Here is a 283,390-nt window from a genome sequence, read left to right as displayed (position 1 = left end):
CCATGCTCAGGAATAGGGGCCAAGGGATCACTTTTGTTGGAGGTTGGGGCAGGGCGCTCTGTCGAACACAGATCCAACTTCTTATGAACCAAAATAAATCCTCAGATCCCAGGCCTGTAAACAGGAAATTGTGGTCGCTGAGCCCTGCTGCACCCAGTTCCCCCAATCAATCCCTGTTTAAAACAGAGAAGAACCCAGTGCCAAAATTCCATCCATTTGGGAAGCCAATGTCCTCCGGCCTGGCCACAAGAATTCTGGGGCAGCCCAGCGTTAGCTCTACAACCCCAGGAACGCTGGCCCCAACTCAGCCCAAAGGAGCCTGGGGCCAGGCCAGGGGGTGGGAGGCAGGACAGTGCTGAAGGAAGGCTAAGCATGAGGAGGGGAGGGGAGGGCCAGGCCCACACCCTGTGTGTACACAGACGCCCCCAGGAACCTGGCTGGGGTAGACCTCAGTACAGAAACAGTGTTCAAGGACCCAGGCAAAGGTGGGGATGTGACAAAATGAATAAGTGCTGACCTACAAGGCACCCATCCACTAACTCCCTGGGTCCTCAGAGCAGCACAGGGTCCCCATTTTTACAGGTGAGAAGCTGTGGCAGCTGACATGGGACATACCCGTCTGTGGCTAGGGTGCTTGGAGGTGAAGAAAGGAGGGGAAAAGGCCCGGGCCCAGTGGGCAGCCCAGCCAGCCTTCCCCTTCTCTGGCCTCACTGTGTGACCTGGGACAAGTCCAGACCTCAGCTTCATCTTCATTTGTACAACGCCGGCATTGAACGAAGCACCCATCTGCCCCCAAAGAGTCTTCCAGATTTGAGGGTCTACGGCAATCAAGTGCTCCTAAGAATTCACTTGGGGCTAATGTTCAGAAATAATTAGAGTTTGGTGAATAAAGGGAAAGAGGACAAGGACCCGGGGATGGGGAACCCGAGCCAGGCCACCTTCACTCCCCGCCTACCCCCCCAATGTTCTTCCTGCAGGGGCCACAAGAGGACATCTTCCCAACCGGATTAAATATTTACCAGTAGGAAGGGCTGGGCTGGGGGCCCCGTGAGCCCTTCTTGGACAAGGCCCGGGCACTGCCCCCCCTCTGAGGTCACAGTCACAAAAAAGACCAAAGAGTGAAGAACAGGCATTGCCGTCTTGTTAACTCTGTGATGGGGGATCACAGGAGGGGAGGTTGGGTGGGGGAAATGTAGCTGCCAGCATGTTTCCCTGAGATGCGCTTAGAGTCACCCAAGCTCTAACATTTTTTCTGGGCACTATAGATCAGCCTTCTGAACCTGGGGCTCATGGATCCCCAAGAGGTTGGTGTTGGAAAGTGGAGGATTCTAGCATTAACCCTAAGGCCTTTTCACTCCCAGGGGCCCAAGACACACAAAAGGTGGGGAACCCCTGCTCTGGGCCATCTGATCCCCAGGGTTCTTCTCACTCCAGCCCCAAAAAGGTGGCGAGAACCAAATATGGGAACCAGGCCTCACTGTCCCAGCCATTAGTCAGGACCCTCACCCCCCAGCAATCACTGCTCTCCATTCCTGCCTCTGGCTTCACGTAAGCTAGAAATCTTTGTTCCATTTCCCGTGCAGACAGAAAAGGAGCAGCCCAGTGGTCAGTCACAGCCTGAAACCCACTGTGTCCCATAAAAATGGTCCTAACAGGCCCAATCCATCCCACAAGTCATGTCTCTGAGTCCCCCAGATGGGGCTGGGCCTGGGAGGCAGGCACCTATCACCATCTCCCTACCCCCGTACTGAAATCCCCCAACTGTCTTCCTCCACTTCCAGGAAAGCCTTCCAGACAGGAAGCTTGCTGGGATTTCAAACACAAAAGAGAGAGGCAGCCTGTAGGCTCTTCGAGCTGAGTCAGGCAGAAGGACTCTCCTGAGGGGAGGTCCAAAGCCCAGATGCTATGGCTGAGCAGAGGGCTTGGTGGGATCCTCCTCCTCCACACAGAGGCCAGAGGACCCGATGGCCACATCCCTCCCTGTAATCTTCCAGAGAGGAATCAGTCTGACAAGATGTGCCAGATAAAACGCTGGGCTCACCACAGCAAAGCACAGATGTGGCTTTCCAGCCTGGCCAGGTCCCCGAAGCTGCCTCCTGCACCCAAGCTAAGCTTTGGCCCCAGTTCTGATTCTGCTGCCCGCCAAACCCCTTCCTCCACTCCACACACAGCCAGGCTGTAAGCCCAGCTCTCCCAGCCAAAGCCTTCCCAGCAGAACAGAAGGGCAGTGAGGGCAGGGCCCACTTCCCTTTGTGTGCCTTGGTCCAGTGCAGAGTAAGCCCCTCATTATTACTTGTTGGTCGGCTGCTCCTAGGTGTCCGCCTCCAGCCCCCAAGGCCTACTGCCAACCACGAATCCCTGAATCATCCCCCTGGCCTAGCTTTGGGGATCTGCCTTCTCTTTATTCCAGATGGTGGCTCTCTGAGGCCCCAGCCAGGCTCTGCTCCTCCTGTGGACATAACCCACATACCCACACTCACAGAAGAGCCACCGAGTATGTCCCACACTGATCTAGCCCCTCTCTGAAACAATCCAGGCAGGCCCAGAGGCTCAGGGCCCTTCCACATCCTGAAGCTAGCTCTGGGCTGAGCTGCCAGCAGGCCCGTCCCCAGGGACCCGGCAGACACAGGACATGCTCATCAGCTGTTTATCAACCATTGTCATCACTTCTCCTCTGGAAGTTGTATACCACCAGGCTGCCACCCCCAGGGCTCTGAGCCAGTGTGCCAGCCAGAACCCTCTGAGAAGGAGCTGGCCCCAGGGCTGGCTGGGACAGCCTTTCCATTCTCAGGTACCTCCAGCAGGAAACTTCGCTCCAGAGTAACTGGCGAGGGGAGCCTAGCTCCTACGAGGACCAGGCCCAAGACCTCCCAGTTGGGGGTCAGAAGAGCTTGTTCAGTTTGCTCATCCGTCACTCAATCAACAAACACTAACGGCCCGTGTGCCAGGCACCATGCCAGTTGCTGGGGGCCAGCACTGAAGGGTCTCCAACTCCTAAATCTGGAGGAGAGACCAGCATAGCATGGCCTGCACTTGGTTTGGCGGGAGGCTGAAAAAGATCAGCCAAAATGGCTTCTCTCGCCCTCCTCACCATGCCTAAAGGTCTGCCATCAATGCTCCTTCCCTTTCCATTCAGCCTTCAGTCTTCATTTAAGATGCATTCTGACCTCCCCTACCCCAAAAGCATTTTTTTCACACCCAACTGATGGTGACAGGTGGGACCAGGCACAGAGGGAAGATCTTCCACTCATGTCCAGGGAGCGAGGTATAGACCACTTTCCCTGCCTAACCTCCAAGAAGGTAGTCTTGTCCCTTCCCCATCTATAAAATTAGGGGCAGGTGAGATTGAACTCTAGTCTAAAAGGCCTTCCTTCTTGAAGGCATCTCACTGGGGGTGCCTGGAGTGGGGATCCACCCCTATACCCCCACAATTGTCTTAACCAGCACTTCTGCTAGAACTAGTTGTGCACTGTAGGAATGAGGAAGGCCCTGCGGGACAGGAATAGGGTAAAAGATGTGAAACCTGGAAGGGGAAGGAAACGAAGGTCTGCCAGCGTGCAGTCCAGCCCTGGTACCAGAGGGAGTAGAAAAAAGACTGGGGGAGGAACCTGCTGGTGAGGGGCCTAGGTGACCTCCAGCAGCCCATGGGCTAGAAGTAGGACATCTGAGTCTGAGGCCCACCTCCAGGCCCGAGGAGATTCCTGCCTGGTCATTGCTCACGCACGTATTCATACATGGGAGCACTCATTCATGCTCATTCATGCACACACAGCCCCCCCTTGCCCCATCCTGGTTCCCAGCTGCCATCTCCAAGCCCCCTCTTTCCTCCTCCCTCTCCCCCCGGGGTCCCTTGGCATCCATCTTCACAGCCTGAGGTCTCTCCAGGCAGCCTGTGAGGGGCCCAGGGCTTGGGGCTCTGGCCAGCCCAGCCCAGTAAGCAGGGGAGCCAGCCCTGCTCCGGAGGCTTTGTTCCCACGCCGCCCCCCCCCCCCTGCCCCAGCCCAGCTGCCAGCAGAACCTCCATCATGGTTGGGCAGGTCGCCAGCTCCAGCCCTCAGTAAGGGCCTGACTGTCCTTCTCCAAAAGGCCTGTCAGGCCCAGGGCCCAGCTCCATACAGCTTCAGGGGTGAGGGGTGGGGGTGCAGTGCATCCAAAACCCAACTGGGAGGATCTAGGCCCAATGCTTCCCTCTGTGACCCCAGGCCCTGCTCCTACCCCAAATCTGGTTAAATGTGCCTTTGTGAGCACAGCTTCCTCCTAGGGCAGTGGGGGCGGGGGGAGCAAGGCAAGTTTGGATAGCGGCTGTGCTGCTGCTAAGACCCTCCTTAGGACTGTGGCCCCTGTGCTGAGTACAGGCCCACCCTTCATGTCAGTGCCCACTCAGAGGCCCCTCCCTCCCAGCACAGGACAGACCCACCCTCAGACCACACCCCACCAGAGCCACCCAGGTGAAAGAGATGGGGGGACACCATGGAGGGCAGATATAGGAAAAATGCTTCTGGTCCAAACTCTAGGACTTAGTCCTAGGGTTCAGGGCTCCAAGTACCCTCAGAGCCCTGCTCATCATCTAAGACCCCTAAAGGGGTCCCCTCCAAGGTCCCCCAGATACCGAGTGGAAGAGACAAGACTGGAACTCAGGAATTTGGTCACCAAGTCCAGGATTCCTCTACCCCCACCACCGTCAGCCCATTCCTGGCTTCCCTAGCTTCCTCTGACCCCAAGGTCTCTGCTCAATACTGACAGAGGGGGAGCTGGGGGAAGAAGCGCGATGGTGGAGTGTGGGAGCTGAGCCCCAGCCCTCCCGGGAAGAGAGGAAACTTGGACATGTGGTGGCAGGGAATAGCTTTCCAGACCCTTCCCAGGCTGGTCAGCGTCTTCCAGTCCCTTTCCTGGGGTGGGGGGATTCTGTCCCGAGATCAGAGCCCTGGATGAGGCCAGAAGGGCTGGGGTAAGGGGGAAGAAGGGAGCCACAGCCAGAGATGGAAGGTAGGGGGAGGTCTGTCCCCTGGGCAAAGAGCCAGAAGCTTGAACATCCCCAAAGCTCTGCCAGAAGCTGCTGACTCAGATGGGTTGGGTTTTTTTTTCCCCGTGAAAGTCAAACATTGTGACCATTATCACAGCATCTGGAGGAAACCTTGGTGGCCTCCTCTCCCAGGTCTCACATACAGTCCTTCCTGCTCTCAGAACCCAAAGCCGGGAAGGCTCCTATGGACCACCTTGTCTAACCAGCCTCATTTCAGAGAGGGGTAAACTGAGGCAGCCTACTACAGAAACATGGTTTATAAAAGTTTCTTTGTACTGGTGCTCAGTTTTGTTTTCTATCACCCAGAAGACACCTTTAATCCCCTCCCCCCCACCATCTTGGACACTACCACTGCCACCACTAGCCACGCTGGCAAAGCGCCGTACAGGCATCATCTCACTGGAGCAGATGCCAACAATGACCTCAGACTCAGGAGAAATGTGCTCCAGGTATCACCCCCATTTTCCTGAAACTGAGACTTAGAGTCACCTAGTTAGTACGGGTCACCCCAAGATGAGAAGTCAGGTCTAGGACTCTGCCGACCAATCTAAGCTGCCTTTCTTAGGAAATTTAAGGGTGTCCCAGGGTCTCAATATCTTAAGAAAGGCATACGCAGCCCTCAGCTGAGGATTCAGCCCTCCATCCTCTCCCCAAAAGGATAAGAAGAGCCAGGCCCCAAGGTGGGATGGGAGGGTGGGCTAATGGAGGCCTAGAAGCCATGAGTCAGCTGCCTGACCCTCCACCCTTGCCCCCAGCCAAGCCACCCTACCCAGAAGATAAACAATCATTAACAGGGAGAAGGAGAGATGCCAGGCTAGGGGAAGGGGGGAAGGAGCCCTGGCTCAGAGCTGGTGCTGACTCCAACCCAGATCCCAGCTCGGGCTCTAATCACTGCCCGGAGGCCGGGGCCACTGATCAGACACTGGCTCCCACGAGGGCAAAGGGACACACCTGGAGAGAACGCCAGTGGGCGAGGGGCCCAGCAGCAGAGCCCATCAGGGAAGGGAAAAGGAAACTGGGGACCCAGGGTTTTTGGTCAGGGAGTCAGTGGCTCCAACTTCCTCGTCATCTAGAGTCTCAGATAGGGAACAGACTGCAGGTTACAAGGGCAGTAGGTGACAGGACCTCCTAACTCATCACCACCTACTCGATCTAGGAAGGAAGTGAGGGTCCAGATCCCTGGGCCCAAATCCACATTCTGCTGCCGACTCACTGCATGACCTTGGGCCATCCCCTGCACCCCTCTGTATAATGAAGGCCACGGATAAGCTGGTCTCTAAGGTCCTACTGACCAAGGGAAGCCTCTTCCTTCCCCCTACAAGGCCCTCCTGGGCCCCTCTTTTTCAGGCTCCCCCAGGCTCAACAGCACAGGAGAACAAGAGGGGAACTTGATGCTGGGCCCCTGGGCACCCTCCAGAACCAACCTCTTGTTCCTCATGGGGCAACAGAGTGAGGAAGGGAAATGGCCCAGACCTAGGTGGAGGAGGTAGATGCCAGCCGCCATCCCACTCCCAGAACTTCTCCGATGTCCAAGGAACAGAAACCAAAAGGTCCCCAGCCTTTGCCAATGGTCCCTGGGTACCCCTGGCCAAAACCCTGCTCCTCTCTGGGCCTCAGTTTCTGCATTTGGTAAAACATCAGCCTACAGTCACTTCTGGCTCAGGCCTAACAACTTGGAAGCAGGAGCTATTTTGGGCCCTACCTTCACCTCCCCAGCCCCCATTAGCTGTGAGCAAGGGAGGAGGCAGCTGGGCCTTTGTGACTTTTAATGAATTCCCAAATGCTGACAATAGATTTGGGGGGGGGTGTTGGGGAACAGGAGAAGGGAAAGCTTGGGGAGCTGGGGAGGCCACCATGATCATGGTTTTCAAGCTCTGGAAGGGTTACTGAGCCCTTCCTCCAATACAATCCAAGAGATCATTTGGGTAAGATGGTAAGATGGACTTCCAGCCTGGAAAGACCACTTTAAATGGGGACACTTGGGCTGGAGGGGCCAAAGGGACCAGAGGTGGTCTGGAGGATGCTAGCCAGGCTGGCAGAGGGCCTTGTACAGAGAGCTGGGGGAGGTGGAAGCATGGCTGGTTACCCACAGGAGAAATGACATCTGGGCTGTCAGAAGGAGGGGAGATCATCCCTGTGCAGCCTGACTCCAAAGGGCTCCCTGTGGGACCCCCCAGGGAAGTGACAGAGCACATTTCAGCTTGGTGTAAAGACCTCATAACAATGATAGCTGCTCCCAGGTGGGACTGGACTGCCTCAACAAGTAATGAACCCCCTGTCACTTCAGTCTTCAAGCATGGCTAGATGCCCATTTGTCTGGGCACTTGCATCAGAAGTCCCTAGTGAGGTTCAGGTATGGATTGGCCTGGAAGTCCCTGCTGGCCCTGAGGGCCTCGGTGGCCAGGGTGTTTCCAGACCTAGGGGAAGCCCAGATAAGAGAAGCCAACACCTCCACTTGTGGCCTGGATAGAGGCAGCCATTAGGAACTCACTAGCCCACCTGACCTGGCTCTGGACCAGTCTGTCTAGTCCAGGCCTCTAGGCCTGGCAGGACCTGGGCTGGGGGCCTCTGTGGCACCCCTAGCACTTCCCCAATGTCCAAGGAGCAAGCCCAGAAAGGCTGTCCCCACCCCCATCTTGGCCACCTGTGCCTGGGAACTAGTCCCCCAGAGTCCAGCTGCTGACCGGCCAAAGCACCATCCTTCTCTGAGCCTTGGTTTCCCCATTTGTAAAAAGAACAGGTTAGATGGTCTAGCCCTGGCTTCAATTCAAATGAAGCGCATTTACTAGGCACCTATCGTGTGCATGGCCCTTTGCTGCATGAGGAAGCCAACACGTTAAAAAAGGTGCTTCCCTTGTCCTTGGTAACTTACACTTAATCTGGATGCCTGGCACAGGGGGCTGGGGGTGAGGAGGAGGGAAAGGATGCTGCCAGCTGGGGAGAGGGTGCCAGGAGACTCTGTGAGCAAAGGATCACCAAGGGAAAAAGGCGACCTTGACAGAAGCTTCTGTGGAAGGCCAAAGGCTGCTATTACTCCTAAGGGACCCTGAGGTTCGCCAAATGTGACCCCCTCATTTTATGGCACGGGGGGGCCACACAGCTCACAGTAGGGGGCCTGAAGAGGGGTTTGAACCCAGGCCCTCCTGGCTTCCCAGTGAGTGCCCTACCCGCTACCTCACACTGGCATCTATGGAGGAGGAATCTGAGCTAGGTCCCAGGGAAGGATGCAGAGGAGTCTGTGCACACGCAGGAACAGCTCAAAGATGCCCAGGGGAGTGGAAGATGCCTGGATGTAACTGGTTGAAATGCAGCATATGAGAAGCGTGGGCAGTGGGCATCAGACTGGGGAGGACCTTTGAGGTGATTCTCCTCATCCCATTTGCCAGGTCAGAGCAGACTCAGCTGCTCCCAACCATCATCTGGGAGGCCGGGGTGGGGATGAGGGACAGAGCAAGGAGCCCACCTCTTCTTAGCTCTGAATCTCCTCTTTACACACAGTAGGTGCTTAATAGATGCTGCATTGAAACAAAATGAGTCCATGCAGGATTAGGGTAACAAGGTAGGAGGGAACAAGGATGGAGGACATCATGGGCCATGTCCCTGGGTCCCACAGGCCCCCTTCCACAGGCCTGCTCCCTTTTCCTCACTCGCCTCCCTTGAGCACTGTCAGGATCAGCACGCATATGTTTTGGTGGGTGAAGGGAGAGGCACACACAGGGCTTGGAGGGCGATGAGCTCCGCCACCGTCACATTATGTGACTGGGACAAGTCCCTTCCATTCTGTGACTCAGTTTCCTCTGCTGTAACATGAGGGGGGTGGCCTAACAGATGGCAAGAAGTCCCTTCTGGCTCAGTCTCTGTGACCAGTGCTCATAAATCGCCCCCACACCTGGAGAGACCAGTGACTCACTACACAAATGCACACTGCATGCACACAGGGCTCTGAGGCCCAGGTAGGATGGTCCTCCGGGTCGCACTCATAGCCCTCCAGCTGAGACAGGAGCCCATTCTTCATCAGCATGGTGGAGTCTGAAGGCAGAGGCTCAAAGCCTCACAATTGCTCCATTTTACAGAGAAGGGAAGGACTCCCCCCAAGGCCACGCAGCGAGAAGCACTTGCTGCCTCTAACCCCATACTGCCTCACTAGCTCAGTGATGCCCTGGCCAGGTCACTTCCTCTATCAGGCCTCAGTTTCCCAATGTGCAGACACCAAACTTCAGCAATCTTGGGAGATGGTCTGGGCTTCTTCTAGCCCAACCCTATTCACAGTCACCAGGCCTCTGGCTTCCCAACAGAAAGGAGGACCACAGAGGCAGGGGACAGGACAGAATGGCCTGTGGGGGAACAGGTGACCCTCCTCTAGGACTGCCCTGGAGCCCCACAAGGGCGGAGATGGGGAGGAGCCAGGAGGGGTTCTGGGTTTAAGGATTTACCACCTGGCCCCCATCCCCACTGACTTGTCAGGAAAATGAGTGAGTGGGAGTCCAGATGGAGAGAGCAGCCCCCTGCCTGCTCATGCCCAAATCCTCCTTACAGAGCCCTGCCCCCTGCGGGCAGCATCAGGAGGGTGGCAGCATGAAGCAGGCTCATCAACATGGTCCCTGCCCGCCTCCTTTCTGATTCAATATCTTCTGCCCCAGTCCCTCCTCGGGGTGAAGAGCCAGGCTCACCAGGGGAAGGAGGAGGGTCTTACTGTCTCTCCACATGCTGGCCAATGCCTCTGACAGAAGGCCCGGACTGGCTCTCCATCTGCCTGCCCCTCAGGAAACCCAGAGAAAGATACTCCGGGCCTCTAGTGCCCCACCCACCTGCCCTCCTGGTCTGAGGCCTGCTCTGGCCCCAGCTTCTCGCTGATCCGAGAGGGGCCTGGGAAGGCCCTGAGTTTGGCCACATCAAACTCCATCTCACCAGGATCCAGGGCCTCTGCCTGCTCCCAGGAGGCTTTCCTCTTTTCCTGCTCCTTCCCCAAAGTCTCTGCCTTCTCAGCTCTTCAGGGTACTGGGTCTCCAGCCCTGCAAGAGCCCTGGGCCCTCATCTAAGCGAGCACCCTCTGTATGCTCAGATAGGTTAATCCACCCCCCTCTTTAAGGTCACCAATGAGAGGATTTTAAGAGCAACTTGTCCAGTTAAAGATAGTAAGGAGCAGACTCCCTTCCCATAACACCCAGGTCCCAATTCACTCTTGCTACTGCTTCAGGGACCTCTCTGAGCCCAGTGATGCCGGGTGGGCTGGGGGAGCTGGTGAATGAGGAAGCCATGGCGAAAGGAGGAAGGAGGATGAGACCAGGGATCCAGAGGCTAGTCACACTACTTGTTTGGATAAAGAAGGTGGACACTCCCTCTCCCCTGCCCCAAAGAGCTTCCCATCAGCACCCTAAGGACAGTGCCAGGTCAGGGCTGAAGTGATACCAGAAGAAAATACCTCAGGAAAGAAAACACATTCTGGCTACTACTCGGGAGAGGAGAATGGGGGGGGGGGAGGGGTAAGGGGGGAAAGTAAGGGGAAAGAGTGTGGGAGGGGAAGTGGGAAGGAGGGAGTCCCAACTCTGGAGGGTGGCACAGACAGACCCAGCTGGGCTCGTCTGCTGGAACTGTCTGTGCTGGAAATACTTCATAAAACAAGCAAAGCCCACATTCCCAGGCCTGCCTGAGCGGGTGTGTACTCATGCTCGCTCGCTCTCGAGCTGTCTCTCTCTCTCTCTCTCTCTCACACACACACACACACACTCACACACACATGCACACACACACGCACACATGCACACACGCACACACACACGCACACACACTCACTGTGTCCTAGAGCCTGGCACACACACACATCCAAGTGCCCGGGGTCACAGGTGGGCGGACACACAAGCACCAACACCCTCCCACATGCACAGTCAGGTGGTTCTAGCCAGGTACACAATCCAGTCCTGCCTGTTTCTCAGGGTCACTTGCACAGTTAAGTTAGTCACTAGGAACCCCAACCCCTCGTATTGTTGCCCCCTACCCCCGCAGGCAGAAGAGACAATGGGGAACCAGCCTGCTGAAAGCCCAAGCTGCCCCAGGCACCAGTGTCTCCTGGGGCTCTTACCCTCCCCAGTTCAGAACCTAGGAAAGGAGGGGGCTTTGGCCCCCTGTACTACAAAGGCCAGGCTGTCCAGGCCCCCTGGGGCTCTGGTTCCAGCCCCTTCAAGCTGCCCAGCAGAAACCACATCCATTGATTGTTTCCTCTGCTTCCAGCACTCTGCTGGCCACCCTCTTCTCTGAGTCTGAGGACCCCATCCAGCCCTAGGCCACACAACCAGAATTTCGGAGTCCAAGGGGACCTCAGTGCACCTGAAGTCCAAGCAGGAACTCTGACTCTAACAGAACCAGCAGTCATGCTTGAGAACACACTACCTCTTCCTAAGGGAACCACTTGGGGACAGCTCTCAAGGCTAGACTAGGAGCTCCCTGAAGGCAGGGCCTGTGCAGCTTGGCTTCTCTTCCTTCCCTGCCCCCATTCCCAGGGCAGTCCTTCAGGCTGGTTTGGGGATGTACTCCCCCATGCTCCAGCCAGTCCCACCAGCTTCTAGCCCTGCTCCAGCCCTCCAAAAGGGAAGCTCCCAGCACACTCCCCCAGTCAGGCAGGACAGGATCATCCCAAAGTCTCAGATAACTAAGCCCTTTGGACCTGCCTTTGGGAGGCATTCTCTGGGGTACAAGTGAGGGTGTGTGGAACAGAAGGCTCTGTGTGCCCCCATGGACTCGGGCCTGCCCAACCCCTGCAGACTTCCCAAAGGGGAATCTTTAAGCAGAGGCATAGGTATATTTGCAGGTGCTTTGCAAACTACCTCCAACACTTTCTTTGGCCTATTTCCTGGAAAAGCCTGTCACAGCCCCACAAAGCCAAGGCAAAAGGGGGAGCAGGAAACACCACATCCCAGGGAAGGCTCTTGGCCTGGACACAGAAGCCCTGGCTCTCCTAATGTGTGACCCTGGATCAGTCACAGATTCTTTAACTGATTCTGAGTGCAAGGAGAGGCTAGAGAGATTGGGTCACTGTATGGGTCACACAGCTACTAAGTTCTGCCACAGAACTGGAACCCAGGTCCTCTCGACTCCCAAATACAGCTTCTTCAGTCCATTACTCCATGTTCTCACAACCCTAACCTCCCAATGAACCCTTTCTCCAAGGGTAAAGTGAGGGGGCTGCTGAGTCCGTGGCCAACGAGGCCGAAGGCTCCAGCCGGGGCAAGTGACAGACCCCAGGGCCTACTCCTGTGACTGAGGAAGGGCTGAGAGGAAGCCCTCCCCCAGCCAAAAAGGATCTGCATCATACAGGGTGGGGCAGTTCAGTCAGGTGGAACAGGTCTGAAGTCAGGCTGACCGAAGAGCTCTTTGGGGGGACGCCTTCATCCCCTCCCCCTCTACTTCTAAAGATTTCGGTCCTCATCATTCCGGAAGCCCCCAAACAGATGTGCACAGCTGGTGGGGTGGAGCGAATGAGATACCATCTAATTCTATGCAGGGTCTCCCTTCCCCCCAGCAAGGGAGCCTGTCTGTGCCACACTGGGGAGCACATCTGGAGAACACCTGTCTGGAAGGACCCCTGTAATACTTTGAAAGCCTAAACCCCTAAGCCCACACCTCCTGCCTCTGCCCTCTCCAATCAGCCTCACACCATCAAGCAATGAGATTGCAGTGCTCTGAACCCTAAGGTCTCCACAGGCCCAGGTCTGCAACCACCTAAGAAAGATCGGGGGGCTGGGGTCAGTGTGGGGAACACTGAGGCTTTCTGGGCCTCATTTCCACATTGGTGAAATGAAAAGTCTGGACTGAATGCCTAATAAATATCCTTTCCTTTTCTATGATCCTAAAAATATGCCTCCCCCCAAGGGAACAGACCAGCCCAACACCCCCCCAAGTCCCCCAAACATGGAAATTTAGTCTGACCTTAGTGTAGCATCTCCCACAAGGCCATGGGTGAGGTCTCCATCACTTCAAGTGAAGGCCAGCCTCTTACCAAGGAGGTTGTAAGGGGATCCCTATAGATTTGGGAGGATGTTGGACTGAAGCCTGAGGTCCCCTCCAGCCCTGGGATGTAGGGGCTACAGGTGGGTTCCTCTCCATTAGGCTAGAAACCCCAAAGGAGATGGGGTTTGGGAGCATCCCCTCCATCCTCCCTAAATCCCACCTGGCTCTTGTCTTTCATACCTCTTGTGGCCTTTCACATCCAGGGTTAGAATCACTCACATTCCTGGGCCAGGGCTCAGCCCATACACCCACCTGCCTCCCCCCATAACCCTGAAGGCTTCAGCTGGAAGACCCAAAGTGGCCTTTTGGGGTCAGGATGGTCTAGGTGTAGGGGGAGGAGGAGGTGCAGCAACAGCTCCCAGCTTGGGGCACTCTCTCCAGGACCCCTCCTGAAGGGTACTGTCCCTAATAGAGGAAGCAGCAGCCAGGGTGAGGCAATAGAAGATCTGGTTTGGGATATCTTTTCTTCTGTGGCTGTGGCTGTGGCTGTGGCTGTGGCTGTGTGTGTGTGTGTGTGTGTGTGTGTGGCTGCACAGTGATCTCAAAGCTCCAAGTTCAATGGGCTGGGACAGGTTAAAGTTCAGGGTCTTTGCCTTTGAGCCTCATGGAGTTTGCTTAGGATTGGACCAGACTAGGAAGGAAGGAGGTAGAAAACACATTTTACTACTCTTAAGTTTTCCAAACACAGGGGGAAGGAGAGAAAAAGCTGACACCCCGCCCCACCCTCCCCCAAGCAAGACTGCTGGGCAGAACTGGAGAGGTTGGGAGAGAGAAAGAAGATGACGGATGGCTGAGGTCATTCAGTATGGAGTGCACAGGTCAATCCAGTACAAGCCATGCCAGTTCAGTCCCAGGGTATGAAGGGTTACCCACAGGTGGGGACCCAAGAAGTCTCAGAGATAGGAACAGTTTCCCTCAGCTCCCAGGAGTGCCCTCCCCCCACCCCACTAGAGCTAGAGAAGCTCCATTGCACAGAAGTTTGGAGTAGAAGGAAGGTCTCCCCCTGGGCTAGGACCCTCCCCAAGGAAGGCTACCCAGAAACAAGGCCTTTGAATGTGAACTCCCTGAGGGCAGGCACCCTGTTTTTGCATTTATTTGTATTCCTCAGGCTTAGCTCAGAGCAAGATAAATGCTACCTGGGGCAGCAGATAGAGGGCTGGGCCTAGAGTCAGGAAGAAAGGAATTCAAACCCAGCCACTGACACTTAACAGCTGTGTGACCCTGGATAAGTCACCTAATGCATCAGGCTTAACATGTCAGACTATGTGCCAGCACATAGACTGTGTTAAGAACCAGGGATCCAAAAAGAAGCAAAAGACAGTCCCTGGCCTCAAGGAAATTCCAATGTAACAGAAGGAGCTGAGGAAAGCTGAAGGCTCCAGGGTCAGGGTCAAGCAGCCACGGATGGACTGGTACACTGGAGCCCTTCCCTGGCCTCTGCAATGGGAGGAACCTTGTAGCCCCAGCCCCCGGACTGCTTGGGCATGGGTCAGGGCTGCCTCTCTCCAGCCTCCATCTACAGTTTCTAGAGCTAGAGGGTACTCACTGCCCAGATGGGCCCCAGAGCCCAAGCAGAGACTCCGTAGTTCACTGTCCTGGGGCCCTTGGCAGGGGTGGAGTATCCTGCAGTCCCTCCCAAAAGGGCCAGAGTGATGATAATAATCAAGGGCAGTCCTCAGCATACAGTCCAACTCCTTCTTTTTACAAATGGTGAAACTGAGGTCCAGATAGCAGAAGAGATATGACCAAGTTTATTCAGTGATTCAGCCAAGACAGAGACAGGATGAGAAGTCTGTCTCCCCTAGACATCCTGTTTAAGGCTATCACAGACCTCCCCTATGAGAGATGGGGAACCTGTGCAGGGGATAGGGGAAAGGAAGTTGGGTTGAAGGTCCCAACCCTTAGGGCAGGGGAGCCTGAGAGAGGAGCCTCTAGCCACACACCCTCCTGCCTCCGGCAAGCCCTCTCCAGTTTTAAATCTCTGCCTTCCCCAAAGCACCAAATGTGGAGAGGTCACCTTGTCCATGCCCTGCCTGAGCTCCAAGCTAAGCTGAACAGACTCAGCAAAGCCCTGGTCTCCTCCCCTGGAGCCTGCCCAGCCAGTGGCATCAAACATTGCCTTCCGGGCAGGGGCCTGAGCCCAGGGGCCTCTCCAGGTGGGCAGCCTTGAAAGCAATCACCAGAACTCTAACTTGGTCAAAGCCTTAGACTTGAGAAGGATAAATACACACATTGTCATTGAGAAGTCCCCAAGGCAGCCCAGTGCCCCTCCAGAGAGAGGGCTAGGGCCCGCCCAGGAGGAGGAGCTGGGGGGGAGGCAGCTGAGGCCAGAAGCAAAGGGAACAGAAATGCATGAACCCTGGAACTGGACTTTATTTTCCCTCTTGGGAAAGTTGATCAGCTCCCCAGCTGAGCTTCCGCTCTCTCTTGCACAATCAACTCAAATCACCAACCTTTGGATTTATGGGGGAAGGGGAGGTAGAGAGGAGGGAGGGAGGGAGGAGTGTGAGCAGGGTAGCTGTGAGAAAGTGGTCGGTGGTCCAGCCGGTGCAGGACAAGCCCCTTTCCCACCTAACCGACTGTCTACCAGTCTGGGGGAGCTGGAGAAAGGGAAAGGTGGGGGCGGTGTCTGAGCTCAGCTACAAAGTTGGAAGAAATACCGAGGAGGCAGAGGGACTGGGGGGAGGGCCAGAGGCCACCGGATGGACCAGCCAGTGGGCTGACCAGACACCGGCGAGGCACAGGGGCCAGTGGGGGGGGGGCGGGGCAAAGAGCGGCTCCAAGGGCCTTAGCACGGGTCCCTCTCTCTTCCCAGGCCCCTTCCATGGCCAGGGAAGACCCTGGCCAGCCCAGCAGCTCTTCCTCCCCCTTTGTCTCCCCCTCTGCCCACTCAGCCTCCATGTTTTCCAAGTCCCACCCGGCAGCTCACAGACAGCACCAGGGCAAGAGCTGAGAGAGGGCGCGGGCTCCGGGAGACTGTTTACAAAGGCCAACCCACGTCCCTGCCACACAACAACCCAGCACGACAAACAGACACAAACCCAGCCCACACCCTGAAGCCCTGGTGCTGTGGGCAGTACCCTCTGCGCCTGGACACTGGGTGAGGGTTCAGTACCTGCATCTCTCACCACAGCTGGCTCCTCTGGCCAAGGGGCAGCCCGCCCCCTGCCCTGCCAGTGCCCAATGCCCGCTGCCCGCGGTTGGCGGCCAGCCGGCCCCGGCTCCCCCTGCGGGCTGTGTGCGGGCTAGGCTTGGCGGAGGAGTCCTGGCCGCTACCATGGAGATGGGTCTTTGTGTGGCCGGGGAAGGGGAGGGGCATCTGGGCCCCACGCCCACAGCCGGGGGAGGGGCTGCTCAGGTCCCCCCCAGCCTCCAGCAACCTGGTCCCAGAGAAACTCGCAAACCGTTTCCCTCCTCTTCCTCTGGGCGCCGGGGAACGGCAATAGATTGGGAAGGCTGGAGGCCCAGGGGCAGTGGGCAGGAGGACCTGGGTGCTCTGAGCCCCTGGGCGGAGGTGGAGGATGGGCTCTTAAGAAGAGACCTGGTCGGAGGGAAGGGATTTTTGGAGATGCGAGAGATTCGTATGGCCTGGGCGATGGTCCCAGATGGTCATGGGTGGGGGGGGGGGGGGGGGGGGTCTTTAGGCACCCCGGTGTTGAGAATTAGGAGGGGTGGGGAGCATTAGCGACTTCTGGGGTATCTCCACTTTAGGAAGGGGATTAAGAGTGGGGAGGGTCCAGGAGTGCAAGGAGATGAGCGGGGAGGATCTGCTCAGGCCACATTCGGGCCCAGGGTCCAGGCAGGAGAGGGCCCACTTAATATTTGTTAGCTTAAACTCTCAGCCTTTGTCCCACATTCCTTCCTTCCTCCCTCCCTCCCTCTCTCTCCCTTCCTCCCTCAGGCGCTGGGACGAGAACACGGGAGGGACCGGCAGGGGCGGCTGGCCTCGGCTAGGTTTCCCCCCAAGTTCTGGCCAGCCCGGCCATGGGGGTGTGGGTGGCAGCCCTGCTAAGAGGCACCCTTAGCCTGGGCGCTCAGCCGGTCTCTCCAGCTCTATCATCCAGGCACCCCGCCCCCCCCCCCCCCCATACACATACGTACACTCCAGATTCCAAACCCAGACAAGCCCCAGCAGGCCCCAGAGCCTTTCACTCTTCGGAAAAGGAGGGAAGATCAATCCCAGACCCTGCCCTGGGGCCCGCCCTTTCCCACGGGGAGGGGGCGCCCCGGGGCCCACGGACAGCTCTCGCTACTGGCGAATGAAAGAGCCAACCTCGGGCACGCGGAGGAGGCCGAACTCCCTACAGCTAGCCGGGCCGGGTCGGGCTGGGCTGCGGGCTGCCACCGCCCCCCCCCCCCCCCCCCCCGAGATCAGGGGACAGGGTGGGGTGGGGAGGAAGAACGGAGGGAAGGCCCATACCAGAGTGCCGGGACTCTGGAACTCTGGACCTAGGCCTCTGGGAGCCGGCAGGCCATGCCGGACCCGGCCAGTCCTACCCGCCCCCGAACCAGAAACTTTTTCAATTAGTCTCTGAGCCAATTGTCGATGCTCCCAGGGGAAAGGGGACAAGACGATGACTTCGGAGCCGACGTCCTGTCCCCCCTCCCCCCCTCCCCGCTCCGTCCCCTCAGGCTGGGGGAGGGGGAGCTTTCTTCTCCGGTGGGCTCCGCTCCCAAGGCGTCCAGATCAGGTTGGACAGCCCCCAAGTCCCCCTCACAAACAGCAACTCCGCTCAGGTTCAAGAAGCAGAGAGAACCTTGATCCCTGGAGGCCCTTCCACCAAGAGGGACCTCGCTCCCGCGTCGCAGGCCCCCCAACAATGAGGGCGCCTCCAAACCACCGCGATTCCTCCACAATTAGGGGCTCACCAGCAGCCAGACGCTCAGATTCCTCAAACACCTAAGGATCCCTAACAGGAGCCCCAATAATCCCGACACCCCAGAATTCCCAACAGCACCACAGACGCGCCCGCAAACGTGGGAGCCTTCAGCATCCTCCCGGTCTGAACGCAGGGTCCCACCACCTGAAGCCTCCCCAAGACTGGGAACTCCTAGAACTCGCCGACACCCCGATCCGTCCAGCCGAGGACTGACCCCCTCGCGACCGTGGGTCCTCCTGCGGGGCCTCCCAGCCAGCCCTGCTGACGGCAGGCGCCGCCCGGGCTCAGAGGGTCAGTTTCTGGGCCCCACTTTGGTCTCCCTGGACGGGATCGGAATGGGGGGGACTGACTCCCTCCCCTGGCGCCCCCATCCCGACGGCTCCCCGCCACTCCCCTCAACAGGTGGCGGTCCAGACCCCAGCCTTACCCGAGGTGGCAGTGACGGTGGCGGTGGCCGCTGTCCCTGTGCGCGCGCTGCGCCCCTGCATGGCGGCCGGGCCCGCGGGCTGGGGGCGCGGGGGGCTCTCGGTGGGCCCGCTCCAGCAGCTCTGCCTCTGCCCCGAGCTGCTCTCCCGGGGCCTCCCCAGCGCTCCCGCTCCCGCTCGCTCCTTGCCTCCCTCCTTCTTCTCCTTGCCTCCTTCGCTCCCTTCTCTGTTTTCCGCTCCTCCTGCTCCTCCTTCTCCCTCCTCCTCCTCCTCCTCCTCCTCCTTAGGGTTCCTCTGCCTACCTCCCTCCCCCCTCCCCCTCTAGGCCCCGCCTTTCAGACCCCGCCCCTCCAGAGCCCCGCCCCCTCCTGTCCTGCTGGCCCTGGAGGCTCTGCTCCAACCTGGCCAGCGCCAGCCAAAGCTGGGGGGGTGGGGGTGGGGGTGGGGGCGGATTGCTGAGGGGGGACCGGAAGCGGAAAGGTCGGCGCGAGGCGCTGGGGGCGGGGACCCAGCTCGATCCCCAGCCCCTGCCCTGGAGCTGCCTGCCCCCCTCCTCCTTTCCGCTTCCCTCCATTCCTCCATCTCTCCATGCCATCCCACCCTGCTCCGGGTCCGGGCTCTGATCGCACACTTCCCCTGGCCCTTGCCTGGGCACCTCGGGGCCCTCCAGCCCGGGATGCTTTTACCTGCCTACCTGGCGGACCTGGCCCGCGGTGTGACCCTCTACGAGCCCTTTCCTTCGCTGAGCCTGTTGCATCATCTCAGACCACAGGATAGGCGCGTCCTCTTTCCCTCGGTCTGATCCTTAAACTCGGGACTGAAGTGGGAAAGAGACCGAGCCAGAGAAGAGAGACCAGAGACTACCTGGAAGGTGAGGGGCCTGCCTTCTCAGCCCGGAGCGATTAAGTGGCAGATTTAGGCCTGCCGGGCTGGGGAGGTAGTGAGTTCCCCCTCACCTGAGGGCTCCAAGCCCAGGCTAGAGTCCATTGAAAGGCATGGTAGAGTGGGGATTCTCAGTGGACTCCATGACTGCTCAGGGTCCTTTCGGTTCTGAACACGGGTGAGGCCAGAACTGGGGGAGGGGGGGTGCGGATAGAGAGGCAGGCAAGGAAAACTTTGTAAGGATCAGAACCAAACCCAGGTGGAAGGCTGGAAGTAGTGAACTCCGCCTCAACAGGAGATGTTAAGTCTTTACAAACATGTAAACATTTTTGTTGTTCTCTACGGGATGGACCAGACTGGAGGAGGGTCCCTTCCAGTGGAGGGGCTGGAGGTGACATCAGGGCTGGAGGTGAGTCAGGAGAGGGGGGCTGGAGGTGATGTCAGGGGAGGGGTATGGAGGTAACATCCAGGCTAGAGGTGTGTCAGGGGAAGGGGCTGGAGGTGATGTCAGGGCTGGAGGTGACATCAGGGGAAGGGGCTGGAGGTGACATTAGGGCTGGAGGTGACATCAGGGAAGGGAGAAGGAGCTGATATAAGGGGAGGGGGTGGAGGTGATGTTAGAGGAGGGGGCTGGAGGTGACATCAGGGGGCAGCCCCTGAGCTGGGCCTCCAGAGAAGAAAGGTTTTGTCTACAGCCTGTCCCTCCCTCTTTTTTATCCCCCCTTTCCACCTACCCATCCTAGGCTCACTCCCTCCTCTCCCCCAAGTCCACCCTTCCCAGGCCTTGCGAAAAATCCAAGGGCATTGGGTGCTCCCTGGACCCCTCCCTTTCCCCCTGCCGTGCCCTCTGAGGGCTCCCAGGGCTCTGGAACTTGAAGGAGCAGCCCCACATCTCTGCCATACGGAGGCCAGGATGAGATCTCTGACATGCCCACTTCTCCACGGGCTGTTTACCAGCTGGCCTCCCTGGCAGGGCCCGGCCTCCTCCCTGCCCCCACCCCAGGCCCTGGAATTCCCCAGCCTCCTGACCTTTGCCCAGAAGGGACAATCTACAGTCCTTGCCCTCCCCTCCAGCAGAGCCAGACCTGGAGCTAGCAAGACTTGAATTCAGCTGCTATCCGACCCTCGGTTTCCTCATCTGTAAAATTCGTAGAATAATAGCCCCTAGCTCCTAGGAATGTTGTGAGGAGCCAATGAGTAACACTTGTACTTAGCACAGTGTCTGGCACACAGTAGGTGCTTAATAAAGGCTTCTTCCCTTCCTTCTGTCCACTGCTACCCTCTGGAGGTAGTGTGGTGCTGCAGAAAGGGCTCCCAGGCGGCTGTGGCTCCTTGGGACCGACCCTGTACTAGACTCTGCCCCACCCCTCTGGGTTCTGTTCGATGTCCCCCCGCCCCTCTGGGTTCTGTTCGATGCCCCCCCCCAAGGTCCTTGCCAGCTCTAAGCTGTTCCCAGGATCCTTTGGGTCCCATCTCTGAGCTTAGGTTTCCTTATCTCAAATGGGGGTGATAATCCTCTGGCTTTTTCCCCTCCCAGGGAAGGGGCTCTGAAAGGCCTGAGGCTTTCTTCCAGCAGTGGCCAGGTCGGGATGCTTAGCTTTCTTGATCTCTGCTGCTGCACCTCTCTTGGCAGAGCCTTCTTGGAGTCTGGGGCCTCCCTCCCTCTGCCCCCAGGGAGGCTGCCGTCCTGGCCTCTGCCTGTGGCTTCTGCTGACCTCAGGTGTCCTCACCTCACACAGCTGAGGTTCAAGGCCCTGACATCTGTGGGCCTCCCTGGGCCCCAGCTCCCTGGCTCCTGCTTTGCCCATCTCTGTCTTGCCTTGCTTTGCTCCTGCAGGAGCCACACACCTGATGCCAGGTTCCCTGGGCTCCCAGCTCCCTCCTCCCCTCCCTTCCCTTCCCCTCCCGATGAACTCCAGACCCCAGGAGAGCCTTTATTTTCAAGGACAAAGAGAAGCTTCAGATTCTGGAATGATGCAAGAGGGGAAGGGCATTGGGCATGGGCATCAAAGGTGACTCCAGGGGCCCAGCCAGTGAGGCCCAGCGTCTGAGCCATCCCCAGAAAGGTGGGTCCTGTGACCCAAGAGCAGCATTTCTGACAAGGCTCACAGCCAATCAGGAGACCTCCATGAGGAACGCTGGCTTCTGATGGTCCCCCTTGGTGACCCTGCTGGCACCCCTGAATGGCTCAGGCAGCCCCCAGGCAAAGGAGGAGAGAGAGAGAACAAAACAAACCTCTCCCCCAGAGGAGGCAGGATCAGGGCCTTTTTTGTCCTGTCCATCAATGGTTCAGCCTTTCCACTCCTCTTTCATTCTTCCCCTGAGAACCTGGGTGCCAAGGCTTTCCTGGGCTCCTCCCGGCCGGGCTTCCTCAATAACCACGTAGTCAGACACAGGAGCATGTGCTGGCTCCAATACATAGACATGTGCATGCTCTCTCTCTTTCTCACACACTCTCTCATACAGACACACACACACACACACACTCACTCACTCACTCACTCACTCACTCAAACTGCATGCAGGCCCAGGCTGAGGAGGTCTTGTCTATACAACAGGCAGCCTAGACTTGGGCAGGGAGGGGGTCTGGGAGAGCATAACCTTCAGGAGCCTTTGGGTTGGGGCCTGTGGGCCAGGCTTCTCCTCTGCAATCACAGGCCACTCATTGACTCCGGCTCACATCTGTGCAGATGTGCACAAGCACACACACAAAGAGGTACCCACAGCTGGGATTTATCCTCTTCAGGCATCTCCCTGTCCCCCCAGCTTGCATGTGTCATCTCTGACACTCAAGGCTGACTGACAGGGAGGGGGCACCAGGCCCTGGGGGAGAGGGCAGATGGGGCCAGGCACAGGGCTGGAGGATGTGGGGTGCTAGAGGCCCAGCCCCTGGAGCTAGGCAGGGGAGAGAGAGAGCAGAGTGGGAAAGGAGGAGGGAGAAACACAGGCTAGTCCTGGCTTGTGGGCAAGGGGCACCGGGGCGTGAAGGGGGTGGGAAGACTCCATCCTCTAGGGACCCCCCCCCTGCTGTGCTCTGGCCCCATCCCCCTTGGTCCCCCTCCAATGGAGGTGACTCAGGCTCCCCTAGGGCACAGTTTATGCCTGTTAAGTAGCCAATCGATGGATGGATCCTTTTCAGGAAAATGGACCTGGAATCAATCACACAAAGGCAGCACCTTGGGGGCTTCCTGTGGTTACTAAGCCCCTAAACCCAGCTTCCCTGGAGCCGCTGAAAGCTGCAAATGAAACTGTTTCAATTCTGTTCCAGCCAACAAAAATGGTGCCTCACTGGGGGGTAGGGGCGCAGTAATCAAGACTCTGCAGACAGGAGGCAATGGCGCCTGGTCCAGCTCCCTCTATTTATTCCTAAAATGTGCTTTAATTTATTTAATCTGCTGACATGCTGAATTTCCTGTTAGAGTGGGAGCTCTTTGAGAGCAGGCCTATTCAGGGTTTCTTGGTCTCTGTATTCTTAGAGTTGTACACCATAGCTGCTTAATTAATGCTTATGGGTTGTGGTGTAGACACCCACAGCAGCATTAAAATATAAAGTATTCTATGAGGAAACCATCCGAGGCTGGAGTAGGTCCCTGCTGGCTCAGTGAGTCAGTCAAGGAGGATGTGGAGGAGGTAAGGGGGAGGGGGTAGGGGGTAGCTGGGTAGAGCAGTGGATATCATGGGGGATGGGACCTGGACCCTGAAGAGAGAAAGACCACCTCTTTGCTCCTGAACTGTCTCACACATTTCTGCCTAGATACTCAATAATCCTTTTAACCTTCCTTTCACTGTGGCTCGACCACTTAACTCCTTCCATTGTCTGCACCTGGCCCACCCCAGACTACTTGCCACTCCTTGATCTCAACCAGATTTTCTCAGTCTTTCTCTGTATAAAAATACCTACCGTATCCCCATTAAGTTGTTAGGATTCTTAGAATCTGGTCCTCTTCTGTTGGCAACACAATAGCAGATTTACAAGGAATCTTGCCCACCTAACTACTCTTATAATAAAACCTCACTACTCTGACTGAAAAAAGGCTTGAGTGGTTGAATTCTTTCCAGGCAGACCTACCCTGTACCTTTGCATTTAGGGGTTCCCAGCACCCCAAACGGCAATGTATTGGTGGCCTGTAGAGCAGTGGCCCTGGAATCAAGAGGCCCTGAATTCAAATCCAGCCTCTGACACCTACCAGCTGTGACTCTGGGCAAGTCACTTAATCCTGATTGCCTCCAAAAAGAAACAAACAAAAGTCAAGGCAGGCTTCTTTACAGAGGTGGGGGCTTGTGGGTGTGGAACCTTGCATACACTGTTTTGGCTAGTTTTGCAAAACTGATTCCTCTCTCTCCCTTTCTTTTAGCCTTTATAGCCAGAGGAGAAGGGAAGGATACATTTTGAAATAAGGTGATGTAAAAAATTTTAAATCAGTTGTTTTTAAGAGTCAAAGGAAGGAGTGTACTGCATTGGAAAGATGACTAGAACCAAAGATGGTGGCTGTCAATCCCTGTTCTTCCAACTCTCTGTGCCTCAGTTTCCCTCCCTGTAAAATGAGGCCAGCTGGATCACCCTCCTGGTGCTAGTTCTGGGATCCTGTGAGCAGAACAAAAAAGTTGTAAATGCCGGATTGCAGAGCCTCTGCTGTATTGGGTCAATGAAAGGATGGTCTGGGAACACCCGGAGAGAGAAGCAGCCATTGGGGGAGCTGGGCTGGATCAGCTGAGAATGAGGCACCTCCTTTCCATTTCCTCCAGCTCGGGTGATGAGTCTGGTGGCTCAGGGGAATCCCACTGCTCTTAACATGCTTGGAGTTGGGAGGGTCAGAGACAGAAGCCTTTATGGACGGGATGAATCAGAGATGATCAGCTTGGACCTCAGAATCATGTGGTCCTGTCCTGGAGAGAACATAGCTGTAGACTGCTGCAAACCGCACAGAGCTGGCTGCCAGGATGAGCAGCAAGAGCCATGTTGGACAAGTATTGGCTGGAAGAACTGGGGATGTCAACCTGAAGAAGGGAAGGTTTGGGTGTGTTAGAATGGTGCACATATTTCAAGGCTTAGCATGGGCAAGAGAGATTATTTGCCTCCTTCGGCTTGGCCCCAGAACTAGGAATGGTGGGGAGAAGTCACAGAAAGACAGATTTTGGCTGGATTTTGCAACAAGAGCTATTCCAAGGTAGAATGAGCTTTGAACGAACCTTGAGTGGTAGTGAGCTCCCCGTCACCTGAGGTCCTCAGGCAGAATCGGAATGACAATTTTTCATGGATGCTGCAGAGAGGATCCTGCCCAGGTCTAGGCTGGAACATAGCCCTCTGGGGTTCTTTTCTGCTTGAAGAGCCAGTGACTCTGTGTTCTTACATTCAGCCATGGGGGGAGGTCCAATGTGCCCATCACCTTAGACCAGTGCCACCCCCTTGCCCTCTCCTATATTGGATTGGGGGATGGGGGTTGAAGGGGAAGTGATGTGAAGCCACCAGGCAAGAAATGGGCCCTAGTAATTGGTGGTGTAGGGGGTGGGTGGCACTGGGGGTGGATGGAAGGCATGGGCTTCGTAGTGTGGGGGCACCCACTCTAGAGTATTTCATGTCCATAGCACTCCATTCATAAAAACCCTGCAGGAGAGGGAGTGAAGAAAGTATTCTCACCATTTTGCAAAAAAAGAAACTGAGGGTCTTCGTAGCCAGTGAAAGTCAAAGGTGAGATTCGAACCCTGGTCTGATGGGACTCAGACTGTGCTGCATCTGCTGCATCTCACCAGCTGAGGGCCAGCCCACCCTCCCTGCCTGGGCCTAGGGCTGTAGCTTGAGCTGTCTAGTAGAAAAGCTCTGATAACTCATTCATACTAAGGTGACGTGGATTGATAATCCTGACTTGGACCACTGGCTTAGTTAGAAGTTGGGGGTGCTGCTGGCAGGAGGTTAGGCTCATCAGGTCCCACCCCACCACAAAGGCAGCCCTGATCTCTGTACCTGGGACTCCATGTGCCCAGCAGCAATTCCTCGTCCAGGGCTGACACTTGTGCTCCCTGGGCCCTCATCTGATTTGCTAACTGGTGGGTGGGCTTCTGGGCCTGGCAGATGCAGGTAGTTCTTTGCACAGGCAGGTGAAGCTCAATCTTCTGGGGCCTCAGACCCTGATGGCTGGGGCAGGCCTGGCTCTCTGTCTTGCCTGCCTCCCTTATTCAAGCCAGCCTGGTCATCAGGGTGGCTGCGCCTTCGCCTTGGTGCTTAGGAAAGAGGACAGAGGGCAAGAGAAGCAGAAGGAGCTGCTGCTGTCTGGTTAATTTTTGTGACCTCATTCAGGGTTTTCTTGGTAGCAATGCTGGAAGGGTTTGTCATATCCTTTTCCAGGTCATTTCACAGATGAGGACACTGAGGCAAAGGGGGATTAAGTAACCCCCAAAGTCACCCAGCTCACAAGTGTCTGAGGCAGGATTCTCATATAGGTCCTCTTTTCTGTACACCATCCCCTCCGCCAAGCTGCTTCTCACCTAGGGCAGTTCTGCTCTGAGTTTGGCTGTGTGGTACTGTTCTGGGAACATTCCCAGCCATCCCTTCTCTTGGGCTTCAAGAGGAACCAGGGGCCCAGAGAAGGCTGAATGTGAATGAGATGGGAAAAATCTTGGGCTGGCTTTCCTGGCCTCATCACACCACCTGCAGGCTGATATGGAAAATGCAGCCTACTTGGAGCCTGCTCAAAGAAAGTCCTGCATTCTGGTTCCCTTCCCACTGGTCTCCACTAACATGCCATTCCCTTGGATGGCCCACCCGGGCTTTACATGAGCAGAGGTGTGGGATGTGGAGGCCGGGTAACCTGCGCCCTGCCTGCCTGGTGCAGCCCTCCTTTCTGGTTGCTCTCCCATTTGTAGCGGGGGTCCGGAACCACTTGAGAAAGGGGTAAAAAAAGTCACTAAGCTATTTCCTTTGTCCCAGAGATACTGTTGCTGGGCCTATATCCTAAGGAGAAGGATGTTTGAATACACAAATATTTATTGCTGCTCTTTTTGTTAAAACAAAGAACTGGAAACGGGGTTGCCCATCCACTGGGGAATGCCCAACAGATGATGGCAAGTGAACGTAATGGAATATTATTGCACCATTAGGAAATGAATAGTCAGTCTCCGAAAAAACTGGATTTCTCCAAACTGATGCAGAGCAAAGGGAAGAGAACTAGAAAAAACAAGACTGAAAAACCCTAAAACTCTGATCCGATGCAACCAGCATGACTCCAGAGACAAAGCACACAACCCATTTCCTCCTACCAGAGACAGGACAGACCCAAAATGCAGGCTGAGACACATTTCTAGACATGGCTTAGCTGGGGATTTGTACGTGCAGATGGGTTTACTAGGGGTTTTTCTCTTTTTAAAATTTTTTAATGGAGGGGAAGGGAGAAATGAGAGGGACAGGAAAAAATGCTTAGTACCTGAGGGGGGAAATGGAGATAGCAGACAGGCAAACGGCCTGGGTGCCCGCTCAGTATGTCACCATGTGGAGATACTCAAGTGGGTTGATGAGCTCATGGGGCCCGACCCATGCAGGAAGTCTTCCTTTGCACCCTCAGTGCCTAGCACAGTGCCTGGCACATAGGAGGCACTAAGTACTCATTTCCACAAATGATCCAGCCACACTGACCTCTTCGCTGCTGTTCAGCCTCCCATCTCTACTCTGCATCCGGACTGTCTCCACGGCCTGGAATGCTCTCTCTCCTCCCATCTTTCCCCCTAGCTTCCCTCAGAACTTTCTGCAGGAAGCCTTCCCCACCACGGCCAACTTCTATTATTAAGGGGTATGTGTAATCAGTCATTGTTTAGTTGTGTCCAACTCCCCATGACCCCACTTGGGGTTTTCTAGGCAAAGATACTGCTGTGGTTGGCTGTTTCCTTCTCCAGATGAGGAAACTGAGGCAAATGGGGTGAAGTGACTTGCCCAGGGTCTCACAGCCCAGACAGGGTGACCCCTCATGGGATCAGAGGGGATTCTCATTCAGGCACAGACTAGAGGCCTTCTGAGGTGAGGAATGTCCAAACTCCAGTCTTCAATTCTTCCACACATGGCTCCTCTAGGCTAGCTCCTTCAGCTGACACTTGGGTGATCACCCTCCCCCAAACACGTGCCAGCTTATCAATGTTCTTAAAACACAGACTCTAGAACCCAAAATGAGGTAGAGTGTGAGCAGAAGGGTCCACCATGGCTCTGCTCTGGCCACTGCTTTCCACCTGAGCCTGAGATCATGTTGGCCACTTTCGGGGCACTGTTGGCTCTCACTGGGCTTGCAGTTCACCTGACACCCTGCCCCCAGGCTTTCTCCCAAGGACTGGCTGACTCCCCCCACCCTCACCTTACACATACAAGCATTCCCATTCATCCTGTTGCATTTCACCTCATCAGGTCTTTTTGGACCTTTCCTTTGAATGTTTTAGCAAACCTCCCAGGCCTGTCCCCTGTGCCTCCCAAGCTGGTCAGCCCCCATTTGTATTATAGCCTTTGGGTTCTCTGTGCTGATGGAGGAGAGCAGCTAAGGGGCCCCAGCTGGTTTCCATGATATGAATACGGTCAGATGTGAACACCTCCAGTCGACAGCAGCCTCTGTCTGAGGCACACTGATGGCTCATCACTGGGGGGCTTGCCTGGCCCTAAAAGGGGGGCAGAGATGTGGCCAGAAGACTTCTGGGCATGGCCCCTATAGGGAACGTAGAGCACCCATGGGCTGGTGCTGGGACAAAAGAGGAAAATATACAGTTCCTGGAGTAGAGAAGGTAGGAGAGGAGGTGGAAGAACCCAGGCCATCTGAACCGAAAAGGCCAGCAGGCTTCATGTTAGCATGGCCCCAGAGGGAGGCCATGGGCTGCTCCCATCACTAGGACTAAGGCGGGTGGACTCCACAGAGCAGGGGAGGGTGGGACCTGGCAGAAGGCAGGCTTCCTTGGCACCATCTGGGAAAGGAAGAAGTTCTCTAAGGGACGCAGATGAAGGCCATCTGGGTTATTGTGGCCGCTCATTCACGTGAGCGCCTTGAGAAGTGGTCACTTCACTGTATCTTTACCCTCAGGTCCTGCTCACTGACTGATTCAGGTTTATTTTGGGGTCAGTGGGGTGAGGTTAAACAACAAACTTATCCTCTATGGGATGGTGCAGCCAGAATGCTCTGCAGGCAAGATCCAGGTGCTTTCTGGGGAGCCAGCAGCCACATTCTGATGTTCTCAGGAGAACCAGAGATGAGAGCAGGCCTTGAGGTCTACCATGAAGGGTCTGGGTCCAAGTGACCCATGTCTCGGCAGTGTGTCTGTCAGGCACCTAAGAGCCAACAGCTCTCTACCTGTACACACTCACCCCCACACTGCCAACCCATCCCCAGGTACAGACACCTCCTCCCTTGGGCCGAGAGCTGGCTAACACCCCCAACTCTGCCCAGAGAGGCCCTTTTGGCCCATCTCCCCTTTCTGGGCCTGCAGCCTTTTAGGACTGAAGGCAACCACTAGGCGTCCCCCTGCCAGGGTGATGCCCTCGATGTGGCCAACCTCCCCGACACCTGCCCAGCCAGAGAGGGCACAGCCCACCGTTTAAAACAATCTCCTTTACTATTAGACAGATTGGTGGCTTCAGTTATCAAGGCCCACAGGAAGACTCCAGGAGCCAGCTGGAGACAGGGCCAGGGCTCTCTGGTGAGATGGAAAAGCAGAGCCAGCTGCTTCCGCCTTGCCCCTGCCAGGCCTGGCCCTTAGCAAGAGGAGGTTAATGGCAGGGCTGCGGGAGGGGCCCAGGAAGGGATGCCTGGCCTAAGGGAAACAGGCAACAGGGTGGGTTTGTGCTTGGCTGAAGCTCCCTGCTTTGAAACAGGATGAGGAAAGCAAAGGGCTTGGCTGGCACCAGGCCCCTGCCCCCTGCCCTTTACCTTGGCTCCAACAGGAGCCTTCTCTGGGGCAGGTGTGAAGTGGGAGCCTGAGCAGAGTCCCAAAGAAAGGGCAGGGAGCTGTGCAGATGAGGGGCCTACTCTGGCTGTTCTATCACCGAAGGCTCCCGCCCTCATCCTCCTGGCAATTGTCTGGGTTCAGGCTTCCTGGACAGTACTCCTTCATATGAAGGGTCTCTGGAGGGCTGAGCAGCTGGTAAACCCTGCCATAACAGAGGCTGGGTCCAGCACAGCCCCTCCTGGAGGCTCCTGAGGCAGTTGTGATGAGGGAAAGGGAAAGAAGGGGCTGCAGTCCCAGGTTCCTACTCTGCTGGGCCCAGCCCCCAATGGAGCAAGGTATGGCTGAAAGGAGAAGCCCAAGTACTCATCACCCATTTCCCTCCTGCCCAGCCCAGCCTCCTGGGCCTCCCTCCTTACCCTCCCAGCCCAGAGCTCAGAGAGGCCAGGGCCAAGAAGGCTTGGCAGAACTGGGCAATGTCTAGTCGTCCCTTTCTTCCCAAGTGGGGGTCTCTGGAAGCCAGAAGAGCAGGGCGACGTCAGGGATGCCGCAGGACAGCCTGCAGGTCATCAGGCAGGGAACCAATGACGGTGTCGATGTACAGAGCCACCTGCTGCAGCGTCTCCTCCTTCACCGGAAGCCGGTGAGCCTGGGCCTGGATCTAGGGAAAGAGAAGGGATTCCTGAGAGGGAAAAATCCAGCTCTGTCTCTCCACGGAGCCTCAGGCCCCACGTCTCCCAAGGTCTAGGCTTCTTGGGGCACAAAGAGGGGCCTGGCTGCTCAGAACACAGGAGAATGTGCACATTACAGGCCTCAGCATGGTGGAGAAGGACCTGAGGTGGCCAGAGGGAGGAAGGGAGGGCAGGCCTGCTCTGGTATGCCTCCCATCCTCTTCAGGGGGGAGGAAAGGGGGGAAGGAAGAAAGGGGAAAAGAGGGGAGGGAGGGAGGAAGGAAAGGAAGCAAGGGAAAGATGAAGGAAGGAAGGGAAGAAGAGAGAAAAGGGAGGGAGGGAGGAGGGAAGAAGGAAGGGAGGAAGGAGGGAGGGAAGAAAGGAAGAAGGAGGGAGAAAAGGGAGGGAAGAAAGGAGGGAGGGAAGGAAGAGGGGAGAAGGGAAGAAGAAAGGAAGGAGGGGAAGAGGAAGGAAGAAAGGGAGGAGGGGAGGGAGAGAGAAAGGCAGGAAGGAAGGGGTGAGCAAGAAGGGAGTGAGCTTACAAGCTTTTCTCGGAGCTTCAGGACCAGATCGACAATCTCTACTTCAGACTTGTCTTTCATCCAGGTTAGGATGTTCTGCAGGAAGCAGACAGCAGGGCTGTGCTGACCTCTTTCTCAGGCCTGGGCCCTTCCTGGGTGGCCCCTTCCAGCCTTGTTCCCCTGCACTAGTCCCCTGCTCATCAGGCCTCTGGGGTCCACTCATCTCTGCCCAGCTCTACACTGGGGGCTTTATTTTCTGACATCAAGTCTACACCTGCCACCTCTGCAGCACCCCCACCCCCATTCCTTTCTGTTTCTGCCCCCTGGAGCCATGGCAGAGAAGGTGAGTCCTCTAAAGACAGGCCGGCTCCCTGTCTTCTCTCCTCCAGGAGAAGCAGGCCTAGCACCCTCCCGTGGCCGCCTCTTGGGTCAGCCTTCAGTTCTCTTCCTGTCCTGGTCACCTTCCTTTGAAGCCGGGCTCCTCCCCTGGGCTCCAGGTCTCAAGGACTCTTCAGGTCTGGTCATTCAGCCAGTTCTGTGGCCCGTCCTCCATCTTGTCCACACGGACAGCAGGAGGTACCACCGAGTACATGTTCTGGGGTGCTCTGGCTCTCCTGATTCCTCAGGACTCCTCCCCCTCCCTGGCCCTGGCACCTCCTCAGCTGCCAAAGCTGGGCATTGCTGTCTCTAAGACATCTTTCTCATCTGCCCACCTACACCCACAGCCTCCACCTTGGTCCCTCCGACTCTGGGCTGCACCCCACTCCCTGCCTAAGGGCTGTGGTGGCCCCCTATTGCCTCCAGGGTCAATCCTGGGTTGCTTCTTTTAGCCGCGCCAGCCCCCCATCCTAGTCTGAGCCAATCCTTCCAGACTCGTGCATCCTCTGTGACTCAGTCTTCGGCCGCCCCTGCTCCTCCATCTCACATTTCAGAGCCCCTCCCCCCCCCACCTTCTCCAAAGGCCCTGAGGCCTGAGTCCATTCCCTCTGGGGCCTGGCTCATGGCACACTGATAAATGTTTGGCAAATGATCCATAACAGTGTCTCCCCATCTGCCAGCCCATGTACCCTATTCCAAACACTCCCTCTCTCCTCTGAGGCTGGTCCCCCCCACATCCCACCCTGTCTCCACTCACCGCCTCACAGATCACCTCCAGGTGCAGCGCCTCCAGCTTCTGGGTCATCTCCCTGTGCCGCTGCCGGTACCAGCCATCAAAATTAGGAGACTTGAAAAACCGCCTGCCAGGAGAAAGACGGTCACCCTGGGGTCAAGCCCTCAGTTCCAAGAAGCAGAGGGAGCAGCCGTGTTGGTGAGCCACGTAAGCCCCAAGGCCATGGCTCAGGGCACCAGGTTCCAGGGGAGTTCAGCTTCCTTGGACCCAGATGGTCAGACAGTCAGAGGCAGAAGGGCCTGCACCTCCTAAAGCAATCCCTGAGGAGTGGTGAGCCAGCCTCTGCAAGTGGCCTGCTCCCTTGGTGCAGAGAACACTGCACATGGAGGGTGGAAGGCTCGGGCTCAGATCCCGCCATGGCTATTTACCAGCTGGGCAGGGCATCTAACTTCTTTCAGCCTCAGTTTCCCCATCTGCAGAATGGGAATAACGGTACCTACAGTGCCCCCCTCCCAGCACACCTGCCGGGAGACTTCACAGGAGGTAAATGGCATCTTCACTGCTGGAGGGCCAGTTTCTAGAACAGTCTTACTCCAGGTTCTGGGGCCACGCCAAATGTGGCTCAGCCCTCTCTGGCCTGACGGCCTCTCATATACAGTTCCCCTTTCGTTCCTCCTTTCCCCGAGCCTCTCCCCTGCCCCAGCCTTGATGCATCCCTACCTGTACAAGCCTAGCCAATCCCCCTTGAGGACACAGGTAAGTTGGGGGCCAGCATGCTCCAGGCTCTTCAGGAAGTCATCCTGGCGGAAAGGACGGATCTGGGGGGGAGTCTGTGGCAGAGAAGAGCTCTGAGGGCCTGGCCCCCAAGCCTGGCACACAGCCTGTTGGTCCTCTGAGCCACTAAGGGCTGAGACACAGAGCCTGCAGCTGCGGAGGCTGAGTTGGGGCAGGAAGCCGCTGCCCGCGATGGGATGAGGCCGGGGCTGGACGAGGCCCCAGGGACTCACCTTCCAGGGGGTGATGGTCCTCTGCAGGGGCATCAGGCTTGCTATGTAGTGCTCCTGAGGAGAAAGGAAGCCCTGGTCACCCCCAATGGCCCGCCATCCCTAGCTGCCAGGGCTGCCTCTCTCCGACTCCCTCCATTTACTTGGCAGAGGCCGAGCTCCTGACACATCTCTCCCATTAGGACGGGAGCTCCCTGAGCTTTGTACCCATAGAGCTTCACTCAGCTCCTGGCATACGTTAAGTGCCTAAACAATGCGCCACTGGGCTCTCCATGTTGCTCCCTTCGTGGTCCACTCCAGAGCAGGACTCAGGGGGATGAGCCAAACCCAGGCCAGGATCCACAGTTCCCGAGATGACACGGGGTATTTGGGGAAGAGTGCATTCCCACTCACCAAGGGAATGATGAAACTCTGTGTGAGTTCCAGGAGGTGTCGTCGAACCAGCGCGCTCTGCACCTCTGAAGGACGCTTCCTCTGGATGCCCTGCAGGGAGAGAGTGCCCAGGACCCCTTCTTCCTGCTGCCAGCCTCAGCTGAGGGAAAAGGACACTTGGGACATGAGGCAGGGGGCACTCACCTTCAACAGCCTCTTAATGAGCGTTTTGTCTTTGTGCAGGTAGGTTTTGTAGGACGTGTAGAGCCCTGGGGGAGAGGAAAGTCCCATGGATGGACTTCCTGGGGCTGCCCCCAGGCACTACAAGGCCAAAGCAGTTTTCCACAGCAGGCTGGGAAGAGTATGAGACCTGAGAGGTCTTGTCCCTCCAGGGCAGGCAGGCCAATCAGCTCACCCTGGCTGGCTTCCTTCCCTGCCCCTGTCCCAGAGATGGCCCTTTCTCCTCACCTGGCTTGGTGTCCAGGGTCTTCAACTTGGTCAGTTTCTTCATCTTGACTTGCTTGGGAAGGTCTCCTGTAGAAACACATGCTTGCTGTGCCAGGTGTCAGGGAAGGCCCAACCTGGCAGCTGGCCGGGGAGGGGGGACCTGCTAGAGCCCTTGGGGTCTCGTAAGAGCCACACTGGAAATTCAGGAGTGCCGCTCTCCCTGGTCCACGGCCATGGGGCAGCATGCCCTGGGGTGCCCGGTCCATCCCAGGCTGGAGATGTGAGGAAGTTGTTCTGTTTCTGAAGAAGCCTGGGCTCATTAGTCTGCACTCGGTCTCTTGGGTGCAGAGGAAGGCCTAGGGAAGGGCTTGGGGAATGCCCCAATTCCTCCCCTTTCCCCACTGCCCCCGAACACACAGTCGCTGAGAAGTAAGATCCAGCCTTACTCTGGGCTGAGTTGATGACGGTCCTCAGACCCTTATCTCCTTCTAGTTCTGCGAGAGGACAACTCCTGAGCACACCTGCCTTGTCCCCTCTGTTCACAGCTGGAGGCCTGGGGCACTCACTGGAGCCTCTGTCCTGAGCCTCACCTGACATTTTGAGCTCGCCAATCCTGAGGATGTGTGGCCAATGCTGAAGTGTTTTGATAAAGAAAGGATTTGTGACTCCCAGGACAACATTGGGTCTAGAGAAAAAGAAGACACAGAGTGACAGAGAGAGGAAAGGAGCGAATAAGGGAAGATGAGGCTGAAGAGAAAGGAGGGACAGCGTAAACCTATGATGGCCTTGTCCTACCACCGAGTGTCACCCTGGGGCCGAAGGGCTGGAGGGTAGAGGTGGGCACTCAGGGGGCCAGCAGCTGGAGGGCAGAGGGGGGCACTCAGGAGTCCGGGGCCAAGGGGCTGGAGGGTAGAGGGGGGCACTCAGGAGGCCCAGGGCTGAGGAGCTGGAGGGCAGAGGGGGGCACTCAGGGGGTCCGGGGCCGAGGGGCTGGAGGGCAGAGGGGGCACTCAGGAGGCCCAGGGCCGAGGGGCTGGAGGGTAGAGGGTTGGGCGGAGGGAGGGGGACACTCACGGGGCCTGGGTCCGGGTAGTGTATTCCTTGAACTCACTGTCATGGATGGTAAAGTAGGGTCGGTAGTCACAGCAGAACTTGAGGGGAGTCAGACAGCTACAATGAGAAGGCCCTGTCAGCCATCAGGCCAGGCCACCGGGCCGGGGCCCTAGATCCAGCCCTCAGAGGTCTGAGACTCAGGGAAACCAGCGCCTGACCTCTCCAGGGACCAGGGGGTCCTGTCAGGGTTTCTGTGGCCAGGCCGGCAGAGGCCTGGATGGGTGTTTCTCGACATGGCCAGCCTATGGTACATACTGTAGGCTGCCAGGGGAGCTGAGCCAGGTACAGCACAGGCCACTGAGAAGGGATGGCAGTGCTGGAAAGGACCTTAGAGGAAGCTAGCTGGGCTCAAACCCAGGGTGTAGTCTTCAGCATAACCCACCCTGGTCAATACAAGTCAAGTGACAGCAGAATTCACAGAGCTTGGAGTGGGTGGTGACCTCAGAGGTCAACAAAGCAAGGCCTATGTGGGCGAGTCACCAGGCCTGGCTTAGGTCAGAAGCCCGCTCTCTGGGCTCCTCTCAGCCACTGGCATGGCCCTGTACGGAGGCTGTCCCAACATGGAGGAGAGCACTCACAGGCCATTTCCAAAGGGCATTCCCCACAACCCACCGCTATGATGTGGAGTAGGTGCCAGAATTAACTCCATTTTAGAGATAAGGACACTAAGGCTCAGAGAGTGAAGAGGCAGCCCCCTGCACCATCCCCCCACCCAACACCAAGGCAAGGGAAAGAGAGGCCAGGTCCAACTACGGTCCTAGAGTGAGTCCTGGCACTCTGGGGGCCCGGCCAGGCCTACCAACCCTAATCTCAGGGTGCCACCTACCTGGTCAGAGCCAGCACCATCTCTGATGAGATGGTTGGAGATGGTGCCATGACTACAAGGGGCTCCCCCAGGAGCATCAGCTCCCACAGCAGCTGGATGTGAATCAGCACAGGCTGGAAACACCTGTCAGCAAGAGCCGGCAGAGAGGGGTCAGCAGCCAGGCAGGCAAGGCCTGACCACACAGCTCCCGGACACACTCCCACCAAGCTGGCCTGCCTCCGAAACGCTTCCCCTGCCCTCTGGCTTTCTCCAGCTCAGGACAATGGACTCACAAGGTCTGGGGAGTCCAAAACCCCATCCATCATCCCCCCTTGGCTTCTTACGGGCAAAGCTGCTGCTTGGGGCAGGGGAGGGCATGAGTGATGGGCACTGCTCTCCACATGGAGGGCCACAGCTGAAAAGATGGATGTGGGACGTGACCCCAGCGCCTCGTTCTACTATAGGATGATGCTTCTTTTATTTCAGTAGTTCTTAACATCACGATGACTATTTGAATGTAATTATTTCCACTGTAATCCTATAGATTTTATTTTGAGCTTTTACAAATATGCTTCTCATGTGGCATGGGTGGGTTTCTTCAGACTGACTGCCCACGGGGTGCAGGGCACCCAAAGGTGAAGAATCCTTGACCTATGTTGAGCTTGTGCTGGAGTCTAGGCCTCTCCTCCTCAGGAGGCCACCCTGAGGCTTGAAGCTTTTTGCTGGGTTGGCTCCCTGGGGTCCTCACAGGCAGCCTATTGACCCCTCAGGCCCACTGTGTCTCAAGGGTGGTTGTGCTGAGACTGTGCTCATGCAGATCTGTTCCATGGGCTGCCAAAGGCATGAGGGCTCAGACATGGAGCATTTGGAGCAGAAATGACCTATCTGTGCTCTCTCTGCTGGCTGGTTCTCTTCCACACTCTTTGGCCTACTCCCCCATGAAGCAAGAAAGGAAGGATACAATAAAATCGTTTTTCCCTCATAAAAAGAAGCCAGACTTCCCAGGCCTGAATGTGGGGAGAGGAAAGACCACACCAAAATAAAGCAGCTGCCTCAGGTGGGGCCCCGGGACCAGCATCCAAGCCTCCTGAAGCCCTACTGCCTGGACTGTTGGTGGGAAGCTTGGTGTGTCCAGTTGTGAAATGGAGGGAACCATCTGTCTCCTCTCAGAGGAGAAGCAGGGACTGCAGCATTGAGGACTTGGATAGGAGGCAGGGGAGGTGACAGCTAACATCACCATCTGAACTGCTGGAGCTTAGATTCTCATCAGCTACCATTGGCAGAGTCCCACCTCTCAGCCCCCTGGTCCAGGAGACAGGCCCAGGGACAGCCCCTTCTCCCCCCTCCCCCAACACTGGTCCCTCCTCTCTCAGCTAAACTAGTGTCCTGGATTGAGGATTTCCCAGGAGACTCCTCCCTGCCAAGGGAGAGGGGAAGGTGATGAGCATGGCCAGCAGGCACTACTCATGGAGGTCACCACCCCTTCCTCTGGGCCTCTGCACATCTTTTGCATCCTTTGTGGCCCAGCCCAAGTCCAAAAGTCTTTGCTCCTGATAGCTGATCCTTCCCTGTGGCCTTTGCTTTGGACCATACCCGCAGTGTCCTCACCACTCAGAGGCTCCCCCAAGCTGCTCATGCTGCTCTCTGCAAGGTCACTCCTGACCCCCTCGTTGCCAAGTCTGAGAAGGCCTCTCTCTCTTTGGCCTCTGACCTCTACAGCATCTGATCCCACTCATTGACATTACCTTCAGGAAACTGCTGTCCTACTGGTCTGATGACTGCAATTTATTGTTTGGGTTTCATGGGCACCTTTGTTTTTACATCCTAGGGATTTCCAGATATAAGCCCCTGCCTTTGTACGCTCAAAATAAAAGCCTTCCTTTGTACCAAAGATCTTTTTTAAAAATTCAACCAAAGCCATTGCCATGAATGGCTTTTGACACCAGACAAGACACCCTTCTCCCCTAGTGCCCAGTCCCCCACTTCTCCAATGAGAGGGGGGCATATTTTCGTATCTCTTCTCATTGGGCCCTCCTTTGGTCTCCTCTTCCTCCGTCTGATCACTAATGAACATCTTCCCTAAGGACTGGTGAGCACCTGATAGCACCACCTCCTCCCATGATGGTGGCAGTGGCTCCTTTTGACATTTCTAAAGTGCTTTACCAACAGGATCCCACCCTGGGAGGCGGGTGGTCTTCTGATCCCCATGATCACAACTTCTCTCCCAAGGGTCAACCCACAATCCCTGGGATCTACTGGGGGGAAGGGCCCCCTCAAAGATCCTACTTGACCAGGAATCCCTACTACTCCATCCCCCAGCTCTCTTTGAAGCAGAAGGCCCTTGACACTGACCGTACTTACTGTCCAGGCTCTCACCATGGGGAAGCCTTCCCTGGCATCCACACTAAATCTGCCTTGCTTCCATTCCCTCCACCCAGTTCTGCCTCTGGGGTCAAACCGTAAAGTGTGTCCCTCTTCTCCAATACCTGAAGGCAGTTCCCCTGGCCCCTGGAGTCCTCTCTTCTCCAGGCTAAACAATTGCATTTCACAGAGAATCTCAGTGGGAAGAGACCTTGGGGCTATGCAGCCCAACCTTCCATTAGAGCCTGCCAGACTAGGGGGCCCCCAGCATCTGCCTGAAAACCTCCAGGAAGGCGCAAACCCTTGAGAACAAAAGTGAGGCAGTTCAGTCCACTTCCGAATCACTAATTGCTGGGATGCTTTTCCTGACCTCCAGCTGACATCTGCCTCTCCGCCATCAATCAGTCCCTTCAAATGACCCTTGTGTAGGCAACAAACCACTGGAAGAGCTGGTAAGGAAAGCTTTAGTGCACTTCTCAGACTTCACCACATTGGCTCCGATTGAGGGCAACTTCTCTGGCCTGGATACCACTGATACCACTCCTCCCCCTTTAACACCACACACAGAGAAAGAGTGAGCCACCAGTTTGTACACCCTTGGACCAGAAGCAGAGAACCTGATAGAAGAAAGAGGGGGCACGCAGGGACATTCAAGGGGAAGCCCTCACATCATCTTTGTGGCCCCCTCTTGGGAACCAGAGCTGACAGGGGCCACGGTGGAATGCCAAGGAATGCTCTGGCCTGAGGGGAGCTCAGGAAGCACATGCTGGAAGCAGACACAGCAACCCAACAAAGGAGAAGTCTCTGGGTTGAGCAGGTGCTAAGGATGGTCACAGGGTGCGGAGGAGCCAGCCCGGCCTCAGCCTTGCACACCAGCACCAACAAAAGGGGTCTGGAAATCCTCAATGCTTTCCCCTTGTGTATGTGGGGGTTAAGATGAGGGTTACATGCTAAATACAGAACACAATGGGGTGGTCTCTGGCAGAGGAGGGCCCTGCTGAGAAGGGGAAGAGATGGTCTGATGATTTACATGCCCAGGTACAAGTTAATGCACTTTCTGTCAGGTTAAATAAAGCCTGCCTCCATTTGGCAGATCACAAGCCGGATGCTTGAGGTGGGGCTGAGGCCTTTCATTGTGTGGTGAAACCCAAACCTCAGCCAAATTCTGATGGTTCAGAGGGAAATCTGGGGTAGGGGGAGCGAGGGTATGTGTGTGGGACAGAAATAAGCCAGAGATTTTGGGAGAATCTCCTTAAATTGGTCTCCTCTGGGAGCCTGGAGAAGCCCAGCTTCTGGTCTATGGGTTAATTGAACAGCATCTTCTCCAATTCTCTCACTATCCTGGTCACCTTCTGGACACACCCCAGTGTGTGTGGAAGTCTTTCCTAAAGTGGAGTGGCCGGACCACCTGACAGTTTCACCTCCCTTCCTTCAAGGCAGCACCTCGTCTGGGAGTGCTGGCTCCTCAGGGGCTACCACCTTAAGACCAGAGGCTTATACTGAGTTTTAAGGCCTCTCTGACCCCAGATCTTTCCCCCAGCCTGCACCTATGCAGGGGATGTTCTGAGCCCAAGCAGAGAGCTTTATGGTTCTCCCTACTGAATGTCATCTCACTGGATCTGGCCTGTGGTGTTGGACCTAGGCTCTGCTATCCAGAGTGCCTGACATCTCTCCCAGCTCGAAGCTTCTCCTGTTGGGGCCTTCATCCATACTCAGGGAAAAGGGCTGGATGGGTCACGGCCAACGATGATCCCTCTGCATTCTGCCAGAGGCCTGCCTCCTGGCTGACGTGAACCCATTCCTCGCTGCTTTGTGGGTCTGGACTGTACTCTTGATGAACTCCAGTCTTTCCCAAGTCAAACAGGAACAAATCTCAGGTGGCTACAGCATCACCCTCATCCAAGCTGCCCAATCCTCTTATCAAAGGAAGGAAGGAGGAAAGTCTGACATGGCCTGTTCTTGATGAAGCCGGATGGCTTTTGGGATTGGTCCCTGTTTCCCTTTCACAGGGCTCCCCAAAACTCTCCTTAACAACAAGGTAGATTCTAGAATTTTATGGGAAAGGAAAGTCAAGTTCTAGATGAATCTAGACAGAGTTGGTCGGTTTGCCCTTCACCAGTCCCATCTCTCTGAGGTCACTGGAGCAGCCCAGCAAGGACTCCATTTGCCAGTTCTCCCAGTGACCCCAGGTGTATTTCATGTGGATCTGGGGATCTGAACACAGGGAGTGTTGTGGCCAGAGGCTGCCCAACCAACTTCTCACTTATATTGGGGAGATATCTGGTCCCTGATAGTAAACTCTTTTCCCTGCAAAGACCCTTCTCTTTGGATGACAAACGAGAGGTGGATAGGCAGTTTGGCTTTCTCACCATGGCCCCACCTCCCACCCCTCCTTCCTGACCTGTCTGACACTTGTCCCCTTCCCTCTAAATGCAGGCCCCTCCTCACTAACCTCTCCAGAGTCTCTCATGGAGCTAGACACAGAGTCCTGCCCTCACACATCCCTGTCCAACCTGCTGCCCAGTCTGCCTGACTCAGCCCTTTCCTCTCCGTTCCCAGGGTCATTGCCACACTTCAGCTACTCCTTCCTTCTTACCTCCCCCTCCCCAACCCACCCAATTCACTTCTCCAAGACTAATCTGCCTAGTGCCCGGCTTGCATTTGTGACTGCTCTGCTCAGACTTTTCCTGTGGCTTCATTCTATCTATGGGAATACAAATTACCCTGCTTAGCTCAGCCCTCCCAGCAATCCTTCTCCCCAGCTGCTGTAGTGCCAAACCAAACGTGACAGCTAACTGTGACTACATGCCTAGCTGCCCTGGCATACTTTGGGCTTTCCCAGTGCCCTGTCTTGCTCACGGCTTTTGCATCATCTAGAAAACGATCTCTTCACATTCCTGCCAACGAGGGTCACATCTACCCTTCCAGGCCCACATCCAAAGCTATCTTCCCCCAATTCTGAGCACTCTGGTGGTGTGCTATGCCCCTCCCTCATTAGGCTGTCAGCTACCTGAGTAAAGGAGCCATGATTGCAGTCCCCTCTAGCCCATCCACCTCCCTCACACAGCAGGTACCATGCAGATGAACACCGGCTTAGGGAACACTTACACAGGTGATCCATGTTCTGAACTCTTACCTGAAAAGATCCAGCTCATTAACACTGGAGAGAACCAATGGAGCAGGGAGCAGGTTCTGGATGGGAGAATAAAAACTGTGAGAGTTGGCATTAACCCCAGGACTGACACGTGCTCCAGTGAGGCCCAGCCAGCCTCAGCTGGGGGACCAGCTCTCCCTTCCTCATCCTGCTCTCTAGAGCCTAGCCAGGAAGAGCGGCAAGTACCTGGCCAAGGGGCAGAAAGTGGGGACCGCAGCTCCAGGTGGCAGCCAGGGCCAGATGAGCAGATGGGGCATGAAGAGCAATACCCTCAAGATCTAAGTTCTACACACAGCTCTGGAAGGAGCTGGGGGATGAGGCTACTGTTTGTGTGTTGTGTATGTGTACGCACACAAGGACATGAGAAGTCCATGGCCCTGGAGACAGGACCAAAGGAAGAGGAAAATAGCCCACATGGGGCCTCTTACCTCCTGGTTAAATTGCTTTACAGGGCTTGACTCTAACTTGTCTACACGGGACGGGATCCGTACCTGGAAGGGTCAGGGTTAGGATTAGAGCAGTTACGTGGGCCAACAGAGGCCAGCCCTCCTCAAACCCAGCTCTACATCATCATTGCCGCTGTGACCACAGCAGTCAGGCAGTAGACTCCTTGTTGGCCCAAGCCCGGTCTTTGCTCAGCTCAGGCCTGCTCCATGGAGGAATGGGCAACTCCTCAGCTGTCCTGGGGTGGGCCAGCCAGCCAGCCAGTTCAGACTTGAACAGAAGTCTAGAGTGGGAGGGGCACTTAGAGGTCATCTAGTCAAAGCCCCTGCCCCCTGAGGGGTCATCCAGCCTTGGCTTGGACACTTGGAATGGAGAGACTTGAGCTTTACAAGGCAGTGACTTTTTGGACAACTCCAACTATTAGAAAGTCTCCTCATAGGCTACACCTCAACATGCCTTCCTGTAACTTTCCTTGGTCATCTTGGTTGTGTGCTCGGGCCAGGCAGGTTTCCTCGTGTCACCAGCCAAGCCACAGCCCAGCGGGACTCTCCTCTCCCTAGTTTGCACTGGCATAGGGAACTCTCAATGAGGAAACTCCCTCCACCAGTGCAGATTGCACACCACCCGACCAGCATTTCCAGCAGGCATTGTGCTCATTATGGGGGAAGGGCGAGTCTGACTTTCCTGGGTCACCCAGAGGGTGGCTTGTCTGGGTCCCACAGGCATTACTGTCAGACTAGGGACCCGAATTCAGGTCTTCTGACCCCGAGGCTGACCTTTTCTCCACTGTCACACCAGCCTTTTTGGCCATCGCACTGACTCATGAGGAACTTGTGTTACCTAAACCTCCCAGGATTGTTCACAGGAACTCGTATGACCAAAGCTCCCCGGATTTGAGGACTTGGGGATTTTACTTTTTAGACCTAACTGTAGGAATCACTGGAGATTCCCACTGCCACCTGGTAATTCATTTCTGGAATCTAATCTGTCGTGGAGGGGCTTAGACCATCCTCCCAGGTATGAATCAGCATGGTGGCCTCAAACACTGACCTCATGTAGCTTCTGCCTGCCTGTGTTTCCTCATCTGTGAAGTGGAGATAATAACAGCACTGACCTCCTAGGGTTCTTGTGAAGATAAAACTAAATAATGTTTGTAAGGGGCTCTGCAAACCTTATGTTTACATCAACGCGAGCTATTATTGTTAGTGGGCTTAGACTCTGCCTCTGCCACTGACTAGTCGTGTGACTGTGGGCAAAGCCCAACGTCTCTGGGCCCGATATCCGACTGGTGAAGTGGGACCACCCCCACCTAGGGTTCTTATAAGGATTGCATGTGAAAGTACTTGAGGATCTTAGATCTCATATAAATACTGCTCGCTATTATTCACAAATCCAATAAACAGTCCTAAACATCTTACCCAAATGGTCGACAACACTGAATCCCTGGGCCCTCCCCTAAAGACCTCATGCTATGCCAGAGGCATCGCTCAAACCAGATTAAATTGGAATTGGGAAAGAGTTCGCCAAATGAATAATCCAACAGAGCACTGGCGATGTGAATACATGGTTCTCTAAGCCAACACTGGACTTGCAGGATCCGTTTTTGTCTGGGTTTGGTCCACAAGCACTAGTCTATGGGCTCCTCGTCCACCTAGCACTCTGAGCACTCAGCAGGACCACAAGGGCAGCATGAGGGCCTTCTGCTCCCTTCCTAAGGCCTAGGCGTGCTACAGTGGTCCTGGCTCATGTCCAGCTCATCGTTACCTGTATGACGACTCCCATCACTGGTAGATTCAGAGTCTGTCCTGGCACTGGGGGCGGCCACTGGTCGATCTCGTTGCACACTGCCAACATACATCAAGGCAGAGTTAGGAGTGGACCCAAGCAGCCAGGCCTTCCCAAGACCTGAGCACCACTCATGCCAACGATAGGCATCTGGAGAGCCTGCACTAAACTGCCTGGGCTCTTAACTGACTGGCTCATGGCCGGTCAGAGCTCTGGGCACCACAGGAGCACTCACTCACTAAGAGAGAAGCCCTAGGCCTCATCTCATGGCACCACAGAGGGGGCTTTTTTAAGACCATGAGCCCGTAGAGGAGCCTATGGGTCTAGCACCCAGGGCACCTCCCTCCACCCACCATGAATGTGCCCTCCTGACCCCCTGACTGCTGGTGAGGCCTGCTCAAGACATGTGTGGGCTCACCCGCTTCCAAGCATGGAACCAGCTTTTCAAAGTACTCAGGAGCAATGAGGTTCAGCAGCGACTGGAACAAATTCACATAGGGCAGGCGGGACACCAGCACCAGTGACTACAAGGGAGTCAAGGGAGGAAGGTTAGTGGCTAAAGGGACTTCTTCGTGGACGCCTCCTGCTTTTACATCACTGTCCTTCTCCCTTCCCACTTTCCTTAAAAACTAGAACCCAAACTATAGGGCATAGCACTGCCCACGGTCGGCAACATGTGCGCCATCCTGCCCTAGAGAAGCAGCGGGGGACAGTGGGCAGAGCTCCCGACCTGAAGTCAAGAAGACCTAGATTCGAGCCTGCTTCAAACATGCCTGGACCTCAAGTTTCTCTCCTCTGTAACATGAAGGGTTGGACTAAGGATCAATCAGGTCTTCCAGTTCTAGGTCTGAAATCCTGTGGTCTGGTGGCTGCTAGCCATAGATGGGGCCATTGTGCATTCTGGGCTGGGCCCCCTCAAAGCCCCATCCTGGTGGGGGGCTGTATCTGAAATGGGAGAAGCCACTAATGCCATGACCCTCACGTGGGACAATTATGGAAAGAAAAAGCTGGGAGTGATGGAGGAAATGGACAAACAATGTGGTCTGTGCCCTGGACTGGTGGTCTCCTCTGCCCCTAATCCTGCCCTGGTGCTGCACACTGGAGCGCCCACTACCACAACTGGCTGTGACTTCTAAAGCATGATTTCAGAGAACCCCACAGCATGAGCCAGCAGGCTCCTCAAATTCCCCTGACTGGACCTGTCATCACGCTTGAGCTGTTGGTGGGCAAGGAGGTGAAAGGGGACTGCAAACAGCTGGGGTACTGGTCTGGGAGAGGCTGCTAGCAGAGCTCGAGGCCCTCCCTGGGGTACCTGGTCTTACCTTCTGGAAGTAGCCTCTCTTCACAGCACTGTCTTTCACCTGCCTGAAGTACACGTAGCCAAAGAAGTGGGCAGCCTCTCTCTGTCAAAGACAGGTAGCCATCAGGCAACATCCCAGGCCAGAGCCATTCTCTTCCTGCCCACCAGCCCCCCGTCTGCTGCCCTCTCTGCCAACGGGGAAAGGCCCCAGAGACAACGACCATGGTTAAGGCATCTCCTCACCCCTTCCCCACAGCAACTCGTAGGCTCTGAGACATAGAGAGGAAGACCAAACAGAGACCGGACAAACCTGCCAAGAAAATTAATGGCGGCTGGGCTTAGCATGAAGACTGATGCATCCCTACTTAGTGGGAAGCCACAGGAGGGCAGGGACCACCTGCCTTCTTCACCTTCTGCCTTCCACAAACTTTACACCACTCCCACCCCCACCTCCCTCCAAGGATGTAAGTTCTTGCTGAATGAATGAAACAATGGGGACTTGGAATTTGCCTTTTTGTTAAGAGTCAGACCAAGCCCAGGCGGTGATCAGGATGAGCAGAGGAAGAGAAGGGGAGAGGAAGAGAAGGGGAGAGGAAGAGAAGGGGAGAGGCAGCTCCACTGAGGTTTGCTTCCCAAGCCCTCAGGAGGGCCAGGGGAAGCTCGCATGGTGGTAGGCCAAGCAGAAGTGTCCCCAGAGCCTGGAAGCAGGTGCCTTGGGGTCCCAGGGCCCAGAGCTCCTCCTGGGCCGAGCAAACCTCCCAGGTATGGGGGAAGCAGGCAGAATGAAGAGCCTCTGCCCTCAGTAGGATGGAACAATCCTTGGACTGCTGAGGGCCCAGGCCCTCAGTCTGACCACAACCTGCTCCTTCCTGTTCTGAGGCCTTGGCTCGGTGTGTGGAGGGGAGCCTAACGTGTGGCCAGAAAGGCTTTGAGACAGGCCAGCAACAAACAGGTCTGTGTCTGCAGCTCCCAGACCAGTCCAGCTGAGGGCCCACAGCCCCAGCTGCTCAGAAAAGACACATGTCTCCTAGTCCATGTGGGCCAAGAGTGGGATCTGCAATGTGGCCAGAGCTCCCATAGCAAGGAGACCTTCTAAGTACTGGAATGCTATTCTGTAGACATGTCATGCCCCTTAAGAAATCGTGTGGCCCACCTCCTCCTACTGCATTAAGTGTCTGTGGGGAGGTCTGCCCCGTGATATCTGTAGGAGCCAGGGGACAGAGGCTGGACCCCACCCCCCCATCCTGCTATGGTCCTCGGAGAGGTCCCAGCCAGGAGCGGCTCACTCACCTGCAGGGTGACAGGAGCCCCTCTGTTATAGCCATCTTCGTCATCGAGAGAGTGGGGGCTCCTCTGTCCCCCAGACTGACGCATCCGGAAGCTAAACTGGGTGTCCCCAAGGCAGCCTGAAAGAAGCAAGGCCTGAGCCAGTTACCCAAGGCATATGGGTGGCCCTGGTGCTGAGCCTCCAGGGCGCAGCACCTGTGCTGGCAGAGAGGAAGCACAGCAACAACGCCCAGTGGTTCGAGGGTAGTTCCAGCCGTTCTGTATGCCTCGCTGAGAGCTTGAACCCCCAGGGGCCCTGGGGAGGAGTCCTGAGCAAGGGGAAAACTTGTTTTCAAGCTTAGGAAATGAGTGACCTGTGCCAGGCCTTGACCTCTGCAGCCCTGGCACCCTGTCTGTGCAAAAAAAACCAGGACAAGGAAAGTCCCCTTCCTGAGCCTGCAAAGCAGCCCTGCGTTCAGTGAAGAAGCCTGATAAGGAATTCAAGAAGGGGCCCGAGGCTGAGGGCCAAAGATCACATGACCACCATGAATCTGAGGGGTTCCAGGAAAAGCCAAGAGGCTTAAGCCACGAGGAGAAACTTAACAGTGTCTTTCTCTGCCTTGCCACAAAGGAAGATTCCAAGGTCACCTTCCTTCCTCCCTGTGACTGCTCCTCTGGCCCCTACTCAGATCCCTCTCTGCTCTCTCAGACCTTTTCTGAAAACATCCTCCTAAAACAGAGGATTCCCATCATGGCCTCTGGCATCATAAGGACACTGTGTCAGGCCCCAGGTCCCTGAAGCTTCCATCCAGGCGCAGTCAGCAGCCTGGGGACACCAGAAAGTCCGCTCCAGATGACAGGCTCAAGTGTTTCCTCCCTGAGAAGTTATAGCTGTGGCCTGTGGTGCCTGGGGCAGCAGTGCCTTCCTTGGTACAGAGGTGCAAAGCCATGGGGTGTGGGGGAGGCTGTCTGCCTGTCTGCCCCCCAGGAGCAGGACAAGGAAGCAGGGCCAGGCCCTGCCCTTCTCGATCCCAGCCATGATGTCTGAGCATGCATGTACTAGTGAGCCAAGTGCCCTGCCACATACAAACAGAGGCTTGGGGCCTGTGACACAGGGATAGGCCTCCCAGGGCTGTAGTGGAGAAAACCCGTGTAAAAAGTAAACTAGCTCAAACACGAGAACTAGGACCATCCTGGCCATCATGGTGCATCCTCTGCACTGTCATCTCAGAAGATACACACACAGCACCCTGACACACTGGGGGAGGTGCGTCCCTATGCTATGATATGGGCACCTCGGCCCACACTCTGTTCCCTGCTGTGTGCCCTGGGCCTTCCTTCCTAATTCTGACAAGCCAGGGAAGCAGAGTTGCCTACCTGAGTAGGAGTCAGGAAAAGACAAGTAGCAGATGCTGGTTTTCTGTAACAGACAGGAAAACACAATGAAACTGCAGGCTGTTGCTGTGTGAAGGGCCCTGCCAAGGGTACAGGACACCTACCTCCTTCTCTGTCAGCATGGAGTCATAAGGGTACACCAGCTGTGGAAGGAAACAAACAGAACAGCAAGTTGTATCAGGGTCTCCCGAGAACGCTCGGTAAGGAGGGATGCATTTACTGGTCCGTCTCGGAGAGGAAGGGAGACACCAAACAGCACTCAGCTCTGTTAACAACATGAGGAAGCCCAGGCTTCTCTATTCCCTCCCTTCCATGTCCATTATTACAGTAGAATTAGCCTGAGATCCTCATGGCGAACAAAGCTGCCACACTGACAACTCCAGGCTGCCCTGGGGCTTTCTTCTCCATAAAGACAGGGACAATTGTCAGACTGATGAGCTCAGTTAAAAGCCAGCATACTCGCTGGGCTAGGATACAGCTGAGCGGCATCATCCTCGAATGTGAGAGGGGGAAACTGAGGCACACAAAATGGGAAAATAAATAACACCCAAAGCCCCAAGGCAGTCAAAAAAGCCTGAATTGGGATTCTGACACCAGGGCCAGGGCTGCAGGAAGGCCTTCTTTTACAATTAGTTTTTAATGAGACAGGCAAAGCAAAGAGAAAAGGAAGTTTTCCCAGCAATGATGGGCTACAGGTGTTTCAGGTGAGCAGAGGATTTGAGAGCCCAGCTGGAGGGAATGAGGAGTTTGCTGACTTAGCAAATCAGCTTTCCTTAAACTGCCTGGAATCGTTCTGGAGGCTGTCCCAAAGTGAACATGGCAATCCTGCTTCCAAAATAAAGAGAGGAAGGATGAGGTTTCTGCTCAAGCCCCTCCTGCCCCTGCCCCTGCCTCTGCCTCTGCCTCTGCAGCGTGATTGGGGGGCAGCTGGGAAGGGCAACGGTTGGCAGACACTGAAAGGCCCACATGAGGACTGGGCAAAGGAATGTGAACTAAAGATGAAGAGGACGAGAAAGGCCCATGTGTCGTATTGTGGGGATGGCCCCAAGAGCAAATGGGAGGACACAAGGGGAGGTCATCTTGCTTTCAAGGGCACCAAGACAGGATGAAGGAGCTGATCAGAGGACAAGACTTGGGTGTTATAGGATACACATACTCCCACAAATGGGTCCTGCCACCTGCCTCCACTGTGAAGGTTTCAAATGTGACATCCCCTCTCCCCTGCCTTTTTTTTTGGTAAGGAAAATTTACTCATTTGTTTTTGTGGTAAAATGATGCATGCAAAGCACTTTTCAGACCTTAGACTGTCATATAAATGTGATGTCATTGTGATGATTATGATAAGGCCTCTTTACTAGTGGTGTTTGGTGCAAGGGTACTCAACTTATCCAAGGTGGTGAATGCCATGGAATGGACCTTAAAATTTCCAATTTAGAATTATATCTCAACGTAAGAATCTAGACACATCTGGAAACGGTTAGTATGTTAAATACGTATCAAAGAAGTATCAAATTATACTCTACGTCAGTGGTAGAAACATCCCTGCACTGACTTGGAAAACCACGAATTAACATTTATTTACATTGTCTTACATTTTTATTTGTTTTAAATGTTGAACATTTCCCAATTGCATTTTAATTTGGTTCCATGATATTGACAGGATCTCTAACTTTGTTTTTGTTTTTAAGTAAATTTTTATTGATATCTCCTGTTTCTTACATGATCAGTTATTCTGAGTATCCCTCCCTTTGCCTTCCCAAAGAGTCATCTCATATAATAGTATTTTTTAAAGACAAAAAAAAGGAAAAAAAAGAGGAAAAAAAGTCGGAGCAACTAATGAATACACTGAAAAAGTAGAAAAACATGTGCTGTGTGCAACCCCCGGGAGCCTCTCCCCTCCACCAAGGGGTGAGGTGGGGGTGTCTTCTTAGCTGTCTTCATTCTGGGTCTAGTCCTGCTGGACCGTTATAATTTTGCTACAATACACAGTAACAGCAATATTGTACAAAGATGAACTGTGAATGACCTAGCTATTCTCAGCAAAACAAAGATCCAAGACAATTCTGAAGGACTTATGATGGAAAATGCTATCCACCTGCAGAGGAAGAACTGAGGGAGTCTGAATGCAAGCTGAAGTAGACTTTTTTATTTTATTATTTTGGGGTTTTTGGTCTGCATTTTCTCTTGCAACATGACTAATAAGGAAATGTTTTGCACAACTGCACATGTATAATCAAAGTGCTTGCCTTCTCAAGGAGGGAGAGAATACAGAACTAAAAGTTTAAAAATGTTAAAAATTTTTGTTTATATATATAATTGAGGAAAAAATAAAATAAGACAATTTTTGTTACATTTACTGTGGTTTTTTGGTGCGTCATTTTTTCCCCACTTACGTTGCTGTAGTCATTATGGACAATTGGTTTTTTGGCTTCACCGACTTCATTCTGTATCAGTTCATATAGATCTTTCTATGCTTCTCCATATTCCTCATTCACATTTTTAACAGCATAATAATGTTCCATCATAGTCACATACCATAATTTACTGAGTCATTTGCCAATCAATGGGCATCTACTTTGTTTCCAATTCTTTCCTTTATAATAGCACAAAAAGTGCTCCTAGAAATATTTTGATGTTATCTGGGAATTTTTCCTATTGACAGCTTCCTTGGGGGTATATACATCTTGTAACAGTGTCTCTGGTTCAAAGGGTATGGGCATTTTAGTTACTTTATTTGCATGATTCCAAAGTGCTTTCCAAAATAGTTGTAACATTTCACAGCTCCACCAACTCAGTGTGCCTATCTTGCCATAACCTCTCCCACATTGAATGTCGTCATCTCTTTCCTTTTTTTTGGTCCTTTTTTGACAATTGCCAGGATGTGTTAAAAACTCAGGGCAGTTTTGATTTGTATTTCTTTTAGTATTAGTGATTTGAAGCATTGTTTGATGTAGTTGTAAATACTTTGCAGTTCTTTCTGTAATACCTGTTTCTTTCTATCCTTTGACCACTTATCTACTGAGGAATGACTGTTAGTTGCATGTACAATTAGAATGTATCATAGTGTGTGATGTAGGGTGTTGGTCTAATTTTTGTCAGACTGCTTTCCATTTTTCCCAGCAGTTTTTTACCAAAAAAGGAGCTTTTTCCTAGGTAATTTATGCTTTCAGGTTCTATAAAGTATCCCATGGTAGTCTGATTGTTATAGCATTGAAAGTATAAATGAACTTTGGTAGGATTGTCATTTTTTATTATATTGGCACGGCCTAGCCATGAGCACTGAATATTCCTCTAGCTCTTTAAATTGTTTTTTATTTCTTTAAGGAGAATTTTGTAATTGAATCTATATGTCCTTTTTGTGCCCTGGTTGTAGTTCTCCTCTTAAAATAAGGCTCATAAAATTAAAAATGAGTCATGCTATCATATCCTGCCTCTCCATACTGGAGAAGTAGCACACCCAGGGCTGGACTCAAGAGTCAAGACCTGGGTTTTTTTTTTTAAAGACAGGAGAGAAATGGGTGTGTCTGTAGGCAGCAGTGTGGAAGGAGATAAGACAACAGCAAAGATGGTAACAGGAACAATCAGGAGGAGACAAGGGTTGGCATCAAGGTACATGTAGAGGCACTGGTCTTAGCAGGGTGAAGGGCCACTTCTTCATGTGAGACAGGAGGTAAAGGAAGACTCCTACATGTGAGATGAGGGAGAGAAATGGGAACTCTCAGGCAAATGGCTCCAATTCTGGGAGTGAGTCTGAAATGAGGTGCTCAGGCAGGAGGGTGGGTGGCCATGGGAGCCACTGCCACAAGGAGTGGAACAGCAGATGGACTAGAGAGGAGGAGAATGTTGGCCTTGTTGCAGTGAGCGCCCAGCAGAGATGAGACAACATCCATCTGCAGTAGGCTGAAGTCAGCTCTGTTTAATGATTTCCTCCAGTTCTGTTCGGAGGTACATGAGGAGGAATTGGGGGCAGAGGGTGTGAGCTTTGGTAAGAGTGTGATTGGTGACGGGACAAAGGGGGCAACGGGTTAGAGATAGTCCAGTGTTTAGTTCAGCTAGTTCACCCAGGGGTCAAGATAGGGAAAGGAGTGTACTGAGAGATGATGGATATGTTGTTGGCTAGTGAAAAGAGGGCTGGAGAGCATGGAGATCTCATGCTGGGCACCAAGGCACAGGGAAAGATGGGATGGCAAAAGAATATGATCTGATTATGGGATTCTGGAGTTTATGAACCCCAAACTAGGTGTGCCAAGATTAAGGATGTGACCATCTGTGTTCATGGCAACTGAGCAGATTGAGGGACTGGGAAGGAAATTTGAGGGAGCATCAGTATTTATGAATTTTTATGTTTAAGAGCCAGGAGCAGTGCACAGAATTCTGCCTGGAGTCAAGAAGACCTAAGTTCAAGATGAATAATCAGGCCTCATTTACCAGCTGGGCAGCCCTTAGCAACCTCTGTCTACCTCTAAAATGGGAATATTAATTCATATCCAACAAAAATTGCTGGGAAAATCAGAAAGCAGTCTGGGAGAAATTAGGTTTAGACCAACACCTCACACCATACACCAAGATTAGCTAGAAATGGATACATGACTTAGATATAAAAGGTCCTATGATAAAATAGAGGAGCAAGAAAGGCAATTCCTCTCAGATCTATTGATAAGGGAAGACGTTACAATCATGCATGAGATAGAGAAGATCATAGAAGGTAAAATGTACAATTTTGGTCACTTAAAATGAAAAAGTTTTGCACAAATAAAACCATTGTGACTAAAATTAGAAGGGAAGCATTGGGAATTAGGAGGATTTTGGGAAATTAATTGGGAAAAATTTTGCAGCAAGCATCTCTGATAAAGGTCTCATTTCCAAGATGTATAAGGAATTGATTCAAATTTATCAGGGCAATTGATAAAAGGTTAAAGGCTAAAATTAAGTAGTTTTCTTTCCTTTGTTTTTTCTAAAGCACATAAAATAATGGAGAGGGGGTAAGAACAATGTATAGGATAACACCAATATTATAAAGACAAACACCTGGGGGAGACTTCAGAACTCTGATCGATGCAATGAGCAACCAGGATTCCATCTGCTGCCCACATCCTGTCGGAGTGACTGAGTGGCAGAATGAGACTCGGGGCTCTGGCCAGGCAGAACTGTGACTGGTTTCATGAAGCATATTTGTTACAAGGTTGGTTGTTAATGTTTCCAGTCGGGGAAGGACATGGGAGGGACAGAAAACAAATGCTTGATAACTGAAAAAAGGCAGATGAAACGGAATTTGCCTAAGAAAAGACAGAGCAGGGGTGGCTTTCTGCCAGAAGCAGTCTAGGGGTAGGAAAGTCTCTGCTGACCAGGCCACCCTTTCACTTGGGTGGTGCAGCTCTGCAAGGACTCTGATGCTTGCCTCTAAACCAGCCAAGCTGGCCTCTCCCTGGAGGCTGAGAACATGTCAGCTCTTTACGAGTTACACAGGAAATTTATTCATCTTTGGCCAGTTTGGGTGACAGAGGCTGAGGAGTGCGCAGAAAAGGAAGGAACAGTGTGGGCCCTGCCATCACCCAGGCCTCCAACTGTAGCCCGAGAGGTCGTCAGGGCTCTGGTGGCTTTGAAGGCTTGTCTGTCACTGAGGCAGAAAACCAGCCAGAAGATCAGAGACCCAGAGCTGGAAGAGACCTCAAGCCCCTTCAAGCTCTGAGAAGGGGAGGCATCTGCTTGAAGGCACACAGATCATAAGCAGCAGTCAGGATGCCAAGATTCCAAATTCTGACTGCTTCCCCAGTCCTCATCTCAGAAGGAGTAAAGCCTTTATTAAATGCTTAACAAATTAAATGCTGAGCACCTGCTAAGTGCTGGGGCCCTAAAGACAAAAGCCAGACAGTTCCTGCTTTCAAGGAACTCCCATTCTAATGGGGGAAGACAAGACAGAGGAAAGAGTGCGGCTCAGGACACATGAAAGGTCCCCTGGTCCTTGGGGGTTGGTGGCAAAAAGTGTGGTAATACATTTTCTTGTATGTACTTTCCACTGGACTCAAGAGTGCCAGTGACACTCGGCCAAGGTCAGTGCCAGGCTGTTCTTTTCCTTGCTCTTTGCCCTGCTGCAGGATGTGTGCTGTCTACTTCATTCTTCAGTGTTTTCTGTTCATTTCTGGGCCAGGGTCAGGCAGCAGTCCCTTAGTCAGCAAGGCCACTGACTGAACAATAACCATCTCCCTGGGATATATGTGGATTCTGCAGATACCAAGGACCTTCTGTGAACTAGCACAAATAGACCCTATGACTCTGGGAAGGGGTGTGTGTGTGTGTGTGTGTGCGTGTGCTTGTGCTCGGGGTAGATATATTGTCCGGGAGTGAAAAGAGGGCTGGAGGGCGCGCACGCGCGCGCGCGCGCGCGCGCACACACACACACATATATACATTCTCTCTCTCTCTCCCCTGCAGCCCAGACAAGGGGTGCTCCCAGGTCCCACCTTCCCCCCTTTCTGTTCTCTTCTGACCCTCACTCCTCAACTCTTTCTAGTTGGCTTTTTTTTTTTAAACTAGAAATACTCCTAATCAATATATGGAGAACTGGAATGGATTTTGTCGGCCATGCATGGCTAGCATAGTAGGAGATCTGTCTGCTGGTCTAGATGGATGTTACCCTAAGGACTGAGAGGCCCAGGCGAGGGCAGACAGGTGACTGAAGGGAACTCGGAGGGCTGAGGACATACACAGGGAGTCTTGGGGTTGAGGGAAGGAAACTACAGATAGACAGCATAGAGGGGAAGTATTTGGGTAGTCATAGGATTTAATGAAAGTGTGCGAAGGCAACAAGAATGCAGGAGTTTTACGACCTTGATTTTCAATGCTCAGAGCCCGTCTGTACCCTCCTGCCTAAGACCCTTCCGACAGAGGACATCCAGGCCTGGCCCGCACTTAGAATTCAGCTAGGCCAGATTAATAGTACTGGATGTCAAATCCACAACGAACCTGAGGCAGTGGTAGGGACAAAGGGAAGGTACAGAACAAAAAGGAGACTATTTGTCCAAAACAAACTGAATTTGACAAATGGACAGATGTTTTTATTAAGTGCCTCGGCATTCATTGGTAATACAGAGATGAAAAACAGCCTGTCTGCCCAGTCCAATGGGGAGTACACTGACAAGCAAGATAAAAGGTAGAACAGGACCTGGAATGGGACCTGTGGTTAATGACAAAGTGCTCTGGGCAGCTGGGGGAGGGAGGGAGGAGGGGACAGAGCTCACTTTCACTGGGGAGTGAGGCAAGAGCTTCTGGGAGGTAGCAGCAAAGAGAAACAGAGGAGGGCGGTCCAGCTTTGCCAGAACATAAAGGATGTGAAGGAAAATCATAAGAGATGCGGCTGAAGCAGAAATCCCTATTGTACTTTGTAAAGAATCCCAGAACCCTAAAGTGGGGCTTATGAAACTGGTGAGGAATCAGCCCCAAATTTAGAAACCAGCTGATTTTTTTAAGATTTCAAGATTTTATGTTTTAAACAACATCGTACCAGTAAATGCTATAAAGTAGTAGATTTTAAGTGTAAACCACCATGGAGGTCCCCAGGGACCGGAGAAGACTTCCTGGAGGGAGCAGCCCTGGGCTAGGCAAAGGTTTTGAGAGGCAGAGATGGGGAGAGAATGCATTCTAGGCACAGCAAGTAGCCAATATAAATGACGTTTGTCTCACACCAAACCGCATTCAGAAATGAAGCCCCAAGCTCCCTACTTATTTGAACCCTGGTGATCAGCCGGAGTGCCCTGCGCCACTGATACAAATTATCCCAGTGTCGTTTCCCCTCCACCCCCATGGTCATCTGGAGCTGCCTTCCCCTGACAACAGGGCATCCCCATTCCATCCCATCCCATTTCCTGCTGTGCTCCTCTCCTCCATCAATGTTCATCCAGAGCTGCCTTCCCTTAACTCCAGGGCAACCCCATCCCCTTTTTCAAACTTTTCTTCATCTCACCCCACGACCACACTGTGCTGGCTCAGTCTTTACCAACTGTCATATTCCCCATCAATCTGTATCAGTCCTTTCAGTCTCTCCCCTCTGAGTCTCCTCTTCCTTAGAGATGAGTCAATCTGGACTCATCAATTAGTGATGAGAGAAGCCAGAGCTCACGTCCTCCCCCATCCCATCTCTGAGGACCTCCATGGTGATCCTTCTCCTTCCCTGTTATCTTTGCTCCTAATGCGGAAAGGACCAGGGGCTGGGCTGAAACTGCTAGTTACCATAGTGACCCAGCAACTACATTTGCTGAACAACGCTATTTTAGAGTCGGAAGTGCTCAAACTCCTGCCAGGGAGGAATTCTTTCATAGGATTATTGAGAGTCATCAGGCCTCTGTTCAAACACCTCCAGGTGGGAAACTCACATTTTAATTGTTCTTTTTTTAATGGGGTCTTTTCCCCCCTTAAAGTCTTATTAATTAAAAAAAAAGTCTTATTAATTTAAGTTGAAATCTGTCTCTCTGTAATTTCTACTCATTGGTCTTGGGTTCTGCCCTCCAGAACCATACAAGTTCCAGCATCGAGCCCAGTGCCTGGCACACAGTAGCATGAAATAAATGCTAGGTGAATGAAGGCCACTTGACAGCAATCACATCCCCAAGTCTTCACTTTTCCAGGCTTAACACCTGCACCTCCAAAGACATGATTTACAGACTCCTCTTTATCTTCATTTGCTCTGCCTCAGTTTAAAAGATTTGAAAGTCTTCAAAAGGAGTTCTCTTCACACACCTGAAACTTTCAGTTTCAATCAATGAAAAATCATTTGTGTCTAGTCTATCACTTGATACAAAGAAAGGCTAAAAAAACAAAACAAAACCCAAACCAAACGCAGTCCTTGTTCTCAAACCTACATTCTGAGACGGTGTGTAAACAGGTGCATATGTATGATATATGCACATCCAGAGGAGAGGGGAAGGCATGTAGACTCTCCAGTACCACATCATCTCAAGTTTCTATCTGAAAGGTCAGTTCACATGCATTTATCAAGAGCTTACTATCTGCAAGATGCCTCTGGAGGCAGCTGGTGGCTCTGGGGATGGAAGGCTGGGCCTGGAGTTGGGTAGACCCGAGTTCAAATTTGACCACAGACACTTGTGTGACCCTCCCTCGGCAAGCCATTTAATCTTGGCTTGTCTCAGTTTCCTTAATGGTAAAATTGGGATCGTAACAGCACAGCTCACAGGGCTGTCCTGAGCATCCGATGAGATCATCTTTGTAAAAAGCACCTATTCCAGTGCCTGGCACAGAGTTCTAGGCAATACATATATGCCTATTCCCTCTCCTCCCCTTCCAAGGGGCTCCGCCCTTGAGGCCTTGGTAAGACATCAATTTCTCAAGGACAAGAAGATAGCTATGGAGAAGAGGCCAAGAGAAGGCAGAGGCGGCTGAGGGGATTCAGAGTATCTGCTCACCTCCCCTGCCCTCCCCTCCTGAACTACACGATCATCTCAGCTAATTACGCAATCTCCTGTTGGTCTCCAGCCATTCCTTGATGGTTGGTTTTGTCTCAATTAGACCGTATGGTTTCCAGGGCAGAAGCCATCTTTTCTGTCTCCCACAACATCTCCCTCTCCCCCTTGGTGTGGGCAATGCTGTCTGATCACACTGGTGTGGGTCACTAACTGTCCATCCTCCCCTGGAGATTCCTCCGGGATGCTCTGCCCAGAAGGCTGGGGCAGGCTCGGTGACGCCCGGGAAGGGGAGAGGCCGAGCAGGGAGCAGCAAAGCGGCTCATTACCGGGGATGCCGTCCGAGGAATGCGGGCTGAGAGCCAGAAGCCCGCGGTGGTAGAGCCACGGTCCGCAGGCTGGGGCCGCGGGCCCGGCACCGGTGTCTGACCTTGAGCCATCGCCCAGCGCTGCCGGTTCCTACGGTGGCTGTAGCCTAGCCCAGGGAACGTGGGGCCGAGCAATAGGGCGTCGGACCGGCCACCAGCGCCCACCCCCGCCAAGCCCTCCCGGCCAAGCCCACCCCGCCAACTGTCTGCAGCCGGAGGCGGCTCCTCCGCCGCTTGGACTGCCCCCCGCGATCCCGGCGGCTCTGCGGGGGCTGCCCGCTCCCCCCCCCGGACTGTCAAACCAGACCCTCCTTCTCCTCCGGCCTTTCATTCATTACACTCACTGAGCGCCTTCTCCGTGACAGGCGCGGGGGCTGCGGAGGCCGCCGGGTCCCTGCCCCTGAGGCGAGTCCGAAGCCCCCTCCCCCTCCAGCCCCGCCCCCCACCTCCTCGCCGCCCCGCCCCCAGCCATCCTCACCTCCAGGGCCTGGCCCAGCTCCAGGTCGAAGGCCACCACGCACACACACTCGAGCCAGCCGGAGAAGCGCGCCCAGGGCAGCGGCGGGCGGCGGAGCCGAAGGGTCCCGGTTGGGGTGGAGCCCGGGCTGTCCGAGGGGTCCAGGCCGCGCGGCGGCGGGCGCGGGGCAGCGCCCCACAGCGCATCCATGCCGAGGCCGCCTCCGGCTCCTCCTTCAGACTGCTCTGGGCCCGCCTCAGGCGCCGCCGTGCGGCGTTGCCATGGAGACCGGGTCGCGCGCACCGCCTACGAGCCCACTGCGCCTGCGCTTCGGCCCGCACCGCCCCCTCCGGCTCCGCCTCCAGCCTGCGCTGGGCCTGCGTCAGGGAGCCATAGAGAACGACGTCCCCTCGCCCAGGCCTGGCGTGGCGCCCTTCACAGCGCACTCTCGCCACCCCACGGCCGGAGGAGCGCACTGCGCGAGGAGCTATCCTTGGGGGTAGAGAGAGCACCCTTCTGCCGGCTAGAGCGTCCCCGGTTTCCAGATGAAGACACTTCCGGTAACGGCCCAGCCTAGGAGGCCCCGCCCGGGGCGGGGCGGGAGGCGGCTAGGAGCCTGAGAGGGAAGGGAGGGGAGGGGAGGGGAGGGGGAAGGGAAAGGTCAGTGAAGGGAGGGAAAGGGTCTGGGGAAGGGAGGGGAGTTGGGGGGAGGGGCTTGTGAGGGACAAAGGTGGGGTCAGCGATGGGGAGGGGAGGGGTCTGTGAGGGGGTGGGGGGATGGCTCCTTATTAGGGGGCGGGGGTGCGGGAGCGGATCCCGGATATCCGGAGACAATTTCCGGGGGCTTAGAGAAACCCGGACTTGGTGCCCCTTAGTTGGACCTGTGAAGGCAGCTGCGGGCGGGCCGGCCCTGGAGCTGCTCAGGGGAGTTCGGTCCAGCAAGCACTTACCAAGCGCTTCCTGGGGGAGGGAGGGAGGGAGCTGCCCGATGGCCCGGATGGCCGGGGGAAGGTGGAAGAGCCGTCCAGACCCGGCCCATGGACAAGGGGCGTGACGTCACCGAAAGGGCGGGGCCCGTTCCATGGAGCGAAGAGCATGAATGGAAATTGTGGATGAATGGATGAACGTGGAAGGGGCTGGGAACCAGCGGGGGCGGGGCTCCCCAGAGGGGGATGGAACAAAGTAAAAAGGACTTTCGAATTGAGGTGGGGCGGCTGGCGTGTTGAGCCTGGCCGGAGCCCAGACTCCTCCTGTTCGCCGCAGACGCGCTTCCTAGAGCTGCAGGGTCACTAGGGGATGTTGAGGCAGGAGCTCGTGGAAGGAAGGGCCTTCTCACCTCTGAGATTCTGGGAGCACAAAGGTCACAATTCTGTCAATTTTAGCGTTTCGAAATACTTTCCTTTCCACATTCTTGGGTTGTTTTATACCAACCTTTTGCAGATGAGTAAATGAGGCCTTAAGAATCTTTCCTCATGTCCCAGGGCTTGTAAGTAAATAGTCTTTCCACTCCACATCCCAGGGTGGGAGACTTCAGGTTAGGCCTAGCACATTGTAGCTACTTAATAAATGCTTATGGACTGACTAGCTGTGTTGGAATTCGGTCTTTACAGTGTGGCAGTGAAGACAAAATGATCTTTATCATTTGTATTAGGTGATGGAAAGGATCTAGTGCTGGGTCAGGAGTCAGGAAGACCTGAGTTCAAATCCAGCCTCAGATACGCTTAACAGCTGCTTAACCCTGGACAAGTCAACTTAACCTCTGGCACTTTCCTCACACGGTTGTTTTGAAAATCAAATGAGATAATAGTTGTAAAGCACTTAGCACTGTGATTGGCACATAGTAGGTGCTTAATTAATGTGTCTTCTCTTCTCTCTCCTTTAGGTCTGTTGGGAGTCCAGACAGACTAGAGAAAACTAAGATTTATACAGAGATGTTTGTTCAAATACAGACAAAGAACAGATTTATACAGTTGTGGGTATCCCAGTTTAGGAAAGACATGGATGAGTTGAATGAGTAGGTGAGAGTAGTCAGGGTGGGCAGAGGCTTTGAGTCCGTGACATAGGAAGATTCACTGAAGAAACTGAAGATGTTTGTTCTGAAGTGATGGGGGATGGGATTGCTCCAGACCACATCCTTGGGACCTGGACCCCGAAGCCCCTGAAAGCAGATCTCCGGCCCATCCCAGTCAATAATCTCTTGAACTGCCTATATCAGTCAGGCAAGATTCAGGACCTTGAGGATGACCATGAACATGACTGAGTGGTTCAGAATCACAAAGTATGTAGAAGGCAGAGGAAGTGTAACAAGACCCAATACCTTCAATTCGATATAGTAGCAATTATATTCCAAAACCAGTAAGCCCACCTCAATGAAGTAACAAGGAAATTATAACACAGTATTATAGCAAGGAACCAAGTCAAACTGTAACCTCCTCTTCTGCTCAGGCCTTCCTGTAAACAGTCATTCATGAATCCTAACTCTCCACTCAGCACTCTCTTCTGCAGCTCCCCTAACGCTGGTTCTATCCAGGTCTGCTGCCTGGCTGTCTTTGCTGATCTCTGGGCTGCTGCTCTCTTTATATACAGTCCTAACCAGCATCTGATGGGCTAGAACTCAGGTCTCTTGATTGGTTGAATTCATGATTGACTAGAACTCGGTGCAGATACCATTGGATCTGGTCTTAAGCACCTCCCCTTAGGGTCCTGCAGGCTTCATGCCCAAATCTGTCTCTGACTGATCTAGGGGTCTTGGGAACCCCGAAGTGCAAGGTTAAAGGGCACAGGTCTGCCTTGAAAAAATTGGACCACTCAAGCCTAATTTCAGTCAGAGATAAGGTTTGTTGTGTCGCCAATAGAAATGGGCAGGATTTTAAGAATCTGCTTGTTTGATGGGGGCAAGATGGACACTTTCACACAGAAGGACCATGGGAAGATCTGGATGGGATTAAGGAGTGGCCGGTAGCCGGTGTGGACCAGGTGCAGACAGATGAGGGCCACACTGAAAGGGCAGTTAAAAAGGTTATTGATGGGGATGGGCCAGGCACCTCAGGCATTTATGTCAGAAATATGGGTTCAGGGGCTTTGGGGTCCAGGTCCCAAGGACATGGTCTTTTCTTTTTAGGGATACAGCGCAATCCTGTCTCCCATCAGAAGGAGAGAAGTTTGGGTGGCCAGTGATGGGGGAGAATGGCACCGTAGCTGTCTTCAATTACTTCCGGGGATGCCACATGGAAGCGAGTCCGGCTTTGTTTTCTTAGGCCAAAGAGGGCATGACCAAGTACACTGGGGAAGTGAGCACTGAGAGCTGTCCCTGAGTGCAGTCTGCCACTGCAGCAGGTCTGCAGGGAGAGGCTGGACCACCATTTCCCAGGTGTATTGGAGCAGGAATTCTTTCTCGGCTTCTAATGTCTCTTTTAACTCTGAAATCCTGAGTTATACATACATTCTGGGACATACATAAAGGTACTTTGCTTTTTCCTCAGATAATTTCTAATATTATTCTTGAGAAGGAATGTGAATAGATTTTAGCAATTCAAAATAAAAGCTACATTTTAGCAAACAAGTTATCCAAACTCAAGAGTATGAGGAAAAGATGGGGGGAAATGTAGTGAGCAGGAAACTATGGTGGTAGTCTCTGTGGTTTTTCAATCAATAAATGTCAACTCCATTTTCTCCATTTCCTTCCTTTTTTTTCTCTTGATCATTCTTTGTGCCTACTCTGCGTTGTTCGGTGGGCAGCAGGTTAAAGGGATGTCAGCCCCAAAGGAAAGCAAGAACTCAACAGTAAGTAAATCATAAGCGCAGTATATTAGAGTTGTTGGAATTCTTTAGCAGTGAGGAATTTTTCAGATGGGCTTCATGAACGATGGTGTCATCCTTCCCCTTCACATGCAGCGAGGAGCCTTGAAACAATGTGGGGGAAAGCACCTGGCCAATCTGCCATTGGCTAGGATCGCTAGCCCCTCACAGGCTTCTCTTTAGAAGGACGGCAGGGCCAGACTGGGGCCACCACAGAGAATTCTGCACAGTTGGCCTCTCCCTAGGCCTGGCCAGGCCACTTTCCAGTTTTCCCGAGAGTTTTTCTCACATAGTGAGTTCTTGCTCCAATAGCTGGGCTCAGTGGCTTCCAGGATCAAATACAAAAGCAAAGCTCTTCATTACCTTGGTCTATCTACCCTACCTTTCCAGTAGTCTTCATATACCTTATTCCCCAGTGACCCCAGCCTCCTGGCTGTTCCACCCCCAAGACCCTCCATCTCTCAGCTCTGGGCATTTTTTCTGGCCGTCCCCCGTGCCTGGAGTGCTGTCCCTCTTGAACTATACCTGTTGGCTTCCCTGTCTTCCTCCAAGGCCCAACTAAAAGCCCATCTTGTCCAAGAAGTATTCTTAATTCTAGTACCTTTCCTCGTTTGGTGATTTCCTAATTTTCCTGCCTGTATTTGTTTATTTATTCACATGTTTGTTTGCTCTTCATCTCCCCCATTAGACTGTGAGCTCATTCAGGGCAGGGGCTGGCTTTGGCCTCCTTTTGTTTTGTGTTATCATAATGCCTGGCACACAGTAGGTGCTCAATAAGTATTTATTGATTGATCGATTGTATGATTTTTGCTCTTCTTGTTATTAACTTGGTCTTTTATGTTGGTAGTTTCCCTAACCAACTCTGCATTCCTGATATAAATCTGACTGGTCATGGTGCATAATCTTTGTGATATATTGCTGAATCTTTTTGCCAATATTTTATTTAAAATTTTCATATTAATATTCATTAGGGATATCAGTCCGTAGTTTTCTTTCTCTGTTTTGACCTCCTGGCTTTAGGTATGACCACATTTATATCATAGAAGGAATTTTCATACGATTCCTATTCCTACTTTTAGGATAACTTATGTAGTGTTGGAATTAATTATTCTCTGAATGTTTGATAGAATTCCTTTGTAAGTCCAGCTGGCCTTGGGTTTTGTCCCTTTGAGAATTCATGGTCAGTCTCGTTTTCTGAGATCACATTATTTAAGTCTCCTGTTTCTCATTCTGTTAATCTGAGTGTTTCACAGTTTTAAAATATTAATCTATTTCATTCAGGTTGTCAGCTTTATTGGCATATTTTGGGCAAAGTAGTTTCTAATAATTTCTTTTATTCTTTATTTGTTGTGAAATCCCCTTTTAAAATTTTTGATACTGATAATTTGGTTTTCTTCTTTGTTTTTTTCTCAGCAAACAATAACATTTTAATACACAAAGAACAGGATAAGAAGTCTCCAGATAAAACTGTGAGCTATTATTAATGCAATTTTTAAGATTATAAATCACATTTAACACAACATTCAGAAAAAAAAGACTTGCTTGTCTGAATCCCTTCCAAACTTCTTTTTGTTCTGTACTTGTTATTTTAAAAAATTAATTTCTTTCTTTTCATTTTCAACATTCATTTCCACAAGATTTTGAGTTCCAAATTTTCTCCCCATCTCTCCCCTGCTCCCCATTCCAAGATGGCATGCATGCTGATTACCCCTCTTCTTTGTTTCTCAAATTAGCTGTTGGTTTATCTAGTGTGTTTTATTAATTTTTTTAAGCCATCTCCTACTTTTTTTTGTCACTATGTGCAAGAAGCCTTTCCTGATCCCCCTCAGCGCTAACACCTTCTGAGATTCTCCCCAATCTACCCGGCGTTACGTATATGTGGATGTATAGTACATACATAGTTGTTTGCATGCAGTCTCTTCCATGAGAATGTGAATTCCTCACAGGCAGGACCATTTTTTCCTCTCTTATCTCTCCAGTGCTTAGCATAGCTTCTGGCACACAGTAGGTGTTCAATAAATGCTCATCGACTTGACAGTGCTTTTTTATTTCAATTTTGTAAAAGATTTTTAGGATTCCCGTTTTGATTTTTCTATGGAGTTTTCGGATGGGTTAGTTCCTACTTTCTTGAGTTGCGCACCCCATTTGTCCATCTATTCTTTCTCTCTTTTGTTGATGGACGTGTTTAAAGACACTGATTTTCCCCTTAGAAATGTTTTTGTTGCTGCCCTTAGATTGTTGGAAGCTAATGATTGCTCCTTGACCCAGCCTGGAGGCTGCAGGTTCTTGATTGGTCTGAGCTCCCTTGGCTGGGGCTTCTGCTGCGGTTTTCACACTTGGCTGTGAGCTGTGTCTGAGTCCCTGCTCACTTCTGTTCCTGATACCTGGAACTTCTTGCCCTAGATTGCCATCTGTGGGGGCAGGTCATCTTCTCAGTCTGCATCGAATCTGTAAGCCAGCTTTGGGATGAGAGTGACAGGGCCCAGGAAGCACCTGTTCCTACTTCCTGCCCAGCATTGGGGCCCTCCTTGCCGCTTTGGGGATCTTCTCTTGCTCTGGAGCCCAGCCCTAGGCCCCAGTTCGGTGTTCCAGCTCTGGATGATCTGCAGTGCCCTTAGGGCTACACCCAGTCCCCCGTGTCCTGCTCCCCCCCCATGCCAACCAGGGTTGAAAAAATGACTCCCTGTGATTTTTTTTCCCCTTGGATTTCCTGGTTGGGACATAGTCTGGTTCATTTTCTAGATCTTTGTGGGATTGTTACAGTGAAAGGGAATTGGGATGGATTGCCTTTTTTACTCTCCTGTCATGGCTGGTTTCCACCAGTGGGCCAAGATGTGAAGAGAGTGAAGAGATAACATGGGCCAGGAGGAAGAGTAAAGAACAGCTCCATTTACTTAACTGTGGGACAGGGCTTATATACTTTTTTAGGTAAGCAGAATCAACAAAGAGAAAACTTTGCATTGCATGACTTCCTCCTGCTTTGTTCCCTTTTGCCTTAAACAATTTTGTGTTAATAGCCCACTGGTGGTGTTTAGCAGGTGCTGTATACCCGGGAGGCTTGGAGAGCCTTCATCCTAAACAGCACAGTGTGTGGAGAGCCCATATCAGCCCCCAGGGAAAACCTGGCCTGTATCTATATCCCAGAATGGACTTTCTCAGAGCTGGCCCTCTACAGCTGGTCTCCGTGGAGCTTCAGTCTTGGAGAACTTCTCTCTGATAAGCATTAGTGTGGCTTGTATTCCCTCCTCCCTCCCTCTCTCCACCTCAAATTCTGTCTGGGAACTCCTAAATTTGGCTTATTTCTCCCTCTTTTCTAGGCAGATGTTTCATGGTTTTCTGTCTTCCTCGGCCATACAAAGGGCAGGCCGGCTAGCCTAGCTGAAGCAGCAGGGCACCTTGAGGGACAGTTGGTGGGGCAGCATGTGTAGGCAGGTCAAACCACCCCCGCCACCTTGATGGTCATCTCCCCTTAGACCCTGATGGAGACAGCCCTGGAAACAGCCATGCCTCCAGCCCAGTGCCTTCTGTCACCATGCTGGGAAGCAGCCATTGGGCAGCAGCCAGGGGCCTCAGCCACAGTGAGTATCAAGACAAGAAGGTGCTGCCACCAGAGTCCTCAGGGTGGGGCCAGAAATAGATGGGATTTCATCAGTGAAAATGGCATTAAAGACCAGGCCTTCTATCTGTTTTGCCTCTGGCCCTAAGGGGACCTTTCTAACTCACTTGCAGCTGAAACCTTCCCTAGGTGTGGCCTTCCTCCTTGGAAGATGAGTGCCTTGGGCTCAGGGCCATCTTACGTTTCCATTTGTACCCTCAGCTCTTAATGCAGTGCTTTGCACTTAATAAGTAATACATAGTAAGCGCTTAATAAATGCTTCATTCATTCATTCACTCACTCACTTTGAAGGAACAAAGTCCTAATTAACATCTGAACTTAAAGCATATAAAGAACAGAACTAGAATTCACCTCCCAGTATAGGGAGGCTGAACCTTCCTTGAGGGTCAGACGGAGACCTCCCAGCCCCAATGGGGGAAGTGTCAGAGGCACTAGTAGACTTGGGGGTGTTCATGCCCCACCTTGGGGCCTACTTCCTCAAATCTTGGCCAGTTCCCTTGCTGGGTCTGGTATTTGTACAGATGGACTTGTGCCTGTCTCCACTGTCTGGTAATACCCACACTTTGCTCAGTACCACCAGATCGTCTCAGTTCCCTGGCTTTGCTTGCATTGCCCATCTGGTTCTGTGTTACCAATCAGTACCTTGATATCTGGGAGCCTCTGCTGTCTTCTCATGTGGCCCTACTCCTTGGAGATCTCTGCTTTCTCTATTCATTATGTATCTTGGACCTTTGGCATGGGAAAACAAGTTCTTTTCTCTAAGTTCATGAGATTGCTTGGTGCCATGAGAAGATCATTGGCTCTGGACAGAGTCCCTGTGTCGTGGAGCAAGTCACTTCACCTTCTGGGCCTCCATCACTCCTTGTAGACTGAGAAGGTGCTCTTGGGCCTCGGATGGGGTAGGGCACACTCAAGTCCCAGGGCTCCAGGTGCCCTTACAAAGTATGCCCTTCCCCAATGTCTAGAGTCCTTTGGTTGCTAGTAGAAGGGAGTGTGTCCTTTAACACGCCAGCGCACTGCTAACTATTGCATTGGACCAGAGGCTAGGTGATTCTCCACACTTACTTTGTCTCTGTGGTCCTTGCTGTATGTATGTTCTCTTGGCCCTGCTGTCTTCACTGATAGTTTAACTTCATACAAGTCTTCCCATGTTTCTCTGAATTCTTCACATTCATTCTTCCTTACAACACAGTCACAGTTCATTGCATTCATATACCCTAATGTATTCATCTATACCTGTTGGGGACATTTTTTCAAACCACAAATAATATATTATAAACATTTCCTACATACTTGGGTCTTTTATTGCTGTCGGGAACATTCTTAGGAGGGTCAGCTAGGTGGCTCAGTGGATAGAACCCTGGGCCTGGAGTCAGGAAGACTCAGATTCCTGAGTTCAAGCCTGGCCTCAGACACTTAACTAGCTGTGTGACCCCAGGCAACCTTCTTTGCCTTACTTTCCTTATCTATAAAATGGGCTGGAGAAGGAAATGGCAAAACCATTAACAAAAACCCCCCAAATACCACTCTTTGCCAAGAAAACCCCAGATGAGTTCACAAAGAGTCAGATGTGACTAAAACTGAACAACAACAAAAAACTTTCTTGGGGTATCACCCCAGTCATGGAAACTCTGGATTAATGGGTAAGATTAAAGTCATCTTCATTTTACAGAAGAAGACTCTGAAGCCCCACGTGGCTAAGTGACATACACAAAAGTCTCTTGTACAGACCCAGATTGTTTTCCAAAATAGTTCAATTGATACTCATCTCTACTAGCAATGAGTTAATTGGAGAGGCCATCCCACAGCCCTTCCAGGATTTAATTTTCCCTTTATTTTAGCATCCTTGCTAGCTTGACAGTTGTCAGGGTGGTTTTTAATTTGCATTACTCTGATTTTTTAAGGTGGCTAGCTGTAGTTCTGTACTTCCTATTTCTTCTTTTTTAAAAATGTTTTTCCATATCCTTTAACTATTTTTAATGCAGAATGGCTCTTAATCTCGTGAATTCATATTAATTTCTTAAAGATTTTGGATGTCAAGTTTTTATCAGGGATATTTAATGCAGATTTTCTCTAATACTTAATTTTTAAGATTCTAAATGAATTGATCTTATTAATGCAAAGACTTCTTGATTTTATGCAGGTAAGATGGTCTCTTTTACCTTTTCTGACCTCTTTTATATAATTTTTTTGTCATAGATTTTTTTTATCAGTCCATAGCTGTAGAAGATAGAATTTCTTTTTTATCATGTAATTTTTAAAAATACTTACATAGTTTGTCCATTTGGAATTTATTGTGGCATAAAATAACTGCTTATCCTGGCGTATTTTTGCCAGGCCACATTCCAGTTTTTTCAGTAGTTCATATCTAATAAGGAGTCCCTTCCCAAGGTGGTTGTGTTCTTGGTTTTATTGAACATGAGACTTCTGTGTGCATTTGTGTCTATGTCTTGATTGTGGGTCTATTTCTCTGCTTTTCCAGTTTCCCTCCGGTACCAGGTAGTTTTGATAATTATTGCTTTGTTGTAGAGTTTGGGATCTGGGTCTCTCATTTATTTTTTCCATTACATTCTTTGATATTCTTGACCTTTTATTCCATTCTACACACAGTAATTGCTTAGTGTTTGTTGAAATGCAACTGAATTGAATTATGTCTTCACAATAAATATAAATGAAATTTTCATATCCTTCCTCACCCTTCCCAGAATAAAGCCAGCTATCAGCACATTTAAATAGGGAAGTAGTGGGTCCCTTGGCGCCCCAATGACTGCGCTTTTATGCTGATCTAGTCACTACTGGCTCAAAGCCTGACTTTAGCTATTAAACTGAAGGTAAGCAGCTTTGGCCTTTAAAAGGGAGGGTTCAAGGCTGTTCAAGCCCCATGTTCCTTATAACCCTGGGTTATAACCGTAGGGTCAAAGAGAATCTCTTAAGGAATGTTGAATGATCTAGTCTTTATCACTGACATATCAATGCCTGGAGTATTCTGTCAGGATTTATTTAGCTCCTTCCATGTGCAGTGTATACAATAACACATTAGAATCTGCAGCCGCCCAAATGGGAAGGGTAAGGAGGTTAAAAAGGGGGTGGCTACTACAGATACTAGCTAGCTCTTTGCCCTCTATGCTCTTGCCTTTGGTGACCTCATCAGCTCCTGTGGATTCGGTTATCATCTACAGTCTGATGCTTCTCCAGCCCTAACCTTTCCCTGGGCCCCACAGTCTTGCATTTCCAACTCTGTATAGGACATCTAGAACTGATGTCTTATGGACATCTTAAACTCCAAGATGTCTGAAATAGAACTCATTGTCTTTCCCTGATAGTTCTCCTTTCTTCCTGACTTTCTGTTGGTCAAGTGTATCACCACCCTCCCAGTCACTGTCCCAGGGTCACAATCTGGGTGGCATCCTCGACTTTGTCCTCTTCCCCGCCTCCCATGTCCAATCAGTTTCTATGTCCTATTGTCTCTGTTTTCATGACATCTCTCTTCTGTGCTCCCTTCTCTCCTCTAACATTGCCCCTACCCTGGCGCAGGCCTTCGCCACCTGGGCCATCACAATAGTCTGTGGGTAGGTCTGCTGCCTCAAGGCTCTTTCCACTCCAGTCCATCTTCCAAAGTGTGAGGCTGACCATGTCAGGATTCAGTCCATGCCAGTGGATCCTTATTGCTTTCAAGATTAACCAGAAAATCCTCTGCTTGGTTTGACCCTTTCCTGCCTTTCCAACGTCTTTGTACTTTACATCCTCCCACTTAACTCTGGTTTAATAACACAGGCCTCCTTGCTTTCCTTTGCATGTGGTATAACATTCCATCATCTCCCAACTCTGAGTGTTCTCCCTGGTGGTGCCCCATGCTTGGAGCTGTCTCCTTACCAGCTCTGCTTCGGACCTTCCCTGGCTTCCCTCAAACTTCAAAGTCCCACCTTCTACAATGAGCCTTTCCCAGGCCTCCTTAATTATAGAGCCGTCCCTCTCAGATGATCTCCAGTTTCCCCATGTGTACTCCCTAGTTAGACATACCTGTTGGCATGTTGTCTCCCTTATCACACTGTGAGCTCCATGGAAGTAGGGACTGGTTTAACCCTTTTATTGTATCCTCAGTGCTTAGCACAGTGCCTGGCACACAGTAGACACTTGATAGATGCTTTTTGACTCACTGACTGACTTCAGACTTTGAAAGGCAGGGGTGAGGGCTTCAACTGTATTTGGTAAGCAGTTGTGAGTCATCATATGGTCTTAAAATTTTTTTTGTTTACTTTTTTGTTACATTTTAAAATTCTAAACTGTCTCCCTCCCTCCCTACTCACCCTGCACTAGAGAAGGCCACCATTTGACACAGATATAGATAGATAGACATATATATGCACACACATATATATGTATAAAACCATATTATACATCCATTTATCAGTTCTTTCTCTGGAAGTGGATAGCATCTTGCTTCATAGGTCCTTTGGAGTTGATTCGAGTATTTATAATATTCAGAATAAGTTAGTCGTTCACAGTTACTATTCGAACAATATTGCTGTTACAGTGTTCTCTTGGTTCTGCTCATTTCACTCTTCATTATTTCATGCAAGTCTTTCCATGCTTTTCTGAAATCAGCCTGCTCATCATTTCTTACAGTGCAGTCGTATTCCATCACGATCATGTGCTATACCTTGTTTAGCCCTTCCCCAATGGATGGGCATCCCCTCAATTTTCAGTTCTTTAGCCTCACAAAGAGCTGCTGTGAATATTTTATTTTTAAAAAAAGTTTTAGATTTTGTAGTTGATTTTGTTTTCTATTTTGTTTTTCAATCTTTAAAAAACATTTTTATTTAAAGTTTTGAATTCCAAATTCTGTCCCTCTCTTCTTCATTTTCCTGCCCCCTCTCTGAGATGGTAAGCAATCAGATATTGGTTATACATGTGCAATTATGTAAAACATTTCCATATTAACCTTTTTATAAGCAGACTTAAATAAAAGAAAAAAATGAAAATAGCATGCTTTGGTCTGTATTCAATCAATACCAGTTCTTTCTCTGGAGGCAGATAGTCTGCTTCATTATTAGTTCTTTGGGATTGTCTTGAATCATTGTAGTGCTGAGAAGAGCTAAGTCATTCACAATTCTTCCTTGAACAATATTACTCTTACTGTGTACAATGTTCTCCTGCTTCTATTCACTTCACTATGCATCAGTTCATGTAAGTCTTTCCAAGTTTTTCCGAAATCATCCTGCTTGTTATTTCTTATAGCACAATAATATTCCATTGTAATCACATAGCACGGCATTTTTAGCCATTCCCCAATTGATGGGTATCCTTTCTATTTCTAATTTCTAGCCACCACAAAAAGAGCTGCTATAAATATTTTTGTACAAATAGGTCCTTTTCCCTGTTTCGGATGTCTTTGGGATACCCACCTGGCAGTGGTATTGCTGGATCAGAGGGTGCTCAAAGTTTGGTTGCCCTGTGGCCATACTTCCAAATTGCTCTCCGGAATGTTTGGATCATTTTACAGCTCCACCAACAGTGCATTAGTGTTCTAGTTTTCCCTTTTTCCCCGATGACCTTGATGACCTGATGACTCTGATGAGACCACTCCCAAGAGTAGTATTGCTGGGTCAGAAGGCATACATAGTTTTATAACTCTTTAGGCAGAATTCCAGATTGTTCTCCAAAATGGTTGGATCAGTTCACAGGTCTACTAACGGTGTATCAGTGTCCTGATTTTTTCACATCTCCTCCAACATTTGTCATTTTCCCTTTCTATTATTTTAGCCAATCTGATAGGTGTAAGATGATATCTTAAAGTTGCTTTCATTTGAATTTCTCTAATCAATAATGATTTAGGCCATTTTTTCATATGGCTATGTATAGCTTTGATTTCTTCATCAAAAAACTGCTGTTCATATCCTTTGACTATTTATCAATTGGGGAATGACTCATATGTTATAAATTTGACAAAGTTCTCCATATATTTAAGATATCAGACCTTTATCTGAGAAACTGTCTAAAATTCCTTCCCCCCCCCCCCCAATATCTTACTATCTCTTCTTCCAGGGCTTTGTTTGTGACATGTAGAAATGCTGATGATTTATGTGTTTATTTTATAGCTTTGCTAAAATTATTAACTGTTTCAACTAGCTTGTTAGTTAACTCTCTAGGATTTTCCAGGTACATCATAATAGGCCAAGTTCATGGAGACACAAGTAGGTTCTTGTGTTCTTGGAAGCAAGAACTGAAGGGATCATAAAATTAGCACTTGAAAGGACCAGTCCAGGCAGGGAGACCAATTCAGAGTCTGTCACAGTATTCCAGGTGAGAGTGGTAACAGCCTGAACTGGGGTGGTGCCTGATGAGTACAGAGAAAAGGATTGATGAGAGAGGTGTGGAGGTCTTGGCACACATTTTGGCAGTAGATTGACTCTATGAGATGAATGAGAGTGGGCAGTTGGGGAGAACCCAAAAGTTGCAAAGCCAGATCAGGAGAAGGGTGGGTTTAGTTCTGGATATGTTGAAATGTCTGGATCATCCAGATCCATTAAACATCCAGGCTGAGATTTCCAAAGAACAGATGGTATTGCAGGTGAGAGCCTTGAAGTAGGCTTTTCCATTTTCCCACTGTCCAATTTTCTCTGCCCACCAAGCTTTCTAGTTTCTTAGGACTCCTCAGAGTAGGTTGGATTGTGATCAATTTCTAGGTTCTATCACCTACTGTCAGTATATCAGGAGTTTTTGAGTGATCAGTTGTGTCTGGTAATTATCCCCCAACACACACACACACACACACACACACACACACACACACATCCTTGTTATTGCTCCCAATTACTTCCAAATCATTTTTAGCTCATCTTTAAAAAAAAAAGACTTTGATTTTTATAGCATTTTAATTTTTAAATATATCCTTCCTTTCCCCCAGTGAATCTCCCCTTGTAACAAAGTTTAAAAAAGCAAAAGCAAGGTGGCTTTGGTTGAATTGAGGATATTTAGCCTGGAGAAAAGATGACTCAAGCAAACCACAATAGCTGTCTTCAAGTATTAAAAAAAATTTTTTTTAATTCAATTTTATTTAATTTTTCAGTTCAGACTTCTCTCCCTCTCACCTCCCTCTACCTTACCCATTAAGAAAGCCAAACCAACAACAACAACAAAACCCCAACCTCAACAAAAAACCTTATTTGTTCACAAAAAGAAAAGAAAGAAAATATGCTGCAATCTGTACTCTAAGTCCATTGGTTCTGCTTCTGGATCTGGATAACATGTTTCATTATGAGTCCTTCGCAATTGCATTGATCAGACCCTAAGTCTTTCAAAACTGTTTATCTTTGGAACACTTCGGATGTATTGTTGTTGATGTATATATTGTTCTTCCAGTTCTGTTCATATCACTTCACACCAGTTTATACAAGTTTTCCCAGCTTTCTCTGAAACCTTCCCCTTCATAATTTCTTATAGCACAATAGTGTTTCATCCCATTTATGCACTATAACTTGTTCAACTATTTGCAATTGATAGGCATCCTTTCAGTTCCCAATTATTTGCCACCATGAAAAAAGCTGCTATAAATATTTTTGTACATATAAATCCTTTTCCTTTTTTTCTAGTTTCTTTACCTGGTAGCCATATTGCTGGGTCAAAGGATAGGCACAATCTAACACATTTTGGGGCATAGTTCCAAATTGCTTTCTAGAATGTTGACTGTTCACAGTTCCACCAACAGTGCATTAGAGTACCTGCTTCTTCTGCACAGTCCCTCCAGCATTTGTTGTTTTCCTTTTTGTCAACTTAGCTCAATTCGATGGGTACAATGGAATACCTCAGAGTTGATTTATATTACATTTTTAAAATTATTTGTTATTGGGAGCATTTTTTCATAATGCTGTTGATAGCTTGAATTTCTTCCTCTGAAAACTGCCCATTGACCATTTATCATTTAGGGAATCACTCTTATTCCTATAAATTTGACTCAGTTCCCTATACATCTTAGAAATGAAACCTTTAAAGAGAAGAAAAAGAAATTGAAGACATTAGAATAGGCAATGAGGAAACAAAACTATCACTCTTTGCAGATGACATGATGGTATACTAAGAGAATCCTAGAGTCAACTAAAAAGTACTTGAAACAATTAACAACTTTGGCAAAGTTGCAGGATATAAAATAAGCCCACATAAATCCTCAGCCTTTCTATACATTACCAACAAAGCCTAGCAGCAAGCAATAGAAAGAGAAATTCCATTTGAAATAACTGTAGACAATATAAAATATTTGGGAATCTACCTGCCAAGACAAACCCAGGAACTATATAAACACAATTACAAAAAATTTTTCATATAAATAAAGTCAGATCTAAACAATTGGAAAAATACCAATTGCTCATGGGGAGGCTAAGCTAATATAATAAAAATCAAAATTCAACCCAAATTAATTTACTTATTCAGTGCCATACTAAACTACCAAAAAATTATTTTATAGGGCTAGAAAAAATAATAACAAAATTCATCTGCAAGAACAAAATGTCAAGAATATCAAGGAAATTAGTGAAAAAAAAACATAAAGGAAGGTAGCCTAGCTGTACCTTATCTAAAACTCTATTATCTCTATTATAAAGCAGCAATCATCAAAACTATTTGGTACGGGCTACAAAATAGAGTAGGGGATCAGTGGAATAGATTAGGTACATAAGACACAGTAGTAAGTGATTGTGGTAATCTACTGTTTGATAAATCCAAAGACTCCATCTTCTGGGATAAGAATTCACTATTTGGCAAAAACTGCTGGGAAAACTGGAAAACAGTATGACAGAAACTAGGCTTGGATCAATATCTTACACCCTATACCAAGATAAGTTCAAAAAGGGTACATGATTTAGACAAAAAGGGTGATAACATAAACAGATTAGGAGAGCAAGGAATAGTTTACCTGTCAGATCAATGGAAGGATTTATGACCAAAGAAGAGATAGAGAACATTATGAAACACAAAATGGACAATTTTGATTACATTAAATTAATCAGTTTTCGTACAAACAAGACCAATGCAACCAAGATTAGAAGGAAAACAGAAAGCTGGGAATCAATTTTTACAGCCAATGTTTCTGATAAAAGCCTCATGTCTAAAATATAAAGAGAATTGAATCAAATTTATAAAAATACAAGTCATTCCCCAAATGATAAATGTCTAAAGGATATGAACAGGCAGTTTTCAGATGAAGAAATTAAAGCTATCTATAGTCATATGAAAAAATGCTCTAAATCACTATTGATTAGACAAATGCAAATTAAAACAGATCTGAGGTACCACCTCACACCTATCAGATTGGCTAATACGACAGAAAAGGAAAATGATAAATGTTGGAGAAGATGTAGGAAAATTGGAACACTAATGCCTTGTTGGTGGAGTTGTGAAGTGATCTGACCATTTTGGAGAGCAATTTGGAACTATGCCGAAAGGGCTATGAAACTGCATACCCTTTGATTCAGCAATACCACTACTAGAACTATATCCCAAATAAATTATAAAAAAGGGAAAAGGACCTGCATGTAAGAAAATATTTATACCTGCTCTTTTTGTGGTGGCAAAGAATTGTAAATTGAGGGATAGCCATCAAATTGGGAATGACCGAACAGCTGTGGTATATGACTGTAATGGAATAGTATTGTGCTATATGAAACGATGAGCAGGTGGATTTCAGAAAAACCTGGAAAGACTTACATGAATTGATGCTGAATGAAGTAAGCACAACCAGGAGAACACTGTAACAGCAACACTGTTTGATGATCAACTATGATAGACTTACCTCTTCTTAGCAATGTAATAATCCAAGACAATTCCAAAAGACGAGTGATAGAAAAGGCTATCCATATCCAGAGAAACTCTGGAGTCTGAATGCAAATTGAAGCATACTGTTTTTATCTTGTTTTCTGTTTTTTCTTTCTCATGGTTTTCCCCTTTGGTTTTGATTCTTCTTTTACAACATGACTAATGTGGTTGTACATGTATAACCTATATCAGATTACTTACTGTCTTGGGGAGGGGGGAGGAGAGGGAGAGAGGGAGAAAAATTTGGAACTCAAAATCTTACAAAACTGAATGTTGAAAACTATCTTTACTTGTACTTGGAAAAAGATATTATTAAGTACAAAAAAAAAGAATTGATGAGTAGGATATTATTCAGAAAAACCTAAAAAATCTTAACATGAACTGATGCAAAGTGAAGTGAGAAGAACTAGAATATTTTGTACAGTAAGAGCAATATTGCATGATGATTAACTGTGAATGACTTAGCTATTCTCAGCAATACATTTTGTCTCTTGAGAGCTCTCTGTCTCTTTCTTGATCATGAACTTTTCTCCTATCCATATATCTGACAAGTAATTTCTTCCATATTCCTCTATTTTCTTTATGATATCACTCTTTAGTGTCTAAATCATGTAGCCATTTGGAGTTTTGTCTTATATACAATGTGAGGCGATGGTTTATTTCTAGTTTCTGCCAAACTACTTTCTAGTTTCCGAGCAATTTTTGTCAAATAGTGAGTTCTTGCCCCAATAGCTGGGATCTTTGGGTTTATCAAGGACCAGGTTCTTGTGCTCATCTGCTGCTGTACATTATGTACTTACTCTTTTCTGCTGATGAACCTCTCTATTTCTTAATCCCAAAATGTTTTGTAATATATCTGAGGATCTGGTCCTACTAGGCCTCCTTTCTTCTCACTTTCTTTTCATTGATTCCTCTGAGAAACTTTTGTTTCTCCTGATGAATTTTTTCTTTTAGCTGTATAAAGTAAGGCTTTGGTAGTTTAACTGGCATAGTTCCAAATAAGTAAGTTAATTTATATAGGATTCTTATTTTTTTTTATTATATTAGCTCTTCCTACCCATCAGCAACTAATATTCCTCTATCTAGATCTATCTATTTTTATGTAAACAGTGTTTTATAATTGTGTTCATGTAGTTCCTGTGTATGACTTGGCAGATAGACTCCCAAGTATTTTATACTGTCTGTAGTTATTTTAAATTGAATTTCTCTTTCTCTTTCCCTGCTAGATTTTGTTGGTAACTGTACAGAAGTACTAATGATTTGTATAGATTTATTTTTATATCCTGCAACTTTGTTGAAGTTGTTAATTATTTCAGTTAATTTCTTAGTTGACTGGGGTATTCTCCAAGTAAACTATTAGGTCATCAGCAAAAAGTGATAATTCTATCTTACTCTTCACTTATGCTTATTCTTATTTTTAATTTCTTTTTCTTGTCTAATTGCTATAGCTAGCATTTCTAGTATAGTATTGAATAGTAATTGTCATAATGAACATCCTTGCTTTAAATCTGATCACATTAGAAAGACCTCTTAGCATATCCCCATTACATATATTGCTGGCACTTGGTTTTAAGTAGATACTGCTAGTCATTTTAAGGAAAGCTCTTATTTATTCCTATGCTTTATAGTGTTTTTTTTTTTTTACAGGAATGGGTGTTGTATTTTGTCAAAGGCTTTCTCTGCATCTATTACTATAATCATAGGATTTTTGTTGTTTTTCTTATTAATATGGTCAGTTAGGTTAAGCTTTCCTAATATCGAACCAGCCCTGTATTCCTGGTATAAATCTAGCCTAGTGTAAAATCTTTGTGGTATATTGCTCTAGTCTTGTTAATATTTTATTTAAAACTTTAAAAAAATAATAGTCATTAGGGATATTGGTCTATAGTTTTATTTCTCCATTTTGACTCTTCCTGGTTTAGTTATTAAAACTATGTTTGTATAAAATAAGATTTGTCTAGGTCTGAGAGTGGCAAATGGATGAGCCCCAAAGTTATAGTTTTACTATCTTTTTCCTCCTGTAACTCATTTAACTTTTCCTTTAAGAATTTATATACATTTGGTGCATATATGTTCATACTGGTACTCATCATCTATGGTACTTTTCAGCAAAATGTAATTTCCTTGTTAATCTGTCTTATTTAAGTCTGTTTTTGTTGTTACTTTGAGATCATGATTGCTACCCCTTCCTTTTTTTACTTCAGCTGGAACATAATAGGGCTCTAGCCCTTTATTTTAACTCTATGTAACTTTCTATTTCTAGTTCCTTTTAAGTATTTAAGTAAAGGGCTCTAGCCCTTTATTTTAACTCTATGTAACTTTCTATTTCTAGTTCCTTTTAAGTATTATTGGATTGTTCCCCCTTAACTCTTCTTTAAGATTTTTGCTCCTGAAGAATTCCTCCCTTATTTCTTATTCCCCTCTCCTCGCCTCCCTTATTCTTCTCTCCTCCCTTCCCTTTATCTTACTCCCTTTTGGGTAAGATGAATTTCTGTGCCCAAATGTATGTTTGTATATGTGTTCTTCCCATCTTTAACTAGTTCAGATGAGAGTGAGACTCAAGTGTTGCCCACTCCCTCCTCCTTGTTATGTTAGACTCTGCTTGAGTACCCCACTTATATAAGATAATGTCTTTTCTTTTCTTCCTTTTCCTCTCTGTTTATTCCTCTTCCCCTCCTGTTCTTTTCTTATAAGATCATCAAAGAATAATAGAATTACTCCTATACTTTCTAATTAGATTCCCTATGATCCTGATCATGACAGGATTCTGAGGGACTCTTTTAGCATTTCCCCAACTAAGCATATAAATGTTGTTAGTCTCTTATGATTGCTCACTGTGATGTTTTCTTTTTATGTTGTTCTTGACTCCCATGTTTGCACTTCAAAGATTCTGGTCTTTTCATCAGGAATGCTCAAAATCCCTCTATTTCATTAAAAATCTATTTTCCCTCTGTAGGATTATATTCATTTTTTGCTGGATAAGTTTATCTTGGTTTCAAGCCTGCATCTTTTGTCTTCTGTAACATCATTTTTCAAGCTCTCTACTCGAAGTTTTGCCTACTAAATCTCATGTGATCCTGATTGTGGCTCCTTGTTACTTGAATTCTTTCTTTCTGTCTTCTTGAAGTATTTTTTCTTTGACCTTTGAGCTCTGAATTTTGGCTTTAATATTACTTGTGTTGAGGGTTAGGGGGGCTGGGACCCCAAAATAGCAACATGTGAGTTCTGCCTGAATTTATTTGACCTAAGCCTTCTTTCAGCCAAAGACAATTAGAAAACCTATTGGGTGGGTGAGATTTTAAGAATCCACCATATTTGTGACACTTGTATTGACAAGCAGGCCAGATTGAATCTGAGCCCCTTCATAGAGGCCAAGATGGTTCTTATATACAGAAAGACTGTGGGAAGGATCTAGGAGTGGCCAAGTAGTCTGGGGTGACTGGGAGGTAACAGAGAAGGGTGGGGAATGCCAGGGATCTGGACCAGGTGGCCAAGGGTAATGGAATGGAGGGTTGGGAAAGGAGAATTGGGAGATTGGGTGTACGCCACAGTGTTGTTGTGTGTTTGTCCTTCATTCTCGAAGAGGACTGTGACAACAGGGAAATGATAACATGACCTGCAGTTGACTCTGATTTGAGTGAGGGAGAGCTGTGCAAGGTCACACTTTCTTCTCCAGAGCCATCTGGGTCCAGTGGCCTGATATTCACCAGGATCACTGGAGATGGACCAGGATGCATTTCTAGACCCTGGCCCTTTCAGGATAAGGTATTTTCAGGTTCTCACTTTGAGTGAGGTAACACCCATTCAGTGAATAGGCCTCTTTAAGAAGTTAATCAAGGTGATGAGGTTCGCGGTTGAGGGGTGCTTGATACCCCAAAGTACCAACTCGCCAGGTCCTGCGAAAGAATTTGATTCAAGCCTTCTCAGCCAAGGAAAAAGACAAAGTTTATTAAGGATTAGCCATATTGGGTTATCTTAAGAAATCCTAGAGCTAGATTGAATCTGAGCACCTTCATGGAGACAGGATGAGACTTATATACACAAAAATTGTAGGAGGGATCTAGGGTGGTCCTGGGGTGATAGGAGGAGGGGTTTAGGGAGGGTCTTGAGGAGGAGTTCAAGGAGGAGCTTGGTGGGACTGGGATGAGGTCAGACTCCAGGAACCAAGAGAATGGGATTAAGGGTGGGAAGTAGCTGAAGGCTACCAGGAGATAACAAGAGGTAGGGCTAGGCTAGTTTAAGATAACAGATTTGGGCATAGACACTTTGACAAGATCAAGGGTGGGAACTAGCCAGACAATGGAGGGGCTAGGCTAGTTTAAGGGTAACAGATTTGGGCAGACACTTTGACAAGATCAAGGGTGGAAACTAGCCAGATCAAATGGGAAGATTCAAGGAGAGTTCAAGGGGGTTCCCAGAGACTGTATCCTCATCATTGGGATGGCCCTTTTAATCAAAACTCAAAAAAAAAAAAAAAATCAAACTGGGAGGGGAAGACCCTGAGGGTTCCTGGCGTGAGAAACAGTTACTATTTGGTATTTACTTTCATTCTGTGCTAGGAGGGCAGGGACCTATTGTCCATTCTATGAGCTCCAGAGTGAATTGGTTTTAAGGCTTGGATTTTGAGAAAGAAATCTAGTCAGTAAACCTAAAGTTAAGGACGCAGCCATCAAAATGGAGCATGGAGAGGAGGCAGAGGCAGAGGCAGAGGCTACTCACAGGTTGCGTTTGTCCTTCCTTCTTGAAGATGACCATGACATCAGGGAAATGATTATTTGCAGTTGACTTTGATTTGAGCGAGGGAGGGCTGTGCAAGGTCACCAGCCTCACTTTCCCCTCCCAGACCACAATGAAAGGCCAGTTGAGAGGATTACTGGAATGGGTAGATGCTTCAGGCAAAGGCCAGAGACTTGACCTTGTGGGAAAGTTCAAAGGGGGGGGGGAGTGGGAGGTTTCCAGAGCCTGTACCCCATCACTTGGAGTTATCATTTTGGGGATTTCTTTGAGGTGGTAACTAACAGATTCTTTCTATTTCTATTTAGCCCAGTGGTTCTAAAAGATCTAGTCAGTTTTCTTTTATGATTTCTTGAAATGTGTCTAGGTTTTTTTTTTTTTTTTGGTCATGGCTTTTAGGGAGTTCAATGATTCTTAAGTTTTCCATGTTAGCTTTTTTTTTTTTTTGGCTATGAAATACTTCCCTTCTCCTTCTCCTCCTCCTCCTTCCCCTCCCCCTCCTCTTCCTTCTCCTCCTACTTCTCTTCTCTTTTGACTTCGAATGTTTCTTTATGGAGTCATTAGTTTCTGTTTTATCCAGTTTATTTTCGTGGGTAAGTTTTATATCTCTTATTTCAAGCTGTTAATTTTCTTCTCATATCTTCTATAGCCCTCATTTCTTTTTCCCACCTTTCCTCTACTACTCTCATTTGTTTTCTAAAATAATTTTTGTTGTTCATTCATTTCAGTTGTGTCTGACTCTCTGTGGCCCCATTTGGAGTTTTCTTAGCAAAGATACTGGAGTGGTTTGCTCTTTCCTTCTCCAGCTCATTTTACAGATGAGGAAACTGAGGCAAACAGGGTTAAGTAACTTGTTCAGGGTCACACAGCTAGTCAGTGACTGAAGCTGAATTTGAACTTGGGTCTTCCTGACTATAGGCACAGCACTCTATTCGCTTCATCACCAACCTGCCCCAAAATAATTTTTAGCTCTCTAAAAAAAAAAAAACCTCCAAGTTACATTTTTCTTTGAGGCTCTGCTCTTAAATGTTTTTGAGTCATTCTCTTCTTTCTGCCTTTGTGTCTTGAGCCTTCTTGTGGCCGTAAGATCCCTTTATGGTAGGATTCTTTTTTTTTTTTTCCAGTTCATTCTTCCAGCCTACTTCTTGACTTTGAGCTTTATGTTAGTGCTAGGGTATGCATACTGCTTTGAGGAATGTCTGGCCAGATCTTCTCTCTTCTGACATCCTTCTGCTATTTTCATGGCTCAGACTGGGGGCTTATAAGCTTTCAGTGCTCCCAAAGTGATGTGGTGGTGGGGGGGGGGAATTCTGCTTGCTGCTTTCTTGATCTTAGGTTCCTGTTCCACTTTGGTGTCTGTTGGCTTCTCCCAATGAGGGAGTTTCAGCAGATAGCTGCTTGTCTTAGCTACTTTTTGCTTCCTGGGAGGCTCTGCAGGTCCCAGTGACTGAACTTCAGGCTCCTCTTTGCTCTGGGACTCCTGCCTTGGTTATTCCCCTGCCTCTCCCTGGGCAGGAGGCTTGGATTGAGACCCCACTCTGTTCCCAGGGTCAGAGGCACACAACTACAGTTTGCTTCCGAACTTGTTCTTTGCCCAGTACAGAGACTTGGTAGTCATTCCAGATCCTTGTCACCTCAGTCCCACTAGGGAACTGGGCAGTAGGTGACCAAGCTGCTAGATGGCACCAGTTCTGCACCCTGAGCTAGGTCAGGGATCCCCTGGGATCTTTTCCTGTCCTGGTGCCTTGTTCTATTTCTCTCTCAGTCCCCTGGGAGCTGGTCCTGTCAACATGGCACTCTCCTGGCCAGACCCACTTTCCAGTGTCTGTAGATATCTCTGTCTGTCTCCCCAAGCCGCCTTAAGCTGTAAAAATGACCTTTTATGACTTTTTCTTGGCTTCCCTGATCAGAATTTGGTGCATTTCCTAGACCTTTGTGGTGGAGGGGTGATGGGAGAGATAGGCTGTACTTCTTTCCACTACTCTACTGTTTTGAAGCCATCTCTGTCTTCAGATATATGAAGGGTTGTCATGTGGAGAAGGGATCAGATTTATTCTGTTTGGAATAAGAGCCATTCCCCAACTGATAAATTGGTCAAAGGATATGAATAGATAATTTTCAAAAGAAGAAATCCAAACTACTAATGCCTATATGAAAAAATCATTAATAATTAGAAAAATGCAATTTAAACCATTCTGAATGATCACATCACACCCATCAGGTTGCCAAAGTTGACAAAAAAAGGAAAATGACAAATGCTGGAGAGGCTGGGGGAAAACAGTACATTAATGCAGTGCTGGTGAAACTGAGAACTGGTCCAACCATTCTAGAAAACGATTTGAGAATAGGCCCCCAAAGTTACAAATACTGCACATATCCTTTGACGTGATATCATTTAGGGTCTGCACCCTAACCAGACCCCACAGAGAAAGAGGAGAAGCACTCATCTTTACAAAAATAGAGCTGCTCTTATCATAGCGGCAAAGAACCATAAACATCAGTCTCCATCAGGTGGGGAATGGCTGGACCACCTTTGGCTTGTGACTAGAGTGGAGATGAAGGGAGTGGTTACAGAAACCTGGGAAGACAGCTAGGTGGCATGGTGGGTAGAGCACTGGACGCAGAGTCAGTAAGACCTGAGTTCGAGTCCAGCCTCAGAGGCTCTCTAGCTCTGTGACTCTGGGCAAGTCCCATAACCTCTCTCAGCTTGAGATGCTTGCTCTTCTATAAAATGGAGATAACGGTACCTACCTTTCAGAGTTGTGAGGGTCAGATGAGATAATCCTTGTAAGCTATTTTGAAACCTTAATGTTCTGTGTCCATGTTAGCTCTTATTTTTGTTAGGAATAGATGCAGACCCAGGAAAACAATTTATACACTAACAACATCATAACAAGAATCAGTGCAGTGACTAACCCTGATTCCAGAGGATGCATAGTGGGACCCACTACCCACCTCCTGACCAAGGGGCATGGTCTTGGGTGCACGTTGAGAAGTAGATTTTTCAGACATGGCCATTGGGGGGATTTAGTTTGCTTGGATATGTAAATCTGTTACCAGGTTTTTGTTTTTTCAATAGGAGGTGGAGAGAAGGTAGGAAGGAGTCAAGGTGAATTTTTATTTGAAAAAAAACCAAAACGTTAAAAAAGAAAAAAAAGAAAAACGTTCTAGTGGTCCCAGAGAATAGAACCAGGAAGCAAGAGATGTGAGTTGCAAAGAGGCAAATTTGGGCCTGATACCAGGAAAAAACTCGCTAACAATGAGCTGTGCCAGCGCAGACTGGGCAGCCTTGAGGCCCTGGGTCCTCTCTTCTGGGAGTTCTCCAGGCAGAGACCACATAGCTTGTCTGCTGTGTCACTGGGGTGATTCCTTTCACGGTGGTTGCCACACTCCCTTCCCACTCGCAAACTCTTCTCTGGCAGCAAAACCAATCAACATATCAGCTGTGTTTGCTCTTGTCATCTTTGCCATTCTGCTGGTTGTGAGGCACAGCATCAGGGTGCTGTGCTTTCTGTATCTCCTTTATTAGTGATTCAACATGATGTTAATTGGAAATTCTTTGGAGACTGTTGTATTCCATGTTTTGCAGCCATTCAACACCAGTAGAATCTTGATATTAAAAGGAGAGGCCTTTGTTTTTTTTTTAAATAAATTTATATATTTTATATATATACATATATGTCTATATATTTAACATCATGATAGTACCCCATGTGGCCCTCCCCTTTCCCCCCTCAGAGAGCCATCTCGTAGGACAAAAAGTATTTTTTGGAGAGGAAAAAAAAAATCAGTGCGAGTGATGGATTCATTGAAAAAGACCCAAAACATGTCCAGGGTGTGACCCCTGTAGGACTCCCCCCTCCCCCAGTGGTGGGCTGGGGCTGTCTTCTCACCTCTCCTCATTCAAATCCTGCTGGTCACATTCACTTCTGAATGCTTTGGGTTTTTGTTCTTGCCATTGACATGGTTGTCATTGGTGTGTAGAGCGTGTTCTTGGCTCTGCTCACTTCCCTCTGCATCAGTTCATAGGGATCTTTGCAGACTTCTCTGTATTCATCACACACACCACAATAGTATTCCATTTCATTCACAGACCATTCCCCAATCAATGGGCATCCACTTTGTTTCCAATTCCTAGCTACCCTAAAAAGTGCTTCTAAAAAAAGAAAGTTAAAAAGTGTGTCTGTCACTATTTTGGAGCATGTGGAGACTTTTTTCTCATCAATGGCTTCCTTTGGATATAAATTCAGTAATGCAGTCTCTGGGTCAGAGGGGAACAAGCTGGTCATTTTGGCTGGAAGATAGAGTGTGTGAAGTCACGTGTGGTAAGTCCCAGGAGATGGGCTGGAGTCAGATAGTGAAAGGAGTTTGTGTATTTGTGTGGTACAGAGTGAGAGAGGTGTGAGTGTGTGCATGTGTGTTGGGGCATGGGCATGCTGTGTGTGTGTGTGCGCGCGAGCGGGTGCCCGTGCTGCGGGAGCTGCACGCCATGAAACAAAAACCTGGGCTCGGCCTTCCAAGGCAGAGATGGAACTCCAGTTAGGTAAGGCGGACCCACTAAGTGCTGCGTGCCTGCGGTGCCTCGTATGGAGCTGAATGCCCCCCGGTGCCTCATACGTTTCCCAAGCTGCGTGGCTGCATGGTCCCTCTCGGCTGGCTGCCTTGCTCGCCTGCACGCTTGCAGCCCCCGGCAGATCTTAGGGGCCGCTAGGTGGGTCCCCTGAAGCTCCCGTGCCATGTGGGTCGGTGCAGAGCACTGTTAGCGTGGCCTTGCGTGGGCAGGGCGCCGCGCCTGCTGACTCCCGCCTGCCCCGCGTGGTTGCTTTCCACCAAGGTCGGTGACCACACAGCGTCGCCAGGGCATTTATCAGAGACGCAGGGTCCGAGATTCTGGACACGGATTTAGATCCAACAGCCATCGGGCAGGTCCAGGGTTCTCATGTGACAGAGCAGGAAACTGAGGCCCGGCTCTTCCGTCAGTGGTTGTAGCCCCTCGCATCCCCCTGCCCCTGGCACCACGTGCTGGGCCCAGAGCTGGGCGGGAGAGAAGCCTCGGGCATCCGGGGCAAGGGCCCCCAGCGAGTGGGGCGGGGCCAGGCGGGGAGGTGGGGGGAGGGGAGGACCGGTCGGCCTCAACGCGCAGGCCTAGGCCTCAGGTCCTCGGCCCCGCCCTCCGCGCGCGCGCTCGCCCCGCCCCCGGCTCCGCCCCGCCGCCGCCGCGGGCGCGCGCGTGTCAGGCGCCTCTGCAGCCGCCATTTTGGAGTGAGTCGGCCTGAACCCGAGCCCGCGGCTGAGCCGGTGAGGCCTGCGGCGGCGGCGGCGGGGCGGCGGTGGTGGCGGAGCCGCGGAGCGCCCGGAGCCCGGCGCCGACGCCGAGGCGCAGGTAGGGGAAGGCCGGCCCCGGGGAGGGGGTCGGGGGGAGGGCTGCAGGCGCCCCCCCCTCCCGCCCCGGGCCGGGCTCCCATCACCCCCCCCCCCCCCCCCGGAGCTGTCACTTCACCTGTTGCTGTCACCGGCCCTGGAGCTCACCCTCCCCCCCGGTCCTGTCATTGCCCCTGCCCTTGTCCGGTCTCCGGCCGCCCCCGGCCCCGTCACTGCCCGGCCCACCCTGGGCACTGCCCTTGTCGCTGCCCCTCCGGCCGTCGGGCCGCGTTCCGCCAGGCCCACCGCCCCTGTCACTGACCCCCTGCACTGTCTCTGTCACTTCCCTCCTCCGGGCCGCTGCCTCCCTCGGTCCCTGCCCCCTCCCGGCCCTGCCGTCGCTTCCTTTTCCTCTTGGGGGGGGGATGGACTGTCACTGACCCCCATTCCTGGACTTTGTCACTGACCCCTCCTCCCCTCCAGTAGGTGTGTGCCGGCCGGCCCCCTTCTCAGCCACTCGCTGCCCGCAGCGGTGTTTCGGGGTCCTTCCCTTCTGCGGAAGGCCCTCCCCGCTGGCCTGTGTCCTGGCCCCGGCCCAGCCCCCTCAGGCCTCGGCCGGCCTCTTCTCAGTCCTTGCCCTCTCGGTGTGGCCGCGGGTTCGGTTCCTGGGCTCCGTGGAGCGGCCTCGGCCTCCGCCTCTGCCGTGTGTCGGCTCAGCCCCGGGCCCGGCCGGCCCTTCAGCCAAGCGCTTCTCCTTTTCCTTCTTCTCTTACGACAGCGAGTCTTCCTCCTTTCCGGACCTGGTCCCCCGCGAGTTCTCCCGGCTCCTTGTGGGGCCCGCGGCTGCTGCTAACAGGCCCTCCCTGAGTTGTTCCCTGTGCGCCTTCTTTGCTGCCCCGGGGTCTGCCAGAGGCTTCTTCACTGCGCCCTGGTCTTGGCGGTCTGGGCCTCCTTTGGTTTGATCGATCCAGTGTGACTCACCCATCGGCTCTGGGGGCCGACAACGTTGGTGTCGTAGCGAGTCCTAATGACCAGGGCCTAGGGGAGTGAAACCGCCAGGGACTCTGCTCCGGCCAGCCCTTGTGTGCGTGTCCAGGCATTTCATCTTAGGGGCTCTGGTGAAGCCGGGAGCAGCTGATAAAAGACTTGGGGTTCATGCCAGTGGAGGCAGCCACTGTGCTGGAGAGAAAGTTAGGAAGACCCGGGCTCCGGGCCTCTGACCCTGGGCAAGCCGCTGACCCGATCAGTAGTCCGGGAACCTGAGTGATTCCAAACAAATGACTCTGGGAAGTCTGGATTCAGTCAAAGGGTCACACTTGAGGACCTAGAGGGCCACATGTGGCCTCCAGGCCATAGGTTCCCCACTCCTGTTCTAAGATGCAGAATAGGCATTGATCTCTGTGGGGGAAGGAGTCCCCAAACCAGAAGTTCCTTGACATCACAGGCCTGCAAGGGAGAAGATGGTTATCAATTTAAGGAACTGGAGATGTGTAGCCAAGAGATTTGTGGGGCAGTGGGCAGTGTGATTGCTTTTTCAAAGTATTTGAAGGAAAATGTCACATGGAAAAGGCAAGAGCCTTGTTCTGCTTGGCGCTGCTTGTTTCTGGTTTGGCTTCTCTGGTTGGTTTTTCCTGAGGGTCATTTCCATTTTTCCCATGTTCTCCTTTGCTTCTCCAGCCAAGGGGCCCCATTGCCTGTGCCTGGTTTACTTTTGTAAGCCTTTACCACCTCCTTCATTTTTTCTTTTTGGAGGCTGCATCATTACTAGTAGAAAACAGATTGCAGAATTTCGGCTTTCAATCTGCCGTTTACCATATATAACTTCAAGCAGATGTCATTTGAGAAATTTATATTAAAAGTATTGGATCGAGAGAATTTTTCCTTTAAGGAGGAGTTGGTTAGGCTAGATGGCCATGGAGGCCCCTTCCAGCTCTTGGGATTGTCAGATCCGAAGAGGCTCACCAACGTCCGGTGGTTAAATCTTGGTAAAGTTGTCTGGAGAAAGAATATCCTGGTTTCCGGGCTTGTTTCCAAAGCAGTATGTTCAGAGTCAGGCCAGCTTTTGGCTCTTCTCTGGGAGGTGTCCCAGCTCTGAGGTAGTGGTGGTTGAAATGCCCAGGGATCTCCTCCCCCAAGCCTTGGGAGAACATCTAGAACGCTGTGCTCGCCCTTGTTCCAAGCATGGCTCCTCTTACCTTTTTGTGCCCCAGTTTGGGAGTCAGGCAGCATATGGGGTTCTCACTTGGGGGCTCATTTTGTCAGAGTTCTGTTTATCTAGTTTGAATTTTTAAATTTGTTGGACTAATAAGCTTCAGTTTTTTGGCTAATTTTCAAGAGAGGCATTCATTTTTCATTGGGATATTTAGGGCAGAAATGGCAAATTCTTCTTGGCTTTGCCCCTACCCTTCTTTACCCCTGTAGAAGTAATTTGGAAGAATAAGGTGCAAGCCAACTGTTAGAGAGCTTAATTAGTAAATGTTTTGAAAGTGAATATATTATTTTAACTATGTATTTAATATACTTAATATGATGTGATCCCATTGCAGCATCTAAGAACCAGTGGATTTGGCAGGGTGATCAACAGAACCAGGGGATGTGGTGCCTTAGATTGGTTGGTTTAAGGTAATGAAAATTTTAAATTATGATTATTTTTTCCCCTCCAAAGTACTTTTATGAGATTCTTAATGTAGTATGATCATAGCTTTTGCCTAATCTTTTTAATCTATTGAAATGTTCAGTTTCATATTTATAGTTCCCTAGTGATGTAGGTTCATAATTATTATATCACAAATAGGGAAACTGAGGCACAGAGTAGCTATTGCCCGAGTTCACACAGGCTGTTAAGAGTGGGACTGCCATTAATGATAGGACCACACCATCCCAGGTCTTCTGGCTCCTCAGTTTTTTTCCTCCTGTGTTCATTCTGCCTTTCGTTGGTAAGTGTGAATTGTCGTCTTGAGAAGATTTATTCCTAGAGAGAAATGACCAAAATTTCTCATCTGCTTGCCAGCATACTACATTATGAAGACTTACTGAATTAAGGAATGTTGAGGAGGATGAAGGTGAAACCATTTCCTTCCCTCTCTTTCTTGCCATAGTCTTAGACCTGAGGTGAAATCCAAATAGTATTAATTCTGAAAAGTCCCCCCCACCCTTCCCCCCCCCACCAAAAAAAAGGCATCTGGGAAGCACCATCACCATATGCCTTAAAAAATGAATCTTGAGGGCCTAGCCGGCTTGGTCTTATTTGTTATATTCCTTTACATTGTGACGCTCCAGTGTCTGGAGAGGAATACACATTGACTGGGAAAAGAACAGAGCATCTATTAGTTTTCATTACACTGGCTTGCTTTGGATGAATTTATGTTAGAGTGAACTCTTTGAAGATTGAGGAGTCTGTGGCCGAGATGTTCCCTTGCCTGGTTGATACATTAGTTCTGTTTTCTCACCAAACGACTGAATTCTGTCTTCTGTAGATAATCTTGCCCCCAAGCAGAGACTTTGGTAAAAGAGTTCACTTGGGATGGGGAGCTATGTTCTGAGGATCACTCTCTGAAATAGAGGCACAAAACAATGCACTGCATTTCAGATTGACATCCTTGTGGAGCACTGTACAAGCCTTCACCTTTGTGCCCACTTATCTCAGGATGCAGAGGGCTCCTGTGTTCATTTTCCATAGCCCTCTGCAGAGTGTGAGGAAGTGCCCATCCAGGCTTGACCTGGGGGACTCTTGGCCATGCCAGCCTCATGTGCCGAGGGCCTTCCTTCAAGAGACGGGCTGCCTGTGGAGCGTCAGGCTCTCCAGAGGCCTTTGACCTGATCCCCTTCTGGGGATCAACCAAATGAGGTGGGCTAGCCCAAAACTAAAAAGATCTCCCCACTGTAATATAAGTGACAGGTGCTCCTCCAACTGCTGATGAGGCCATTCTGGTTCTTAGGAAGTGTTTCCCAACATTCCCAAATACCTGGCTCTGTCTTCCAGAGCCAAACACAAGTCAAATTATTCTCCTGCATAGTAGAATATGACTCCCCTGTCTCCTGTCTCCTCATTGCCTGTACTCCAGAGTCTTCTCACATCCAGGTTAAACATCTCCATTTCTCCTCAAACCAATTCTCAGATGACATGGGCTTGAGAACCTTCACTGTCCTGGTTAGCCTCCTTGCGAGCCTTGAAGCTTATCAGTGTTCTTCCACAGACAAGGCAGGGTAGGCCAGTAGGACTCTTATCTCTGTATTCCAGCCTCTTTTCATGCAGCCCAAGATCATATTATTAGCCATCGGCTCTTGAGTCAGCCTGCAGGCCACTGACATGCCAGTGCTGCTTTCAGAGAAGCTACTGTCTACTCAGGCCTCTGCCATCTTGTATTGGGGGGGCTGATTTTTTTGAGCCTAGTGTAAGATATCTACGTTTATTGCTATTGAATTTTATCTTGCCAGGAACTTGTTAGTGATCTTTCCCAGCTTCAAGTCATTTCCCAGTTCCGTAAGTACGCCATCTAAATCTTTATCCAAGTCAGGAATTAAAATGGGAGACATAAGAGGGCAAAGCAAAGATCCCTGAGGCACTGTCCTCCAAGTTGGTGTTGAACTCTCTTCTTTTTTATCAATTGCAATTTCAAAAAATTAATTAATTTTTAGTTTTCAGCATTCACTTCCGTAAGATTTTGAGATCTAAATTTTCTCCCCCTTTTTCTTCTTCCCCCTCTCCAAGATGGCATGCAGTCTGATACAGGCCCTACTTATGCATTCACATTAAACTTATTTTCACATTAGTCATGTTGTAAAGAAGAACTAGAACCAATGGGAGAAACCACGAGAAAGAAGAAACAACAGAAAAAGAGCAAACAGTCTGCTTCACTCTGCATTCAGACTCCAAAGTTCTCTCTGGATGTGGATGGCATTTTCCATCGTGAGTCTTTTGGAGTCGTCTTAGATTATTTCATTGCTGAGAAGAGCTAAATCTATCAAAGTCAGTCATCACACACTGTGGCTGTTACTTTGTACAATGTTCTCCTGGTTCTGCTCACTTCACTCAGCATTAGTTCATATAAGTCTCTCCAGGTTTTTCTGAAGTCGGCCTGCTCATCATTTCTTAGATAGTACAATAGTATTCTAGTACATTCATATACCACAGTTTGTTCAGCTGTTCCCCAACTGATGGGCATCCCCTTAATTTCCAATTCTTGGCCACCACAAAAAGAGCTGCTATGAACATTTTTGTAATGTGGGTCCTTGCAATTTATGTTTTAAAGAAGAGGGTGAATGCTGCCACACTCTAAAGAATAAGCTTGGCCCCAAAGAGGAGATATGAGAATATACCTCCCTCTGATTCTTTTCAGAGATTGGGGGGGGGGCGGAGTCCCCTGATCCAACAACTAACCTTTCTGAGTCTTGCCATTCAGCCAAATCTGAATCCTTTTAATTGTGTTATCATCCAGTCTCCACCTCTTCAACTTGTCCACAAGAATGGCATGAGAGGCTTTGCCAAATGCTCTGCTAAAGCCTAGGTGAGCAAAGTTTGCAGCATCCCCTGATCCAGCAGTTTAAAAGGGATATGAGACCAGTCTGGCATGACCTGTTCTTGATGAGGCCAGCTCAGCTTGTTGTGATTACTGCTTCCTTTTCTAAATGTTCACTGAGCGTCTTTCTCTCTCCTTTTTGGCCCCTACCTGTGATTTTATTAGTATTAGTGCGTTCCCAGTGAGCAGACTCCCTCTGTGATGCAAGCTGGCAACTCTCCTGAAACTTAGTCTTGGAGTGGCCTGGGAGCATTGAGAGGTTGAGTATATTGTTCTGGGTCACATAGCCCATGCATATGTGTCACAGGTAGGATTTGAACCCACATCTTCTGTCTTGCTTTCTATCTACGGCGGCATGCTGCTTCTTTCCCCATCTCTAATGATCCTTTCTAGCATTCTGCCAGATGTCCTGGCCAAGCTCCCTGGCCTGTCGTTTACTGCTTCTAATCTCTGCCCTCTACACTTGGGACAGGGTTTGCTGTTATCCGTTCCCAAATTACTCCCCTGTTTGTCATAGTCTGTCAGACATCATCAATGGTGGTTCAGCAGTCCCGTCCATCAGCTCTCTCATCGTGCAAGGAGGTGGTTCATCTGGGCCAGTGGCAGCCAGCTCCCCTCTTTACTTCTTTTGAGGATGAAATCCCCATTAGCCATTTTGGCTTGCACATTTCCAGTGCTAAGGTAATTTTCTTTGGCAGAGAAGCTAGAAGCCAAATGAGTGTCCCAGACACCCTAAGCAGCAGTCCTGTCCCTCTGTTGGCACTCTGTCTCACTCATTATAGTTTTCTAAAGAATCCCGTTTTCTCGTGCTTGGCCTTGCTTTCCATTCTGAGCTGTAGCACACCTGGATCATGTGAAGCTCTTCCATCCATCCTTTCTTCTCTGCCTTTGTGCCTGTCTTCTCTCTGTATCTTTAAAAAAAAAATCTAACTTGGTTGATGAGTTTCCTGTGTACTTCCCTTTGCCTCCTAAGACAACTCAGATCTTTTCTCCACATTTAAATATTTCTTTTCATGACTTCAGTTTCATTCTCGAAGGCTTTCCATCTCTCCTTGGCTGACTTGTCCATGACATCCAGCTATCATTCCTTTGAACCCTTTGCAATCGACTCCTCCAACCTAGAGTATGTGTCATACTGCACTCAGCTTTCTTCTCTGTCCCGAGTCTCAGTGGAGAGCCCTTCAAGCCCATGTCTGCCACTCCAGCAACTGGGAATCTGGTCTAGGACTTTTGTGGATCCTTCACCTCTGAAGGATGCCATTATTATTAAGGCACCTCTGTTTGTCAAGAGGCAGTTGTTAGGCATGAACTATGGACAGGTGCTGTGCTAGGGACTGGGGATGCAGAGAGGACACGAAACAGCGTCTGCCATCCAGGAATTTCTGTCGAGGAATCAACATGTATGTTAGGAGATGTAGAATAAGTGCACGGTAGTTCCATGTGGGAGGCCCTGATGATTGGGGCAGAATCAGGACAGGACTCATGGCAGAGTGAGATAGGAGGAGGCATGTCATTTAGCAGGGACAGCCAAAAACAGTTTGGCCTGGAACAGGGAGGCTTGGGAAGGGCTGGAAATGCCGAGCGGAGGAATTTGTATTTGATCCTCCTGGTAAGTTTTACTAGAGCCGTGGGAGTTTTGGGAGGACGGTGAATGACACGGAGAAGTCCGATTCTTGATTAAGAAGTGAACTGGACTGGAGATTTCTAGATAACTGGTGCCTTGTGCCTACGTGCCATGAAGGCTCCTTAGGAAGTAAGACTCGGGGCTTGGGAAACACTGAACATCACCACAAATACTGAGACTCTCAACTGAATCCTCCCAGAGGGGAGGGCTCAGGGCTCTAGCAGATGTGCCTCAGTGGCTCCACAATCCCTCACCCCGTGTTCTGCTTTGGCTGCAAGAAGGTGTTGCGGAGCGGCTGCCCCTCTTGGTTCTGGAAGGTCTGTTCTAGCCCGCCTCAGACGTTTCCTGGCTTTATGACCCTGGGCAAGTTAATGAGTATCTCTTAGTCTCAGTCTCTCAGCCTGTTCTGTAGAATGGAAAAGATAATGATAGCAGCCCCTGCTTCACAGGGTTAACGTCAGGCTCAAATGACACGATTTGAATGGCGCTTCCCCGAACTTTTCATTGTTGTTGTACTGCTTTTGTTTTGTCCTACATTTATTTTCAGTCAAGCATCATTCAACCAAAATGTTTACTGTGTGTCATGTAGGGCAGCTGGGTGCCATAGTGGATAGAGCACCAGGCCTGGAGTCCTGAAGACCTGAGTTCAGGTTCAGCCTCAGATACTTCCTGGCTGTGTGACCCTGGGCAAGTCACTTAATTCTGTTTGCCTCAGTTTCCTCCTCTGTAAAATGAACTGGAGAAGGAAATGGCAAGCCACCTCAGGATCTTTGCCAAGAAAACCCCCAGTGGGGCCATGAATAGTCAGAAATGACTGAAATGACTGAAGGAGGATGTGTCAGGTCCTGTGCTAAGCCTTGGGGATTCGAAGAAAGGTGGAAACAATCTCTGCCCCCAGGGAGCTCCTCTTCTAAGGCTAGGACTAGACAGATACACAGGGAAGAGAAGGAAGGGAATGTGAGAAGGGAAGGCCGAAGCAGCCAGCCGGGACAGCCCCGGGGTAGGGAGGGGGTAGAAGTATTCTGGATGAGGAACAGCAGCTAGGCCAGTAGAGGAGTGAAGCCTAAGAAGTCTTGGATGGGAGGAAGGGCTGCACCATGAGATCCTAAAATCCAAACAAAGGACTTGATAGTTGCTCCTGGATGTACTAGGGAGTCAAAATGGCTCATTGAGGACGTTGGGACGGGACTGCTATGGTCAGACCTACACTCTAGGTACCTGATTGGAGGTTAGATTGGAGTGGAGAGAGACTGGAGGTGGCAGGGAAACCTGCTAAGGCAGTGAGGGGAGGTGTGGCATTCCCTGTGTGAGTGTGGAAGAGAGAATGGATTCACAGAGATCCTGGGAGGTAGAGTCGACAGGCCTTGGCAGCATATTGGATGCACGTACAGATAAGTGAGAGTGAGCAGTTAGCAGTGACCCCCAGGTCGCCAGCCTCAGGAACCAGGAGGATGGTCCCAACAGGGAGTGGGAAGGTAGGCCAAGGCCAGGGTTTGGGGGAAAGAGGGACTCTGCTCTGGTTAGGTTTGAGATGCTTCCCAGTACCTGGTCTAGTTCATGTGTGACTGTTGCTTCGGAGAGAGACTAGGGATGGATAAATAAATCTGGGAATCATCTCATAGAGATGAGAATTGAAGCCCTGGGAGCTGAGGAGATCCCCAAGCGAGATGGTCTAGAGTGCAGAGAAGGGGCTCCAGGACAGAGCCTGTGGGGCCTTTGGTGGATGTTTACAGTTAGTGGGTGTGACATGGGTGAAGAATGAGAAGAAGGGGAACCAGGAGAGAGCTGAGTCACAAAAGCCCAGAGGGAAGAGAATAGAATCCCAGAAGAAGGTAGGCCACAGCATCTCTTGTTGCAGAGAGGTCAGGAAGCAGCAGGATTGGGAAAGTTCTCTTGGACTGGCAATTAAGAGCTCATTGGAGGCTTTGGAGAGAGCAAGTTCAGCTGGAAGCTTTATTGCAGAAGGTTTAGAAGAATGGGAGGAAGCAAGGATGCATAGCTTTCTGCAGGGGTTTAGCCACAAAGAGGAGGAAGAAGAGGAGGAAGAAATGAATGATGACCGTTGCAGGGGATGGCCTAATTGTGCCTCCTTGTGATTTTCTCCTATGAACTTCATCTTCTTTGATTCAGCATAAGTGTAGCCTGTCTTTCTGGATCTTCTTAGATCCTGACTCTGTCCATCGACTCTGATTCTGTCCCTCCCAACTCTATGCCATCTGCAGATTTGGTGGGCATGCATGCCATGCCTTTTTAAAAGCCATTAATAAAATTTTTATCACCACTGGGTGGTGATAAACAGATCCCTGGGGTACTTCCCTGGAGGTTTCTTGCTGCATTGTCTCTTCTAGTGTATGAGTTGTACCCATGTGAGTCACCAGAAGTGACTGGTGGACATCCGTTTCACATGGCTGAGGAGGCTCTTTGTGGCATCTTTGGTGCGTGTCTTATTCCCTGCTGTCCACTAGGAAATCCAGACTGTCAGGATTGCTCAGCTTTAGAGTTCTACCCTAGGACTGAGCTGTCCAGATTTGTGAAACACTGACTGAAAACTGAGGTCTAGCCAACCTTAGACCATGCTTCATGCGCTTTCTATGTCTAGGCATCTGCCAGAAACCCCTGGACTATGGGACATCTTGTTATCTGCCCTACCCACCCCCACCCCAAGCTCTCCACTTCTTGCTCTGGCAACAGCAGTTAAATCAATACTAACATTGCTATGGGAAAGGATGTGACAGAAGGTGCTTTCGTATCATCACTGCCTCCTTCCTGGACACCATTAATAAGTGTTATCTCCTCCTATTAGAATGTAAGCTCTTTGAGGGTAGGGACAGTTTCACTTTTGTATCCCCATTGCCTGGGACAAAATAACTGCTGTCCATCCATCTGTTTGTTCACCTGTGCGTCCATTCATTCATCGATCCACCTTTCACATCCATCTGTCCATCCATACATCCATTTGTCCATCCACCTTTCACATCCATCCCTCTATCCATTCATCTGTCTGCCCATCTATCCATCCTTTCCATCCATCTATTCCATCCATCCATACATCCATCTGTCCATCCACCTTTCACATCCATCCATCCGTTTGTCCATCTACCTTTCTCATCCGTCCATTCATCCATCCATCCATCCATCTATCCATTCATCTGTACATCTATCCATTCATCCATCCATCCATTTGTTCATCCACCTTTCATGTCCATCCATCCATCTATCCATCCACCCACCCATCGACCTTTCACATCTATCCATCCATCCATCCGTCTGTCTGTCCATCCATTCATCCATCCATCCATCCATCTATCCATTCATCTGTACATCTATCCATTCATCCATCCATCCATTTGTTCATCCACCTTTCATGTCCATCCATCCATCTATCCATCCACCCACCCATCGACCTTTCACATCTATCCATCCATCCATCCATCCATCGATCCATTCACCTTTCACATCCATCCATCTGTCCATCTGTCCACATTTCACATCTATCCATCCATCCATCCATCCATCCATGTCTCCACCTATGCATTCATTCGCAGTTCTCAAACTTCTGCCTTTATTACTCCTGAACATTACTACAGCCATTTCTACTCTTCAGTTCTTCCTTGGACCCTTACTGGCTGGTCTTTCACCTGACAGCTTTGGTGGCTACATTCTTTTCTTCCTTGGAGGACGGGAGCTGCTCCCTCCTCAGAGCATCCAGTGCTCTTTTCCAGAAGGACCTCCAGTTCGGTTTTTAGCTCCGTACCATGGAGCCTTGACTTGTTGCTTCTCTTCCTTCTCTGTGTGACGTTTTTCCACTTTGCGGTTTCTTTACAAGGGTCAATTTCTCCTCCACCTCAGACCCTTTTATTCCCCATTGAAGTCCCATTTCCATTTTTTCTTAGAAAGGAACAGCAACAACAATACTAATAATATTGCTTACAGTGTTCCAGGCACTGTCCTAAGCGGTTTTCTTTTTTAATTTTAATGTTTGATTTTTTCCAATTACATATACAAATAATTTTTAACTGTTGCTTTTTTTTCCCCACAATTTTGAGTTCCAAATTCTCTCCCCCTGTCCCTGTCCTCCCTCATTGACAAGGCAAGCAGTTTGATAAAGATTATGCATGTGCAGTCATGCAAAACGTATTCCATATTAGTCATGTTGTGAAAGAAAAAACAGACCAAAAAAACCCCCCCAAAAAAATAAAGTTAAAAAAAAAGGTATGCTTCAATCTGTATCAGATTCCATCTGTTCTTTGTCTGGAGGTGCTTGGCATCTTTCATCACGAGTCCTTTGGCTTGGACTTAGATCATTGTATTGCTGAGAATAGCTAAGTCATTCACAGTTCTTCATCGTACAGCATTGCTGTACGGTGTTCTGGTTCTGCTCTCTTCACTCAGCATCAGTTCATGTGTGTCTTCCCAGGTTTTTCTGAAATCCGCCTGCTCATTGTTTCTTATAGCACGATAGTATTCCGTTACATTCATAGACCACCACTTGTTCAACCATTGCCCGATTGAGGGACACACTGTGCTCAGCATTTGACAAGTAATTTCTCATTTGATCCTCAGCCGCCGTGGGAGAGAGTTGCTGTTATAATCCCCATTTTACAGTTGAGGAGACTGAGGCAGGGGTGCAGTGACTATCTCAGAAACACTTCACTATCCCACCGCGAGTGTGGAGAGAGTTCCTAGTGTCCCTTCCCCTTGGGACCTCGATGATGGCCATTTGGCTGTGACAGACATATGGACGTGGGAGATGTAGGGAAGAGCATGCAATGCACGTCATTTCACAATTACCAGTGCTCTCCATCAGACTGAGGTTCTTTGAACAATTTCACTTGTAAGGCCCTCATATGACCTTTGAAGCCTTCTCTTACCTCTTTCCTTGATCACCACTTTGTTTCTTTTTTCTTTTCTCACTACGCTTATTTGTTTCACCAGTTCATTTTCATTACATTTTCTTAATTAATATTGCCTTGCCATCTACTTTCTCCTTTTTCCCCAGTGAACCTTCTCTTAAGAATCTTCCTAAGGCATCCTTTTCTGCAGTCAGATTAAACCTGTATTCTCTGGTGCTCCAGTTTCCTTCAGCTTATTCTCAGTTTCTTCTAAGTTTCTCCCTCTCCCAAAGTCACTTCTTGACTTTCTTCAGAAGTCCAAACTTCTCAAGAGTTACTTTCATGATTTCTTTCTCCTTTTAAAAAAAAATAGATATCTCTTGTTTGACATCACCTAGATTTCCCTCAGCATTTCTTCTCTTCCCTTCTCAGAGAGCCATTCCTTGTAGCAAGAGATTTTTTAAGAGAAAAATGAAAACTCAGCAAACGCAATCAATGTCTGTAAAAAATCTGACATTGTATTCCTGGACCTCCCTACCTCTGAATGAGAGTAGAACAAGGTGTCTTTTCATTATCTCTTCTTTGGGGCCAGCTTGTTCTTTGTAATTTTGCAACATTCATTTTCGATGTTTTTGTGGTGGTTCTTTCACTCCCCATTGTTGTAGTCTCTGTATACTGTTTTCTTTGCTCTGTTGACTTCACTTTATATCAGTTCATCTCCTTCCATGCTGCGTTGTGTTCATCACAGTCACAGTTTCTTATAGCGCAGGTTAACACTCCATGACATCGATGGACCACAATGTGTTTAGTCAGAGGCAGCCGGGTGACTCAGTGGATACAGTGCCAGACCTGGAGTCAGGAAGACCTGAGTTCAAATCCAGCCTCACACCCTTACTAGCTGTGTGACTCTGGGCAAGTCACTTCACCACTCTGCAGATCAATTATGGTCCATATTCACATCATAGGATCATGAAGTTTAGAGATCATTAAGTCCAAACCAGGCTTAGGGTGGCCTAGGGACATTGAATAATTGGCCTTCAATTCTCTGACTTTAGAACATATGTAGAAGGGAGGTATTCTCAGTGCCAAAAGACCTGGGGATTTAAGTCATCTAAGTTGGCAGCAATGCCATCATGTCAGTAATATTTGGAATATTGTAGTTTAGAGTGAATTAAGGCTGGTGCCAAAAGCTCAGGCTAACCCAAAGGTGGGTTTGTTTTTCCCCCTTTACACAGGGAAAAGAAAAGCATCAAAGAAGGAATAGGGAGGCTGTCTAAGGAAGGAACTCTAATGACAGCCAGTAACAGGAAAAAAGGCTCAGCTGTCAATTCTTTTCTTCATCTGTTTTCTCCACCAAGGAGACTGTCTTTGGATTGAAAAGGACAGAACAGATATGACTAATAGCAAGTTGATATCCAAGGTAAGGTGATAATAAGGGAGCCACTGGCTGCTGTTGGTGAGTCCAGGCACCTGTCCCAGAAGTATGATGTACTGGGTACTGCGTGACCTTCTTGGTACCCAAAGAGCCGTCGGAAGTGAGTGTAGCCTGTCAGGGCTTGTCGGAAGGCTGTGCAGAATGGAAGGCCTCTTACTACAAGGCTGGAGGAGGAAGGCACGTGTTACTCCGAGGTCATGAAGCTTGATTTGGTTCTTGACAACATTTAGAACTTATTTAAGGGATGGCTGGTGAGCCTCTGGAAAAGAAAGCAGCGATTGCCACCAGACAGCCTGGCTTCACCAAGAACAGCTTCTGCCAGACCAACCTCATTTCTTTTCGTGACAAGGTTAGTCAGCTGATAGTTCAAGGGATACTCACTATCAGTCTGGTTTTCCTTTGTTTTTAGTGGAGCATTTGATCAGATCCGTCATGCTGTTCTAGTGAAGAAGTTGGGAGGGAGTGGACTAGGTGATAATGTGGTATGAGCTCTACAGTTTATTAGCAAAACAGCATAATTAAGCGAATCAGTGGACCCGTGACCCGCTTAACACATGACTGGCACGACCATTCACAGTCTTTCTGTCATTTTGATCCTCACAACAACCCTGGGAAGTAGATACCATTATTATTTTCCTCTTTACAGATTATGAAACTGAGATAAACAGAAATTTAAAATCACACAGCTAATAAATTTCTGAGACTGTAATATAACTTGGGTTTCTCTGCATAGGTAATATAGTGAGATTGATTTGAAGCTGGTGAATGACTGGACCCACAAAACCGTAGTCATGAATTTTAGATGTCCACTTTTAAGGATGTCTCCAGTGGAGGGTACCCCAGGGATTTGCATGTGGCCCTGGGCTGTTTAACATTTGTATCAGTGCATTTTGTGAAGGCAGGATGACATACATGTCACTGTTGTAGATTACACAGACCTGGAAAGAGTAGCTACCTTGGTAAGTGTATCATCACATCTTTATAAAATGTACTGATACCAGTGCTAAGGAGCACCAGGCCAAGCACAGATCTCTGGAGTGTCTCCACTGGGATTTCATAAGGATCTTGACAGCTTAGAACATTGGGCCAAATTGAACAAAATAGAATTTAATAGACTATGTAAAGTTTTCATTTAAGTTAAAAAGTTCAGCTTCACAAAGACGAAGTCAGGGAGGGATGGCTAGATAGCAGTTTATTTAAAAACTATTGTGGGATTTTAGGACAGTACGATATGAGTTACTGTGCTTTTGGCTACATTGGAATTAGAAGCTGAGGGCCTTGCTTTATTTACTGTTCTGGGTCTTGTGTTCATTTCTGGGCACCAGGGTTTTGGAACGACATCACCCCGCTCTGGAGGTTTTCCAGAGGGGATCAGCCAAGATGATGAAGAGTCTCAGAGTTCGTGTCATGTGATGATCAGTCGAAGCAATGAGGCATGTGTAACCTGAAGAGTAGAGGACATAGGAGGCACATGAGAGAGTGTGTTTAAGTATTTGAAGAAAGCAGAGCAGGCTTGTTCTGTTTGAAGCCTGAGCTTAGAACCAGCAGCAGTGGGCGGATCAAGGCACGTTGAGCTTGGAGGTTAAAAAAGACTTCTTCAGCAGCAAGCTTTCCTGAGCAGAACGAGCTGCTGGGGGAAGTAGTTAGTCTAGCACCCTGGGGGTCTCCAAGTAGACCTCTGACAACCTGTTGTTGGGGAGCTCTCCATGGGATTCATGGGTTGGATTGGCTGCACCTCTGATTCCAAGTCATTCCCCATCGAATGCATTGGCATCGATCAGTTTATCGGGCTTCCTAATAGAAAGAAAGGACGTGAAGGTGAGTTTTGATGAAGAAGAAATTAGGAAAGTGGGTTGTGGGGTAGGTCTGGATAAGGCTTAGGCTGTTCAGGGACACCAGGAAGGTGACCTAGATTACCTGATTTTAAACTTACTAACTGCCAATAAAAGAACTAATCAAATAAGCAGACAAAACAAGGGGCAGGATCTTATATTCCCCTCCAGCCCTTCATAAATAGTTTTTGTGCACAGTGTCCCCTTCTAGGCTGACTTTTACCTTCTTTGGCCCTGTTTTCTAGAGTCCGTAAATTTTTAAAATTATTAACTTAATAGCCAGCAACAAGAAGAATTAAACTCATGAAAGAAGGGCAGAGTTTTCCTTTAAATCTCACCTCTAACAATTAAATTCCATTCAGCAAGCATTTATGCCATATCTACTGCATACATAACGAGGGTGATAGTAGGGCCAGGCCCTGGGGTACAGAGAGAACCTGGAAAGAGCTCTCTCCACCCTTGGAGCTTACAGATTGGCCTTGGAGAAGAGGGGCTTTAGATCATTTAATAGCAATGTAATTTAAGGAAAGTGGGGCAGCTGGCCCTGGTGTCAGGAGGACCTGAGTTCAAATCTGGCCTCAGACATTTGACACTAGCTGTGTGACCTTGGGCAAATCGTTTAACCCCAATTGCCCTGCCTTCCCCCTTCCAAAAAAAAAAAAAAAAGGAAAGAGAACATTAGTCACTAGGAAAGGCTTTTTGTAGGTGTTAGTAGATGAGTTGAGGAGGAGCCTAATAGAGAAAGTGAGGGAATGTATGATAGCCTGTGCTAAGGTTTGGAGACCAAAGAAAGGATGCTGAGTTCAGCAAACTGGCAGGGCATAAAGCATTGGAGGAGAAGGGATGGGAGCAAAGTCTAGGCTGCCTGAGGCTGCTTGGCTGGGGCCACACTCTGAAGGACTTGAAATGCCTGTTTCATCAATTGGGCTACCAGCTGCTGTGAGGGTGTAAAACCAACAACAACCAGCCCACAGAACGCTGCAAGCCCAGGTCCTTTTGATCTGCTTTACTAAGGAGAGCAACGTTAAGGGGTTAACAATCTTACTTTAATCCAGCATACAAATATCATTTACTTAGTTCAGGGGAAAAAACCAGCACCCTGAATTACAGACCAAATACAATTCGTAGTTACCAATATCTGAGGGTTCAGCCGGGGAGCTCATTATAACGGCTGGCCCAGAGTCATGGGCCCCTCCTGCTGTGGTGCAGAGCTCTGAGAGAGAAGGCCAACCTCTGGGGCTTATATATATCCTGTTCAGGGCCCTGAGAGCCCCCAGATCACCTAGGCTGGGTGTGGAAAAGTTCCCCACCCCCAGTATCACATCAGATACAAATCAATTAATGACTCCCAGTTGTCTCAGTGCCGAGAAATACAAAAACATCCCACTTTATCTGACCCGTTCAAAGGCCAGAATCATTAAAGGTCAACAGCAAAAAGTCCCACCTTAATTACTATTACAATGCCAAGGTAGGGAATGGGGTTCTTCCTTGGGGCAATAGGGAGCCCCTCAAGAAAATGGTGGTAAGAGTTGTATGGAGAATAGACTGGAGAGGGGCAAGCCTGCAATCGGGGGGAACAATCAGGAGGCATCGGAAAAGTCTAGGTGAGAGATGAGGAGGGCTAAACATGGGTGCTGGCTGTGTAGATGGATCCTTGAGATTTCAGTTACATGTTCAAGGGCCTCCTGCGTGCCAGGGGCTGTGCTGGGTGCTGGGAGAGTGAGCCCAGGGAGTTTTCATTTCCTTGGGAGCAAACATCTTAGGGAGATAGGTAATTATATGTGGTAGAATGAGCGGACTTGACTCCTGATTGGTTAATGGGGTTGGGGAGAGTCAGGGCATGTGGGTGAGCTTGTGAACATGGTGGGGAGAAGGGGAGCAGAGGAGTCTGGTAGGCCTAGTGAGTAGGATGATAAGAGGGCAGGATGGGGAAGCTGCTGATTTGGTTGTGTGCCCCCTTCTGGGCCTGCTTGAGGTTCCTTTTTGTGCTTTTTAGTGAAGCATAGTGTTAGCTGGAGCTGTGTATAGCAACCCAGAGAAGTGCCTCATCCTCCCCACCACCCCAACATGAGCACAAAGGAGGCTCATTCATTCCTAGAACCCTCTGCTTCATGTAGCTCGTGTGCCTGCAAGAGTAAAAGTAACAGCAAAATCAAGAGGCTAATCTCCAGGGGCTTACCATCCCATTGCCCTACATTGCCCTATGCCCCTTGTACACTTCTCAAGAACATGTAAACTCTTCATTCGGCTTGTTTCTAAAGAATAGTCTCCATATGGCTTCATTCCTGGAGCTATCCCTATCTTAATTCTATGGCTGGCAGCTAGGGGGCACTAGAGGGCCTGGGGGGGAGGGGTGGCTGGGAGGCAGGGAGACCTGAGTTCATATTCAGCTTCAGATAGTCACTAGCTGAGTGACCTTGGGCAAGTCACATCACCTTTATTTCCTCGTCTGTAAAACGGATGATAATGGTACCAACTTCCTAGTGTGGTTGTGTGAATCCAGTGGGATCATATTTGTGAAGCGTTCGCAAACCTTAAAGCACCATATAAATATTAGCTATTATTATTACTTATTCTATGACTGTGCTCAAGTCAGATAGCCTCTCTGAACCTCAGTCTCCTCCTTAGTGAGGAGGAGAATTATATTTGTCCTTTACCTCCAAGCAACGTTGTAAACAAAGTCTTTTGTAAACCCCAAGCACTGTATAGATATCCTTTCTTATTTTCATTTTTATTATCATTCCACCTTATTAGAGATACACACATTGGATATAATTATCCCATTACCCTAAGTCATCTTTCAAGGCAAAAAATGGAATTTTATCCTTGTAATTGGTTTTTCCTTGTCTCTGTCAGCGCTTCTTGGAGTTTCGAGTAATAGTGTGTCATCATTTAACCATTCTGTTTATTGGACATTAAAAAGGATTTGAAATCACATTTGAGCATTTGTCTGTTATTGCTGACTGAAATCCTTTCTGTTAAATGAAAGTTTTGGTCAAATTCTTCCTTGACTATTTCTTTTCCTCAGAGTACTTAGCATTTTGTTTGGTGGGCTCTTTGATATTAATTACTGCCATTTTCCTTTCCCATTTTCCTGACTGTGAGCAGGAGCTGGTCTTCAAGCAGAGATAAGAAGCTTTCGAAGAACAAACACATTTTCCACACAGGCCTGCCTGCTGCCATACATGACCAGATAGCAGCCTCTCTGGTGTGCAAGCTGGGGGCCTCTGAGCCTTTTGGGGACAGTCAGGTCCCCTTGTTATGAGTCCTTGGTTGTCTGTGTTAAAATTGATTAGATTCGAGGAGAGCATGGCTTTATGACTGCAGAGGCAGGAAATCTGGATTTCACTCCTTGCCTTTTCAGTTCTGCAATTCAACAAGTAATTATTAAGGGCCTACTGTGTGGTAGACACCGTGGTTAGCATGGTGGATGCAAAAACAAAACAGCTCCTGTCCACAAAGAACTCTCATTCTACCGGGGCGGGGGTGGGGTGGGGGAGGGAGGGCAATCTCTGATCCTGACTAACTGGGCTATTGGGCAGAATCTTAGCTTTCGTAACTGTAGAATGGGTGTTGTAGTATTTGCAAGGGACCAAAAAGATACTTCACCAGATTGTTTAGAAGAAAGTGCTTTGCAGACCTCCAAGTATGATATAAATATAACCTCTTGGAAGCTTTAGTGCTCCTTTTAACCATTTCCAAATCAGCCATTCATTCAGAATGCCTGTCGAGTCAACAAGTCAGACAGCATGTATTGAAGGTCTAAGGATATAAAGGCAAAGCACAAGCATCCCTTGCTCTCCAGGTGCTCAAAGTCTAGTTGCTTCTTGTGAGTGGGCAACTTTGGGCCTGTAGCTCCCCAGAAGGGAGGGATCCTGTCCCCTCCTCCAGCCAGTGACAGCTGATACTCCTTGCCCTCTTGGCCCCACTGTCCAGGCCCCCTGGTAACTGTGGCTCCACCCCCATTGGTGAGCTTCTGCTGAATCTTCCATTTTGGGAAGGGGCTTAGGGCAGCCTGCTTTTATTCCTCTCCTGGCCCCTCCTGACCTCCTGGACTTTGAAATCATGCATTCTCTCCTTGAGAGCAAGAAGTGGTTTTCTTTTTGCTTGTATTTATCTCCCCAGTACTTAGGGTAGTGCCTGGCACATAGGAAGGGCTTAATAAATGCCTGTTTCTTTCATCCATTCCTTCAGAATGGGCACAGATTATGTAGGCAAATAATAATGCTACTAGAAATGTAAATGCTGCTCAGAATGCTGGTGTGCCAGGCTGTGTTTTATACTGTCAGATGAGACATTACTGCCAAGTGTGGGCTATATTACTGATGGAGCAATTTGGGATGTGGGATTATATTTTTAAAGGTTTATTCACATCCACTCACTTGATTTCTCATTTTGAACTATTAGAAAATTCCATTTTCTGTCAGTCTCCCTGCACCCCCACTTAGAGGTGTTTTCTTTGCTGGGCCTCTCCAAGTTCATAAAGGAAAGTTGAGGGTATAATGGGAGCGTTACTGAAATTTCAGACCCTTTCTCTTGAATTGACTCAACCTCCACCTCAGCCCAACCTTTTTTGGGATTAACTTCATCTCAAGAGACAAAATCATGACAAGTGTTCAGTAGCAGCTTCAAGTACAAACCCATACGGGCAGGAGATAGAGTGAGACTTCCACATGCAGTGTCTGCCTCTCAGTATCTTTAGTTCTTTTATATCTTCCATTAGTCAGAGGAGAGATGAGAGATGAGGACATTTGGGAACTGTGTGGTGTTAGCGTCCTTAGGCAACACTAGGGGAAACATTCCTAGGGCAAGGCTGGTTCTGTTATTCCCTTAGGGTCCTATCGCACCCCTGAAGGGCTTGCTCTAATGACACTGCCTCAAGCTGCCATTTCTGCTGGTTCCCTTACTGCACTCTTCACCACCAGTGAGGAACCTTCTAGTTTCATTTTAAGCCATTGACATCAGCTAGCTTTTACAGGGGAATATTTTCTCTGAAGATAATAGCAGTCCAAACATGTTCCCTCCAGACCTGGGACTGCACTCTCCCTCATCACCTAAGTCCCTGGGGAGATGGGTTCTTGTTGACTTCTGGCCAGTCCTGGCCTGGGCTCTTCTCTCAGACTTTCAGCCTCTGGATGATTCTCATACCACAGTAAATACTGATGCAGTACCTGCTAGGTGCCAGGCCCTGTGTTAACCTCTAGGGATGCCCAAAGAGGCACAAGACAGTCCCTGAGCTTACTCTAATGTCAGAGGCAGAATTTGAACCTGTGTCTTCCTCATTCTCTATCTACCATGCTAGGTTGCCTTGTATTTTGTAGTCATTTAATAGATATTGGAAAGATCAGATGGATTGAACTGTTCTAACGGCGTCTGAACCAGCCATAAAGAGCCGCCTTTAAAAATGCTCATTTCTGTGGGTGAAGGTCTTATTCATCAGCTAACCTTCCTGTGTAGGTCAGCTTCTGTGGAGCTGGGGGGGCGGCGCTGTAGTTCTGGGCTTAGCGCCAAGAACACCTGAGTTCAAATCCAGCCTCAGATACCAGCTGGGTAACCCTGGGCAAGTCCCTTCACCTCCATTTGCCTCAGTTTCCTCATCTATAAGTGGGCATGCTAATGGCACCTACTTCCTAGGGTTGTTGTGAGTATCCAGTCTGCCTGCCTCAAGTCTCTCCCTACTCCAGACCATCCTCCATTCAACCACTACAGTGATTTTCCTTGGTAACAGGCCTGATCATGTCACCTTCTCCACGCCACCTCTAGGATCAAATATATATGCTCTGTTTGGCATTCAAAGCCCTTTGTAGCTGACCCTCATCCTGCCTTTCCAGTCTTCTTACACTTCACTGACCCATCCGGTGTCATTGGTCTCCTGGCTGTCTCATAAATAAGACTCCATCTCTCAGCTTTTTTTGTGTCCTCTTGGTTCTTTTGTGGCTTTGTGGCTTTTGTAACTTGACTGGGCTCCTGCCTCAGTTAACCAGGTCTGTGATGGGGAGGCATAGACAAAGGTCACATTGAGGTGAATTTTTATGGAGTATATTGCTAGAATACTCACCCATTTAGGAGGCAGACGATATCATGGGTGAGAGTACGTGGTCAGGAAAAGCCCAGCACTGGTCAGCCCTCCTCCTAGGTGCGGCTGCCGGGGGAGGTTGGGGTCTGCAGGGTAGACAGACGGTGGTTTGGAGGCCCCACCACAAGAGGTGTGTAGGTAGGTCAGTAGGTAGAACATTGATGAAGCACTAGTCATGTGCCAGGTGCTGAGGAATACAGATGTAAGCAACCAATGTGCCTCCTGCCCTCATGGAGCATGGAGCACGTGAAGGGGGGATCGTGGAGATGGCCTGGATCCCAGCCAGATGAGTCAGGCCAGAGCTGGCCTGGCAAAGCCCAGGGTGGTTCTAGGCACAGGGCCTGATTTTGGGCGGGGATTGGGGAGGTGGTGACCTGACATTGACCAGCTGTGATGACGTCAGATGAAGAGAGACATGGATGGGTAGAATTCCTTCTCAGTCAAGGGTCTTCATCCACTGATCTCGTCAGTCGTTCTGTCTCTGTCTCCTTGGGGAATGGACTTGGCCTACCCAAACTCTCACCATGTCCTTGCCAACAGCATCTTTTATGCCATCATATATAACATGATGCAACCTTCTACGTGCCATGCCCTTTTCTCTTGCCCTTTAGGTGATCTGTGTTTTTGACTCATAGAATCACAAAATCTCAGAGTTTGAAGGGAGCTCAGAGGCCATGTAGTGCAACCTGTAAGTCCACCAAAACCCCCTCTACCACCTGCCTGACTCTTTTGACCTTTGTGAGATGGTGGTGAGTGAGAAAAATGCCATAGGATTGAGGAAGAGCAAATGCCCACTCTTCTAAAAAGGAAAGCCAATGGAATAGGGCAGTGAGTTTGACCTTAATTCCTTGCCAAATTCTAGGATGTCTTACTAAAGAAATGACCAGTTTACCAGTCACAGCCTGTATGGCCTCATCTGGAATAGGATTGACGTGACAGGGTAACCCATCTTGTAGCAGAGCTGAGGGACCAAAGCATTCCTCAAGGCTCATACCCTCTGCCTGTAGAAGGGATGGAGAGAGAGAGAGAGAGAGAGAGAGAGAGAGAGAGAGAGAGAGAGAGAGAGGAGTCCAGTTTGATTAGGGTCCAGGAAGTTTAAAGCAGGTCCAGTGGCTGGACCCTAAGCTCAGGCATTCATGGCTCTTTGTCACTGTGGAAGGGTGGGCTGCTCCATTGGGCATTTGCCAAGACTCTATCCTGGGCCTCAGGCTGCTGTTTAACATCTTTGTTGGTGACTTGGCCAAAGGTCTGGAGGGAAGCTGGGAGGGAGAGCTGAGCCACTGGATAACTGAGTCAGGGCCCACAGTCTCACCTTAACAGGTGAGAACGCTGGACTGAATTGAACAACAGTGTGGAATTGAATAGGAACAGAAGTAAATAAAGCCTTGTGCTGGGGGGGGGTGGGGGGGGGCAATATTAGTTTCACAAGTGAAAGTTGGAAGAGGCATGATTAGAGAGCAGGGCCTCTGGGGGAAAAAAAAAGCTGGGCAGTGGGTGAGCTCGGTCTGAGACAGTGTGGTGGGATCTCGGGCTGCCCCCAGCAGAATAGGGAGGTGACAGTAGTTAGAAAACAGTAAACACTTGCAATGCTCTCAAGGAACCTTGAGATACATTGAGATGCATGCCTTGGATACAGATGTGAAAAGAAAAGATAGTCCCTGCTCGCAAGGAGCTTACAGTCTAATGGGGAAGAAGACCCTGAAAGGGGGGTGAGGTGGGGCGGGGCTGGTGGAGAAGTCAGCCAGAGAAGGCCCAGAGTAGTGCAGCCAGGAGAGAAATGAGCCTTCTGAGCTGGGATCTCTTCTTAAATAGAGGCCGAGTTCGTGGCCCCACCCTCCAGTCCCAGGGGCAGGGGGTGGTGGTGGGGCAGAGTGCCAAGGCTGATGAGATCTGACCGGGTGCTGAGGTCATTCCGATAAGGAGCTTCTTGGGCCTGGGGGAGAAGTCAGAATCCCAAGGTGGAGGTGCAGCCTGGTGAGAAACAGGAAGCAATAGGCTACAGCTGGAGTTCTGTGTTTATTTTGTGGTGCCTCAGTGTCCAGGGAAGGGGACCTTGTGTTCACACCATTATTGTTCCTTCCAGTTAGATTGGAGAAGAGAAGGCCAGAGATATGGCAGCTGTGTTCAAGGGCTGTTGTTGTGTGTAAGAGGGATTCTGTTCATCTTCCTGATCCCAGGGGACACTATAGGAGCAGTGAGGGGAGATGCAGCAGGGTGGGTTTAGGCTTGATACAAAGATGAATTGCTTCCTGACAATTAGAGTGGAAATGTGCAGTGGTGAGTCTTGGAGAAGGTATCTCTAATGAGATGATATACATAAAGGACTTTAGAAATCTGAAAATATTAGAGAAATGTTGGCCATCTCTCTCTCTCTCTCTCTCTCTCTCTCTCACTCTCTCTCTCTTTCTCTCTCTCTTACTCTCTCTCTCTCTTTCTCTCTCTGTCTCTTACTCTCTCGCTCTCTCTCCCTGTGTCTATTTCCCCCTCACCCTCATCCTTCTCTTCCCTCTTTCTCTTGAGTTCCCTTTCACTTGAGTTCTTGAAGCAAGAGCTGGGATGACCACTTGTTAAAAACCTTGTCGATGCTTTCTTAGGTGCCATTTGACCTGAATGGTCTCTAAAGTTCTTTCTGCCTTTGAAATCCTGTGGTTTTATGAAGTGGTCATCCTTCCTTCACTTGAAGACCTCACAGCCAGGGAGAACCCCTCACCTGCTCCAGATTTGGAGTTGGACAGTCTGTCCTTAGTATTCATTAGAAGGGGGCATTCCACCTGTTCTTGAGCCTTCTGGTTATGGGGTATGTTTCATTAGTTAAAAATTGCTTATGCCAAACTTAATTTTTTTCCCTTTTGTTTTTTAGGCAAGGAGACTGGAGAGAAATCTTTCACTGAGTGAATACCCTCACAAAATCACCCAAATGTTCCTTTGCTTGAGGACAGGATTTCATCTTTGAAACAAGAAGTTTCTCCGGAAGGTATGAGAAGTTCCCTTGGCCTTCCATGCCTTGCTGCTTCGTCGTATGTAGCTCAGTCTGCCAGCACCCTGGCATGTCAGGCACACAGCAATCTGGTGCCTGAACCAATGACATTTGGGAAGACGAAAACTGATTTGGTGTCTTTTGGCCTTTGTAGGGCTGGCCATCTCTGAGAGCAGCAGAGTGTAGTGACATGGCATTAGAAGATTTGGTTTGGCTCACCCTGGGCATGGAGTCACTTCACTCTCCTGAGCCCAGTTTCCTCAGATCTGCTCTGCCGAGCTCATGGGCCTGCTCAGAGGAGAGTGCTCGGGAGGCCTTGAAGTACTTCATGAGGAGGAGTTTGGGCTGCTTACCTTATTCATGTTGTTTAGTCCAATTTGTGAGTTTGACTTTTTCTTTGAATCATGCCAGCAGGCCTCAAACATTATGTGCTTGAAATGGAAATCTGTCCATTGAATTTAGACTTTTCCGAGGGAACAAAATTAGGAAAGTTCATACTACTGTTCCAGAGCCTTTTGACCAATTTCTTTTAGAAGCAGCCACAAATGACAATTTTTCTTAGCACTTGGTGATCTCTGTCCCTGTGGTGCAGCATGGAGCTATCCTAAAGGATGTGTGGAGGCCAGCTAAAGCAGGGTTATCCTGTTCAATAGTTATTGCCTAAGGTCAACTTTATTTGAGATCCTGGGAGCCAGCTTGTGGGGGGCACAGGAAGCAGCTGGAGAGACCTCAGTGAGAGCCAAAGGGAGGTGCCCTGGGGTGTAAGGAGTCTCATGCTTGGAATGTGTTGGGAAGCAGACAGACTGGGTCATGGCCCTTGTGATGGCATGGCTGTGCTTGGCACTGGGCTGCAGGCCTTGCTCGGAATCGAACTGTTGTAGACACAGACCTGACTTCTGTCTCACCTCCCTTTAGATTCTTTCCCGAGGCATGGGCTTTCATTGTTTTTGACCGAACTAGGAAACTAACCTTGTTCTTCAAAGTTCTCAAGAGGAAATCTGGCTTATTTTCTTGGCTATCTGATTAACAGTTTAAAAGTATGTTGGTAAGCTGAGGTAAGGCCGAGGCAGCTTCTGGACAGCCTGTGTGTGTGCTGTTCTAGCGAGCCATTTGGAATCACTGATCTCCTTTTTTTTCCTCCCAAACAGCTGATTTCCAGGAAGGTAGAACCTGTCAGTCAGTTAATCGGCCTTCATTTATCAGGATGGGCATACAAAGGAGAAGCAAAAACAACCCCTGCCCTCAAGGAGCTTATATTCTAATGGGAGAGGCAGCATGCGCATAACTGGGTACATGCAGGACCCAGAGAGCTTAGATGGGAGGTAATCTCAGAGAAGAAGGCACTAGTAGCATTTGGGGGTTCTGGGAAGAGCTTCTTCATGTCACAAGTGGCATTTGCTCCAGGTCTGAAGGAAGCCATGTATTTTAAGAGGCAGAGTGAAGGAGAGAACTCTTGGCATGGGGCCCACAGGGCAGAGATGGACCCAAACTGGGCTAGGCCTTATTTTTAGCATAGACCGGATCTTGTTTGGCCATTTGTGGCCTGCCTTTAGAGTCCTTATTTGGGCGATGTATTTGATACATAGCTGCTTCTGTAGTCCATGTCGTCAATATTTGTCCTGATAAGAATGCCCTCTCTTTGGAAACACAAAGCTGGAGCCAAAGATGTTAAAGAGTACACGAATGCACTATTGGTGGAGTTGTGAACTGATCCAACCATTCCAAATAATAATTTGGAACTATGCCCAGAGGGCTATAAAACCAGGCATATCCTTTGATCTGGCAATACCATTACTAGGTCTGTTTCTCAAAGAGATCATTTAAAAAAAGAAAGGAAAAGACCTCTATGTACAAAAATATTTATAGCAGCTCTTTTTGTGGAGGCAAAGAATTGGGGAATGGCTCAATAAGCTGTGGTATAGGATTGTAATGGGATATTATTGTGCTATAAGAAATGATGAGCAGGATGCTCTCAGAAAAACCTGGAAAGACTTTTTCGTTGTTACCAAGTAAACCCACCCAGTGTAGATGTCTTTGTGGGGACTTTGGTGGTTCTGTCCATTGGCTTGGAGAGTGTTAATGTGGCATGATAGACAGAGCCCAGGAAGACTCGGCTTTGAGTCTTGCCTTTGATACCTGTGAGATGTATAGGTGGACCTGAGCCTTAATTTTCTCATCTGTTAAATGGGGATAAATCTATACTGCCTCTCCCCCTTTCCCTTTGCACAGGTCATCCATGTCTGGAATGCTCTCTCTTCTCACCTCTGCTTCTTCCTTGGCCACATATTAGTGCTCCATCTCTGCCCCACCAAAAGTACTTTGCATTTTCTGGTGGAGTCCAGCCACGCACTTCTATTACTGTGGGAATTAGTGTGGAAATTCCCTCCACGGATGCAAATAAGCTATTCATATGTAACTCCGAAAGTTGTCTGTGTCAGAGGTAGAGCTTGAACCCAGTTTTTCCTTATTCCAACATCACATATCTGCTTTGTCTGTATTTGCTATTTGCTTATCTGCCCACATGTTATATGCCCTTGATAAAATGTAAGCTCCTTGAGGAATGGGGCTATTTCATGTTTACCTGAAACCTAATTGTGGTGCCTTGCCCCCAAGGACAGAGAAATACAGCATTTCAGAGTTGGAAGGGGCCTCAGGGTCCATCTGGTTCAAACTGTCCCTGCCAGAGCATCCCCACTACGGCACACTCATACTCATCAGGATCACTCAGCCTTGGCTCATAGACCTCCAGTGAGGGAGAACTGACTGCATTCAGAGGCACAGCCCGTGCCACCTTGAGACAGCTCTTGTGGATAGGAGGTTTGCCCTAGAATCAAAGCAGACTCTCCTCGATTAAAATCCAGTGCTCTCTTTCCTGTGCTCTGCTCCAGTCATTGTGCCCCAGTATGTATCTGTGACCTCCATTCTGCCCCTAGTGCACATCCTCTCCCTGAACACCTAGAATGCTCTGGCCAGACTTGTTCCCAGTTCTGCAGACCTTTCTGTCTTCTTATGCTCATCTGGGCTGGAAAAATGCCTCAGTGTGAGTCACTTTTTCTTGAATTTTCCCACCAGAATTTGTTCTGGTGAAATTTTTATATTTGTTTGGAGGAATACCATAGGAGGTGGGGGAAGCTCTCTGTACTGCTTTCTACTACTCTGCCATCTTGGCTTCTGGACAAGTCTTTGGTAGTTTGATTAATTGGCATTGAATGGTAAGTTAGTTTAGGTAGCATTACAATTTTTGTTATGTTATCATGGGTCAATCATAAGCAATTAATCTCTCCAACTATTTGTCTTTTTTTTTTCTGTAAAGAGTGTTTCGTAACAAAAAAAAAAAGAAAAAAGTGTTTTGTAGTTATATTCATAAACTCCTGCATGTGTCTTAGTAGATAAATCCCAGCAATTTTATATATTCTATAGGGTTTTTTTCGCACTTATAATATTTATTTTTTAACATTCATTTAAAAAATATTAAGTTCCAAATTCTCTCCCTCCCTCCATTCTTCCCCTCCCCTGCACATTGAGAAAGCAAGCAATATGATATAGGTTATATATGTGAAGTCATGCAAAACATAGTTCTGCATGAGTCATGTTGCAAAAGTAAAACAAATAATAAAAGCAAAAAACATACAGGAAATGAAAAAGCATGCTTCAGTTTACACCCAGAGTTCAACGTTCTTTCTCTCTGGAGGTGAAGAACATTTTTCATCATGGGTTCTTTAGAATTGTCTTTACATTTGAGTATTGTTTCGTTATTGTTGTTACTGTATATAATGTCCTCTTGGTTCTGCTCACCTAACTTTGCATCGGCTCACGTGAGTCTTCCACGTCTTTCTGCAAGCACCCTGCTTCTCATTTCTTACAGCACAATAGCACTTCGTCACAATCACACCGCACAGCTCGTTCAGTCATTTCTCAATTGATGGGCGTCCCCTTGATTTCCAGTTCTTTGTCTCCATAAAAAAAGTTTCCGTGAATATTTTTGCGCATACAAGTCCTCTTTTCTCTCTGGCCTTTTTGGGAGGCAGACTTAGTGGTCGCGCTGCCAGATCAAAGGCCTTTTGGGCGCTGTCTCCCAGGGGTGGGGTGTGGGGGGCTGCTCATGTCTCTCCAACACTGCATCAGTGTGCTTATTTTTCCCCGCCCCCTCTAGCGTTTGTGCTTGTCCTTTTCTGTCCTTAGAGTTGTTTTAATTTGCATTTCTCTAATCAATAACAATTCAGAGCATTTTTTCATGTGACCATTGATAGCTTTGGTTTCTTCTTCTGAAAACTTCCTGTGTTCATATCAGTTGAGGAATGGTTCTTATTTTTTATAAATTTGGCTCCATTCTCTCAGGATGTTTGAGAAATGAAGGCTTTATCAGAGAAACTTGCTATAAAATTCTCCCCCAGTTTCCTGCTTTCTTTCTAATTTTGGCTACATTGGTTTTGTTTGTGCAAACCCTTTTTCATTTCATATAATCGAAATTATGGCAGCTGGGTGGTGCAGTGTGTAGAGCACAGTATTTGTATGTCTATAGACATAAGAGAGAGTGTAAGTTCCTTGAGGGTTGGGGCTGTTTCATGTTTGTCTTTGTATCCATGTGCCTGCTATCATAGTTTATGATAGAGGAGACGTTGTAATAAAGGTTTTTGTTTAGTTGATTGATAAGGGATTGGGAAGTGGTGTCCAGGAAAGGAGTTTTGGTCCTGGCAGTCCTGTGGTCAGAATTACAGGGATTCAAAATTCCAGAGATTCTGAGTAGAGCACTCAGTAGTGATGGTCATTTGACCACTCAGGTCTTCTGACTCCAAATCTCGTAAATCCTAATCCACTTCCTGGGCAGTAATGCATAATAAGGTGGCTAGAAGGTCAGTTGGGGCCAGGCTGGGAAGGACTTTCAACAGACAAACAGGAGTTTATGTTTGCGGTTTATATTGGTGGCATGTAGGGTACCACTCGTGGTTTATTGAGGAGGGAGGGAGGTGACAAGGTATGCCCTGCTCTGTAGGGAGCTGGGTGAAAGATACTGATGGTGATCTGATGTAGAGTGGCAGCTTTGGAGGATAGAAAGAAGGGCACGGATGGGAGAGATGTTTTCGAGGTAGAAAAGACAAAATTTGGCAATACCGTAGTTGTGAGCTTGGGTGGTGGAGCCCCTGCAGAGATAGGAAAATTATGAAGAGGAATAGGTTTGGGAGCAAAAAGTAATTAATTCTCTTTTGGACAGCTTTGTCAGCCCTCTGCCTTCCAGCATCCTAGTCAACTTTTCATTGTGTCCAGTGGAATTCTGCTTTTGTTTGAACTCTCCTCATTCTTTCATTTTTTTGCCATAACAGAGATCTGGCCCTCCTGTGAGGAGCCTTTCTGGTATCCCTGATCACATTGGACTAGGGTGACTGCCACTGCTAGGCTGTTGGGGATGGGTCGGACACCAGGACCCTGCTCATCCAAGTTTGGTGTTGGGATAAAATGAGTCATCGAAGAGTTAACAAAAGGAACAAGGATTTGAAAGAAGGGTACAGTGATATTTAGGTTCTATAGACTCTGTACCCCTCTTTTCCATTTGGAAGCATGTCTTGTCAGCAGGGCAGAGTGTGGTGACTCTTCTGGCCTTCAGACATACACTTAGTCAGAGGATTCCTGACCCCATCTGGGCAGGACCTTTTATACCTCTAGGAGAGCAGGAAGCCACTTTAACATAGCCAGAGGCCACCAGGATGCTACTTTAAGGGAGACACCTATCCTTACGCCACCACTGGGCCAGCGAAGTCCTGGCTTTGTCAACCTCTCTCTCTGTGTCTCACTCTCTCTCTCTCTCTCTCTCTAGCTCTCTCTCTACCTGTCTGTCTGTCTATATCCTGTTCCTTTATCTGGCATCTCCACTAAGCAGCCTCTTTTCATTTGAATTTCACTTTTGCCAGATATATTCCCCTATCCAGATTCTGGTAGCTGTTCTATACTGAACCCTAGGTCAATCACCTACCCTTCCCAAGAAATTTGAAACCTGACTCATTGTCTCTTTCTGTACCCCAAATCCTGCCATTTTTCTTAAGGCCTTTGGCTCACATGATGATGTATTTCCTCAAACACCCTTTTTGGCCAGTTCATAAACCTCCTCAGCTCCTAAAATCAACACCTTCACTCCACCTCAGCCACATATAGCAACAGCCATTCCTTTGATCCCGTCACCTACACATGTTTCACCTTTACAATCCAGAACCCTGAAGTTCCTCTTTGACCATAATCTCCTTCCCTTCCAGTTCTCTTTGTGCCTCACCCTTCCTAGAATTCTTTATTGTCTGTCCTTACCACAGCCTTCAATCACTGCTTTACCCCAGACAGTTCAACTTTATATTATCTTTGACCCTTGAATCTCTTGCTACATTCTTTTTTATCCCTACTTAACCCTTTCCAAACCAAAGCCCTATATCCTTGCTACCATGCTCTTCTTTTGTTCTTGCTCATGTGCTGCTGAATACTAATGGAGAAAGTCACATAACTGCTTACTGGGTCCATTTAAATTATGTTATGTCTGACAAATATGTTGAATGCAGAAAAGCATAGAAAGACTTATATGAACTGATGCAAAGTGAAGTCAGCAGAGCCAAGAAAACAATGTGTACTATGACTACCACAATGGAAATGGAAAGAAAAATCTCCAAGAAACAATCTAAAATGAATTTGCAAAATTACAAAAAAAGCATGACTCAAGGAAGATACGAGATATGAGAAGATGCCTCTTCACACTCCTGTTTTTGCAGAGGTGGGGCACGGCTGTGGAACCTTGCATATGTTGTCAGATTTTTTCCATGTTTTGATAGGTATTTTTTTTTCTTCCTTTTTATTTTAAAAAATTATTTATAATAAGGGAAAGCTCAAGGTGGGAGAGAGAGTAAGAGGAGAAATATGGGGGTAATTTAGGCAATATGGAAAAACAGATGCATAAAAACTTACTTAAAACATTTTTTAAAAAAATCTTTATTGCATTAAATATTTCTCAATTACAGTAAAAAAAATTTTTTAATCGTCACTTAAGAAATTCTGAGTTACAGATTTTCTCTATCTTCTTGAGAAGACAAGCAATTTGACATTTGATATGATGTGTCAGGTAGCTAGATAGCCAGTGGATAGAGCGCCAGGCCTGGAGTCGGGAATACTCATCTTCTTGAGTTCAAGTCTGGACTCAGATACTTACTAGCTATGTCACCCTGGGTGAGTCACTTCACCCTGTTTGCCTCAGTTCCTCATCTGTAAAATGAGTAGGAGAAGAAAGTGACGAATCACTCCATTATCTTTGCCAAGAAAACTCCAAATGGGGTCATGAAGAGTCTGGTTTGCCCAAAAGTGTAAGATGCTATATTGCCCCTGGACCCAGACAGTGAGCACTTCTAAGTCTCATGAGAGAAGAATAGGGGTTGTTGCTAGCTCCCATTACCATATTCCCAACCATGCCTCAGCTGCGTAACAATCATCTTGCCCCTAATCCCATGATGCCATCTCTCCTGTTGTGTTCATTGTGCCGTGCTCGCCAAAACCTATAAAAGCAGAGATGTCCTTTTGCTCAGGTCTTTGGCATTAGTGGAGGCTAGCCATTGACCCATTTTATTGACAGGCAGCATGCCCTTGCTAATAAATATTTTGCTTGGAGATTTGCCTCAGTTTACCCTTTTGTTAAATTCCAGTTGTAACACCTTTTATCCCCAGCCCTCATAGCCGGTCAGTTACTCTGTAACATCTTTCACACCGTAGTCTAAACCCTTATTGCTTCTCACCTGGACTAATGAGATAGCCTCCTAACTGGTCTCCCTGCCTCCAGTGTCTCCATTTCCAATTCATCCTCCACACAGCTGCTAAACGTTGTGTATGGGTGTGTGTGTTGTAGATCTGACTATTTCACTCCTCTGCTCAGGAATCTTCAGTTGCCTCTCTGCCTCCTCCCGTTGCCTGTAGTATAAAATACAATTGTTCTGCTTGGTATTTAAAGTACTTCCCCATGTGGCTCTAGTCTGTCCTCCAGGCTGATCACATTTTTACCTCTCTCTTTCCCTGGATAGGAGTTGCTGTATGCTGGCCTACAAGGGTGGAGACTGTAGAGAAAACAGACAGGTGGAAGACCCTAAGATGATGACTCTGGCTGGGAGGGCTTTTCCCACAGGCTGTAGGATGAGCATCTTATTCTCTCTAGATGGCTCTTTTGTTGAATAATAATTAAGGATACATGGTCATGATTTTATTACAATTTTTTCCTGACTTGCCCATTTTTCTCACTTGGAGCAATTCCAAATGAAGGCATCTTGTTATCAAGAAAAAGGGACTGCTTCTCTTCAGAAACAGGAGCCCAGGCCTGCCCACCCAGAGGGCCCCAGAGCTCCCGATTCTGTGTGGCCTAGGGTCTATAAGGCCACCCCATAGCCACACTTCCTTATTCTGCCCAGGCTTCTCCAGCTCTGGGGGTTGCTGCAGGCTACAACAGTTTTGACCATCCCGGTGGTCTCTGGGTACCAGACTTTTTTAAGGAGCTCTTAGCAACTTGGCCAATGTAAAATGGAAGTATTCCAGTCAACATTCTAATGGTTGGCCTTCCTCTGGTTAGCTTGATAATCCTCCTTACTTTTTGCCTTTAGTGGGCATTGAGAATCCTTGATCGTTATTCTGAAAAGTAAATAGAATTGAACTGTAACCAGTTGATTTCTAGGCTTCATCTAAGATTCTGATTCTCTCTTAGCAACAGTCTCCACCACCAGAATGTTCTTTTTGAAAAGACTCTTCCCTGGAACTGCATGGCTCCACTGCCGGCATTTCTCTATGAAAAATCCCTTCTGGGCGATGCCTAAGATACCCTTAAAAAACAAGTAATCGGAGCAGGACTTGGAGGCCTCTACATCTGTCTGTTTGATGAATGGCTAGAAGATGGTGGTGACCCCTCGAATCTCCAGATAGACTGCTGAAGGTGGTCAGAGAATGTGGAAAGAATCCCTTGGAGGCGTTGGTATCACTTCAGGTACATTGAGACGTCTCCTCAGCCACTGGGCACAAGTGACCGAAAGCCGGTTAATTTTACTCAGAAACAGTTGCTCACTGTTCCTCGTGCAAGCCTGGAGGGTAGCTGCAGCACCAAGCTGCTGGAATCTTTGGGTAGGGTGGAGTGAAGTATTGACCACAATGGGCAGGACTGCACATCCAAGGAATAGGGCAGTAATGAGAGGATAACACAAAGCTTGGATTCGATGAACTTGATTCACCTCCCCAAGTATTGGCAGATCTGTCTCCTGGGTAACTAATTCATGTGGGTACGAAATACAAATGGCAGGCTTAGGTTGATAGAAGTATTTGACAGAAGGAGTGAAAGGACAGTCAGCCTCTGTCCTCCGGACTAGTCTGTGAACTAGCAGGATCTGGTCAGATCTGTAGGCAGTGAAATAAGTCTTTGGCTGGACACAGAACAACGACCCCCAAGGGCCTGACCAGATTCTCTTGTTTAGTTATGGCATTGTTTAAAATAAGCAGACTAGGAAATCTTTTTTCCCAAAGATGATAGTACAACAAAACTCACCAGTTTGTACTAATTAGTATAAAGGTGAATACAAATTAGTGACAAATCTGAATCATGGGATATTTGAAAGGAATTGTAGGTTTATTTTTAGTAGCACTTGTAGCTGGGAGTACAGTAACAAAGGTTTACACATAGAGAATCCAGTCTGATGAAGAGACACTAATTTAAAACTAATATGTTAATTCTCAGTCAGGGATATAAATGAGTTCTTCAGAAGGACTTGGAAACAGCTTGTTACTTAGGTAGTTAAAACACTGCCTTTGCAATCTTGCTTACACTTAGAATTTTCATAGCACCCTTTTTCCCCTAAAGCTATTGCAAAAGTTAACATTAGACTAGCTCCTGTCCTAATTAGAATTTTACCTCAAAGGATCTGAGTTTTTGTGTATGTGTGCGTTTTTTTTTTTAGCAAGTTTGGAAAAAGATTTGAGCTGCATTTTAAACTCTAAGGAACAGTAATGTGGAGTATAAAACACAGCTGAGCTGTGATCATGGCCCATCCTTCTGAGAAACTTGTGGTCCCTAGAATAGCTTTTGTCAAAATAGGCCATCTCACATAGAAAACTTAGAAATAGTACTCTGCTTTGTTTCTAGTAAGCTGAGCAAAGAGAAGGATCATGTGGCTCAGTGGGGTCAACTCAAATGGGGGGCCCACTAAGCCATACCTCGGGATTCCTGTGGACTACATATTTTAGTTTTAAGATGTTATCTATGCTCCATCTGTTTATTCATTCCCTCATTTATTTCTGTATGTATGTTTGTTTGTTTTCTTAAATATTTCCCAGTTATATTTTAATCTGGTTCAGGCCAAACTTGCTACTATGAGTTTGTCACCTCAGATACAGCTAATGACAAGATGTAGACATCACTAACTCTTCCCAAGGCCCCTTAAGTATGGCTGATGGCATCTGTCCAGCCAGCCTTGCTGCAGCAGTAAAGACACCTGGTCAGACCTTTCAAAACATCTGGGCAGCAATGCTGACCAATGAGAACGGGAGGCTCAGTGGACTTGGAGTCAGCAAACCTGGGCTCAGGCCAGCCTTGAGGGCATGTGACAATGGGAGTGGCAGTACTGGACCTGTTAGCCTCCTTCTTCTTGTGGAGAAGGTAGAGAAATGGCCCCTGTTTTCCTCTGGCCTCGGGTGGTGGCGCTCGTCATAGGTCACAGTTCAGGAGGCTTGGTAGTTTTCCCTGTACTTCCTTCCCAGCAACCCCATAGGCTTGGATTTAGAACTGGAAGTCGGTAGTGCAAGTACCATTATTCCCCAAGCCACAGGAGTCTGCCTGGCTGCACTGGGAGCTTAACTAATGTGTTGCCCGCTTCCAAAGCCAGTGTCAGAGATAGTGCACGATGTCATGATAAGAGACGTCCCAATACGCCTTCAATCCAAAAGGTGCATTTCAGCTGCTGTGTATTGTTTCCATTCAATAACTTTATTTTTAAAATAAATTTGATAGCTACCGTTTTTTACACATTCTATGTTTCCCAATGTGTCTCTGCCCTTCGTCTCCCAGAAAGCCATACCTTTAAAAAAATTTTTTTTTAAGAAAGAACAGAACACATATAAAGTTGTAACACGTTAAAAAACCCGACGTGTTGTGTTCTAAGCCCATGATCCCTCACTTCTGCTGAGAAGATGGCTTATGTTTCTTCTTTGGGGCTAAGCTTGGTCATTCTAATTCAGTTGCAGTTGTTTTGTTCTTCTTTGCGTTTTCATTGCTGTATTCATTGTGTATGTAGTTTTCCTTGTTCTGTTTCCTTCACTTGGCATCAGTTCAGAGATGTTTTCCAGTGTTTCTCTGAATTAATATAGTCATTGTTTCTTGTGCCCTTCTTACCTTCCAGCCCTCTGTTGACTGTATCATTTAGTGTCATTGGCCTTCTTCACTGTCTGCTTCTCACACACAACACTCCCATCTCCCAACTCCATGAATGTTCACTGGCTGGGGAATTCTCCCCTTCCTCAGCTCTGCTCAAGTTTCAGCTCAAATGCCACCTTCTGCAAGATGCCTGCCCTCTGAGGTTACTTTCCAGTTTACCCTGAATATATCTTAAATGTAAATAGATTTTAAACATGTTGACTTGACTTTCTTATAGCAAAGTATTGTATCATTCCATTTTGATTTAGCCATTCCCCAAATTAGATAATATTTGTAAAGCAGTTAGCCTGGTACATACTTGGTAGGTGTTATAGAATTGTCTATTGCCTTCCCTTCCCTAGTCTATGGGCATCAACTTTGTTTCCAGTTCTTTGCTACTACAAAAAAATTTGCTATTAATATTTTGGGACATTTCTTTTTGTTACCAATCTCCTCGTGGTCATATTCTTAGCAGTGGAGTCTCAGGGATAAAGGATATGGACATTTTGGTCACTTTCTTAGCATGATTTCACATTGATTCCTCGAATGCTTGTAGTGTTCATAGTTCTGTCAACTTTAGCGTATCTGTGTTTTGACAGTTTCTTCAAGGTTGATTATTCAAATCTTTTGTCATCTTAGCCAATTTGGACAAATATTTTTAAGCACCTGCTCTATATGGAGTTCGACCCGTTACCTAGCAAGACCTGAAGAACACACACACCATTGTGAATATTTTCCTGTTTTATTAGCACCTTGATTCTAATCTCTTAATTTTTTGTTGTATTGAAAGTGGGCAGAATTATTGGCTGGGAAGATTCCCAAACATTTTAACGTGTTCTTGTTTGAGACTAATGACACACTCCTTGCTTGCCCTATTTAAGTATGAATTTCAAGTCCCTGAAACAAAGTGTCATGTTACATGTTGCTAATGTTGTCCTGTTACTGATTTAAGCTTGGAAATGAGAGACAGGAGAAGTTTGGAAATCTTAAGTTGTTTATTTCAGGCCTCAGAAATAGGATAAGTGTGTATTCTTTCAGCAGACCAGATTTTTGCTAAATGAAATATATCTTACATATTCACTTCTATTTAGATGAGTGGTTTGTTTTAACAGGAAGTAGTTATTTTGTTTCTTCTTTGTGTGGGAATGATGGGGAAGGTAATGATTTTCCTATAAATCTTGACTGGAAAATTATCATATGGTCAGGGTTATAATAGAACTCAGAGATGTATTTGAAATTTTCTGTCCCTCCCACTTTGGATGGGTTAAAATAATGTCTGTTCATTAAATTTTATCAGTGAGAGCCATCCCAGAAGTGGAACGTACAGCCTGGTGGTTCACTGACTGTGTTCTAGATGAGACTTGGAGGTGGCAATTACTATGAGACTAAGATGGTGCTCTGTATACCTGGATGAGAATGTGGAATCATCTTGAAAAGTTCGGAAGTGATCCAGAATGCCTTTATATAATCTTTGGAAAGCTCTGTGATTTCTGCATTGGTACGGATTGAAAATATTCCACACCTACCCATTCTGGTGGAAACACTCTCTTACAGAAGCTAGGGACTGTGATGGAGGCCTCCCTTCTGTCCTGTTTTCTTTTTCTTTTTCATCTTGCGGTTCTCATTAGGGTTATCCATCTGCTGTCTGTCCTTTGTGCTGAGGGTCAGGATGCATTTATTTCACCCTCACAGACAAAGTATGACACTGAAGACTCACAAGAGCCTATGAGCAAATACAGAATCATCTTGAAAGGAATCCATTAGTTCATTACTTCTCCCTATGAGGTAAAGAAATTGGAAACATCTGAACAAATAGTCGTTGGCCATTGCAGAATTGCCAAGTTCTGAATCTCAGGGAAATCTTGGTTTAAGCCCTGCCTCTGACCTATACTAGCTGGATGACCATGGCACCACTTCACCTCTCACTTCATTCCTTACCTTCCCCGGGGAGCTAAGACTTGTGGTTATAAATGAGCTGCTTATGTCCCTCAGTGGAGGAATATCACAGATCTGGCCCAGGTTTTATATGCCTCTTCTTGCACACAAGTTGCCATCATTAAAAAGTGGCCACTTAACACCCATCATGCATCTTTCCTTTGCCTTTTGGATTCTTTGTAATTTTTGATATTTTGAGACCATAGTATTCCATTACTACCAACCATAAGACATGACCTAGAAAACGATAGTTCGGGATCATTTAAAAGACTGAATTTACTCAAATTCAGGACAGGCTGATAACCTTCTCTTCAATTCCGAGTTCTCTCTTTCTTCATCTTTAGCATTTTTAAAAGATATACACATTAAAGGACTAATTCACCCAGTTCCTATCCACTTCTAAGCTGGGCGAATTTGCTTTTTTCCACTTTGTTTTTCTAACGTAGATGGTTAAACCATTCTTTTTTAACATCACTGTAGATTTCTCTGGGGAGATTGGTTAGTTCTGGGACTCAATGCAATAGGCACTACACAGAATGCTTTCACAGGATGACTTTGAGTAGGAACCCACCATATAATAAATGCCTTTGAGAGAGGATAAATTGTAAAAACAGCTGTAAATGCCATGAGTGGCTGAGGATAAATCGTGTAGGAGGAAAAAAGTGAAAGTTAAATTGAAGCCACTGAAAAGGAGTCAGTGATGGGATATTTTCAGACCTGCAATAAGAAGGCTACATTTGGAGTCAAACTCTGTTCTCTCCTCTAAATCTTCATCTCCATTCAGCTTCCTTCCTTTTTATTAGTCTCCTGACTCTTGGAATGCTTCCTTATTCCAGAGCCAGCCTTAGAGGATCTCAACTCTCCCTGTTGACTTGGCTACCTCTGCTCCCTTTACTCAAATTAGTTGGGCTAAAATTAGTTCAGGTAGCTGCTGTTTCCCTGCTGCTATTTTGGCACCAGGAGCTTAGAAACAGGTTTGGGCATGAGCCTGGAAAGCGATAGAGTGAGTCAGATTGCTAGAGATCACCTCGAGCTTTGGAGTTTTGAACATTATATGAGAAGGGCAATTCCAAGGGTGGGAAAGTCAAAGACGAAATTAACTATGGGAATTAGTCATGGCTTCAGAAATAGTTGTTAGTTTCTTATTTGAAATGATTTGAAAAACCTCAGCGCCTGCAGTTGGGGAGATTACCTACTAACTTCTGACTGAGTGCCAAGTGTGGTGATCAAATCTATAGTGATTCCTTAGCTTGATAACATAAATAAAGTTCAGGATAGGGAAGGGGAATGGTACAAAATACCTGTAGGTAGTTGGCAAGTAATCAAACCAGCAAGCATTTCTTAAGTGCCAACTGTGTGTCAGGCACTGTGCTAAGGATACCAAAAAAAAGCAAAAACATAGTTCCTCCCTTTGAAGACTTCACAGTCTGACAGAGGAGACAACACACAAACAACTATGTACAAACACCTCACACAAAGGATAAAGTGACAGGCATGTCAGAGGGAAGGCACTAGCATTGAGGGGGAGAAGGCCTGGGGAGCCAGGATCTAGAGATGAGAAGACCAGTGTCACTGGATTGTAGACAACGTGGAGGTGACTGGAAAGGGAGAAAAGCATCAGGTTAAGGGCTTTAAAAGTCAAACAGAGGAATTTATATTTGATCCTGGATGTAATAGGGAGTCACTGGGGTTTACTGAGTATGTACATATGTGTGTTTATGTGTGTATGTGTGTGTGTGGGGGAGTGATATTATCAGACCTATGCATTACAGGAAGATCACTTTGATAATTGAGTGGAAGTTGGTTTGGAGTGGGACAGGCTTTCACTAGCCTGCTGTGAGGTGATGAACATCACCAGGGTGATTATAGGGTCAGGAGAGAAGGGGGCATACATGAGAGATATTGTCAAGAATCAACAGGACTCAACTATTGACTGGATATGAGGGGTGTGCAAGGCAAGGAGCTGAGGATCACACTGCGATTGTGAACCTGGGGGACTGGGAGTATGTTGGTATACTCAGCAGAAGGAGAGAAGCTAGGAAGAGGAAAGAGTTTGGAAGAAAAAGAATGAATTTCATTTTGGACACGTTCAATTGATGGTATCTACCGGACATCCCGTAGGCAGTTGGCTGTATGAGACTTGGAAGTCAGGAGAGAAGCTTGGGCTGTATATAGTGATGGGAGAAGCATCTGCATAGGGCTGGTAGTGAGACCACCCAGGGAAATAGAGCACGGGGAGAAGGGAAGAGAATCCTGGGGGATATCAGGGGCAGGATCTAGATGAAGACCCATAAAGGAGACAGAATCATAGAGTGATCTGCGGAGAGGTCAAGACAGAGGACTGAAAACCAGTCCTTGGATATGTGGATTAAGAGCTCATTGGTGACTTCAGAGAAGGCAGTTTGGGTTGAATGCTGAGGTTGGAAGCCAGACTGCAGAAAGTTGAGTAGAGAGTGAAAGAAAAGGAAGCAGGGTTAGACGGAGTTCCTCAAGGCGAGTAGACACAAGAAGGAGGAGAGATGGGGCAGTGATTGGATGGGATTGTGAGGATGGGGGAGACATGGGTGTGTTTGTAGGCAGTAGAGAAGCCTCCAGTAGACAGGGAGATAAGTGAGAGAGGGGGAAGAAGGGCCACCTCTTCATATGAGACAGGAGAAGGAGGAGGGAGCAGGGAAAAGTATCTGGGTGGTATGAGATGAGGAGCTCTTGGCAAATGGCCTCAACTTTTTCAGTAAACTATGAGGCAGGGAGGGAGGGGAGCCCAGGGAGGTTTTGGGGATAAAGGCCTTTGGCAGTGGCATTGGGGGTGAGTGGGATGGTAGAGTGAATTGATTAGCGAGGTGTCCAGGGATCACATTGGCACAGTGAAGAAGACCCTGTTGAGATTATGTAGCATATGGTTATAGTGGACCCAGCTGGGCACAGTTTGGTGATCTTCAGTTTTGTTCAACTGTATGTTAAGAATAGGTGTAAAATTGGGGTGGAGGTAGTAGTCCGAGGCTGGGGTTTGGTGGGGCAAGATCAGCATGAAGGGTGAGGGGATAAGGTGAGTGAGGAGGGTGGTGGAGAGTTGAATGGGTTCACTGGAGGTTCAGGATGGGGAAAGGAAGGGAATAGAGCCGGTGGAGGGCTGTTGGCTTGGGAAAAAATTGAAGGAAGGTTTGGTGGTGACAGCCAGGAAGGACAACAGAGTTGGGGATTGTAAGCAGAGGGAAAGATGGAATGCCTACAGAGTGTGATGGATGGATCTGATAAAGAGACTGAGAAGGCTGGTGGATGGTGGCCAGATGGAGGGTGTGGCTGTCACTATGTACCTCTGGGTGGGGGAGGAGGACCGGATGGGACCTTAGGCTATTCCAGAGAGCATCATCCTGAATGGTAAAGGCTCCTCAGATGAGGGCAGGAGTTGGGGTGGAGAGAAAGACAGTGAGGCTGGAGGGGGTGCCCTGGAGGTCAGCAGACAGCAGCCCCCAGTCTCGTTTGGGCAGAAAATATGGACTGAATGAAGAACCTCAAAGGAGAAGTTCCTGAGCAGTGGTGGTACAGGGAGAGTCTGGACATGGCCGAGGGGAGGGAGCAGGGAGGATTCTGACTCCAGGGGATCATCCAAGTCCTCTTAGCCCAGTGCCTGAAAACATAATGTCTCTTGTCTATGTCTCCCTTACCCCCACACCCAGAGACACCAATCACCTCCTGCCTGGGTGGGTGGGTCGGCTTGCTCCAGTGTGTCTTCCCTTCAGTTGCCAAGGCGATTTTTCTAAAATGCTAGTCTGACCCTGTGGACTCCTGTGGCTCCCTGCTGCCTCCAGGATCAAACAGGAAGCTTTTCCCACACTAGCACCCTCCTCCACTTTGAGGAGCTGGGTGGTGCAGGGGGTAATAATTATGGTAGCATTTATAGAGCACCTACTATGTGCCAGGTGATGTGCTAAGCAGGTACTATTATTATCCCTATTTTACAGTTGAGGAAACGAAGCCAAACTGAGGTTACGTGTCTAGCCCAAGGTCACACCGCTCGGCAATGTCTGAGGCCCAGGACCCTACCCACCAGACCGCCTGGCTGCCTCACAGTGTAGGGGGTGTCCTAGACTTGGGAAATTGGTAATATGAATGCAATGGAATGTTATCATGCTGTGTGCTGTTGTTGTTGTTCGGTCATTTCAATCACATCTGATTCCATGATCCCATTTGGGGTTTTCTTGGCCGAGATACTGGAGTGGTTTGCCATTTCCTTCTCCAGCTTGTTTTACAGATGAGGAAACTGAGGCAAACAGGGTGAAGTGACTGGGCTAGGGTCACACAGCTAGGAAGTGGCTGAGGCAAGATTTGTGTTCAGGTCTCCCTTACTCTGGGCCCACTGTTCTATTCACAGTACCACCTAGCTGCCTCAACTATTGTGCTGTAAAAATGGTAAATTTAAAGAGTTAGGGAAAACATGAGAAAACTTAGGAAGAAATGTAGAGCAAATAAAAGCTGAACTGCAAGAATATTTATAGTGACTATAATAGTCCAAGCAGCTTGGGCCTTTGAACAGATGACAAAACACATTTTTCTTCTCTTGGTAGGAAGGTTGGGGACTATGGATACGGGATACCACACAATGCTTTTGGGTCACCCCCCTCACTCAGGCTGGGCCAGTCCCACCGATGATCAGCAGACGAGCACTGCCCTCCCCATTTCTGCCCCTTAGATAACCTGGCTCTGCCCTCCCTGCTCCGGGGGTTGGCCGTTGTGATGCCGGGTGAGTGTGGATATCCACTGCAGGCTGGAGCTCTGGAGCTCCAGAGATCTACCGGCCAGAGTTGGATCAGAGGCATAGGCCTCCATGCCCAGCTGCACTTTTTAAGAGCCAGTTGATCTAGTGGTTGTCTTTGTCTAACTGCTTTTCTTTGTTATAAGGGATGATTGTGTGTGTGTGTGTGTGTGTGTAAGAGGAGCAATATTGGGAAATGATGGTTGGGTCAAAAAAAAAAGCACCGAGAAAACTTATTTAAAAAGAGGTTCACTTTAAGGAGAAGCTTGATGTCCCTAGAGCACCACCATGCAGTTTCCCAACAGCGCTTGAGCTCACTGTCTTCCCTCTGTTCTCTATTGTAGGACCCGATGTGTGGGCTGTCCTATGTTAGGCCACTAGGTGGCGCCACAGTGCATAGAGCCCTGCAGTTGGAGTAAAACTAATTTGAGTTCAAAATTGGCCTCAGCTGAAGCTCACTCACAGATAGGTGAGTCTAGGGACTCTGTCACCCGTTTGAACTCAGTGTTAGATGTCATCCATGAAGTGACACACATCTTTGGCCAAATATTCTCTCTTTTTTATGTGTTGCTTGATAGTAGCAGGGTCCTTGAGCAAAGTGACCTCCACTAAATCCGTTTGCTGGCTTCTAGGTTCTTTTGGTCTCCTTGTTATGGTGATGGATTTTCATTGGTTAAACCTCTTTGGGAAATGCTGAAAGTCTGTGAAAGTGTTTACTCTTTACGGAACGAATGGAAGGAGGAGATGGGCTATTCGGTGTTAAGAACAGCATTCATGAAGAGCCGGAGTAAGGAAGGTGGGCGGAAGTCAGAGTGTGGATGGCCTTGGATGCCGCAATGAAGAATTTCTGCTTTATCTTAGAGAGGTAGGGCAGGTGACCATAGAGACCTTCATGCTCAGCAAACATGACGAAGTAAATCCTAGCCTTCCGCTTCCTGAAGGCTGGGTGTGAAGGAGCGAGACACTCTGGGCAGCACCTGTACTTTGTTCAATTTATGGAGCATTTAATTTCCCAGAGACTGGAACTTTGAAGTTGGTTGATAATAGATAGGGAAGGACAGTGACTAGCTGGAAAGGAGTCCCAGCAGGAGGCCGCAAAGTCCTTCAAGGGAGAAGGAGGTGGCAGGAAAGGGCCTTGCAAATCTAGAGCCAACTCTGGAAATATACACTCTGTATTACGTTTTATATAAATATATAAAGTATGAAGTATACGTTTTACATAATAGAATAAATTATATGTTATTGTAGATCATAGAAATAACATTTATATAAAGTATAAGTATATTCATATATAATATTCATATTATTATTTAGAATCTATAACAGATTACACATAATAAAATTATATATTATATATCAATTTGCATATATTTATATTTCTATAAAGGCTATAAAATAAACCTATTGGAATATAATATATTACCTAAAATATCTATAGATATATAGATGTATATATACATATATATCCTTTCACTATAGAAAAGAATACCCAGCCTAGAAGGGCCACCGCCCATTCCTTCTCTTCCTCTTCCAAGCCCTGTTTCCAGCTTTGGGTAGTGAGACTCCAGGATGATGCAGATTCTTTCTACCAAGTGAGTTTGTCGGGGATTTTTGTTCTGCATGATAACAATGATAATGAGAACAGCACGACCTCCCGTTCCACTTTCAGATTTTTACACCTATTATTGGTGGACAGTCCAGTGGCTCCTTTGGAGGCTTGGTGAGACTGGCCTCTGTTTTCTTGGGGTTTGCTGAGATGTTGGACAGACCACAATATCTTGTTCTGTTTTTTATCAGGGTGGGACTAGGAATGAGGCTATTTCCTGAGCACCTGAAATGGTAGGATTTCTGTGATTCTGGAAATCCCCTTGGTAACAGTCTTCTCTTTATACAGTCTAGCAGACCTGAAGCTTGAGCACAGAAGTGGCTTCATTGTTGTCTTAGAATTAATGCCTAGGGCTTTGGATAGGGCCTTGCACACTGTAGATACTCCTGTGCTCAGCTAGTTGAGGTTCCTACTAACTCTTATCATACTTCCTTGTCCAATACAAGCCTTAACTTTATAGCAAAATCACCATGATGGGGATTTCCACATAGAGAAGCACTGTGAATCCCCAGGAAATTGTAAATCATGTGTATAAAGCATTGTACTGCCGACACTGCCACTCTGAATCCTAGGTCTGAGTGCTGCCATGCTTTTTTAACTAGCTGCTTCTAGCTTCGTTCCCTTCCCCTTTCTGTTCTTTCCCCCCTTCTTTCTCCCTTGCTCTAGAACTAGCAGCAGCCTCCCCTATTTTGTTCCCTCAAAGTTTCCACTCTGAGAGGTTTCCTATATGTTGAGCAAGAAATTCTCAGTTCATGGCTGTCAAGGTCTTTAGGATTTAAATGAGGGTCATCCCAACAAATGATCACTCTTAGGCGCCATCTACCTTGTGAGGACTATCCAATCTACTTTCTAAATTTGCATCTCTATAGCTCATGCCATAATGAAGGCCAGGGGAACCTGCTGCCTGGAGGCTACATGTGGCCTTCTAGGTCCTCAGCTGGGGCCCTTTGACTGAATCCAAACTTCACAGAAAAAATCCCCCTAGTAAAAGGATTTGTTCTGTAAAACTTGGACTCAGTCAAAAGACCTCACACAAGGACCTAGAAGGCCACAAGTGCCTCACCCCTGACTGAGGCCACAATTGAGTTTTGATGTTCAGGGTTCCTCTAGTTTTTACTTCTAAGTTTGGAGAACTTACCCGTGTAAATGAGTGGGCTGGGAAAATGTACAGAGACCGTCTGTACATAGGAAGAAAATCATTGTTTCTGCTCACTGCTAAGCAAATCCCTGGCCTTTTCACATCGAAATGCTGCCCCTGAAAGCCCATGAACTGGGCAAAGCCTGAGAGGGCCTTTCCCCCACCCCTCTACATCTTTCCCTGGGTCCATTGACATATACCAAGGAATCTGTGGACGTTGAACACAACAGAAAGAGATTCTCACAGTTAACACATTTAGGGTTAGTAGAAGGAACGCAGAGATAGCTATTTTATGAAACTCACATTAGAAAGTGACTTGGCTTCTTTCAGGACTTGGCTTATATCTCACTTCCTGCAGAAGACCTTTCCTGATCCCATCTCCCCCCACGCCCGCCCGCCCCCCCCCCTCCCACTGCAAGGGCCTTCCTCTCGAAGGTCACCTTCCACCTATTCTGTACATAGCATCTGTGGACCTACATCTGTACATATTCTCTCCTTGATTAGACTGTAAGCTCCTGGAGGGCAGGGTTGTTCTTTTGTTTGTTTGTTTTTTTCCTATTTCTTTGTATTCCCAGTAATAAATATAATGCCTGGTCATTTATAAATCCTCTTTGGTTGAAAATTGACCATCTTACTGTTGCCTATACATGCAATTCCATCCACAGAAGTGGTCCCTTATGTCTGGAATGCTTTCCCATCTGACCTTTACCTTGTATGATCGCTAAGTTCAAACACAGCTCAGGGGCTGGCCAAGATGATCTAATTCCCCTAGTTACTGGCACTGTCTCCTTCTTGAAATGACTTTGTATATGTGCTTTATATGACCTCTCTTGGGTTAAAGCAAATATCTGGCTTCAGGATTTTCAAAAAACTGGTATTTGGGGGGCAGCTAGGTGGCGCAGTGAGTAGAGCACTGGCCCTGGAGTCAGGAGAACCTGAGTTCAATATGGCCTCAGATATTCGACACATGTACTAGCTCTGTGACCTTGGACAGGTCACTTAACCCCAGTTGCCCTGCCAAAAAACCAAACAAAACAAAAAAATTGGTACTTGGGATAATGATACAATCATGAGCTTTATTTTTAGGTGACACAACAAGCAGATGTTTAGTGCTCGTGTGTACCCCCCTCAAAACACACACACACACACACACACACACAGTGGCCACATAAGCAGACAGAGGTTTGTCCCCACATGTAAGAAACTCACCTCACCAGGGGAGAGCAAGGGAGGGAACACGTTGTTCAGGTGGCAAGATCCTATACCCTAAGAATGAGCTTGGTTGAAAATGGGTAATTGGTGACAGATACAGGAGGGGGCATTCCTAATGAGATCTAGATGTGATGGAAGAGTTCTGGGGTCCTTTATTGGAAGCAGACATAGGTGATGCTCAGGTGGGGGAGTTTTTTGATCAGGCCCACAGCCTGGTGGGAGTATCTAAGGGTAGTGCATCTGGTGAGAAGCTCAACCAGCCAAGAAGCTGCGAGCCTTCTCCCCTGATACCAAGCTGGCTGCTGGGCCTCTGTTTGTGTGGGCATTAGGACCACTTGCCTGAGGGACTCCGTTTTGGAACTCTATCGTATAGCATGACATCAAGCTAGAATCAGACCCTGATTATATCAAACAGTCTATAAAGTGTATGATTTGTATTTTTTCTTGCATGCATGTTGTGTCCCCCAAGTAGAATGAAATCTCCTTGAAGTAGGGACAGCTTTGTTTTTGTCTTTGTGTACCTAACACATGGAAAATGCCTTGAACTAAATAAATGTTGGTTGAATTAAATTGAATTGATTTGTCTGGTTTGTGGTCCATCTGTGTGTGTGTTTGTGTTCCCCATGTCACATGTCCTTGGAGAAGGTGTGCAGTATTGGACTGGCCAGTTAGCTGCACAAGGTCTTAGGCACAGAATACACCAAAGGTCTGGGCAGTGATGACTCTGTGGCACAAGGTTGGCAATAGTTATGACATTGACAACAATACAGTGACATAGGCTTTTCCTCCCAGGATTCTTGGGAAGTTCAGATGCAAAAATGAAAATACAACTGCTTGCAAACTTAAAGAGATATATAAATGTCTGTTGTTATTATTACCTGCTTTCCTTAATCTTTCAGGCATGCCTGTGTTCGAAGGTCATGACACTGTGTCGAAGGGTTTGGAGAAATGGATGACCTCTTAGAGATATATCCAAGCTGGGATTCATGATTCAGATAGACTTGGCCTAGAGACTCTTCTGCCTTTCACATTCTGGGATTCTATGAAAGGTCAGAGAAGGGAATGAATGAATGCATGAATGACATTGGTTAAGCTCTTACTGTTTGTCAAGCACTGTGTTAAATTTTGAGGACACAAAATCAAAAGCAAGATAGCCCTGCTGTCAAGGAACTTATGTTCTAATGGGAAGACCACATGTGGGAGAATAGTGGCCATGGGAGGGAGTTTTGGTTTGGGAAGTCATAGCAATGGTGAGTCACCTAACCTGTTCTTTTCAAAATCAGTGGTAACACTGGTGTGATTAAATTCCATTGGCTTCCTGTTTTCTTTAGGACCAAGTATAAACACTTCTGGTACTTGTGTAAATTCTGTAAACTCTTCTGTTAAGTTCTGTACAACCTGGCCCCTTCCTATCTTTCTAGTCTTTTTACATATTACTCCTCTTCCTGAGCTCTACAGTCCAACTAAATAAGAGCCCTCTGCATAAGAGGGAACATTGGTAGAGGAGGTGGAGACATCATAGTTGAGCAGAGTAGATGACAAGCTGTCCAAGGTGGAGAGATTGCTGGGATGTGAAGCTCGGTCCATTTGTCTGCACATGGCCGGATGGAGTAGGCTGTGTGAGTTTATCCCAGAGCAGCAGGGTGGCCAAAACATGGCCTGGGGGTGGACCCCAGTCATTACAGTTAGTGTGAACCACAAACTTTGGGAGAGTTCATGGAGGAAGTAGAAGTGACATTCAGTTCTGTGTGTTGGGAAGATTATTTTGGCAGGCGTGTGAAGGATGGATTGGAAAGAGAAGATTCCAGGGGTGGAGAAGTCATGTAGGAGGCTGGATCAGTAATCTAGGGGCAGGGCTTCTTCAACTGTTTCTACTCTTGACCTACAGTTTAAGAAGCTCTGACTAGGGAACAAACGATGAAGGCCTGATCTGGGGCTGGTGATGGAGAGGAAGGATCTGTGCCATGTCAGAGATAAAGGAGAGCTGCACATAGGAGGTGAAGAAAAGCTAAGATTTTGCTTAGTTTTCAAGTCTTAGCAACTGGAAAGATGGTGGGGTTATCCATTGCAGTAGGGGAGCTGGAGGAGGCACAGTTTGGAGAAAAGATGGTGCCCACAAGCTTTGGTGAGCTTGATGTGTTGGTAGATATCTCGATGGAGGTGTGTCTAGCAGATGGGTGGAGGTGTGTAGGCAGAGTTTGGGGAGAGATTGGGACTGGGTACCTCGATTTGAAAGTTGATTTTTGAACTTAGATGAGATTACCCAGAGAGAAGAGGACCAAAGATGGGGCCTTCAAGAACAGTGAGCCAGTGAAGAACAGTGAGGGCTAGATGGCAGACCGCTAAGAAGAGACTCAGGAGAGAATCGTGAACCTGAAGCCTCATCAGAGGACACGAATTAAAGCCTAGGGATCACCTGGTGCAGAGAACTCAAGGAGGTGGGGGACTGAGGAAGAGCCGGCCGAGATCATTGCTAACCTTTAACAGAAGAGTTTCAGTGGAGGGGTGGGGCGGAAGCCAGATTGCAAGGGCCTGAGGAAGCAAGTATAGTCAGCGATTTCTGTGGAGCTGGATGTGAAAAGGGAGTGGAGCTCTAAGAATGGCTTGATGAAGTGGTAGGTAGAAGGGAACTTTAAAAAGAAAAGTGTGAGGGACTGCTAGGTGGCACAGTGGATAGAGCACCAGCCTTGGAGTCAGGAGGACCTGAGTTCAAATCTGGCCTCAGACATTTGACACTTACTAGCTGTGTGACCCTGGGCAAGTCACTTAACCCCGCTTGCCTTCCCCTGCCCCCCCCCCCACATAAAAAGAAAATTGTTATTCCACATTGTATTTTGACAAAACAGGTATTTGTAGTTCTTCAGTCGTGTCTGATTCTTCATGACCTTATTTGGGATTTTCTTAGCAAAGATCCTAGAGTGTTTTGTCATTTCCTTCTCCCACTCATTTTACAGATGAGGAAACTGAGGCAAACAGGGTGAAGTGACTTGCCCAGGGTCACACAGAGAGTAAGTGTCTGAGGCCAGATTTGAATTTAGGTCTCCCTGACTCTAGACCCAGCACTCTATTCCCTTAGCCATCTGGCTGCCCTCCATACTTCCCAACACACACCGAAGACACATCTCTTTAGAAATTGTATTTCTTGTAATTGGGAAATGTTTAATGAAATAAAATGTATTTTAAAAAATGAAATTCTGTTTCTCTCCAAAATAGTTACCTTGTGGCTTCATTAACAGAAAGGAGGGCTGTGTCCTTTAACTCTAGTTGTGAGGCACTCTTGGCCACTGCGCTTGATCAGTGTGCTCACCTCCCCGTGCTGATTTTGTCTTGTTCTAGTAGGTGTGTGCGCTTTCCTTTTGGCACTGCTTTCTTCCTTGTACCTTGCTAAGGATCGCTGGTTTAGATCTGGAAGCAACTTTGGCGATCCTTCAGGTCTCATTGGATAGATGACGAAAGCTCTTGGTCCCAGAAGTGAAGGAACTTGTCTGAGGTCACACTGCCCAGCTTGGTCTGAACTTTGCTCTTCTAATGCTACCCCACCTCTTTCCATTATATCATTCACTCCGCCCTTCCCAAGTGGCTTTGATTGCTTTCTATTTGTTGTCGTCTCTTATGATACAATAATATTCCTTTATCTCTAGAGACCATAACTTCTTCAGTCATTCCCCAGGGTTGGGCACATGGTTTTTGTCATCACAGTGTTACTGTGAACGGTTTTGTACAAAGGGGTCTTATCTTGCTGTCAGTAAATTCTTTGGGGAGTAGTCTCGATAATGAAATCTCTGGGTCAAACAGTATGAACAATTTTGGGCAGAAAGAGCATAAGTCCAGTTTTTTTTTCCTAAAGGAAGGCTTTTAATAGTTAACAGAACCCAACATGGTGACAGGTAACATGAGGATGTTTGTAAGAAATTGGAAAGGCCCCAGTAGGTAGTAAGAGAGTGAAGATGGCCAGGAGAGGGTAGTGGCACAAGGTAATTGTCATTGCAGTAATCAAGCTCTCGAAGGAGATAGGAGGGGATGGGATGTAAGAGCAGAAGGGATTAGTATTAGATGGGACTGGAGGAAGGTAAAGACATCAAGAGCTTTTAAAGTAGGGAAGAGCGGAATGAAGAAGCAGAAGGTAGGTGCATGGTCATTTACTGAGAATTAGGGGCATGGGTGGGGAATTAAACCAAGTTGAACAAAAGGACTAAGATGCCATCCTCCAATGAGTATGGAGTTGGAGCTTGATCCTTTACATTCATATCTGACTCAGTGCCACTAGTTTCATTTTCATTTCTTGGAGTCAGAGAAGCCATGCTTAGGAAAGTCAGTCGCCCAAACATCAACCTGCTTTTGATTATAAGAGAATTTTTGTCCCCATACATTTGTGATCCTTAAATTCATCTTTCTGATTTTTATTGCTGAAAATTTGGGGGAAAATGATCAAAGTTTGGGACAGTTATTGTTTTAAGGGTGGGGTGAAGTCAGGCACACTTAAACCCTCTTGACAGAGCTGGGAAAGGGCACAACTTTTCTGGAGATTAATTTGGAATTAAGCAGGGAAAGTGACTAAAGTGCCTGTGCAGTGATTGGGGATAGTCCTAAGGAACATGCTGAAGTCTTTGGGGAGGCATGCTTTGTCTAGACACAAAGTCAGGCTCTGTTATTTGGGGGAATGACTGAAAAATCAACTACGATATATGATTGGATGGAATATTATGCGTTAGGAAATGGTAAGTATGAAGATTTGAAAAAACATGGTAGGATTTGTAGATGTTTCTGAACAAAGTAAGCAGAACCAAGAGGTCAGTGTATATAAGGAGAGCAGTGTACATTTCAGTCACTAAATAGGAAGTCATTCTTTGAGGAGATGAAAAACCAATCAAGGTTCCTCCTCACCGAGAGAAGAGGGGGGCAGGGGAGGGTGCTGCCAGGACAGGATAGGTCGCCCAGCGTCAGCTCTGTCTCTGAGTGAGCTTGTTTCAGATGAACTGGGCTGTTTCCTCACAAGGGAGCATTAGGTGGATATTGAAATGACTGTGATGTAAAGATAAAAATGTAAAAGAGAAATAAAGTGGATTTTCAAAGTTTTTAAGTAAAATGTATTTTTTAAAATAATAATTACTAGCATGGAGGGCAGCACTGGAGTTTTTCGTAGTTATCTTTCTTTGGCCTGGGTTTGCTGTGGCATCTGCTGAACTTTTGGACTAGAGATAGAGCACATGTTTTCCTAAGCTTAGACAGCCCTTGTGGGAAGGGTGGCCCAGGGTCAGGAATTCCACAGCTGACCTTGCCTCATAAGAGTTGAGTTGCTCAGTCTCAGTTGATCTAGATGAAACTGAACTTTTGGTCTTCGTGGGTCAAAGGGACAGACTAGATTCAGTAATTCTCTCAAGTTAAGAAGATTTGGGGCTTTTTGGAATCCTTGGGCCAGCTCTGCAGAAACAGCAGAGGCCAGCAGCAGTGAGGGGCCTTTCGCTTGAGGGAAAGCAGGCAGGTTTGTTTGACAGGAAGAGCAAAAGGCAGGTCACCTTGTACTTGGGAAGACCCAATTAGGTCATGTTTCAGTGATTTCAGAAAATCCGGAGATGTCTGAGGTCCCAGCAGTCAGGGTTGTTTGGTGGGCTGTAGGGAAAGGAGGGGTTCCTATAGGAGTAGGTTGGGGGAATTTCATGGGGTCAGGCTTTCATGACTCAGGAGACAGATGGAACTTGCTTGTGTCTCAGAGGGAGTTAAAAAGTGATGAGAGAGAATGAAGTTTGATAAGGAATCAGTTGCCTAATGAGGTAGAGGCTTCCTGTGTAGGCCCATAGGTTTGGCCTGGGCCTCCTCTTTTCCTTCTGGACTGATCTCATCAACTTCCCTGGGTTCAATCATCATTTCTCTGCAGATGATTCTGAGATCTGTTTATCCAGCTTTAGCTTCTCTCATGCATACTAACCTCTCATCCCCAACCAACCACCTTTTGGACATTTTGAACTGGATGTCCCATAATCATCTTAAACTCAGTAGTCCAAAACGGAAGTCGTTATCTTTTCCTCCCAACCTCCAGCCCCTTTCTAACTTGCATATTACTGTCGAGGGTACTACCATTCTCCTCATCATCCAGGCTCACACCTGCAGAATCATCTCCTGCTCCTCAGGTACAGTGTCCTTTTCTGCCTTCACAGCATTTGTCCCAGAGTTCCCTTCTCTCCACTCACATAGCTACCGCCTTGGTGCAGACTCTCATGTCCTCACGTCTGGACTATTGCATGGCCTTCTACCAGGCCTCCCTATCTCAAGTTTTTGCCCAGGCGTCCAAGGGATCTTCCTAAAGCATGGTTTTACTATGTCAACCCCCTATTCATTCAACTCTGGCTCCCTATTCCCTCCAGGATCAAATAGAAAAATCCTTTGGTTGACATTCAAAGCCAATCCTCACCTGCAACTTTCCTCTGTTTTCAGTCCTCTTTCACCTTACCCCCCAAACTCTGAAGATGCAGTGACACCAGCCTCTCTGCTGTTCCTCCTACATAATGCCCCATACCTTTTCACATCCTTGTTCCTCTGGCATCTTCAAGAGGCCTTTCCCAGTTTCCCCCAAACTCCCACTGTTGTTGCGCGCGCGCTTGCGCGCACGCGTGTATGTGTGTGTGTGTGTGTGTATGTATGTAGTTGTTTGCATGTTTTCTCCCCTTAAGAATCTGAGGACAGTGAAGCCAGATCCCCTGCTTTTCCCTTTGTTTGTCTCCTCAGTACTTAGCATACTGCCTGGCGAGAGTAAGTGAAAGAAAGAAAGAATGAATAAAACATTGATTAAGCACTTCATATGTGCAAAAGATAGCCTGTGACAAGTGCTGGAGTGTACCAGCAGAAAAGTCAAATGGTCCCTGCTCTCCAGGAGCTCCCGCTCTAATGGGGATACGATACCCAGGGAAGGGTTAGCTACAAGTCAGATGGAAATAGGCTACAGTTCTTTGGGGGCAGCAGCAAAGCAAACATTCTAGCCTTGTCTTTCCTGCCATTTCCAGTGATGGAATCCCATCTGCTTCTGATGCTGGACCACCAGAGGAGGCCAAGGACCCTGGTGGCAGCAGGTCCTCCCTCCTTATGGCTGCAGCCCCTGAAGGATCAGGCCCCAGGCTGCATCTCCTCAGGATAAGGGCAGAAGGCATGGGGCAAGTAGCATGGCCATTCCCAAGGCCCTTGGGTTTTGGGTCCTGAGCTGTCTCCATCAGGGTTTGAGGGGTGATAGATGGTGGTCAGGTTGATGGAGGGGGTCTTTCTACCTGCCTGATTCTTGCTACTTCCTGCCTCTACTCCAGGTTGCCTTGCTGCTTTAGCTAGGCTGGCTTGCCGGCCCTTCGTGTGGTAGTTGGTTGGCAGTTGGTGATGATGACTTGTCCTTCTTCTACAGGAGATCCTTCCCTGGATGATAACCATGAGGGCTGGGCAGGGCGGGTGGTCCGGGGGCTCCTGTGCCCATTTGCCTGGGGGTGGCATTTGGTGGTGTGGTGATGAGGAAGGCAAGGTCCTGCCTGATTCCTCCCCTCACTGATGGTTGTCCTGATGGGTCTTGAGCTGTAATCTTTCATGACATTCGTGTGCCCCCATTTGTTTGACCACTCCCCAGTGAATGGGTGTCACCTTTGTGTTCAGCTCTTTGCTCTCCTAACAAGGGCTGCTGTATAGTAAATTGTTTTGTCTCATTCACTCTTAAAGATTCAACCATCCCTTGCATTCTGGAGACTCTTCCATCTCCCTATTCAGCCTGACCTCTGTTCTGAATTCTAGACTCATATCTTCCCTGGATATCTCACCAGCATCTCAAATTCAGTATGTCCAAAAATGGAGGGTAGCACATTATGTTTGTGCAAGACTTGTTCCTCCTCGTAAGTCCAGTCTTTCTATGATCCCAACTTGGGTCTTTTCTCCAGTTTGGAAACCTTGAGGTTCTCTGTGATTCCTTTCCATCACCACTAATTTGCAGCCAGATTGCCCTTAGCATTGCCTTTCCTATCCATAAGCTCTTTTCTAGGCATATGGCCCCTCCTACTTCAAGGCCTCATTACCCCTGACTTGACTCCTTCAGGAGCTTCCTAACTGGTCTAGCCCCCTTTCGGTCCTTTCTTCGGACTGCTGCCAGATGAGTCTTCCTTTTCCCCAAATTGGTCGGGTTGTATCTCTTCTGGCCCCATATTTCTGGTCAGCTCTAGGTCTTTATCTCATCTCTGTACTATACTTTTCACTCCCACCAAACTAGAGGATTATGTCTCTGAAACATGCCTTGTATGTGCCGCCTCTTTGCTTGTGCCCACACCGTTTATGTGCCTGGAGTTCCCTCTCTTTCCTTTTTCTTCTGTTAAATCTCTGCCCATCGTATTTTGTTCACGTGCCTCTTTCCCCACAAGACCTTCCTTCCCCAATGAAAATCTCCCCCCTCCCTGCCGCCCCCAACCCCACATGACCCTTGTTTGTGACTCCCTAATACATTTACTTGTGTAGCGTGATGTAGTAGAGTTATCTGGGGAAGTCTCGGCTTTGTCTCCCCATTCAGTTAGGAAATAGTTGTCTTGTCCAAACTTTGTATCTTCTACAGAAAAAGACTCCCAAAGTTGGAGCTTTAATACAGTGTCAAATTTTGGAGGTTGCATTAATTCCTTAAACCTGCTGAAGTCAGGTTCCTTAAAGTATGCTTTCTTTCCTTCTCTGATTTTTCATCTCCTTTCCTTTCCTGAACACGAACACTTTGTTCTGATGAGGCTTCCTGAGTGGTACCTTTAGAACCTAAACGGCCTTTTCTGTGAGTAACAATGAAATTTAGGTGGGCTCTGGCTAATTGATTCCTTTGCTTTCTGATCTTTTCCCTTTGCATTCCACAAGTTGGAGACTCTGGCCTATTTCCTTCATTTTACAGTTAACTTCTGGCTCCTTAGACTCCCAGAGGCATCTTTGGCGACAGAGACTGTGGTGGCCTGGAAAGGGCAGGGAGCTCGGAGATAGCTGGAGAGGGCAGGGGGCTCGGAGTGAGGAAACTTGCCTTCTGGTCCTGAGACTGTTTGGTCTGGGGGACGTCAGCTCCCCTCTTTATGCTTTGGAAAATGGAGATATTCGATTAGGTTGTTTCTAAAGGTCAGATCTAATGAGATTATGTATATGAAAATACTTTGATGAAGACAAAAGTGCTGAACATATGTGAAGTGAGTGACCATCAGAGATCTCCATTGCTCTAATACCCTTATTCTTTCCTCTTCCCATTTTCCTTTAACCTGCTCTCAACACTGACCTTGAGGGCCTTTTTTACCGGAGAGCCCAAACCATAAGGTCTTCCTCTTCCACTTGTCTGTATGTGGAAAGCTGCCGAAAGGACAGCCTCACACATAGCAGGCGGTTCAGGGGGCGTTTAATTGACCTATTAGGAGCAGTAGTCAGTTGACAGAAGACTAGCAGGGGAAAAGAAGTAGGCAGAGGGAAAGATGTCCCCCAAAGGCTCCCGAAGGCAACCTGCCGGCATCCAACCCTCTTGCCTTGGGGATAGTGGGAGGGGTTTGGAAAGGCTGGGATTGCTTCGTGTGCTAATTGTGTTTAGGTTCCTCAGGCCTTTTTCCTTGGAGCCAGCCAGTCTAGTTAGTACTCCTCTCTCTTCCTTCCCATTGCTGCCTCCTTGAATCCTTCCCTGGGAAGTTCCAGTCCTTGTAGCTGATCAGGTCCAACTACTCACACCTGTGGGCACTTTTTCATGTAGTGAGAAGGAATGGACCTTAGGACCCTGAGTGGAGTCTCAAACCTGCCTCCGGGGTCCCCTACCCCCCCACCCAAGTTCTGAACTCAGAAGACGAAAGGACATGAATGCTTCCGTATGAGGCCCTGCTTTTCCACTTACTAATTATGTGGTCTTGGCAAAATCGTATCACTTCTGTGAACTTCAGTTTCCTCATCTGTAAAGAGACAGTCATACTTGAGTGGTCCGTGTCACAGCATTGTTGTGAGTCTGAAATGAGACAGAGTTCTCACGTACATTGTAAACCTTGAAGTGATGTCCATGTAAATCACAGTCATCACATATCTAGTTATGTAGGTACAGTGGAAGGAATACTGGATTGGAGCTCTAAGCCCTGGCTGGGGGACTTTCTTTACCTGCCTGAGCTTCAATGTCCTCATCTGTAAAGTGGGCTCACAAGACTTAGACTACCTACCTCACAGGGCTGTTGGGAGGAAACTCATTTGTAAACCTCAGAGTACTTAGGAATTGTAAGCAATTATTCTTATTCTTACTAGCTTTTTGCTAATTATTCATGGAATTTTGGAATTACAAAGGGCAAAGAAATATACCAACCCTACTATAACCCATTTGTTAATGGACCAAAGGGAGTTGGAAACACAATTCCCTTAACAAATTTTGGTGGCAAAATTGTGCGATTCCCCAAAGCGTGTGATGTATCTCGTAGGGGCTTGCGAGGGGTCAGTCGCAGGGGTCAGCGATGAATAGGGCTTTTCTCAAGTCAGCACCTCTGCCTAGGTTGATGAGGACAGTTCTTGTGGATAGTCCTCCCCACGTTGGGGGCCACGTGACGGAAGCATGTTCCCTTAGCAGCTCTCCTTGGGCTCCAGAATTACGGAGTAGGTGAGGGCTGGACTGGTTTTGGAGGTGATGAGAAGTGACGCCTCTTCTCTTGCCTTGCAGCTTGGTGAGCCCTATCACCATGTTCTGGAAGTTTGATTTGAACACAACATCCCATGTCGATAAACTGCTGGACAAGGAGGATGTAACTCTGCATGAGTTGATGGATGAAGATGACATCCTACAGGAATGTAAAGCGCAGAACCGCAAGCTTCTGGACTTCCTCTGCAAACAGCAGTGTATGGAGGAGCTGGTGAGCCTCATCACTCATGACCCACCCCTGGACATGGAAGAGAAGGTCCGCTTCAAGTATGTACCCCTGCTGCGGCCCTGGCTCACGTTCACTGGGCGCTGGCTCAGGAAGGTGATCTATCTGTAGCTGAGGGCAGCTGGGACCCTGAGAGCTCTCATTGCACTGATGACATTGTCTGTTTTCCTACAGCCTCAGACCAAGCCGACAGAGCTGTTTTGTACAGTTTCTTCCTTATAATGCTAAAAAAAAGTCTTCAAGTCCCATGAGTGTGCTTTTTGGCTCACATTTCTAGGAAGTTTATATTCGATGTTATCTGAGAGTTCATGTTTTCTTTATGAATGAACATCTTTGGCCAAAGCAAAAATATTGATTCCATGGCCAACTGTGGCCACGTTAACATTCAGTTTCCCCAGAGCTAGAAATGCTGAAGCCCAGGTTCTAAGCCATGAGAATTAGACTGCCGAAGCAGACATGGAGCTTTCTAGAAGATAAAGGAGTCACGGTGGTAGCCAGGGCCCTGGTGACTGCAAATAGAGACATTAGAAACATGATAGTTGAGAAAAATTGGAAAGTCTGCAGTCAGCACTAGTGCTTGTCTTGAAAGCCTTTTCCATAGATGTGTGACCCTGGGTGTGGTCATGCTTCTATTGTAGATGACATTTCCTAGTTGTGAAGGTGAGACACGGGGAAATGGAGGAATTTAAAAATAGTTGTTGTTTTCATGGCAAATGATCCAAGCACATATGAACAGCCTTCCTGGAAGGCCTCGGAGCACTGAGTCTTCATGTGAAGAAAAGCCCCAGGAGAGAAGACTTGAGGGGAGGGAACATATAATTGGGAAAGTAGGGTAAAGCTAATCAGCTTTTAGCAGGTTGCATTGGAGGTGATGGAATAGCCAGTTAGAGTGCAGATGAGAGATGATTGTTGCAGTTGTGGGACTGGAAGCCACCTTCAAGGGAGAACGTGTAGAGAGAAGAGCAGGTGGTCAAGGGCCAGGCCTTGGGGTACAGGTACAGGAAGAAGAGGGACCCAGAGCCCTGATGGGAGGGGCCCCATCCTCCTGCTGTCTGGCGCTCGTTCTTGTTGATCCCCATGTAAGCCATGCCCACAAGCTTCCCCCTTCCAACAATGGGCCTTTCCCCCCAGCTGGCCCCGTCCCTGGAATGCCTTCCCTCCTCCCATCTGCATTTCATTCAAGGCTCAGCCAACGGGCCACATCCTGTGCGAGACTTACTCGACTCTGTTAGTGGTTGTTGCTGCCACCCCTCCACCTGATCATGTGTGCACTGCTCTGTTTAGGTCTCACATCCCCGAGTGGACTGTTAGCTCGGTGAGAGGAGGGATTTTTTTCCCCCTTTTGTTGAGCACTGTGCTAGAGGCTGAAGAGAGACAGAGAGAAACAAAACAATCTCTGCTCTTAAGGAGTTTACATTCTACTTGAGGCAAACAGGGTGTAGACAATTAAGCACTACCCTGTTAAAAAATCCAGTCAGAATAACTTCTAGCAGGGAATCATGATGGGTGGATCACCTTTCTCCAGCAGGTGGCGCCTGAGCTGAGCTCTAAAGGACGGTAGGGACTTGGCAAGGCAGGTGTCAGGCGGAAATACATCCCAGTCACTGAGGACCAGCAGGGAAAGAGAATGACTTCGGGTTTGGACTCACTGAGTTGGAAATGCCAGTGGGAGAACCAGTTGGAAATGTCCAGTAGGTAACTGGCGGTGCAGGACGGAGCTCAAGAGAGACTAAAACTGGAGCCATTTGCATTGAATCCCTGGGAGCAGGCAAGGTCATAGAGAGAGAAAGGCCTCCTCCTTAGGGGTCGCCATCACCAGGGCTCTGCTAGAGCCAGAGCAGACCAGCGCGTCCAAGTCTGAGCAAACAGAGAATAAACTGACAGCTTTGGAGTGTCAGGAGCGCCTCTTCAAGAGTCGGTAGAAATGCACACGACTCCATGAGCAAACAGATGTGGCTATCAGAAACTAAGCTCCTCAAAATGGGTTTGCAGTTGAAAGAAACAATAAGAGGGTCAAGAGATATCTCAAAACACGTGCCCCTCCCCCCATTATCAGAAAGGACAATAGAAACAAGTTTCCTCTGCCCAGGAGACTGAGTTTGAGGCAATGTGGTCAAGATGTAATTTACTAGAAACTTTTGTGTGATTTTTAAAGACAGTTTTTATTTCTGCAGAAAGGAGAAAAGTACTTTTCAGCAGTATTTTTTTGGGCTCTCAGGAATACTGCCTCTTTGTTTGGCTCAGGTCTTCTAGAAACAACTTTTCAAATCTCCATCATGAAATTTCACACCTAGAGGAAGCTTCTATTAAGCTTGATTGATGTACTATTATATACAGAAAAAAATACCATATGTCCTCTGTGAAGGGCTTATGGGAAAACAATAGATAAGAATCCTAGGTGATAAGTCACAGACACATTAACTCTATATTAGTGATGGGAGCAGTGATCAGTGGAAGCATGTGTACACACACACACACACACACACACAGTCTCTTCTTTAGCTCACAGTAGAGATGGAGGAACAAGTAGAAAATGAATTTTTATTTGCTTAGCCTGTAATTGCCAAGACTTATTATTTAAAGACTTCTGAGATGTTAGCTAATGAAAGTGTATTTGGTAAACCTGCTTTGTTGGTTGTAAAATTTCAACTCATTGGTCAAACAATATTATTTGTTTATATTCAAGACAAGCCTTTACTAAAGTATGGTATTTATTTTGATAATTCTTCCTTTTTGTTTAATTATAGGATCAGGAAAGAGATTAGTTTTGGATTGCTGCTCTCAGGGAGGAACACTTCTCAGATTGAACAGTATTATAAAAACTGGCCATTCTTATTTGATGAAGCTTTCACTTAGGCCTGTCTGCTTCACCTGGCACCTCAGCATGCCCAGGAGGGTGTGCCAGGAGCTGAAGAAGAGATCAGCCAGGGCCAACCTGGGCAGCACGACCTGCTGCCCGGAGCCCTCTCCAGGGCCAGCCCCAGGCACCAGAAATTCAATCTGCAGGAGATGATGTGGAGAGAGAGATGGAGGGGATTAGTTATGGGGTGTGGGGGATGCAAATGAATGGATGTTGGAGGCCTTTGGAACACCATCATGTGTGTCCTTGTGTATGTTGTCCTCCCCCCACCCCCCAGGAGATTGGGAGCAGATAACAGTCTGTTCAGGGCACTCCTCACACAACCTGGAACAACCAACCAGTCCACAAGCCTTGAGTACCCACTGTGTCCCAGGCATTCTGCTAGGTGCTGAAGTAAGAGAGCTTCTGCCCTACCAGAGGGGCGGAAAGATAATCCAAGGGAGGGGAAGGCACCATCAGAAGGGAGACCAGGAGAAGGTGAGGGCTTCAGTAACAATCTGTCCACAGTGGGGGTAATGCCTTCATTGACAGCTGTTAACTAAGGGATGGCTTTATGGTTTAAAACCTAGGAATAGATGGCCCTGTTAGCTCTGAGACTGCACAGTAAACTGCCAAGGCTTTTCTTGGAGCCTGATGAATCTGTTGGGGTCTGAAGATCAACCAAGCTGAATCTGAAGGGGTCTGCAGCCAGGTTGGCCACATAGTGACACATTTAGGGGCATTGTCTTGTAAGTCAAGTCAGGAGGGTGAGCCATGCACAAAGGGAGTTAAGTAGCTTTGGCTGCTCTGAATGGGAGTAGTTAACGTTGATAAACACCTGGCCTATGGCTGTTGCACAGCTGTACCTGAAGCTGGGGTCGTTTGCCAGATACTTTCAGTGCCATCATTTCATTTGGTCCTCACGACACCCCATGAGCCACCCAGTGGACATCATCCCTTTCTCCTCATTTTACATATAAGGAGTTGGTCCCAGAGTCTAGAGGTGCACCCATGGTCATAGGACTAGAAGCTGAGGAGTTAGGGCTTGGAGCCATGCATGTTTTTGGCTTTTTGTGCTCTGCTTCCTCCTGACCTTCCCAGGTCCAGGAGCCTGATTTGCCCCTTGTGTTCAAGGCCCCTTTCTTCTGCCACTCTCTTGGTCCTAGATCTAGTCTTTACTTCCTTCTCTTCCTTCTGTCCCATCTCCATGTACTACAGACTCTAAGTGTCCATTTTCTTTTGGTTTTAATTTTTTAATGTTTACATAGCATATTAAGGTTTACAAAGCATTTCTGCATGCATTAACATCATTTATTTACAGGGAAAGGAAAGCTACAAATTCAGAAATAATATAGCAGGGTAATTAGAAGTAACTGTTCACTAAATCCACCAAGTTCCAGTCTAGGTTGCTCTGCCTAAGCTATTTTAGCCATCTGCAGTTTTCTAGACCAAGCTTAGCCCATATTGAAGGAACATTGCAACTTTAACACGCTATCCAAATGTGACCTTTGGTTTTTAGGCCAGGCACCTCTAGTGACCACATGGGCCTGGATTGGGGATTTGCTCTCCTGGGCATGCTGGGTTGAGCTTGTCACCTCCTCATCTTCCAGTCTTTGCCTCACTCTAAGAAGGCGGAAAGTCTCTCAGTGTGTGGTTGGCTTCTGATCTGTCCACAGGCCCATGTGTCCTGGGGGACTGAGAAAATGTGTGGGCATGGGCTTGAGTGCTAGACAAGAATGGCAAATGGGAGAAGGGCTGCAGGGTGGGATGGGCGAAGATCGTGCCAACCCAAAAGGATAGTGGGCTGTCTGGAAACAAGAAGCCAGGGGACTTGGTTTCCCTTTCTGGCAGTTTTCTAGAACGACCTTATTAAAAGGGTGAGTACTTAGAAAGGAAAACAGTGATTATCAAGAGTCAACATGGATTAATTAAGAACAAATTATGGGGAAAAAGTCAAACAAATCCAAATTGCTTATTCCATAGGATGACTCAACTGGTGGATGAGGCGAATGGTTCCAATCCAGCCTCTTTGGATTTTAGCAGGGCCTTTTTTAATGTCTCTTGAGGCTTTTGTGGAGACTTGTGAACTTCTTACCTTTTTTTGTGTCATGTACTCCTTTGACATTCAGGTGAAGCCAATGGGTCTCTTTTCAGAAAATTATTTTTAAAAACAAAATATGTCAGATCACAAAGGTAGTCAGTTATATTGAAATAAAAATATAATTTTTCCATCCACATTCATGGACTCTCTGAAATCTATCCACAGAACCCCTGGGGAGGGGGGATTTGTGAACCCCAGGTTAAGGACTCTTGAGTTAAGTGAATTCAAAGCTAGTTGAAGACCTGACTGAAGGATTAATAATTAAATGGGATAGATGTCAGCCTGGAGGAAGGTCATCAGTATATTACCCCAGCATCTTGGGACTTGTGCCCATGGTTTAAGACGGCTTGCTTATTAGCAGATTCCTAAATGACAGATGGCTGGGAGGGCTAGCTAATCGTTTTCATCCTGATTTTGTTGTACAGTGATACCCTAGCAGAATGGTGCTAAAGCAAATCAGAAGCAGGAACAAGACAGGAATGAAGACCAAAACATGCAGGAAGATGGAGGTCTAGCTCAGCCTGGCTGCTTCAGACTGAAGACATTAGATGACTCAGCACCATGGCACAGAGCCCAGTGTGCAGCGAGGGCTCGGGTGGTCCTGCCCTGCTCTGGCCGAGCGTGTTCTGGGTGTCCTATTTTAATAATGATACTGAGAAGCTGGAGTTCATCCAGAGGAGGGCAACGATGCCTGTGAGGAGACTCCGAAGTGTTCCTTATGCAGGCTGTTAGAGAAGTGATGGTGCAGTGTTTATCGAGGGAAATAACAGCCATCTTTTCATGTGTCTGAGGGGCAGTCACATGGAAGAGGGAGGCCTCAAAAGGCAGGTCGAGGTCTAACTCGACCAGAGTAGGACTGCAGCCTGACCTGAGCAGCACGAGCTGCCTTGGTGTACACAGTGTGGTTCACTGACTCTCCCTAAGGCCCTTTGCAACTCCGAGATTCTTTGGTCTCATCAGGATTTTAAAAACAAACAAACAAAAAACCCCTCACACCAAAGAACAGACTGAACACACCCAGAAAAGCAGAACAGACAGTATGTAAGAAGTACAGCCTCCTCCAGCAGGAGCAGCACACGCTGAATGCCTGCTTAGTTGGGGTGGTGGGGTGGTGGGGATAGCTGTGTATCCGATGGTCTCATATGTCTGTCTCCTCAACTGCAAACTCTTTCCACCCATTTTCACAAAGTTATCCACAAGGGAGGTACTTAATTCAGACTTTTTGAGCTCTCTATAGCCCAGTCTTGCCTTTGGAGCTCATAATATGCTTGGAGGGAGGGGATGTGCACATAAAGCTGTGCCAAAGCCACAAACCAGGGGGGTTTTGGCTGTTATTGTTGGGAGGCTAGTTGGCAAGAACCTGGGAATGCGTGCTTTAAAGAGATTATAAAGGCTCCTTAGGAGATGCACAGATATGTTTGCTAAATGCATACTATGATAGTATTTTCTTAAATAAAATTAATTCAGTTTGAAAAACACATTAGGTACCTGCTATGTGTGAAGAGGGTGTTAGATGCTGGGGAATTACTCCCCTCCCCCCCCCAAAAGGGAAAGAAGTAGGTGCTGCCCTTAGGGAGCTTACACTCCACTGGGAGGTAAGGCAAGGACCCAGATAAGTATATAGAAACTAATTTGAAGAGCCAGAGAACAAGCTCTAAAAAGGGGGGCTTGGTAGGGAGGTGAGATTAGAATGACCTCATGTAGATGGGGGGCCTGAGCTGTACTTTGAAGAGAGCTAGGTGTTCTACCAGGCAAAGGTGAGGGGGGAGAATATCCCAGACATAGGGGATCACTTGGTAAAGGAGGAAAGGAGGGGGAAATGGGAGGTTGAATGTTGTGGACGTGGAACAGCTCTCAGGCTAATCTCAGTGTAAAGGGAGTAACTGGGAGGTGTGTTGTATAAACACCCAGCTGAGGAGGCTCCTTTGGACCCTCCATGGAATAGGCAGCCAGTGACTGATTTTTTGGTGAGGAAGGTGATATCATCAGATCTATCTTTTAGTAATATCTGTTTGGAGGTGTGTGGAGGGTGGATTGGAGAAGGCAGAGTGTAGAACTAGAAAGCCTGATTGGGGGGTGATTGCAATAGTCTAGATGAGGGGGTTCAGGCTGAACTAGCCTAGGGCTGTATGGGTGGGTAGAGAGAAGGGGACAGGGCCAAGAGATGCTGCAGAAGCTGAATTGACAAGATTCAGAAACATGGAGGAAGGGGAAAGGAGAAGCCGGATAACTTCTGAGATAGAAAATAAATGAATATGTAAATAACTATAGGAATGAAACAATGAGTGGGTAGCACAAACTCGGCCACCTTGGAAGATGGTCAGTTGGTAGAAAGGAAAGCGAGAGAGTGAGAAAGCTAGCGAGAGGCTGGGGAGGTGATCAGTGTGGCGAGACCAGAAGCACAGGGAGAGAAACCAAGAGGACAGAGAAGATGGTACTAAATGAAGGGGGGTCCCTGGCAGGGAGGAGCACCTGAAGAGGAAGACCAAAAGAGCCCCTTGGAAGGAAGACTATACTGGCCAGACAAGAAGAATGTCTGAGTTTCCTTAATATATTATTTTTCTACCTTGGATTGGCTTCCTGAGAATCAGCTTATTTTAAACTTTCTAAATTAAAAAAAATGTAATCTCACCGTCCGTTGCTGTGCCTTTTCAGATACCCCAACACAGCCTGTGAACTCCTGACCTCTGATGTGCCACAGATCAATGATAAACTGGGAGGAGATGAAAGTTTACTTAACATCCTTTATGACTTCTTGGACCATGAGCCCCCTCTCAACCCTCTACTGGCCAGCTTTTTCAGCAAGACCATTGGCAATCTTATTGCAAGGAAAACTGAACAGGTAAAGCGGTACATTGGCAGTCAAACTGCCTGCTTCTGGCTGATGTGAATGTTTATTATTCTTTTTTTTGAGACTTTATTTTTAGTTTACAGAACTCAGTTCCACATAATTTTGAGTTCCAGATTTTCTTCCCCACCCCCCTTCCCCAAGATGGCATGGAATCCAATGTATCTTCTCCATATAACTTCGCATTGAACTTATTTACACAATAAGGTGCCAGCAGCTGCCTAGAAATCAGACAGAGCCGGCCTGAGTGTGCTGCTCCATGTGTAGTGAACAGTTGTCTTCACCTTCCTGAGGTGCCCTAGTCCTGTCTGAAGTGCCTTACGTTCTTGTGAGCCCCAGCATGGGCCGTGCTGTGAGGCTCTGGCCAAACACGCCAGGCCTAAATGTTTAGGAAGGCTCTTCAGTGAGCATCCTGACCAGCAGAAGGGAAGGCTTTGGAAAACCAGCAACAAAAGGGCCTTCTTTGAAATGCTGCAATAGCTCATCAGTGCTTTGAGGTCCCGAGTTCTCTCATGACCATCTTTTGCTCACTGATTCGTCATATGAAGATATGTCAGATGTTTTGGACATGGATGAAATCAGACTCCTCCAGCTTCCAAATCTACATCAGAATCAAACACGCAGCTTAGGGTGTTCTTTAGACCATCACACAGTTTCTTTAATCTTCCAAAATATTTACTGTTAGTCTTGGGTGATTGGCTAAAACCAGTGGGGAAAATAAATAACCAGTTTTCTGAAATATATAAAATGTTTAAAAGGCATTATCGATGGCTCTTAGGCTTAATTCTTCCTTGGAGTGTCTAGGCCAGGTTTGTGGCACCTGCGGACTTAAGGTCACATGTGGCTTTCTAGGTCCTTGGGTGCGTTCTTTTGACTGAGTCCAAATTTTACAGAACAAATCCTTTTTATGAAAGGGATTTGCCCTGTGAAGTTTGTATTCAGTCAAAGGGCTGCACTTGAGGACCTAGAGGGCCACATGTGGCCTCAAGGCTATAGGTTCCCCACCCCTGGTCTAGGCCATTACATGCATCTCCTTTGTTTGTTTTTGACATTAGCACTTAAATGTCTAGCTCGGGCTTGCAGAGATGCCTCTGCATTCCGAGCTCTGGGCAGACTAGCTCAGCCCTGCATCTTTGACTCAAGCCCCAGTCTTACTCCATGTTGTCCTGATGCCCTTTGCTTTACAGGCAGCCCTGTGTCCTCCTGGAGTCCATCCTGGTAAGGATGGAGCCCTGGGTCTGCAGTCAGGAAGGCCTGAGGCCAATCTTGTCTTGGATACTGACCAGCTGGGGCAGTTCACTTCAACCCCCACTGTATGACAAAGCGGAAATAGCAGCAGCACCTCCTTTCCAGGCTTGTGAGGCTCAAATGCGATCATATTGGCAAAGTCCTTTGAAAGCCTTAAGCTACTCCAGGAATGCTTAGCTAGGATTAGTAAGTGGTCCTTCTCAGCAGATTCAGACCATCCCATACCACTTTGGTACTTGATTTCTTCTTCCTCTGCTGGGAATTTGTGCTGTCTTGGCCATTCTTTCCAAACAGGGGCATCATCCTCAGATGGGAGCAGGAGCCACTAAGCCATGTACAAGGCTCTCTGCAGCTCCATGCTGACTCAGAAAACCAACACACCCAAATCCGATGGGCTCGAGCTGTCCTCAGGCATGTGGGGGACACATGTTGGATCTCACTATTTTCTGACACTGTGGTTACTTCCACTGTCCGGATTGTTCTTTTCCAAGATGTCAGCCCTAGTTCTTATTCGCTGTGCTGCTGTTTGGAGGTCGTCTGCCCTCCCTTCTTAAGAATCTCTTCTCACCCCTTGTGGACAAACCACTTTTCCAGCTTGATCCCTGTTGACCCACTGGCTACCTTCCCAGGAGGGCCTTCAGTCCCTACCCAGAGCTGTTGCACTTTAAAAACATATATGTGTGTATACATCGTGGATACATAACATGCATATACACATCCGTTCATTCTTTCATTTGTTCATTTGTTTGTTTTTTCCTGTGGTTCCTTCCACACACTTAAAAGCTTTTCTGAAATACTTCATTCCTTCAGAAGAACTGTGGTTTTCTTAGTCAGAATGTTCTATTCCCAACATGGATTTAGGCTCTCCTTGCTTTTGTCATTCCTTTGGTCAAACAGAGCCCTTCCTTGGCAACTTGCCCTCCTAGTGCCAAGCTTCTCCATAGGGGTCAGTCCTCGTTGGGTCACAGACACAGCAGCCCAAGCCCTTGGAGAGGTCCAGGTTAGCTCTGAGTTGGCTTGAACTTGCGTCCAGGGATACCTAGCTTCCGACTGGCCTACCCTTTCTGAATCCCCAGTGGCCAATGTATCAGGATGAGACATCTGGGGACAGTGCTTCCGGTTGAAGTATTTACGATGCAGGATGCTTTCTGGACTCCAGGCAGTTCCTGTCTGCTGTTGGAGGTTATTTTCTTTCCTCAGATAGATGAGGATGAAGAAGTCATTCTCCTTTCCCTCTTCTGTCCCTTAGTGACAGCTCCAGCTGATGTCAGCTCATTCGCACATCAGCCATTCTCAGTCCCACCTCCTTAGTGTAGCCCAGGCTTTCTCAAGGGGTTTTGCCTAAGACTTTAGGGAGATTTCCTGTAGCACAGTCGGCTGTTGTTTTTCATAAGAGATTAATTTGTGTTTTAGGTGATCACATTTCTGAAAAAGAAAGACCAGTTCATTAGTCTGGTACTCAAGCACATTGACACCTCTGCCATGATGGACCTGCTGCTTCGCTTGATAAGCTGCGTGGAGCCTGCAACTCTTCGGCAGGAAGTCTTGAATGTAAGTATAAGCGTTTCGTACTTCTCGCTCAGAGAATAAGGACGGTGAACCAACCTACCAAGATTAGCTGGTGGGGCTACAATCAATGTGAAATAAACTCCTAGGTCTTCTGGGCCACCAGCCTGGGGAGGCACCACATTCGTTATAGTTGCACTGGGGAACTACATCATCCTGAGTGTCACAGAACTCTGTGATAGTGACCCAGAGCAGCAGACAGCAGGAGCAGACTCAGCTAGGGACAGTGGATCAGTGCATCTTGCCCTCGCTGCCAGAGCGCCTGTCCTCCTCATTCATGCTGGGACGTCAGCCTGCAGATGGCAGGGAAGCTCCTGAGCTGTGAAACCTCTGAGGAGCTGGTTAGGTTATGCTGAGAAAGAACCAACTCTTTGGACATTATTCTGTGAAACAAAAAAGAATAGAGCTGTTCTGGACTGATTGTTCTTAGACTAGTGCACAGATCTTTCCCTGGAAAAAAGCCCCCCACAATCTAGCTCCTGCCAACCTTCCCAGTCTTATTTCATATCACTCTTCTTCGTGTACTGTCTAGCAACTTCTGTTCCTGTAATTTTAACATTTCTTCTCTGTTCTATTTGCTTTTATGATTCTTATATTAATTCTTGCTTAATTGCTTTAAATGTGTTATTTATCAATTTGAGGATTTTTTTTCTTATCTATTGCTTCTAATAACTTACATTTTTTCACTTGCATTATAGATTTTTTATAGATTTATATTTTTATACTCGTTTCTTTTTAAAGAATTTTCTAGGACTTCAGTGATACTTGACCCAACCTCTTGTTCTCATCGCATCATTTCTAATTCTCTGAATAGCTAGTTTCTGACCTAGAATTATTGGAAACAAATGGCACTATGCAAATAGGATCCACAGGTCTCTGACATGAAAAAACTTACAATCTAACTCTCTAAGATACTTTATGAAGTCTAACGTTACAAGTGATGATCCTGATTTTAAAATTCACTAATATAATTTTGGGGGAAAAAAAGCAGAGAAAGCCCAAATTATAAGTATTAGAAACTAGTGAGAAGAGATCACAACATGGGCAAAAGAAATCTACAAAGTTTTCAGAGAGTACTCTGCATAACTCTGTGTTAATAAATTTTGAGACTCTAAACTGATAACTTAAAAAATATAAAATGACAGCATTAATAAAAGAAGCAGTTCGAATGTTTGGAGAAATCAGACCAATAACAAGCGGCCCAGCAAATAGCCCCAGAGTGAGACTGAGTTACAAGAAAATGCTACTAAATGCTAATTTTTAAAAAGTAATTGCTCAAATATACAGATTTATTTCTAAATATTGAGAAATCAACAGTGAGGGTGCAAACATTTTTGACTTTTAAATTTATTTATTTTCAGTTTTCAACATTCATTTCCACAAGATTTTGAATTCCGAATTTTCTCCCCATCTGTCCCCTCTTCTGCCCCAGGACACCATGCATTCTGACTACCCCTTCCTTCAATTGACCGTCCCTTCTATCACCCCCTTACCCCTTCTCTTGTTCCCTTCCTTTTTATTTTCCTGTCGGGCAAGGTAGAAAAATTAGTCTACTGTGTACATACAGTTCAGAGCCTGTTTTGGGGGGGGGGGCAGACATTCAGGGTTAAGTGACTTGCCCAGGGTCACATAACTAATAAGTGTCAAATAGGCCAGATCTGAACACAGGTCCTCCTCACTCCAGGGCCAGTGCCCTGTTCACTGGGTCATGTAGCTGCCCCGGAGCAAACATTTTTCTAAATTTATTTTTTATTTTTAGTTTACAACACTCAGTTCCACAAGTTTTTGAGTTCTAAGTTTTGTTTCCCTCCCTCTCCTCCCTGCACCTCCCCAAGATGACATGTGATCCGATATAGGTTCTACACATACCTTCTCATTGAACTTAATTGCATAATAGTCCAGTTGTAAAGAAGAATTATAACTAATGGAATAAATCATGAGAAAGAGGAATTGAAAGCAAAAAAGAAGGAAGAAAAAAGAGAGCAAATAGTCTGCCTCCATCTGCATTCAGACTCTGTGATTCTTTCTCTGGATGTGCACAGCTTTTTCCATCATGAGTCTCTTGGATGCAGATACCGTGTGTCTGTAATTGAGTATACTGATCTCCTGGTTCTGCTCCCCTCACTCAGCATCAGTTTATATAAGTCTTTGGAGCAAACATTTATTAAACACTTAATATATGCTTGGCATTGTGCTAAGTATTGGAGATCTAAAGAAAGGCAAAAAAAAAAATTCTCCTTTCAAGGAACTTACATTCAAATGGAGAGACACAACCAGGAGGGGGACAGAGAGAGAGAGAGAGAGAGAGAGAGAGAGAGAGAGAGAGAGAGAGAGACAGAGAACGAACACTGGGAGGAAAAGGTATTATAGCAACTGGGGTGACTGAGGAAGGTATCCTATGGAAAGGGAGGTTTGAGCCCAGTAGTGATGGAAGCTCAGAGGTGGGGGTGAGGAGGCACGGTATTCCAGGTGTGGGGAACAGCCAGTTCTGGCTCAAGTACACTTTCAGTCTAAGCAAGATTGGGAAGCAGTGTCAAAAAAAATTACCTAAAATGTTGTTTACTCTCCTCACTAATCAGCATTCAATTGGCAGAAATAGCAAGAATTTAAATTTTTGTTATTTTCATTAGCTTTGGGGAAAGAGATTTTCTATTCCATTGTTAACAGGACTGTAACTGGCCTGCATTTCCTGGAGAGCAGTCTGGCAGTGTACAATGAGATTCAGGAAGCTGATGACCCAGTAATTATTACATTACTGTGCCATATCCTAATGATGGACTTAGAGATGATTTATTTGAAATATCAAAACAAAATGAAACCAGAAAAGTAAAAATCCCTGGGAATAATGTATATTTGGAAAATAGCTGCATAAATTATGGCACATTGAAAGCATCAGGACCCTACAAAATGACAAATTTAAGAAATACAATGAAAAATGAAAAAAAAAAACTTTAGAGTCAGGTGGAGAGTGAAGGGATAGTCTTGGCATCAGACTGGCTTAAGGGGAGGGTTGGGTGTGACATAGCCAGACCTGCATTTGAAGAGGTTCGATTTGATGCTTGAGTGGAAGAGGAATTGTAGTGGAGTCAGGGAGACCAACCGGAAGGCTATTTCAATAGGCCAATTGTGAGGTACTGAAGGATTGCACTGGAGTGGTTGTTGCATCGGCAAGGAGAGAAGGGGGCATATAGAAGACATGTCATGATAGTAGAAATGACAGGGCTCAGCCACTGATTGGCCATGGGAATAAGAGAGGGAGGCACCAAGGAAGCTTAGATCGTGAGCCTGGGTGACTGAGAGGATGGTAATAGGAACAAGGAAGTTAGGAAGAGGGGAGAATTTGCAAGGAAAGATAAGTTTGGTTGTGGACATGTATTTAAGATGTTTCTAACTTGAAGCGTCTAAAAGGCAGTTGGAGATACAGGACTAATGATTGGGAGAGAGGTCAGGGCTAGACAAATAGATTTGAGAGCAAAGAGATGGTCATTGAAACCGTGGGAGCTGATGAGGTCACCAAGCCAAATACTGTACCAGGAGAAGAGACGAAGGCCCAGGACAGAGCCTTGGAGTATGATGGTCAGTCAGGGAAAGGTAAACAATTTGGTGTGCAGCACTGAAAGTCCATTTGAGATTTCTGTAGCATAAATTTGTAGTGGTCCCATTTAGCACAATTTTATGAGATTTCTGCCATCTGCATTCAGCAGCACATAAGTAAAAATGGAGGAGGCAGATGGTAAGACTAATCCAGTAACAAGGAAGTTAGGGACTGAAGGGTAGAAGATAGTGTAAAATTGACCTGGTTAACTATAGGGTGAAGATCTTGATCTAGGCAGAGTAAAGGCAGAACAAGGGAGATGGTCTGGAAAAGCAGGGAGAGGCATAGCGGCTGGAGGCATAAGGGACAGTGAGAGATGGGACATCAGGAGGGTATGGGAAGATAGAGGAATTTCAGAGTAAAGGATTGTAGAGGTGGAACATTTGTATGACCAGCCCTATGGAACAGTGGTAGTGGGGTGGGGGGAGGGGGAGGTGACCAAGGTTATTCTTCTACTCTTATTTACAACTCACACCCTCTTGGCCCCCCATCTCCCATCCCCATTACTGACTCATTGTCTAGATGGGCTTCCCAGTGTAAACAGTCTCTTTTTGCCTGGAAAGTTGTAATAAAGAATATACAGTTCTATTTTTAGCTCTGAGCCCCCAGCCAGATATAGCTCTGGCAAAACACTTCATTGTTAAATCTATCTCTCTGTTTTCTCAGGGTTGTTCCCCCTTGCCAGTTGCTTCCTTCAAACTGTATTTGCAGTAAGTACACCCAGACTAGCAAATGTCTGTGGTTAACACTGTTTATAAGGATAAAGTAAATGTTTGAAACAAGAAGGGTAAATAGATTTTCCCCATGCCAAGAGGTAAAAGGTCTCAGGCTTCCATGCTGGAGTCCAAAGGGAGAAAGGAAATATAGAATTATATTATCCTGTGGATTGTCAGTGATTCAGCATCTTTCCAAACACATCTGATGCCCAGTCAGCTCTCAAAGCTTCACTGCCAGAGTTCTGGCCCTCACTTCTTATGATGGCTGCCTCTGCCTGGGATGTCTTTTCTCAGGGTCTTCCCTCCTCCAGCTTCTGGAAGCTCCATTATTCCTTAATTGCTGTCTCCTGCTTGGACCAACTTGGACCAACTTGAACCACCAGACTCTTGAACTGTTCAGCTAGGCCAAGTTAGGCTCCTTTCTAATGATTAAATCAAGGGATTTGTTTGTACTAGAAAGGGGTTGAATTTTTGCGGTTAGCTTTAACACCTCATTTTCATCTAGTCCTTCAACTTTGATTACATCCTTGGCTTCCTGAACTTGGGGAGGGCGGGGTGGCTGGAGACCAACTTCCATATACCTTTGTGGCCGAAATAAAGGGAAAGTGCAGATCCTGGGAAGCTTGCACATTTGAAGGACATCAGCCTGTAATCTGAAGGCTCCAGGAATGAGAGCAGGGGTAGGGATGAAAACAAAGACCACGAGTCAGATCTGGAACGCCCCACAGGATCTCATAGGGATGCATCCACTGTAGGAGAGTCTAGCCAGGGTGGCCGTGTGTTAATTCTCTTTTCCAGCTTCACGTATGTCACTGACGAGAACGTCAGAACCTGGTCTCAGATCAAGCACAGATCTGGGTCAGGGGTGTGGATGGAGGAAGCCCAGGGAAGGCTGACATCCATTTTGGGCATTAGCCGTTTGTGCTAGGCCAGATCCCCTCGGTGCATCTCTTTTTTGCTAATGCTATATTTACCCTTTTAAGTGGTGTATGAATAAACAACATCACCAGTTCTTTTCACATGCTGTAAACAGCCATTCATGCCATTTTCAGTAATGGTGCATCTATTGAAAAGAAAACAGTGATGGTAAAGTATTATGACTTAAAATGGACATACAGAAGGAGTGATGTCCCAGAGCCATTAGAAAGACCATTTGCTGCTTCATGGATGGAAACCCTTTCTCAGCCCTGTAAAAGATTCAAGCAAAAGCTTTACATTTTATGAAAGGATATTCTAATGGGGGTTTGAAGTCATCAAAAAGCAGAGGAATTTTACCTTGTTGAAAGAGCAGATTAACTGCTCATTGGAAGTGCAAATGGTAGAAAAAACCCAAAACAACACAGCTCTGTTTATCTGTGGCAGTGAAAATCTGAGAGTTGGGGCAGAGCCAAGATGGCGACTGGAAAGCAGGGACTTGCATGAGCTCCCCCCGAGGTCCCTCCAAACTCCTATAAAAAATGGCTCTGAACAAATTCTAGAGCTGCAGAACCCACAAAATAGCAGAGGGAAGCAGGGCTTCAGCCCAGAACAGCCTGGATGGATGGTCGCTGGGTAAGGTCTGTCGCAAGGACCTCGGAATAGAGAGAGCAGAGCCCAGCCTGGGCCGTGCCTGGGCCAGCCAGACCAGGAGCTAGGCAAAACAGTCCCTAGCACCCTGAATCAGTGAGCTATGGCAGTTACCAGACTTCTCAACCCACAAACACCAAAGACAACAGAGAAGATTAGTGGGAAAATTTGCTGGGACAGAGTGGAAGGAGTTTGCAGTTTGGCCACTGTCCTGGGAGCAGCGGAGGTGATGCAGCTCTGAGGCTGCTTACAGAGCTACAGCTGCAGTTACTTCCAGCCCCAGGCCCACCTGGTGGGAGGAATTAAGTGGTGGATCTGAGCAGGAGTGCAGAGCCAGCTTAGATTTGAGTCCTCTCCAGGTTGGTGGTTCTTGGGGGAGGAGTAGCGCTGGTGTGGCAGAGCTTGCTGTGTAGAAATAGCTCTGAAAACAACAGCGCAGCCCCCCGAGCTTGGGACAAAGTACTCTCTACTCTACAAGCAGTCATACCCTGACGAAAAACTCAAGGATCAAGTAAGTTGGCTGGCAAAATGGCCAGGCAGCGAAAATGGACTCAGATTCAGACTCAGACTTTAGAATCTTTCTTTGGGGACAAAGAAGATCAAAACATACAGCCAGAAGAGGTCAACAAAGTCAAAGAGCCTACATCAAAAGCCTCCAAGAAAAACATGAACTGGTCTCAGGCCATGGAAGAGCTCAAAAAGGATTTGGAAAAGCAAGTTAGAGAAATAGAGGAAAAATTGGGAGGAGAAATGAGAGTGATGCAAGAAAACCATGAAAACAAGTCAATGACTTGCTAAAGGAGACCCCAAAAAATACGGAAGAAAACAACACCTTAAAAAATAGACTAACTCAAACGGCAAAAGAGCTGCAAAAAGCCAATGAGGAGAAGAATGCCTTGAAAAGCAGAATTAGCCAAATGGAAAAGGAGATCCAAAAGACCACTGAAGAAAATACTGCCTTAAAAATTAGATTGGAGCAAGTGGAAGCTAGTGACTTTATGAGAAATCAAGATATTATAAAACAGAACCAAAGGAATGAAAAAATGGAAGACAATGTGAACTATCTCATTGGAAAAACCACTGACCTGGAAAATAGATCCAGGAGAGATAATTTAAAAATTACCTGAAAGCCATGATCAGAAAAAGAGCCTAGATATCATCTTTCAAGAAATTATTAAGGAGAACTGCCCTGATATTCTAGAGCCAGAGGGTAAAATATCTACTGATCGCCTCCTGAAAAAGATCCCAAAAAGAAAACTCCTAGAAATATTGTCGCCAAATTCCAGAGCTCCCAGATCAAGGAGGGAGAAAATACTGCAAGCAGCCGGAAAGAAACAATTTGAGTATTGTGGAAACACAATCAGGATAACACAGGATCTAGCAGCTTCTGCATTAAGGGATTGAAGGGCTTGGAATATGATATTCTGGAGGTCAAAGGAGCTAGGATTAAAACCAAGAATCACTTACCCAACAAAACTGAGTATAATGCTCCAAGGCAAAATATGGGTTTGCAATAAAATAGAGGACTTTCAAGCTTTCTCATTGAAAAGACCAGAGCTGAATAGAAAAATTGACTTTCAAACACAAGAATCAAGAGAAGCATGAAAAGGTAAACAAGAAAGAGAAATCATAAGGGATTTAGTTGAACTGTTTTGTTTACATTCCTACATGGAAAGATGATGTGTATAATTCATGAGACCTCAGTATTAGGGTAGGTGAAGGGAATATATTTTATAGACAGAGGGCACAGGGTGAGTTGAATATATGAAGGGATGATATCTAAAAAAAATAAAATTAAGGGATGGGAGAGGAATATATTGAGAGAGGGAGAAAGGCAGAGATAGAATGGGGTAAATTATCTCACATAAAAATGGCAAGAAAAAGCATTTCTGTAGGAAGGGAAGAGGGGGCAGATAAGGGGGAATGAGTGAATCTTGCTCTCATGGGATTTGACCTGAGGATGGAACAACATACACACTCAATTGGGTATCTTACCCCACAGGAAAGAAGGAGGAAGGAGATAAAAAGGGGGGACAACAGAAAGGAGGGCAGATAGGGGGATGAGGTAATCAAAAACGAACACTTTCGAAAAGGGACAGGGTCAAGGGAGAAAATTGAATAAAGTAGGATAGAATAGGAAGGAGCAAAATATAGTTAGTCTTTCGCAACGTGAGTATTGTGGAAGGGTTTTACATAATGATACATGTGTGGCCTATGTTGAATTGCTTGCCTTCTTAGGGAGGGTGGGTAGGGAGGGAAGAGGGGAGAGAATTTGGAACTCAAAGTTTTAAAAACAGATGTTCAAAAAAGAAAGTTTTTGCATGCAACTAGGAAATAAGATATAAAGGCAGTGGGGCATAGGAATTTATCTTACCCTAAAAGAAAATAAGACAAAAGGGGATGGGAGGGGAGTGGGGTGACAAAAGGGAGGGCTGACTGGGGAATGAGGCAATCAGAATATATGCCATCTTGGAGTGGGGGGGAGGGTAGAAATGGGGAGAAAATTCATAATTCAAACTCTTGTGAAAATCAATGCTGAAAACTAAAAATATTAAATAAATTAAAAAAACAAAAAAAGAAAGGATTGAATATAAAACAATAAATTTGCATTTCAAGAAACACGACTTGACTAGTGCATAAATTAATTCAATGCGAAGTTATACATGACAGTTATATGAGACTTCATGCCGTCTTGGGGAGGGATGGGGGAGGGAGGGGAGAAAAACTGGAACTCAAAACTATGTAGAACTGTGCGTGGTAAACTAAAAATAAATAAAGAAATTTATAAAAAAAAAAAAAGAAAACCTATATAATAAATATTACATATTGTTTTCAAAAAAAAAAAGAAAGTTTAATGAGTGCTAAGAAGAGTCGGTTTGAACTGAATTGGAATAAATAGATTAAGGGAACGTCAGACTGCAAGAAAATTTTTGAAAGGGGAAATGTTCATCTCATTATATTTTATTTATTTCCCATTACTCTCCTCACTGCATGTGACTTTCCAGCCAAATTGGCTGCCTTGCTGTTTCCTGAGCTTTGGCATCCATCTCCCACCTCCTTGCCTTTACCCAAGCTGTCCCTCATGCCTAAAATGGTTTTATATTTTTAGTCTCCTTCAAGGTTCAGCTCAGGTGCTTCCTCTTCTTGGAAATCCAACCTGACTCAAAATTTTTAAAAAATGCATGTTAAAGGTAAATAAATTATAAGAAAGAAGCCTGTCCTGACATATTCTTTTCTTGTGCTCTCTCTCCTTGCCCTCTCTGTGTCTCTCTTTGCTTTTCTCCTCAGTCTCTCAGGCTCTCCTCTCTTTCTTTTCTTTCTCTCTCACAGTATTTCTTTGTCTCTATCTTCTCTCTTTGGGTCTCTGTCACTGTCTTCCCCTCCTCTCTTCCTTCTCCTATCTTCCCCTCTCCCCTCCCCCACCCCCATCTCTGTCTCTTTGTCTCTCTCCAGGTCTTTATCTCCTCTCTGTCTCTCTCTGTGTCTCTTTGTCTCTATCTTCCCTCTCTGTCTGTTTCCCTCTCCTCTCTTTCTTCTCTCTTTCTCTCCTCTCTGTTTCTCTCTTCTATCTTTGTGTCTCTGTTTTTTCTCTTCTCAGTGTGGATCACCCTCTCCTTGATATCCTCTTTTCTCTGAGTTTTCAGGACATCTCCCTCCCTCCCTCCCTCTCTCTCTCTCTCTCTCTCTCTCTCTCTGTCTGTCTCTTTCTTGATCTCTTTCTCTTCATCTCTCTCTCTCTCCCTGTCTCTCTGTCTCTCTCCTCTTTCTCCCTCTCTATCTCTCTCTCTTCTCTCTGTCTCTCCTCTCTCTCCCTCTTTCTCTGTCTCTCTCCTTTTCTCTCTTTCTCTGTCTCTCTCGGTCTCTGTCTTTTTCCTCTCTTTGTCTCCCCCCCTCCTCAGTTACATGTTAGTTATTTCTCTGTGTACATGTAACATAATATATTGCGAGATCACAACTGTAGAGCTGAAAGTTGAAGGGAATTTAAAAGAGGTCTGATCCTTTATTTTACATATGAGAAAACCGAGTCCCAGAGAGATTAAGTGATTTGACTACAGTCACCCATGTAGTTTGTGGCAGAGACAGGATTTGAACTCACGTCCTCTGTGTCCAATCCAGAACTCTTTCCAGTGTACCATGTGGTCTCTTTTGGAAGCTTCTGGCATATAGGGCCTGGTTTTTTTGGTGCAAACATGTAACCCAAGGCCTTCTTCTTAATTTTCAGTGGCTGAATGAAGAGAACATCATTGAGAGGCTTGTAGAGCTGATCCACTCAAGCCAGGATGAAGATGTGAGTAGGAAGCCCAAAGCCTGGGCTGCTTGCCATCCCACCTCTCCATCCCCCTCCCCCTCTTCATCACCATCCCACAGCTCCCCTCCCCTGCCCCCCCCACCAACCCTTAGAGAGAGGTGTGAGGGCCTTGGGCTCACCCACACTCCAGTTGTAGCTGTTGAGTGGTCTAGCCTCTTTGGGTAGATTGCAGGGTATTCCCGTGCGCTCCGAGACTGCTTAGTCTGTGTGTCTTATAACCACATTACTCCTTGCCTGGCCTGAGTCCTGCGCTGTGCTCCAGTGAATGGGATGTGGCCTAAAGGGTCTTTCTGTAGTATTGGTCACTTTAGAGCATCTGCTGTCAACCTTGAATGGCCGGAATCAGAGGACTCCGCTTCTTGTCCTAAGAGACTGGAAAGTGGAGCTGCTGGTGAGTTTGGGAGACTGGGGGCATGGCAGCCGCCCCACATCTTCATGTCTGTGGCCTCTGCTCCTGACTCAGAGAGTCATTGGAATCCTGCCTTGAACTGACTCCTAGGCTTTCATGTTTGGGCAGGTTCAGGTGGCGTTCCACATTGGAGAGTGGTTCAGAAGGACTTCCAGGCTCCCCTTTTCTGTTTGCAGCATTGAGAATGGAGACCGACAGGCCTTTTGGAAAAGACCCAAACAACATCTGCTGAATTTTACTGAAGTTAAAATCAATTGATTAATTCTGTTGGCTGCCTTCCTTTGGCCTTATGCAACAGTTAGTATCACAAAACTGGAAGGATTGGAGGGGGCCACCCTCCAAAGGAATCCCTACTAGAACCTCCCCAAAAAGTGGTATCCAGACTTTATGTGAAGATCTGCTGTGTCCTGAGGCAGTCCATTTGCTTGGTAAGGAGGCTTTCCTGGCATTAAGCCTAAATCAGACTCTGAAGATTTCACCAACTCACTTCTCATTGTGCCCTTTGAAGCCAGTCGGGTCAAGTCTGACAACATTTTCCCCTGACAGCTTTTCAGATACTCGAAGATGGCTATCTGGTCTGTCTGAGTCTTCTCTAGGTTTACCCTGGTCCCTTGAACTGCTTCAATTACTTGGCAGATAAAAATGAGACAAAACAAAACAATTTTAAAAACCCATCTCAGCCTAGTGGCTCTTATTTTCTCAAGTAGTTTCTTAAGTTTTCCTTCAGTCTTGTTCTTGTGGTATGTATGGTAAAGCTAGAGCCTGTGTGCCCTAGCCCTCTAGAGGTGACACAAGGCCACGTGGAGAGTGTGAAGAAGAGGAGCAGTGGAATTGGCCTGTGTGGTTTTATCCAACTTTGCCAGGAGATCTCTGGGGGCAGAAAGTGACAGTAGCCCACAGTGCTGACAACAACAGCCTTGTGAAGGACCCAGTGCAGGGATGATGCCCATTTCACAGAGGAGCCAGCTCAGGCGTAGAGAAGCTAAACTGAGAGACCCTTGATGGCATACAGCTCTTGGTTTTTGGATCTGGGACTTAAATTCAGGTCTTTGCCTCCAAAATCTGTTTTAGGCCCATCTACATGCTGTCTTTTCTGTGCACGCTTTCTCTGCCCAACATCACGTATACACGATGCTACAAAGACTGTCCTTGGATTTAGGGGATACTTTTTGAATGACCATTTGGAGGCAGTCTAAAATCTGGTCATTTCCATAGCCACCACTGAGGAGGTGAATTCAGTTCTTTTAGGTTGTGTGGTTCCTGTTTCTTTCTGCTGTTCTCACCACAGTAATTTATCCCTGCAAGAAAGGCTTACATGCTTGAAGTAGGGCTTGGCTAAAAGATACAGAGACAGGAGTGGTGTGGTATCAGAGCAGGAACCTGGGGAACTGCAGCAGCTAAGAGACTGTTAATCGCTGAAGGTAGGAGAGCATCACAGTGAGTGACCACAGGTATACATGTGTCCCTGGAGTTTAAAGAATATCACGGATCCTGATGCTAGCTAAAAAATATAGGATTCAGGCTCAGACCACCAGCAAGATTGAGGACTAGACATTTTTCTGTTCCTCACAACCTCTCATGTCTCACCAAAATAGAAATTACATCCCAAAGATCAAGGAACTTCAATCATCTCTAGGGTCTAGGTCACCTGGAACCCAAAAGAAGGTTAAAAAAGCAAACCCCATGACATTGCACCTACTTGGAGCTCATACAGCACCTCCTCCACCACCACCCACCACATTGCTAGCAACGACATTACGTTAACTGGCTCAAGGACCTGACCCATGGATTTGGAACAAAAACCAACCCTACACCTCAGTTCCAGTGCCTTGGAAATCTGGGCTCCAGGCTGCGGAAATTTGTTGGGTCCATGGCCAGCACCCCATCAGCATTCAGAACTTTCCAGGAAAGTCAGGAGGAAAGAAAACAGGGAAGGATGTGTCTGGACTTGAAGTAGTGCTGAATTTCATATTCTAACTTCCCTCTCATCTTAGAGCCTTGGAGACCAAACTCCAAATGATGGAAATCATCCCCAGCAACAGTGGCACCAGCTCTCTGGACTGCTAGGCCAGAAAACGGAGGAGCAGAGAGAACAGGACAGAGCAGTGTGGGGGCGGGGGGGGGGGGGGGAGGTGGCTGTGTGATACTCCACTAAGTCTGAGGGAAAGAGCCCAGCACTCAATAGGGACCAATTCTGTCCTCTCAAGAAAATTACTTGGGGCAGAAGCATAGGCTGGTGAACCATGAATCGCCTGCTGTGAGAGGAAACTGAGGTTTGAGATCCATCTTCCAGGGAAACCACTGTCAGAAGGGAGTGAATCAGAAAGTGAATAATAAAATAAGGGGAAAAAAGACTGAAGATCTCAGGAAGAAGAAAACTCAAAGACCCTGAACATAAGCAAATAAAATCAACAGGGAAAACTTTAATAACAGAAAGATATATGACTTGTAGTAAATGCAAAACAAAGGAAAAAAATCCGATGAGAGAGAGAACTCTACAGAATTTGAGAATGTAGAACCACAGCATGCTGTTCCTGAGTGGTTTAAAAAGAAAAATGATAATTGTGAGAGCAGAATTTATGTCCTGCGCAGCAAAAATAATTGGCAGAACAGAAAACCTTGAAGCTGAGATGACAAATCTCACCAAAGAAACCAAAGAGAGAATAGTTGGTTGGGAATGCAAATACACAGAAATGAAGGACAGCCTAGGTGCTGTCTATCCAAACAAAACATCTTGTTCATGAAGATGGGATGCATAGAGACAGTTTAAAGGTTATGGACCTCCCAGAAGAATAAGAGAAGTCAAAAAGTGAACACCACAGTGCAAGTGATAATATAAGAAAACTCCTTAGAGCTTCTGAAAGCAGAAAATGAAATACCAATGGAAAGAGTTCAAAGATCACTTCTGAGAGATGCAGAAGGAAGGTTGCAAACTCCAAGACACCCCTACCAATTAATTTTAACAACTTAAGTCAGAAACAACAGGTCCTTCAAGCAACCAGGAGAAAGACCTTCCAGTACAAAGGAAAGGAAATTCATATAACACAAGACTGTTGTGTACCTGCCAGGAAGTGAAGGAAGGATTGGAGTGTGTTCTGAAGATCTGAGCTTAACTATAAATGCATCAGGAGGCATTTGAAACATTCTTAGCAAGAAAACCAGATGTGAAGATTTTATTTGTTCTTCAACACCCTATTCAACAGAAACACAGGAAGGATAAATGAGCATGCCATGAACAACAGCAAACAAGTGACATCAGAGAGACCAGTAAGAGGCTTCTTTCTAAAGGTATACACGGAGATTGGAGGGAAGGCAGAAGTCAGGTGGAGGTAACGGTGAAGAGGCAGGCCTGGGTCACTGTGGATAGAACCTTGCAATGCCCAGCCTAGAGATGAACTTTTTTTTTTTGTGGGACTACATTGCAGAATAGGTGCATGACAGGGGAGGGGAGGTCAGTAGAGCGATAAAGGGGAGTGTGATGTGCCTCAGTCAAATGAGGGAAAGGTGACTTCTGGGGATTCTCAGGAAGAGAAGAGCCTGCAGGGGACAGGGTGGGGGGTGGGGCAGAGATTGAAAAGCGGTAGAAAGGGAGGCTGGGAGGAGGTTCTTTTGATGAATACCCTATGGACAAAGAGAAACGTTCTGTAAAGGGAGGCGGCACTGTCCGGCGGATCTTGGTACTTGAGAAGACCACTTGCCCTTGGAGCGTGAGGGAGAGTTGGGAGTCCAGGAGGCTTCTGGTACCTGGGGGCGTGGGAAGGAATGGACTCACGGAGGAGATTTTGAGACAAACGGAGAAGGAAGGTGATGGGGGAAGGGCTGCGTGATCAGCTGTGTGAAGGAGAGGGGTGGTGCCGTGGGTCGGTGTCCTCTCGGCTGTAAGAAGTGAGGCAAGATGGAACCTACAGGGCGAGCTCCACAAGGCTGCGGCGGAAATTGCTTAGAGGGTAGAACCCGGAATAGATAGGTTGGAAATTTTAATTTCATGAGGAATACAGAGAATAAAGAGATACTAGGTAATCGTGTGGGTCCTGAACCACAGACTGAGGGTGGATAGTGAAGAGCGTGAAAGAAATCCTCTTGGAAAGGAGCGCGGAAAAGAGAATTTAAAAACTAACAAACAGGGACTTGTTTAAGGCGAAGAGAGGCGGAGGAAGATCCGCTGACTGAGGAGACAAAGAGCGGAAGAACTAAACAACTGGATAAACACAGGAAACAAAATGGAGTTAAAGGGAAAGGGGAACGGGGGGCGAGGGGAGGCAAGCTGTTGGGAACAGGCCCCTAAGCTAAGACCGCGCTATATTAGAGAGAGACGGAGGAAAAATAGAAGCTCTTTGTCCTAGCTTTAAATGTGAATGGATTAAACAGTCCGATGAAATGAAGCAGTGACAGACTGGATGCGAGGAGGCGAACCTCCGTAATCCGTCGCTTCCAAGGAACGCGTTTAAATAACAAAGGAACAAGACAAAGTGAAGGGGACAGAAAAGATTTACTACGTATCAAGTGAATCCTAAAAATTAGAAGTTGCAGTCATACTGTCTGACGAAGCAAAAACAAACATTCAAAAAATAAAAAGGGGATAAACAAAGATATGACAGCTGGCTGAAATGAACGTAGCACAGACAACAAGTTGAAATGAGTAAGAACAGACGCCAAGTCAACATCAGTGATAAACGTGCGCGCTCTAAACTCCTTAGTATCCAAATTCATAAAAGAAACATTAATGGCGCTATAAGAAGACATAGATGGTAACAATAGGGACAAGAGAATAAAATACCCACATCTTGGACTTGGATAATTTAATAGGAAGATAGAAGGAAAAATATGGAACTCAACAAATTGTTGGAGAAACTAGAACTAAAAGACTTATTATGGTAGCTCCTGAGTAGGACTGCAAACGAGTATGCATATTTCTCTGCATTACATGAAGCTTTTTACAAAAATTGATCGTGTATCAGGGCGCAGAAATAGCACAAGCAAATGTAAAAAGCCAGAAATAGTAAATATGTCCTTTACAAACCATAGCACGAGATGGTCCTTGGTTCAGGGACCACAAACAAAAGACAGACTGAAATGGAGACTTAACGATGAAATCTCAAATGATGAGTGGATCAAAAACTAAATCATAGAAAAATTTATGTAAAAGAAAATGATAATGATGAAACAGGTAAAATTTCTGAGGTGCAGCTGAAGCAATATCCCTATAAACATACATTAACAAAATAGAAAAAGAAGATTAATGAACTGAATATGCATTTTTAAAAATTAGAAATCCAACAAATAAACCTAAAATAAGCACAAAAAGGACATACTAAAAAGGAAAGGAGAAATAGGTAAATTGGAAGAAAATAATAACAAATGAAAACTAAAATTAAAAACTGGATCTTTGAAAAGACTAATAAAATAGATAAACCTTTAGCTAATCTGGTCAAAAAGAGGAGGGCAAAAAATAAAACCATTTAAATAGCAAATGAACAAGTTGAAATTGCATCAAAAATCTAAAGAAATTAAAGGAATAATGGAACATATTCCACACAGTTATATGCTAACATTACTAAAAACACCAAAAAGAGGAATACCTTCAAAAATGTAAAATACCAGGTAGAGTTCTTAAATAACTCAATCTCAGAAAAGGAAATAGATGTAGCTGTAAAGTAGCTACCAAAGTGGGGGTGGGGAAGGGAACTCCTTGTCTTGATGAATTCACGGGAGAGTTCTATCAAATTTTAAAAGGACGATTAGTACTTATCCTTTACAAATTATTCTCAAAAAGTGAAAAATAAAGCAGCCTCCCAGAAACTTTTCTTGTGAGACAAATATAGTCCTAATACCTAAACTAGGGAAAGAGGAAACAGAAGGAAAGGCTGTAGAACAATACCACTAATGAATATTGACTAAAAAATTTTAAACAAAATCCTGTTTAGCAGACTACAATGATTTAGCCAAGAAATCATTTATTATGAACAAGTAGAATTTATACCATGGATGCAGAGATGGCTCAACTTGAGGAAAACAACCAACATAATCACATTAAAAAGCAAAACATCCAAAACCATTTAATTAATAGATGCAGAAAAAGCCTTTGACAAAGTACAGCACTCATTTATGCTAAAAACCCTATGAAGTATAGGCATAGATGGATTTTTTTTTTAAACATCATAAAAAGCATCAACCTAAAACCAAAACCAAGGATCGTGTGCAACAGAATACACTAGAACCCTTTCCGGTAAATATAAGAGTGAAGTGAGGGTGCCCATTCTTCTCATTATTATTTGATATCATTCTGGAAATGTAGCAACGTTGATAAGAGAAAAATTAAAGGCATAAAGATAGGTAAAGAGGAGATGAAAGACTATCCTTATTTGGATATGGTATACTTGGATAAATCCCTAGGGAATCTGCAAAGATACTGATTGAGACAATTTAATTATTAAATTAACTATTAAATTATTAGCTTTAGCAAATTTGCCCTCTATAAAATGAGCCCTCAAAAAAACAGAAAAGAAAATCACATTCCAAATAACTACAAAATGCATAAAATATACAAAAGATTTGTATGGAGTCAGTTATGAAATGCTCCTTAAAGAAATAAAGAACAACTTAAAAGAAATAAAGAACAATGTAAATCTTCAATGCATAGTTGGTCCATGCTAATTTTATAATAAAAATACCACCAAAGTTAATTTACACTTTCAATACTATGCCAATCAAACTATCATTATAATACATTATACATTATAGACATTATATAATGTATTATATACATTATATAATACATATATACATTATACAATTTCATAAACTAATAAAATTCACTTGGAAATACAAAAGATCTAGAATATCAAGGGAAATGATGAAAAGAAGTAGGGATGAAGGGGGAATAGCACTTCCAGACCTCAAACTATATTATAAAGCTGCAGTTATCAAAACTATCTGGTATTGATTATAAAGAGCAGCTGCAGTGGATGGAATGCCCAGGCTGGAGTCGGGAAGACCTCTTCCTGAATTCAAATCTAGTCTTGCTTAATCCTGTTTGCCTCAGTTTCCTCATCTGTAAAATGAGCGAGAGAAGGAAATGGCCAACAGCTCCAGTGTCTTTGCCAGGAAAGCATTAGATGGGGTTGTGAGGAGTCAGACACGGCTGAAAATAGGGAGATAAATCATTGGAACAGACTGAACGAAGGAGGGTCGGGAGCAGTAGACTCGGTGCTTGATAAAGTGGGAAATGGCAGTTATCTAGGAGAAAAAACTCCAACCCTGCACATCGTATCCCGAAGTACATTCTGAATGCATACACAGCCTTCCTCTTACATGTAGATCATCCTATTTAAAGAACTCTTTGAGATGCAGACCATGTCGCTCACAGCTACAGGCAAGAGAAGTGTTCTTGATCATACTAGAGATTGAGCCAATCACGAAAGATAGAACAGATAACTTTGCTTACATGAAACCTAAGAGTTTCTGCAGGGCCAAAGTTAATGTACCTGGATAAGAAGAGAAATGGTCAAGGGGGAAAATACCTCTCTATCACATTTCTCCGATAAGGGTTTGGTGTCCAAAATATTTCTTTTTGGGGGGGGGAGGGAAAGGCAGGGCAATTGGGGTTAAGTGACTTACCCAAGGTCACGCAGCTAATAAGTGTGTCAAGTGTCTGAGGCCGGATTTGAACTCGGATCCTCCTGACTCTGGGGCCGGTGCTCTACTCGCTGTGCCACCTAGCTGCCCAATCCAAGATATTTAAACAGCAACTATATATGTAAGATTAATAGCCATTCCTCACTAGATAAGTGGTCAAAGGATAAGAATAGTTTCCAAAGAAGAACTGCAGAGTAGCTGCAGCCACATGAAAAAATGCTCCAATCATTATTATCACTATTATCTATTATCTTTTATCACTTTCTCTTATTATTATAAGAGAAAGTGCCAATCAAAGCCACCCTGAAGTTTTACTTCACACCCTGCAAATTGGCAAAGATGACCCAAATGGCTACTGCCAGTGTGGGGAGGATGGTGGGGTGACAGGCATATTAATATGTCGTTAGTGGATCTGTGAAATGATACAGCCATTTCAAAGAGCAGTTTGGATGTACGCAAAAAAAGTGACTTAAATATCCATGTCCTTTGAACCAGAGATTCCATTACTGAACTTATTCCCCAAGTAAGTCATTGATAAGAAGAAAGTCCTGAAATACCCCAAAATATTTGTGGCACTTTTTTGTGGTAACAAATAATTGGAAGCAAAGTAGATGCTTGGGGCATGGGTAAATAAAATGTGGTACTTGAATGGAATGGAATATTCCAGTGCTGTGAGAAATGTGTACATGATGAATATAGAGAAACGTGATGCACGGTAAACAGAGTCAAAAAAACCAATCTACAGACCATAACAATATAAACAGAGGAAAAAGACACACCCAAAGCAAAAGTAAGTGTAACAGAATTTGTAACAATCCAGCAGAATTGGACCCAGAGTGAAGAGAGATGAGAAGATACCCCCAACTCCCTCGACAGGGCTCACACGTGGCAAGTTTAGGGACTCAATACTATATACATGTGTTATGTTATAGCTCTTTTGGGGAGGGATACTGGGGATAACTATGACATGAAAACATAAAACCTTTTTTTTAATAGCATAGGGGGATGCTTTCCCCAGATAAGCCTTGATCCATATTCCTGGGGAGAGGAAATTAGAGAGTCTGCCATCATATTTGCATTTCTCTGGGACAAAGGAGGCCATCCCGTTTTGGAATACATTTCCTCGTTTCGTCTCCTCTAGAGAGGCAACTTGGTAAATAGGAAACAGCACTGACCTGGAGCTTGTCTGGGTCCGGGTTGTGATGGCCTCCTTGGTCTCTTAGAAGCTATGTCCCTTTATCTTTCTGACCCTCAGTTTCCTCATCCGTACACTAGCATACGTGTAGGTAGTAAATGTGTATTGACTGAATACAGGTCCTGTCCATACACTTGGCTGTTTTCAGGATCATGTGAAGCTGTACAGTTTGCCACCTTTAATGCTCAGTAAGAAGGCTACTGTGATTTGGTGGAGAAAAGCCTTGATCCTGAACACACAGGAGCAAGTTTGTTTTGTTTTTTTTATCAGTGTATTGATTAAGAAAGGAGGAGCAGGAGAATATGTGGTTTCATCTTTCCTACACTAGCTTCTTTATTCTGGGTCACAATTCTCTTTGGGACTAATGAGGCGATTCTTATCATTTGTGATTATCCTCAGAGACAATCAAATGCTTCTCAGACCCTCTGTGATATCATCCGACTCAGCAGAGACCAGAGCAGTCAGACACAAGAGATTTCTGAGCCTGACCCCCTCCTCACAGTCCTGGAGTCGTGAGTACTCAGTAACACAAGGCCACGCTGTCCTCTAATTTCCCTTCAGCTGGGTCCTGCCTGCCTTAGAGAAGATTTCAGTCTGGGCCTTGATTTTAGCTAGTTTTTGCCTTGTCACACAGTCAGTCAGGACAGTCTTCAGAATGGACTGCCCAGCGCTTTCATGCCTGGTGCCCTGCTGGAGTAAATGCAGGAGGATGGCCCTTCCTACATGAGCCAGGCTTTCCTGATGGCTGGTGGGACCTTTGACATGCCCAGTTGCCTTCCTTCCATTTCTTTTTCCCCCTTAGAATGCCCAAGATGAATTGGATGCATTCTCCTTTGCCCTGACAGTAACTCAAGTGTCTATTTAACAGACAGGGATGTGTGGAACAGCTCCTCAAGAATATGTTTGATGGAGACCTGACTGAAAACTGCTTAGTCAATGGCACTCAGATTTTACTGACCTTGTTGGAAACAAGGAGATCTGGGTAAGTCTTTTTCTTAAAGAAGCTGCCTTTGTATGGCCTCAGACCTTAACCCTTGACTAGCACCTGAGACGTTTGAGGTCATGTTGCTTCTTATGCCATCATCATTCAATCAGTATGTGCCAGGCTCCGGGTGAAGTGCTGCTAATACAAAGCCAAGGCCAAAGGGGGCCTTGTCTTAGAGGAGCTAATGTTCTAATGGTGGAGACAGCATTTACAAGATAGATGCAAAATACATACAGCGTAATATGGGGAGAAAGGCCCTAGGAGCTGGGGCTATCGGGAAAGGCCTGTGTAGAAGGTGGGGCTTCAGCCGAGCTGTAGGCAAAGATGAGGAAGATGTGCATTCCAGAAGGTGGCACAGATAGTGCAAAGGTATAGAGGAAGGACAGGGATTGCTGAATGTGGAGAGCACCAAGAAAGTCAAGTGGGAGAAAGGGACTGAAAAATGAAGGGCTTCAAATGCCAGACAGAGGAGTGAAGTCAGCAGAGCCAAGAAAATAATATACAAAGTGACTGCAACGATGTAAAGGGAAGGAGCAACCATAAAACAAAAGCAAATTCGAAAGAAGTAGTACCAGAAGGCACCTGCCTCTCCCAAGACCCCGTGGGGGTCCAAGAGGGCCAGACATCACATGTTCTGTCAGACTTCTAGTGTACTGGGTGGTTCTGCTGATTTCCTTTTCCCTCCTTGTTGTAAAAGGTAGCTCACTGGGAAGAGTGAATTCTAGGTAATAGAAAAATGAAGATATCCATAAAATCTATTTCATTTTAAAGGAATTTTAAGAAAAACAATGATTACAATTAAGGGCATCCGAGAATTGGGTGTGCCTCTCCTGCCGGAAGTGTGTTCTCTGTCACATGCGAGTGCTCAGACAGAGGCAAGACGACCATTTGTTAGGAATGCTGTTGAGGAGAGTTGGGGGAACCGGATACGATTGGATCATGTGACCTCAGTTCCCTCCAAATCATAGATTCTGAAGATCCTGGGAAAGATGAAAAGTGGAGTTCTGGCTGCATCTCCCCTCTCCAGGCCTCTTTTTGTGGGGTACAAAGGCCAATTTTGTTAGGGTTCCGCTGATTGAATGTTTATAAGACCAACTCCTTCCTTGTCCCCTCCCCAAAATTTTACTTTCCAAATGAATTTTATTTTCTGCCATATACTTCAGATAAACTCTTATCTCTAGTGTACACCTGTCTTAAAATTATGTCTCATTATTTGGTTCAACCAAATTTTAAGTGCCACTGCCGGTGAGGTAATGTTGGTGCTTGAGATACACAAACAAGGTGGTCTCTGGCCTACTGGGATGATAATGACAAGTACATGGATAAGTAAATTCAAGGTATTTTGGAGGAGAGAATTCCCTGATGGCAGGGATTGTCTTGTTTTTGTATCTTGTCCGTTTAAATGGAGAGTCATCAATTACGCTTTTCTTTTGTGTCATGGATGATTAAGAAGTTAACACACTGATGCCCTTCCAAGTACCTATTGGTGTCAGGCTCATCAAGTTGGCCCGGACAAGCACCTTCGTGGGGTTACACGGTCAAGACGGCAGAGTGAGAGGTAGCATATTTGCCTAGCTCACCTAGCATATCTCCTTCACCACAACCTAGAAAACACAATAGATTGAATTCTGATTGGAAAGGCCAAGAAAAAGTCACAGTGAGTCATTTTTCTAGCCCAGAGCATCTTAGAAAGACAGGTCTGCAAACATTTGGGTGGAGGATCACCAGAAGCACAGCATGTCAACATTGACAGCAGGAAGAGGAGTATTCTAATCCTTGGGTATAACAAGGGAGCTAAGACAGAACATCAGGGTATGAAGCACTGGGGCAGAAGGAGGTATCAGAGGCTTCCTGAACTGGTGCTGGGAGCAGGAACAGATGCCATCTGGCAACTCCGTTGCCCATTATCCAGCTCTGGAGCACAGATCCAAGTGGACAAAAGTGGTCTCTCGAGCATAAGACCTAGTTGAGCACTGAGCAAGGAACAAGTCCCAGGAACTTAGCTGTGTGGCTCCGAGCCAGGAGCAGAGCAGTGACTCTTAGTGACTAACTGGTGACTTTAGTCCAGCACATAAGCCTGTATTAGGATGAGCAGGGCTGGAGCCCAAGACCAAAAGGGAGCCAACAGTCAGTCACTCAGAACCTCCCAGAGGGCTGACAGTGACTGAGTCTAGTAGCATCTGTGGAAACTACCATACACAAGCCACTAGACCCAGATCTATGTTAGGAGCTTGCAGAGCTCAGACCCGGAGAGCAATGAAAAGCAGCAGAAGGACATAAAAAGACAGAAGCTCGAGCAAGATCTTCATCCTTCCTCCCAGAAGGAAGCAGAGCCAACACCAACGTAAAGTCCAAAGTCAAAGAGGAGACTGGAAGAATAAGCAAACAAACAAAAAAAGAGCCCGACCACAAAGACTATGGTAATAAGGAAGCTCAAGTCCCAAACACAGAAGACAATGACTTGAAAACAAATTCAGAAGTCTGAAAAAAAAAAAACAAAGAAAACATGAAATATCTCATAGAAAAAAAATAACTAATTAGGAAAATAGATCAAGGAGAGATTATTTAAGGATCACTGGACTACCTGAAAGCCATAAACAGGGGAAAAAAAAAAAAAGCCTGGACAGCATATTTCAAGAAATTACATAGAAAAGCTTCCCAAGTATCTTAGAACCAGAGGTCAAAGTAGAAATTGAAAGAGTCTATTGATCATTTCTTATAAGAAACCCCAAAATAAAAACTATCAGGAATATTAAAGCCAAAATCCAGAGCTCCCAGATCAAAGAGAAAATGTTGCAAGCAGCTAGAAAGAATTCAGAAGAGGGGGTGGCTAGGTGGTGCACTGAGTAGAGCACTGACCCTGGAGTCAGGAGGACCTGAGTTCAAATCTGGCCTCAGACACTTGACACACTTATTAGCTGTGTGACCTTGGGAAAGCCACTTAACCCCAATTGCCTTGCCTTCCCCCCTCCAAAAAAGAAAAAAGAATTCAGAAGAAAATGCAGGAAGAAAGTACTTCAAAGCACTAGTTGGGATCCGACAAAATTTAGCAGTTAAAGGAACATAAGGCTTAGAATCTGACATTCCAGAAGGCAAGGATCTAGGATTACAGTCAAGAACAACCTACCCAGCAAGACTGAGTATACTCTCATAGGAGAAAAATATGGATATTTGATGAAACAGAGGACTTCTAAGCATTCCTGATGAAAAGAGCTGAATAGAAAATTTGACATTCACAGGACTAAAGAGAAGGAAAAAAAAAGTAAACATGAGTGAGAAATCATAAGGGACTAAGCATGGTTCAGCTGTTTACATTCTTCTATGGAAAGATGGTGCATGTAACCTCTCAAAACTTTCTCATCACCAGGCATTTTAGAGACAGACCAATTAGAAAGAGGGCCTAGGTGTGATTCTGTTCTGCCTGGATGATCTCCAAAAAAGAATGGAAAGGCAGGGAAGATAAACTCACTGGAAGAGGGAGGAATGGCAAGGAAGGATGGGGAAAGTTATCTCCCATAAATGGGACATGCAAGGAAGCAGTTAAAAAATGGAGGAGGCAGTAGGGGGAGTGAGCAACTGTTGAACCTCACTTGTAATTGAACTGGTTTAAAGAGAAAAATACATGTACACATGTGGTCGGGTACAGATATTCTTCCCCCAACAGGGAAGAGGGAAAGAGGTTAAGAGAAAGGGGGTGGTGGGGTAAGAGGGAAAGTAGATTGAGGAAGCCAAGAAGTCTCTTTAAAGAGGGGATGAGGTGAAAAAGAAAAGGACGAGTATAAGAGAATAGGATGGAGGGAAGCCCCTAATTAGCAACCCTAACCATGAACAAATGGAATGAATTCGTCCACACCCCAGTCCTATCATCAAGCTGCTAACTCAGTCTTGGATGCTTCAACTCCTTCTCACCTCCCTCAGCTTCTTCTCCCTGCTGACTGGAGTACTGGTTGTGGGGAGCCCTAGACTCCTCCCAAAGCTTTCCTTTAGTATAGAGGGCAGAAAGTGGACTTTCCAGCTCACAACATTCCCCATCTACAGCTCTGCCTGGTTTCAACCCCACCAAACAAGATGTTCCTATGTCAAGTACCCGTTGGTGGTGTTCTTCACTCCCCTTTTCAGTTTCCTTTTGTGTTTGTCTTCCTTCATTATATTGGTTTTTTTTTTCATTCTTTTGTAACTTTAAAAAAATTTTTTCCTATATTTTATTATTTAATATTTTTTAGTTTTCAGCATTGATTTCCACAAGATTTTCAGTTACAAATTTTCTCCCCATTTCCACCCTCCCCCCCACTCCAAGATGGCATGTATTCTGATTGCCCTGTTCCCCAGTCAGCCCTCCCTTCTGTCACTCCACACCCCCATCCCTTTTCCCCTTTCTTGTAGGGCAAGATAGATTTCTGTGCCTCATTGCCTGTATATCTTATTTCCTAGTTGCATGTAAAAACAACTTTTTTTTTGAGCATCTGCTTTTAAAACTTTTGAGTTCCAAATTCTCTCCACCCACCCTCCCTAAGAAGGCAAGCAATTCAGCATAGGCCACAAATGTATCATTATGTAAACACTTCCACAATACTCATGTTGTGAAAGACCAACTATATTTCCCTCCATCCTATCCTGTCCCTTTTGTTTAATTTTCTCCTTTGACCCTGTCCTTTTTCAAAAGTGTTTGCTTCTGATTACTTCTTCCCCCATCTGTCCTCCCTTCTATTGTCTCCCCTTTTTTATACCCTTCCCCCTACTTTCCTGTGGGGTAAGATACACCATTCTTCTCTTCCTACAGAACTGCTTTTTCTTGCCACTTTTATGCGAGATAATTTACCCCATTCTGTCTCTCCCTTTCTCCCTCTCTCAACATATTCCTCTCTCATCCCTTAATTTTATTTTATTTTTTAAGATATCATGCCTTCACATTCAACTCACCCTGTGCCCTCTGTCTATATGTGTGTGTGTGTATATTCCCTTCAACTACCCTAATACTGAGAAAAGTCTCATGAATTATATACATCACCTTTCCATGTAGGAATGTAAACAAAACAGTTCCACTTTAGTAAGCCCAGGCTGGGGCTGACCACACACTTCTCTCACTCTGTTACAGCAGTTTTTCCACTAACCTCTTCTGTTGTCTTTGGCGTTTGTGGGTTGAGAAGTCTGGTAACTGCCACAGCTCAATGATTCAGGGCCCTACGGCCTGTTCTGCCCGGCTCCCGGTCTGGTTGGTCCTGACTCGGCCCTCGCTGAACTATGCTCCATTCCGCTCCCAGGACCTTACCCAGCGACCATCCAGGTTATCCTGGGCTGGAACTCTGCTTCCCTCTGCTATTTTGTGGGTTCTGCAGCTCCAGAATTTGTTCAGAGCTTTTTTTTACAGGTGTTTGGAGGGACCTGGGGGAGAGCTTAAGCAAGTCCCTGCTTTCCAGCTGCCATCTTGGCTCTGCCACCCTTCATTAGATTCTAAGCTCTTTCTTACATGGTGGCAAAGAATTGGAAGCTGAGGAGATGCCCATCAATTGGGGAACTGCTGAACAAGATGTGTATAATTGTGAGGGAATACTGTTGTGCTGTAAGAAATTTTAAAGGGGATGGTTTCAGAAAAACCTGGGAAGACTTTTATGAACTGATGCAGAGTGTAGTGAGCAGAATCAGAACCATGTACACAGTAATAGCAATATTGTAATGGTGACGAGCAATGAAAGATTTGGCTCCCCTGACCGATACGATGATCCACAATAATTCCAAAGGTCTCATGAGAAAAAATGCAGTCCGCCTCCAGAGAGAGAACTGATGAACTCTGAGAGCACATTGAAACAGACTTTTTTCACTTTCTTCATATTTTTTTTAACATGGCTAATGTGGATATTTGTTTCAGATGACTGTACATAAATGTAAATAGTTTTGTTTTTCTTGCCCTCTCAATGGGTGAGGAGGGAGAGAATTTGGACCTAGAAATAAAATGGAATTTTTTTTTTAAAAAAGAGCCTTTCTCATTGCAAACATGTGATGTTCTCCTGCCTTGGAGCCCCTGTCAACACTAGGCTTTGGACAGAGTGTATGGGGCAGCTGAATAGCAGGAAGGGGCCTGGTAGAGAACACAAGTCTAGCAGGTTCAACGCCAGGAGGTCAGTGAGTGCAGGGGAGATATCCTAGTGCTCTGAATCCTATACCTGGGTCTTCTTTGGCAGCAGTAAGGAGTTAGGCAGAGAGGTTCTAGAAACCAGAATGAGAAGAAGCAAGCCCACACTGGCCCAAAGGGAGTCTGCCTGGCCTGGGAGGAGGAAACTTTACACATAGATGAGAGAGCCAGGAGCAAAGAGTCTCTCAGCAGTGGCCCAATAGGGTGATGACCATGATCTTGGGATAGAGAGGAGCTTCTGTCTGCCCTGATTGCAAACCCTTAGCTGGATGTCCTGGAGAGTCAAGGCTGACCTTAAAGCTTTGGCAGGTGACGGGGTGGAGGAGCTGTCGATGACAGAGAGTTCCCTCTCTGAAGAGCGTGTCTCCTTCAGGGCCAGGTCAAGTTCCATGCTAGACCCTCCAGGGAAGGACTTGAGGAGGAACCAAATGAGTGCTTTTTTGTAATGAGGGCAAGAGAGCAATAGCAGGCTTACCTGTGTCCTCTGGCTCCTCCAGTGTTTCTCCTTGTCAGGAAAACAGGCAGAGGGACAAGAGGCTGAGGCTCTGTCAACCTTCCCTTTCACTATAACCCCCAAAATGTCTCCGGAGCCTGATGATGGAAGCCTGGAGTCCTCCCCAAGGAAGACTAGGACTTGCCCAGAGTCGAGTGGAGTATGACTGTGGCTTTTGAGAAGAGGCATCTTTGAGACTGACCAAAGGAAGATAAGTATGTTCCTTGAGTGGCATGATTTGCTTCTCTCTCTTCTGCAATCTGCAGGGTGGAGGGCCTGGCGGACTCATTCTCTCAGGGACTTGAAAGGTCTTACACTGTCAATAGCAGCATATTGCACGGCATTGAACCATGGTTGAAGGACTTTCATCAGCTTCTTCTCAACCCTCCAAAGGTGAGTTCCCATTAGCAGCTTGGGACTGGCTGCCATCCCCTTAGGTTGTGCACGCGTTCCTGTCATGGGCACCGAGTGCCTGCTGTTTGCACAGCACCATTCCAGGAGTGGTGGGGAGGACGAGAACAGTGCAGGAGCCTAACTTTGGTGGGAAGTACCCAAGGACCCAAGGGTTTGGGCACACCGGGTATGAAGGGCTTCCAACTGATTTTCCTCAGGCCTCCATAGGCAAATTTCCCTCAGTAAATGTAGGAAATCAGAAGAGATGTAGAGGGGCTTTGCTTCAGGAATCCCAGAGTGGGGGGCTGGGGGGCCTCCTGTTAGAGATGACTCGGTACTGAATTTCATTCCTGAGTTACTGAAAGGAAGTGTCCCAGATGAGGCATCCCTTTTGGGACTGAAATGGAGAGATTTATGTTTTAATTAAAGAAGAGAGATTCAGAAATTCTGCCTCAATCCATTTTTAAAAAAAGCAATTTTCGTTCACTTAATGTGTCAGTCTTTTCAAACACCTTGTCTTTTCTAAATGTAATAGTTTGGGTCCTGAAGAATAACCAGCTCTTCTGAATAAGGCCCAGCCTTTACAGCCTGCTGAGTGTTCTGGAGTGGGGCCCACATCCTGGCTAGAGCTAAGGGAGATGCCGCCAGGCGGTGTAGTGGACAGAGAGCTAGTCGGGAAAACATGAGTTCAAATGTGGCCTCAGGCCCTTAGTAGATGTGTGAACACGAATGATCAAGTCACTGAACCTCCTCTGCCTCAATTCCTCAACAGTGATATATTGATAATGATAGCACCCGCCTCCCAGAGTTGTTTTGAGGATCAAACGAGATGATATTTGTAAAGCACTTAGCATAGCGCCTGGAACAGAATGGGTGTTAATAAATGCTTGCGCCCCTCCCCTTTCCTGGCCGCCCAGAAACGTGAATGAGTCATAATCGTCCAGATGCTGGTGTGGCCTAGCCTCCATCTCTTCCTTGGTGGGTGGGTGCTGTTGAGGTAGCAAAGATTCCCTGACTCAAGAAGTGTAGCAGCATAGCTCGTGGGCATTCTCCAAAGAGGGACACGTGCATATCAAGTCGTATTTCCCATTCCCCAGAAAATGTCAATCCTGACCACCATTGGGGTACTGGAAGAGCCCCTGGGAAACGCTCGACTCCACGGGGCACGGCTCATTGCTGCCTTGCTGCATACGAACACACCCAGTATTAACCAAGAGTTGTGTCGGCTCAATACCATGGACTTGCTACTTGTAAGTAGAATCCTAGTGCCCTGAGGTCACAGAGGCCCAGCTGTCCAGGAGCAGCAATCCCCTCCCTGGTCTTCCTGCTAGGTGTATGTTGGCCCCAGAGATCCCATGGCAGCTGTTCCAGTTGTTGGATAGCTCTCAGCCTGAGGGATGAGAGTGAAAACTACCTTCTCCAAGAGGTCCCTGTTGCAGCTGGTTCTTTGTTCTGGTGGCCGAGGAAAGCAGTCCTAATCCCCTTTGCACATGGCACTCCTTTGATGTGTGAGGACAGTTTTCATGTTTTCAGCCTAAACATCAAGTCCTTTTCAACCATTCCTCCTGTGGCTTGGTTTTTACTCCCTCCACAATCCTGGTCTCCCTTCTCTGGACATACTTCAAGTTCTTGTTGTTTCTCCTCAAATCGGGCACCCAGAACTGAGCACAATACTCCAGGTAGTGACTGATCAGGGCAGAGAGCAGTGGCATTACCACTTTCAAGTCAAGTCAAGCCAGCAGTTATTAAATACGTGCTGTATGCAAAACACTGTGCTGGGTGTTGAGGCTACAGCAAAACAGCCCTTGCCCTCAAGACCTTACATCCTCCTCTATCTCTTATTTATTTATTTATTTTTGGCTCTATGAAGTCAGTATATTTGTTCTTTAAAATTTTAATCAAGTTTTACTTGTCAACATTCACTTCCATAAGATTTTGAGTTCTAAATTTTCTCCCCTCCCCCCTCCCCAAGACAGCATGTGATCTGATATAGTTCTACATATACATTCATATTGAACATATTTTCACGTTAGTCATGATATAAGAATCAGAACCAAGGTGGGAAGCATGAGGAAGAAGAAACAAAAAAAAAGAGAGCAAACAGTCTGCTTTGATCCTCATTCAGACTCCATAGTTCTTTCTCTAGATGTGGATAGTGCTTTCCATCATGAGCCTTTGGGAGTTGTCTTAGATCCTTGCATTGCTGAGAAGAGCCAAGTCTGTCAAAGTTAGTCATCACACACTGTGGCTGTTACTGTGTACAGTGTTCTCCTGGTTCTGTTCATTTCACTCAGCATCAGTTCATGTAAGTCTTTTCAGGTTTTTCTGAAGTCCTCCTGCTCATCATTTCTTATGGAACAACAGTATTCTATCACATTCATATACCATAGCTTGTCCAGCCACTCCCAACTGATGGGCATCCCCTCAATTTCCAATCTTGACCACCACAAAAAGTGCTGCTATAAATATTCTTTTACATGTGGGTCCTTTTCCCTTTTCTTTGATCTCTTTGGGATACAGACCTAGAAGTGGTATTACTGCTTCAAAGGGCATGCACAATTTTATAGCCCTTTGGGCGTAGTTCCAAATTGCTCTCTGGAATGGTTGGATCAGTTCACAACTCCACCAGTAATGCATTAGTGTCCCAATTTTCCCACATCTTCTCCAACATTTATCATTTTCCTTTTCTGTCACATTAGCCAATCTGATAGGTGTGAGGTGGGACCTCAGAGTCTGCTTTCTCTAATCCATTTAGAGCATTTTTTCATTTGACTATGGACAGCTTTGATTTCTTCATCTGAAAACTGCCTGTTTATATCCTTTCATTGTCGATTGGGGAATGACTACTATTCTTTTTTTTTTAATTAAATATACATCTTATTATTTAAAATTCAAATTGAGTGCAATCCAACAGCTCATTAAATTTTTTTTAAAAATGGTGTCATCATAATAATCAGTAACATTAAAACTCTCCATTAAAACTCTTATAGAAAAATGAAAACGTAAACCACAGTAACAGAATCCCAATTCTTCCTTACCTATCCCTTTAGCCCCAAGATTTAGATACCTCCCCCTTTCCTACGTGGATTTACAACTTCAATATCGGACAGAACAGCATTGGTGATGTTAAAATAGCTGTGATGCCTTCTGCAGACTAGAGCTGAAGAGCTGACCATACATATCATTGTGCATAATGGCACACAGTGAACTTCCACCGCTGCTAATGGAAAGAACAGATTGAAGATAGAATGGGCTAGTGTAGCTGTGATAGCTGGCGTTAAGGGTTAGTTATGAGAATCTTTGCTCATTTCTAATGGATATTAGATGTATTTAATAGTTAAAAGATTGAAAATAAAGCTTTTCTTATATAAAGCCCTTGGTTTTAAAAAAAACAATTTATGATACATCCTAAAACTTTAAGCCCATTAAGACATAACACTATGTTTTGGGGGACATAAAAAAAGAAATAATCTAAATGAAAATATTCCAATGCTTAGATATTGTTGTAGTAATTTCTGGCGGAAAACTAAATAGGCACTGGTGTTTTCACCCATTTGTATGCTCTCCTATGAATTAACGGTAAAAATTGATTTAGGGCCTTTTTTTAAGAGAATTTAGAAATAAACATAATTAAATACTATCTGCAATAATTCTCTAGCTTAATTTTCTAAATACAGGCCCATAAGCCAAATATCCTTGTACCAAATGTATTTCAGTGAAATAATCTATCCACCTTTCCCCTCAAAAATAAACAAGGATTTTATTTAAATGTTCTCATATGAAATATCTGCTAAATACCTAGCATAAACTGGAGAGGGGTGGGGGAGAGATGGGACTGGGGCAGTGAAGTAAGGAATCAGGGAAGCTTAAGAGGCTGTTACAGATTTACACAAACCTGGAAATCTGGACATCTGAAATTTGCATTTGTAGAGAGTACTCAGTGTTGCTTATCTCACATTGGGAATACAGGAATGACTTCTATTCTTATGAATTTGACTCAGTTCTCTATACATTTGAGAAGCGAGGCCATTTTTCAGAAAGCTATTTGCCCCTACATTAAATGAGTCCAAACTTGGGTTTTTCAGTTTTGTAGTTGTAGGGTTTTTTTTTTTTATATTTTTCCCCAAGTTACATGTAAAGACAATTTTTTAACATTCATTTAGAACATTTTTGAGTTACAAATTTTCTCCCTCCCTCCCTCGCCTCCCCCCCCCCCCCGAGACGGTAACCATTTGGTGTGCTGTCCTTTTTCATTGTTTGTCTGTCTCTTCCCTTACTGTTGGCCAGGCAGTCACCCTTCCATCACTCCTTCCTATTTCTGAGTGTCTGCCTACCTATGGAAGTTGCCCTTTTCCCTGCCTGGCTCTTTCCAATTTTCTACCTATATTCTTTTTTTCTTTAATTAAAAATGTTTCAGTTATTAAGCTATCATTTTTTTTCTTCATCCTACTTACTCCTTTTAACTATTTAACTAGCTATTCCTATTTAACTCCCCACTGGGGGTTAAATAAAAGGAAAACAAAGCCCTTATGATAAATAGGCACAGTCAATCAAAATAAATTCCTAGACTGGCCATTTCTAAAAATGTGCATCTTGTTCTGCATATTAGTCCATCACCTCTCTTTCAGGAAGTAGCTAGCCTTCTTTATCTCTGATCTTCTGGTTGACCATGGCATTAATCAGAAGTCTTAAGGCTTTCTTTAAAAAAACAAAGACAAAAACTAAATCCGTATAAATATGCCTTCTTTCCCTCCCACTTCCCCCCCTTTACTGCCACTCCCCCAAACTGAGGATGAAAGACACAGGCCCTCTTAAAAAATGGATAGTTAAGGCAGATTTCCTTACTGGTCGTGTCTAAAAGAAAACTCTGTGTGCGCGCGCGTGTGCGTGCACGCGTGTATACATGCATGTGTACGCATGCATGCGCATGCATGCGCACATGTGCCTCTCTACTCCAATTCTCTCACCTCTCTATCAGGATGTGGGCAGCACATTTCATCATTAATTCTCTGGAATCCATAGCGGTCTTTACACTGAACAGCGTTCCTAATTTTTTCAGAGTTTTTCGTCTTTACGATATACTTGTCATTTTGTAAGTTATTCTCCGGGTTCTCTTCACTCTGAGTCAGTCAATACAAATCTTCCCAAGCTTTCTGAAGCCATCCGTTTCATCATTTCCTGCAGCACAATAGTCTCCCATCACGTTTCTATGCCAGAACTTGTCCAGCCATTCTCTAGTCTATGGCCACCCCTCAGATTCCCGTTCTCTGACCCCTCAAAAGGAGCTGGAAGTAATTTTGTACATCTTTAGTATCGTCTTTCCACCTTAGAGTGTGAGCAGTTTGCCCTTGACATGTCCCTTATGATTGTTCATCTGTGCTTCTTGCCTCCAGTGTTGAACTTGACAGTTTCTCTGCAGCTCTGGTCTTTTCATAAGGAACGTGGAATGGAAGGTCCATTGTTCCCCTGTTGCATTAGACTCAGTTTGTTGAGTAAATTCTTCTTGGTTGAAAGCCTACATCTTTTGCTTTCCACAATAGGGTTTTTGAAACTCTGCATTCATTCATAGGAGGTTAGTGTGGCTAAACAGTGTATGATGCTGACTGTGGCTCTTTGGTAACTCTCTCTCTGTCTCTTGATGTCAATCCAGTCTCCAAGTAATACAGGAGAGGGGGCAGCTAGTTGGCATAGTGAGTAGAGCACCAGCCCTGGAGTCAAGAGGACCTGAGTTCAAATCTGGCCTCAGCCACTTGACACACTTACTAGCCGTGTGTCCTTGGGCAAGTCACTTAACCCCAATTGCCCTGCCTTCCCCCATCCAAAAAAAACTCCAAAACAAACAAACAAACAAAAAAAACAAGTAATACAGGAGAGAAGGTGAAGAGGCCCATACTTAGGGCATACTCACAGCTAGTGGGAAAGACTTGGATAAAGATCCAGGAAAGGAGACTGAGAGGGACGAGTCAGAGAGGTAGGAGGAGAACGGGCAGAATGAAGCATCAGTAGTGTCAAAAGGACATGGGTCAAGGAGGATGCAGACTGGGAAAAGGCCATTGGAGCCTGGGCTCTTATGAGTCAGGGAGCTGTCCTCCCCTGCTCAAGGCCTTATTCAGGTAAAGGGGCTCTAGCTAGGTTTCCCCTTGACCTTGGGTGCCTTCACATGAGGGCTCTGTGGCTCACGCTCATAGGCCCAGGTAGGTGGGCGCCCACACTGGCAGCCACAGAGACATCTGAGCAGCAGCTCTGTGTCTCCTTTTGCTCTAGGACTTGTTTTTTAAGTTCACCTGGAATAACTTTCTGCATTTCCAAGTGGAGTTGTGTGTAGCAGCTATTCTGTCCCACTCTACCCGGGAAGGAGGAATATCAGCCAGTGAGTCTGATTGCCGAGAAGAGATGAACAGTGGCAATGGAAGCTTGGAAAAAACTGAGTCTGCAGAGGCCACCTCTGAAAACGTGATGGTAACACACGTAAGTCCAGCTGGCACGGCTTGGCCTTTTGCAGCATCCAGGGGGAGGCCTCCTTAGGACGGTAGGGATAGCCATGTCAGAGGCAAGCGTAGCTCAGCTAGGGCTGAGGCAGCAGCTGTCCGCCATCTCCAGGGGCTTTGTGGGGGCTGCAGGAAAGCTCCTGGAAAGTGGAGACCCTCGTGGCCACTCCATCCCAACATGACTGTCCCAAGGCCACAGGGGTACGTCTTCCTCAAATCGTAGGTGCCTTTCCCCAAGAAAAAACGAGAACCAAATCATCAGAGGTGTCCAGAGATGAAGAGCAGAGACAGAGGGGCGTTTCCGATTGCCTTTGTTGAAATGATCTTCTGTCTTGTCCTCTAGCTGTTCCAGAAGTGCTGCTTGGTACAGAGGATCTTGGATGCCTGGGAAGCCAATGACAGAATCCAGTAAGGGCCTGGGTGAAGGGGATGGGGGGGGGACGGGACACAGTGGGGTATGCAGGGTGGGAGTGAGAGAATTTGAAGGCTGTGGTCCAAGGATCACTCTCGTGCTCACCTGGTCTCGTGTGCACTGAGCCAGGGAGCATGTAGGGAAGCTTAGCTTGTTCCCTAGGCAAGGGTGGCCCTTGTGTCCACGAAACAGAAGCATCCTCGCCCTGAGTGAAACTTGGGCCCTGCCCTCTAGGGATCCAGAGTTTGATTGGGAAACAGGACACAGATTGGCCTTTAGGGAACAGACCCAGTGTTGAGGGAGAAATCGTGAAGGACAGGAGGTAACTCGAAGCACACAAGCAGAGAGGCTCGTCATGAGCCCAGGCGTCTAAGACAGTGAGTCTGGGGAGCTGGAGGAGTCACGAGATATGACTGGAATTGTGGCTCAGAGCCAAGTGGTGGAAGGCACCAGATGCCCCGTTGGGGAGGGCAGGGAGGTGGGGCAGATTGAAGGTGGAGGCCTGGGCAGCGCAGAGCCCAGTGAGAGCTCTGGGACAAGCTAGCTGTGACCCGAGGAGGGTCCGGAAGGAGGCAGTGACAAGGGCAATGGGGAGGAAGCACCAGGTGTCCCAGGTATGGAAAGGGAAGGATTGATAGGACTTGATGAGTGAGTGTGGGAAGGGCAGGAGAGATTCAGTCAGGAATAAGTCCACCAGGAGAATACTGGGAAGGGAGAAGCTGGGGACAGGGGAAGGGAGTGATTGGGGAGCAGGAGGAGGAGCCAGCCTTTGGGGTGCTCTCACCAGAGCTCTGTGTGGTCATAGCTTCTGCTTGATGGAGCAGATGTGCCCAGGCACGTAAACGAGTGCATTTGGAGCAGCGTCTTAGCTTGTTTCCCTAGTGAACACACCAGTATTTCCCTGAAGTTGTTGGGTGTTCCTTCTCCTTGTCCCAGTCTTAACATAGGCTTTAAGAATGGGGCTTCCTTGGGGGCAGAGAGTGCTTTTGGATCTCTTGTCACAAACCTGATGGCAGGAAAGCAGTCCAGCCATTTAGAGCACTCTGCCTGCAGGCCAAGCAGAGCTAGTGGTGTCTTCCAGGGACATCTGACTGGTCATCTGGCAGAGAGGTTCCCTGGTTACCAGAGTGCTTAGGTCTGGGGCCTTGGAGAGAGCGCTGTATGAGAAGAGAAGCCCCATCGCTTGTACTCATTGATTCTGTGATGGGAGTGAGTTTCTCAGTTCCATTCGCCCAGTTTCAAATAGGGCCTTGTGTTGTGCTAGGGATGCAAAGACCCTGCCCTTGAGGGGCCAGGGCCAAGTGTGTGCCAAGCCTGAGGAAGGCAGGGCCCTTCCCACACTTGCTCCTTCCCAGGTGCCCACTCACTCCAGGCTGTGTAGCTGGTGCCACCTTTGCTCTCTCTCTGAATTTTCCTTTGCCTTTGGGACTTCCATTTCTGCATGATTCTTTGCCAAGCTTCAGAAGGGCCGAGGGGAAGGAGCTCAGTAGGAAAGCAGGGGTCTGCTCTGATGGTGGGAATATGTGAGCAGCCCTCTCTAAGAGGACTCTGTCTGCCTTGGTCACTTGGAAAGTGGCAAAGGCCTCGCTTCAGGGCTATCTGTGGTGAACTGTCAGCCACTCAGGCTGTGTGCCTCGGCAATAGTACTGCCTCAGACGGCTGCAGCCAGGAGACATAGGCAACCATCTAGCTTAGGCGGTGGGCATTGTTTTCCTCTGTATATACATAGGAGGGTTGAGGGTCCCTCCCCTCTGCATGCTCATCATCAGTCAGGGGGATGCACCTGCTAAGAATAGCTAGCATTTCTAGAACATTTTAATGTTTACAAAGACTTTACATGCTACCTCATTTGAGCTTCACAACAACCCTGAGAGGTAGGTAACTCCCATTTTATAGGTAAGGAAACTGAGGCAGACAGAGGTTAAGTGAATTGCTCAGGGTCATACTGCTAGGAAGTGCTGAGGCCCAATTAGGAAGATTCAGGTCTTCCGGAGTCTAGGCCCAGGGCTCTACTGCACCACCCAGCTGCCTGCTTTGTTTTTTTATATGGTTGCTCTTAAGAAATAAAATCTTGATGAAGGAAGACAAATATTATCAGGCCCTCTCTCTCTGCAGGGCACTGTGATGTGTGTTCCTTCTTGCCTTCAGGTGCCAATTCCTTAAATGCTCTAAAGTTAAATCTGAAATTCTTCCCTGATTTGATAATGATTTCAGAACTTTCCCTTGACATATGGTTTCATTCAATGAGTATTCATTGAGTGTCTGATTATGGTAGGCCCCAGGGCTTCTACAAACATGCATGGGCCCTGCCCTCACGGAGCTTCTGTTCTAGTAGAGGATGTCAGACTGTACCCACATCTCTCCAGTATGTGCTGCTAAAGGCCCACTCAGCCTACAGAGATGGGACAGCTATGTTCACTTGGTGTGATTTCACCCAGTTCAACAAATACTGGGAAAATGTTGTCCTATGCCCAGCCCTGGATGAGATTACAGACAAACACAAGCCTCTCTGTCCTTGGCCTTCCAAGAGCCAGATTCTCCTGGCAGGCTTACACCATACGTAGATAAGTCGGTAGACCTTGGAGGAGGGGGAGAGCATCAGGGATGGCCAAGCTGCAGGCTGAGGAGGGCTCTGAGTGGCAGAGTAGAGGCCACAGGCCATTCCAGAAATGAGGGTAGAGCTAGTGCCCCTGGCTCTGTGGGGGCTGAAGCCAGACCAGGGGAGGACCCTGAAGGTGAAGTGGCTCAGTTTATTCAGGAGGGAAATGTTTATTGTTGGGAAACTCTGATGAACATGACTGGAGCAGTTCTCCAGGAAGATGACTCTGGCCCCCTCTGTGGGACGAAGCGGGTTGGAGGAGACTGATGAGAAAATGGTGCCATGGCCCCTCTGCGAGAGGGGGTGAGAACCACAAGGAGTTGGGTAGCAAATGGAGCAGAAAGGAAGGGGGCTGCCTAGGAGCTGCTAGTGCCAGGGTGGGAGCCCCTGGTGCTGGGATGGAAGCCGGCAGTGCCGGAGTAGGAGCCCCTGGCGATAGAGTGGGAGCCCCTGGTGATGGGGTGGGAGCTGGTAGAGCTGGGATGGGAGCCAGCAGCACTGGAGTGGGAGCTCCTGGTGCCGGGATGGGGGTCTCTGGTGATGGGGTGGGACCTGGTGGAGCTGGGATGGGAGCCAGAGGTGCCAGGGTGGGAGCTCCTGGTGCTGGGATGGGAGCTCCTGGTGATGGGGTAGGAGCTGGCAGCCCTCAGATGGGAGCCAGCGGAGTGGGAGCTCCTGGTGCTGGGATGGGGGTCCCTGGTGATGGGGTGGGAGCTGGTGGAGCTGGGATGGGAGCCAGCAGCACTGGAGTGGGAGCTCCTGGTGTCGGGATGGGAGCCCCTGGTCCCAGGATGGGAGCTCCTGGCAATGGGTAGGAGCTGGCAGCCCTGGGATGGGAGCTCCTGGTGATGGGGTAGGAGCTGGCAGCCCTCGGATGGGAGCCAGCAGCACTGGAGTGGGAGCTCCTGGTGCCAGGATGGGAGCCAGTGGCACCAAACTGGGAGCCTCTGGTGATGGGGTGGGAGCTGCCGGCACTGGGATGGGAGCCACTGGCTCATTCCCTGTCCGTATTGTGCTTTGTTACCTTGGAGGCCTCTACTCTCCACAGTGGTCCACTTGGGAGCCTGCAGTGCTAGGGAGAGGGGCTGGCCCTTGGTCTTCGAGTTCCAGGGAACTAGAGCAGGCCACGGGCTTGACCATTCAAAAGTGGCTACGAAATAACAGCTTTCTACATGACTTTGTCAGAGGTGGGCACGCTGACTCGCGGCTCTGGCCATGCCTTTGTTTGTAGGGCCGAAGGTGGGATGAGGAGGGGAAACATGGGCCACCTGACCCGGATAGCCAACGCTGTTGTCCAGAACATGGAGAAGGGCCCCATTCAGTCTCAGATCAGCTCATTCATCAAAGGTATGTTTCTCCTGCCCTCTCCTGTCCTCTCGGATCGCTGTTAGCTCCACGTGGCTGATTGCAGATCTCACCGTGATCAAGTCCCTCTTGGATCTCATGCTCCTTTAGCATGTATCAAAGACACCTACACCGGCTGCTTCTTTCCCTCTCTCTCAATCCCTCTCCTGTCCAAGTTTGTCCTTTCCCGGGTCTCTTCTCAAAGAGAAATTCCTGAAGTTTGGAATGTGACTTGGAATCATAGAATCTCAGAGCCATCTAGTCAGATGTGGTCCTGAGCAGGATTCCCTCTTACAGCTTCACCCACATGTTATTCAGTTCAGCTCAAAGAACTCCAGCAATAGGGAGCTGCTCCCCTTCTGAGGCAGTCCAGACCCAAATAACACTTTACCAGAGATCCCAGCACCGTTGGCCTGGGTCATCATGAGTGAGAGCGAGAGGCCGTGACATCCAGTCACTCAGTAAGCATTTCTGAAGCTCCTGCTCTGGGCCAGGCACTGGGCTCGGTGCTGGGGATTCAGAAACAGAAGGGGAGCCCTCTGTACCCCCAAGGAGCTTCTGTCCTCTTGGGGGAGCCAGCATGTACATAAGCAGGCAGATAGAAAACCCAGTCAAGTGAATGGTTTTAGGGGGCAGCCTTGGTGGCTGGGAAAAGAAGGGCTGGGGAGTGGCTTCTCAGACATCACTAGGCCTAGTCCATGCTCAGCTTTTCCGGCTTCTTCTCTGCTGACAGGGCTTTTGAAAGCCCAGTATTACTTCTGTGTTGGGATAAAAACTAGAGGAAAATTTAATAAAGGATAAATAGGCCTTCAAAAAAACAACCCAAGTTTTTAAGCAAGACTGGGGGGTGGGGATGTTGGCCAAGAGGAGGTTCCAGTGTGAGGAGTCAGGCCCAGCCATGAAAAGCAGCAGCGCCCTGCCACCAGGGCTGGGGAGCCAAGGCCCCCAAGCATTCAGCAGCCTCCCCAAGGTGGGGAGTGGGCTTCTGCCTGGGTTCCAACAAAGCTGGGAGGGAAAGTTTTTGGCTTCTAACCTGTGTTTCCCCATTTCTGCTTGAGAAGTAGAAGGGTATCTATCCATCCTTCTGCCTTCACCTGAGGTTCTAGGATCATTTGTTCCCCTGGGATCAGCGAGAGGATTCTTTCTGCAAAAGAGACTAGACCATGTGCTTCGGATGGATCCATTGATATGTCAGCGTCGGGGATTTTGGTGGTGGATTTTGGTGGCAGATTTTGCAGCCCCTCTGGACTTTTGTGGATGGTCCCTGACTCTCCCCAATTGTAGTTAGTCTTGACCTTGGCTCAGAGCCTTTCTGACTGAGCTGGACTTGCTGGAGCCTTAGAGGGAATGTCTTGGGGAGGAGAGAAGATTTGAGGCCCCAGGGGCCTTCCCGGCCACCAGGAGGCCATGGTTAGAGCAGAGTGTTAGTGGAGGTGAAGATCAGTGGGCCCCTGGCAAGGCCTGTGGTCACCCAGAGTCTGTCCTGTTTGCAGACAGCCACAGAGGATGGGGGAGGACAGAAATGAGTTGTTCATTCACAGGAAACCCTGAGTTTCCACCGTGCCCCAAATGTTTTATCCAGGTGGACCGATGTGGTTATAAGGTGACTTGTCCTGCAGACTTTACACATTTCTCCTCTCTGACTGACTGGATTCAGTGTCACCTTAGAAGGCAGTCCTGTGCAGGGCCCCCAGAATCCATACTTGCCTCTGGGAAGTTTGACATTTTTGTCAGTGACTTGGACACAGGCACTGATGGCATCTCGACCCCAAGTCTGTAGTTGTCACAAAATGGGGAGGACCAACTAACTAACTCTCTGGCTACCAGAGTCAAGTTTCAAAAAGATCTGGGCAATCTAAAACATAGGACCAAAGCTAGGAAGATGGAATTCATTCCAGGCAAATAGAAAGCCCTCTAGCTAGGACCCTCTCCCTAACCCAAAAAGCCATTTAATGAGTCCAAAATATGGAAGGCATAGGTAGACAGGACTTTGTCTTTTTAAAAACAAAAAGAACTAGCAGTGGCATGTGGCACCATGGCCGTCCCAAGAGAGCAGAGCTTCCCAAGTCTGGGAGGCAGCAGGCCTGATTCCATCAGCAGGACCAGCCTCATTTTGGGAGGACCTGGGGCTAATGACGATGGTGACAATAGCCGTCAGATACATAGTGCTTTGAGGCTGGCAGAGTTTGCACATGGGTTTCTGTGTACCCAGGGTGGTGAAAAGTGGGAAGGCCCCGTCACGCACACACGTTTGGCCTGCAAAAGCAGCCTGGGGTGGGCTGAAGGAATGTGTATTGTGGACAAGGGCTTAGCCTGGGTCTGCTTGGCTCCACAGGGAGTGAGAAGAGGCTACAAGAAGCCAGTTGAGGCTGATGACTGGAAAAAAATTGCCCTGGCAGAGGAGCTGGCAGAAGGGGGCTGGCTGCCTGGGGAGACAGGGACCTTCTCCTGCTGGAGGGGCCTGACTCACCTTGGGGCTGTGGCTCTTGTGGGGGAGGGCTTGGCTTCAGTGACTGGTATCCCCTGATGGCTCTGAGATTCTCTGATGCTGTGGAAGGAGGCGCCCACCGTGCCAGATTCCATAGGACTAGGGCAGACTTGCACTCTTAGCCAGATGCTGGCTCCTCAGGGAGGCCTAGCTGTTTCCTAGACCCATGCCCCATCCAGGGGGTGGGCTGGGATTGGGAAGGAAGCAAGCAAGACTGCCTTCTTGAGCAGCTGTCCTCTACTCGGTGTCCACACACCATGGACCATGGTCTGGGCCTCTTGTAGTGTTTAGGAATCCTCACCCAACCCACGAGAGCCTGGATAAGCATGCCCAGAGTTCATTTGGCTTGTCCAGTGAAATGGGGCAGTACGATTTCTGCCATCCTGGGGAAGAACATGACAGTGCCTCCCTCCCCACCCTCCACACATGAGCGATCCATCTGGCAGGGGCTCTGGCATGTGATCTCCCAGAAGGGCTGGGCAAGGGCTCTAGTCCAGCACCTCTGCAGCCCAGGTCACATTTCTCTCCTGATCAGCTCCTTCACAACAAAGTGAGGATGCCAGGCTAGGCAAGCTTGAATGTCCCTTCCAGCAGAAATTGAGGCCCTCTGGCTCAAGGGGATAAGGGGATGCAGTGGAAGGAAGCTTGGACTTTGAGTCAGAGTCCCAGGTGCAAATGCCTCCTACACCACTTCCTCCCAGAGTGACTGTGACCTCTTTTTTTTTTTTTCAACCATAAATTGAGGGCTTTGGCCTCCCTGACCTCTGCGGGCCCTCCTGGCCCTGGATCTATGATCCAGCACTTTAGGGTCTATGATGTTACCTTCACTCTGGGAGCTGTTCTAACCAGACCGAGCTGTTTTCCCTACAGAGCTTCCTGAGGATTGTCGAGGGCGATGGGAGAGCTTTGTGGAGGAGACGCTGCCGGAGACCAACCGGAGAAACACGGTCGACCTGGTGAGAAGCCTGGGCCCCCTACAAGGCGGGGGGTGCTGAGGGCAGCAAAGGTCTAGGTAGGTAGACTCCCGGGCACAGGCAGTGGGAGGGTCAGCGCTTCACTTTGTTTCCTGGTCATCAGTGGTCACTGGTTTCACCCCTTCACTCATTTCCTTCAGTTGGTCCAAGTCAAGCTCAGGGGGTGGGCAGCCTGTGGGTTGTGCAGGTGAGGCCAAGGCCAGGAAGGCCTCTCCAGGAGGGCATCTCGGACACCAGGTAGCTGAGGCCTTGAGGGACTCAGGGGCATGTGAGCTCGGGCTCCAGAGATGTTGCCAGTCTCCTGGGACTTGGCCCCACCCCCGACCCTGGCCCTGACCTTCCCCTTGCTCCTGGCCGTCGGGGTCAGAGGCAAGGCAAGGGGGGTGAGGCTGAGTCGTGGGCTTCCGCGTGAGCTCCCCCTCTGGGGCTGCTTGTGTTTCAGGTGAGCACTCACCACCTTCACTCATCCAGTGAGGACGAGGACATGGAAAGTGCTTTTCCTAACGAGCTGACCCTGCAGCAGGTGAGTACCACACCCAGCCCTGGAGCTCCAGGGCCCAGAAGGGTGCCTGAGCGGCAGGGGCCTCCCAGGGGTGGGGGCTGCTCCGGAGGCAGCTTCTCAGGAGAGGCTCTGGAGCTAGAAGGCTTGGGCTCAGGTTTATCAGCTGAGATACCCTGGCCAAGTCACAGAGCTTCCCTTGGCCTATAAGCTGAAGGGCTTGAACTAGTGCCTCTGCTCCTTGACCCGAAGGAGGGGGCACAGGGTCATCATATACACTGAGGGCAGGCAGGGTGGGGCTGGGAAGAGATCTCCAAGAGGGGAACTTGACCCATTTGTGGGCAGCCTACAGAAAGTCCACCATCTGCATTCTGGCCGTCTCTTGTCTGAGCACCCAAGACGGGCAGCTTTCCCAGCTGCTTTAACTAAAGGGGAGAGGCTGCCCAGAGAGAGCTTGCTGAGGGAGGCTGCGGGCGCAGCTCCCTTCTGACCGGCCGGCGCCGTCCCCCCAGGCCTTCTCGGAATACCAGATCCAGCAGATGACAGCCAACTTCGTGGATCAGTTCGGTTTCAATGATGAAGAGTTTGCAGACCAGGATGATAACATCAAGTGAGTTCCCCGCACTCGTTGCAGAGGGAGAACCCGAGTCTGGTTTCTGGGTGGTCAGTGCCTGTGTCTTGGCCAGCCTCACCCCATGCTGACAGGGCATGGCCCAGGTCCTTGGGGCTTTACATTCAGTTTATTTTCATTCTCAGCCCCCGATTCTCTCTCTCCCTCCCTTCACCTCTTGGCCAAGCCCCAAAAAGTCCATCAGCTCTGTCCGGAGGTGCAGGGGGCGAGCTTTACCAGGAGTCCTCTGACTCGCTGGGACTCGTGCTGATCAGAGTTCCCAAGCCTTTCGGAGCTGTTTGTCTTTACGTGGTTTGTTGTTCACTTGTGTACAGCTGTCTTTGGGGTTTTCTTGGCAAAGATACTGGAGTGATTGGCCGCTTCCTTCTCCAGCTCACTTTACAGATGAGAAACTGAGGCAACAGGGTGAAGTGACTTGCACAAGGTCACACAGCTGGCAAGTGCTTGAGGCTAGATTTGAACTCAGGATGATGAGTCTTCCTGACTCCAGGCCTGGGACACTGCACTGTGGCGCCCCCAGAGGCCCATTGTTTACATTGTTCTCTGCGTAAACTGCTGTCCTGGGTCTGCTCACTTCCACCAGCATCCGTTCGTATAAGTGTCTCCAGGTTTTTCTGAAACCACGCCTTTCGCATTTCTTCCACCATAACAGCGTGCCATCACGTTCCCATACTGTCTCATGTTCTGCCATTCCGTATTTGATGGGCATCCTCTCAACGACCAGTTCTTTGCCACCGCAAACAGCTGTCCGGCCCAAGGTCTTGTGGACATTCAAGTGATTTCCCAAGTAGAAAAAGTGCTTTCGCAGAATAGCGTCACATGCTATTGAAATGTTAACTATTCTATTACCTAGTTTAATATACTTGCATCAGGAACCCCCCAACTGCCTCATTCAGTCTCGACATGTGAGGTGTCACTGGATCTGTGTGAGGATAAGCGAGGGGCAGGGCAGGATGCTGAGTGTGCCTCGGTGGGCTTCCCCTGCCTGCCGCTGCCACATCACAAAGCGGGAGGCTGGGACTCGGAGTGCCACTCCAAATCCAACCAGTGTTTAAATCATCACACCTTAACTCCCTTGTGCTGCTAGCCAGCATTTTCCTTTTTGTAAAAGGCCCCAGGGTTGGCTTTCTGGAATGCAGTTTCCTGAGGGTGACTGTGAACTTGGAGCCGGACACAAGATGCCTGCAAAGTTATCACAACTCACAGTGTGTCTGGCTTAGGTCACTGGGAACAGGGGAGCTGCCAAACTAGCCTTCTTTATTTCTTTTCAATAAATGCCTGGGAGAAGGAGGAGTCACCTCCCTCTGTAACAACCTCAGATCCAGCCTGAAGCAAGTCTCTCCCACAGCCCAAGCCCAGCAGCCTTGCATTGTTCTGTCCCCAAGTCTGTGGCCGTGGCCCCAGCTGAGCAGCGGTGCCAGGATGGCTGTGGCCAGACTTGCAGGCAGGCAGTCTGAGCACCCATATCTGTCTCTGTTGCAGTGCCCCTTTTGACAGGATTGCTGAGATCAACTTCAACATCGACGCTGATGATGACAGTGTAAGTGGGCCTGGGGGATCCTTGCCGCTTGGCGCTGGGATGGGGAGTTGCAAGCACCCTGAGCCCTGACGTGGGAGCTGAGGCCTGCACACCAGCGACTTAGCCCTTGGAGTCAGAGCAAGGAGAGGAAAAAGGGATCAGGAGGTTGGCCAGACTGGGGCCATGGCAGGGAGAACAGGAGGAGCATCTGAAGGAAGGCCCTGAGCTGGGCAGACCAGGACTGGCCTCCTCTGGGAGGCCCTCCCAGTGCCCTTCCCATCCACACCGAGGAGGCTTTGGCGGGAGAGCTCCGGGAGCTAATCTTCATGGCACTTTGTTTCAGCCCAATGCATCTCTGTTTGAAGCATGCTGCAATGACCGGATCCAGCCATTCGATGACAATGAGGAGGAGGAAGACATCTGGGAGGACAAGGAGATCAACTATGCAACTCAAGCCAAATCCAGGACCAGGTAAAGGGAAACCGTAAGGCACTTCAGTGGCTGTGGCGGGCCCCGGCTGGCCACCCTCATCCTGAGGCCCAGCCCAAACCTGGGGCCCTTGCGTAGAGCCTAGGGCCCTTCCTGGACCACAGGCAGTGGGGGCACGATTTCCTAGTGGCCTCTCCAGGGGCCTGCAGGCTGGGCCTGCTCTGGTCCTAGGCCTCTGCCCTTGGAATGCAGCAGCTGGCCTGGTCAGCAGCTCAAACAGCAACTTGGACCTCTGCTTCCCCATGTCCTGCTCTCCCTGCCCACGTCCTCCTCCTCCTTCTCCTCTTCTTCCGCCTCCTCCTTCCCCCCATGTCCTGCTCCCCCCCACATCCTGCTCCCCTCATGTCCTCCTCTTCCTCCCCCCGTTTTCCTCCTCCTCCCCCCACGTCCTGATCCTCCCCACATCCTCCTCCTCTCCCTCCCCATGTCCTTCTCCCTCCAGGTCCTCTCTTTTTTTTAGATTCTCTTTCCTCTCATGTCTTCCTCCTTTCTGCCATTCTATCCAAATCACCTGACTCCCATGGCCATTTATTAAGCAGTATATTGGGGTTCCAGAGTGAAGAACTGGGAGCAAAGCATCAGACACCTACTGTGTGCCCGGCACTGGGCTGGGCACTTTATAGTTGTCATCTCATTGGATCCTCGAAGCAGGGAACCCTGGACAAGTTTACAGCTTCTATTTGCCTCAGTTTTCTCAGCTGTAAAGTGGGGATCCAGACAGCACCTCCCAGAGTTGTTGTGGGGGGTTCAGTGAGATATCCATGAAGATAAAGCACTTAGTACAATGTCTGGCACACAGTAGGTGCCATATCGTTGTTAGCGATTTTTTAAAGACAAACCTCAGTTTTTACACTGAGAATCACCATTTGACTCATTTGGTTCCAAAAGGGATCTGCCTAAGGAGTCAGAGAGTGCCCAAAGGGGCCTGCCATCAGCCAGAAAGCTGGCCTGTGGGTTATTTGATTTGGGTTTTTGAGAATGTCCCAGAATCCCATCCTGCAGGGGGCCTTTCCCTTCCAGACGCTTTGTTCTTTGTATGTTGTCTCTCTGTTAGGGGGAAATAGGTAAAGGGCCTTGCATCTGGAGTGAGCCCTCCCTCAGGTGGGCTTGCTTTGGGGCACCACCAGGTTTTCAGGGCCCTGTCCCACCCTTCCTCTCATGCTGCCTTTTTCTTCCAGCAGCCTGGCCCTCCGTGGGCCCATGCCCCTGGGGTGTCAGCAGGACAGAAGGCCCTGGGCAGCAGAGCCAGCCTCTGGGCACCTTCCTGCTCATCTTTTTGTTCTAGGTTTGGTGCTTCCCATACCTCAGAGTATTCCGCTAAAAGTAATCTGGAGAATGGGGATCGGGATGGCAGTGAGGACTCGGAGGAGGAGGAGGAGGAGGAGGCGGAGGCGGGCGAGGTCCTGCAGGACGGCGGCACTCCTCCAAAGAGCAGCACTGACCTCACCCTGCAGGATGAAGACCTGGTCTCCTCAGAAGGTGAAGAGACCTCCTGGGGAAATTCATGCCTTCTCTCCCCTGAGAACCTGCTCCATGCAAAGCCCAGTCCTGAGGATGCCAAGTGAGCTTGGTCCCTCTCCGGGCACTGTGCCTCTGCGAGTGAAGCAGCATAGCTTGGGGTGGTCCTGGTGTGTCGGGGGGCCTGGGGAGGGCAGCAACACACCTGAAGGCTTGCCCATGCCTTTCCCATCCGCTTCTACCTTGCACAGGCCCCTTATCTCATAGCTGCCTGGGGCCCAAACGGCTCTTCTCAGTCCTGCTGCCAGGCTTTGGCCCCATGTCCCTGCCTCATCTAGGGCTCAGTAACAGGTGCCCAGGACAAGTTCTGCTCCTGCCAGACTCTGGGCTTAAGCATTTTTGCTGTCCGCTCCAGGATGATGGGCTTGCAGGGTCCCTAAACTGTGAACTCCGTCATCCCATTGGAGGAGGTCAAGAAAAAATTCAGCCAGGCCCAGGGCTCCACAGGATGCTGCTGCCCTGTTCTTTTATGGTGAACAGGTCTAGCCCTAGGCATAGTCCTCACACCTGGATGAGATACAGTCTTCTCTTGGGCTGCCTCTCCTTCCTCCTCAGCCAAGGACCCAGCTGTAGCCACAGTAACCACTGCTCTGTCCTCCTGCCCCGCTGCCCCCCTGCCTCCTCCCTCCTCCTCCTCCCCTCCTCTGCAGGCTCTGGATGGACAGCTGTATTTGATGAGCCAGTAAATTCAAAGCCCCCTCCCTCAGGTGTGGCCATGGACATTGGTTCCCGTGTATGGGATGCAGCTGCTCCAGACACTTCCACTTCAGATGAAAAAGGCTGGGCGAAATTCACAGATTTTCAATCTTTTTGCTGGTAAGAGACTGGTGGCAGGGAGGGCCTCTTTCAGCTGGGGAAGCAACCCAGGAGAGAGGGGAGGACAGGCACCATGCACTGACTAACCCACCTTGTTCTCAGGGCTTGGGCTTCTTGTCGAGACTCTTGATCCTTTGGGCTAAGAGAGTTTCTGGGAATGTCTGTAAAGCGGCCTATGCCACTTCTCCTGGCCCTGGCAGCCCAGACCCTGCTGTGCTCATTCCCTGACCTCTCTTTTTTCAGCTCAGAATCAGGTCCTCGATGCAGTTCTCCTGTTGACACAGGGAGCAGCCCCTCTGAGGGGAAGCCCAGGCAGAGCCAGGACAAGAGCTGTGAGTGGGCTCAGAGCTTGGGGAGGGCAGGGTGGGGAAGGCAGGGGGAGGGCGCAGCTGGTGTCTAGTGAAGCTGAGTGGGGTTGGTTGCAGGCTCCGCACTGGGCCCATAGCACCAACCTATAGAAGCACCACTACCACTGCTCCTGCAGAAGCGAAGCAGGTCAGTAGGAAAACTAGCAGCTCTCCTGGCTGCTGAGACTCAGCTTGGCCACTGCCAAGGTGCTGTAGGCAGATGGGGCTGGGCTCCCAGCTCTCTGGAATAGACTGTAGGGATGGCTCCTAAATGAGATGCCCAAATAAAATTCACCTAAAGGCTGAGCAGGTTCAAGGAAGGGATGTTGGGGTCCAGAACCCCAGGTCACTGCATGGCTTCTTTTAAAATATTCTGAAAATGTTAGGGTTTTTTCTTTAAAATTTTGAAACTTTTCCATTCGTTCTTGGTAACCCTTGGACTAAAAGAGCCAAGATCTAAAAAACTGTGAGAAAAGGTCAAGTGTCAGTGTGGCCAACACAAGCCTGCCAGAGTCAGAAATGGCCAGCCCAAGCCTGCCAGAGTCAGAAATGGCTAGCTCAAGCCGGCCAGTCAGAAATGCTCTCAGAGACTTCCATCCATCACTGAAGGAGGGCCCTGAGTCATGGCAGCCCCAGGGGTGGGCATTGGAAGGGGGAAATAGAAAGAAGGAGACTTTGGGCTGTCTGACCCAAGAAATTCAAGTTCAGGTTCACGTTCCTCCTGAAGTTTGCATATGAGCCTCCTGATTATCCTGCAAACAGAAAGCCGGGTGCTTCTGCTCCTTCTCTTGTCCTGGTTCTCTAGCCAAGAAGTGACTTAAAAAGAAAATGTCCAGTGGGTAAAAACCACAAGCTCCATATTCTAAACTGGATGCTCATAGTACTTAAGCCAGCTCTAGAGAGTAGCAGAGAGCCCAGGAAAAAGAGCACTAGGATGCCCTTGGAGTATTGGGCCGTTCTCCTGTCCCACCGAATCTACATGTGCTAAGGGGTGGACAGCAGGGCTGAGGAGGAGGGACACTGTCCCAGCAGTGTTGGGCCCCCTAGCACACACTGAGAAAAGGTGGAATACCATGAAAGCGTGAGGTGAGGAAGGACAGGGCCTGGCTGGCCAGGACCACCTCCCCAGACCCAGAGCAGGGTCAACAACACAGGTTCAGATTGCCTCTAGTGGGCTGAGAAGAGTGTGGGTAATGCATAGCTAGGGCTCCTGCCCTCGCTGTCAGTGACCAGACTTCTCTTCCTTTGCAGTCAGCCCAGCTGCTCCCTGTGTCTGGAATGTGTGTGTGGCAAGGAAGGCCCCCCTGGTGGCCTCTGACAGCAGCTCCTCGGGGGGCTCAGACAGTGAGGAGGAGGAGGAGGAGGAAGAGAAGAAAGCAGGTATCGTCACAGATACTGTCAGTCCTGGACCTGGACAAGAGGGCCTCAAGTTGACTCTGGACACCAAGAAGGACAAGGCTGCCTTGACCAGGTGTGAGAGGAGGAGCTGGGCTCCCAGAGGATGCTAGTTAGGACTTGGTTCCCCTTCTCCCCAGAACAGGGGCAGGGAGGCTGTGTGCCCACCCTGTGTCACATGCAGGGCAGGCGATGCTCAGTGATGGGGCTCCAGCAGTTTGCTGGCTCGGGGTAGACTTCAGAGTGCTTACTCCCCAAAGAAATCTGTTCCAAGGGGCAGTCCCTTGGCTTGTCGTTTTTCGAAGGCAATCAGTACAAAGGTTCATTTTCCACTCGTGCCTCTGGTCCAGCAGTAGCCTTGAGGCATGCTTGAGGTGTTCTCGAGCGAGGCTCTTGGCTCAGACTGCTTCCTCATCCTTTGAATCTGTCTGGAATATTATTAGATGGGGCCCTCAGAAGTTTTACTGCTGCCTCACTTAACCTCCAGCTCATGCAAGCTGTTGTAAATGGCATTTAGTGAACACATGCTGTCCCCCTAGTTCAAGAAACCATGGACACCCTGAAAAAGAGAGATGGAAGGCTCCAGACTGTGACCTTCAGCTCCTCCCCTGGGTCTGATCTTGGGAAGTGGTTGAGGCCGAGGGTCATACCTAAGGGAAGGCAGAATGGGGAGGCGCCCCTGGACAAGAAGCCTTTGTGGGAAGAAGGCCTGGGAATGTGGGTGGTCACTGGAGTCCCAAAGAAGGACCAAGGAGCAGAGAGGCCTGGGGGGGTCCCTTTTGGAGCCAAGCTCGAGAGCGTCCCAGGGAAGGTGGCTGGGGGGTCCTGTAGGGGGATCCCTCAAAGGAACACAGGATGTCTAGGCTGTGGTCCCATATTGGAGGGAACATCATGTCCAAGAGGGCAGAATGGGAAGCAGTGGGGGAAGTGGCTCAGGCCGACTGAGGGCCCTCTCATGGAAGCTTCCTTACTATTAGAGCTGCCCCACTCAGAAGTCTCTGGCCCCTTCAGAGGTCACTGGCTCCCCTCAGAGGTCATTGGCCTCTTTCAGAGGCAATGAGCTCGCTCGCCATGGAAAGGCCGGGCAGTCAGGCCTTGGGGTGTGGGCTGGACAAGATAGCTGCTGAGGTCCCTTCCAACATTGGATGACTCTTTGTTTCAGGAGATGGAAGCTCTTTAATCTGGTGTCTGGCACCTTGTAGGTGCTTAATGAATGAGTATTAGTTGACCTGTGGAGTCGCTTTGCCTGTTTCGAGAGGGCTGAGGAGGGAGGACTTGGCACAGGCAGGTCTGGGATGTTCTGGAAGAAACTTTCCAAACTTCTTTCTTCTTCCTCCCCCTGGGAGGGTGGTCACTGACACTCACAGGATGAGAAGCCCACTGGACGTCTCCAGGCTTGCACAGCCTGTGCCCTGTGGTCTCAAGCTGCACCATGTGAGGCCGAACAAGAGTTTCCCTACCCATGTGGCAGGCCTGCCTGGAGCAGGATCTTGGGTTTCTTCACAGATATCTGGCTAGTTCTCCTCTGGGGTTCTGGTGCTCCTGCCAGGGCCTTTCACTGTAGAGGTGGCAACACACTCACCCTGCTGAGTGACGGGTGGTCCTGCCCCTCCTCTACCTCCACACCCCTTCTGATCCTTTAGCCACTGCAGAAGCCAGGGCTTGGAGGGCTGGGAATCTCAGTATCATTTGTGGTTCCATGCCTGAGGTCCAAGGGGAACTTTTTGGACAGAACAGCAGCCATGGGCCTGGCTTGTATGAAGCAGCTTCTTACAGACATGCAGACCCTGAGCAGAAAGAAAGAGTTACTTCTCCCCTAGCCCAGCTCCCATCTGTTCTCCATCTTTGAGCACTTGCTTCTCAGGAGTGGGTGGGGGTGGGGTGGGGTGTCCAAAATGAGAGGAAATTGGGATAGACACACATTCATTTGATTGGGAAGAGGGGTGGGCTGCCTGTGTCTCCCCAGCAGGGTGGGAGTTGGGCCTCCCAGCTGGCCTCATGGACAGCAGCCATGTGCCCCCAGGGGCCAGAGCCTGGCCTACCCTGGGGAGGGCATTGGGCAGGGCCCCTGCCTCCAGGGAGACAGCAGTGCTGAGGCCTGTGATTCATGGGAGTCAAATGGGGCAGCTTGAACCCCAGCAGAAGAGAAAAGGACCTCGATTTTGCCAGTTTCTTCCAAGAGCCACCTGGGCTTTGTTGCTGGGCTATCCCTCTCTGCCAAACCGGACCAGAGTGTTCGGACACTGCTCTGTGGTGGTTCTCAAGGTTCCCGCAGAGAGGTCCCATTTCCAAACAGAAAGTATGGGGTGAAATTCTTCTTGGTTCCTGACTAATTTGCATCTTAGAACTGCACTCGGGCCAGAAGCCCACTTCCTCTGGTCCTAGCTCTATGCTAGTGTCCCCTATCCCTGACCCCTGGCCGGAGGGCTGTCAAAGGCAAGCAACTAGTAGCCCAGATCTGCCTTGCTACCTCCAATGGGATCCTTATAAGCAATGTTAAAAGCATGTTAAAGCACAGCTTCTCAAGATGAGGAACCTTGGGAGTGAGCCTGTCACGGGAGAGGCAGCGCAGGCTCGCAACAACACCGGATACTTCCAGTCTGAGAGATGTAAGCTGAAGGAGAAGGGGAGAGGAGGAGGAAGAAGGGGCCCAAAGAGAGGAGACCCCAACAGCGCAGGTGTTTGCCCTTTAAAAAAATAACCTCCCCTGAGGTGGAAGAGGGCTGAGCGGCATCCAGATCTGTGACAAACAGTACTTTAATTCCCATACACAGACATCCAGAGAGTCTTCCCTTACTCATCTTTCTTGAAGAAAAATCCTCCTCTGTCCTGGATTTCAGATCCTCCCATTTCATTTTGCAGACAGCAGAGAACTCCCAGGCTGGGGCCTCGTCCCCAGATCCAGATGGAGCCAGACAGGGCTTGGGGCTGGCTTGCAGAGCAGGTGGTTTTCTAAATCAGTGTGGCCAGCAGGGATGCTCACGAGTGCGTCGGAGGCCAGCACTACCAGTGCAGCCTTCTTTTTATTGACAACTCTTGTCGGAGCGACACCTTTGCTTCTGAATGTCTCCTTCCCCTTCCTCCTACCCAGCAAGCTGTGTTGTATCGCAAGCATTTGGAAAGAAGGAAAAACCAGTATCTGGCAAGGCTAAGGGACATCTCTCTGTCTGTTAGTGCCTGCCACAGTGCACATCCTGGGAGGGAGCACTGTGCTTTGTCCCAGCTTCTGTCCTGGGCCAGGCTTGGGCACGAGGATTTCCCAGTGTGTGGTTGCACTGCGGCATCATGTGGCCTCTTCCTGCTTGCTGCGTGGGCCTCGGGCCCCGCTTGTCCTCATAGACATCTTGGTAGTTAGTAAGCAGATTGCTTATTTCTTGTGCGGTCATATTCCAACACATCTTTTAACCATATAACCCCAATTTGGCTACTTCCTGATCAGTGGCAACCACTTTATTCCCAATTCTTTACTGCTGTGAATATTCTCATGTATAGGGGACCTTTGTCTCACTTCTTTCTTCCTCAGGGTGCATACAGTGGGATCTTTGGGGCCAAGGGCCTGGGTATTTTGGCCACTTTTTTTTTAAGCACAGTTCCAAATTAAAGCCATGTTTGTGTCACCATGGGTATAAATGACACCTTTGCCCTCTCCATGGGTGTAATTCCAGGCCTGGCTGTGGCCATGCGCTGAGAGCTGAGGTTGTCCCGAGAACCCTTCCTCCCTCCCTCCCTTCCTTTTCAGGCCACATTTGCCATGTCCTCCTTTCCCCAAAATCTCTGCCCCTCAGGAAGTCTCTTTTCCTGCATGCTGTTAAAAGCCCCCCCAGGAAGCCATTGTTCATCTCAAGGTCTTTGGGCAGTGACTGTGTGGTCTTGAGGCAAGATCTGCCAAGGCACCACACATGGGCACACGCATGTGCACACGCACATACGTACCCACATGCACGTGCCTTTGCCCAGCTCTGTTGACACCTCCCCAAGTCCCCAGGTACAGGGAGCCCAGTAGGTGACAGTGCCATGGTCTTCACAGGGGCCTTGCCTTAGGCTGCTCCAGATAAGCACGTCCGGGACAATGGTGGCCTCTTCTCGCTGAGCTCGGGCCAGCTCTCCGTGCTTTCTCGCATGGCACTTGGAAGGTCTCCTTTGGCATCCCAGAATGGTCTTTGCTCTTTTATCTTCTCCTCCCTTGCTTCTCTTTCTCTTGGCTCACTCTCCCCACTTGGGGCCTGCCTCTCTTGGCCTCTCTCTGTGGCTCTCACTTATAGAATGTGGACCTGCAGAAAGAGGACATGTAGGTGGTGGTGATGCATCCAGGGCTCTGGAACTCTGTGGGGCCCCTTCTCCAGTCACAGGAGGGGTAGGAGAGGGGGGACAGCTCAAAAGCAATGCTGTCTGATTGTGGGATCCTTACAGAAGCCCCAAGGCTCTGTGGCAACCACTGGACTTCCTGGCCCTGAGCTCTCTCAGCTACAGGGATAGAGCCTGACCTGCCTCCTTTGGGGAGGAAGTCTCTCTCCACAGTGACTTGGCTTACCCAGCTCTAGCCCAGGTACAGCTCCCTCTGTGATTCCCCACCCTGAAAAGTACAGGGTAAAGTTTTCTGTTTATTCTCCAAAGAGCTGGTCTTAGGCACGAAGGGTCAATTATACTGATGTTTCATGTGACTCAGTGAGGGCCCCAAATTGTACGAGGGCACAGCCTGTGGTGGCCATTAGGACAGAGGCTGGAGGTCTGGGCCTCCCAGAAAGGCCTCAGAGCAGCCTGGAGAGGCAAGAGCCCCAGGGCTGGCCTGGCAGGTGCCAGGACCTTTTGAGCGAGGGCTTGGTGTGGCCTCCTGCCAGCAGTGGCTCGGCCGTCACCAGGGCATCACCATCAGTGGGTTCAGTGCCTAGAAACGAGACTTGTGCTGTGCCCTTAGTGGTGGCCTCATCCTCTGACCTGGCTGTTGGGGCTCTGTATGAGCAGGGCTTACTTGCTTCAGCACTGAGAGTGTTCATTCAGGCCCAGAGCAGCCCTGAGCACCTGCACCTTCTCAGCCTTATCTGTGGGGCACTGAGATGGAACAAGGTGGCAGCTCAGAGGTGCTCTCCCAGGGTGGGGGGATCCTCACTTTTCAGGGTCAGATGGCAATTCTGGCTCCCCTGAGGCCCAGCCTCATGCCCCTGCCTACCCCAGCCTGGTGCGGACTGGTACTTCCATGAAGCACCAGCAGGCTGTAAAGGTCTGGCTAGTTACTACTTCACCTGCAGAGTTTGAGGAAGAAAGATATAAAAAGAAAATGTTAGCGTGGAATGAAAGGAAGGAGCAGCCTTGGCTCAATCCACTTAGCATTGCAGGAGTTAAGATCTGTCAGATGTGGGAGGGGGGGTCCTTCCTGCCTACATCTCTGGCCCTCTGACCCCCAGAAAGTCCCTGGGAACTAAAAGAGGGAGGGAGTTAGCTCCCCTCTTTTCTCCTTTTCCTTCCAGCTTCACCTGCTTTGGGCAGGGCTGGGAGGAGCAGGGCCCATCCGGTCCCTGAGGCCTCCAGACCTTTTGACAGCTGCCTCTGTCTCTTAACCTGGCAGCTCATGCTCTGGGCAGCCCAAGGGCCCCCTCCTAGAGCTAGCTGACCCTTTCATGTTCTAGACAGGCCTTCTTTCTGGGCTTCTCATACCGCAGGGCCACCGTATGAAATTTGAGAGGCCTTTGGCCATCCTCAGAAGAGCGGTCAGATTAACTCCCCAGAGATTGAGCACCCAGCCCAAGCCCTTAGATGCTGCTTCTACAGGCCCTCCTGCCTTTCTCTTCCCTCCTGTTTTCTGTCTGCTGCACTCTCCTGGGGCCGGAATCCTTCCTTTCCGCCTGGAGATTGAGTTGCTGTGCTCAGGGTCAGGTGCAGAGGAAGCTGGGAAGGAAGGTCTGTGAGAAGCTCTTCCTCTGTCCACAGCCCAGGGCTGGGCCTTGAGGGGTACCTGCCAGGAAGCCATTCGGTGGGGTGTGCAAGCCGAGTCAGTACAAAGGAAACCAGGCCAGTCTGTGGCTGAGCTTCCCGGCGGCTCTGGCTGCCCCATGGCCTTGTTGAAAGGGACCCCCCTGGGCCAGGCATCCTGAAGCCTTGCTTCACCCTGCCCTGGTCTAAGCTGGGTCGCCAGCCTTGGCCGGCCTGCCGAGAAGCAGAGCAGTGGGTGGACCAGTCAGGCATGTCCCCTGACCACCCACTTCCAGTCTCCGCAGCTGCTCTGCATGCTGCTGGTCCCCAGCTTTGCACCTGCCGTCGTCTCTGTCTGCCCCCTCTCCCTCAGTGCCCTTAGAAATGTCATTTAGGGTTCTTTGAGGGATCAGGAAACGTTTTGTGTAGAAGGTGATGCCTGAGCTGGGTGGTGGAGTGACAGGTTTTGTGAGGCAGAGGTAAGCCTGGAGGACAGCTGGTGCAGAGGCCAGAGGAGGACAGGGGACCACAGAGTGGGGGAGAGGAGACAGGAAGCTGGAAAGATGGCAGGGGGCCAGGCTGTTAAGGGCTTTAAGAGCTGCAGATAACTGACTGTTCTGGGAACATGTGGTGGAAGAGGTCCAGACGCACCATGAGAAACCAGGAAAGGAAAAATCATTTGCAGCTGGGAGACTAGGGAAGGCTTCCCAGAGGAGGTGCCTGAAGGATTGTGGGTAAAATTTAATTAAGGCTCAGCAGCTCATTGGCTGGGTGAAGTGGGGTCGGCTGGGCCCTTGGGAGGGCATCAAGGACTGAGCGAGCCTGGATCTGGAGCGAGAACCATCCCAGGGTGCCGCTGGACGCCCCACTTGGCTAGGCATTTTGTTCAGTCACCACCCACGGGAACGTTGCTAACGCCATCCCCAGGTCCCCACCTTTCTGGTCTTGTGGGTGAAGATCCACAGGACAGATGAGCAAGCTCAAGGCCTCCTAAAGCAGCTTCTGCTTTCCTCCTGCACTCCCATTAAGCTTTCCAAATACATTCCTATCAAGCGTAGATACTCTGAAGGGCCTGGGGGGCAAGGTCACTTGGAAAGGCACAATGCTAGGCACTGAGGGTCTCATGCTGGGGACTGTCTTATTAAAGAGCTCCCATTCTCTAGATAAATAGGTGTTTTACATTTAATATGTAACTTTATATATAAGAATTTATATATACATATGTATGCATCTTTTCTAAGAGGTGGAAGGAAGAGGAGGAAGAACCTTCCAGGCCTGAGGCAAAGCTAGAGGCCAGAGGGGCAGTGAAGTGGCCTGGAAAGGTCACTTAAGAGTCAGATTGAGATGGGTTTGAATGTCACCCATGGGAGGCTGCACCTGATCCTAGGAAGTAGAGAAGAATACTGGAAGGATAGGAACTGGCTGTGTGGCTGCATGGGTTAACGAGTGCCCAAGTGAGGGTCCCCAGGCCCAGAGGTTGCCCCCAAGTTGTGGCAGAGTTGGGGTTTGAGCCTCCTGACACAGTGAGAGCCCCACCTGGGGGGGTGAGGGGTGGAGAGAAGAGTGGCTTTAGCCTGATGGAGGTGTGTGCAGGAGACCTGGAGGGAGAGGGCAAGCCTGGAGATCTGGGTTCGAGTCATAGCACAGGGGTGACAGTTGGAGCTTGCTGAGGGCTGAGAAAAGCTGGGAGAACCCTCCAGTGTGGAGGGCAAGAAGAGACATAAAACCTCGCGAGGAAGCAAATGAGGGAGAGGTAGGTTAGAAAGGTGGGCAGAGCTGTCATGGAGAAGCCAGGGAGGGGGATATGAGCCAAGGTCAGCTGGGGGACCTTGATGGGCTCAAGCAAGTTGTGAGGGCCTTCCCAGGCCAGAGGAATATCCTCAGTAGCCCCTGCCCTTCCAGGGCAAGCCGAGGCTGGCCTATCAGAGCTCATGGTGTCCTGAGTTGGGGGGTTGGGGGTGGGGATGTCACAACACAGCTTTGCCCTTTCCACCACAGTGATGCAGAGCCTCTGGTGATCCATAAGCTGCCCATGTCAGAGAAGGGAGTGCCCAGTGCCTCGCAGCCCTCCTTGGAGCCCCTGAGCCCAGCTGCGGCGGCCTCTGCAGCCACGCCCACAGCAGCCACCACGGCTGTGCCCACCGTTGCCACCACGGCCATCCTCACGGCAGCCACCACCACTGTACTCACAGCTACTCTCTCTGTGGCTGCTACCACAGTGGCTACCACATCTGCCCTGGAAACAGTGATGAAAGACAGGTGAGCTGGGGAAGCCGTGAGCAAGGGATGGTGGGCTTGCTCCTGCTTGCTTGGGCTTACAGAGGTTCTCTGTGGACGTGGGGGCGGTGGGTGCCAGGGACAGGCTGCTGCCAGTGGCATACAGGGAGGGGTGAGGCCCAAGGCCTCCCACCAGCCTGGTGGCCTCGCTTCCCTTCCCTCATAAGCCGTCCACACTTCTGTTGGTTTGCTCTTTTTTTCTGTCTGACCTCTATTGTTGGGACCCTGGGAACGGCACCGGTGATGCACAACTGGCCTTGCCCTGCCTGGTGGCTCATCCATGCCTGGTGTGAATTTGGGAGGGTAGGCAGAATCCTCCCACCATGGCTGGCCATCACTCCTGTGGGGGCGACCCTATGGAGAGGCAGCCTGGGAGGTTTGCAGTCTAAAGGGTTCCCCTTCTCCCCCCACCCCCACCTTATAGGAAAGAGGAGGCGCCACCTTCTCCTGAAGCCACATTAAATGGCCCTGCTTGATGCTGCTGCCTCCCTCAGGCCACGTCTCCTGGAGGCCCGGCTGCTTCCACTTAGGCAAGAGAACTACCTGGTGATGCAAATGGTCTGGTTTTTTATTTTAATTTTATTTTTTAATAAATGCTGCATTGGTAAAGCTGGTGGTCAGGACCAGTCACACAACGGCCACAACCAAACCCTTTCTTAGCAAACGTGGGGAAGGACATTTGCATTGTCTCATGTAGCACGGGAGGTGCCTGGGCCAGAGCAAGACTTCAGCCTGCTTTCTCTCCCTGCTGCCCACCACCCTCGGCCCGCCTCAGGCCTGCCCCCGAATGTTGACCTGTTCTCTGAGTGTCTCCTCTCCTGTGGCCGGTGTGGGCAGCAGCAGGGGGGCCATGGCCACGAGCCGGGTCACCAGCACACACGCTGCCCCGGATAGCAATAAAGCCTTATCGGACAGAAGGAGCCCGAGCTTGCCGGGGTGGGGGGACGGGAGGGAGGAAAGTAGACACCGAGGGCCCCCTCTGGACACTGGCCACCTGCCCGATGCTCACCGGCCTACAGAGGACTGAGACCGACCGCCTCAGGAACAGGGGATCTCCGCAGCCCCAGGGGAGCAGGCGCGCACAGGCCACAGCCAGCCCTGGACCTTGTGGACTTTCAGACAGAGCCAGTGGGGAACCTGGCCTCTTGTTTTTCATGATTTTTAATGGAAGCAGGAACAGCCACATTTTTGCACTTTGTATCAGCAACAGCATTGGAGCCCAAGATCTGGACTCTTCCCTTGCCCCAGCCTTCGTTCCCCCCATCCCACCCCTGCCTCCTGGCAGACTGTGTCCAAGCAGGGCTCCCTGGCTCCGGCCTCAGAAGCCGAGGCCCTCGGCAATGAAGACCCTAAGGCCTGGGGCTGGGTCAGAACTAGCAGGGCAGGCCACAAAATCCCCAAAGGTCTCAGGCTGAAACTAAGAAGATGAAACCTCAAAGGATATAAATGTAAAGTGTAGGCCTGCTGGGAGGGCGCTGCAGTGTGGGGGTCAAGGGGGCTGCAAGCTCGCTCTGTCACCAGCATGACCCAGCAGCCAGGCAAGCTGACCCAGTCCCAGGGTACATTGAGAGAGGGGGCCCCCAGAGCCAGGAAGGGGCTGTCCAGCTCCCCTCGGACTTGCCTAGGCCCTATCTGGCACCTGGCGTTTGGTTCTGAGTTTGCAGTTTAAGAGATCTGTTGATGAGCTGGAGAGGCCAGAGCCAGGGAGCTAGAAAGCTAATGGGCCCAGAAATCAGGCCAGAAGGGAAGAGGACAGACCTGGGGATGCCCGCTTAGAGAAGGGAAGCGAGGAATGGAATTAGACACGTGGACCGAGGGGGAAGCAGCAGGAGCAGTAAGAGAAAGGTCAGGAAGGCAGATTTGGGCTGAGAGGGCCTCGTGAGGTACTGAGCTCCCTGTCACTGGGAGGGTGCCCTTAATCAGGAGGGATGCTGTAGGTTCAGGAGATGATCGACCAGCTGCAGGAGATGGCCCCGGGAGTCCCGAGAATCTGTTCCCTTCCCCCCCCACACCCCAAAGGCCTCAACTATGGTCTTAGTGCACTTCACAGTGGAGCTTAGTTCTCCCTCAGCTGGCCTGGGGAGGGGGGAAGAGTGTTGAGACTTGAGACAGAGGGCTGAGCTTCCTGGAGATCACTCCTGTTGACTCGAGTTGCCCTGGTTCCCAGGTTAGGGAGATGGGTCCTGTTCCCTGCTAGCTGCTGTGGGGAGGAGGGCAGGGAATGCCTGGCCGCAGCAAGATATAAGGATGGGCCCTTCTCACCTGTACCCAGCAGCTGCTTGGGCTCGGCAGGCTGGCCTGGGTCCCCCACCCTACCCCCATGCCTTCTTTGACTCCTGCTGGTGTCCAGCTAGCTGGGTGCCCGGCCTCCAGTGCCAGTGTGATGCCCGTTGTGACTGCCCAGCCCTCTCAGACAGTCCCTGGCCACAGCCAGAATTGGGGCAGTGGGAGCCAGGTTCTAACCTCTTCATACAGAATGTTTGTCTGTTCCCTCCTTGGTCTTTGATTTGCTGACTTTAGGTGATATCTTTAAAATCATGGTAAACATATCAAATGTACACTTTGAAATGGCCTCTGAGTATAAATTGTTTCGTGCTTCTGCTTGACCGAGGGGCGGGTGGGTCCCTCTTGCTGGGGCCAGGTCCCATTAAGGTGGGGAGGGGCTGTTGCTGTGGATAGGCCTCCAGGAGTGAAATGAGGTTTTTCTGGACTTTTCTGGGGAGAGTTGTCTGGGAGAGGGAAGCATCCAGAAAGATCCCGGCCTACCCCCCCAGGCCCAGGGACTGGCCGGGCAGACACCCCTCTGGGCTAGCAAACATCCTAGAGCTCCAGGGGCCTATCCCCAAGGGAGCAGTTGTTACTCCCTTCTTCCAACCCACCCTCCACCCCCCACAGGACTCTGGGCCTGCTTCCTCTGTCAACCTTTAGGTCTGTCTGGCTCCTCCCTGGGTGGGCTCATCTCTGAGAGGGCACCTGGTTCCCTTGCCAGGGGATGAGGGTCTGGAGGAACAAAGGACCCGTTCCCAGGTGGCCATCCTTCTAGGGTACTAAGACGGCGCTTTGCACCCCCTGATGCCTCTCCCCTTAGGTCCTCTGCCACCCCCCGCAAGGCACAAGGCTGCTTAGATGCTGCCTTCTTTCTCCTGCAACCTGCCCATCCCACAAGCCTGATACCATGCTACCATGATAGCCACCTGACCTAGCCTGGCATTCAAAACCTTCCTGCCTACCTTTCCTTCTCTGCATAATCCCTGTTCCAACCACCGGTGTCAGGATCTCAAGCCCCTCCCTGATACCCGCCCAGGGTTGGGGTTCCCAACTGGGTTACAGATGCATTGCTTTTCGGAGCCTTTCTAGTCTCCCAGCCATGTGTGAGCCCCTCCAAAGCAAGGTTTCCTTGTGAACAAATGGCCTTTTCATTGGACTGAATTAGAGCCTTGGTTGGGGCACTTTCTAAAGGACTTTGGAGGTTTTCAACCTGCCTGCCTCTGGCTGGGGATGAGCTGATGACCTAAGCCCGGCATGATGGGCCTCGCCCATGGCCTCCCCTCACAAGGAAGCAGGAGCTCCCTGCAGGCCCTGCCCCTCCACAAGCCCCTAGGCCCAGCCAAGGGGGAGGAGAGCTCGGAGAGCAGGAAGGCTCCTTTTTTATTAAATTCCATTAGTTCTCTTTATATAATCCTTTGTTCTAGACACAATACATGGGAGTGGGGCCACCTGGGGCCAGACACATTTACAGAGACCGGGGGCGAACAGAATCTACACGAGTGACAGTGGCCACAGGCCTGCCACAGGGTCAGGCTATTTACAATACCCACTTCAAGGACTTAGGTGACCATCACCCCTCACCCCGGGGCATCTGACTGGGGGAACTGTACCATGGCTGTCTCCATAGGCAGGGGCCCCTCAGTCCTGACACCATCAATAAATTACAGTCAGGGAGGGAAGATAGGCCAGCCCTGGGGCAGAGAGAGGCCACACTGACCAATGGACCTGCCCTGGAGAGGGCAAAGACTGACCACTGGGCTTTCCTTGAGAGAGGGCAGAGAGACAGACTTGGGGCCCCACGGCCCAGCACATTCCAGCTTCAGGTCTTTGGGAGGGGGTTGGAGGTGGGGGGGTGTAACTCACTGAGTAGGCCCTACCCCAGGGCAAGGGTCAGGACATGATGGGGACCAACGACCCCCAGAATTTCTGTACAAAGTCAAGTGCTGAGGCTGGGGGTGGGTGGGGAAACGCCCTGTGGGGCCCCCCACCCTGGTGCAGAATCCCAATACTGTCGGATGCCCCAGGAGGTCAGGGCCTGTAAACAAAGGGCAGACTGGATGGCCCTGCTCCCCTGGGCCCCCATAGTGGTTTGTAACGACTGGAAGCTCAAGTCCAACCCTGGAGGGCCTGGGGCTGGGCCTGGCGGGCCAGGAGCTCCAGGGTCCCGGCTGGCTCAGGCATCTGACAGGCAGCTCTGGAGCCGATCCACCCACTGCTGGGCCAAGTGGACGTCCTGGGCACAGAAGTTGTAAACCCGCCTGGTGGTCTTCACCTGGGTGGGGATGGTCATGCTGGGTTAGACCCTGCCCACCCCAAGCACCTCCCCCACAGCGGGCAGAGCCCCAGCCCTGCCCCCATCAGCACCTCCCACCCACAAGCCTGGGCCATACATCAAAGAAGGCCTTCTCATCCACGGTCTTGGGGGCACCCATGGTTGGGGTTCCGGGAGTGACAGACTCCACTTCGGCCAGGTCGATGACCCCTTTGCACTCAGTGTCCACCCGGTGATCATAGTAGCGCAGCTGGGGAAGGACAGGCAGATAAAGCAGATGGCTGGCTGGTTCTGTGGGCACCCCACCCCCTGCCCACCTGGCCACTCCCCACTCCCCTTCCACCCTTGCCTGGTGCTTTGTCTTGTCCAGCACGAACCACCGGGCCTTCCACGGCTTCATGAAGGCTCCCTTCTTGTAGAGGGTGCCCTCATAGGACCTGTACCCACAGAGGGAAGAGCTCATGACCCCCCTGTGCAGAGCCCAGGGAGGACCAGTGCTAGGGGCAGAGGGGTGTGCCTGTGTGAGCAGGGGCCCATCCCGGCCCTCAGAGCAGGCCCACTGCACAGATGAGAGCAGCCCAGGCAGAGGACGGCATCTCCCTGGAGGGATGGGGGGGCCAGCCTTACAGAAGGACCCAGGGAGAGGGCCAGGCAAACTTTGAAGTGGAACCAATCTAGGCCCTCCCAGGGGTTGGTAAAGTAGGGTGTGAATGTGTCCCTTAGAATAGTGTCCAAAGCAGAATAAGCCCTGGGGTCTCCCCAACCTCTTGACCTGGAGCCCTTTCTCCTTAAAGGCCTTGAGCCCAGAGGGAAATGAAGGGTCGGCTAATGGGCATGGCTGGAGACTGCGTCTGGGAGCCCTGGGAGCCTGGCGTGTCCAAACTCTCCCTGGGATCTGCTCAGGACTTCCAACTGGTCTAAAGAGCCTGCACTCCATGCAGAGGTGGCTCTCATCCTGCCCCAGGCCTCCCCTCCACACTCACCTGTTCTCACTCTCAGCAGTCTGGAACTGGCTGTACAACGTGCTGGTACTTCGGCGGGCGGCCTGCCGGCCACTGGAGGGGGTGGAGCTGCTGCTCTGGTCACTGTCCAGGCTGAGGCTGAGCGTGGAGCCCACAGGCCCCTCCTGCAAGTAAACCCCGAGGGAGCGCCGGTGATGGGAAACACTAGACATCAGCAAGGAGCTAGGTGTGCTCTGGGGGCAGGAGAGAGAGCAGGCCTCAGCAGAGCCGCAGCCACACTCCCCTCCCCTCTCCTCCCTCCGGCTTCTCCCCATACCCGCCCATCCTGGCGGGTCTCACTGCGCTGGGCAGCCTTCACCCGGTCCCATGTGTCCTTCCAGCGCTCCGAGGGCCGGCCTAGCTCTGCCTCCAGTCGCTGGAGCTCCTAGGAATAAAGAGATCTTAGTTGGGGGTTTTCTGGAGGAAGGCTCAGGGCCAGGATGGCAGAGGGAACACCAAGACCAGGGTCAGGGCACCCCATCCCCCCACCGGCATTAGGATGACCCTTCTGAGCCCCAAGCTTCCCTCCATGTCTGCTCTACAGCTGGTGCTGCCCTGGAGGGCCCGGATGGACCAGGCTGACTGTGAGGTGCATGCAAGCTCCCATGACCCTCCTCTCCAGGCTGAGCCCAACGGAAGACCCTTCACCTTCCTGCTCAATCCCCACCATGACACGTCTGATGCTGCTTAGGCTGCAAACACCCTCATCTGGCCTCGGGCAGCATCGTCAGGTCATCTCTTTGGAGCTCCGAGGAAGCGAGCATCCCTCCTGCTAATGTGGGAGTGTATATGGGGGGTATGTGTGTGTGGCACATGTGTATGTGTGTGTGGTATGTGTGGGACGTGTGATTTGCATGTGAATGTGGTATGTGTGGGGCATGCGGGGTTGGCTAAGGGATAAAAGGACACACGGCCCTTGTGAGCTAAGCACACACAAAGGACTCGATGGCCACAGGCAGCAGCCTAGGCCTCGATCGCTGCAGCTTTTAGGGAGACATTGGTGGCTTAAGTTTTGAATCCCAACTCTCCACCAAATGGCACGTTGTTCCCCAGCTGACAGATGCTCAAAGGATATGAACAGGCAGTTTTCAGATGAAGAAATCAAAGCTATCTACAGTCACATGAAAAAAAGCAAATTAAAACCACTCTGAGGTCCCAAAAAGGAAACTGGTAGATGTTGGAGGGGATTTGGAAAAGCAGGAACACTGATGCATTGTTGGTGGAGTTGTGAACTGATCCAACCATTCTGGAGCAATCTGGAGCTATGTCCAAAGGGCTATAAAACTGCATGGCCTTTGATCCCGCAATACCACCACTAGGTCTGTATCCCAAAGAGATCAAAGAAAAGGGAAATACCTATTTGTATTTACAGCAGCTCTTTGTGGTGGCAAAGAACTGGAAATTGAGGGGACGCGCATCCACTGGGGAACGGCTGAACAAGCTGTGGTGTATGAATGTGAGGGAATAACACTGTGCTATAAGGGCCAATGAGCAGGATGCTCTCAGAAAAACCTGGAAGACCTACATGAACTGGTGCTGAGGGAAGTGAGCAGAACCAGGAGGACGCCGCACACGGTAACAGCCGCCCCAAGGATGGCTCAACTCTTCTCAGCACTACACGACTCCAGACAATTCTGACCGGCCCCTGATGACCACCGGGCCTCCAGACACAGAGGGAGTGGGGTCTGAGTGCACACTGAAGCGGGCTTTCTCACTTTATGTTCCTTGCTTTTTTTTGGCAACGTGGCTAACGGGGCAATGTTTTGTGTGACTCCACATGCATGATGGCTGCCATACTGCTTGCCTTCTCAAGGGGTGGCGGAGGGGCTGAAACTCTGACAATATATATTAAAAAGTTTTAGTTAGGTATTTAGACACAGAGGGAATGTGCCAAGAGCTGGATAAATACGGACTTTCTGCGTACAAGGCCCAGCCAGGCAGGCCTTGGTCTGGCCAGGAGGTCGGACTGAGTCCCCAGAGGTAGAAGGTACCAAGAAAAGCAAGACTGTGGGTGCCAGCATGAAGAGAAGCCAAGGCAGAGGGCTATCTGTCCTCAGCCCTGGACACCCCAGATCAAGGGGAGGCCAAGCCGAGGGCTGTCTCCTTGGAGAGGGCTTAGCTTTGCTCTACTTGGCCCTGAGGGCAGAGCCAGGAGGAAGGGGCTGAGGCCCAAGCTGGCTGGCTGGCAGCGGAACAGGCAGCCTCAGGGGTACTGGTATAGCTGACGACCAGCTGTCAAGAGACACTAGCTCCAGGAGGCTGGATGAATGGTCTCAGAGAACCCATCCGACCAGGAAGACTTTCTACGTGGACTGGACCATGGAAGGAAGTATTACCAAGGGACACTGGAAAGAGGCTGGTACCAGATGCCAGGCAGAGAGGGGGGCAGTGGGGAGCCATTGAGGAGTTGTGGGCAGATAGACATGGACGGGGCCATACATAGAGCAGCTCATTCTGGAGAGAGGGGAGTGAAATCACTACTGGTATTTCTTTAATTCAAATCTCAGCTCATTGCCACTGGGGCCCAGAGAAGCCCAGGGCCTTGCCTGGGGACACACAGCAGACCAGAGATGCAGCCTTCGGTTCATCCCCCTTCCTCCAGCGCTTTAGGGAGAGAGGACAGCTGGTGCCAGGAGAAGGGGGACGGATGGCAGGCAGAGCTCCAGCTGGCAGACTGAGCCCCGGGAAGCTGTCCTCATTATAGGCCTCAGTGGTACAGGACATTCCTGACTTACAGATGGAGTGGGGGCCAAGGAAATCACTGGCTGTTTGGAAAATGGAACACGTGTTCCCCTCTAAACTCACACACAGGGTAGAGCTTTCCATCCTTGGGGATGGGCCCAAGGGAGCGGAGCTGCAGGTGGGATGGAGAAGGCTGTGGAGACAGGAGGGCCAGTGTGGGTGGGGGGCTGGTGGATAGCCCAAGCAGGCACACCCCGGCCCCTTCTCTGAGGAATCGAGTGGGGGCAGACCACAGGGAGGGGGTTACTCCCGCACTGACCCTCAGCCTCGGCAGACAGGAGCCCTGGCGTGCCCAGGCCCAGCCCTTGGCTCATTCCTCTGTGCCCTTCACACAGGGGTGGCTCTGTCCAGCTCCTCCCCACCCCATACAGAGGTGACCACCTTGCCTTAGGGCAAGAAGGAGGCTGCCACTGGCCTGAAGGCTCACCACCAGCAGGCTGCTCACTCAGTGACCAGGGTGACCCAGCTAAGTTCTCTGGCTCCCAGGCTGCCCCAATTGGGCCGGGGAGGCGAAGGCCCAGCCATGGGCACCGAGAGTCAAGGCCCCGCATCCAGCCGGGCTAAAAGCCTGGGCCCTCATGGCCGCTGTACGCTTAACCCTGGGTCTCAGGACTTCCTTCCCTTGCCTCTGCCTGCGCCCTCACCCCTTCCTTCACCCAAAAAGCCCAGGCCGTCACCCCGAGCTTCAGTCTTCTCCCCCGTCCCCCCAAGCCGTCCCTCATTGGCCTCTGGGGCCCTGCTGCCTCACCCTGGGTCTTTCTCTCTGCCTAGGTAACTCCTCCCTCTGATCCCTGGAGCACGGCCCTCCCTTTCACTTCACCCTGACTGACCATCCCTTAAATCACCTTCTGATCTCTTCCCCCCATACACAGATGCTCACCTCTCCCACACAGTCACAGACTCTCAGTGCCCAAGGGGCCTCAGAGGGCACGGGCACTGCCCACCTGAGAATGTCAGTGTCCCACTGGTACCTGAGCAAGACGTGTCTCTGTCTCGGGCCCTGTCTCTCCCCCTTCCTCTCTATCCCTGCCCCTCCCCACACTCACCAACATGCTAACACACACACAACCACACACACGTACACACTAACAGGTGCAGACACTAACACTGATGCACATGCTACCACACACACACACATGCTCGCACACATTCGCTCTCTCTCCCCCTCCCCTCAGGAAGCAGCCCACTCCTCTTTCAGACAGCTCATTATTAGGGAGTGCCCTTGCAAGCGAGCAGAACAAGGGGAATCCCCCTCCTGTGATGATGCCAGCCCTCCCCCAGGCCCCATGGGAACACGCTGCAGCTGTTCAACATCCTTCTCAGGCACCAGAGCTCAACGGGGCCTGACTGAGGAAGGGAGGCCAAAGGGACTCTCACCTCCTTAGTCCTGGGTGCTCACAGCCACCCACGACTTCTGGGCTGACTTCATCTTGTCAAATGATATGGAGCTTGGGTCCACTAACACCTCTTGCTCTTCTTTCCAAAGAACTCCCTTCTAGCCCCCATGCCATCATGACTTGTCTGGCTGAATGACCATGCCCTCTGTACCTTTAGCCAAATCCCTGGGCCTTCAGAACCCGCAGACCGCCACTGACCACACGGCGGTGACACCACAGCCGTGCTGCGTGTGGATTCAAGTGAGGTAGATGGCTGGAAAGCTGCAGGATTCACTGGTCCTCCTGCCTGTCTCCAAGTGCTCCCCTCAATGCTTCCCTGGTCCTCACATCCTAGACTCCATGTGGAGCCCATGCCCAGCAGCCAGGTGCTGAGGGGCAAGCTCCAGAGATGCCCTCTCCCCCAACACTCCCAGCGTGCCCTCCAGGCCCCATGGACTGGGCTCAGAACCCGAGGATTCTGGCCTGACTCAGGCACTCCTGAAACCCTCTGGGCCTTAATCTCCTCATTGGTAAAATGAGGAGAATGGTAAGAAGGCTCTGCCTGATAGGGTGGTCTATGGAGATCCCTTGGCTCTCTACGATACAAGTCACCACTACGGCGGCTGCTACCGCCACCATTACGGACCATTGTTAGGGCTCATCTGGGCTGGGGGCTCGACCACACGCAGGCAGGATCAGGGCTCCATGGCGAGCCCTCCCTTCTGCCCCACAAGGACGTCCTTGGCTTTCCTCACTAGCTCATGGCGCATGAGCTGGCCTACCATGGCTCTCTCAGGCCCGGGCCGCTGCCCTCGGTCCCTGTCTCCTCAAGCTGGTCCGTGCAGCCTGGGCAGCCTTGGCTCTCTTTAGAAGAATTCCATTCTTGAGAACGTCCCACCCCTCTGGGGCTCACCCCGGCAGAGGGGATCTTAGCGAGCCCTTCTCTGACCCCCCAAACAAAAGGGACGAGCCCAGATGCCCGGGCTGCCAACCCGCCTCTCCCACGATGGCCTTCGTGAGGCCAGCCCTCCTGAACACTGCACCCCCTTCTCCCGGCCTTCCTCCTTCTCAGCCTCCTCATTCCACTGCTCCTTCCTGGCTACCCTGCTGCCCCCCTCCCCTCACAGGCCCAGCCTGGACCAGCATCCATCTCAGGGCTCATCTGTCCCCCCACCTACCCATCGGGCCCAGGTTTCTCCCAGACACCTCTAAGGGCTGACTTGAGATGCTCCTCTGTCTCCCACCTGCCTTGGACCTGATCCGCCACCAAGTCCCCCTCCCCATCCTCACACGTGGCCACTTCCTCCCCCTAAGGCAGCCAGTGCTGTGGCTCAGGACTCGATCATCTGTCCCCTGGGACTATGACGGATCCTTCCCTGGGTTTCCCTCCTCCCCCTTCCTCCCCTGACCTCTCCTCCCATCTTCTTCACTCCTCCCTTCACTCTCCTTATTCACAGACTCATGACTCTTTGGAGACACCCTGGCATCTAATGGCTACGTCCTCCGGGCCTTTTTCCTGGACCCCAAGCCCCTCCATGATGTGATGCCATCCCCCCCTTCCACTGTCACCCAGCCCTTAAGTATTCCCCTCACTGGTAGTCCCTGCAGGATTCCTACCCACCCTTCACAGCACAGGCCCAGAGCACTCCCCCTGACCGCTGGCTGACCGCAGGTAGCCTGAGCAGCACAGACAGGAGGGCTATGGGGAAGGCCTTGGGGGGGCTGGCGCTCAGAGCTCACCTCCAGCAGGCGTGATATAGCATCAGGTTGGGCCCTCAAGCGGCTGTCGTAGCACGGCCAGATGACCCGACGCCTGCTCTGGGGCGCGCTGCCATCGGGCCGCTCCTCCTCCAAGGGCTCGGGGGGACCCTGGGCTAGCTCCCAGTCATAGGGGGGCCCCTCGGCCAGCGTCTCCCGGGTATAGAAATCCCACACTTTCAGGTTGGACACGTTGCTGTAGGGACGCAGCACCTGAGGAGAAGGAGGAGGGGCCGTTGTCCCAGTCTGGGTCCCTGGCCCTTGGCCGCCTGCTCAAGCCCCTCGACCCCTCACCTCTGTGTCTTCGGGGGCATACATGTAGTTGTAGAACACAGGCGTCTTCTTGCTCAGCCTCTCTACATACTCCCACACAGATTTGCACGCCTGCTGGCTCTTCCTCTCGCCCTTCTCCTCATACAGCAGGCCTAGAGGAAGCAGAGGAGGAGGGAGCTCAGCCCCCCCCATGTGGCCCCCGCCCTGGCTCTGCCCCCACCCTGGCTCTGCCCCCCCCACAGCATGCCCCCCCACCCCCCATCCCTCTGTAGCCACCCCCCCCGCACCCAGCTCGATGCGCTCGTAGTCCGAGTCCAAGAGGAAGGTGCGGAAGCGGTGAGACACATGGTGGTAGCTGAGGAACTTGAGGTAGAACTGGCTGAACTCAAACTCCATGGGGAACTGCAAGTGCACCTGGTGGGCAGGGCAGAGGAGGGGTCATAGGCGGGGTCACCCCACCCCCCACAGCCCCACTAGACAGGTCTGGTCCAGCCTCCTTGCTCTTGTCTCCATAGGTCACCCTACCTGGTGCACACAGTCTAAAAACTGTAGGAAGATGGGGGCGAAGCCACTGCTCTGTCCCGCCAGCGTGTGGGCCCCCCGGTGCGTGAAGCGATGTCCGAAAGACAGCCACTCCTTCTCCACCAGGAGCCGGAATCCCTCCAGAGTGCGGTAGTAAGGGTCCGAGAGCAGCTGCACTAAGGATACCACCTACCCCCCGTCCCGTATCAGTGTGTCAGGGCTCACACACACATACATGCACACGTGTGTGCACACGCTTCCCTAGGGAGCCCTGGTCTCGGAGGCACCAGAGGCCAGTCCCCTCAGTTTAGGGGGGCAGGGCTGCACCCAGGCCACCTGTGCTCCTGACCAGGGCTTCCTGTGTCCCGGTGGCCTCACCACAGCACAGGGCTGCACCTTTCCATTGCCCCTGCCCCTCTCCACTGGGCGTCGTGGAGGCTGTGCCCAATTTTCCCAAGTCTTCCTCCGGGGGGATCCCCTGACCCTTCCCTGGGCATGCATCATCTCTGCCTCAGTTTTCCAGGGACTCAGTCCAGGCCAGGTGCCTGATCAGTCCAAACTGCACTGAATCATTTCCTTGCCAGCCCCCACCCAAAGAGCACACGTGTGTCCACACGCACACGCTCTTTACCTGTGTGGTAATGTCCCACCCATCTTCCAGGCTCACAAGGACAGAGGACCCTGAGTCCAGCAGCTCGACCACCAGCACGGATACCTGAAGAAGCTTGTGGATCTAGAGGAGGTGGGCAGAGATGTGGCCTGATGATGCTGTCCCCCTAGGCAGAGGTGTGGCCCCAGGTGTGTCTGTGCCCAGACTGTCCTCAAGCCTCTCTCTGACAGTGCCAGTTGCGAGTCTCAGCCATTCCCTCAAGGTGAAGCCCAGCCTTCCTGCTCCCCTCAGACACTGGCCCTGGCTCTCATGGGGGAGGTCTCACAGTCACCGCTGTCCCCAGGTGGCATGGCAGGTGTGGGCAGGGCACTTATGGTGGATATTGGTGAGGGATTCTAGGCAGGCATGCACTGGACTTGATGCCTCTGACCTCTCCCCCTCCAAGATGCCAGGCTTCCTGCCTTTCTGTCTCTTTCCCTCCCTCCCCACTCTCCCCCTCAGAAAGCTGTGTCCCCTGTGGAGACACAGGCCTCTGATCTAGCCCAGGGTTTCCCTCTGCTTCCTAGACTGGCACCCCTTCCTGACTGTCCGATTTCACTCACGGGCACAGCCCTGGCAAGGAGCTCTGGGGTCTTACCCCACGCACCACCCCCCCGCCAAATCACAGGACACCAGAGCTGAGAAGTGTTTCTCAAAATTTAGCCAAAGATTGCAGCTCTCAAGTGGGAGGGAGCGCCTCATTCCATCATTTCACACCTGGGCAGTGAGAGGGCACATCTGAGCCCAGAGCTCTTTCCACTACAAATGTTATTTCCTGCTAAGCTGCCCCAAGTCAGCCCTTGTTTCTGAGGAGACTGAGGCCCAGGCCAGATGGCTGCCTAAGGCCCAACCCCAAACCTGTGGGGTCCTGTCTCCTTGCCCCTCCCCAGGCTACGGGGAAACTGCAACCTGTCAGACGGAAGGATCTGGAAGGAGACCCTCCACATCTCCAGCCTGTGACTGCCCAGTGACCTAAAGGACTGTCCCCCTCCCTCCTCCACCCCCCTCTTGGCACCCTTCCCACAGAGGCCAGCAGTCACCAATTCCTGTATTCCTCTGACAAAGGCCCACCACTCCAGGGGCCCTCCATGACCTGCTCACTGTCTCCTGCCTGAACCTGACCCTCCACACCTAACCAAAGAGCGCCGTCCTTCAAGGCTCAGGGGTTCTTCTTGGGCAGCTCCCCATGGCACAATGTCCAAGCCAGAAGCTCACTTCAGGTGCAAGTTAGCATGTCTACAGTGTGGGAGAGATGGGGGTGGGGGTGGGGAAGAGGCCCCTGCAGTGCAGACCTGGCTCAGCCACTCAGACTCCTCCAGTGAACGCAGGTAGGAGGTCGGGTTCTGCTCCCCTGCGGGGCAGCCAGGGACACACGCCTTCAGAAGCTTCTTGAAGCTAGCTTTGACCTGCCTCACTTCAAACACCTCGATGGGCACCAGCTCCCACTGCTGGAGGGGGTCTGGCCTCACACCCTGGGATGGAGAAAGGAGGGAACATGAGCGGACGAGCTGGTGATGGCCGAGGGTCAGGCAGTGTAGCCTCTGTCAGCCCCACCCACCCTGACCCCCAGGTCACCTTGAGCTGGGCCTTGTCGCCAATGATGTAGAGGGCCGCACGCTGGGGACGTAGGAAGCCTGGTTCTGAGGGAGCCCCATTGGGCTGGGGGGGCCCCAGCAGGTCCTTTCCTGCTAACCTGGAGCCCACATCCACACCCAGGCTGGATCCGCTGCTGCGGCCACCGGCCCGAATACTGCCCCATTTTCCTGTGGGGAGAGTACTAAGGGTGAGTGGGCCAATGGGGCTGGGGGCATCCACTACTTACCTTAGAAATGGGGGCAACCAAGAGCAGAGCCTGGAGCCCCCTAGTCTCCCTTGGGAAGGGCCATTCCAACTACAACTACGTGGTGAGTGCTCGGGGTGGGGACCCACAAGGCTCAGAGTTAGTGCCAGGGCTGGAAGGGCGGAGGGCACCTCCGAATCAGTGCTGAGGGCAGAGAAGCGAGTGTCTGCTGGCTGGCGCGTGTGAGAGAGTGCTGGCCAGCCACCAGTGCTCAGCGAGGGGTGGAGAGAGGGAGGGAGTTAATGGCCTGGGGCAGTGAGGGGGACAGAGGCAGAGTTAGTGCCCAGGGCTTACAGTACCTCGGGGAGCGGTCCGTCTGGTGACTGATGCTGTCGTGGGGTTGGACAGAGTAGTGACCCTGGCTCTGGGACTGGGTGCTGAGGGGGGCACAGCACAAAGAGAAGACTCAGGCCCCAGCCCTGGGACAAAGTCCTGACTAGCCAGAGACCAGGGTGGCCCCTGCTCTCCTCCTCAGACTGCACAGCATGTCCGGGGGCCTCCTCTCACTTTTGCACCAAACCCTGAAGAGCCCCACACTGTCCTGAGTGCCTACACAAGGCCACACTTCTCCAGACACGACAAAGGCCCTGGATTTGGGGGCACGCCTCAACTACTCTTCTGAGGACAGGGGCCGCCTTCCTACTAAGCTCTCAGACTAAAGCTCAATCTTTGTTGAACTAAAGAGACCGCCCCAAGGTCAGGTCTGACAGGCAGCAGGTTGGGGGGGAGCAGGGCAAGGGTACTGAAGCCCCTGGGGGTGCTGGGGACAGGGAGGGAGGGCTATCTCCACTCCAAATTCAACTGGCCGTACAAATGAGGCCCAGGAGGGTTTCAGGAGAGGCTTGGCGGAGAGAGGAGGAGGAGTCAGAAGAAGATCTGAGTAGAGAAGGGGGAGGGGGAGAACCAGCCCAATGGCCTGGCCCCCAGATCCTTCCGCCACTCCTGTCCACAACGCCATGCTGCCTGCCGCCGGAGGTGGCCCTCTGCTCCAAGGCCTTGCTGACTCTCCAGGGCCTCCTGCAGAGTCCCTGGCCCTCAGCCCCACTCAGAACCACTGTGAACATATCCCCTGCTATGTGGTCTACACTTCAGACAACCTGGATGGACAAGCTGCAGTTGCTCCCAGGCCCAGGATCCTCTGACCTTGACGCCTCCTGGGCACTGCCTCGAATGGCCTCTTGTCCAGGAGGCCTCTTCTGCCCTTCCCTGCCTTCTCTCTTCAAGGATGGAGCCTCTTCTAACACATCTCCCTGTCCCCCCAGGGGTTAAACCAAGCAAAAGCAATTGTGACAAATGACCTGTGACCTTGCACCCTGGGAGCTAACCACTGGGCTAAAACACAAACCTAGAGATCTTCACCAACACTTATTAAGCACCTGCAGCACGCTGAGGATACGAGACAAACGGGGAATGGCCGCTGCCCTCAGCAGATTGTGCCCCTAAGTCTCATTCAGGGCCGGTCTGGGAGAGCTGGGCAGCATACAACAGTCAGCCCAAGTGCCCACAGCAGGCACCGAGTTCTCCCCGACCTGTGCCTCAGGCCCTGCACCTGGCACACATCCCGGCCCACCTGGGACCAAGCGCCTACTGTGTGCCAGGTGCAGGGGGCGTGGTGGGAGGGATGGCCTGAGGCTCCCCTGGGCACTCACCGTGACTCGCCATGTGCATAGACGAGAAGCCGCTGAGGGTGTTGCGCCCAGAAGCAGCGTCAGCATGGCGGGGCATGGAACTCACCACTGCCTGGAGGTACTTCTCCTGTTCCAGGCTACTGGAGTCAGCCTGGGACTGACCTGGAACGGGGAGAGCAGACAGCTGAGTCTGAGGAACGGTCGCACAGACATGCATATGTGCTGACAGGCCCAGCCCCGAGGTCCCTACCATGGGGACCACGCTCAGACACTGTCTCCCTTGGCAGGTGGGATCCCCCCAGCCCCAAGGTGGTCCCATGTGAGGGGGTCTGCTCAGGCTCCGCCTTCTGACAGAGGAGGGTGGGCTGGTTGGCTCATGGTCTCAAAAGTGTGAAAGCCCCAGTGAGGGAGCCATGGGGGGAGGAAGAGGGGATGAGGATGGGGATAACGGAGGCCAAGAAGAGCCCCGTGCTGGGGCCTGGGCTGGACAGACTGTCACCTGGGGATGGTGCGTTCTGAGCCTTGAAGAGGCCCACGACTCCTTTGCCATGTAGCCCCCCTGACCGTAGCAGGACCGCCTTCGAACGGCTGCTCCGCCAGCACACAACAGGGAAGCGGTTCTGCCGGTAACAGCGAGAGATGCGCTGCAGGGTGTTGTCCTGGACGCTCTGAGGTACGATCAGCAGCCCTGGGTAGCTGGAGGCCAAGAAGAGGCAGTGGCTCAGAGATAGGGGCCCTGTAGCTGCCTGTGCTCAAGGATCCCCCTGACTTCACTTAGGGATGACTCTCACGGTCAGTGCAGTTTCCCTTCCACCAGTGAAAATCTGCATCTCTCCCACATTTCCCCACTTCTGCTCCTGCAGCCCCCCAATGCTTGTCTTCTCCTCCCACCACCCTTCCACTCTCTTCTCTGGGTGTGCACCAGCTTCTCCATGTCCTTGCCTAAAAGGTATCCCCCAGGCCCAGCAGGGGTCTGGCCAAAAGCAAAAGGGCACTCGCTGCCCTTGTCCCCACCATGAGGCAGCCATGAGTACACTGGCTTCTGTGCACTCCTCCAGATGTTTTTCCCATGAAAAGGTACCATAGCATTCTGGTCCTGAGCTTCCACATGGCCTCAGAGGGATGGCTGGGCCCCAGACTCACCCTGTTTTCCCAGGCCATCAGCCTTATTCCAGATCTTCTTCCCTCTCTTCCCAGTCTGGAAATGTGACCTAGATACCCCAGTGGCACACTTTCTTCTCATGCTGAGTCCCTGGCCCCTTGTTCTGACCCTCCTGAATCCCACCCTCTACCTTCTCTGTGATTCCTGCCTGTGGCAGCCATATTGATAAGACCCTCTACACATTTCTACCAACCCCAAAAAGACATGGGAAGGAGGGAACTTTTGTGGCAGGAGCCAAAATGGCAGAGTAAGCAGTAAATTGCCACAACTCTTACATATTTGCCCCCAAACAACCATAAAATAGCAAATCCTGGAGAAGCAGCAAAAAGGGGGGGGGGGGGGCAGGGAAACAATCTTTTAGCCCAAGAAAGGTCTGTCTCACTCAGGTGAAAAGAGAACACATTCCAGAACAGGAAGCATTCCACCAAGCCAGCAGGAGATCCCGAGCCCCAGAGCCAATATCAGGACCCCCAGATCACTGCCAGGGAAAATGGGCAGACTCCAACTCCAAGAACTGCCATGTGCTTCAACAAAGCCCTGGGCAAACAGATAGCTGCCAGTGGCCAGACCACCATGTGCTTCAGTGTAGCACCAGGGAAACACAGAAACACCCCACTGGCCTCAGCACGTGCCAGACACCAGCACTAAGGCCCCAGCTCAGCACCAGGTAAGCTGCCAGACCCCTATGGACCCCAGCAGGACCAGCCACCTGCCACCCCACCCCTTCAGCGCAGCATTAGACATGGGGGTCCCCTATGGGTCTCAGGATGCTGTCACTGCAGCTCTGGCACAAGAACCCTGAGACAGTGCCCCTTCCACCTAAGCAGCAGACTCAAATTTAAAAGAAAGAAAAAAGGCCAAAAAACATGAACCAAAAAAAACCAAACCCAAACCACCAACAACAAAAAAAGAATCTGACCTTAGAAAGCTATTACGGTTGGTAACGGAAGATCGAGACAAAACTCAGAAGAGGACAATAAAGTCAAAACACCTATAGGCAAAACCCCAAAGAAAAACAAAGAGTGGTCTCAGGATCAGAAAGAACTCATGGAAGAACTCAAAAAGAAGCTTTAAAATCATATGAGAGAGGGAGAAGAAAAACTGGGAAAAGAAATGAGAGTGATGCATGAGAATTATGAAAAAAGAGTCAACAGCCTGGAAAAAGAAAACTGCTTAAACAGTAGAATTGGCCAAATGGAAAAGGAGATGCAAAAACCCACTGAAGAGAACAACTCCTTAAAAGTTAGACTTGGGTAAGTGGAAGCTAATGACTCTGAGACATGAATCAAACAAATTCAAAAGAATGAAAAAATAGAAGAAGATATAAAATACCTCACTGGAAAAACAACAGACCTGGTAAACAGATCCAGGAGAGACAATGTCAGAATCACTGGACTACCTGAAAGCCATAATCTTTTCAAAAGGAGGACCTGGACAGCATCTTTCAAGAAATTATCAAGGAAAACTTCCCTGACATCCTGAAACCAGAGGGCAAAAGAGGGCATTGAAAGACTTCACCGATCACCTCAGGAAAGATATCCCAAAATAAAAACCCAAGAAACATTATAGCCAAATTACATAACTATCAGAGCAAGGAAAAAAAATACTCCAAGTGATCAGAAAGAAACAACTCAAATATCAGGAGCCACAATCAGGATTACACAGGACTTAGCAGCTGCAACATTAAAGGACCGGAGGTCATGGAACATGATCTTCCAGAAGGCAAAGAAACTAGGACTACAACCAAGAATCACCTACCCAGTGAAATTAAGCATAATAATTTGAGGGAAAAACATAGTCATTCAATGAAATAGAAGGATTTCAAGCTTTCATAAAGAGAAGACCAGAACTGAATAAAAAATTTTATCTCCAATATCACAACCTAAGAGAAGCCTAAAATAAGAAAAAGGAAAAAGAAAACATAAGGGATTCAATGAAGTTGAACTATTTACATTCCTATATGGGAAGAGGATACTCATACTTCTTACAAATTGTACCACTAATACTACAAAGTAGAAGGAATATATCTGGACAGGGTACAGGGATGAGGTGAATCTGAGGAAATAACACAAAAAATAATTCAGGGATGAGAAAGAGGAGGACACTGGGTGCAGAAGGGAGGGAGATGGGGTAAATTATTTCACATGAAGAGGCACAAAAACCTATTATAGAGGAAGGAAAGATGGGAGGGTGGGTGATGGGAATCACTTGAACCTTACTCTCATCAGTACTAGCTCAAAGAGCAAATAACATACACAATCAGTTGAATATTGAAAACTATCTTATCTCACAGGAAAGCAGGAAGGGAGGAGATTAAGTAAAGGGAGTAAGGGAGACTGACAGAAGAGAAGGAAGACCAGGAAAGGCAGTAGACAGAAGCAAAAGCACTGTCGAGGAGGGAAAGGGTGAAAGGAGAGAGAAGACAAATAGGAGGAAAAATAGGATGGGGGGAAATGCACAGTTAGTAATCATAACTGTGAATGTGAATGGGATGAACTCTCCCATAAAATGGAAGCAGGGAGCAGAGTGGATCAAAAACCAGAATCCTACAATATGTTGTTGACAAGAAACATACTTGAAGCAGAGAGAGTCACACAGAGTAAAGGTAAAGGGCTGGAGCAGAATCTACTATGCTTCAGCTGAAGTAAAAAAAAAAAAAAAAGCAGGAGTAGCAATCTTGATCTCAGACAAAGGAAAAGCAAAAATAGACTTAAAAAAGACAAAGCAGGAAACTACATCTTACTAAAAGGTAATACAGACAACGTGGTATTATCAATACTAAACACACAGGCATCAAGTGGTACAGCATCCAAATTCTTGAAGAAGTTTAGTGAGTTACAGGTTCATGACCAAGCAGCAGATAGAAAGTATTACAAAATGAAAAATAGGTAATCTGGATTTTATTACATTAAAAAAGCTTTTGCACAAACAAAACCAATGCAACCAAGATTAGAAGGAAAACAAAGCTGGGGAACAATCTTTACAGAAAGTGTCTCTGATAAAGGCCTCATTTTTAAATACATAGAGAACTGAGTCAAATTAATAATACAGGCCACTCCCCAATTGATAAATGGTCAAAGGATCTGAACAGGCAATGTTCAGATGATGAAATCAAAGCTATCTAAAGGTATATGAAGAAGTGCTCTAAATCACTTTTGATTAGAGCAGGGGTGGGGAACCTGCAGCCTCGAGGCCACATGTGGCCCTCTAGGTCCTCAAGTGCAGCCCTTTGACTGAATCCAAACTTAGAACAAATCCCCTTCATAAAAGGATTTGTTCTGTAAAACTTGGACTCAGTCAAAAGGACACACCCAAGGACCTAGAAGGCTACAAGCAGCTCCAGGCTGCAGGTTCCCTGAGGTCCCACCTCACACCTTTAAGACTGGTTAATATGGCAAAAAAGGAAAATGATAAACGTTGGAGAAGACGTGGGAAAACTGGAACACTAATGCATTGATGGTGAAGTTGTGAACTGATCCAACCATTCTGGAGAGCAATCTGGAACTGTGCCCAAAGGGCAACCAAACTGCATACCCTTTGATCCAGCAATATCACTACTAGATCTGTATCCCAAAGAGAGGATAAAAAAGGGGAAAGGACCTACATGTGCAAAAATATTTATAGCAGCCCTTTTCATGGTGGTAAAATTTTGGAAATTAAGGGGATACACATCAATTAGGGAACGGCTGAACAAGCTGTGGTATATGAATGTAATGGAATACTACTGTGCAATAAGAAATGGTAAATAGGCAGATTTCAGAAAGACCTGGAAAGACTTGCACAAACGGATGCAAAGTTAAATGAGCAGAACCAGGAAAACACTGTGCACAGTATCACCAACACTGTGTGATGATCGACTATGAATGACTTTGCAATGCAATGATTCAAGACAAGCACACAGGACGCGTGACTAGCAAGTGCTATCCACATCCCAACAAAGAACGGACAGACTCTGAATGCAGATCAAAGCGCGCTTTCTTCACTTACTTTAATTCTTTTCGTGGGTTTTTTCCTTCTGATCTGCTTCTTTCACAACTGTGACTAATATGGAAATGGGTTTTACGTGATGCACATGTAAACCCATATTAAATTACCTACCATTTTAGGAAGCAGGGAGAGGAGGGAGGGAGAAAAATTTCAAACTCAAAATCTTGTAAAGATGAATGCTAAAAATTGTCTTGACGTGTAATTGGGTTAAAAAGTGAAATACTATGAACAATTTTTTTAAAAAAGAACCTTTGTGCTAATTGCTTTATAGATATTATCTCTGGGGGATAGTATCTCTGGGAGATAGGTGTTATTATGAAGCCCATTTTACAGTTGAAGAAACTGAGGCAGAAAGGTGAAAGATCCTGCAGCCAGAAAGTGTCCGAGGCCTTGCTCCCTATCCATTGTAGCACCACAAGCCTCTTGAGACTACAAACACAACCCCAAATCCCCCAGCTCAGAGTGAGCCACGGCCACCATCAGTGGACAGGACACAGGCCCACACGAACTGGGGGATGTCACACTGAACACCCCTAACCTTCAAACTAGGGGGGCATGGAAAGCTTTGCCAAGGCAGAGACCAGGTGGGCATGGGATAAAGCAGCAGCACCTGCCCGGCCACCCCTCAGCCACTGCCCTACAGCTGTGTCTCTGCCAGGAGATAAGCCAACCTCCCGAAGCTGACATGACTACAGAAAGTGGGGACTGTATCCGTGCATCTGCCCGACACCCAATGGGACGGGGACCAGTTTTTGGATTCTTTCTGCATGGTCTCCGTGGGACATGAGGAGAGCAGAACCCAGATTATGGCAATCTCCAGTTCATGTCTGGGGCCCCGGGAGCCACAGGGCTCATAAGCAAAGAAGTCCCAGCAGGGCTGGGACCCCAGGGCCTCCTCTCTTTCTGACTCTGGTACATACCAGCCCCAGCAGTGGAGGCCAAATGCCCCCTCCAGCTCCATCCTTCCCCCAACAGCTGTCCCTCTCTCCCTCCTCCCACTTCTTCATTAGTACCCCAAGAGTTGGCTGCCCATGCCTCCACTCTCCAAGTCCAATCTTTGCCAGCATGGCCTCCAAACTGCTAAGCCCCCTGGCTTTTTCCAGGCCTCTCCCTACTGGGCCACAGCCCCAAAAGCTCTCTACTGATTCACCTTGTGTCCAGCCATTCCCCAGAGAGCAGCAGAGGCCCTACAGCTCCCTCTCTGACTGAATCACTCACCCTTCGAATTTGTTTCTGTCTCTTCCTCCTCCTGCTGCCCCCAGACTCTGACCTGGGCTGCTTCCCTCTCCTTGAGGGATCTCATCCCATGATTTCTGGACCCCTTTTTAGGTCAATGCCTCTCTGCAGTCTCTCTCCACCCCTAACCTTTGCCCTGAGCTCTGGGCTCCCTCAACCTGCTCCTCCACCAGTCTCATCTTCACTGACAGATCTCTTCCTCCACCCCCTCCTCTACCATGGCCAGTTAACGGCCAAATTCTGACCACTTTGCCTTTATGAACTCTTACAAATCTGTCTCCTTCTCAGCCCAACCTGTGACTAGCCAGGTTCAAACCCGGGGAGCCTTTACCCTGGCCCACTCTGACATTCCCTAGAGGGTTTTCCCAGCAAGAGGAGGCAAGAAATGGCTCTACTTAGGGCCAGGGGAGCTGATTCTGTGGCTCCCTCCGTGTAACCCTGGCACTACGCCTTTATTTTTTCATATATCTGAGGAGGAAGGTGGCCCAGATAGCTCCTGGAACTCTTGGTTACTCTGTCTCAGGCCCTCCGCCCTTCACATGACTAAGACTGACCCAGGCACCTGGCAGGTGAGCTCACCTGCGGCAGATGGCATACATCCGGTTGACAGGCGTGACCCTGAAGGGCTCGGACTTGGCACGGCTCAGGCTGCTGCTCAGGGTGCCCAGGCCCAGGCGCTGGTAGTCTCGGCAGCAGGCTCTTTCCACGAGACTATTCATAGTCAACCTATCTGAGGGCTTCAGCGCTGAGGCAGGTGTCAGCGTGCTAGGCTCTGGTTCCTCAGACACTGTGGAGCAGAAAGCAGAGTCACAGACCTCGGGAAGGTCACTGAGGAGGGAATGGAGGCCTACAGAATGAAGTGATGTGGCCAGGATCCAAAATGGGAGAGCCAGGCCTCAGCTGGGTCCTCTGCTTCCAAACCCAGGGCAGCCCAGAGGTAGGACCCGGAGGAGGTGGCCCTTCCCCACTCCCCTCTCCTACCAGCCCAAGGGCCCCAAGTCTCTCTCCCTCTCTCCCTCCCTCCCTCCCTCCTGCCAGACCTGAGATCTCATCCTCTTGGTCCTCAGGGGGCACAGGCTGACCCCGCTGCTCCCAGCTGGGAGGATTGTACTTTTTCCGAGTGACATACTGACGGCCAATCGTCTTCTTGGCGTTCTTCACTAGGTTCCGTGACAGGGTCCTAGGTGGAGGAAGAGGAGAAGGTAGGTCTCAGATGTCAGGAGGCGTAGGCTAGACACACACACACACACACACACACACACACACGTGCTGCCTCTTGTTGAAGGTGAGGGACTGGGGGTACCTTAGGGAGGGGCTCTTCTCCTTGGCTGTGCGGGGTTGTCGGCCAGCTGTATGAATGGAGCCAGCAGTGAAGGCAAATGTCCCCTTGACATCTGGCGGGTAGCGCAGCTTGTGTAGGTGTTTTCGGAAGACCTCGGCGCTTTCTGAGCCCACCTCCTCATCAAATGCCATCTTCAGCAGCTGTGGTGGGAGGACACTCAGGGGAGTCAGAAGTCAGGGGCATGGTCTGAGTGCAAAGCCGAGCCCAGAGTTCCTGGGCACAACCAGGGCAAACCCCAGCCACTATGGACACCCCAGCACCCTTCTCAAACTCTCAACCAAAAACATCTTTCCCTGGGGCTAGACTCACTTACTAGAAGGAAGGTTTTGCAGGATCTCTTTTGCTAAGATAACCAAAGGAAAACAGAAGCGACAATGAGGAACTGGGGAAGCAGAACCAAGAAGCTCTGAAACAAGATGGCGAACCTGGGGAAAGCTCTGCTGGCCACCCAAGGCCCCAGTAGGATGAGGAAGCATAGATGTGGCAGGCACCAGGGGGCACAGAGGCAGAACCTGAAGCTGCTGCGTGGCCACCTCCCCCAAGGAGCTGCAGGTTTGGGGTAAACCACTTTTCTTTCCTTTGATTTGGAAATCCAGATAATGCCGCGAACAAGAGACAGCAGTAAAAGCATTTTAAACCGACCAAGAAGACAAACTGTTCCTCACATGTCCTTGGCATCATCTAGCATCTGCTGAATGCTGGCACTCCCTGCCTCCATTTCCCCTCCTGTCATCTGGTATCCAATGTCCTCCCTCAAATGAAGTTGCCTTTTCAGAGTGGCTGGATGCAGCGGCCTCCCCGCGCTCCATCCTGGCGTCCCCCAGGCTGTCTGCCCATCCTGCCTCCGGCTCTTCCTCCTCCCCATCACACACAGGCTCTGACCTGGGCAGCTCCTAGCCTCCCCCCGTGGCTCATCTGTCTGCTCCATCCTCACAGTACTTACTGTTTGCCTTCTGCAGTATGTCCTAGAGATATCTCACACTCAACATATTCAGAACAGGATTGATGATTCTGTCCCCCAACTCTCGTCTGGTTCAGAGGGCCCTACCTTTTCTATCCCCTGCAAACAGAACCTCAATATCCTTCTCACCTCCCTGACGGCCATCACCTCACAGATCCGATCTGGCACCATATCCAACCCCTTCTCTTGATGACTCCCATGGCTGCCATCTTGGTTTGGGGCCTCATCTCTTTTCGCCTGCCCTGACTGCTGCCATGGCCTCCCAACTGGTCTTTTCCCACCGTGGTCCATCCGTTGCTAAAGTGCCCAACCAACACCAATTCATGTTGTTCCCTTACGCAAGAAACTATAGTGGATCTCTACTACTACATATGATAAATTCCTGTTTGCTTTAAAGCCCAACTCGGTGTACAATGAGGCTTCATTATACGTCCCTCCCCTTCCCATACTTTGTGGGAAGTCAGTCAGACTATCCATCTCTCTTCTCAGGGCCCCTATGCCCAGCAGGATGTGTTACCTCCCCCTCTTCTTCCTCCCAGCACTCCCTTCTACACCAAGCCCTTCCTGCTCCCCCCAATGCCCCTCTACCCTTTTCAGAGTGGCTCCATGGTGTCTCTCCCAATAGATTTTAGGTTCTTTTTTTGGGGGGGGGTGGACTTTTTTGCTTTGGTCTTTGTATCACCAGCACACACCACATTGTGTGATGGTGCCTGATGCCCAAAATGTGGCCAGAAATGAACGTCAAAGCTGCTCTAGAAAAGAGCTCAGTCACAAAGGGCATGACAGGTTGGGGCAGGCCAAAACAAAGAAGGGAGAATTTAGTAGGACCAATGTGCACTTGCATCTAAACAAGCAATTGTAAAAGATGATGGTATGACCTTCATTCAAGAGCACTCCCTCCAGCCATCAGGCCAATAAGCATTTATTAAGCACCTACTATATGCCAGACCCTGTGCTAAGCACTGCCCCACAGAAACACCAAACCTAGGATGGGGGTCAGGGCATCTATCTGCCCACTCATTCCTGAGCCCGATTCAGACCACAGCTGGAATCTTGCCCTACTTGGGGTCTCACTGTCTGACAAGTGGGGAATTTCCACAGAAGAATGGCTGAAGGAACAGGGAGTATTTCATGGGAAAACACCTTCCAGAAGCCCAGTGTCAGTCTGGTGGAAGAAAGGACAAACGTGGGAGCTCCAAAGGCTAGAGTGAGGCCCAGGGGGAAGAGGGGCCTGGGCAATTTCAGCTCAGTTTCAGGAGAATCTGCTAACCAAGTGGTCTATTATCAAGGCAGTGAGTTCTACATCCCAGGGGCCACTTCTCAGGGATGTCTATGGGGGACTCCTACCATGGGGTGGAGGATGGACTGAGTGGCTTCTGAGTAAGGGAAGGGATGCTTTCAAAAGCACCAGAAACTGAGACAAGGAGGCGAGCTGTGGAAGGACACCAGCGCTGGTGCCCACTGAGGTGCCCAAGTCAGGCTGTGCAGAAAAGGGCATGCAGAGAACTAAGGATGAATACAAACACTGCACGCCACAGTCCCCTAAAAATGAGGGTGGGAAATTTGTATGCAGAGGTGGCATGGGACGTTTGCACAAGCACAAAGGGGTGGGGGAAAGAGAGGGGAGGAGGAGAAGTCAGGAGAAGGGGGAGAAGGAGGGAAGGGGAAGAGGGAGGGGAGAGAGAAGAGGAGGGAAAGAGGGAGGGGGAGGGGGATGGGAAGGCAGAGAGGGAGGAGGAGGGGGAGGGGAGGAGAGGGAGGGAGAGAGGGAGAAGGAGGAAGGCTTCAGCAGCTGAACTGTAGCCAACAGAAGTGAGTAAGAGGGCAAAGAAGGAAAGCAGCCTGTTCCAACAGAACAGGTGAGCACCACCCCTGGACAGAAAGGAGGGGAGGGGGCAGCCAAGGTCCCCAGGAGCTTGGGCTCTGCACTGCTGTTCCCACTCCTCTTTTTGGGGAAGGGGACCTCTGGCTTACTGCAGACCTTTGTTTTAAACCTCAGTTGCCCCAGGCATACCACCCCCCCCCTCCGCCCCCGCCACAGGAGCAGGCCGTTACAAGGCAACCTCTGGGTGGCCTCCGCTCAGGGACAAAGGGGCCCAGGAGCTCCCTGGTACAGGAATCTGCTTGCTCAGACCTGGAATGTACAAGAGCGAAGCTGCAGCCCATCCTGCAGGAGCTGGTCCATGTAAGCCTGGCCGCCGATCCGCTTCTCCTTGGTGAGTGAGGCCACTGGGAATGACCGGACGACAACCTGTTCCCCCACTGGGGGGACACGGAGAGTCACAAGGGGTCACAGAGAAGGGTCGGGGAGGGTGAAGAGCGAGAGGGGGTGTCTGTCAGGGGTATGGCCAGGCCCAGAGGGTATATAGGAAGGGCCGCCAGGACTCCTGGGCAGGTCCTCACCCAGAGGATCCGTGGGCATCCCGGTGAAGATGACCCGGTAGGTGGTAAGAAAGACAGCGCCCTCGGCGGGCAAGAGGGCTGGCCCCCCAATGCTGCCCCCGGAGCCTTCCTCCCGGCCGTCGGGCAGAAGGTATACTCGGAGGCCTTCCAGCACACACTCCTCTCCCGGAAGCAGGCTGGGCCGGAGCAGCTTGGGCTGGGGGATCAAGAGTTGGGGGAAGGCTCAGGGGAAGGCCTGGCACCAGGCCCCACCCACCCTCCCCACACCCCAGCCCATGCCCAGGCCTCACCTTCTGGATAGGAGGCAGCCTCTTGCTCTCACGGTGCACAGCTTCCAGGGTCTCAATGTGCATCTGGACAATGTCTGGAGGAGGGAGGGTCCTCTTAGCTCCCCAGAGGTGCGGGGATGCCCTCCCACCCATCCGCCAGCACCAGCTGTGCCCTACCTGGCACCATGACGTGCAGCCCCTTCAGGTGCTCGCTGGTGACGCCACTCTCGGTGCACACCTTGTCCACAAAGCGGTTGATAAAGCGCACCACGGCTCCTGCCACATCCGACGTCTCAGCATCCTCGAAGCCGCTTTCTGTATCGTAACTCTCAGCCATGCTGCCTGCCATACTGTGTCCAGAGGAGGGGGTGAGCATGGCGGTCCCTTCCCACCCTGCCACCCCCCCCCCCCAGCCCTGCCCATGCCCACAAGCACACCTGTTGGTGACCAGGCTGTTGCTCACACTCTCCAGGTCGCCCAGGCCAGCCCGCTCACGCAGCAGGCGGCTCTTGCTGCTGTCTAGGGGCAGCAGGAGGTAGCTCATGCGGTTGGCGTAGTGGATGGCCTGGCTGAACACGGTGCTCTCCTCCTTCTGCACCAGCTCCTGCTGCTTGTCCCGGCCCAGCGTGGGCCACAAACGCCGCTGCTCCGAAGCCACATCCAGAGCTGACCTCTCCTCCTCCTCCTCTTCCTCTTCCTCCGGGGCTCCGACCTCGGAAGGGCCTACCTCCCCCTGCCACCAGGAGCAGGAGCCCTCAGACAAGAGCTCCAAGGAGAGCAGTCTCTGGCCCTGCCCCAGGGCTATCAGGGCCACATCTCCCCTAGCCCCACATATACTTGGGGCTCCCCAGAGGCTGGTAGGGCCATGTCTCTTCTGGCCCCACTCCCATGGGGTTCCCCCAGGGCAGGGTCACACCTCCCTTGTCCCCACCTTAGCTGAAGGGCCATCCTCTTCCTCAGCAGGCTCCAGGTAGAGGGCGCGGATATGCGTCTGCACGTCCCCATAGAACATGGCCTCCCAGAATTGAGGAGTGCTCCACACCACATGCTCCTGGACACAGCTATACGCAAACTGTGTCACCCCAGGGCTCAGTTTCTAGAGAGACCAAGCCCAAGCAAGGGTCACCACAAAGAAGCCTCACAACTGGGAGCAACAGAGGGAGTTCAGCACAAGGGACAGGTCTCCAGAAGCCTCTGATCCAACAATGCCCTCAACACCATCTGGTGGGTGATGGGCAGCTCACATAGGGAGCTTTCTCTGCCAAGGACATCTGTCTCTTGGCCCTTCTTCCCATGGAGGGAATATCAGGGGGCGATTGGGGAGGGGTCAGGCACAGTGGCTGGCCCCGAGAGGACCCTGGGGGGCTGTAACTCACTCGACAGAAGGCGGTGACCAGGGGCAGCAGGGCTGCGGCGATGCCGTGCTCGTCCATCGCTGTGCAATCCTGGGGAGCAGACAGGCAGTGGTCACTCCTGGTGCAGGGTGACAGGTCCCCGTCAGCCCTGTCCACAGGCTGTGGCCCTCACCTGTAGGCAGCAGTTCATCATGCGCACCACAAAGTCAAACTGCTGGTGGTCCAGGACAGCGCGGTTCTGCTGGACGTGCAGATGGAGCTCCCGCGTGAGGCAGCGGCGGGCAGCACGGCCCTTCAGAGCCCGAAGCACAGCGGGCAGCAGCTGGAGGCACAGGGCAGTGAGGCCTGGCCACATTGCCCCCACCTCCCCTTGGCCCCCCCACCGCCCCTTAGCCAGGCCCCCCTCACCTTCTTGGCCTCCAACATTTTCCCTTCAAAGACATAAGAAATGCAGTTTCGGACGACTTCGAGCCGCCGTGCGCTGTTGGCATGGACTGCACCATTGCGCTCTACGATGGCAGCTAGGGAGTGAGCGGTGTCAGCGGCACCTGCCTGCCCAGCCTAGCCCACCCCACCGCCCCAGACCCCGGCACGGGGGCTCACCCATGGGGGGCCCCGAGGGCACAGTGGCCTTCTTTTCGGCCCGCACGGCGGGGGGTGCGCCCTGCAGCTTGGCGGTGGCCTGGTCGATTATCCACTGCACTGTGCCCTCATCCAGGCGTGGGAAGGGGCGTGGTGGCCCCCGCCGCAGGTGGCTGCCCTCCCCTGGCCTCTGAACCTTGTGCATCGTCACGGCAGGATACGGGTTCTCCTGGCAGGGGCACAGGGGCACGGGTCACCCAGGTGGGGTCGGCAGCTCAAAGCCAGGCCGGCCCCCACCCTCCCACCTCCACAGCCCCCTACATTCTTGTACAACTGCTCCGCGAGCTCCTTCACGTGGCGCAGGACACGGTGTGGCTGGTTCTCATCGGCCCGCATCCGCTTCACCTCGTTGGCCACCAGCTGAGGAGAGGGAGGAGAGCAGGGAAGAAGGGGGGCCCTGGCGAGGGGACAGCCCCAACCACCCCGGAATGGCCCGTACCTCATCAAACAGGTCCGTGGTTCGATAGGGGACGCCCCGCTCCGACACAAAACCCGCGAAGGCCATGCCTTCCAGCACCTTTAGCAGAAAGTCATCCTCCACCAGGCCTCGCTGGCCCAGGAACGCGGCCTGTAGGACAGGGATGGGGGGTTAGGGCCCTGGCCTTGGGCCCTGGGGGTCCCTGGACAGTGGGGCCATGGGGCTCACCTTGTGGAAGCGGATCACGGGCTCGGGATGAATGCGCACGATGTGCAGGCACCAGCGATAGCCTTGGAGCAGCTGAGCAAAGAGACGCAGGAACACAGCCCGGAGCTCCTTGTCCTAGGGAAGCAGGGCCTGAGCGTCTAGTGAGGGCACCCATGGGGGGGGGGCCTCCCTTCATCTTTCTATCCCTGACAGGGTAGGAACCCTGGGGGGGCCCAACCTCAGCGCTCAGTCACCCGTGCTCCCACCCCATCCCCAAAATACCTGCATTTTTAAGGAAGAGGTGGAAGTGGCTGGGGGAGGAAAGGCCAGGTCAGCGAGCTCTAGCTCAGGGTCTAGGACCTGCAGAGACAGACAGACAGCTGGGCCCTTGGACAGACAGACCAGGGACAGGCAGGGACCCTCCCCCTCCAATGAATTCCCCCCATGGGCACAGGGGGCACTGTGACTCCTCCAAGTCCTGGTTTCTGGGATGCTCCCCAGGCCTCTGGGCACCTAGAGCTCACCGGCCAGGCGGCGCTACCCGAGGACCTCCACAGCCCAGGGCTCACCTCCCAAAGGATGCCTGGGACCTCTCTCCCCCTGGCTCCAGTGCTTGGGGCCCCAAGCCTCACTCACCATGCAGAGGGCACTGTGAGTCTGGCTGTGCAGGGGCTCAGGGAGGGGAGGAATGTGCACACATTCTGGGACAGTGACCGTCCCCCCATCCAAGTCAGCAATGATCACGTCGAGCTGTGAGCAGGAAGGAGCGCCATGGACTCAGCGACATGGGCTCTGCCCCACAGGACCTTGCAAAGTGAGCCCTGTGAGCAGGGAACCCCAGGGAAGGGAGGGAGCCGAAGGCTGGCGGACGGCCGCAGTTGAGTGATGACAGCTAACGTATGCCAGACATGGTGCCGAGGGCACCAGGATGAGGATCTCCCCCGGGGAGGCTGGGGCTACTAGGATTCCCACTTTGGAGATGAGGAAACTGAGGCAGACAGGGTAAAGTGACTCGGCCAGGGTCACACAGACAGTAAGTGCCTGAGGCCAGAGCTCAGCCGGGGTGGGGGTGCTGGGGGGCAGGGCAGGAGGCCACCCTGCTCTGAGTCTCCTCACCAGCTCCTGGGTCTCTGCTTGGAACAGGGAGTTGACACCAATGATGAAAGGTGTGGGGGTGCTGAGAACCTCAAGCAGCTGCGCAGGCAGGATGGGCACGTAGGTAAAGCTGTAACAGTAGGGGGGCATCAGAAGCAATCCCGAAGCCAGAGGAGGTGGGCAAAGGGGCATACCCCACGGATACAAGGTGGCCAGGAGGCTGAGGACAGGGCCGGGGGAGGCCAAACACAGGGTCAGGGGCCCAGTACCTGTATCTGAGGGGGAAGAGCAGGGCGAGCAGGCCCCGGCATGCGTCAGTGAGCCGCTGGTAACTTCGAGACAGGAACAGGATCTTGTGCTCTGTGAGAGCAGCACAGAATAAGGCCAGCACGTTGGTGATACCTGGGGGCAGAGGGTGGGCTAAGGCAGTGCCTCCTCCCCAGAAGGCAGGGGACAGGCCAGCCCAGCCCCTGCAGGCCTCTCCACTAAGCATGCCTAACAAACAAGGAGGGGCCCCCAGCCCATCCCACCCACAGGCAGCTCGTGGGGTGGGGGTGAGGTGGGTGGCTTTTCCTCAGTCCACCTCTCTGAAGCACACATCCTCCTCTGCTCCTGGTTCTGCCCCCCAGGCTAAGCTACCCCCATGGACACAGCCACCCCATCAGACTAGTACCTTCACCAGCCTAACCAAGTGAGGGCCTCACCCAGCTGTCGGAAGAGCAGGGCCACACTACAGCAGCTGACGGGCAGTGAGTCTGTGAGGGGCGTCTGGATCACCTGCCGGTCACCGGCACCCAGGGAGATGGTCCTCTGCAGGGAGGGACGGGTTGGGGCTTAGCTGGGGCTTAGCTCCCAAGGCCTGGCTGGAGCCTCACACTTCTGTCCCCTCCCAACTGCAGGTTCTCTCCCCAGGGCTTCCGTCCAGGGCACTGCCTGCCCAGACATGTCCCATGGCTACCAAAGGACCAAGCCTGGCATTTCCTGGCCCAGCCTGGAGAGAGGGACTGGAACCCCCCACCAGGCTGCCTCGGGGGACACGGGCAGGTACAGGGGCCCTGGGGGTGGGGGGGTTAGTGGTCCATACCGCTCCTTCCTCCATAGAGTCCGGCTGCGCAGGACAGACAGAGAGACACAGTTAGAGACACACGACCAATCAGATAAGGGGGCAAGGAAAAAGCCACCCCAAACGGAAGGGCGGGCAGACAGAGATGCCCAGGAACTGGGAGGACAGACACACAGGTGCCAGAGAATAAGAGAACACAGACAGGCCTGAAAGCAAAAGGGACAGAGACAGACCCAGGGAGTCAGAGGACGGTGAGGGAAGAGAGTGACAGGACGCAGCAGCCCCTCGGGCCTGCGGAGGAGGAGGGGCAAGGGGAGCCTCTCCCCCAAACCTCCCTGAGGCTGGGCCCACCTGGGAGCCCCCGGTGATGGGAATGGTACAAGTGAGCAGGTTGCCGATGACGTTTTCCAGGGACACACTCAGCCCCTCCACGTGGATTGTGTAGATGAGACCAAGGCTGTTCTGCAGAAAATGAGAGGCCAGCAGCCATGGTCAGGGGTGGCAGGAATCTAAGACACGTAGCACCCAGGCCTACCCGACATGGCCCCCTTCTCACCCGGAACACCTCAGCATGGTCCAGCCGGGACACCAGCACCAGGGTCTTGGGGGCAAACAGCTGGGTGGGGGGAACCAGGGCTGATGGGGAAGGCCTCTCTCCAGCCTCCTCCTCTTCTTCTCCAGGGCATGCTGGTGCCTGGGGGCAGGGGCAGGGAGTGAGGATCACCCCAGGTTAGTCCTTCCTCTCCACCCTCCTGCCCGGTGCCCACCCCACTTCCGGCCTGACCTGGGAGGGCTCCACAGGCTCCCAGAAGGTCAGGCAGGCACAGTAATGCCGCTCTGAGTTGATGTCAGTGAGAACAGCAATGAAGAAGGTCGGTGGGTTCCGCTCAGGGCACAGCTGCCACCCACTCGGCTGGCAGAACTGGAAAGAAGGGAGGAATCAGGAGCCATCCGGCCACCCTGGTCCGGGAGTCCCTGCCATCACCCCCAGCCACAGGTGCGCCAACTGGCACTGACTCGCATCTTCGAGCCTCAGTTTTCTTGTCTTAAAGATGGGGGCACAGCAACCACACTCTCTCACCCCTCCAAGGACTCACAGAGACACTGAGCACAGCAGGGCTGCACCAAGAAGACGGTCTCCAGCACAGCCCTAATGAAGGGCTTCCTGTTAATGAGGAGCCGGTCCCAAGCCTAGCCACCCCCCAGACCAGCAAGCCTGCTCCCTGGCTCCGATGATTTTGGGCCTAACCAGAGACTCAAGGCTTGTTCCTGGCCTGAGGCCTCAGACCCCAGGGAAGTGGGCCCTCCCAGCCATGCCATCTGTCACCCGTCAGAGCTCGCAGGGAAAAGGGAGGCAGGAGCCCAGTACCCGCCGGTGTGGCCACACTGGATGGGGACCCCAGAAACTCTCCCAACATATGGTGTTGGGCCCACCTGGGCCTGTATACTCCCCTCAATACATAGCTCTGATTGTGCAATGTCCCCCCAACTCACCAGCTCAATTCCTTGGGGAAACGGGTTATCCTCCCAGTCCTTCTCCGGGAAACGCTGTAGGATCTGGCCATGGCCTTCCCCACTCCCTGTGGGCACAAGAGGCCAGCAATCAGGAGCACAGACCATTCCAGAGCATCCTCTGCCCCTCCCCAATGCCAGTGCCCAAGGCTCAATTCTCCATGCCCCCTCTGTTACCACAAGATGGTGGTATGGGGAGCTCTGAGATCAGGAGCCCTAGAAACGAACAAGATAGAGAAAAGCCCTGAAAGGTGAATGTGCGTGTGTGCTGGGGGAAGGCGGGGACAGCACTCAGGTCGCACTGAGGGAAGAGCTGGGGGCATGAGAGTGAAACCGGAAAGCCCTCGGGAGATCATCGGGCATCTGAGAACAGTGGCCCTGCTCTGGCCCCAGACACACCCGGGCATAAGACGTCCCTAAGCACTTATTCACAGCCTACTGGGTGTTGGGCTCTGCTAAGCACTGAGGCTACAAAGGAAGGCAAAAGACCTGTCCTCAAGGAGCTCCAATATGCATACAACTACAGACACACAAGCTATGACAAATGGCAGAGGAAGTAATCCACAGAGGAAAGGGAGAAGAATAGCTAGCACAGGGCTTGAGCACTTGACAATTAGGAGCTCATGTGCGCCTCCCAACAGTTCTTGGAGGGAGGTACTATTATCCCCATTTTCCAGACGAGGAAACTGAGGCAAACTGAGGTTAAATGACTTGCCCAGGGTCACATAGCTAGTGAGTTTCTGAAGAAGGGTGGGGATGGGGAAAGGCTTCCTGGAGAAGGTAGGATTTGAGCTGAGATATGAAAGAAGCCAGGTGGCAGCGAGGAGGAGGGAGAGAGTTCCAGGCACGGAGGTGGGGAGCCAGAAAAAAACTGCCCAGAGCCAAGAGGTGGAAGAGCCAGGAGGCCGGAGTCACTGGACTAAGGAGTACACGGTAAGGAAGGTGGTGTAAGAAGGCTGGACAGGGAGGAGGGGGACAGGTCAGTCATAAAGGGCCTCAAATGAACACCAAAAAGAAGACCCTAGGGAGCCACAGAAGTTTATTGGTGGGGAGGGGAGAGTGTGACATGGCCAATCCTGAACATCAGGGAAATTACACTGGTGGCTGGGGGATGGACTGGAGTAGGGAGAGCCTCAAGGCAGGCAGACCCATCCACGTGAGGGCATGAGCCAGGGTGGGGCCAGAGCCACATGACCAGGAGGATGGTCAAAACCTCCACAGAAATGAGAAAGGGAGGAAAGGGGGAGTGCTTGGGTGGAAAGGGAGTGAATTCAGTTGGAGACACAGTGAGGCTGAGATGTCTATGACACATCCAGTTTGAATTGTCCAAGAAGCAGGTGGAGATGGGAGCCCTTCATGCCACACTGCCCAAAGGAGTGTCCATTCACGCCCCCCTCGGTCTCCATGAGGCCTCCAGAGCTCTGCACTTGGCACTGGGCCCCGACCCTGCCACCCCAAGCAACTTCACCTCCCCCCAGGCCCCAGGCAGCTCCCAAACCCACAATTTCCACCTAAAATAGTCCTGTGTGGAGACAGGAGAGCAGAAGGCCCCCACCCTCCGGCCACCCAAGGACACAAAGAGAAAGAGGCAAAACCCTGGTTCCAAGTCTGTTTCTATTCCATGTGCGCATCAGGGACTTGGCCTTGAGAAGGGCAAACAGCAGGCCTCTGCCTGCCTAAGCCACAGACAGGAGGAGCCCTCCACCACCACAGGCCCCTCCTGGGGTAACCTCATTCTCCGGCCTTAGAAGGGTTACAGCTGTGGCACCCCCCCTCCCCCGCATCCCGGTCAAAACCTTGGCCAGAATTTCCCCAGTGGCTGGGAAGAGGGGGGCTGGGCTATCCCCAACCTAGAGATAGCTCTGCCAGGCTGCAGGAGCCCCAGCACCACTCTCCTCCCGGAGCAGTGGGCAGTGATGGGCTGGCTAATGCTTTTCTGTCCCCAGCTGTCCACATACATCAGCTGGGTTTGCCTGGGATGGGAGTGGTGGAGTGAAAGAGGCCAGCCTATCTCTAAGAGGAGGCAAGCTCAATCTTCTATCAGGAAGACATCGAACTGAGACCACCCCATGCCCACCAAGGTCAGAAATTCAAAAGTGCCTCCTCCCCAGCTAGGAGGAAGGGGTCTAACCTGTGCCCCGCCTTTGGCTCAGGGCCCCAAGCTGGAGGGGAGACACACTGCCTTCTTTGTATAAGCAGCCAGGGCTGCCCTGCGTGCCAGGCAGAGGAAACCCTGCACAAGCCAGCAGACAGGCAAGTGCCCCCCTCGGCCGTGGGCCCGGGTCAGTCAGAACCCAAGCTTGGGCCCAGCCACAACCGTTCCTCTTTGGAGAGCCCTGCGACCTCAAATGGAGTAAGTCCCAAGATCCTCTGGGGCAGCTTCTTGTAGGGCAGCTATTTTAAGCTGGACAGCCTCAGAAGTCATTTGGTCTCTCCCACACCCCCCCCCCCATTATATCATGTTGCCTTTTATCCCAGCCCAGCTGTATGTGGCGGGCAGGGCACAGCCCTCCTGTACCACTCTCCTCCACTCCCACCACTATCCACACTGGCACATCACTGGGTGCCCTGCCAACAGCTGGGAGGGTGGGATCTTCCACCTGAAGTATGTGGGCAGCAAGAGCCCTCAAATGGGTACTAGCACAGGCAGAAATGGTGAGAGAAGGCAGTGCCAGCCTCACAAAGCAAGAGGGAGCCCAGGGATGCTTCCCACTGTAATCTCTGTCTGCCTGCCTGCCTTACCGCAGGGAGCAAGCGGGCAGAACCAAGCCAACTTCCTAGGCCTTGGGGAAGACAGGATGAGGAGCTGCTCCCCGACATACTCAGAAGTCATCCCCATGCTCTAAGAAAGCAACCAGAAAGCAGTGTGGGTCCCCAGGGAAAGGGAAGTCACCAGGAGGGGGACAGGCAGAAGCCAGTCATACCACCCTCATGTCCCTTCACTCCAGGGTCCTCCAGTGGGCTCAGCCCTTACCAACTTCCTCCCATCCAGCCTCCCCAGGACTTCTGGGTTACCGTCCAGAGGCCCCTCATTCTGGCATCCCCAAGGGGAGCTCGCCACCCCAGCACCGCTTCCCTATGAGGACTGGGGTAGTCTGGAGGCCAGCAGGGAACAGACAAGGCTCCTGTTCTCCTTCCATCTACTCCCACCAAAAAGAGCAGAGAAACACATGCCCCCAAGAGACTAGCTGAGAGATTCCACTTCTGGGAAATGCTGTGGAGCAAGCTGAAATCCCCTGGAAGGAGCATGCGGCCACAAGGCAGATGGACCAAGAGATGGCTCCAGCCCCAGGCTGACCGATCATTTGAGAAAAGCCCCAGCTGATGGGATGGGCAGCTTCTGGTGGGAAGTCCCCCATCCTCTTGGCAAAGAGGAATAGCCCATTCTGGCCCAATTTTTCCCCAAAAGAGCCCTCAGGGAGTGTGAAGGGTAAAAACAGGGCCAAAAGCCCACCCAGAAAAGAGATATGAGGCATTAGAAGACAATATGGTATCCGGACTCTGGAAAATCTATATTCAAATCCCGCCTCACACATGTACTAGCTGTGTGACCCTGGCCCAGTCACGGCACTGAGCTCCTAGGGTTGTTGAGGGGCTTAGATGAGAGAACATACATAAAGCCCTCTGGATTCAAGCCCTGCCTGTGATCCATACTGGCCAGGCCCCTCAGCCACACTCCAAGGCCACAGAAGACGAGAGGCTGATGGGCACTGCTAAGTGGCAAAGAACTTCCATGCCACAAGTTCCCTCCACATGGATGAAGTCAAGGGGCCTGGGACCGATCAAGGTCAGGCCTGATCACTGTGCACAGCCAGTCCTGGAGAGGGTGAAGCCACACGGCTGCCACATCCTAGCCCCTCCTGGCACCCAAAGGAAGCATCCTGCTCACTACCAGCCAGGCCTGGCTGTTGCCGGGGCTGACAGCCCGCCAGCAAATCTTCCACAAAGGTGGGCCCCAAAGAGGAGCCCAGAGCCACAGTGCCAAGGGCTGTGGGCGGGAGCCCAGAGGCTCTGACTATATAAGGGCAGCGAGGACTTCAGGAGGCTGCTCACAAAACCTCAGCTTCCGGCTCCCCTCTTCCTCCCCTGTCTCACCACCATTGCCACAAAGGCAAAGAACCTGGGGGGGGGGGGGGCGGGGCAAACAGGATGACAGTCCCTGACTCCTACACAAGGCCCCCTGGCCATGCTGTCGTTCAGAACGAACTAATACCTTCCATGGGATCTCTTGGCAAACATACTGGAGGGCTTTGCTATTTCCTTCCTTCTCCAGCGGATTAAGGCAAACGTTCAGTGACTTGCTCAGGGTCACACAGTTAGTAAGCATCTGAGGACGAAATTGAACTCAGGTCTTCCTGACTCCAGGCCCAGGGCTCTCTCCACCCTGACCACGGGAGGGGCAGTTACTGGATAAGGTGCTCATGCTCCCCCACCCCACATACACTCACAAAACACCAGTTTGGACCACTGGCAGCTGAAATACCCAGAAGCCTATGGAAGCCTTAGCTTGGACTGGAAAGGGGTGGGGGGTGGAGCTTTCCCAAGGGTGAGGAAGGTCACTCGCTGTCTCCCACCCACCTCGAGCCTCAGGCCCTCCACTGCTTCCAGTGTAGGCAGCTACCAGACCACAGCCCAGAGGCCTCATCCCACCACTCCTCCTCCTGTTACTCCCCTGAGGAAATTCCCCACCTCCCTCGTGAGCTCCTACCTTGAACTCTGGATCTAGGCCCAGGGGAGGGAGACCAGAGAGCTCAGGCAGAATAGCACAGCCCCTACTGCTAACACCACCTCCGGCCACCACCCCTGGGCTGTCACCATGAGGTGACTGTTGGGTTCAGGAACTGTCTGGCTTTGCTCATGGCAAAATTCAGGCCGAACACCCGAAGGGTCCTGAGCCAGGAGAAGAGGCCGCCCGTCCTCACGTCTAGCTGAAGGTTCCGCCTGGGGCACGGCCAGGCACTGACCCATGGAAGAGGCCCCAGAAAGCCCAAATAGCCAGGCAAATGCTTGGTGGAAGCCACAACATCCTAAGGAAGGTTCTGATGATCCTTACAACAACCCCGTGAGGTGGGCACTACAAATACCCCCATTTAACAGACAAGGAAACTGGAGCAGAGGGTAAGTCATCCAGCTAGTAAGTGTCTGAGAATGGACTGGAACTCGATTCTTCCAACAAGCTGTTGGAGAAGCAGGTTCCCCTTCCCCAGAAGTCTTTAGGCAGGAGCTTGGCTAGATCACTTCCAACCCTCAGTCATGTGATTCTGTAAGCTGGCATTCAAGGGGTAGCCCCAAGCACTCTCTCCTCGAGGTGGTCTGATGGTGCCTCCTCTGGGCCCCTTTTCTTGAGGCCCCGTCCTCTCCCTCTTTAGCTGCCCCACTCTCTCCCCGACCCGATCCTCAGTCCTCGGGCACATCAGCTCATGGGATCCCTCCAACTTTGTGGCCCAGAAGACACCTCAAACTCATTCTTTCTCCCCACACCCTCCCCAATTCTGCCAAAGGTACCACCATGCTCCCCAGCCTCCAATCTCCCTGGTCCATAACCCTGGCAGTACCCTACATGAGTTGGTTGGAAAAGAAGCATTTATTAGGGACCTACTACATACCGCACCCTGGGCTAAGAGCCCTTCCAGGAGCTCCCAGCCTCAGAGGGAGAGACAAGCTCCAAACAGTCACATGCAAACAAGCCACAGACAGGATCAACAGGGGCTCCCCTTCACTCACACATCTACCTTCACAGCTTTCTCCACTCATAGGTGCACCCACTACAGTCTGGATGCTCATCCCGCCTACCCAGATCCCCGCAGCAACCTCCCAGCAGGTTTCCCTGCCCTAAATCTCTCCCCATCCCTGCTGCCACAACAACTGCAGAGCCTGACCCTCTTGCTCTCCCAACTCAGACCAGAGTGGCACTCCACGGCCTCCTCCTGACAGAGCCTGGCCCCACCCCACCTCTCCAGCCTCCTCCACATCCTGTGATCCAGCCCAACTGCACACACCTGGTCAGGCCAGGACAGCCCTCCCCACTCAATGCCTCCTCAGAGAAGTCGTCTCTTCCTTCAAGATACAGATCGAGCAAGCACTGACCTCCCTCCCATCAGGCAGACGGATGGGCACAGGAGCACCCCCTCACCCCAAGAATGGCCCTTTTTCCAGCCTGGTCATCCAGGGAGGCAGCTCAATGGAGAAAGGGCCAGCCATCCCCACCCACAGGGCAGGGACCCCCAAGCTGAAGCAGCAGGGCCCCAAGGGAGAGACAGGACGCAACACACTTTCACTACCATCTCCCCTCAGACTCTGATGGAGACAGCCTACGACCCCGAACCCAAGAGCCCACCCTGTGCCCTCCGCCCCCATCCTGAGGAGATGCAGCCCGGGGCCTGCTCCTATAGGGGCTGCAGCCCCAGGGAGTGAGGACCCAGACGAGGACGCGCTGCCACCAGTCCTCGGCCCAATCCAGCGGTTCAGCATCAGAAGCTGATGGGATTCCATCTGTGGAAATGGCAGGAAAGACGAGGCCGGACCATCTGCTTTACTGCTGCCCCTGAAGGCCCAGAGGACCTTTGCATCCGCTGGCCTCATAGCTAAGACCTTCCCTGGCACTTGGAGAGCAGGAACCATCTCCCATCCTGCTGTATGCCAGCATTCGGCATACACTAAGAGCCTACTGAACACTTTAATTCATCTATATTTATTCTGGCTATACCTATGTGTCCTTGCTGCTCCCCACACCAGAATCTAAATTCCTCGGGAGTGGGGCATGCTTCATTCTTCGTCCTTGTGGCTCTACCACAGCTTACTAGGTGCTTACTAGATATCTGCATGGGGTTGGCAGTGGATCGAGGTGGAAGGCCTGGGCACCTTCAGCACTGCTGGGGACAGATGGCCACAGGCCAGGAAATCCTCACGGCTTTGGAACTCAAACTGAGGCCCAGAGCAACCCAGTGATTTGCCTAGGGTCCCCCAGAGAAGTGGGAGGCGACAGAGCTGCCTCCAGGGCACAGGTAGAACCCCACCCTGCCTGCTCTCTGACCAAGCCCTCAAGAAATGCTGGGGGAGGACAGGGGCTGGGGCCCTGGCCTCACACCCCATCCCTGCCCATGACACTGGTGGTTCCTTTCTGAGAAAGGCTACAGGGACACAGCACAGCAGAGGTTGGCGAAAGGCAGCGGCCACCTGCTTCCTGGTTTTCCACACCCTGCCCTGGGCCAGGGCAGCCTTGGAGACGAGCATGGGGAAAAGTGAAGGCAGAGTGGGATCACTGTGGGTAACTAGCAGGGGCCTGGGCCAGGCACGTAGGGGAGGGAGTTGGATCCATTATTAAGGAGGCGTGGGATGGGGGTTCTGGAGGGAGCAGGACAGGGAGGTCTGCTCAGAATAGCCCTGTACTTCCAGGGCAGCCCTAGCTAGCTAGAGCCCCTCCTGCCCAATCTCCTCAATTGACATGTCCTTCCAACAGCTCCTCTCCTGGAGACTGCAAGAGGCCCAGACATCCCAAGGACTGACACCCGAGGGTTCCAAATGAAAACTCAGGGGGCCTCTTGCTGCCCTCTGCCCCTGCAGAATCAGGACATTTCCAAACTAGGCAGGGACACGGAGGCTACTTAGGCCAACCAGACCCGAACAGTCTCCCGCCAAGTGGCCAACTAACCTCCACTGAAATGTCTGTTTTGATGGGAAACTCCTGCCCTGCCTCCTGAGGCAGCCCACTCTAGTCAGGGACAGCCTGAATGATGGGCTTTGATTGAACTTAGACCTGTCTTTCAACGACTTCTTCTCCCTGCTCCTGGCACTGCCTTTGGAGGCCTAGCCTCTTCTCCCTATAAGAGATGTTCAAATATTCCCAGACGCATCTCTCCAAGCCCCGCTCCAGTCTTCTCTTCTCCAGGCTCCAAACATAACAGGCGCCTTCCACTTCCATACAGCCTGATCTCCAAGCCCTCCCTCATTCTGGATGCTCTTCTCTGGCCACTCTTTTGCCCTGGCCTAAACACAACACTTCAGATGTGGAGTAACCAGGGCAGAGGCCAGCAGGATTATGCCCTGGAACCTTCTTCCCGTGCTGTCTTTGGGGTGGCCAGGTGAGGCCTCACAATGGCTGGGCTTGTCAAGGGCCATCCATGCGTCCTGTTCCCTGGCAGGCAGATGTCTTTCTGGTCCCTACTTCCCCCATCTTGTGCAAGCAATGGAGACTTTTTTGAACCCAAGTTCAAGACTGTTCATACTTCAACTTACCCAATTCAGCTTGTGTGAGTAGCTTACTCACAGGTGGGTGGCCTAGTCTTTCATCTAAGGAACTGATGGGAAACGACCTAGAGCCAGCAGATCCCGGGATCCTCCACCACAAGCCTCTTTCTTCCAAGCTGACTTCAATCACTGGGGACAATGCTGGGAGTCTTGGCTGTTCATTCATTCAAGCAGTCCTAAGCACACCTAACTGTACAGTGATTTGGTCTACAAGGATCCCATGAGAGAGGCTGTCAAACCTCTGGCTAAAATAGAGGTGGACGACTTCTAGAACAATCCCCTGAGGCCGCTTCCCCTTCCCAACCTCCACCAGCACAGCCCAATCTTTAGAAGCTGAGGATCTGAGAGTTAGAAAGAGAAGTTACCCAAGCCCCACAGAAGTATGGACCCCCTTCCTTACAGAAAATCTAAATCGATTTCCCTGGAACCTTTGCTCACTTGTCCTTGGCAGGAGACATTTCAAGTCAGACCTCATCTGTGCTAAGTCTCTCTCTTCTACATGTCTCCATGAATTCCTAATCATCCTTTAAAGGTCCAGGCAGATAGCATCTCCTACAGGAAGCTTGCCACTGCACCTCCCCCCCCCCACGCCCTGCCTCTTTGGGCGCTCTGCTGGGCCCTCGATGGAATGCTCATGAGTTATTCTGAAGTACAGTCAGGGGTCTGGGCCTCCACTGTTTCCCAGTAAAGCGTCTAGGCTTAGCCACCTTCTGTCCTTCCTCCAGGAGGAAGCATGGTGTATAGTGCTCCTCAAACAACAGGTGGTTAATAAATGCGGAAGTGAACATTAGCCAGTCCTCCCCCTCCACCCTGGAGCCTGTCAATCAAGGATCAATGTGGTCTAACAGCTTGATCCCTCCATGCCCTTCTTTGGGGGGCCATGAAAGCATCCACTAATGCTGCCTCCTTTCCCCTTAGCCCAGGCACCTCCACAGAACTCGTCCAGGTGCCCTCTCCCCATCCCACCTCCTGGACACACCGGGAAGGGAGGGGACCCCAGGGCTCAGACTCTACCGGAAAGACGCAGCCTGGCTTCCTGCCTGTCTCTCTGGCTGTCACTTCTCTCCCCCAGCCTCCTGCAGAGTCCAAGAGTCTAGCTCAGTCTTCCCTGCTGCACATACGGTCTCCATCTGAAACCATTCCCCTCTGTGGTTATGCCTCTACTGCCCCACCCCCTCTCTCAACACCGGAATGGCCACACTGAATGTCTCCTGATCAGGAGGGGAAAGGGCAGAAAGAGCCCCGAGAGAGGCCATCTCTAGTCATGCCTTCATTTTACCCATGAGGAAGAATAGCAGTCAGGATCTGGACCCAGGACTTCTGACTCTCCCTCCCCAGGGGGCAGCAGGCAGCCAAGGTACTCAGACTAGGGCCCCCAGCCTTGCTGACTCCAGCCCAGGGGGCGTGTGGACAGGTGTCCTGGCAGGTGTCTGCGTCCCTCCTCATCGTTTCATCTCCCTGTGGATGGTAGGCGGGTGGGGCACTTCCAGCCACCCTGACAGAGAGAAGACTGCTCCAACCAGTACTGCCATGAGTCACCGGGGTGGTGTCCTGCTGGGGACCCAGAGAGAATGGTGCCTGGCTCCCTCCAAGAGCCAGGTAGGGAAATGTCCCTTGTCTTCCCAGCCAGCACATGGATCCGGATGTGAGGAGGCCACGTCACAGTCACTCACAGTCACACACAGACACACACACAGTCACACCCATCCACCCACCACACACATGCCTGGGAAGACTCTAGTTCTTTGACCCCAGAACAGGGCCAGACTAAGTAGGGCCCAGGCCTCATCCAGCCAATGACAGGCCTTTCTGGCCTCCATCCTCAACCAGGCAACTGCCTCTCCCCTCAGTTCACCATGCTGAAGCACCAGGCCAAGGAAAATACAAACAAGTACATCATGATGCTGGCAAGCCCCCAGAGGCAGTGCCAGGCTCGGCTGCCCCTGCAGGCCCATCCCCGGCTGGAGGCCGGGGCAGAAGAGAGAACCTAGCATGAGGGCTTTTCTGTCCAGCTGCTCCATCCCACCCTTCCAACCTGCTGGGCCCCAGAGCCCTGCCACAGAATTGAGAGTCAGAGTGCCCATGGCAGACCTGATGGGGCGGGGGAGGGAAGAGAACTGCTCAAAGTCTCCAGAACAGCCCCAACCTGCTCCAGAGAGAGGGCGGAAGCATGGGTGGGGACAACAGATGTGGCCTAGGAATGTGGCCCAGCTCATCCAAGGGCAGGGTTGAAACCAAGGCCAAGCTCTGGGCAGCTAGGGATGCCTTGGACTTGGGGGGAGGGGAAGGGAGCTTCCCTTACAGTTGGGGAGGTGGAGGCCAGCCCAGTGAGACCCAAACTGTGCTAGACTCAAAGCAGGAAGGAGTTCCTGGTGGAAGATTCCCTCTCTCCCTAGAAAGGGACTCAATCACACTGGGCGTTACTCCAGGACAGCACAGGATATATAAATACTTATCCATACAGGAAAAACAGAAGTGAGGTAGTGGGGCAAAGCACTGCCTGCCCCCAGGCCCAAGACCCCAGCACCTCCTCACAGTAGAGAGCCAGAGCAATGGTTCAGGCCCCTGGGGCAGGTGTCCAGAGCCAGGCCCATCCAGGGCTTCTGCCTAGTCAACAGGCTGAGCCTCTGCTACCCCCAACCCTCACTCTGCTGGGCCCTAGGGACCCAAACCTGTGAAGAGGCCTCTGCCCTCAAGAGCCTAGGACCCAAGTAGCAGGGGAAACATACACAAGTACCACACACACATTAAGAAATGGGGAGTCCATGGGAAGGGCAGCCAGGAAAGGGAGTGCATGGAGGGAGGGCCCATGACATTTGTCCTTGTTCCTGCTGCCTACGCCCACCTCACGCGGGCCCTGTGTGCCCTCAGACATCAGTGGGTAGCGAGCTCTGGGGAGGCAGATGGTCGGGCCTTGTCTTTTTATTATCTACCAATGCCTGTGGACGGCCAGCTCAGTGGTTAAGCCCCAGGGATGAAGGCCAAGGCTGCAGTCTTGAGGGCACAGACTAACCTCTAACGCAAGGCAGCCAAGGTCCACAAGGGTCTGACAGCAGGAATCAGCAGGTGTTTCTCGAACCTCGGCTATCCACCTGCCTCCACCCAAACCGGGCCCCTCTCCTATGCTGGTGAAGCAGGCCTCCTGGGAGAATTCTCTCTGGCAGCAGTCATTTGGATGAGTTCAGACCCAAGGGTAGATTCCCCATAGGAAGGAGGGGGAAGGTCTCTGCCTCTACCAGCCCTTTAAGGTGGGGCCTAAGGAGGAAGACTGAGCGTCCACACTGCAGGTTCCAAGAGCCTTGAGGAGGATGCCCGGCCTGGGCATGGCCACTCTCCATGTGGAGCTCCCCCGTCCCGGTTGGCCGCGTGCCCGCCCCCAGTGGGATGGCACCAATCGCCCCAGATTCCAACCATGTCTTGTCTCTGCCTCTCCCAGGCTAGGGGCACAGTCTCACGTGTGGCCTGATGCCACAAGCTCCCTCTTCTAAATGGAAAGCCCTCTTCCACGCACCTGCTGTCAGAGTCACCTTCGGTCCTGGCTGTCCTGGGCCTCCTCCCCAGCCCATCTCAGCAACACCACGTCCCAGCTCTCCACACGCTCTGGCTAATGCTGTCTCCTCTCCACCTGCAATTTCTTTCCTGTATCCCTAGTCTACCCATTTTTCAAGGCTGAAGTCAAAACCCACTTTCTCTGGGAAAACTTCCCAGGATGCTCCAACTCACACACGTGGCTTCCTTCTCTGACCTCTTACAATCAGTGCCAAACAGGGAATGTTCCAAGTGCCTCCTGTCTGAGGCCCAGCCCTGTCCTCACACCATCTCTAGGAAACGAGAGGGCAGCAGCACAGCCGTTACTGTTCCACAGGTGGGGATATAAACCGAGGGCCAGGGAAGGAAAGGCATTCCCTGAAGGTCACCCACCTGGTAGGGGAAAAGCCATGATTCAAGCCCACGTGTCCCCAGCACAGACAGCAGCCATGGGTCCATCTGGCTTCTCCAAGCTCCCTGGGGCAGGCAGTCCTCTGCCTATCTTCCCCGCAGAAGACATTTCAAGCCCCTCCCCACCTCATGCTGGCTAACTGCGCTTCCTCTTCTGACACTGCACAGAGCACCCTGCTCAGGCCCGGGTATCCCTAGTTCCTACCAAGTTCACACCAAGACCTAGATGTTAGTGCCTTCCCCCAGGGATCACCCTGTATACACTTGTTAACATAACTTGTATTAATCTTTGTGTACAAGGCCCCTCCCCCCTCCAGAGTGGGTGCCTCTCCTCTCCCTCAACCCGGCCTGAACACAGAGGGCTCTGGGTTCAAATGCTGCCTTTGCCACAACCTGGCTGTGCACAGACCACACAGGCAGAGATGCCCTTTCCAGACGCCAGGCTCTGCCCCACCTCCTGGCACAGAGCAGGCCCCAGGAAATGCTTTGTGGTACCTGACCACACGTGCACGAACCAGAAGCCCCAACTGATCACCCTGGCAGCACAACTGGTTGCTGGTTTGGGGGTGCAGGGTGCCCTTGTAGGTGACAGGACAGAACATTAGTCTTGGGGGTACAGGGTGACATGTGCAGCTTGTTTAGGGATACAGAGGTGTTACTGTAGCTGAGGGTGCAGAACATCTGGTTTAGGGGTACATGGTGACACCTGCAGCTGAGAGTAAAGCAGCTGGTTTGTGGATGCAAGCTGACACCTACGGTTGAACAGTGTGAAGTACCTGGTTTGGGGGTGCAGGGTGACATCTGTAGCTGAGGGTGCAGGACAGCTGGTTTGGGGATATAAAGTGACATCTGCAACTGAGATGGGCAGGGCAGCTGGTTTTGGGGTGCAGGGTGACATCTGTAGCTGAGGGGGCAGGGAAGGTGGTTTGGGGGTCCCGGGTGACCTCTGTAGATGAGAGGGGCAGGGCAACTGGTTTGGGGGTGCAGGATGACCTCTGTAGATGAGGGTGCAGGACAGCTGGTTTGGGGGTACAGAATATCTGCAACTGAGATGAGCAGGGCAGCTGGTTTGGGGGTACAGGGTGACATCTGTAGCTGAGGGGGCAGGGCAGCTAGTTTGGGGGTGCAGGGTGACCTGTGCATCTGGTTTAGGGGCACAGGGTGACATCTGTAGCTGAGGGGGCAGGGTAGCTCGTTTAGGGGTGTAGGGTGGCATCTGTAGCTGAGAGGCAGCTAGTTTGGGGGTACAGGGTGACCTTGTGGCTGAGGGGAATAGGGCAGCTGGTTTGGGGGTGCAAGATGACCCCTGTAGATGAGAGGGGCAGAGCAGCTGGTTTGGGGGTGCAGGGCAACCTCTATAGCTGAGGGTACAGGACAGCTGGTTTGGGGGTATAGAATGACATCTGCAACTGAGACAAGCAGGGCAGCTGGTTTGGGGGTACAGGGTGACATCTGTAGCTGAGGGGGCAGGGTGGCTAGTTTGGGGGTGCAGGGTGACCTGTGCATCTGGTTTAGGGGCACAGGGTGACATCTGTAGCTGAGGGAGCAGGGTAGCTCGTTTAGGGGTGTAGGGTGGCATCTGCAGCTGAGGGACAGCTAGTTTTGGGGTGCAGGGTGACCTCTGTGGCTGATAGGGATAGGGCAGCTGATTTGGGGTTACAGGGATGACATCTATAGCTGAGAGGGGCAGGGCGGATAGTTTTGGGGTACAGGGTGACGTCTGTAGCTGACGGGCAGGGTAGCTCGTTCAGGGGTGCAGGGTGACCTCTGTGGCTGCAAGGGGCAGGGCAGCCGGTTTGGGGGTGCAGGGTGACATCTGTAACTGAGGGAGGTGCAGGGATGACATCTGCAGTTAAGAGGGGCAGGGCAGCCGGTTTGGGGATGCAGGATGACCTCTGTGGCTGAGAGAGGCAGGGCAGCCGGTTTTGGGGTGCAGGGTGACCTGTGCAGCTGGTTCGGGGGCGCAGGGTGACATCTGCGGCGGGGCGTGTGGGGGGAAGACAACAGGGCACTGAACGCCGCGCCCAGCCCTCCCGGCGCTCCGCCCCTTCCCCTCCCCCCCCCCCGCGGCCCCCCCCTTCCCGCCCCGCGGCCCCCCACTCACCAGCGCGCGGCCCGGGCCCGAAGGCCACCAGCACGAAGTAGTCGGCGAGCCGGGCCATGGCGGGCGGGCGGCGGGCGGACGGGCGAGGCGGCTGCGCGCTCACGGCCCGGGCCCGGCCCCTCGGCCCCGGCCCCAGCCTCGGCCCCGGCCCCGGCCCCGACCGCGCTCCCCGGCCCCGGCGGAGGATGAGGCTCCAGCGGCTCCCGCCGCCATCTTCCCCCGGTCCCTCCCTCCCGGCGTGCGCGCGCGCACCCGCTGCTGCGTCGGCGTGCCCTGCCGGGGGCGCGCCCGCAGCCCGCCCCCTCGCTTCCGCCGCGGGCCCGGGAGCCACTGGGGCCTGAGGGGGCGTGACCAGGGAGCGTGGGCGGCCGCAGCCTTGGGGGGCGTGGCCACGATGCCGGATAGCCACGCCCCTCCGTCCCGTGCGCGCCTCCCCCGCCCTATCTTCCTCGTCCGATCCTTGGGCTGGGACGTGGGCTGGTTGCGGTCGGTTCTCCAAGGAGTCCCCGCGTCCGAGCCCCACTTCTCTGGGCTCGGGCCGCTCTCTCATCCCAGCCCGTTCTACCCCTCTTGACTTGGATGGTTTGCCCCTCCTTGTGTACCCCCAGACCTTCTTGAACTTGGACTGCACCCCGCCTCTGTTCGAGATCCCCCCCTTCCCACTCCAGAGCTTAGGTCTTGGATACCCCACACCTTCCTAGCCTTGGACCCCCAGAACCTTTCAGCACCCCAAGATCAGGACCTGGATTCCCACATCTTCCTAGTCTTAAGACTGTCCCCTCTCACCTTGGACTTCCTCCACCCACCCTTCTGGGCTCAGAGTCCCTCATCTTTGCTCAGACCATTCCCGAGCTCAGGCCACCACCCTCCCCAGCCATTGGTACCCCCCACACACCGGTCTTGTACAGCACCCCACACCTTGGACCCCCATCTTCCAGGGCTGGGGGGGCCCCCTCAAACCTTCTGCGGTATTGTCCCCTCCTAGGAGGGCTGGGCCTCAGTGCCCCTATTCTGAGATCCCAGTGCTTCTCAGGAACCTGAAATTAGTAACAGCCTCTTCCCCCCGAATCACCTCGAGCTGCTCTGTCCAAGGTCACCAGCGAGCAGACTGGCTTGGCCTCTCACTCCTCAATATCCACTACCTCCCTAATTCACAGGGAGGCTAAGAAGTCTGTTACTGGCTTAGCTTAGTTCTTAGCTGGTCTCCAGACAGCTGCAACAGGCCATGCCCTCCAGGAGCTTCCATCCTAGGAGGGGCAGAGCAGATATTGGGAGCTCACAGATAAGGAATCCCAAGGTGATCTGAGGAGGAAGAGGGCTAGCCTTCCCTGGGAGGGTAAACTGGGGCAAAGGAATGGAGGCGGCTAGGGCTAGATGCAAAAGGTAAGGAAGAAAGGGCGTTCCTAGTCAATCAAGGAGCAGTAAGTGAGAAATAAACATTTTCTACACAGTTAATTGCATGAATTTGATTGTGTGAATATTTGTTTCTTCCACACAGAGGAAATACATCAACCATTAAAAGCAAGCCCTTACCAACATTGATTTAAACATGAAGCAGTAACTTCTAACTACTATCTTACTTTCTCAGAAAGTTGATCAGGCCCTCAGGCATCACAGTAGATAGAGCACCAGACTTGAAATCAGGAAGATTTGAGTTCAAATGTTACCTCCAACATTACTATCTGTGTGACCTTGGACATGTCACTCCAGGATTGTTGTGAGAATCCAATGACATTCCAAACCACAAAGAGCTATATTAATATTATGGTTTCTGTTGTTATAATTACTGCTTAAAACACTGGAACATTGAAGCACATTGCAGGACTGCAGAACAGGCATTTCACATCCACTGAAGTGGCTCTTCATTAGCTTCTTCAGGGTTCATATCTCCTGGTAAACTGGGCCAGGGAGGCGGTCTTCTCCTCCTCATGGTGGTTGTCTTCTCCAAGAAGTGAGTAATAGTTGGAGTGGGCACCCTCCTCCTGTAGTGCAACATCAGGAGATCCCAGTCTCTCAGACTCAGGAGGTTGCCTCTGAGGTGTCTCAGGATCACTGTTAAGTTGCCTGAACCGAGGCAAAGAAACAAAAAGTAGCAGATGAATGGCCGACCCAAGAACCAGGCTCAGGTTACACTAGGGGGTAGCTGCTACAGTGGCAATGTAGGGATAGTAGCTATTTCTGTTGGGCTGGTGTCCCTCCTAGGAATTGAGTAGGCAGCTCTTTCTGCCTCGGCAGGCAATCCTGAGTCACAGGCCCACTTTGCCATGGCCAAGTAACTGAGCACAGAGCCCCAGCCACAGAATCCACCAGAAGTGAGGCTGTAGACAGGCTGGGTGTGGGCTCAACATCATGACACAAAAAAGGGGGGAACAAGCGTAGGCACAAGGGCCAATGACAGAGGGAACAGCACATTAAGGCCAGGGTAATCAGAAGAGACAGTTCCTCAGGGGACTAGTGAGAAGTGAGCTTGGTTCTTCTTTCTTCCCTTGCCTTGTCAAGGGATGTAACCCTCTTTTGGGTCCCCTCACACCCTCTCTACTTGTCCTTTTCACTAATTCAGCAATTCAATAACCATTTCGTGGGTGATGACTACATGTTGATTTCATGGAGATCCAAAATGCTACAGACTCCTCAGTGAGATCAATGGTCTCTCAGAAGAGACCTAGCAATCCACACAGGAAAGACTGAGTGGATGAAGAATGCTTACTGTCTAGACTCTGTCAAAGAGGTGGATTGGGAGCCCACTGAGTTAGGCCAGCTATAGGAATCTCATAGACAAATACTATCGATCTCATCCACTCCCATGGATTTAGGAGTCAGGAAGACCTAAGTTTCTATCTGGCCTCACACACTTGCTAGCTGTGTGACCCTGGGCAAATCACTTAACCTCTGTTTGCCTCAATTTCCTCATTGGTAAAATGGGGATAATAATTTCACCTACTGATCCAACCATTCTAGAGAGCAATTTGGAACTGTGCCCAAATGGCTATGAAACTGTGCATACCTTTTGATCCAGCAATACCACTCCTAGGTCTGTATCCCAAAGAGATCATAAAAAAGGGGAAAGGACCCATATGTACAGAAATATTTATAGCAGCTCTTTTTGTGGTGGCAAAGAATTGGAAATTGAGGGGATGCCCATCAGTTGGGGAACGGCTGAACAAATTGTGGTATATGAATGTAATAGAATGCTATTGTACTATCTAAGAAATGATGAGCAGGCAGACTTCAGAAAAACCTGGAGAGACTTATATGAATTGATGCTGAGTGAACTGAGCAGAAGCAGGAGAACACTGTACGCAGTAACAGCCACACTGTGCGATGACTGACTCTGATAGACTTGGCTCTTCCCAGCAATGCAAGGATCTAAGACAACTCCAAGAGACTCATGATGGAAAATACTATCCACAACCAGAGAAAGCACTATGGAGTCTGAATGCAGATCAAAGCAGACTATTTTCTTTTTCTTTCTGTCTTGTGGTTTTCCCCTTTTGTGCTGATTTTTCTTTCACAACATGACTAATGTGGAAATGTGTTTAATATGATTGTACATGTACACCGTGTATCAGATTGCATGCTGTCTTGGGGAGGGGGCAGCAGAGGGAAGGGGAGAGAATTTGGAGCTCAAAATCTTATAGAAGTGAATGGTGAAAACTAAAAACAAATAAAATAAAAAAGCATATTATTTTCTCTTTTTTTTGTTTTTTCTTTCTCGTGGTTTTTCCCTTTTGTTCTAATTCTTCTTTCACAACACGACTAATGTGGAAATATGTTTAATATGATTGTACACGTATAGCCTATATCAGTTCACATGCTGTCTTGCGGGGGGAGGGAGGAAGGGGGGCAATTTTAGAACTCAAAATCTTATAAAAGTGAATGTCAAAAACAAAAAAATTAATTAATTAATTAAGTGAAATATTATGACCTACTTCCCAGGATTGTTGTCAGGATCGAATGAGAATAGTTATGGGGTGCTTTGCACAAAACCCAGCACATGGTAAATGCTGTGTAAATGTTAGATATTATGACTATTCTCTCCATACAGATGATTCTCAGATCCATTTCTCCAACCCCAAACTCTCTCCGGTATTATCGACAACTGCCTGTTTGTTGGCCATGTTGAACTGAATGTTCCTTCCCTAGACACCTCATATTCAACATATCTAAAGCAGAATTCATCATCTTTGTCCCAGAGTACTCCCCTTTTCGGCATTTGTCTATTAGTGTCGAGGGCACCAGCATCCTCCTAGGTACCCAGGCTCACAACTTAGGGGTCATCCTCAACTTCTCCCTCACATTCCCCCCAGTATTGAATCCTGTTGTTTCTACCTCCACGATACCTCCTATTGCCAACTCTTATCAATTCTGCCTTTATAGAAAGTAGCAACTAAGTGGCTCAGTGGATAGAGCCATGAGCTTGGAATCAGGAAGACTCCTTTCCATGAGTTAAAATCCAACCTGAAACGCTTACTAGCTTAGCTGTATGATCCTGGGCAATTCACACAACCCTGTTTGCCTCAATTTCCTTATCTGTCAAAGAAGCTGGAGAAAGAAATGGCAAACCACTCCAGGATCTTTGCCAAGAAATCCCAAAATGGGGTCATTAAGAGTGGGACACAAGTGAAATGATTAAATGAACAATAAAGTCTAACTCTTGAATATTCCCCCTTCTGTCCTCTGCAGACCCTTGGCACCTCACACCTGGACTATTACAATAGCTACCAGTGGCTCTGCCTGCCAAAAGTCTCTCACGACTCTAGTCCATCCTCCACTCAGCCTTCCTATATTGTGAAGGAACTGGTAGATAGAGAGAATTACAGGAGGCAAAATGGATAATTTTTAAAAACTCATTTGAATATATTTTATTTTTTCTCCAATTATATGTTAAAACATTTTTTTAAAATTCAAAAAAAAATTTTGAGTCCCAAATTCTCTCCCTCCCTCCCCTCCCTGCCCCCGACGGTAAGCAATCAGACATAGATTATACAGGTGTAATCATGTAAAACATTTCCAAATTAGTCATTTTGTACAAGAAGACTCAAATAAAAGAAAAAGAATAAAAGAAAGAAAGTGAAAAACAGCTTGCTTCAGTCTGGATTCAAGCAATAGCAGTTCTTTCTCTGCAGGTGGATAGTCTGCTTCATCACTAGTCCTTTGGGATTGTCTTGCATCATTGTATTGCTGAGAATATCAAAGTCAGTCACAATTCTTCATCGTACAATATTGCTGTTACTGTGACAACCTTGTCCTGGTTCTGTTCGCTTCACTTTGTATCAGTTCATGTCAGTTTTTTTAGGTTTTTCTGAACTCATCCTGCTTGTCATTTCTTCTAGAATCATAATCATGCACCACAACTTGTTCAGCCATTCCCCAATTGATGGGCATCCTTTTGATACCCGATTCGTAGCCACCACAAAAAGAACTGCCATAAAATGGATAATTTTGATTAAAAGGTTTTACAAAAATAAACTCAATGAAGACAAGATTAAAAGAAAAGAAAAAACTGAGGGAAAATTTTTACAGCAAGCTTTTCCAATAAAGGCCTTGTTTCTCAAATGTATAGAGAAACTAAGTCAAATTGATAATAAAACAAGTCATTCCCAACTGATAAGTGGTCAAAGGATATAAACAGGTAGTTTTCATATTAAGAAATTTGAAACTATCTACAATTGCATAAAAATGCTCTAAGTCACTGCTGATTAGAGAAATGCAACTTAAAACAACTCTGAAGTACTATCTCACACCTATTAGATTGCTTAATATGACAAAAAAAAAAGGAAATTGACAAATGTCAGAGGGGATGCAGGAAAACTGGGACACTAATGCACTGTGGGTGGAGTTGTGAATTGATCCAGCCATTGCGGAGAGCAATTTGGAACTATGCCCAAAGGGCTATAAAACTGTGCATACCCTTTGACCTAGCAATACCACTTCTAGGCCTGAATCCCAAAGAGACTTAAAAAAAAAAAGGAAAGGGACCTCTATGTACAAAAATATTGATAGCAGTTCTTTTGTGGTGGCAAAGAGTTGGAAATTGAGGGTATATCCATCAACTGGGGAATGCCTGAACAAGTTTTGGTGTAAAATTGTAATGGAATAAGAAGTGATGAGCAGGATGGTTTCAGAAAAACCTGGAAAGACTTACATGAACTGATGTGATGTGAAAAGAGCAGAACCAGGAGAACACTGTACACAGTAACAGTGATATTTTACATGGACCAACCGTGAATGATTTAGCTATACTCAGAAATACAATGATCCAAGGTAATTCCAAAAGACTCATGATGAAAAATGCTATCTACCTCCAGAGAAAGACCTGATGGGCTCTGAGTGTAGATTAAAGCATATTTTTTAACTTTCTTTATTTTTCTTGGTGTTTTTATTGGGAGAATCTTTTTTACAACATGACTAATTCAGAAATATGTTTTGCATGACTTTGCATGCATAAGCTATATCAAATTGCTTGCCTTCTCTATGAGGGGGGAGAGAGGGAAGGAAAGGAAAGAATTTGGAACTCAAAATAAAAAAAAACAAAGGTTAAAAATTGTTTTTTACTTGTAATTGGAAAAAATAAAAGATTAAAAATGAGGGACCCATTGGATCAAATAAAATGCTATTTTTCTACAAGGACCTTTGCAAACTTTAAAGCATCTTATGGATACTGGCTCTTAGTATTAAGCGCATGTGACCGCCCCCTCAGCCTTGCCACGTGACCAGTTCATCTCATTCAAATATGCATTTCCCTGTTGGCATCCTTTACTCTGGTACTTCTCCGGAGTTCCTTGTTTCTTTATTCTCTAGGCCTGTGTCCCCAACTGCCTACAAGGCATCTTCAACTGGATACCCCATGTTGTTGTGGTTACAATCGTGTCCTACTGTTTGGGATCCCATCTGGGATTTTCGTGGCAAAGACATCAGAGTGGTTTGGCATTTGCAAACAAGGTGAAGTGACTTGCCCAGGGTCACACAGCTAGGGAGTGTCTGAGCTTGGATCTGAACTCAGGTCTTTTTGACTCCAGACCCAGTGCTCTGTGCACTCTGGCACCACCTAGCTGCCTCTCAGTAAACTCTAGTGGTTCCCTATTACTGCTAGACTCAAATACAAATATCTGTTATTTAAGACCCTGAACAACCCGACTCCGATATCTTTAGTCTCCGTTACTCCCCTTCCCATACTCTGCAGTCTAGCCAAGCTGGTCTTCTTATTGCTCCTCACACATGCAAACCCCTGCCTCATCTCAGTGTCTTCGCACAGCTGTCTCTCAGGACTGGATCTCCTCTTAGCACCCCAGCATCTTTCAACGCTCAGCCCATATGTCACCTTCTAACATGAGTCTTTTCTTGATACCCCTGGTACTTTCCCCTCCCTAAAGAATAACAATGTATGAATTTTACATTGGTGAGGAAATGGTGTTTTTCATTAATGTATCCATTTTGTATACATTGTATACATTTGTAAACGCTTATATATGTACTTGTTGACTTCATTGATACAATGAAAACATTCTGAGAGCAGGGACTATTTCATTTTTGCTTTTGTAACCCCAATGCCAAGCAACCAGCAAGTGTCTAATAAATGCTTGTTGAATGAATGATTAATTGGTTATTTGTTATGTGTGGCCATCTGCTACAGCTACCTTGTCCCTCTCCATTGCCCTCATGTAGATTGTTGCTTGTTGGTGTTCAGTCCTTTCAGTTGTATGTGATTCTTCATGACCCCATTTGGGTTTTTTTTTTGGCAGAGATACTGCAGCGGTTTGCCGTTTCTTTTGCCATTTTACAGGTGGGTAAACTGAGGCAGACATGGTGAAGTGACTTGCCGAGGGTCATACAGCTAGTAAGTGTCCGAGGCTGCATTTGAAATCAGGTTCTCCAGACTCCAGGTCTGGTGCTCTATTCGCTGCACCACCACCCAATAGTTACTGCTTCCTATAGATACTCAGTTTTAGGGGCAGCTACGTGATGCAGCTGGAGTCCTGGAGTCAGGAGGACCTGAGTTCAAATGTGATCTCAGACACTTGAGACTTGGTAGCTATGCGACCTTGGGCAAATCACTTCACCCCAATTGCCCTCCCCCCTCCAAAAAATAAAATAAAATAAAAAAAGATACTCTGTTTTAATTCTTCAGAGACTCAGCAACTGTGACTAATGACAAAAAAGCAACACTGCTGGAATATGTATTAAAAAGCTAGGCCTTCATTTCAGAATGAGATTTGGGGTCATTCAAGCCGTTGCAATCTTCTAAAGGCAATTTAGCCTACTGCCATCTCTCTGCTTAATGGTGGGCCCAAATCGTTGCTTTCTTTCCCTAAATTTATACGTACATATATGTTACATGTAGGACAGCTAGCGGGCGGCATAATGCATAGAGAGCCAGGCCTAGACTCACCCATCTTCCTGAGTTCAAATCTAGCCTCAGACACTTACTAGCTGTGTGACCCCGGGCAAGTCACTTCGCCCTGTTTGCCTCAGTTTCCTCATCTGTAAAATGACTTGGAGAAGGAAAGAGCGAACCACTCCAGTATCTCTGCCAAGAAAATCCCAAACAGGGTCACAGAGTTGGACATGACTGAGCAACAAAAATGATTACATTACATCACTTAATATTTATGCATCAATCTATCTATATGCTGATAGACGTTCTCTAGGTTATCCTTCTAACTTCAGTACAATATCAGCTTCCAACAGAAACCCCTGGAGGATCCCGCCACACGCAGGGAATCCCTGTTCCACTTGGATTAATGATAGCTAGAATTCTGGTGGCCTTTTAAGGTTTGCAAAGCACTTTACCTGTATCAGCTCATTTGATCCTCACAACAGCGCTGGGAGGCAAACGGTCTTGTTATCACTATTCTCCAGATGGAAAACCTGAGACCCAGAGAAGTGAAGTTACTTGCCCAGGATCCCATAGTCAGTCAGTGCCTGAGGCTGGATTTGAATTCAGCTCTTCCTGGTTTCAGGGCCAGCTCTCTTTGTACCTCACTTCCCAGCTGCCTCTGCCCTGGATGTTCTCCAAGACAGTAACAACCTCCTTTGGCAAGCATACTTCATTCTGTTTGATGTGTCACCTGTTATTAATGATTAGAGAGTCGCTGAACAAGGTTATCTCTGTTGTAGCTTTCAAGGAGTCTTACATAATTTTGATGCGTGCACAGGAGATACCTTACTGGAATACAGTCTTTGGGTGGCATTTTGTTTTGCCAAATCAAAGGCTTTTTAAATAGCCAGGAAACAACAAACATCATGGCTTCTTGTGTTCTCTATCTACCACTTTCAGTCAATTATGTGATGGAAAGATGTGGGCAGCTCTGGAACAGCCCTTGAGGAATCCTGCTGACTCCTTTCAGAGGCTCTTATCAAAGATGTCCATGAGGCATGGGCACAATATTCATATGTAAGGGAGGGAGTTCTCTGTCCCACCTCAGCTGCAAGTGTCAAGACAGGAAGTGAACTATAAGAACTTCGCAAAATGAAACCTGTGTTACATTAGGTCATTAAGTATATTTGGACAGATGAAAGAATGTTAATTTTTGCATTGTTTGTGAAGTGTGTCATGTTGATTTTTATGAGACTAGCACATGGCACCAGGGAAGGTACTCAGAAAGACAACACTTGAACCTTCCCAAGTCTCTAGAGAACTATCCAGAATTTGAAACTATGGGCATTGCCAATAGCATCCCAATTGATTTGTTGGGGACAGGAAATATTTTAACTGGGGGGTGGGAACAATGCAAGGGAGAGGATTTCCTTCTACATATCAATTGAAATAGTTTCAGAATGCCCAGAAGTAATTAGAAATGGCTCAAATAATAGATTAGTGGTAAACTAAATACAACCGTTTCAGGCAGACTGGTGCCTTAACACAGGGTGCAGCAGTGACATTAATATTTTTTCTTCTACCTGCTAAAGGAAGGAAGCAGCTTCAGGGAACTAGTCCTGGAAGTCAAGAATCACCTATGGAGAGGAACAAACCCTGGGAGCCCAGCTGAGCAACCTACCCAACAGAGAACACACCCAAGGGAAGCTGTGTGAAGACTTCACAAAGAGCACCAGGTATTGTGTGTCCTACATCTGTGCTTCATTACCACTGTACTCTCATTGACTCTACTCTTTCCATGGATACTGTATGGGGAATTCACCTCCAGTTTATGAGGTGATGTTTTCTGTACCTATTTTTCTTGCCATCCATCTTAGCAAATGAGTTTGCTAAAGTCTGGTTAAGTTGACTGACTGATTAGAAATATGAAGCACACTGATGGGGGCCCAGGAGCTACAATGGGAAGAGTAGCCACTCATAGGATTACACCTAGAATCTAAGGTAGCAGCTTCCCTCTGGGGGTCCAAACTGTAAATATGAAGGCAGGTTGAGGGAGTGACCCAAAGTGGTGTGTGTGTGTGTGTGTGTGTGTGTGTGTGCGCGCGCGCCCATGAAAATAAGCATATAGGTCAGCAGTTATTGGTTTCCTCTTGGTCACTTTTTAAAAGATTAATAAGGTCTGAGATTTTCCCTCCTTCAGATACCTTGAGAATTAAATCCCTCTACACTTTCCCAGTGGTGTTGCCTCCAGCTTTTATCTAGTCTGCTAGTTCAGGAGGACTAGCACCTCTGCTTTGAGGGCTTGCCAAGCCCACCTTTGGTGTCACCCTGCCCCCCCCCCCCAGTTCTCACTGGTGGCTCCAAGATGCTGTAGCATGTGAAGCAGCCACACTCCAATAAAACTGTCTTGTTAGATGGGCTAAACCATGCTGAGGGTAACCAACAGGCCTCAAGCCTATAGGTGAGTTAAGGAGATGTCTGCATGTGAAGAGTTCTGTGCAATGGGAAGATGAGAACAATTTGTTCCAACAGTCATTAAGATGACGGAAGCAGGTGCTGTGGAGTGCTTAGAGCTGGGTCAGATATAGAAGATGACAAGGTCATCCACTGACGCCAGGCCATCTACAGTCATGTTTACTTTTATCCTGCCGTTGGATTTCTATGACTCGAGAAGAAAGTGAGCCTGATAACTGTGCAACTCTGCCTCACTTAACTCCAGTCCATGCACAAATCAAGAGACCACCCTACGATTTCATTGGTCTTTGAAAAGGAAGGGTGAACAACTCTATGTACAAGTGGGCTTGTCCAATTGTTTCCCTCACCTTTACTCTCTTATAGTGCCATTTGTTTGTTACTGTCAGATAAAATGGCGGTGATCACCAGCTCCATCTGGCTCCTTTCAGTCTTGGTCCAGGGTAAGATTTTCATGGGCCCAAGATATGTATGATGGCAGTGAAAAGGAGCTGAAAAGTTTTTTCTAATCCTAAATGAGATAAAAGAATGAGATAGAGAAGAGAGTAGCAAGACAGAAACAGAGTCATTCTAAAGGCAGACAAAATATCTCAAGGCCTCTTCAATGAGTAGGCTTAACATAGTCAGTTATGCTTGGGCTATGAGCTAAAGGAGCTGATAGACCCACTCCCCCTATGGGCCAGAAAGAGCATAACTACTAAAAACCAACAGATGGCAGCAGAGAGCAACAGCTCAACGGGCTACGATACTCGGAAGGAAAAATACATCAACAGAGGAGCCCAGCTCAGTGGAGACAATAGTTAGCTGACTTAATGGCATTTCACCATCGTAAAAACAAGCAGTAGGCTCGCAGGCCCAAGCTGCCCAGTGATGCACCTTCTGGTCACCTGGGCTTTCTGCATGTACCCCCTCTCCCACTGGCCGCTTTATAGGTCAAGAGAGCTTTCTAGCGACTTATTTTGCTGTTCTACTTCATGAAAAGGATTGCTTTGAATCGCGTGTTTAGGAGACAAATTAGTTTTTGATTTTGATCAAATTTTGAGTAGGTGCTTCCCCATAAATACCACAGACCTATACCTCGCATAGTTTCAGGGGACTCTGGGAGCTATAGCAGACTTTGTGAAGGGTGAGGGTGGAGAGGTAGATCACGGCCGTATTGTGGAGGTCTTTTGACTCCGGGTCAAGCAGCTTTTATTTTATCTTCGAGGCAATAGGAAGTGGCTAGAGATTTTTGAGGAGGGGCGTAATGTCATCGGATCTGAGCTTTGGGAAGCGTGTGGAAGGTGAATTAGAGAGGGCGGATACAAGAGGGAAAGGGGAACAGGACTGGCGGCCGTGGGAGCAGAGAGAAGGGCAGAGGCATTGGGAGAGAGGCTATGAAGAGAGCTTCTGCCAGATTGGGTGACTGATGGATTTGTGGGAGAAGAGCGGAGGATGACCGGACCCAGGAGGCTGCGAGGATGCTAATGCCCTTAGCAGAAGTCGGGATATTTGGAAGCGAGATGGCTTCAGAGGGAGGGAGAGTGAGGGCCACTTTGGGGCTTTTTAATTTTTAATTTTGAGATGTCGTCTGAGGCATCGAGAAGGGCAGTCATAAATGCCAAATGGAATGGCCTTTCTGGGTCTTCAGCCTTCTTGACCTCTGTGCAGCTTTAAACGCTGTTGACTCTCCCCTCCTCCCAAGCGTTGGCCTCCCGCAGCTTCCGGGATTACATTCTTTTCTGGTTTTCCCCACTTCTATCTGATCGCTCCTATTACCGATTACTCCGTAGTTACTTCACCTTATTATCCTATCTGCTAAGCATGAATGGGAAGGAAATGAGCATTTGTCAAGCACCTACTGTGTGCCAGGCACCATGCTAAGAACTTTTACAAATATGATCTCATTTAATCCTCACAACGACCATGGGAGGTAGGGGCTATTATTGTCCCCATTTTACAATTGAGTAAACTGAGGCAGGCAGCACTTAAGGGACTGGTACAGGGTCATATAGCCAGGAAATGTCTGAGGCTGGATTTGAACTCAGATCTTCCTGACTCCAGGTCCGTGTTCTATCCACTTAGCCCCACTTTCCTCAGACCTCCTTTCTTCTCTAGCTATACTCTTTTGGTAACTTCATCAGCTTCCATGGGTCTTCTACCATCTCTATGGAGATGACTACTAAATAAATATACCCCACCCCAAGCTGGCTCCTGAGCTCCAGTCTTCCATTTCTATCTGTCTCCTGGCCAGCTCCACCTGCACATTGGTGCACTCAAACTCCAAATGTCCCAGACTGAACTCATCATCCTTCCCCCTTCTTTCTCCTACGTAACACCATGTTTCCAGCCACCCAGGCTCCTCTACTTCCCTCTCCCTCATCCTTCAATTCCAGCCATCTGCTAAATCTTGCTAATTCTCTCTTTATAACATCCCTTGAGAACATCCTCTTCTTTCCAGTCAGTCAGCTACAGGCCTTCATCACCTCTCACCTGGACTGTTGTGACAGTCCCCGAATCATTCCCAGTCTATTTTCTTTCAAATCCATCGTCCATGAGGCTGCCAAAATCATCTTCCTAGGGCACATCTGACCATGTTAGTCCCCTGCTCAAGAAGCTCCCATGGCTCCTTCTTGCCTCTAAGAGAAAATACAGCTTCACCATTTGGCATCAGCATCCTGGTTTTAGCCTACCTCTCCAGGCTGATTTCACACTGATTCTTCTTCATGCACTTTCTCTTCTGCCCCATGCCCCTTGTTGTTCTCATACTGACCTCCCACCTCCACACCTTTGCCCACACTATTTCCCATGACCAGAGGGTTCTCCCTGCTCACTTCTGTCTTTTAGAATCCTTAGTGTCCACGTAAAGCTCAGCTTCGGTGCCATCTGCTTCAGGACGCCTGTTCTGATGAGCCCAGTGTTCTTCTTTACCACCTTGACAGCTTGGTGGTGCTGTGCATAGAGTGGTGGGGCTGGAGTCAGGAAGACCTGAGTTCAAATCCAGACTCAGACACTTATGAGCTATGTTACCCTAGGCAAGTCACTTAACCTGTCTGCCTCAGTTTCTTTAGTTTCAAAATGGGGATAATTATAGCACCTGCCACCCAGGGTTGTTGTGAGAATCAAAATTTATAGAACACTTAGTATAATGCTTGGCACATAGGAGATGCTTCATAAATGCTTGTTTCCTCCCTTCCTGTGAAATCACTTTACATGGACTTATTTGTGTCATTATATTCTCTTAGGGGAATGTCAATTCCTTCAGTACAAGGGCTATTTTAAAAAAATGTGCATTCCCAGTGCCTGGTGTGCTGATTTGCACTTATTAAGTGTGTAATAAATGCTTGATAATTGAGTTGAAAGTAGGACTGAAGGTTAGGAGTAAGATCAGGGATGGACATACACTCACACACACTTACATGCACACTCACATGCACACATTCTCACACACACACGTGCACACTCACACATTCACACGCACATGCGTGCACACACACACACACACACATTTGGAAGACATCTAGGGAGAAATTATATTTGAACTCATGGGAGCAGAGGAAGTTAGCAAAGAGATGGTGCCCACTGAGGCTTTTAGGGCATACTCTTAGTAACAGAATAAGACTTGGTAGATGACCCAAGAAAGAAGAGTGGGAAGCAGATGGAGGAGGCCCAGGAGAAAGCAGGACATGGCAGTCAAGGGAAGGAGAGAATCCAGACAAGAAGGTGGCCAGTCGTGTCAAAATTGTCCAGGTCAGAGATGATGAGGGCTAAGTGGAGACCATCTGACTTCTTTTTTTATTGTTGCTGTTATGGTTGGGGTTTTAATGTTCATTTTATTCTATTTTATTCCAAACTTAACAAATACCAAATAAAACTTACACACTGGAGAAAAGAAAACTACAAATGACCTTTCCTTAAGTAGCCACGTGTGTGTGCACGTGTGTGTGTGTGTGTGTGTGTGTGTGTGTGTGTGTGTGTGTGTGTACTCACTCTCCCAGACTCTGGCTGCTACAGCTGCCACTCAGGATTCTAGGGGGTGATTAGCGCCCCACTTCTTTTTAACCACTTAACATCAGTCAGCTTTTGCAAAGAGATAGGACCAAAGTACAACTATTTTCCACAAGCCGTAGGGGCATCATCTCCACCCCCCCCCCCCCCACTGCCTCCTGAGGTAGGGGAGGGGATTGGATTCACGGCTCAGCCCAGCTCCTGCACAGTGTTGGTCCCACCACATTTGTGTCCAAATGCAAGGAGGACGGCTGGGTGAGGACTCCTGCTGGCCTGGGTGCTCCTAAGAGTGATCACTCCCAAAGATCCCTCTTTGCTCCTCAGGACGTTGATGCTGTTCTGGATACAAAACCAGGCCTGGATTCTGATTCCTGGATTTTCAGAGTTCACTTTCCTCATCCGTGAAACTCCCAAGGTGAGTGCTCTCTCTTTACTTAGAAGAGGAAATAGCAGATGAAAAAGCCAGGGTCCAAGCCCTGCTTTTCTGGGCCTTGTGGCTACAAAGGAGTAGAAGACCTTAAGATCTTTGTCCTCACTGTATGATCTCTTCCTGGACAACATGAGACAAAGAATTCCCAAGCTTCCCCAGATTTGAAAGGAGAAAAGAGGAAGGGGCCAATGTTGGCAGGCCTTTGTACAAAACCTCCAAAGGCAATCATAGAACCTCCCTTGGAGGGGAGCCAATTCTCACTGTTAAACCAATGATGAAACGTTGACCAAGAGCCACAGTCTCTCCAAGGCCTGCTCCTCCTGGAAGCAAGCTCCCCAGGGTCCTCCATGTGGAGAAGGTGCAGCAACTGAGGAAGCTGATGGAGCCTGCACATGTACCAGACCCCCATAGCTCTTAGAACTTGCTTTTAAGCTTATAAATGAACTCAACATGTAATTTCCAGGCTGCCCTTCTTGTCCATGATTTCTAAGTACCTCCTTCTTAACGGTTCACCAGGGAAAGAGCCTTAAGTTGAGTTGGCATGGGAGGCCAGCTTGTGAGGGGCTCACCTCACCACCTCTCAGTGCCCCCAAGCCACCACCACAAAAAGAGAATTTTCGGAGCTAGCTGTGAGCCTGGATCTGCACTGGGAAAAGGTGTTTCAGCACAGGAGTTCTCTACTCCAGTAGAACAGAAAAGCAGTTCTAAAGTGTTCCTGTGAGCCCAGCCCTGAGAGGCTGTTGGAAGAAAGACTGGAGTTGTTCTATCTGGCCCAAGAGGGCAGAATGCCTCAAGAACCAGGAGCCATGGGTGGAACTTGAAGTCGGTCAACAAGCCTTTATTAAACATACTCTACTAAGCCCTGGAATAGAAGAAAAGGGAAATCACAGTCCCTACCCTCAAGGGACATTCTGATGGGGGAGACAACAGGAAAACGACCACATACATAAGATACCTAGAATGTAAATGGGAAGGAATGTCGGGCAGGCAGGAGCAGTTGGTGAGAGCAGGAAAAAGAGCCTGGAAAGGCCTCGCGCAGCAGCTGGGATCTCAGCTGAGCTTGAAGGAAGCCACAAAGCTAGAAGGTAGAGGTGAAGAGGGAAGCATCCCAGCCGTGGGGGACAGCCAGGGCAAAGGCAGGAAATGCATGGAGGTGGGAGGGGCAACGACCTCATTGGCCACAAAGGGGTCCTTCGGAAGGGAGCTGAGAGGCAAACTGACCAGTAAGTTGGGGGTTTAGGACTCGGGAGGATTGAGTTGGGTGAGGAAGAGAGTACAGGGGAGTAAGAGAGTTTTCTAAATGATCGAGATTAGGGAAACAGCAGTTGGGTGTTTGCTAGCCATAGCATAGGCAGGCACCCTCGGCTGAAGCCTCCACTTCTAGGTTGGTGAAACAACCAATAGATTTCTGTTCATTGAAAAACTAAAAGTTTTTGTATTGCAATTTTATTTAATACCTTTTCACTTTTCACAATGGCGTGATCATGAAAAAAGCCCAGAACCCACCCGCAATACATTAAGGTAGAGAACAAATCTAATTTGCTAAGAGCCCACCAGAAGATCTGTACCAAAATCGCGATGTGCTGGCCCATGGGATCAGAGATCTGGAAGGCACCTTGTCCAGGGGAAGCTGTGTATGGGGCAGTGGAAAGGGTGTTGACCTTGGAGTCATGGGATAGGAGCTCGAATACTATGAAAAAATTAAAGAACACTAAAAGAAATAATTTAACCAACTTTGCAAAACATTGCAGAGATGAATGGCAGAAATCCACCAGCATGGAAGCAGTGGAAGAGAAACTGGAGTTGCATTGGCCTGAGACTGAAGTCAGATCACACCAAGGTCATTTATAGATTAAACTGAAAAGACAACAAATAGACCCAAATCGGCTATGTGTCCCAGAATTCTACAGGGAGCAGTGATAGCAGTACTTCCCCATCAAGCACGATGGTCCCCAGTATATGCTATTTAAGGAAGTGGAAATGGTCCTTGGGAAGAGGACAGTGAAGCTGAAAAGGGACGATTTGAAAAGCTCCAAGGGATTGGTGTTGTTCATTCTGAAAGAGGACCAATGACATCAGGAGAGTGATGATTTGCAAGTGAATTGGATTTAAGTGAGGCAGGGCTGTGCAAAGTCACCAGCCTCACTCTCTCCTCCAGAGTCATTGGAGTCTAGAGGCAAGACATAGGTCAGGATGACTGGTGATGGTCTCATGCAGGAGGAGACTTGGGCCTTCTAAGCTCAAGTCTTTCCCACATCTCAGCTTATCTGAGACAACACCCATTCAGTGATTTAAGGCTAGGTAAGAATTGAGGCAAAAGATGGCCTAGTTCGTCTACTCAAAAGAATCAATCTGGGAGGGAAAGACCCTGAGGATTCTGGCCAGAACAGAAATTGCTATTCATATTCACTCTGAGCCATCAAAAACTCAGTAATAAGCAAGTGAGGCTCTGGCTGGAACCAGTTGGCCAATCAGAACCAGAGTGATTTAGGTTTAAAGGCACCATCAAGTAGCTCCATTTGAATCCAGAGATATCTCATAGAGAAGACAATAGCAAGTGACCAGTAAAGACCACGGGGAGTACCTCCAGAAAAGACGATCAAGAAGTCACCAGCAGGTCAGGCCCTCTCCCCTCTGCTGTACTCTCTGTACAAAGGCCAGGTGAGTGCCTTCATCTGCTATTCCCATCCTTAACAGCCTCCTGCACGTCACCATTATCCCAACATTCAAGGCCTTCTACCATCTTCCCCAAGTCATAGTGAAGAGGTGGGACTGGTAGGAGCAAAGGGTTTGGGTGGGGGATGGTGGGAGCGCTAGCCAGGCCAGTCTCTTCATCATCCTTGGGCGTCCTTCCTCTGTGCCTTATTGAAGTGGTGGTCCCCACTTTTTGCCTGCCTAAATTCCATACATCTCCCAAAGCCCACCTCTTCCAGGAAGTTTTCTGTGACCATGGAAGCCCCTAGAGGTCTCCTGAGCTGCCATTGGGAAAAGCCTTGGGCCAAGGCATTTTTCAGCTATCTTTTTTCCCTGTGTAGATGGTGAGACTAAACTCTTGTAGGTCACCTGCAGGGCGCTGAAAAGATACTTGAGTAGCGTGAGTACACTGAAACCCATTGTCAACCAGGAACTTTGTTAAGTGGAGTAAAGAATGCCATCAGTAGAGTATATGGACAGTAAAAGAGGTGGGCTGGTCACTCCCCTGCTCAAGGAGCTTCTGTGCCTCCCTACTGCCTATCAATAAAAAACAATCTGGCTCCTGACTACCAGGCAAGATTCTATGGCACACTAGGAAAGGGCTGTTGTATGGGCACTTAGAAAGGATAAGAACACTCCCTAAGAACCAGCACAGGGTCATCAAGAACAGGTCATGGCAAATTCATCTCATCGTCTCTGTAGATGGAGTTACTAGGCTGGAAAAACTGGCCAGTGCCGCAGATTCACGAATCTTGGATTTTATCAAAGTGTTAAAAAGCCTCCCCAGATAACCTTGGCACCTAAATGGAGAAGGGGCCTGCTGACTGATGATGATAAGACAATTAGATAGATTCTTCCCCTGCTTAAGTGGATTATAGCCAACCTGGAAATAGGTCTCTAGTAGAGTGTCCCAGGTATCTGTCTTTGGCCCTTTACTAAGATTACCTGAGTGAAGTCAAAGGGCTCTCAGAGGCCTTCCCACACCTGTGGCAAATGTGATTTTTTTAAAATATACTGCTGGATAGGACTCTACTGTGGCATCACTTAGGCTAAGTTGTCCTAGTAACTATAACCACATAAACAATGGCAGGCAGCCTGTACTTTTCCTCTGACACTGTGACAAACATGTAAATGATCAAGGCTCCTGATGGGTGGAGGCTCCCGACCTGCAGTAGCTAACCCGGTCCTCAATTGCTACTTCAAATGGTCCTCCACTTTCTGATCCTGAGTAGGAAATGCCCCCACCTGTGTCTGATAAATGAATGCCTTGGAGAATTTCCCCTCCATATCTGAGTCTGATGAGAAATGACCCCTCTCATATAGAGCATTGATTACCCGTTCTCATCCAAACTCATCTTTAAAGCGTAAGATCTTCCTGCTCAGAGCCCACTCTGAGCACGTCTCCCTCCCTCACATGAGTGACCCTGGCTCTGCATGTCTGTGTCCAGATCCCTGTCTGTGTCACCACAGAGCATGTGCTTCTATGTCTTGGCGGGGGGCACTTGCTGTGCAGCGGAGTAATAAAGTCCATGCTTGTACTGGCAAGTACCAATTTTCTGCCAATCCTCGAACCTGGGTTCTTTGCTCTAACCCGAGCTGTGAGGCCAAGTAAGGCAGACACACAACTGGACAACGAGGTGGGCCCAGAATGGGGTAGAAAGAGAGTGCGGGCTGGCTGGCATTTGGGAAATTGAGACGTGCTGTTCTGGACTGCAAGGGGCTCCCTCACCATCATCCCAGCTAGCACTGATAAAGCTCTTTAATATCCACAGAGAACGTTACAAATATTGCCTTGTTTGAGCCTCACAATGACCCTGTGAAGTAGGTGCTACTATGATCCCAATTTTACAGTTGAGGAAAGTGAAGCAGACAGGGGGTAAGTGACTTGACCAAGGTCACAGGGCTAGTGTCTGAGGTCGGATTGACACCTAGATCTCTCTGACTCTAGGCCCAGGGATCGCTCCAGTGTGGCACCTTCTCACTATCTCTATGGATTATCTAGAAGAAAGCCAATTGGCTGTGGTCCAACCAAGCTTCACGGGCTGGCCATTCTTCATCTATTTGGCGATAATTCGAGTGTCATTATTATGTTTGTTAATTTTTTAACATTTATTTTGTTAAATATTTCCCAATCATGTGTAAACATTTTTAACATTCATTTTTTAAAATTGTGAGTTCCAATTTCTTTCTCCCCCCTTTTCAGAAGGCAAGCAACTTGCTATGGATTATACAGGTAAGTCACGTAAAATATATTTCCATATTAACCACGCCACGTGCCGTTGTTATAGTGTTAATAAATAGTATAGTAATATAGCATACAGTAACTAGTAATCAGTATATAGTAGCTTAACTAGTTAGAATATAGTAACGTACATAGTAACCAACTTGGCACGTAGTAAGTGATAGTGTAGGCTGACAGGTACAGCGTGGTTAGTGTACAGTATGTCGGTATCTGGTGTTACTGACTCTGACGAAGGCAATGATGAAGTTGGTGATGACGGAACGCCCCCAGCTGGGTAGCGGGTAAGGCCCTGTTCACCGTCTGAAGAATCCGCCAGGGCATGGGCGAGAGCTTCCCTCCATCCCAGGCTGATGAGCGCCCTTCCTCCTTCCTCCTTCCTCCCACCGCTTAGGACCCCCGCTTTGCGCCACAACCGTTCACTTCCTCGTGGCGAGCTCCTCAAGTGCGAGGCCATTACCAGGCTCATCTGTGTCTCCTTGGCACCCAGAGCAGGCACTCAGCGACCTCGATGGCTGGCCAGCTAGACGATTGTCCCCAAACGCCTGCTGGATGGAAGGAAGCTGTGCCACATCAGAGGATGACTTGTGTGAGAGAAGGGGTAAAGAGACTTATTATGGGGGGGGGGTAGGTGCTATTAGCATGTCCATTTTACAGAAGAGGAGACTGAGGATGAGAGATGTGAAGTGATTTAACCTGAGTTCGTGTCTGTGGCTATAATAATAGCACCTACCTCATGGAGATTCAAATAACATAACACATGTAAAGTGCCAAACAAATGCTAGTTTGCAAAGCACTTTCAACAAGCTTTCTCCGACTCTCCCTGTCCCTCCCCCTGTCCCTCCCCCATCCCTCCCCTTCCTCCTCCTTCTCCCTCTGTCTCTCTGTCTCTGTCTCTGTCACACACACACACACACACACACACACACACACACACACACACACACACGAGTCTGCAGCAAGATTGGAACTCAGGTCTTCCTTACAGTCTAATACCCCACTGTGCCACCCAGCTGCCTACTTTTAAAATGTTATCATTATTCTTCATTCTTCATAAAGGTTGGTTGGGTTGGGTTGGGTTGGGTCTTCTCTGCAGGACCTACGGAAAGGTGTGGACAGAAGCATCCAGGATGATCTCAAGACCTTCTGCTTCCACGGCTAGGGGCGAGGCCTGGCAGCATCTGTCTTTCCTCTGCTGGGGGGTGGGAGGGGTGGGCAGACAGGCACTCAATGACATCCTTTGTATGATTTTCCAGGACACTCTGGAAATGTCACAGCTATCCTGGAGCTTGGATTTCTAGAGTCTATTTGTAGCCACCTGAAGGAGGCAGTCTCCCTCTTCAAGTTTGGGCTATCCCTAAGGACAAGTCTGTGGCATCCCTCAATCCCTCAGATTAGAGGCTCCCCTTGATGGCTTTCTCTCCTTATGGGGGCTTCCCCAGGGCCACGTTTCCTCCTTCACACAGGTGCTGCCTCTTCCCCAGGCCAGAGCTCCCCCTCTGACCATCCCTAGGATCCTCAGGGGCTGTTGCCTGCTTAGAACCATCCCTTGGCCTCTATTGCCTCTCCTGATGGGGGCTCTCCTAAGGCTGCTCTCCCCTGCTCCCCAGGGTAGGTAGGACCCCCATCTCTTCCTCTCTCTTCCTCCCCTCTCTTTGGGTGTTCTGAGGTTGGGGGGGCAGGGTCAGCTCTCCATCACTGTTGACTGACTGGCTGACTGTTAGGCTATGGCCTCTGGGAGCTGACAGCTTCAGACAGACAGACAGATAGGGTGGAGGACTCCTGCAGCCAAAGCGCACTCCTTTGCACTGGAGGTAAGAGGGAATATGGTGGGAACCTGTGCCCATCGGTGACTTAAACTGTGCCCACACCTCCCCAGCCTAGAACTGCACCTCGGGCTCAGCCTCTCCTCCCCCTTCCCCGTTGCTTTGGGAGCAGGGCTGGGCGTGTGGAGGCAGAGTGGGGCAGTGCCCGGCTGGGAGCCTCCCCTTCGTGTCTCAGGGCACGTTCCTCAGGCAGGAGGAGGGAGGGAGAGGGAGAGGGAGGGGAGGAAGGATGGAGGGTTAGGTGTGCCTTGGCCCTTGTAGAGTGGCCACAGTGGGAAGCTCTGACCACAGCAGGGACACTAGGTAGTGTCCTCATTCTGGGACACTAATACCTTAAGCCAGACTTCAAGCTGGACCTCTTCCTGTGCACCTGAGAAGTCCATATGTCGAACCGAGCATGTCCAACATGTCAACGACCAGAATCTTGCGCCTTGGCTTCTTGAAGCCCCAGTGCCCTGACCTCTTAGATCTAACTTAAGCCCCCAACCCTGTCTCCTCCAAACTCCAACTTCTGGCCCTCTAGGTCTAATCACCCCCTAGACTTGGCTCCCTGAACCCCCAAGCTCTGCTCTTCTGAACCTCCAACCCCTCAAGCTCTCTGCCCCAAGTCTCAAACCTTATTTCTCTCTGCTTCACCAACTCCATAACTACCCCCCCCAGCCTTGACCCCCCCCCCCCATCCTCAAACCTCAGCCCCTTCCAGCAGCTCTGGATGTGCCCCTGAATCTCTGGGTATTCTAATCAGGGTAGCTGTGGGCCCTCAGTGGAGGCACAAACTAGGGAAAGTCTGGCCCAGCCACGAGACCTCACAGCCATGCCTGTGGCTCCCCCCATTACCCCAAAATGGGAGGCTGGCCAATTTCCAGGGGCTTCCCAGAAAGGAATGGGATTCCTGGTGCTCAGCTGGGAACTCTGAGCTGTCCTACACGGACAGTAATCAAGTTTAACCCTTTGTTCTGGTAAGGGTCCTGCTGAGCCCAAGCACCTTGCACCCTCCCTCAGCCCCAGATATTGGGCAACATGGAAACAGTCTGGACAAGCCCCGTGGGGCTTGAATCCTCCAGCCCCAGGCGGTCCCCTGTTTACCACTTATATCAAATGACAAGAAAAGAGCTTGGTTCTGGACTGGACGAGGAAGATGCAGTTAGTCCCTAGTGAGGGTGAGGTCCCTGTGGGCTGGGGCAATCAGGGCAGCCTTCCTGGTGGAGGCTAAAGCTGAGGTCTTGAGGGAGGCTATTTGAGGAAGGAACTGGTAGTGTATGAGAAATTCTAGGGTAGGATGAGCAGAGGGAATTCTAGGATTTCCAGTGCCAAGTTACCTTTGGAGATCGTAAGGGGGAAACCGAAGCATGACGTGTGCAGGGTGCTTCCAGCAGTTTAGGAGTTCGGATCTGAACTCAGATCTTGTAACTCGAAGTTCACCCTCTTGCCCTTCACCATACTGCATCTTCTACCCAAAGCCAAGAAAGAACCTGGTGTGTTTGGGGCTCCCTCTAAGCAGCTTGTCCTCCCGATGGCCCTTCCAGGGGCCAGAACCCAAGAGAGGCCCGGGCTCTTGCTCCCCTCCCCCACCCTCGGGTCCTTTGCTCAGGCTGGGGGTTGGGGAGGCGATTCAGGCCCCTAGCCACTGGGACCAGGAGAGCTGTGGGGGCGGGGAGGGCCGAGGGGTGGAGAGCCGGCCAGCCCCGCCCCGGTCCGAAGGGGAATATTTAACCTGAGAAGCTCTGCTCTGCCCGGCTCCACCAGACCAACCCGGGACGGACCGTACCGCGGACAGCTGACAGACAGCGGACAGCCACGGCCGGCGGACAGCCGGCTGGCGTCCGGACCGCGGACGGCAACTGCGCCCACGTCCACCCGAGACCTGCGAGCTGCCGCAAGACTGCCCCGGACGGCCCCGACCCCTGAATCTCTGAGCACTCCACTTGCCCCCCACCCACCACATTCACCCTGAGACTGACAGACCTAGAAGGACAGACGTGCCCTCGTGCAAACAGGCGGACCCACAGAGCGCCCCTCCGAGCTCACAGCTCCCGCTTCAGGTGGGGGGAGCGGGAAGGCAGAGAGAGCGGCGCGGGGGAAGAGGTCCTGAGAACTAGGGCGCAGGCGGGGGGTGGGTAGCTTCTGGTGGAAGCAGGCTCGGGCCCGGAGGTAGAAAGGTCCGAGGGGGCAGGAGCCCCGGGGCCTCCAGGTCTGGAGGAAGGGCCTGGGGGCCCCCAGGGACGCACCTAGGGGTTCACTGGCAGTCTTCATCCCTTCAGCCCTAGCCCCGGACCGCAGAAGCCCGCAGAAGCCCCGCACAGCCCCAGCCTGCCATGGGCTGGCTCCTACCCGTCACCCTCGGTTGCATCAGCCTCCTCAGCCTCCTGCTCCCGGGCACGCTGTCCCGGCGCCTGGGACCTCACCCGCTGCTGGCCCGGCCCAGGTGAGTGCGACGTGGCCCCCCTCAGGGCTCAGGGTCCGCCCCCTCGGGCCCCAGTCTTTCCTTCTCGCATGCAATATGCACCCCACGACCCTGTCCAGCCCCAGTCCCCCGACTTCTACAACAGCCCAACTCCAGCGCCCACAACCCCACCCTCGTCTCTATCACTTCTCTTCTCCTTCAGGGTTCCAGATCACCTTCAGGGGTCCAGATCGCAGAACCTAGTTCAGAGCCCCTTCACCTAGTCAGAGCTAGGCCCGCTCTGATCCGTGGACCCCCGGATCCCGCATCCAGTGCTTTGGGGGCTGGGGGCGGAACAGGGCGGGGCCGGCTAAGGAATGGGCTCTCTCCCGCAGCACATACAGGGTTAATGGCTGGTCAGTCCACCAGGGGGCGCCGTTGCCTGGGCTCTCAGATACGCCTGGGCCCAGCCCAGGTGGGAGAAAAGAGGTGACCGCTAGGATTGGGAGTTCGGGGACCAGGAGCTGGGAAGTGGCCTTGGACGGGCCAGCATCACCAGGAGGGAATCAGCCAGCGTTTCTATAGAGCTTTAAGAGACCGCATTTGAGCTTCATAACAATTCTGGGAGGTAGAGGATATTAACTCCATTTTACAGAGGGGAAAAGTGAGGCAGACAGAGGTTAAGTGACTTGCCCAGGGTCACATAATTAGTAAGTATAGGAGTCAGGATTTGAACTCAAGGCTTCCTGACTGAGGGTCCAGTGTTCTGTCCACTGCCCTGCCACCTCTAGCCACCTGGATCTGAAGGGGACCTCAGAGGCCCAGGGAGGTGAACTGATTGGCCCCAGCTCAGGAAGACAGTGAACATCAAAGACAGGTTTGGAGCCCATGTCCCCTGACTTGCTGCAGACCTTTCTAGGGCAGCACATTGCCCCACTTCTGAAGGAGAGCAGCCTCCCAGCCAGGAAGCCAGCCCCCCCCAAACTGCTGCCAGATAAACCAGGGTCAGCACATCTGAGCCTGGAGATCCAGGGACATGCAGGACCTCCCAGCCTCGACTCACCCTGAAGCCAAGGGCCTAAGTCCAACCCTGCCCCCCCCTCCCCACACGTTTCTGACTGAAGGTGCAGGAGAGCTGCTGCCTTAGGATTTACAAAGCACCGTTCTCATAAAAGCCCTACAAAGGACCCGCCCTAAGAGGTGCCCTGTTTTATGGGGGGGGGATTGAGGCCCAGAAAGGGGCAGCAGGGTCACAAAACTAACAACGGGTCAGAGCTATGGCTTGATCCTAGGTCCTCTGACTGCAAGGACTCTTTTTCCTCTGGACCAACTCTGCCTCTGATATGGAGGTCACAAAAGAGGGGGCAGTATGTGCAGAGGAGGTCATGGGCCCAGAGCCCAGGGAAGGGGGAATCTGGTGAGATGGA

At 49.7% G+C, this 283,390-nt stretch overlaps 5 protein-coding genes across 15 annotated transcripts in view; 2 read left to right on the top strand and 3 right to left on the bottom strand.

Moving 5' to 3' along the window:
• Positions 1 to 18,559, bottom strand: part of PLXNB2 (plexin B2) — a 94,845-nt gene extending 76,286 nt beyond the window's left edge. The window contains exon 1 of one of the 2 annotated variants that reach the window (XM_036762132.1): positions 18,335 to 18,559. The gene's annotated coding sequence lies outside the window, so the exon portion shown is untranslated. Of the gene's footprint in view, positions 1 to 16,142; positions 16,261 to 18,334 lie in introns of those variants that run through there. The other variant, XM_036762133.1, reaches the window with a different exon arrangement.
• Positions 18,560 to 28,768: 10,209 nt separating this feature from the next.
• On the bottom strand, positions 28,769 to 58,138 carry DENND6B (DENN domain containing 6B). The gene is made up of 21 exons (XM_036761697.1): positions 58,055 to 58,138; positions 57,126 to 57,720; positions 46,971 to 47,009; positions 46,849 to 46,891; positions 45,496 to 45,611; positions 44,228 to 44,308; positions 43,324 to 43,429; positions 42,885 to 42,964; positions 41,105 to 41,167; positions 40,659 to 40,714; positions 35,183 to 35,305; positions 34,318 to 34,413; positions 33,834 to 33,928; positions 33,265 to 33,330; positions 33,001 to 33,065; positions 32,818 to 32,907; positions 32,428 to 32,481; positions 32,141 to 32,250; positions 31,445 to 31,547; positions 30,331 to 30,405; positions 28,769 to 29,778 (listed from the first exon to the last, which is right to left on the bottom strand). The coding sequence occupies exons 2-21, from the start codon at positions 57,312 to 57,314 to the stop codon at positions 29,656 to 29,658; spliced, it is 1,773 nt and encodes a 590-aa protein (XP_036617592.1). The 5' UTR covers positions 57,315 to 57,720; positions 58,055 to 58,138; the 3' UTR covers positions 28,769 to 29,655.
• A 26,158-nt stretch (positions 58,139 to 84,296) lies between these two features.
• On the top strand, positions 84,297 to 211,916 carry PPP6R2 (protein phosphatase 6 regulatory subunit 2). 7 transcript variants are annotated; one of them, XM_036758845.1, is made up of 26 exons: positions 84,297 to 84,442; positions 86,967 to 87,042; positions 108,599 to 108,712; positions 131,657 to 131,806; positions 141,409 to 141,654; positions 149,209 to 149,395; positions 152,063 to 152,200; positions 162,315 to 162,380; positions 172,040 to 172,152; positions 172,509 to 172,622; positions 179,515 to 179,641; positions 180,739 to 180,891; positions 185,906 to 186,109; positions 186,473 to 186,537; positions 190,372 to 190,487; positions 193,843 to 193,928; positions 194,389 to 194,469; positions 194,958 to 195,055; positions 196,559 to 196,616; positions 196,939 to 197,066; positions 198,370 to 198,563; positions 199,253 to 199,418; positions 199,662 to 199,750; positions 201,017 to 201,236; positions 209,066 to 209,326; positions 209,769 to 211,916. In XM_036758845.1, the coding sequence occupies exons 5-26, from the start codon at positions 141,428 to 141,430 to the stop codon at positions 209,818 to 209,820; spliced, it is 2,943 nt and encodes a 980-aa protein (XP_036614740.1). In that variant the 5' UTR covers positions 84,297 to 84,442; positions 86,967 to 87,042; positions 108,599 to 108,712; positions 131,657 to 131,806; positions 141,409 to 141,427; the 3' UTR covers positions 209,821 to 211,916. The 7 variants fall into 7 exon arrangements, with proteins under 7 accessions (XP_036614740.1, XP_036614743.1, XP_036614737.1 ...); XM_036758843.1 differs by lacking the exon at positions 84,297 to 84,442 and adding an exon at positions 85,422 to 85,504; XM_036758848.1 differs by lacking the exon at positions 86,967 to 87,042 and having other exon boundaries at positions 199,310 to 199,418.
• Positions 211,917 to 212,968: 1,052 nt separating this feature from the next.
• Positions 212,969 to 257,714, bottom strand: SBF1 (SET binding factor 1). 4 transcript variants are annotated; one of them, XM_036759491.1, is made up of 42 exons: positions 257,616 to 257,714; positions 243,308 to 243,393; positions 242,598 to 242,735; positions 242,370 to 242,507; positions 242,165 to 242,275; positions 241,835 to 241,858; positions 241,455 to 241,560; positions 241,020 to 241,152; positions 240,772 to 240,880; positions 240,292 to 240,405; positions 239,938 to 240,015; positions 239,677 to 239,790; positions 239,470 to 239,598; positions 239,292 to 239,390; positions 238,992 to 239,199; positions 238,797 to 238,909; positions 238,561 to 238,710; positions 238,410 to 238,478; positions 237,965 to 238,129; positions 237,471 to 237,766; positions 237,211 to 237,383; positions 237,055 to 237,128; positions 236,765 to 236,960; positions 236,496 to 236,623; positions 233,362 to 233,540; positions 233,099 to 233,238; positions 232,638 to 232,845; positions 226,173 to 226,369; positions 225,695 to 225,835; positions 224,345 to 224,422; positions 223,781 to 223,968; positions 223,498 to 223,677; positions 222,188 to 222,289; positions 221,560 to 221,745; positions 221,322 to 221,448; positions 221,056 to 221,186; positions 220,744 to 220,974; positions 215,163 to 215,270; positions 214,868 to 215,079; positions 214,234 to 214,321; positions 214,003 to 214,134; positions 212,969 to 213,884 (listed from the first exon to the last, which is right to left on the bottom strand). In XM_036759491.1, exons 1-42 carry the CDS (start codon positions 257,671 to 257,673, stop codon positions 213,786 to 213,788), a joined length of 5,736 nt encoding a protein of 1,911 aa, XP_036615386.1. In that variant the 5' UTR covers positions 257,674 to 257,714; the 3' UTR covers positions 212,969 to 213,785. The 4 variants fall into 4 exon arrangements, with proteins under 4 accessions (XP_036615386.1, XP_036615388.1, XP_036615387.1 ...); XM_036759493.1 differs by lacking the exon at positions 224,345 to 224,422; XM_036759492.1 differs by lacking the exon at positions 241,835 to 241,858.
• A 23,615-nt stretch (positions 257,715 to 281,329) lies between these two features.
• Positions 281,330 to 283,390, top strand: part of ADM2 (adrenomedullin 2) — a 4,251-nt gene continuing 2,190 nt past the window's right edge. The window contains exons 1-2 of the mRNA XM_036758822.1: positions 281,330 to 281,622; positions 281,842 to 282,005. Coding sequence (XP_036614717.1) covers positions 281,896 to 282,005 — 110 coding nt within the window. The 5' untranslated portion in view covers positions 281,330 to 281,622; positions 281,842 to 281,895. The remainder of the gene's footprint in view (positions 281,623 to 281,841; positions 282,006 to 283,390) is intronic.

Source organism: Trichosurus vulpecula, chromosome 5 (genome assembly GCF_011100635.1).
Source record: "Trichosurus vulpecula isolate mTriVul1 chromosome 5, mTriVul1.pri, whole genome shotgun sequence".
Classification (NCBI taxonomy): domain Eukaryota; kingdom Metazoa; phylum Chordata; class Mammalia; order Diprotodontia; family Phalangeridae; genus Trichosurus; species Trichosurus vulpecula.
Note: the sequence above shows the minus strand (reverse complement) of the source record. Positions and strands in the feature narration are given on the sequence as shown.

Coding starts and splice junctions, on each gene's coding strand:
- DENND6B (XM_036761697.1), bottom strand. CDS start 57,314: ATGGATGCGCTGTGGGGCGCTGCCCCGCGCCCGCCGCCGCGCGGCCTG. Junction 41,168..42,884: donor TGATGGGAGTCGTCATACAG/GTAACGATGAGC, acceptor TGACCCTTCCAG/GTACGGATCCCGTCCCGTGT. Junction 29,779..30,330: donor TGAAGCTCCGAGAAAAGCTT/GTAAGCTCACTC, acceptor CTCTTTCCCTAG/ATCCAGGCCCAGGCTCACCG.
- PPP6R2 (XM_036758844.1), top strand. CDS start 141,428: ATGTTCTGGAAGTTTGATTTGAACACAACATCCCATGTCGATAAACTG. Junction 194,470..194,957: donor ACGAGCTGACCCTGCAGCAG/GTGAGTACCACA, acceptor CCGTCCCCCCAG/GCCTTCTCGGAATACCAGAT. Junction 198,564..199,252: donor AGACCTGGTCTCCTCAGAAG/GTGAAGAGACCT, acceptor CCTCCTCTGCAG/GCTCTGGATGGACAGCTGTA.
- SBF1 (XM_036759491.1), bottom strand. CDS start 257,673: ATGGCCCGGCTCGCCGACTACTTCGTGCTGGTGGCCTTCGGGCCCGGG. Junction 242,736..243,307: donor TTCCCCAAGGAATTGAGCTG/GTGAGTTGGGGG, acceptor CCTTCTTTCCAG/TTCTGCCAGCCGAGTGGGTG. Junction 237,384..237,470: donor AACAGCCTGGTCACCAACAG/GTGTGCTTGTGG, acceptor CTCTGGACACAG/TATGGCAGGCAGCATGGCTG.